The following is a 264750-nucleotide window of genomic DNA, read 5'->3' as shown; positions in this document are numbered from 1 at the left end:
AAATGTAACTCTGCTCTTTTTATCACCTTCTCACAAGTAAACTGAGAACGGCTGTACAAATTTTGATTCAATTATATATATTTAGACAGCTCATAAGTTCTGTCACAAAGATTTCAACTGATACAAAAGTTATAGGTACTTACAGATCTCTTATTATTTATATAAATTGTTTAAAAGCTTAATGTTGAATTACTTACAATATAATTTAACGTCTGCATAATTATATGTAATATTCGGAAAAAGGTTGCAATAAATACGCTCCCTGTTCAAGGTGATATTTACCCCTATTTATTTATTTTTCTCTTGTAACATCCTCGAATTATGCATAACGCAAAAGCTGGGTATTTTATCTTATTTTAATATTTATATATAGTAGTTCTTGTGAATTGGACTGACAAGATTGCCACTATACATGTTTTACCAAATCTGTACTTGTTGTATAAATATAAAATCTAAGTGTGTTACTGTTAAGGACCAACCCTAAGATTGCAGAGTACTAGCTGAAGTACAGACTTGTCAGAGACCTAAATGCAGCTGATGAAATTATGATCTAATAAAGCAGATTCATACAAAATAACAATTGTACCAATTTTATTAATGTGACACTGATTTGTAACTCCCTTTTAATAATTCTCTTTGGCATAATTTTTCACAATCCAGCGCGTCTAACGACAATCCCACAACAAAGTAAACATGTAGTGTTAAAACTAATATTATATTATTACGTTTTGATCAGTATAAAATAAGCTAACTTTTTGTTATTAAAAGCGATGTATTGCAACATTTTATCAGTCAAAACTTTTGTGACGGTACTTATGACCTAACTAATAATGTAGAAAGCGAGAGCCCTGGAGACGGACGTAGACTACGATTTTTGGAGATCCATCACAGGGGAGGGATGTGGGAAAATGGCACGGGCACAGCTAGTAAAATACAGTGACCTGATAAGAAAACATACTGTAAATTAAATAAAACATGTATGATTAGAAATATTTCGCTATGCTGCATTATTAAAAGAAAACACTATCAATTAAATGATGGGTAATCAGGCAAATGCTTACTTAATTAAAAAAGATACATGTTGCGTTTGAACAAACAAATCAGAATTTAGCAGGATTTTTGTTCGACGTGGCATAAAACATGGGATACAAAATTTATCCGCGTGCAAGCAGGAATCCATAAAAATCGCATAGCAAAACAAAATTAAAATTGATCAAATACTAGAGTCAAGTAACCACAGTGGTTTGATTATATATGTTTCTTACTTTGCTGTATCCGTTTTTAAAGGCAATTCTGGATGTAGTGTATGTTAAGTAATACTCGAGCAATGTTCCAGTAATGTATTAAATGTATTTAATGTTTTAATAAAAAACATGTCTTTTTACATCTATTATTATTGTTTCATAGTTTCTTTATGATTATTTGTATCTATTAACTTATAATTAAATAAGTACAGTATGCAAGCTTACCAAATGGAACCTGGAACTATGTATAGTAGAGAATTGTAATATGTAAATCTTATACCATTGGTAAATTAGAGGTGGTTCCATAGTGGTTCAAGGTTTCAATTTGCTGAGATTGCCTACTTCACGTGAGCGGAGGTGTAAATTTTAATTCATTCTTTTGGTTGCACATGTACTCATCATTTTGTAAAATTCATCTTAATGCGTCTTATTTTTTTCTAATGAAATATTCTTGCATGTAGTTGTTAAAATGCTTATACGAGATTTTAATAAATATTTCTTAATAAAACATGTTGTTTGACTTATAAAGAATAGTTTATAAGTTTTACGACTATTTAAATTACATTCCATTCCAGTCTTTCTTAAGTTGTTTTCACACTTAAATAATATAAGTTTACACGTCATAGCAAAACTGCATCTTTGCCATCATTGGCGTTCTATGGTGTTCGGGGTGATCTTCTGTGCAATGATTTTACCATAGCCGCCGCGCCCGCCGTCATAGTCTGTTCTATATTCATCCCGCACCTGTAATCAATGCATCATTTTAAATCACAAGATAAACGTTTTATTTGAAGGTAAAAAAAATATTCCTTCCACAACTTATTATTATTACCTATAAGCACAAAAGTAGGCCAAAGTATTGATTCTAATTAAAGTTTCCACTGAAAAATGGCATCAAACTGTATGTATAATTTTTCATGCCCATGTTTATATATAAATAAAAATCGGCCAAGAGCTTGCCGGTAGGGTTCCTTGGTGTGAGAGTCAGAATGGCGGGTGTACCTAAATAAGATTAAATGAAAACCATACCATATTTTTGTACCTAATTTGTACTATTTAGTACCTCCTTTAAAAAAAATTGTACCTCACGGTACTTAAAGTTATCACCAAAAAACAGTACACCCGCCATTCTGACTGTCAGGATCCTAGCGTAATAAAAATAATTGTACCTTAGCGTTTTTTCTTAAAAATGAAATCGATAACTTGAGAAATTGTAACGCCTGCAAAATTATAATAGCAAGCAAAATTTAAAATGAGTAAAACTTGGAAAGCACGAATAAAACGACTCATATTATAATTAAATATGAAGGTACAAAAATTTGGCTTTTATAGAATTTATCAATAATCACGAGAACAGAGCGTAATAAAGTACACCCGCCATTCTGACTGTCAGGATGGCGGGTGTACTGTTTTTTGATGATAACTTTACGTACCGTGAGGTACTATTTTTTTTAATGGAGGTACTAAATAGTACAAATTAGGTACAAAAATATGGTATGCTTTTCAATTATTTTTATTTAGGTACACCCGCCATTCTGACTTTCACGCCTTGGTTACTATTCTGTCAGAATAGGCCAAACGGGAGCTATTACTGACCATAAAGTCACAAGTACAGTATAAAGTTTCCATTTCAAATTTAGTTTGTAAGCAATGTTATGCACAGTCAGCATCAATAGTGGCGGATGCAACAACGCGCCAAAAATATCTGCTATTGCGGATAACTATTACAAATAAATATGAATCTCTAGAATTCACGTTCAAAAGTATATATTTTACAGTCTACATATAGAACTATAATTTTTTGTTGAGCTGTTATAGAATGGAAGATACTCTTGAAGCATTGTTTGATCCGCTATTTATGATGCTGACTGTACCTATGTGAAAACTTTTAGGTTTAAAGATATTTATTCTCACACACTCACTCGACACTTCCACGAGACCAGAGTTACATAATAAAAGGTAATCTTAATAGCAAACTTTTTAAATAAACTACTTTTACTATTATTATTATATCTCCTATAAAGACTCACGGGCCTTTAAACCCGCTCATTTATAAGGCGTGCGTGGAGAGACATAGATCCAACGACAGCATCGATGCCATGTAGAACGCCAGCTGGAACCCATTCACGGCTATAGCAATAGATACCCGGGAGCCGGTCTCAGCAGACATTGCTGGGGCTATTGTAAAAAAAGGAAATACTACAGGGCTATGGATGAAGTTTGGCTGGAGCTTAACCCTTTACCAGGCTGAGGGATATATGTCTCCCACATAGTATTCCGTTTACCATAGTCAGGTTTTAATTGCAAATCTGCCACAAAACATGATAGCAATCCCTTTATGATCATTATTCACAACACGCTTCTAAATCCAATAATCTTTGGCAACCGTTTGAATTGGATTGACCGGTAATTTCAGTGGTTTATGGCGAAATCCGAACACTACTTAATTTCAGCGAATTAATAGCAGAAAACTCAAGAGTCTGTTATCTCACTCAAATTTTGATATTTTACAGATTTTGAGTGTTGCAAGTTTATGCAATCTTATACCTTACCAAACATTCATAATTTTTTGTAATATAACCAGAATTAGGATGTGGGATGACACATCCCATTGCCTTATTAGAGTTTAATCATGTGGGAGCTATTCCGCCCATAGCCCGATCAATTGACTTGTCGTATCATATATCCCTTAGCCTGATAAAGAATATTATTACAATTAATTTAATATGTCGGTTCATTACCCAGACAGGCGATGGGATTACTGTATCCACTTTTTTTTTTCTGGTTGCAGGAACTTATCCAACTATTGTTAATACCATTTCGTAAAAGACGTTTCATACGGTTGCTAATCTATATACTACGCTTCTTAAAACACACTTCTTCTTTGCGGCCTGGTAAAGGGTTAAGATTGGGCTATTGCAGAGATTCGGACACCTGCCATAACAATGCTAACAAACGATATCGAGCAGGCAGTAAGTTGCCGCTGACTATATGGGGCCAAGGAACTGCCGTCTTAACCTTTGGGAGACGTGCGCGGAGCCGAAGCCAACACGTTAGACACTTTTGACACTTTAATGAAATGTAAGGGGTACACCGAACGGATGCTGTCCTTGCCCGTGTCATGGGATGCACGCAGAAACAGCACCCACTAGGGTGTAAGGACTATTGGGAGTTGATTGAATCTAAAATGAACAAGGCTAGTGATAGACTAAATACTGGGCTATGGAATATAAAACCGGACTGCCTAATAAAATGGTATACAATATTATTTCCCGCAGGTGACTCGCCCCCACAAAAAGTGACATCTAGGATGGCTAAAGGGCAACGCCGTTGTGATGGCTGAGGGTAGAGAAGTGTCACTGGACTTTAAACATATTGCCAACACGCCACTTATGTTTTCACATCTACCCTCGAGAACGCAACTCTTGCGACTCAACCTCCACTCCTGACGGCCGGCCAAGGCAAGCCAGAGGCAGAAAACCTGTCCAGGGTCACCCACCTTCGGGTGACATAACTCCCTCAGGAGCACTGGGGTACGTGGGGTCGCTACTCCCCAACAGCTGGCCACAAGCTGACTGACTGATTAGAGTGGTAAAACAAGCGGGCGGTGGGGTCGTCACATCCTTACGCCTTATTATTATTGTATCTCCATTACAAACTCTCGGGGGTTCAAGCCCGGTCATTTATATGTACACGTACATCCGTACGTACGTAACACGTAGTGTCCGTTTGGAGTTTTGATCCGAATCCATTTACGGGTATGTAGATACCCGTAAACTGGTTTTAGTAGGCATTGGAGGCTATTCTACAAAAATGGAAGAAGTCTGGTCTATGGTTTAAATTTGTGTGGAAAATAAGATTGTGCTATTACTAAGAGTTCGAACACCTGCCCTAACATTGCGATCCACAGTGTTATCGAGGTAGGCGGTGACTCGCCACTCGTTAGATGGGCACCTGATTCGTCGTCGTAAAGACAGCCAGGCGCAACATGGCGTGTGCGGCTCAGAGGTGACGAGACGTGAGCGGCTCAGAGGTGACGAGACGTGTGCTGCACTTTCTCCGAAGTTATGCCCCTGGAGCATATAGCTCTAAAGACTCCTCTCTGGATGGCCAAATAAGGTAAGCCAGAGCCGAGAGTCCTGCGGGTCCCATTGGCGTTCCACTCCGACCAATGAAGACAGAGACCCTGATGGACTCGTGAGAGTCAGAATGGCGGGTGTACCTAAATAAAATTAAATGAAAACCATACCATATTTTTGTACCTAATTTGTACTATTTAGTACCTCCTTTAAAAAAAGTTGTACCTCACGGTACTTAAAGTTATCACCAAAAAACAGTACACCCGCCATCCTGACAGTCAGAATGGCGGGTGTACTTAATTACGAGTACGCTATATTCCCGTGGTTATTGATATATTCTATAAAAGCCAAATTTTAGTACCTTGTACCTTCATTCCGTTCTGACAACGGAAGCTAAAAAGGTCGGCCTAAGTATATCATACGAAAAGACTGAGTATCTCCACATGCGACGCTATAAAAATACCCGTGTTCCACCCCAAAACCTAAATCTAGGAGATATAGTGTACAAAGGCGTGTCCAAATTTAAATACTTAGGCTGCACCGTTACTGATACCAACAATCGTGACGAGGACATAAAGATTAGGATCCAGAATACATTGCGATGCAGTGCAGCCCTTCACAAGGTGTTAGTGTCCAAGCTTCTAAGCAGACGCACCAAGATCCGAATCTATAAGACCGTGATTCGCCCAATCCTAACCTACGGATGCGAAGCATGGACACTAACACTCAAGGAAGAAAACATGCTGCTAGTTGCCGAGAGGAAAATCCTCCGTAAAATATTGGGCCCCAAACAAAGACCGGATGGAAGTTGGACAGTCCTTAAGAACCGTGAGATTGAAGACCTAGTGGCTGAACCTAACATCATGGGAGAAAGTAAAGCCCACAGACTCCGTTGGTTAGGCCACCTTGAGAGAATGGACGAAGATCGGAACGTGAAAAGAGCGTACCTGGGTCGCCTAGCAGGAGGACGTCCTATCGGACGCCCTAGGTATCGCTGGAGCGACATGGTGGAGGCGGATCTGCGCGAGCTTCGAGTCGACAATTGGCGAGAGGTCGCACAGGACCGAGAAAAGTGGCGCTGTCTTGTGTCGGAGGCCAAGTCTCATTTTGGGTCGCTGAGCCAACGGAGTAAGTAAGTAAGTAAGTACCTTCATATTCAATTATAATATGAGCCATTTTATTTGTGGTTTCCAAGTTTTACTCATTTATATTTTGCTTGCTATTACACTTTTGCAGGCGTTATAATTTTTCAAGTTATTGATCTCATTTTCAAGAAAAAACACTAAGGTACAATTATTTTTATTACGCCAGGCATTAGTACCTTTAATATTTAATCTGTTAAGATCAAATAACTTAGTACTCATGACGTAATAAAGTACACCCGCCATTCTGACCACTTAAATTATTAGTATTAGTTTATGTCAAATCAATATACAGTCAATATATATAGTGTATACCAATGCTCTATAAAGCCAAAATTAGAATTCTTTCCAAAAAGTGTGCTATATTTATTTCCAGATACTTTAACAGTGTGGGCGATGGTACTCTAATGAATTTTGCCTTAAACTAAATTGAAATATAAAAGCTAACATTTTTTTACTGATAGAATATGCTGTCATAGCATTATAAATTGGTAATCAGTTACTGTAAAGATTAATAAACAGCAGATCCTTTAAATTAGAGATGGGCCGAATGCTCAGTAATTATTTGGGAAATTTGACAAGCTGTCCAATGTTCGTATTCGGCTGAATAATTCGGTTAAAGTGCCATATATAATAGCAAACATTTTATTACTATGTTTGTCCTGTTGAAACACTAAAATGCAAGCTCCTTCAGAAATTTTCAAGTAGGTACCTACTCTCTTCCATCAGGTTACGTTATCCTGTTAACATTGAAACACATGATGAGACATGTTGAATCCATAGGATGTTTTGATTATTTGGAGTGTAAATTTTTTTGGTGAGTCATTTGCCTTTGGACTTGTATTGCCTAGGAAGCAATTCATCTTTATCTGCTAATGTAAGTGAAGAGTTTTTAATTGGTTTATTAAAATGATATAGATGAACCGAATAATTCAGCCAAATACTCAGTTCAGTAAGATCTGAATCAAACATTCTGCTGAATATTTGTATTCACCCAACTCCATATTCGGTCCATATCTACTTTTAATATGCTAACATGACTCATACTTAACATGTTTTCCAAAACAAATACTAAAAACTCGACTCCTACAAATATAAAATGATTTGACACATTATGATAGAAACAGAGGAATCTATTTTTTACTCCTGGGCTAGTATTATGGGTAAGACAAATGCTACAAACAAATGTGTTAAAACAATAAAACCTTATATTGGGTTACTTACCTGTCCACCTGTTTTCCCACGTCCATACTGACGTCCCTCAATAAAGCCCGCATCCCAATCACATCTGATTATTCTGTCATCTAACCTTGTGCCATTAATATATCTGCAAAGATTAAATACACATAACAAATAATTGTTTTGATTAAAATAAAACAATCCAAAAAAAGAATATGATAGGTTGTTGCATGAACTTCCTTGACAAGTTATGACACACCTACAAGATGCACCTGTGTGGGACAACATGGATATATGTGTATTACCAAGCATGTAATACAATATCAGAGTACACACAGGTTTTACTATATAGAATAGGTACACTTTCTCTGTCTCTTAAATTGTAAAGCTATACACAGCAGATGATGATAAGGGAGTAAAAAAAAATGAGGACCTGTAAAGCACTACAATTGAACACTTGGACTAAGTCATTGTTATTATGATTCTATTGCACATGAATATGTACAACATAGTTATAACTGCTATTACCTCATACAGTTTTCCGCATCTTCTCTAGCATAGTATTCAACAAAACAAAATCCACAAGGAGTCTTCTTGTATTTGTCCAATCCCATGATTATCCGCCTAATGTCACCACACCGCGAAAATAATTCATATATTTGCTCTTCTGTTGTATAAAATGACAAATTTCCTATATAAAGTGTTGCAGACGTTCGAAGTAACTTCTCTTGTTCACTTCTGGATCCCTAGATATAAAACATTTCAATTGAATTATGTGATCATTTTATTATAATGATAAACTGCAAGCATTGAATAATGTGATAAAAAGTTGGAAACTTGCTTGGCAAACCTTAAAATGTTGGTCACGGTAAGAACTAATTTCGATCGAAGAGTTCATGGAGTCATAACCTCGTTTCATTTTGTATTAGAACACTTGTTGCTGTACACTAAAATACTCTTAAAATAATTGTTGTTAAAGGCTTCACTAAAGTTTAAACAATAAACTGTAATATTTGCCCAGTTACATCCAATTCACTTTTTGACACGAAGCAAGCGAAGCTATTCATGAAATTTCGATGTCGCTTCGCGTTGGTTACAATGTGACATTTGGGTGGCGTTTACAAAGATAGCGTTCGTCACAATACAGTTGTATAAAAACTGTACCATTATAAAGGGCCCTCCACACTCGTGCGCGAATCGAGGCGCGAAGCCGCGAACGCGAGTGTGGCTGGCCCTCGCGTCGATTTCGCAGATTGTTCACGCCTTCGCGCCTTATTCCCCGTTTTTTGTCGGTATTTGGCCCGCGTCAAAGGAGACGCGAAGCGCGAACTTGCAAGACTTCATACTCGCAATCACATCGCGCCGCGATTCGCTCACGAGTCGGTTAATCTGTTAAACTGTCATACTCATAACCTTCTATGTATTTCTAGAGTTAAGGAACGCAATCTCCATAGGCAACTTATGCAAAAGTGTACAGTGGTCAGCGATTGATAATAAACATAAATGTCGATCTAGCTCTGCAAAATGACCCCACACACATTGTGCCGAAGCGGCCCGTTGTGAGAGTCATAGTAAAAAGTATTCAAATTATATCTTTAACGAAAGAAATATGCCTTATTGTGCGGATAAATGATGTGCTAGTCGTTCCAACAAACACTGGAAAAAATATGGGATTACTTTTCACGTATAGTTTTAGCTAGGATCATATTATTTTGATTTCTCTTAATCACAACAGGCTTTATATGGGGACGATATTATGCATTTTAAACAACCATTGATATTAAGAAACTTTCATTTTTAATTTGTTTAGGTTGTTATTTTAATAATTTAAATTTGTGATAGTAAATACGAATCGCCGTTGTAGGTGGAGGTTTTTTACGTGTACTTTCTTACTAAGTTCCGGTATCTCGCTGCCATTTATAACTTTTCTTTAAGTTCGCGGACGGCTGGACCGATTTGGCTAATTTTGGTATTCGAATATTTCTAGGTCCAGGAAAGGTTTGAACGGTGAAAAATTATGGAAAGAATGCGAGGAAAATAGTAAAAACAATAATGCTATTTTTCTCAAACTTGTAATGAAATGTTGACATGACTTACTTCAAATTAGGTCCGGAAATACTACATATCAGGTGCGATGAGTGAAGATGATATGTAAAGGAATTTCATACAGCCTTACACACCTAGGCCTGTAAGGCAACCTTCTTTTGTTTTTAAACGTCAAATTATGGCACGTCTTGGCATTCAACCATAAAAAACCTGTAACCAAAATTCTGCCATTATGTTTTTTTTTGTTTGTTAAATATTCATTTCGGGAGCTACAAAGGGGAACAAAAATTACATTATTTTTGCGCTACGACGCACAGTTTAGGAGATATAGGCCCATAAAGTTTTATTTTTTTCAGGTTGCAGAAATCCTTGATAAACCGTGCGTCGTAGCGTAAAAAAAATCAAATTTTCGTTCCCCTTTTAATATCCCGAAAGTAATAACAATCATCATCATCATCCTATTTTTTTTAATTATTTCATTGCGAGTTTGAGAAAAGCACTATACAAATCTCGGTGAGAAACGGGGTTACCGGCCGCGTATCCCTATTCGACCTCGCTACGCTCGGCCGTCTATATCTACTTGGCCTGCAACCCTTCGTTTTCCGTCCTCTATAGTAATGTAGGTACTATTCCCATACAAACTGTTCCTATGACGACGTGTTCAATGGTACGAATTTCTACATGTTTGCTCTGATCGAGATGAATATCGACATCTAAGGATCCGAGCGACCCTTCATTATGATTCTGAGGTCAAATTTAGCAAAAACGCCCGACGTCTTAAATTTCTCCGTGTTTGCTTTTATATGACGAATGAGCAAAAATGGAGATATTCAAGATGTCGGGCGTTTCATTCAAAATGGAGGGCGTTTTCACCAAATATGACTTCAGAATCGTAATGAAGGGCAGGGCAAGGGCAGAATCAGATATGGATTTTCACCTTGATCGGATGAAAAATTCTAAAATTCAACCCGCGGCATGTTTTTTTAATATTGATCTCAAATTCCTAAATAAAAGGCATCTCGGATCCTCAAATATCGGTTTTCATCTTGATCAGAGTAAAATCCAAAATTCCAAATACCAGCTGTATTTTTTCTAATTTGGCCCATCAAATTTACATTACATTAAATTACAATTAACAAACAAATAATAAGACTTTAATTATCATACAAAAATATTGCATTTAAAACTAGTCTATATTGCATGAAACCGTCTACCTAGAGCTGGTTCCCATTAACATGTATTTTCAAGTGACAACGCTACAGCCAATCACAGCGCCTCATTTTATAATAGATCAGAAACAATCGTAGTTCGGGTGGTTTAAATTGGCTAATCATGGTCAAATGAAGTTTCGTCGAAGAAAACAAGACATGAACTTTGACGGGTCCGTTATTAGTATTGCTTGTTTTAATAGTGGGGCCACTTTTACGCTGATATTTTGTTTGACGTTAGTCTTCTATGTTTTTTTCGTTCGATGCCAGTGCTCAGCTACAAATAATAGTTCCAAATCTCTCCAGAGTAGCGCTAGAGTAGCTAAGAACCTAGGCGTTATTGACGGAGTGAAGTGCGCTGTCTATGATTTGTTTTTTTTTTTCAAGTATTCTAGGTATTGTAGCGCCACCTATTTAAGGTTTTTTGATGACACTTCTTGGTATATGGAGATTCCATTCCTTATCTCCACCTTCCGTACTTGTATGGTGGCTACTTGGTTATATTGGGTGCGAACTTGATCAACCAAAAATCAATTTGACAGTTCCCAGTTTGAATCAGTGCCTTGCCGCAAACTAAATCAGGGGGCCTACCGCGAAAACCGAAATTCGCAAATTGCGGGGATCTTTCTCTTTTACTCTCACTAAGACGTAATTTGAGTGACTGAGAAAAATGCCCGCAATTGACGAATTTCGATTTTCCCGGTAGCCGCCCCCTGACGCTTCGGTGCCATCTTGCCGCGAACCAAACTGCGAAATCGCTGTGAAGTTGTGCGAGTGTGGAGTCCACTCTACGTCAACGTCGCGGTATGTTCGCTCCGCGAAGTCGCGCCGCGATTCACGCGCATAGTCTATAGGGGGCTTAAGGAAATAATATAATTTTGATTATCTAACGCACAATATATTTAATTTATAATAATCAAGAATAAAAACTAAAGCGTAGATAGATTTTTAACCACATTATCTTATCTATTAGTACTTTTAGGTCACATAATATCTTGTCTTTATCGCTCTTCAGTAACTGACAACAAGGACGCAGCAATACGTAGAAGTGAGATGTAGATTGTCTACGGTCCGCCGTATTTCCGATAAAGCCTTAATAGACTACCGCACCGGCCAGGGACCTTGGTGCGGTCAAGCTCTAACTTATAGTGCGTCCTTACGACCACCTTACACACTATCAATACGTGCGCCGCACCGCACCATGGTTGCTGTCCGGTGCGGTAATCAGGGCTATAACCGCAAAAATCGAAGTTCGTCAATTGCGGGCATTTTGCTCTGTTACTCTAATGACGTCTTAGTGAGAGTAAAAGAGCAAGATCCCCGCAATTTGCGAATATCGGTTTTCGCGGTAGGCCCCCTGGGCTAAAACCGAGAAAAACGAAGTTCGTAAATTGCGGGCATTTTTCTCTGTCACTCTAATGACGCCTTTATTGGAGTAAAAGAGAAAGATCCCCGAAATTTGCGAATTGAGGCCTTTCTCTCTCTTCTCGAAAGGCCTCAATCGCACGAGAGCTTAAAAAGCGTTACGATAGAACCGGACGTTAGAAGTTCTGTACGCTAAATTCAATTTAATGGCCAACGCTCAAAGTTGAAAATCCAACAACGCTCGATAAAAAAGCGCGATCACCATCGTGGGAATTAATATACGGATATCCATTTGTGTCATTCAAACGGTTTTTTAACGCGTTTTTAGCACTCGTGCGAATGAAGCCTTAATTGCGCAGCTATAAGAGTGAGCGAGAAAGAGATATTCTGACTGGACTAGGTTACGGTCCGGTACGCTCATCTGTTACTGCTTTTAGATTAACTTACGTTGGCCCAATATGTGAATAGTGTACTTGGTATTACGATCGAACATGCCTCTAACCGTACAAGGTAGCAGTCAGGTAGAGCGAAAAAAAGATATTTTGACCGCACCGGCCAATGCTCAAAACAGAAACTCCAACAACGCACAATGAAAAGGCGCCACGCAACCGCGTTCGTGAGAACACATACATCAGGTAGAGCAAAAAAGAGATATTTTGACCGCACCGGCCAATGCTCAAAGCCGAAACTCCAACAATGCACGATGAAAAGGCGCCACCGCGTTATGTGAACACACTGAACACATATTCGTTACTGTCAGAACAAGCTAAGTTGCCAGCGATTTTGCTACCTCAATCTGAAAGATATGGAAGGTAGAGCATGCCTTTACGGAAAATTGAACAGTCATTTTGAAATGAAGTTTAAAATCATTGTTTTACTCAGTTTACTTAGTTGGGTCATAAGTTCTGTCACAAAGGTTTTGAGTGATAAAATGTAATACAAAGCTTTTAATAAAACAAGTTTGCTATGAATTGAAAGCTTGTTTTATACTGATCAAAACGTAATATAATTAGTTTAATATTTAGATCGCATCCTAATTTACTACTTGTTTACTTTGGGATTAACGTTAGACGCAAATAAGCGGCTGGATTGTGAAAAATTATACTTCACCAAAGGGAGTAAAAATCAGTGTCATATTAATAAAATAGGTACCCACAATCGGTTATTTGTATGAACTTACTTTATTAGAACGTTATTTTATCACATGCAATTAGTTGTAAGAGTCAGAATGGCGGGTGTACCTAAATAAAATGAAATAAAAAGCATACCATATTTTTGTACCTAATTTGTACTATTTAGTACCTCCTTTAAAAAAAAAACACTTTATCAAAGGGAGTAAAAGTCAGTGTCAAATTAATAAAATAGGTATGATCGTTTATTTGTATGAACCTACTTTACTAGAACGTTATTTTATCACCTGCAATAGGGTTGTTTCCATCTAAAAATCTTAGGGCAGAATTGTATCCCAATAAATTCTTTTGGATTATAAGAACATGTTAAACTACTTTTAGGGGGCCTGTAATGACCATATTTTTGTAAATATTGAATTTAAAATATCTTTTGGCACACGTCACGTGACCAAACTCGAAACGTTATTGAAGATTCTGCTGACGTGAACTCTCGGATTGACACTGTTGACAGTTAGGCGATAAACAACAAATGACAAATGTCAGTTGACAGTTCGTATCTTCTACGTGTGACGTCACACAATTTTCAAAAAGCGTTTTGGGCGCGAAAGCATCTGTCAAAATATATTTTGTTAATTTAACATATTTAAAGCCGTTTTTAGCATTAAAGTTGAATTTAAGAGCAACTTTTAGGTAATATAGAACCTAATACAAGCGTTTCAAAAAATTGGAAACAACCCTATTAGTTTTCCAACAAGCGTGTAATTCAGCTAATACCCAAACTTAGGGTATTTTTCAGGGATATGCAAATTTTTGACTGCCATCCTACGAGTACGTTTGATAAAGTACGTACAGTTGTAGGTTGGTACACATGAATTATATATTTTAAGGAAGATAAAAGATCCAGCTTTAATTGTATGTACGATTCGACAATGTAAACAAGAAAAATAAATAATATATTAAAATCACTTCGAACAGGTCGCGTATTTATTGCATGTTTTTTATAACATTTGAGAATTGTGCAAAACTGAGACAGCAAATTAAGTTTAATAAAATTATAATGAAAGTAATTCAGCATTAAAAAAGCTTTCAACCCATATATATGAATAATAAGGGATCTTAACCTATAGCTTTTTTATCAGTCAAAACCTTTTTGACAGAACTTATGACCCAACTAAGTAGGGTGGTCATTTTTGCCATATATAATCGAAGTTTGCTCGTTAAAGGGTTAACAAAATTGCTGCCATCTTATCTTGGTCTGACTTTATCAATTTGCGTCATTTAAATGCTTTACTAACGCACGTTAAAAGTGCACTCGTGCGAGGCCTGGCCTTAGTGTCTACAAATTACCGCACCGGACCGCGACCTTGGTGCGATGCGGCGCACGTATCGATAGTGTGTAAGGAGGTCTCCGTACGTGCGTTAAGGACGCAGCTTTAAGTTAGATCGAGAAAGAGATATTTTAACCGCACCATGGTCACTGTCCGATGCGGTAGTCTGTTACGGCTATAGGCTATAGAGTCAACAAAAAGCCCCCTCCAGACTATGCGCGTGAATGGCGGCGCGACTTCGCGGAGCGAACATACCGCGACGTTGACGTAGACTCCACACTCGCACAACTTCACGGCGATTTCGCAGTTTGGTTCGCGGCAAGATGGCGCCGAAGCGTCAGCTGATTGGATTTAGTTCGCGGCAAGGCACTGATTCAAACTGTCAAATTGATTTTTGGTTGATCAAGTTCGCACCCAATATAACCAAGTAGGCGCCATAGAAGGTTATGACAGTTTAACTGAGTTACAGATTAACCGACTCATGAGCGAATCGCGGCGCGAAGCGATCGCGAGTGTGGAGTCTTGCAAGTTCGCGCTTCGCGTCTCCTTTGACGCGGGCCAAATACCGACAAAAAACGGGGAAAGGCGTGAACAATCTACAAGACAAGACAAGACAAAGCATTTATTGCAATCATATTAAGTACACAAAATTACATAATATTCGCGCCTCGCTATAACAAAACCGTCCACTGAAGATTTTTGACAAATCATATTGAAAGCGTATTTAGCTATTGTTTAGTTCGTTAGTTGATATCACTTTGCTTGCTATTTTACAAACAAACGGGACGAGCGAAAGGATAGTGGAACCATAGAGGTACAATAAGTGTAGAGATGAAAAAGTAGAGCCAAGCCGGGAGCTGAACGAGATGCTCTTATGGAACTTTCAGTAGGAGCAGCAGAGAAAGGGCTATGATTGTTTGTCCTTGTCTAATTTTTTTATTGCCCACCGTAAATTTGCATGTCATGGTATATATATATATATATATATATATATATATATATATATACCGTAAGGAGGGGCTTTTTGGAAACCATGGGGCTATTTAAAAAATTTAAAATAAAAGGTTTGGTAGTTTATAACTTTTGTTTTACTGGTAAAAATCGTCGTAAATTAGAAAAAAATCGTCATAATTGTACTTATTTATGTGTGGCCTACTTTTGGCGTGTTACGGGAAGTTTTTGGAGGTAAGTTGAATATGAGATTTGTCACATATTGTACGTTTTCTTGTGATTCTAATGATTTCTACCGGCGTTTTCTAACCTGTTTAGATCGCCATGTTTGTTTAGTATTTATGAAATGGGGCTTTTTGAAACCGTTTTGGGGTTATTTGGAACAGAATTCCAAATAGCCCCCTTCAAGGGTGGTGATAGTTATGCTAAGATTATAGGTGGTATACCAAATAACCCCAAATGCAATTTTCGAGTATTTAAGGGTAAGTTATATTTTCTTGTTTCAGTTTTATGACCATGGTGCGTACATATGTTAGAAAATATACAAATACAAGAAACGGAAATACATATCTGCCATATCAAAACTACGATTTTGAAAAGCTTCAAGAAGCAGTAAATTTTGTGAAGGATGGGCGAATGAGCTTAACTCAGGCAGCGAATACATACGATACGGCGTTCCAAAAAGTACGTTGAGTAGGAAAACTCGAAATATTAATTGTACACAAGCAAGCGCTGGCCATCCGACACTATTTACACCAGAAGAAGAGAACATCTTCCTTAAATTCATATTACTAGTAGGAGAACGGGGGTTTCCTTTTGACACAACAGGTTGTGGTGTAGTATATAATTAGTACGTAAGCATTGCAAATTTACTCAAGGAATATGATACGCTTCATATTCATTATACGTATAATAGTTAATCTAAGGCATAAAATTAACTCTACTAACTTACATTTTAAACACTGAACTTCACTTCACTTTCTTTGCACTCAGTATCCGCGTGGCACCTACGTCGTAGAGGGCACTGGGTCCATATTGAAGAAAAAAAAACGTTCCGTTACACTTCCTCCGTCGGTTCGGTCTTCCTTCCCCATCCAAATGATCGCCTGAAGGCCACGTGACCGTTAATTTCCCTTCGGACTATCTTCTTATGGCATCTCAAGTATATTTTATACAGACCGTATATAAAAATCAAGCCAATGATGATAAGTATGGTCAGCAGGATAATATTTGTATTGCTGATATGGAATGCCAAATCCTTCGCTGTGGCATTTGCCTCGTTGCTGCCTCCCGACGCTGTCTGGGCGATAATTACCTCCTGTGGTTTAGATGTATCTGACCCCATCTTAACAACACTAGCGTGGCGTCATTATTATTGAATTTACACCATCTACGTCTCAAAAACTGTATACGTGCTCCATTGTAATTGTTCGATTTATAACAAAACACTGTTTTTGATTTCAACTATAGTTCATATAGTATTAGTCTATTTAGTCCTCACATCTTAATTCAACCTTGCACTCGCGGAACGATACCGCTGCCTTAAAAGGCAGGGTCGCCATGTACGGACGGCGTTAATTAAACAACAGCTCCGATGAAGATTATGATTTATTCTGATCTAATTAGGCAGGTTACACGATTATATATGCAATGCTTACGTACTAATTATATACTACACCACAAGATCTTCGTGCTTTTGCCCAGAAATACCTCAATAAAATTGGTATAAATATATATGGGCTTGAAGACAATTTGCCCGGGGTTGACTGGGCCCGTAACTTTCTTAAAAGACATAGTACACTAGTTACGAACCGCAAATCTGCGAATATCTCCACAGATCGAGCCAAGATAACGTGCCAGGACATAGATTATTTTTTTGAACATTATACTAAAACTGTTGAGGGGGTTGCTGCAGACTGCATCATAAATTATGACGAAACAAACCTTACTGACGGCAATATTCACTACAACGTATTTCTATTATTCTATGATTCCGGCCATATTTGTATGAACCATTGATTAATAAAAAATGCGTCAGTCATTTTATATTTTATTTACTTCCCCTTAAATTGTTCCAAATATATCTCACATACTTCACTAAAGGTTTAAAGGAATCACTAAACGAATTCCAAATAACCCCAAATTTAGCACTACTATATTTTTATAAAAGAGTTAGTACCTATGAAAAGAATCTATTGGCACTGTTAATACACAGCCATTTGAAATTTTATTGTTCCGATTATCGCCTGATGAGACAAAGTGAAACAAATCCAGAAACTTTGAAAAAAATCATTATTTTGTGTCCAATTCCTAATAGCCCCACTGTTGCGATATTTGGAACGGCACTTTTGAATAAGAAGAATTCGAACTTACCAGTAATTATATTAGGAGATTTTAACTTACATTCCGCGAGTTCAACAGTAAATAATGAATTTGAAATGTTTATAGCAGAATGCAATTTACAGCAAAAGAAGTGCAGTGCAGTACAATGATCTCGGTAGAATGTTAGATTTAGTATTGGTTAATGAGGCTGTGGCTGGAGCATCGGTGTCCACTTGGGAGGGTATTGTTTCCAAAGAAGTCCACCATGTTCCATTAGAAATAACGTTACAGATTCGCACCAAACAAACCTCTATTGCTACTCAACCACAAATCACCACTAAAGCCTCAACACCCGAAAGAAATTTCAGTAAAGCGAATTTCCCTCTTTTGTACGCCCAAATAGGTAACAATCCAGCAAGTGGAATGATACATATTCCATGCAGTTTCCACTTTTTACAACTTACTTAATCAAAATATCGCTTCTTCAGTGCCATTTAAAATCCATAAAATACTTAAGGCCCGATATCCAGTATGGTTCACACCAGAAACTATTAAGTTAAATAAAATAAAAAATCAGTACCATAAGCGGTACAAATTGAGTAACGATCAATTAGATTATGGCTTTTTTACGTACTATAGACGTCAAGCAAAAATACATTCTGAACAAGATTTTGAAATATACAATAGATAGACGCATACAATTAAACATTAAACGAGATGTTGCAACATTTTGGTCTTACGTCAAACAGCATCGAAAGAACAATGAACAAGCCATATTTGGCGAAATGACTTCAGACCAAGTAGCAAAAGAGTTTTCGAATTATTTCAGTAGCGTATTCCTACCTGATCATCCTGCATTAGATGTTCACGCTGCCCTTCAATATTGGGATACCTCCCATCAACTCATTTCAATCGACCACATCGACGACAATGATATACGTGTAGCCATAAAACGACTAGCTCCCAAGAATACTCAGGGCCCAGACTTTATTCCACAATATATAGTGCGCGATTGTTGCGAAGCCTTCATAAAGCCTTTGTCATACATTTTTAATCTGTCCATCAAAACCAATACTTATCCTGTGCTCTGGAAAATATCAAAAGTCCTCCCGATTCACAAAAGTGGCTCTAAATCAGATTTCAATAACTATAGGCCGATAGCAGTCATTTCTGTGTTCGGCAAGGTTTTTGAAACTGTTCTATACAAAAAAATACATCAGCAATTACGGGGGTGGTTTACTGACTCACAACATGGATTTTTATAAAATAGATCAACTACATCCAATCTTCTTAACCTTGTAACATACACTTCCCACCAATGAGACGAAAAAAAGCAAGTGGATGTAATATATTTAGATTTCCAAAAGGCTTTCGATAGGATCGACTGTGATGTTTTATTGCAGAAAATGGCCAGGTCTTCTTCTCTAAATCATTATTAACATTTTTTGCCAATTATCTATCGGGACGCGAGCAATATATTATGTACAATACGGCTAAATCCGAAAAGTACTCCGTCACTTCGGGCATTGGTCAAGGTAGCAGTCTTGGACCATTACTATTTTTAATAACAATAAACGACCTTCCAGAATACATAAAGCATTCGATGATATTGATGTTTGCCGATGATGTCAAGCTCGCTATGTCCATACAAAATCCATCTGATGTAAGTAAACTCCAAATAGATATTGATAGCGTCTATCGATGGGGTGTTATTAATAGCTTACACCCTAACTCTATTAAATGTGCAGTAATGACATATTCAAGAACGTCTCAGACCATTGCTAGATCCTACACATTAAACGGCCAAAACTTACAAAATGTAAACTCTATTCGTGACCTGGGTACATGCTTTGACACTGAAATAACTTTTAATCAAAATGTACTTCAAATTTGTAAAAAATCGCGAAAAGCTCTCGGTTTCGTAGTACGTCAATCCAAATATTTTCATAACCACCAAGTCATTACTCTGTTATATAATGCCTTTGTACGTAGCCTGTTTGAAAGTAACTATATTGTCTGGTGCCCACACGAAAAAAAATACGTACTTCTCATTGAAAAGATTCAGAAACCATTTGTTAGGTACTTGTACTGGAAGCAGCATGGTTACTATCCCTATATGTATCCTACGCAGTTTGTGTTAGGAATGGTAGGTCATCAAAGTATTGAGGTACGAAGACACCTCGCAATCATAAAATACTTCCTTAGATTAATACGTGGATCAATCACAAATCCTTGGTTACTGCAATATGTCACCTTTAAAGTACCTACGCCATTTGTGAGAACTAATCTTCGACCTCGCCCCACACCTCTTTTTACAATTCCCAGTACCAACACAGTAACTTTAGTCACCAGTCCTCTGTATGCAGCACTGAATCACATAAATAATATCCTTCTATTCGACCCCCAGACAGACATATTTTCACAGAAGGAACCGAGACTCTTAGCCACAGCAACTCGGTATTTGGAGTCGATCTCCATACCCTCGACTACACGTCATTTATATAGTATATAGTAGTAATACAATAATTTGTTATATTTAAAAAGTTTATCTGTTTCGTATAGTGTTGTCTTGTTAAACTAAGTTCAGTGTATAGTAACTTACATGCTTGGTATATCTGTTAGTGTAAGTTAGTTAATAAATAAACAATCACTAAATAAGGGTAGCTTTGGGATTTCAATGAATATACGGTTAATATGTATCAGTATGGGAGGTCACCGGTAAGACGTGTTACGAGTAATCATTAAAGTACAAATACCTATACTTACTTCGTTTTAATAATAGTTTTTCACAAAACTTTGTACCAAATAGCCCCACTTTACGGTATATGTGTGACAATCCATATTAACCCTTTATATGCCCTTATCAAAAAAAAATTACCGAATTTATAACCTTGAAATTGTAAATTACAGTCCAAATTGTTTGGGACATATATGGGACGAGGCATACGCAAGGTTAAAAGGGACCTTATGGCGGTCGGCGCCGATTTGATTGAAATGTCACATATAGTTTTTAATCTTTCATGTGAAAGAAAGAGATAAACTCCGTTTAAGTCATCTCTCACTCGGCTCGTTTTTTTGCATATATGCACGGTCTTGTAATAGTAAAAGGTCTTTGGGGCAATTAAGTGTTTTATGTTTGGAAACGAGCACATGATATATAGAAAAAAAAACAAGTTAATTGGATAAAATCTATTTGTAGGGCAGTACTTTACATGGTGAAACTTATATAATCATTAATAATACAAATGCTCATAGTTAAATAATACAAAATGTACAGATACTAGTAGCGTATCTTAACTTATAACACTCGCATTATTTCAGTAGTTTGGTTAGGACACTTGACATAACTCCAACTAACTATCATGCCAAAATCTAATATTATTCATTTTCGAATAATACATACATAATGATATTACTTACAGTTTGGCCAACATGTGATGTCACCGGAGCATCTTTAAAACCACCCGCCAGAAGAAAGGTTCCTACGTAGAGGTTTTTAGCTCCTTCTGCTTCTGGCACCACTGGTCAGTCAGACTATAATATGTATATGTATAAAGAGCGTCCAGCATGTTTAAGAAGTATATTACATATACACCGTGGACTGGTAAAACCTTACAGATTATAACCACGCAATCCCGAGGTCATATGGAGCAAAAAAATTTTCTACTCGTCGACTGTAATAGTTGAATTAAGATTTCGTATATCAAACTGTAATTGGGTACTTTTAGTGTATCATGGGCTCCCAACTCAACTATAATATTCATTTTGAAACGGTTTAGTCAACTATAATGAAATGGACCAATCACAGCTCGCCACGGTCATGAGGACGAAACAAAACGATAGCTCAAATTAATTATTTATTTTAGGTTGTATAGTAGAAACAATTGCTTCATAAGTCATAAACGCACATGTGACACCCTTAATATAGCAACATCCATAGACTACGAAAACCGCGAGTACGAGTATGAAGGTATCGCGGCTGCTCGCGTATCTTAAATAGCTGTATACTTTTGGCTTGTTTACCTGTATGATTTTATTAGTTTGTAGAAAAAGTATTGTATACAATAGTGGTATAATCCAGCTTTTCAATCTCGTACCTCACTTTGGCAACTCAGCAAGCTTCGATGCCAAAACACGGTACTCGACTGAAAAGCTCTCTATTATATCACGATTGTATAAAATACTATTTTGCACACCACACGTTATATCTTTTTAAATCTTGGCGAAAAAAAAACATTACAATAAATGGGAAAGTTTTTTTTTATTTACTGACAAAAATTGGGAGTTTCCTCTAAACTTTTAATGTTTGTCAGTAGGTATGTCTAAACCAAGTCACACATGACACAGTGGCAGAGTGGCAGTCAAAAAAGGTGTTTTCATTGAGTTATTACTAGCCTATATGGTGTCCCACTGCTGGGCAAAGGTCTCCCCCCTCGATCTCCATCCGTCTCGGTTTTGAAACAAGACCAATTTCAGAAACTTTGTATGACATTTTAGTCTCTAAATGCGATCAAGCATACACCTTTAAAATCTGTTGGTTTTAACCAGCCCACGGTGTATATATGTCAATTGTTTCAAAATGTCAAACCCAAGACATGGCGCGTTGTGTGTCGAGGCCCGCGGTGATGAGTATGAAGCATCTCACAACATTTTGTGTCTATTTATCTGTAGCCCAACATCATGCACACAAATAAAAAAAAGTGGAAGTAAGAGCCCAGCATTTCATTTACAACTATCCCGTGGTTATCACTATTCACACTTTTCAATCCGTCGTTGCACATGTATAGACAGCATACATATTCGCTTTTGTGGATTGTCAAGCCCTGCCCTGGACGTAGAAACATTACAATTGCCATAAGTATATGTAGGTTAAAACTGAGCCTCTGTAATACTGAAAAAATTAGCGACTAACTAATCCCACCCGCGTATTCATGTATCAGTTGCTATTGTCTATCGACTCGAGTTTTGCAATTACAATTTCGATGTGTGAGGGATTTGTCGCTTAGAGATAATCTGGATTTGTCGCCAGCGACTAATCCTAAGTAATGGCTTGCATGTGAATGCTGGGCTTCAGGGCAGGCGGGCGGTCAGAGGTAGTTACAGGCTCGCGCACGCACAGGCTTCTTGCGCAGTGCCGCGCGCACCGCCTCCTCGAACACGAGATCCATGTTGACGCGCTCCAGTGCCGAACACTCCACTAGTTGGGCAGCCCTGAAACAAATAAACAATGTATGGAATGGACTCTTGTCTTTCGGGCTATTAACCTAGTTAGAAAAAAATATGTACCTAATGTTTCCTGTCCGAAGTCAATATTAAAGTTAATGATACTGTTGAAACCCGGCCAAGAGCAGTTGGTGGTGGTTGAGGGGGATGGTAATGCATAGTTTGCCTGTTTTCTTAACACTAGTGCGAAAATTAGCATATTACGAGTCTCCCTTCGGTCGTGTTTTAATTTATCGCCACGCGTTTCGAATTTCCTATTTTTCGCACTTGTATCGTAATGTACTATTTTATATTCTCACTTACCCTTCAGAATTGGCTCTTATGTTTAAAATTCATTTTTTTACGTTATATACATTTTAGGATATGTGAACCAAATTACAACATATTTGGTCCAATCGTTTCGGACCAAATAATCTGTGATCCTATCACAGACGGACAGACAGACGGGAGTAAGTGTTTTACGTGTAACAAGTAACTATTTAAAGTGAAACAAGTGAACAGTGAAACAGTAACGTTAACAATGTTGATACGGTTTCCCGTCAGGGGAGGAAACACATTCATTTCGCACCTGGGACATTGAATCATCGTCCGGCAAGATGACGTGTTATTAACCGCCGATGACACAAACTAAAGGCGTAGTCACGCTCGTATCCTGCTGCCGCCCAGAGTTCCCCGTACTTATCGTACTCATTGCTGTCGTCTACACTACTCGTCATTCTTACCCAATAATCATCTGGACTAAGTTTTCCTTATTTAATAGCAGAACAAGCAATATATGCATTAAATGTTAACCATAATAAGTTAACTAACTTAAATGAAAACTACGGAAATCAAACATTTACATTAATTATCCTTTAACTTTTACCAGGATACTGGATGTAAAATGTACATAAAAAGCGCGTAGTTGACATATCAGTGGTAGGCGGGTTATCGTGGACGATAAGGATGATAGCTGGCTGCCGGCGCGAGCGCACGATACGATACTTATCACTGTTCACTCACTATTGTTAAAATAATAGCACGATTACATATCAAACCTAAAATAATGTAGTTTTGCATTCATGTACCTAATTTTTTTCTTTAATTTTTTCCCTTCTTGAGTAGTAATGACAGCCTTGTCTGTTCCTCGAAGATCGATTTTGGTAGCTGAAAAGAGGAATTATCAATTAAAAAACATGTTAACTGAATGGTCACTACAGCGGATATTCTTTCTTTGAATTGTACAAAGATTAAATTTAGCACAAACAGTCATTTATTCCCAAGGTTACCACTTAAACTGGATTTTTATTCCCATCTTTTACCAGTGGTACTTACTGGGAATAAAATCTTAGTAGTTACCACCAACTCGATTTGGTTAGGTTAGGTTAACCAAAATTTTGTTAAAGTTCAAAACTAATAAAAACAGTATTAATAGTATAGATAAGAGAACTTTAACAAATAATGATATGTCGATTAGTGTTCCATGGTTCTAGCCAACTGCCTTAAAGACTGCCTGCTGTTTGTTCGTTCGTATAATTAATACGATAAATTTCATTCAAACGTTAATTTCTCCTGGATTATCTTAGTTTTTACACTTGTATTCCTTATACCGATAAAACAGTTTTATCACTTTTAAGGCAATTAACTGAAACATTAATCGACTAATAATTATTTATTAAAGTACTCTATATTTATTTTAGTATTGAACTCTAACAACATTTTAGTGGTAGGTAACTGGTAACTAGGAAAGAAACTCCACCTTTTCGACCAAAGGTGGGAAAAAAATCTCAGTAGTAACAACTTGGTGGTAACTAGTGGGAATAATCAGGATTGTCGGCATAACATCTATAGGTACTCTAGATAGAGAAACTGTAGCTATTACTAGCTATACGTGGTGACAATCCATGTCCAGGGCAAGGTACTATTATAGCTTAATAATCTTACTAGATATGTATGTATACCAGATATCATTACATTAGGTAGTATAAAACAAAGTCGCTTACCGATGTCTGTCTGTCCCTCTGTATGCTTAGATCTTTAAAACTACGCAACGGATTATGATGCGGGTTTTTTAAAAATAGATAGTGATTCAAGAGGAAGGTTTATATGTATAATACATACCCGTGCGAAGCCGGGGTGGGTCGTGTGAGTATAAAAGAAAGTAACAGAAGGTGCCTGGACATTGCTACTTTTGCGATAATTGATATTATCACAGCCATTTTGCAATAACTATTGAGTAAAATTCAATCATTTTGGAAAATTGCTGACACTACACTATTGAATTATAGCTAAGAAACACCGCAAGGAAACACTCTTTCACATAAAAAAACTGCATGGAAATCGGTCCAACGATACTACAAACAGACAGACAGACATTGGCGTCAAACGTATAGGTAACACACCTCTTTTTGCGTCGGGGGTTAAAAAGTCAGCAACAACAAAATGCAAAATTCCATAATTCGGCTATCACAGCGCACGCTATTAAAAACGCGCCCTGTAGCAGCATAAAATATTATCAAAGGGTTGGTATCAAAATGGCAAAAAGGAACCCTTTTTTGTCATGTCCGTGTCTGTCTGTATGTCACAGCAAGTATCTCGGCAACTATAAGATATATTTTAAAGAAACGTAGGTGTATATGTGAGCCTTTTCAAGGGGCGCACTTCATACATGTCTAAATCAACATGTGGTACATGATTAGATAGGTCTTTAATAATAACATTTACATAGGTTGCTAAAACCGTTATTTGATTAGGTTAATACTTTTGAAAATAACGACGTAAGTGCCGCGAAATTACGTTCCTTTGCTTGTACGGCTTTTTAAATTGTATGAAAGTAAGGAAGCCTCCATTATGCGTGGTACGACACGCACTATAGTTATTCTAGTTCGTTGTTTGGTGCCGAGCTACCGAGACACTTAGGTAATGTTGTCTCCTCGTATCTACGTATATTTGACGTTAACTGTACTAGTCGCAGCACCTAGTTGTACCTGCTATGTAATTGTTATGGCGTTTCTATTTATGCATATAAAAGTGAAAAGAAACAAGCATAAGATCGTTTGTTACCTTTACAGATAATTTTAATAAAATTTGGGACGGAAAAAAGCTAGAAATAGAAAGCATAGCTACTGAATAAATGGGTGTATCCCGTAATTTCGGCTAGAATCAGGAAGGATAATGACAACAAATTTCCTATTTCTTAGTATGTCAGTATCCCCTTTAAAGGTTACAATTAATACATAATTATATTTCCTTATTCCATTCCTTTTTCACATGGAACCATTCCAACTACTGTAGTATGTTGATTCGCATTGTTGTGACCTATGACGTCAATATTCATGCAAGTTCTCTGAAGGAATATTCTTCACTTTGCGTAATTGGTTTTTCAACACACTTGCTCATAACGTGGAATTTATTTGAACCAATTTTAGGCTCATAGTCACATATCGCACTTTGTGTGTAATGCATGATAATACGACTGAGTTAAAAAGGTAACTAATAATTTGTAATAATATCTATGGAAATGGAGCCTTCTTAATTGGTCGAATGACATATTTAAAAAAAATCAACTATACGGTTTTAAAAATTAAAAAAGATCATATATCGCTAAACATAATTATTAGATTACATTCTCTTGTAAAATACATTAATGATATATATATAAAGAATTGGTCTCAATCCATCTGTTAGTCGATTTCGTTAGCGCCTTTGCCATACGCGTGCAGTGAGCTTGCGCACAGAAAGAAAGACATACAAATTTGTATACACAGTAGCGCTGGTGGCCTAGCGGTAAGAGCGTGCGACTTGCAATCTGGAGGTCGCGGGTTCAAACCCCGGCTCGTACCAATGAGTTTTTCGGAACTTATGTACGAAATATCATTTGATATTTACCAGTCGCTTTTCGGTGAAGGAAAACATCGTGAGGAAACCGGACTAATCCCAACAAGGCCTAGTTTACCCTCCGGGTTGGAAGGTCAGATGGCAGTCGCTCTCGTAAAAACTAGTGCCTACGTCAAATCTTGGGATTAGTTGTCAAACGGACCCCAGGCTCCCATGAGCTGTGGCAATATGCCGGGACAACGCTAGGAAGAAAGAAAACGAGTAAGAAAATAATAAATCATACATAAAATATGTAAAACATTATGATACAAGTGTGCTAAGTAAACACACGGCGCAATAAGAAAACCGATGTGTGTAATGACTAGAGTTTAACATTGAAGTTAAAAAACTTTTTACAAAAAAAAAGTAAACCGACTTCTTTGTTTAAGTATATGCGACATTTATTCAATTTGATGCAAATTATTAAAAAATAAACTCTGTTTTTATTATCTGCGATAGATATGTATTAAAACAGTTCAATCGTCCAATCTAAAGGACCATGGGCAGAAATGTCCCCACCCACCAACAGAAACAAAACACGTCTCATTCAATAGATCTTGGCAATCTGATGATTTGTTACTATCACGAGGATCGCCCTATGTATGGGGTTTTCGTGGAAAACTGTATTTTGTTTTTATATATTTTTCGCTCATTTCATTGAAAGTTGCAGGCAGAAGGTTATAGCAATAATGTTCCTACTATACATACATATATTTAGGCCAGACATCTTCGATTTTCCATAACAGCGCGAGACAAAAAAAAACCTCCAAATGCAAATGAATGTCAAACCTAACTTTTATTCTAAATAGTACCCGAACGACATCTATATCTGAATTTTCCTTATCAGAGTATCATTAGGCATACTGATTTTATTCTGCCAGCAGAACTCTTAAGTAAAGTAATATTAGATGAATTTTGAGTTAAGTTTGTCGCAAGTCTGCAAATCAACGATCGATGCTATTCAAACACTCAAGAGTTTTAAATAAATAAAAAAATTTAAATGGAAAAACACCGTTTGAATAAAGAAAATTTGTATCTCCCTTTAATTTACTTAGAAAAGGCTTTCGATAGAGTTCCCCGAAGGCTAGTATGGCAGGAGATGAGATCCCATAACATTCCAGAGTACTACATAACTATAGTCCAAGATATGTATAAAAATACCAAAACGCAGGTCAAAAGCCCTGCCGGCCATAGTGATCCATTCTGCGTAGAAGTAGGGGTCCGTCAAGGATCAGCATTGAGCCCTCTACTGTTTAACGTGTGCATGGACTACACACCAGAATGTCTGCTTTACGCGGATAATATCGTCCTGTTATCAAAAAATGCAACAGACCTTCAGGAAACATTCTGTCAATGGATAACACGCATAGAAAGCCATGGGCTACGTATAAGCCGGAGTAAAACCGAATATTTGGAATGTAACTTTGGAGGGACTGAAGTTAGGAAGGAGGGTGCAATATTTACATAGACAATCAAGCACTACCCAAAGTAAATAGTTTCAAATATCTTCGGTGCTTACTTCTGATGCAAAAGTCGATAAAGACGTAGATCACCGTATCAACACCGGATGGCTTAAATGGAGATCATTATCGAGTGTCCTTTGCGATAACAAAATGCCCATCAGAGTAAAAGCCAAAGTATACAAAAAGGTTGTTCGACCAGCCATGACATATGGAGCAGAGTGCTAGACTTTCAAGAAAGTACACGAACAAAAACTCCACACAAGCGAGATGAAAATGCTCAGATGGGCGGGAGGGGTGACTCGACTGGATAAGGTCAAAAATGAATTTATCAGGGGATCGTTTAACCCATTTTGCACCCATTGTTGAAATGGTAAAGGAAAGTCGATTGCGCTGGCACGGCCATATCCTTAGACGTGATGATGACCATTCTGTTAAAAGGCCCTAAATATACCCAACCAATCTCGAGGAAGGGGAAGACCACCCGACACCTGGTGGTCAGATATGCAAAAAGAGATCCGGAAAGAGAACCTGCGTACGCAGACAAGCCAGAACAGAGCACTCTGGCGCAGACATACAAGGAGACCCCAGCTAAACTGGGAAGAGGGACAGGCAAAGAAGAAGACATATTTAACTTGCTGTGCTTGTCTCGGAAGTTCAATTTGACCCATTTCCCTTGCCTTACCCCTCACACAAAACATTTTTATAAAACTTGTAAATATTTGTCACACACTATTATGATAATACAATATTAGTTAGTGGTTTCATCTGCCGTGTTAATATTGAATGAAAAAAAATAATTAATATTAACATAATTGTTAGTAGATAATTGCCTAAGATCGATCGACAACGATCACCAAATATTATGACATAAAAGTAAATTGGGAGAAAATCCTCGTTGCCTTACCCCTCATACAAAACAAAATATTATTATACTACGGTTTGGTAAATGTTGCATGCCATCATCCATACAGTAATCGGTTGTAAAATGGTACAATATCAAACAGCTTCAATATGAAATAAGCTTTAAAACCAGCCAATAAAGTTTATTTTAGCTTGCTACGGAAACATTTGTAGTTTTAAAAGTAGCGCCAGGCCACGGTGACCCATACCCTGAGCCATATCAATAACTTTTAAAATATACATATTTTTGGTATCTTTGAAATATGGATTTATCTGTTTACTTGCAATGCGTATGTATCTAGAATTTCAGTATATTTACTTTATTGCACTGATAGTAAACCAAAATTGAATATTCTAGGCTCTATTTTCTTTTTTTATAAAAACGCGTTTATAATTTTTATCGTAATATACCTGACACAAATGGTTGTTAACTTAGTGGATACGTACTTTATTACATAAAATTACGTTTCGCTCATGTTTAAATCAGAATTTATTCATGACTCGCATGCGAGTCACTGGCCCTGCGGAACTGTTTGAGCATGAGCCATACGCTGAGTCGCTGGCCCTGAATGGGTTAAAAAGGGTCACCATTGTAGGACATTCTTTAAACTCCCTAGCACATCTTAACACAAACCCTAGAGATTTAAAGGTAGCATTAATTGTCTTATCTATGTGACTCACAAAGTGTAGTCTGCTGTCCATTATGACACCCAGATCTCTTATTTCATTGACCTCTTGCAAAGTTTCGTTAAAAATAATGTACTCTGATGGTATAGGGTTTCGTTTCCGACAAAATTTTATGTGGTAACATTTAGTGGGGTTAAGCACCATTTTGTTAGTCTTACACCATTTTACCAACACATCCACATCCTGTTGTAACAGATGGACGTCAGATTGATTTTTTACTACCCGGACCAATTTAAAATTATCCGAAAACAGCGATACAGTCGAATTATTTAATTCATAAGTAATGTCGTTAATAAATATTTAAAAAAATAATGATCCCAAATTAGACCCCTGTGGTACACCGGAGAGTGCAATATAACAGTCAGACTGAGTGCCTTCTATTGTCACAGTTGAAGGCCTGCTTTGAAGGTAAGATTGGCACCAGCTAAGTAAACTACCTGCAATGCCAAAATTGTGCAATTTATTAATTAAGATTTTGTGATTAACCTGATCAAAAGCTTTCGAAAAGTCAGTGTAAGCCGCGTCTACTTGATAACTACCATCGACGTAGCTAAAAATATTTGTACAAGTCGATCGCTTGGGCATAAACCCATGTTGATAAGAAAAGAGCATACCTTTGACATAATCAAATAGTGCAACATAAACCAGCCTTTCGAAAACCTTGGCCATCGAAGACAATATGGAAACGATCCTATAATTTGAAACTAATTCACGACTACTGCTTTTAAATACCGGAATATATAACTCTGGCTCGTTTCCACGCCGATGGGAATATCCCTGCTTTCAGAGATGCATTATATATAATCATAAGTGGCACAGAAAGTGACTTCGCGCAGTTTTTTTAAATATAGGGGGAATATCATCTGGCCCTTTACCCTTCGTAGCATTTAACGTTCGCAATTGTAATTCAACCTCAAACTGTGTGAAAGACAATTCCCCAGATTCATCTCCCATCAGTATTTCGGTTAGTTCCCCTCCACTTAAATTTGGTTGGTTTACACTATTCCTCGTGTCGCTGTCATGACAAACTGAACTAAAATTCTCTACAAACAAGTTACTAATCACTCTAGAATTACTAGCTTGTTTATCCTCATACAACATAACTGGTGGATAATTTGAACTATTTTTACGCATGTTTTTAATATGGGTCCAGAAATACTTAGGATTTTTCTTAATCTGTTTTACTATTGAATTTATGTAACTATTGTAGCATGTTTTCATAATCTTTTCACAGTTAACACTCAGGTAATCAAACTCTATTTTATCTAGTGGATTTTGGTAGTTTTTAAATCTAACATGATATTTGTGTTTTCTATTTAAAAGATATATTAGATGAGTTGAGTACCATACCGGAAAGGCACGGTTGCGATGGTATTTAGTCATGGGCACATTTATTTTGACAATCATTAGAGGAGAGTAGTGAATAAGAAAGATAACGCGTCCTCGGCGTCATGCTTTCGGGGGAATTGGTGATATTTTGCTGTGGAACATCAGTTTTTTTTCGTCGTTGAGAATTCTGTACATAGTATGTATTATTATCTATTGTGTTGTCTTGATAAGCCTTACCTACTAAAACTATAGGCACGGACTCGCTGAAGTGCTTGAGCTCTGGATACCACTTGTGGATCACGTTCTCGTAGGACGAACGGCTGCTGACGGAGTAGCACACCAGGAAACAATGCGTCTGGAAGAAAATTATAATATGTGAACACACGTCACTTACTACTACTTAAGAGGAAAAAGAATAAGACAAGGTACCAATTTTAATCGGCTTCTGAAAACTTTCTAGTGTGATTAGCTTCAATGGCTATATTATTTCGGAATGGCAAAAAGGGCACTTTTAATTTGTTTATTTATCCAATAAAACCTTCTTGCAAATGATATTGAATCCTTATAGGTGAGATTGAGGACAATTGCTTACTTTTTCCCATAAAAAAGTAGGTACTGAGTTTTGTTATCCACTTTTATCCGTTAAATTCGTCTGAATGTCGCAAGTACGTTTCTTTCAAATATCTAAAAATAATAGCTACATGGGCATGTTTGTTAGGTACCCAATTTGCACGGAATAGTCACCATAATCAATTCGCTGTGCAACACTATTTACTGTCTGGTCTCAACTATTCCCAAGAGATCTACGGATACTACATAATACCTATATAGCAGTAAAAAACCGCAATGTGTTCACAATCGTCTGTAAAATAATATAATTCGCTAGAAGTTCTAACACTTATCGTGTGATAGGGGTCAGTTTTGCATGGGCATGTGCCCGTAACAATCAAAACGCTAAATTCACTGAGTGATGTGAGTTAAAATGCGTTGAGAAAAAAGGCAGTGCAGAGCAGTATTTTTTAAATTTGAATTTGTTCATCTTTCCCGACAAGAACGAGATTTAAAATGTTCATAATGCAAATTTAATAGGAGTCCATTTACAAGTAAAGAGCATTCGCTTAGCATTCATTATCTCTAGAAATATGGAGCTAATTTAATTGAGTATGTGCCCACGTAAGGTCTGAATGCTACCATAGTAGCAACGAGGAACATTTCAAAATATATATGATTATTTTTTAAAGTATATTTACAATTGCACTTCCTACATTACAACCTACATAAGCAGTATCAGCATCACAAAGGTATACAGAAGTACATAAAGTAAACTGATGCCTACGGGCATGTAGGTGGGTGTCTGCACCGGCAGCCGGATAAAAAGCAGTGAAATTGCACCCTCCAAGTTTTGGCATTCTATAGTGTAAGTTGTAAATGTGTAGATGCAACTCTGTACGTCCGACTTTTGGACACAGGCCTCCTCTTGAGGGATTACGCTATATTGAGCAAGCTCTAGGGGGTTGAGGACTTCACATACACCTTTGAATTTCTTCCCGGATGGATGCAGATTTCCTCAAAGTGCATAAGAAAAATGGTCTAGCATTAGTCCTGTACCTACCGATAAAAAAACTTTCAATTTCAAACGGCTGTAATATTTTTTCTAACCAAGATGAGAACGATTTTCTTACCGCGATAATAAGTTTAATTATTATATTATGTATTCCAATATAAATAATTCTGATTTTACGCTAAGCAACCGGTAAGCACCGGTAAATGGAAGAGATCACTAAAAATTGGTCTTTTCCAAATAGAAAAAAAAATTGTAACATCCTATAGGCTTATATATATATATAAGCATATGCTTGATTTCAAAACATTTAAAATTACTTCGAAGTTTCGTGCATTTCATAATAAATAACAAATTTAGTATGTTGTCTTTTGAACAGAGGCCTTGAAGCGGTAGACCTCTAGGAACAAGTGACCCTACCCCGTCAGAAAGATTACGAATAGATTTGAGAAAACGAAGCATGCCTGTCATATTCATCGTAAAAATTGGGGTACATTTGCGGTTAAAGTGGAACGAACTACGACGAAAGTCAGTTCAGTTCTTCGTACAAAGGTAAGGATAGCAAAAAGTAATCGAAAATTTGCGTCATTTAATTCTAGGCAAAGTCGAAAATCGCATTTGGTAAATATCGAAGAGCAGAGCAAGATCACCAAACGTCCTGGAGTGCCGTTGTCTCAACTAATATTATTGGGTCAAAAGTCACACTTTTGATTTGAATCAAAAGTGTATTAAAAGATAAGAATGAAACAGTAAAAAAATATTAACAATTCCAGCAAGTGATGCATGGGCTGGTGCAGGCAAATATGAAAATATGAAAAAAGGGTCCGTAAAAAGCTGCCACTGAATTTGCTAGGAAAAAGCTGCCTATCACTCTTACAGAAAAAAATATAATAAAAATACTGACAATTATCTAAATTACAAGTCGCTTTTTATTGAAGTTATTCTAAAAACCTTAGTTTGTTCTCAATCGAATCAGTTTTATTAATTTCAAGTGTACAGTTTTATTTCGGCACACCCCTTATGTATTTATTTATTTATTTAGATCCGAAATGGTAAAGTCTCTGAATGTTGACTGAATTGTTTGAGCCAGTTGACATTGCCACGTGCGTACGCAGCTAAATAGTTAGTACTTGGGAGTAACTTACGTTGCTGTAAGACAAAGGCCTCAGCCTCTCGTAGTCCTCCTGGCCAGCCGTGTCCCACAGCGCCATTTCCACCTCCTCGCCGTCCACTACTTTGCGGTCTACGTAGTTGTCGAACCTGCAATATAATAGGCATGTTTATATTTCGTTGCAGACTTGTCTCTACACTATACTGAAATGTATTTTGCCGGAAAAGACCTACCTGACACAGTTAACCACTGGACTGATTTGGACCCTTTGTTGGGCCCAGCCCAGCCATTTTTGTGTTAACTTTCCAATGTTTTCTTCTTTTTGTAACCAATTACTTACAACGAATTTTAGGGGAGACTGGGGACCAAACTAATAGCGTGTCGAAAGTAACTCTAACGCTGTGTAATATCACGAACAAGAGATAATCAGTTATATCTCCAAGTAATGTATGTATGTACGTAATTGCCACACGCATTCAGGTTTTTATAGGTTTGACCTGAGGCCGTAACTATATGATTTCTAAACGAAACCCACTAATATAAAACTGAAGGTAAGGGTCGGTAGTAGTTCATTTTGAATTTGGCTTTTGATAGATATAAATAAGTAAGTATGTCTAGAAATCATCAAATACCTTTAGAGCAGGCATTAGTCTAGCTAGACTATGAATTAAACTGTCGTGCATATGCGGTGAAAAGTCGTGAGACACTTAATCAAGAATGAATTGCAAGGAAGTTGGTGTAGGTGTACAAGTGTCCTGTTTCTAAAGGAGGAAGCGACCACCGGCCACAATACAACAATACGACGACGTGATCGCGCATTTGACTTTATAAATAGTGCAGCCTAAATTGTCTTCGTGATGTGTGCGTAGGTATTCTAAATGCTTCTGAAGCGCATCAGTAAGGTATGCCATTGTTAATCAGGTCTACTCGCCTAAAGCAGCATAAACAGCACTTCGAAGACTCCTATAGTTGCAACGAAAATGATCCGAGTGGGCAAGAGCGGTAAGTTTTATCACAATCTCAGTTAATTGTGAGACATTTAAGAATCCATAATACTGATAAAATCATAACCCTTTTTTTAGCTTTTCTGTTTCGTGGGGTAAAAAAGGGCAGGTAACTTGCATAAATTAGAGATTTTTTGATAAAACATTCTTTGGCATTTTGTTTATTTTAGCCATAAACGAGGGTAAAGTAGTAGGTAAGTAAACAAAAAAAAAAATTACATTTGATGAATACTTAATTAAATTTGTAAAGCCGTATAAATTACACACAGTAATATAGTATTCTAAAATTTCGATTTTAAGGAAACTGCTTATTTCAAGAAACTTAAAAGTAATGAATTGATAGGCATGTTTGAGTACATAGGTAATAAGTATAGAGCTGACGTCACTGATACTATCCGATTGTATGAAGTGATTCATTTTATCAATATTAATTCAATAGTTAGCAAGTATATTTCACAAGATGACTCAAAAACGGATGATTTCCAACAATTTCAAGTACGTATCGTAGAACGGATTTGCTTCGGTAACGGGGTGTTATTCCCATCGATCGCGGACGGCGGCTAGCAATCCAGTATAATTGTGACCTCCGATTAAGTATAGTTACGAATAGTTAACTAGATCACAGTAGTATTGGTTCGGTCGTTTCCAATGACCGCCAATGTCCGCTAAGCAACGGGAAACTTAGCCCGAATTCGAGGATCCAGGGGTGAGACCGACGGCCTTGGACCAGGTTTATGTTTTAGCCGTCTATGCAATGTATGCAAGCCATGTTTGTGTTTCCCCTAGTAGCTTAAAAAAGCGATTTTAGTGAATGAGTAGTCAATGGATTCGTGATATCCGTATTTATGACGCGTGTGATATAGACTAGGTATAACCGACTTGGTTAAAGGAGGTTTTATCAAGTAACTACGGAATAAAAAACGGTTATTATCAATGAGCAATGACAATACTTTGTAACCATAATCCAATTAGGAACTTTACGTATACAGGAAAACTTTAGTTATAGCTGTTTACTACAAATACATAAATATGTATATAATTATACCGACGATAACTCTGTCCTGCTCTGCTGTCCTGGGTAAACCCAGACCAGACGAATTCCCTAATTTTTTTGGTTTATTTTATATATCGTACGTCTACAACTGTATAAAGTTTCATAATTGAACTTTATTAGGTAAATACTTGTCACAACGATCTTGTTACGACTATTAGTGACCGCCGAATTACTAATGGCAACAATACCATTATCATTTATTATTGACACAACACAAGCATGATATATAGGTACGTTTTTTTTGTTGCTAGTGTTATATACCTACGTGAAATTACATAATTAATACTACCTAAATAATATTAAGTCAGGCCTGTATAAGTATTACCTATACATATCTTACGATCATATTTACAAACATGTACCTATATAAAATAGCGGTTAAGGAATTAATATTTTGCTATGCAGACTTTACCTACGTATAGAGTGGACAGTTACAAGTAGCGGCTGCTGTAATACCGTGACCACTTGCTAATTTGCTGGCTCGACCTCTCGTCGCCCTAGCTCACTTACCCAACTGCTGACCTGAAATCGCTCCTCACTGTTGGAGATAGATTATTATTGCAGAATGTAAAAAAGTACTTACACTGTAGGCACATATTCTTCTGGGAATTCATTCTTTGTATAGACATACAGCAAGCAGGTTTTGCCGACCATACCGTCGCCCACGACTGTAATCTTCAGCCTTTTCGTCGTCCCCATAGTGCGTGCCGCGACATTCGACGGTTTCTAGCACAATAACGCTGGTGCTACCAACAATGTGGTATGTTGTCTTCAAACTTAATTACACATCAGCCTAAGCATTTCCATGAACTGTCCGCCCGCGAGCCGTTATCGGACTTAAATGTTTCTTATCACACTGATGTAACAATCTTATCAATCTTGTAAAAGCACTAGCGATAAGGCCGTATTATTTTAAGGCATTGAGGCGCGCGCGCAGTTTCGCGGTCGAACACAGAGTGATTCGGCGAGCCGCAGAGGCAGCACTCAGCGCCTGCGCAACTGTACAGACGCAAATTTCCGCCTAGCTGCCGCACTCAACATGCTTTATTCATTCTACACGCGTATCGCGACATGCCTACTAATAAACTAACGTCATTACACATCGCTATTGTCCGAGTCTCCATTTTAATTATTGGAAAATTATGCTACAAAAAAAGAGCAAAATTATTCCTATTTTTAAGGTGCCGCTATAACAACAAATACTAAAAAGTACGGAACACTCTGTGGGCGAGTCCGACTCGCACTTGTTCGGTTTTTTTAACCGCCTTCAAAAAAAAGATGTTCTCAGTTTGACCAGTTTGTTTGTATGTATGTATGTTTGGCCGCGATTGTCTCGCGTTTGGCTGATCCGATTTTGATGCGGTGTTGAGAAAAGAGTTTGTTGCATACTGGAGAAGGTTTTGGAATACATGGATTGTTTGAAAAATCAATTGGAACCAGTCTAGGCTTTTTTCTGAAAATAATTTGGATGAGAAAATATTTGTTGGTGTGTGGATGGTTTGAAAACATCATTTAACCCGGTAATAGGTGGCGTTGCTGTCAGTATATTTTAACCGCCTTTAAAAAAAGGAGGTTCTCAGTTTGACTCGTATGTTTGTATGTATCATATACCTATACTTAATGAGTTAACTTTTTTATTACAAATCTTAATCTATCTGGCCAGATATACTTAATTTTAACCCTAGGCACAATTAATCTTAGTTACTATATTGCGCCAAAACATAACACCTGTAGTACCTAACTTTTTACAAATCGTTTAACACCGAAACGTTATTTTTTTTATATGTTAGTATTGGAAAGTTACCAGGTACCTATTGTTATGGGTGGATGGATGGGGTTCCTTCTATTTGGCATACTTTTATTAGTCCGAAGCGCTTTTCGCATAATTGGTTTTCGACGAATGTTAATGTAGCAGAAACCTTATATGTTATAATTAAAAAAATTACGAATATTACTTTGTCCGAAAATAAGTTTGCATATGAATTAACTTCATTAGCATATTTTTTTTATGCATAACATCTCAAAATTCTTTTTTAGGCATAGATCAAGAAAATAGATTCTTTAACACTTACATTGGACAGCTCTAAGCATAAGTATGTACAACCAAGTTTACTTGAACCGCAAATTGATAAAAAATAAATTTCCTGGACCGTTCATTTTATCTTCAGCATAATCGCTCGTCGGTCGGTTAGGTTAGGACTGCGACCTCAACAGATACAAAATGATGAGAGGAAAGTCGATTGGGTTAAGTTAGAACTGCCACCTCCACAGCTACTAAATAATGTCAGAAACATTTGGTTACGTTAGGCTAGAACTGTGACCCCAATAGATACGAAATGCTGTCAGGAAGTCGGTTAGGTTAGAACCTCATCAGATGCCAAATGATGTCAGGAAAGTCAGTTAGGTAAGGTTGAAACTGCGGCCTCCATAGATACTAAATGATGTCAGAAAATTTGGTTAGGTTAGAACAGTGACCTCAACACATACGACATGTTGTCAGGAAAGTCGGTTAGGTCAGGTTAGAACTGCGACCTCAACAGATACTAAACGATGTCAGAAAAGTTGGTTAAGTTATATCTGCGACCACCGCAGATACTAAATGCTGTCAGAAAAGGTTAGAATTAGTTAGAACTGCGATTCCAACAAATACGAAATGCTGTCAGGAAAATCAGTTAGGTTAATTTAGAACTGCGACTCCAACAGATACAGTTAGACCAAAATAATTATGCAGCGATTTTGATAGAACACACAATGCGAGCGTTAATTTGAACTTCAAACTTCTATGAAATTATAGACGTATAAATAACACTTGCACTGCGTGTGCTGTTAAAATCGTTGTAGACTTATCTTGGTCTAACTCTACGAAACACTGTCAAGAAAGTCGACTAGGTTAAGTTAGTCTTACGATTAATAATGGATGGGATCCCGGAATACCGGGATTTCATAACAAATGTTAATCTATCTGGTCAGATATCTATACTATAGACTTACATATTTTAACCCTAAGCAAATTTAATCTTAGTTACAATACGACGGGACAAAACACTTAATTACCTATACTTACCTAACTATTTACAAATCATTTAGCACCGAAACGTTATATGTTTCGTCGTGATTAACATCAAGGTTGGCCATCGCCAGCGATTGATAATAAACATAGATGACGAATTAGCTCTGCAAAATGACCCCGCACACATTGTGCCGAAGCGGGCGGGGCGTCGACTTTGTGCCGCGGAGCTATTTAGTTCGCAAATGACGGCCCGTTGTCACAGTCATAGTAAGAAGTATTCAAATTATATCTTTAACAAAAGAAATATGCCTTATTTTGCGGATAAATGATGTGCTAGTCGTTCCAACAAACACTGGAAAAAATATGGGATTACTTTTCACGTATAGTTTAGCTAGGATCATATTATTTTGATTTCTCTTGATCACAACAGGATCAAGTGCATTTTAAGCAACCATTGATATTAAGAAACTTTCATTTTTAATATGTTCAGTGCCCCTAGTGTAAATTTAGTCGATAGCGAAACGTGACGTACGCGTTTGCGTTAAGTCTCATTTTGTATGGGTTTTTGAACAGCGCGCCAAGCGGGACGTTTTGGAAAGTCAAAAATCTCATACTAAATGACACTTAACGCAAACGCGTACGTCACGTTTCGCTGTCGAAAATATTTACACTAGGGGTACAGGTTGTTGTTTTAATAATTTAAATTTGTGATAGTAAATTCGAATCGCCGTTGTAGGTGGAGGTTTTTTATATGTACTTTCTTACTACGTCCCGGTATCTCGCTGCTATTTATAACTTTTCGTTAAGTTCTCGGACGGCTGGACCGATTAGACTAATTTTGGTATTGGAATATTTCTAGGTCCAGGGACGGTTTGAACGGTGAAAAAATATGGAAAGAATGCGAGGAAAATAGTAAAAACAATAATGATATTTTCCCATACAAATTGTTCCTATGACGACGTGTCCAATACGAATTTCTGCATGTTTGCTCTGATCAAGATGAAAATCGATATCTGAGGAGCCTAGAGGACCTTGATAATTAATATGAGGTCAAAAATGAAACAAACGCCCGCCATCTTGGATTTCTGCATGTTGGCTCTGATCGAGATGAACGACCCTTCATTATGATTCTGAGGTCAAATTTGGCAAAAACGTCCGACATCTTATCCTTGTTTGCTTTTCTATGATGAATTGGTGAATGATGATCATGATAAGAGCGAAAATGGAGATATTCAAGATGTCGGATAGTCAAGATAGGAGATAGTCAAGTGTGTTTCATTCAAGATGGAGGGCGCTTTTGCCAAATATGACTTCAGAATCATGATGAAAAATTCAAAAATTCAACCCGCGGCAGTTGTTTTTATTTTTAACTAAAATTCATAATAAAAGGCCTCTCGGGTCCTCAGATATCGGTTTTCATCTTGATCAGAGCAAAACCCAAAATCCCAGCTGTATTTTTCCAATTTTGACCTTTCAAATTTACATGTGACATATTTCTGTGCCACTTAACTAAACGTCGCAGGTGCCCAGTGCCGGATTAACCATTAAGCAAAATAAGCACTTGCTTAGGGCACCACGTCTAGGGGGGCACCAAAATCGTTGGCAAAAAAACGGGTAGTTTGTACATGAACCTTTGTGCGTCGTGTACAGGGCACGTAAGCGCGTCTCCAACGCAGGCCTTTGCCCCTACGAGGAGGCCCATTCTATCAGGCTTGCAATATGCTGATTTTTTCCTCATACTTTACCCATTGGTTCGTGGTTGATTTTTGATTTCCAGAATTCTGTAAATCTGTCAACTTTTGGGCCAAAGGGCCTTACACCCAACGTAGAGCTCAATTTTAGAAAGCTATTTGTCTTCAACCCTACGTGGAGCTTGTTCTTCAGCCTTCTCGGAGTGTCGAATTTAATAGTAGACTAGTACACTTTTGTCTTAATTTATAATTATGTCCTGTCCGAATTTCGATCTCTTGCAACTCGGCCTTCGGCTTCGCACCGAAGTCTTAACAGGTTTTCGAGGATCGGAATTTGTCAGTCATGCTGCCCCAGCTCTTGCACACCAGATTGGTTTGCGACGTATTGCACAAGGCCAAGCTGCAGAGCCGCGATCGTGCGAACTAATTGTCAAAGTTTTATGATAAAAAAACTGATGACGGAATCAAAGGCTAAAGTGCCGGTTCGGGGCCCCACGAAGGTCGAAAACCAAAAGCATACGGTTTTATTTGAACCAAAGGTTTCCTTTAGCAGATTTAATCTTTGTTTTCCTAAGATGTAATTAAAAGTCATGCCACCCAGATTTTTGATTCAGGTTTATTTCAGCTTCGGCGAAGTGGGTCAGTCGGAGGTCAATAACTGTTTAAGTTTAGGTTCTAAGTTACGCTATGTAGATCATACCAAATTTCATTCAAATAGATGCAGCGGTTATTGATTCCCCACATAAAGTTCCACCCTCCTTTACACATCCTTAGCGATGATTTTTTAGATTAAAACTCTCCTATGTTCTGGGGACTAAACTAATCTCTATACCAAATTTCAACTAAATTGGTTGAAGCGTGAAGAGGAATAATAAATAATCAATGAAAATTTTACATGTTTCCACTTCGAAATGGTGTCAATGTGATACCATACTCGCAAATGAGTTCGGCATTCCCGATTTATACGAAAACGATACTTGGTGGCTTCACTTCTTAACTAAATCAACCCTTGGATCCTAACTCCTAGGGGCCAATCCTGCCAAAGGAAATCTTCGGTTCAAAACGCCTATTTAATCGGCTGCAACTAACTCTAATCAAGTGCCCGTTTGAGCAAGGCCAAATGCCGAGCAGCAGGAGAGCCATGATCACATTGGTTCAATTTCGTTAGGTCTTATTCATACTCGGCTTTTTACTTTATGCTTGTAAATGTCATGTTTTGTAAATAATTAATTTTAAATAATATTGTGACATATAATATGAATTATTATGAATAAATATATGAATATGAATATGCAAAAGTTGGCATAAACTTGGTCATTTGTCCAAATCCAGGCTTTCGTCTCTCGCGGCTGGGCAGTATGCCTTGTTTACAATTCGCCATTGGTTTTTTTTTTATAGCGCGCCGCCATAAGACTCTCCAGGCGTCTAACCTTATGAAGACCTCAGCCTTTGGCCTCATTCACACAATTTGTCAATTCCAAGTTCTGCTTTCTTGCAGCGTGGCCTTTGGCCTCATACGTAAAAGCGCCGATCCGACCGCGCTTTCAGCCTTATGAAGAGCTCAGCTTTCGACTTAGTGTTTTAAGGCACTTGGCCATAGATTCTTGCCAGAGCTCGGCCCTGCTGAAGCTCGACCTTTGGCCTCACATGAATGCGCTTCTCAAAAAACCTCCCTTTTCAACCCTGTGTGGAGCTCGGCCTTAGTCCTCGCTTACACTGGGTATTTTTTTCAGTCAGTTACAAAACCCAGCTCTCTCGCAACTCCGCCTTTAGGTCTTGCTCGGAAGCGCCAAGTGGACACTCCGGATCTTCAACCTTATGAAGAGCATGGCCGTTGGAATCGTTTTTTGACTATTGCCACTATTGGTTTAATTCCAAAAACTGCTATCCTGCAGTTCGGCCTTCGGCCTCGCACGATTGCCCGCCACGGTGGAAACAACTGAGGGTCAACCGCGAACCACTTTCGACGTGTTGTCTCCACATACGAATTTACAATTGCCTCTGGGCCTCAGTCCTTATGTAACTTTCGGGTTACTTTTAGTCATGTTACTTCTAGGGTTTAATTGCGAAGTGAACCAAAGCAGGTTTTAATCACATAGTTAGCCGGAAAGGCAAGTACACAATCATAGATATAGGTAATTTCACTCATTTAGTTCACGCATGCTTTGATAAAGGTGACATTAGGATGGCGACTGCACCAGCATTACCTACTGTTGCAAAGTTACTGCTGCAGCACTGTCAATTTCCTTGATAAAATAAGTAAAGGATTGAAAATACAAATTGCAGCAGTAATGCGACCATGAACGTCACTTAATTTACCAAAAAAAAAACAATGTTGTCAATGTAATCTGGATGAGCCTAGGCAGAGGGGGCACCAAGATCTAGAAATGCTTAGGGCATCAAAATTTCTTAATCCGGCACTGCAGGTGCCCTATAAGATGAACGACACAATGTATTAATTGGTTCGAAGGCTTAATTGCCTTTAAACACGTGCAATAAATGAACAAATAATAAGCTTTTTCTCAAACTTGTAATATGTTGACATGACTTACTTCAAATTAGGTCCGGAAATACTACATATCAGGTGCGATGAGTGAAGATGATATGTAAACGAATTTCATACAGCCTTACACACCTAGGCCTGTAAGGCAACCTCCCTTTTTTTTAAACGTCAAATTATGTCTTGGCATTCAACCATAAAAAAACCTATAAGAAAATTCTGCTATTATGCTTTTTTTTTGTCTTTTTTGTGTTTCTTTTTCTTTTTTGTGTTTATTACATCAAGATAATATAATCTAATCTTAATATTCGGGGATTCAAAGGGGAACAAAAATTTGATTATTTTTGCGCTACGACGCACGGTTTCGGAGATACAGCCGCATAAAGTTTTTTTTTAGTCATGCAGAAATCCTAACAGGGTTGTATCTCCTAAACCATGCGTCGTAGCGTAAAAATAATTACATTTTTGGTCCCCTTCAATACCCCACGCACTGAATAACCTATCACATTAGGACATGAAACATTCATCAACATCCTCTTTTTTTTCTTTTTTCTTTATTGCAAGTTTGAGAAAAGCACTACACAAATCTCAGCGAGAAACGGGGTTGCTGGCCGTGTATCGCTGGCCGCGTATCCCTATCCGAATTGACTTATCATGGTCAAATGAAGTTTCGTCGAAGAAAACAAGCCCTGAACTTTGACGAGTTGTAATTGGTCCATTATTAGTATTGCGTGTTTTATATATTTTGATATTTTGTTTGGCGTTAGTCTTCTGTTTTTTTCGTTCGCTGGCTAGCCCAATCACTTAAGACTAAAAAAAGCGAATACAAAAAAAAAAAAAACAAAACAGAAATAACTTTTTTTTACAAGAATTAAATAAAAGAGGCCAAGTGCGAGTCGGAGTCGCCCATGAAGGGTTCCGTACCATTTATGACGTATTAAAAAAAACTACTTACTAGATCTCGTTCAAACCAATTTTCGATGGAAGTTTGCATTGCAAGTTTTATCATTCTGTTATTTTAGAAGTTACAGGGGGGGGGGAGGGGGGGACGACACATTTTACCACTTTGGAAGTGTCTCTCGCGCAAACTATTTAGTTTAGAAAAAAAATGATATTAGAAACCTCAATATCATTTTTGAAGACCTATCCATAGAAACCCCACACGTATGGGTTTGATGAAAAATTTTTTTTTTTAAATTTATGACGTATAAAAAAAAATACTAGATCTCGATCAAACCAATTTTCGGTGGAAGTTTGCATGGTAATGTTATATCATATATTTTTTTAGTTTTATCATTCTGTTATTTTAGAAGTGACAGCCCCCCCCCCCCCTCATCATTTTTGAAGACCTATCCATAGATTCCCCACACGTATGGATTTGATGAATAAAGATTTTTTGAGTTTCAGTTCTAAGTATGGGGAGCCCCCAAAATTTATTGTTTTTTTTCTATTTTTGTGTAAAAATCTTAATGCGGTTCATAGAATACATCTACTTATCAAGTTTGATCAGTATAGCTCTAATAGTTTCTGAAAAAAGTGGTTGTGACATAAACGGACAGACAGACGGACATGACGAATCTATAAGGGTTCCGTTTTTTGCCATTTGGCCCCGGAACCCTAAAAAGAAAAGAAAACCATAATAACTTAATTTTTTTTTTTAATCCTTCAAAAAACCAATCTACCTACTGAAAAGCACAAAATAATTTCCCTTTAATAAAAAAAGAAATAAAATTTAGTTATTTTTGTCTGTCTCTGATCCACAGCGAGCTTTACCATAATGATTCCAAATGCTTTGATATAACCAGCTAAACCAGCCGCCACAGCAGCATTATAGCATTGGTTTTGTTATGCATGAGAGCAAGGGGCAAAGCATAGGAGAGACTTCCCTCCTCTCTGGCATGTGGATGTAACAGAAAAGAGTCAAATAAGTTTTCACCTCAGCAGCTCGAACAAGCCTACTTTGTCACTCCAGGGAGTGAGACCAATGCCGGATTTAGAGGTCTGGAGGCCTCAGGGCAACAAAGGAGTGGAGGCCCCCTGGCCTCAAATTATTTTCCAAATATAATGGACAATTTTCCGAAGTCTCTATTGTGGAGGCCCCGGGGCTGTAGCCCCGGTTGCCCTCCGCTAAATCCGGCCCTGAGTGAGACAAAGTAGCATTTTAATTTAGTGAAGGCCATGAATACAGGAATATTTCTAGAAGCTTTCGTCATAATGATGATGCCTTTGCCTTTCATTCGTGAATGTAAATAAATGTGGTTAACTTTATTTGATGTTGAATTTTTTAACCTTTAATATGTTCTCACTACTGAGGTGAAAAGTTATATGTGTCACACGAGAGAAAAGTTATTTTACATCTCGTGTTTTCAACAATCAACATTCGCAAGAAAACACAACTTTCCTCTCTTGTTGCACAAATAACTATTGTTCGCTGTGCACGGAATTTAAGTAGCTATGGGCGCCAGCCCAAAGACTTCTAAAATAATTACTTTTGGGACTTTTAGATTGGGTATTTGGTTTGGCTAGGAATACGGAACTTCTCATGTTAAAATCAATGTCGATATTCTTTGATTATCCAGACTAATAAGACTCGGTATCTAATAAGCACATTTGAATTATTTGCAAAGCTAATATCACAGCACTACGGCGTTTTGTGACCCAGGTAGTTATTTCCTGCTTTTTAGAAAAACGTAAGAAATACGGACATGACGAATAAGGTGTCTATCCATCATAATTTCGCAATAAGCACTATAGTAATTATATCGGCCACAAATAAAAAAGCGTTTTATAAGTTTTATTTTTATTAATTATGATTAAGATTTTAGCAGTAACATTTTTCATGCATCAATCAATAAAATTAGTATGACTGTAGTACCTTATTTTAAGAAGTCTAAAGAAACTATTAAAACTGAGTGAAACCTATCACATAAACCTTCATAAGATTTCCAATATCACAACAAAGTATTACACTTAGCAGTTTAAATATAACAAATACTCAACAAAACAATTATGTACTTACCAGATGAAGGATCATGTTGAGGTAGCTATTTTATTTTAAATCTTTTGTTTGTATAATGATATTATGCAGTAGCCATGTAAATTATAAATGATAATTAGTGTCTTAAAATACCTATAACTTAAAAGCTTACAAATAAAATACTGACCAGGTAAGGTTGAATAATTAGTAAAATACTTGATTAGGTAATGGAGTAACAATCTTAATCAAGTCCGTGAATAATAACTTTTTCCTTCATTGCCACAACCTCTTTGAGCAGGTCCTGAATGTTGCTCTGCAGTTTGCTAATCACTGCTTGCTGTCTCCTGTCTCGTTCTTTCAACTGCAGTACTGTAGAATCACACACATCACTGCAAGATGTGAAGCCTGCAACAATAATAAAATGATGGTAAAACTTTCCATGGCTTATGGCCTCCTAAGTAACTAACATTTCTTTAAGTTTTAGTCATTACTTCACAATTATTCTTATTGTATCCTGTTCTACATATGTAGTGTAAGTTTTTCTGCTCTTAGATAGATAACGCTTTGGCAGTAGCAGATTGCCAGTCTGGTTTTGTTGCTAAAATCTTTAGGATCCTAATGTCTTAAAGCCTCCTGGGAGTCTAGAGCAGATAGATACCGAGCTGCTTTCCATTTTATAAATATATTTCCACAGGAAGAGTGGTGCATGTTCCTTAGATAGTAATTCATAAAATAAATTACCACTTTTATTCCTTAGTCTGTCTAATAATTTTTCATTTTCAATTTTTAGTCGGGTGATTTCATGACGCAAACATTTTTCCATAGTATCCTTTTGCTTATTCACTTGTGCTAATTTTGCTTTTGTTTCAGCCAAACTGTGAATAATTTCATCTGTATGATTGGAGATTTTGCGGGCAGCTGCTGTGCATGTTTTGGCCTCATGTTTTTCAGTATTTACTCTTTGTTTTAGTTTGTCAACAGTGCTCTGAAAACAGTCCAAATAAAATGTTAGAATTAAATTAAGTAATGCATTGATTATTATATCATGATATTCTCCAAAAAAGGTGATTCAGTTTCAACCGAGTACCCATTTTAACCTTTTGAATGCTTTCTCTCTTGCTTCAAAATGTAGCATACACACCAGCATCTCACTAGTGAGAAACGAATTTAAACCTTATCTGTCAACGGTAAAATTGCTTTGACAGCATCTGCCATGACCAGACCCCGTTATCAGTGGTGAAGAAACATTGAAAATACTAGGGCTGGCACTACACATTAATATTTACACGTGTATAATTTGATATACCTAATATTTGATGAAAACAATATACCTACTTATTTCATTCATCTTACTAATGTTATAAAGAGGAAAGATTTGTTTGTTTGTTTGGATTGAATAGGCTCCAAAACTACTGGACCGATTTGAAAAATTCTTTCACCGTTGGAAAGCTACACTATCCCCGGTGAACATAGGCTATATTATATTTAAAAAATAAATGTTGAATACCCGTGCGAAGCTGGGGCGGGCCGCTAGTAGGTATATATAAAGTGAAGCCAATTGCCTTAAAAAAGGTTTCATTTGGTTGTTGAACTCTATAATAATACTTAGGTACTAAATTGACATTTATTTGTAAAAATTTGTCTGATGTCATATACTTAATTTTATGTTCGGTAAAAATATGAACTCCCCGAATAATCGTGCTGAATTCTCTCAGTTTAAAATGGAGCTAATGGCAAAACGAAATAAACCGAATGCGACGCGGAAAAAATGGTTTGTAATTTTAGTAAAACTGTGCAATAGACGATATTTTTTCTCCAATAGTTATTGATAATTTTTTGAGATAAAATTTATTTTTTTCATCCTACAGATGTAACTTTGATGAAATATAATAAGTAACACTGGGAATCATAAATCTTGAAACTCATTTTTTACCTATTCCCTGTATATTACATACGTGTATTTTTACATTTCGTGACATAGATATAGATTCGGCGACAGTGCAATAATAAACCAAAAATAATACGTTTCATCTTAAATTGTTTTAAGCGACATTAAATTTATACCAGTAGGTATGTCAAATGTACACGAATTAAATGAATTTTGTGTGACAACCCTATGATTCTATTTCAATGAATTTTCACCACTGATAACGGGGTCTGGCCATGACCCCTTTAGTGGTCATTGGTATGGTAGGCACAACAACACACAACCACTTTAGTGGCTCTTGGCGTTCAAAGGTTTAATTACGTTTAAAGGATGACGACCGGTTTGGCCTAGTGGGTAGTGACCCTGCCTACGAAGCTAATGGTCCCGGGTTCAAATCCTGGTAAGGGCATGTATTTGTGTGATGAGCATGGATATTTGTTCCTGAGTCATGGGTGTTTTGTATGTATCTAAGTATTTATAAATATTTATATATTATATATATCGTTGTCTAAGTACCCTCAACACAAGCCTTATTGAGCTTACTGTGGGACTTAGTCAATTTGTGTAATAATGTCCTATAATATTTATTTATTTATTTTATTTATTTAATTACGATAAACAAACTTTGGGTATCAGATATTGTATGTATATTGTTCATGAAATAAGTCTCAAAAAGTCTTAAATCAGATGGATAAAGGTTATTTCATCTATCTTTTTATTATTTATGCTAAAGACTATTTCCTTATGGATGTTAAAAGAAAGTGAACAGAAAAACCTCATGACTCTATTGTTCAGCTGATTATACAATTACAGGCAAAATTTGTATAATACACTGTGGGCACATTCCATTAGCTATGTTTGTGATGTGTAGAGTTGATTAATCAAGTAAACAAAGGCAAGTGCTAGGATGTCTGCAGATTCAATAGCAGCCTGGCATCTTTAGTCTATAGAAAGGCTTTTCTTTACTTTAACCTACTTACTTCCATGCTTGTAGGCAGGTACAGGCAGGGGGGGGGGGGGCTACCCCCCCTGGAGCTCAAATTTTACATACAATGCATGCCCCTCTGCAGCATCTGCTCCCCTAGGCCATCGGCAATACCAACTAACCCCCCCCCCCCCCCCACCCTAGTTCACTGGCTGGCTACGCCCTTGCTTAAGATAAAATTATTTAACATAGAACTAGTGTTAAGTCACATATTGTTGTAGTTTTCATTACATAGCCTAGTGGGTGGCATTTGTTATAAGCCCCAATAAATAAATAAATAAAGATTAAAAGAAAATTAAATACTTCAACAGATACAATTGTACCTCATTGTTAAATGATTATTTTATTTACTAAATGTGCATTAACCTACCCAAAAATTGAGTTTATGAAATGGATGCCAATACTATCATAATTTCTACTACACTATAGGTAACAATGTCTCATAACAGTGCAAACCGTGGAACAAATTATAATCACAAGATATACTTACATTTAACTGCTTATTCAGGTGTTCAAGTACATGGTTTTCTTCGACTAATCTTTCAGCCTTCTCCGCTGTGGTTTTATGGTAATGCAACAGTGTCCAAACAGCATTAACAAGCTTCACAAGTGCCTCTGGATGCAGTGTCGTAGTGAAGTCGAAGTAAGGGTTAAATAAATAATTAATATTCAAAAGTTCGAACTCCTGCAAGTTTGTTTAGATAGTAGTTAATAATAATAATAAAGAGCGTAATACGTACACGAGAAAAGGATAAAGCCAAAAATCGTACCTCTGTCAGTCCAATTAAGCATTCCTTGATGTTTGTATTCGTACATGGTTCGTAAACGGTCGCTTTTTTAAATTTATAATTTTGTAATAGTTCTCTTATTTCCTCATCTATCGAATCAAATTCGCTTTTCGATGCCATTTTAATTTAATAATGACGATTATTCAATAGCTTAAATCATTTAAACTTCCTTAGAAAAATGCACTTAAATATTTCTACGACGTAAAATAAAGAAAGAACCTGTGGGACTGGATGCAACTTGGGCTTGCTTGACTTTGATGGGTGCCGCCAAGGCCGGATTTTGGTGACCACAGAGTGTGAAATTATAGGCTGAGTTAGCAATACATTAATACATACACACCTCTCGTTTGCTCAGACTTGGGGTAGTGAGTATTATATTCTTTGGGGTAGACACATCCGTACATATCCATTGGGGCACTTACGCGATACTTACGCGTTTTTTATCGGACGAGACGAGATCGCGTTGTGTAATATGCTTTTGGCACCACAGATTATACTTTAAACTTACGTAGTAACTATTTATTAATCTGTAGCTGAGTAGCGAGTATTGACGATTCTGTTATTTGACAGTTATCTAGGCTTCCTTCCATTCCGTCATTAAATTTTAGCAGGTTTTTTTTAAATCTTTATTTATAAATGCTAGCAGGTTTATGTTTGTTCTCCAAGAACTCTAAAGAAGATACTGTGTTAAAATCCAACTTACCATATACCTGTAAGATCATTGTTTTCTGGTTCTGTAAGTTCAACAAACACGGTCCCATCGCCCTATGCCACCGCAGGCTTGGTCATGCTTGTATTCCCGTTGACTCGGCAAAGATATCTAATTAGGGTCATGCTCTATTCAATTTACAAAATATGCAGTTGTGAGCTTTTTGGACGCTATTTCACTGGCCTGTGATTAAGATTCACCTTGCTGACATTACCTCACCCCACTTGTATTTGGAACTTACCTACTTCGTTCCTTTTCTGAACTTTTTCTTCGGTTCATTCTAAATCCGAGTTCAAAATGTAGAAGACAAGTTGATCAATAACAAACTTGGAGAAATAAATTCTGGATATTTTATAATTCTTTCAATTCCTTCCACAGGCTTCTAACCTAGCAGTGGACAGTCATTCATTGATGTGCGTTTAAACAGAAGTGAATTATATTGCATGCTGTAATAAAAAAATATTACCTTTTTATCCTGGACACTAAAAGTGTGGAAAAATGAGTTACTCTAGTGATGAAGTGAACTTTCTCGTGTATCGATACCTACAGGAATCAGGTATGGTTAACGTATAATGGTAATGTTATGTGACTTAATTCAATATAATATCAGTATTTTATAGAACTACCAAACTATTGCAGGTTTCCATCACTCTGCATACACATTTGGTATTGAGTCACATATATCACAAAGCAATATCAATGGTGCCTTGGTGCCTCCTGCAGCTTTGTTGAGTATCCTTCAAAAGGGTTTGGAATATACTACAGCAGAAATTACTTATGGGGAAGATGGTAAGTACAGTCAGTGCTGTTATGTTTACATGGTTAATAGTAAATAATTGAACGACTATGCATAAATGTGACTTTCATGCAAGGCAAACTTGGTGAAATTTATGATAAAATATGAGAAACATTAATAGCAGCTATATATTCTGTCATTAACTTATATAGGTACATTAATTATAATATCTGTTCCCAACAAATATTTTTCAAACAAAATATAAAAAAAACGGCCTCTAAATGCTCTGACTATTTCAGTTAATGTAAATATGTATCCTAAATACTCTGATGTTAATCTATGTAAATATTACCTCAATAAAATTCTATTATCTTATTTTTACACACCATGTTTTTTTATGCTTCATTAACTTTGGGGTATGGTTAAATACATTTAAGGAAATTAAATAGCAAAGTAAAATTTCAAAAACATAGTATATTTTTATTTATTTTCATTCAAAATAATTAAATTCTGTATATAGCACTGTTGTAACATAGGCATTCTTAAACTCAATCAAACAATTGAAATTCCAAGATAGTATGAGCCCAAATGCAAAAGAGTTTGTCTAGTCACTTGCAAAGCGATGACTTTTTAAATCTTTGATTACCGCTGCAGTGTTAATATTTCAAAAATATATTTAGGCTACTTTGAAAGGTTAATGAATGAAGAAAATGATTGGAGCAGGGTACTGCATCACAAATTGATAAATATGGGTGTAGTGAGAGAAATATTCATGGATGAAGTAAGAGCGGCTGTGAGAGGTATGAAAAATGGAAAATCAGTAGGACCAGATGATATACCAGGAGAAGTATGGAAGTTATTGTGTGAGGATGGATGTAAGTGGCTGACTTTGTTCTTCAATAAGTTGTTGCATGAAGAAACTAATCCCAACGAATGGTGCGACAGTTTGCTGGTGCCCATATTTAAAAACAAAGGGGATGTGCAGGAATGCAACAACTATAGAGGAATAAAGCTCATGTCACATAGCATGAAAGTATGGGAAAAAGTGATAGAGAGACGCCTGAGAGACGAGAGTGATATAACATAAAACCAATTTGGCTTTATGCCAGGAAGAGGTACAACAGACGCCATTTTTGCACTTTGCCAACTGTGCGAAAGATATAGACGTGGAAAAAAGAACTTGCATATGGTGTTTGTGGACCTCGAAAAGGCATACGATCGAGTACCCCGAGAGGTTTTGTGGTGGGCTCTGAAAGAGAAATCCGTGCCTGGGAAGTATGTGGTGCTAATTCGGTCAATGTACAACCGTTGTTGTACACGCGTCCAGTCAACTGCTGGCACCACCGACAGATTCAGTGTCACAGTAGGCTTGCACCAGGGATCGGCTCTGAGTTCCTACCTCTTTCTACTTATTATGGATGCTCTGTCGTCGGATATACAGGAGGAGGCACCCTGGTGTATGCTTTTTGCTGATGACATTGTGCTTGTGGGTGAAGACGGACTCGAGGTACAGAGCAGACTTGAGGAATGGCGGCGGAAACTGGAGAATGTTGGCCTGAAGATCAGCAGATCTAAATCTGAACATATGTTCTGCGATTTCGGCGGTCTCCGGTTTCGCTGCCATAGACCTCGATGGCGTTACATTGCCGGTCTGCTTCGATTTCAAGTACCTCGGTTCGCTCGTGCAGTGCGATGGCGATATTGACCGTGACGTGAAAAACCGGATTAGCACAGGATGGATGAAATGGCGACAGGTCACGGGAACAATTTGTGACGCCCGGATGCCCCTCCGACTGAAGGGTAAAATTTATAAAACCATTATAAGACCTGTCGTCATGTATGGATCAAAGTGTTGGGCCCTAAAAGTGACGGATGAAAAGAGATTGCATGTAGCGGAAATGAGAATGTTAAGATGGATGTGTGGTGTTACAAGAATGGATAGGATAAGGAATGAGTATATAACAGGAAGTCTGAAAGTTGCACCCATAATAGAAAAAGTAAGAGCGAATCGCCTAGGGTGGTATGGGCATGTGATGCGGAGGGATGAAAGTCATGTGACGAGAAAGGTATTACGAATGAATGTGGAGGGATGGAACGGCAGAGGAAAACCTAGGAAACGGTGGATGGATTGTGTGAGAGATGACATGAAACGAACGCGAGTGAACGATGAGATGACGGGTGACAGAAAGATATAGAAGGAAAAGACATGCTGCGCCGGCCCCAAATGAATGGGATAAGGGCAAGTGAATGATGATTTAGCATTGGTGACAATGTTGACAAACGTAGTTTATCTTTATTTATTAATATCGAGCCGATATTTTACATAGCAAGGGAATTAGTCATTCCTTTTTTCACGAATCACAAGCAAAAACGTTCGTTTCACACTAATCTGTGCAAAATTGTTTGTCAAGTAAGCAATTAGCACTTTTAGAATAAATTTAAAAATAAATCTGTTTGAAAATAGGATTGTTTGATATACCTGGAGCAGAGTGGCGATAGATCGGAGAGAGTAGAGAAGGTTGGAGGAGGCCTTTGCTGAAGGTCAAGCAGGCAAAGAATACAAAAGATGGGAGATAATAGCGAGATAGTTCCTACTGTAGGAACAGTGCACTCTGTTCAGGCAATCAAATTGTAAGGTTTCATTTTGCTGTTGCAATAAAAAATGCCTCAATGCTTTACTTATCCAAGGTATTGTGTGATATTAATAATAATATTAATAAGCCCGCGGGGTCAACTGGTGGCGAGCTGACGGTGAGTAGCGACACCGCGAACCCCTATTCCAGAGGGCACTTTCATCTGGTTCTCACCTCTGTGCTAGCCTTCACTGGCCGGCTAGAGTGGAGTCCCAAGCGCGGGACCTATGCTCCAGGTTGGAAGTATAAATGTCATAACGCCGGCCTGCTGAACGGATTACCAGAATTACGCTACCGCAGACTCGCCTATCGACAACCTCACAGGCCTCACAGCCACTCCCAAAGTGTTACCCTATTCGCACTGTGTGTGCGGCCAATGAGGCGCCCACTCAATGAGTTGGCTAGTCACCATTTTTTATTGTCTATCACAATTTCGACACTAATTGTCATGGCAGGTGAGACTAGCTCCTCACATAGCCCATTATCGAGTCCATCCAACTTACAAATCAATAGCCTATGCACAAAAGTGCTGCACTGAAATAGTCTGTGCACCTGGCGGGGACCATCTCTGGATGTATTATATTGTGAACTCGGGGATGGTATCCGCCACGTGTATCCCTTGCTTTTAAATTAAATTATCTTAAAGGGACTCTGTGCTGTTGGCTTCGGCCCACGCACGCCTCCCAAAGGTCCGGGCACGCTCCCCATGGTTCTGAGATATGGAAAAGACATACAAATAAATATTAATAGTCTTGATTGAGGATACTTGACCTCAATCTGTAGTTGCAGTTAAAAACCTGTAGGTTTTCATATAGACCAGGATCTCTAGAACTGTGTCATATGCATAATTATTAGAGCACAGTTTGACTTCTGATCCTTTTACTGGTGTTCCTAAGCTGCAAGAAACCCAATGTTGCCAGCCTGAAAAGTGGTGCTCGTACCCCCATCAACCCTTTGAATATCCCCCTGACAATTATCAATACGAGTATTATCATACATTAGCCGTCGAAAAAATTAGACATTTTTCACATATCGGACTTATTTGAGTCCTAGCAATTAGCATTTAGTAGTGTAATTTAACTATCTCCGATCCGATCCAAAACTAATAAAAAATAAAAATAAAATAGCCTTTATTTACAGGACAAAGAGCAGTAGGAACTATCTCCCATCTTTTGTATTCTTTGCCTGCTTGCCCTTCGGCAAAGGCCTCCTCCAACCTTCTCCACTCTCTCCGATCTATTGCCACTCTGCTCCCGGTACGGCCAGCTAGCCAGCTACCTGCGCAATGTCATCATCCCATCTCATTAGAGGTCTCTTTGCTCCTCTCTCTCCCTCTCTTGGGTACCATTGGGTGACTCGCTTGCTCCATTTATCTGTGCCTCGGATGGTATGGCCAGCCCATTTCCATTTATATCTTCTAATTTTTATGGCAATGTCTTGGACTTTCGTCCTATTCCTAATTTATTAGGGTGTTTCGTAGCCGGTCAGTCTTCCGTACACCTATCATGCTCCTTTCCATGGCACGCTGGTAGCATGCTGGATGGGATGATCTAAAACTAATGATAATAACTGAAAATACATGAAATGGACAAACAATTTATTTGTTATTCATTCTAGTCTACACCGTGTTTTTTCTCCGTTAGTTTCAAGTGTCATCCCTGAGCTTAAATTAAGTAACTTTCTCAAAGATACCGGTATTCTAATTAACTCAATTTCGGAGATATAATCAATATTAAATTTTTATCTTATAAGGCCCTTACGAGCGTGTACACATGCCTTAGGGCCTGTTTACATATTGGTTAGTTAGTATGAGTTAAAACATTTGTTACTAAACGTAGATAACTAGATACTATCTCGGACGATTGATGTTCGAATTCGAAATGACGGACGGACGGTTATTTCCGTTCACTGGAAATGACATTGAATGTCACAGTTTTCAATTGTTTGGTTGAGTTAAATATAATGCTCGTGTTACAACGCTATATGCAATATTTAATATATTTTTTTAATTAACTATGCCATTTAGTTTCCCTTAACGTACCTATACTTACATTACTTACTGATACCCCGAAGTTATCGGAATTCAATAAAAACACGGTGTATAAGCATGAGAAAACAGAAAATTGTAGTGATATTTAATGATGATAGACGAAATGGTGAGCAAAGTTTTGGAGAGAAGAGCCAGCCAGTAGAAATGAAACAGTTTAAGGAATATCAAAGAGCCACAAATGTTTTTTTTGAGTAGCGTATTACTAAGAGTTAACTTTTAGGACTCCGACATACATTCTTGCCAAGATGCCTAGTTCGAAATATGTATTTTTTATTCATGTTTTTCCTACTTTAGGTTCTGAAATACGTCTCACTGAAAGCTTGAGCTTGATTGATGCCGTCAGTCCAGAGATAATTGCTGCTCGCCAAAATGCTCAAAACACACAAAAACAAGCTATTAGAGCTGAGCAGGCCACAGGAACGGAACAAAATGGTGTTGAAGTAAGTTCGTTTTTGCGAAAGACTACACTGCATTTAAGTTTTTGACACATTTGGTTTAACATTATGTTTTAATTGATATCTCTAGGTCACAGCATGTAACCCACCGGCGGCAACTGGGGGCGCAGCGACTCCGAGTGCTCCTGAGAACATGGAGGTCGATCAGTCCATAGAAATACCGGCCAGCAAGGCTACAGTCCTCCGAGGCCATGAGTCTGAGGTGTTTATTTGTGCTTGGAACCCCAGCACTGATCTCTTGGCAAGTGGCTCGGGTGACAGCACAGCCAGGTTTGTGAACATATGCGTATTGAGACTTTGTCATTTTTGGAATATTATTTTTGTGACCTTTAATGTAGATGGCACTGTGCAGCTACTTTCATACGCAGTATGCTAATAGTTACTCATAGTAAATGTAGTAACCACCATTAATTTTATATTAAGACTGATGTTATGCTTATCAGGATCTGGGATATGTCTGACAATCCTGCTACGACTCCTAATCAGTTGGTACTTAGACATTGTATCCAGAAAGGTGGGGCAGAGGTGCCCAGTAATAAAGATGTCACTTCTTTGGACTGGAATGTAAGTAATAGCCAATACAGGGTGATTAATAAGTCGTGGTTTCGTACTCATACGTTTAGTATAAGAACTTGTACGCAAAAACATTCACAAATCTGTAAAAAAAATAGTATAATTAATTTTTTTAAATCTCACATTTACCTAGTATTATGTTTACCCAACTACTTGTTACATAGATCTGTTACGTTACGGACTCTTAAGCTGGAGTCTATGAGGAAAAAGAAGAGTCGTAGTACAAAATTGCAGTCGTTTTCAAGCAGTATAATCAACATTTGATCCTCAGAAAATTCAAGATCGATTGACATTATTTACAATTAACTGTCAAGTAGCCAATTCTTCGTTCTTATTGTCCTTACTTTAGTAATTACCTGCTTAAATTACCGGCCGGCGTTATTGGATCTCATATATTTCACGACGATTCTCTTTTCGCACAGACTCTATTAATCAGATAATTCAATTCAACCTCTTTGTATTTGCTAGTTGGAAAAGTTATAAAAATATATCTTGGCAATAACTAATAATAGTTTCAAATCTCTCCAGAGTAGCGCTATGAACCGAGGCGTTATTGACGAAGTGAAGTGCACTGTCTATTGTTTGAATGTTTTCTTCAAATATTCTAGATAATTGTAGCGCCACCTATTTAAGGTTTTTTGACGGACACTTTTTGGTACAGTCAGCGTCAAATACTTCATAGCAGTCAAAGTGGCCAAATAGTTCGGTACACCATACTAAATAAGTATATGGTGTACCGAACTATTTGGCTACTTTGACTGCTACGAAGTATTTGACGCTGACTGTACATGGAGATTGTATTCTTTACCCCCACCTTCCATAACACATTACAATGTTTACATTGCAATTTCATCAATATATATCATCAAAACATCATTGCAATTAAGTCACTTGACTAGTAGTTTGACCATAAATGTTGATATCTAAGGATATTTTGTTAATTGGTAATTAATTAAGGAGCTCAATAATTGTCATTTGAATAAGGCTCCGCGTTAGTTTAAAGGAGCTTTAACGGGAAATGTAGTTACCTACTGTTCACGACTTAAAAATCACCTGCCAGATTGCAAAATAAAATACAAGCTAATTAGTGATTTTACATGCAAAATCACTTAATAGTATTAGCTTATCTCATAGAAAATGTACAATGTTGTTGTGCATGATTGCATTTTTATTTCAGTGTTAAACGGGTTCACACATAGCGAGCATACGCGAAATTGCCTCGCGCGTATGGTCGGTCTGTATGGGCCCGCCTATTAACGTATGATTTGAGAGTGAGTTTGGACCTGTTACTTTTCAGTGTGACGGTAACCTGCTAGCAACGGGATCATATGACGGCTACGCCCGCATTTGGACCACTGATGGAACCTTGGCCTCCACATTAGGTCAACACAAGGGCCCTATATTTGCTCTGAAATGGAATAAACGCGGAAACTACATTTTGAGTGCAGGGGTAAGTTAAATTAAGTAGTGACTATGATAGGGTCACACATTTTCACGTTTTCATTAGTCATTGAATATTAAGACAATGAATGGTACTCTATTTTCAGGTTGACAAGACAACCATAATATGGGATGCAGCGTCAGGGCAGTGCACTCAGCAGTTTTCCTTCCATTCTGCTCCGGCACTGGATGTGGACTGGCAAACAAACACATCCTTTGCATCTTGTTCTACAGATCAGTGCATTCACGTGTGCAGACTACATGTTGATAAACCTATTAAGAGTTTCCAGGGACATACTGTAAGTTTCTAGCTAAGTTCGTAAGAAAGAAATCGATAATTAATGATATTTATAAACCAGAAATAATAATTGTTTTTATTTCCTTTTAGAATGAAGTCAACGCCATAAAGTGGGACCCACAAGGACAGTTACTAGCTTCCTGTTCTGACGACATGACTTTGAAAATTTGGTCCATGAAACAAGATACATGTGTTCATGATTTACAAGCTCATTCAAAAGAAATTTATACCATCAAGTGGTCTCCTACCGGTCCGGGAACACAGAATCCAAATATGAATCTTATTTTGGCCAGTGCTTCTTTCGATTCCACTGTACGTTTGTGGGATGTCGAAAGGGGCGTGTGTATACACACTTTAACAAAGCACACAGAACCGGTTTACAGTGTGGCCTTTTCGCCTGATGGCAAGTTTCTTGCCAGTGGCTCTTTTGACAAGTGTGTGCATATTTGGTCGACACAAACCGGTGGGCTGGTACACTCGTACAAGGGCACAGGCGGCATATTCGAGGTGTGCTGGAACTCTCGCGGCACCAAAGTCGGCGCTAGTGCTAGTGACGGCAGCGTGTTCGTATTAGATTTACGTAAGCTATAAGGAACAACACTCAGGGCTCGTTCCACTTGACGGTCGCGTCACTCACGGCGGCGCACGCGACATTAGGCAATTTGTTTCCGGTGATATAAAAGAGGAAACCGAAGTAGCTACAGAAAGATTGAATATTCCTAGCAGTAAGTACTTGATGCCATTCTGTCTTTTACGTACTTTATCGGGAGTTCTATACCATTGCAGACTATATAAGTACGAAATAGCAAAAACATAATCTTTCTATATGTTTTACAAATAACAACTAATCTCAAACTACTGAATTTCACATGTATTATTTGATTTTATTAAATGTGTAAATTGTAATGTGTGACGACCGGTTTGGCCTAGTAGGTAGTGACCCTGTCTACGAAGCTGATGGTCCCGGGTTCAAATCCTGGTAAGGGCATTTATTCGTGTGATGAGCATGGATATTTGTTCCTGAGTCATGGGTGTTTTCTATGCATTTATGTATTTATAAATATTTATATATTATATATATCGTTGTCTAAGTACCCTCAACACAAGCCTTATTGAGCTTACTGTGGGACTTAGTCAATTTGCGTAATAATTTCCTATACTATTTATTTTATTTTTATGTAGATGGCGCTGTACCCTCCGTATATTATGCGATAACTGGTTGCCAAACAAATATATTTAACGTTAAAGCGCCTACAACAACGCCATCTTCTATAGCTGTCTTCCACATCTTAAACCGACAATGAATCTTTACAACATTATAATCAAATGAATCTTTGGTTTTACGGTTTTAGTTACGGGTATTACATTACGGAAATATAAAATTAGTCAAGAAATCTATTCTAAACCTAGGCATGCTTCTTATGTGGATTATTGGTAGTTGTTTTAGGGCATTTTAGGTTCTTTAATCGAAGGGTGCCAACTTTCCTATTACTATTAAAGCCTACATCGTCCATCCTTCCATCTGTATGTACATCATTAACCCTAATAATTAGACGGTTGAAATTTACCGTGTGTGTAGCGCTGCGCTTGTGGTTCATCTATTATTACGTCATGTAATAAATAAGGCTTGAAATCATCAATCTATGTGTAGTAAAGGGTGTAGACGGCATGGTCAAAGATCATGACTGTGTGATCTTATACAAGATTTTTTGCCGCTATTGTCAAGTGGAACGAGTCCTAATTAAAGGCGAATGTTTCAGCATTCAATCTGCTATTGCAGCAATTTAGTATGTAGGAATTATGTACATAGTTTTATTATTGTATGTTTATAACGCAAACACATTTATGACATTACACTAATCATAATAGTCAAGTACCAGAGAAAAGGTATCATTCCTTGTCAATCATAAAATACTTATCATTTTTTTTAATAAAAAAACCACCTTGGTACATTGTAATAATTTGGCAAGAGAATAAACTATTTATGATTCTTAGATATATAATTTTTTAGTAAGATAATAGCTGTAAATCATAGACTTATATGGCCTTACGAGCACTACGAATGGGGTCGATACATGGGTGTCAAAATCGCATTCTGGCAAATTGCGCAGTGGAAGCGCGTTACGTTATGCCATTGACAATTTTTTTAAATGCCTAATTGTGTTGTGACATTGTGTAAAAACTATTTCAGAACAATCAAATACACTTATGAGATTTCATATCATCGGTAAATCATTTCAAATTAGTAGACTGTACTCTCGCCTCCAAAAATCGTGTCGAGCGAGATAGTTCGAGGGAGACCTCTCCTATTACCATATTTATTAAAATAAATGTCATTTTTATTGGTTAGGGAAGTTAAGCTAGTTTATTGACTCGCTTAAGAATAGTCCTTGTAAATGTTGACATTTAGTGAAAATCATGCTTCTTTGGTTATGAAGTATTTTGTATGTAATTAAAAAATAATGCATTTATGTAACACATTTTAGTATGTTTTAACTCCTACTGATTCCTACTTAATATTCTTAGTGAATTTTAATAACTACCTGTGTTCGTTGAACAATACAAAAAATTAAAATAATACAATAGAAAAAATTTAAACTAAATATATTACTCGATGTAATAATATGATATCAATTGACAGGGGCAAGCAAGGCAAACTGCTTCACTTGGCCCTGCCAATCACCAGCGAGTGAGAGGAGAGTCGAGGCGCTCCGCCAACGCCCTCAGATCAGAACGCCAATTACATCCACACTTCCCGATAACGGGCCCGAAATCTTCCCGATTTCGGACCTGATAATCGTTTTCTGTTTTACGGAATGTCAGCACATCGTTACCGATATTGGAAACGTAAACAATAATTTGTCTGTAAAAGCGACAAATGTTCAATGTTTCATATTTTTGCATACGAACCATTTTTTTACATTTCAAATAATGTAAACGATGTGCTGATATTTGGTGAAACGGACAAACTATTTTTTTTCGGCCCCAAAATCGGGTCTGATATAAGGCCAGATAAAGTGTGGATATAATTAGCACTTAAGGTCTCCCTCGAGCCATTATCCTAGACACGTTTTTTGGAGGCGAGAGTGCAGTCTACTTTCGTGTATATCTTTGGCCAAAGATACTTGATTGTATCTTTGCTCTGAACATCGGCCACGTAGTTTGCGCAGTATAAAACAGATGGCGCTGTGTTTTGCTTGACGACACTTTTTGGTCGGAATTGTTTGTATAGGCTTATCCTTACTTTTTTAGATCTATGCTGTAAATAATTAAATTGCCAATAAAATTGAAAGTTGTTTCGCTGTTTATTCCAAAATGATAGAAAATAGGTATATAAGCTAAACAAATTTATTAACCTGCCTTAGACCTAGTTTAGTGTACTCTTCGGTCACGTGTGCCGCCAGATTTTAAATAGAATTTGTGTTATTTTTAAAGATTCATATGTAATTTACTGACAAAATAGTAGCAATATGGACATCGTAACATGGCTGGATAGCAACACATGTCTTTATATTTAACTCCTAGAGTGGCATTGTCCGGCTCCCTGTCTCTACGGTAAGCGGCGGGAGCCGGGAGACGGACATATATTGCATATTGCCCTCCTAACGTAAAGTGCAATAACTCATATTAAAAAAATAGTACCTGGGCGACCGAGCTTTGCTCGGTTATAACTATTTATTGTAATATGGTGGTGTATAGGTGATAATCTACATAAACTTAAAAAGTAAAATGTGAACTGACAATTATTATTATTTACAATCGATTTTAACCTTACAGCACAACTTGTCACAGAGTAACGCCATCTATTGTCAATTTCTCTTATTACATAGGTAATTTTTTTACTAAATTAAACTTGTCTAAAACAATAAAAATTAAAAAATTATATATAAACTTGAACATATAAAAAAAAAACAAAAGTTAGTCACCGGGCGAGATTCGAACCCGTAACACTCGTTTAGCAGTCCACGTCTTAACCTGCTGGACCAGACGGACAGTGGCCGGCAACACGGAATTAGCGACCATATTCTGCGACGAAAAAAAAACTCATGAAAACTCGAAAACACGCGTTTTCCCAAACATAAAACTAATCCAGATAGATTGTATACCCCCAAAAACTAATGAGAAAGTTGCGTTTTATCCTCACGTGGGGCAAAGTTGCTTTTGAGTCGTTTCCTTATGATAGCTGGTAGAATTGGCTTTTTAATGATGATTTTGGATGATAAATATTTAATTACGTTCACTTGGATTTGATTTGGTTTTCTTTTGGTATTTCATAGTTACTATTTTCCTCGCGTTAGTGTGGTGAAAAATATTGTGTTTCACTCGGTGGCAAAGTTTCCACTTCTCGAATCTTTCGCTTTGTCGGGTATCAATATTAGCACGAGCGGTTAAAGAATAACTTTGCCCCCTTGTAAAACAAATAACTATTAAGTGTGTACTTTGTTCTCATACGATGTGTCACACAATTAAATGAGATTTCAAAATAAGTTATTGCACTTAACGTTAGGAGGGCAGTATAACAAGCCGTTGAATGGCGGCGCCTCAGATTGAATGGTGGGTTGAGTGGCGCGGCCATTTTGGAAAAATATAAGTCAAGTGGCGGGGCTTCCACGCGTGATCATCGCGAATTTGCCGCGTGTTAGAAATATGACCATTTCCCAAAAAAAAAAGTATGAATAATGTATATAAACTATTTATCATTGACTTCAGCGTGAAATGGCTTATTTGATTGTATAACAATGAATTCCATTCTATATATGTGAATTATGCTAGACTTGTTCTAATCTCTTATTACCCAATTTTTCTACTTTCATGCAAGTATAAAAATACGTATAAGTAGGAAATCAAACAATTGATTGAAGAAAAAACAGTCTTTATGACAAAACAAAACATTGATATAGACCTTGGACTAATAATACTGCGTAAATTGACTGAATAGTCATTTGAGTAAATTGGTGGAAGAAAAATATAAAATATGCTGACATGCGTGGTCAAGTGTTGTAGGAATTATTCAAATCAGATGAAAAAAAGAGATGGGATACCTTTTCATAGGTAAGTTTATTAATTATCATGTTATCGTATAGTACGCAGAATCACGATATTTCAATTTCTGCGGAACAGGAGTATGACCAGTAGGTTGATTAGGGTAATTTCCCGAAAGTAGGGTAATTGATGCCCTTCTTATTAAATCTTTATGTATAAGAGATTATTTAGGTAAATGAATAAATCATCGATTGTGAATTTCAAAATAAGTCGGTATGGTATTTTCCCGAAAATAAGGAGATTAAAGACACTTTTATGATAGTAAACCTTTGTTATTTATATAATTTTTTTCTTCAAAATCAGATATCTCTAATGTCTTTTAACAATTGATTTCTTCTAATGTTAAATATTATGATGTTATAAGTGTTTGCACGCGGTGCATGTAATTTGAGTCCGTAGTTATGGTGCGCATGTGTTAAGACTTATAAAAGCATATACTTACGTAGATATTTGTAAAAAAAAATTCAGGATTATTTTACATTTATAAATAATCGATGTTTATAAATTTTCGTTAATTGTTTATCATGTTTTCCGATCTGCAACATATATTTTTTTAAACTTATGGTTTAAAGATATGTTTCAAGTTAAACGTACAAAAAAAAAGAAATGTTATAATTCCAATGCAAAATATTATTATTTTAAATATATTTACACAAAGTAATTATGCAACATTACGCATTTTCAAGACCTATTAAATCAGGTACATATTTATTGTCAAACATAAAACAGTGCATTTTATTATTTTAAAAATAATTATTACATCAGGGAGAATATGTTTTACATGGTATCACTAGTCTACACGCACACTTTAAAACCATCCGCCATTCCAGTGTCACAGTTTGTCATAAGTCAAATTACCTCTGATAATATCTTTACTCTATGATTTAGACATTATACCCTTGTTTTACCCCTTACAATACACAGTTTATTTCATGTTTTATTGCTGCGTATTCCGTTTGAATGTTCGCGGCTCGACATTCGGCGACATCCCGCCATTTCTAACAAACTTTTACGTAATTCGACCGTTAGGGAATACCATCCTTGTTTATTGACGAATGCTTCTTGCAAGAGTGAGCAAGCAAGGCATATTTTTAACGGTTTTATTTTAGGCGCGAAATACGCCGTCGTACAGAGGCCGGGAGACGGTCTCTGCCACTCAAGTACTTGTTATGACGGAACCTTCTCCCGGTTCGTGGCCAATTAGGGGAGTGCCCGGCTCCCGGCCTCTGCCACGTAAGACATATTTTAAAAAATGGCCGCGTCATTTCTCATACCTTTCAACCGGAGGCGCTGCTACCCGAATAATTAACTGTTGTCTAAATAAATGTATAAATATTGGTACCTGCGTTGTAAGCGAAAATAAGCGTATAGTCTATATCTGTAGTCGTTACAAATGCAAGTGTTTGTGTTAGGCGCTGTGCGTTACACTTTTGGGATGGCGTACTATGATTATTGAGATAAGCTAGACACGGCTCTTTAAACAAATAATGAAAATAACACTTTCAATGTGTCTGGGTTAGCCTTGTTCATGGCTATTCCAAATTTCAATTAGATAGCTTAAGTAGTTCTCTAGATATTTAGCGATGTGACAGACGGACGGCAGTGGCGGATTTACCGAACAGCAGAAAAAGCATATGCTAAGGGCCCCGCGCCTAAGGGAGGGGCCCCACGCACCGAACCCCTGACCATGCGATTTCAGTACACGAAACCGATCAAGTTCAAGTCGAACTCGCGCTCCAAAGATCCTGTACTATCACATTTTGTTACAATGTATTTTTCGTAAGTCAGTGGCAATTTTGATTTTTTTTTTATTATGCTGTCTATTTTTCTTTATTACGATACCGTTTGTAAGGTCGAGGAATGCACGGAGATTTAAGGCTTACGCAAAGACCAGTAGCAGAGTTTCAAGTAAAACCGAAGGCGCATAGTGTCTCAAAGCTTTTGTGGACGGCGAAGCTGCAGGAAAGATCTCGGAGACGAACAAAAGAAGTTGTGTTAAAAAACAAACTGGTGAAAAGTAAGGAAGAAGGATGATCAGCTTTGCGGCCGTGGGAGGCTAAAAGGCGCGTTCCTCTCCGGCCTGCCGGGAGCCCAAAATAGTTGTTGCAAAGCCCTGATCGTGATATTCGTGATCGAACCTACCTAATTGTCAAAGTGTTATAAAAAGAAGACAGAGCTCCGCGTAGGCCGAATATCAAGCCCTGCATCCGAGCCGGAAACCCAAAGCATACCGGCAAGTCGCACTTTCGAGCGAGAATTAAGGCCGAGCAGCAGGCGAGTCGAGTTCACATTCGTTCCATTTCAAACTCTGTTCTCCTATAATTCAGCATTTGCATGGAGGCACACCGCGATAGAATGCTACGGGCTTCCGTCCTTATACGGAGCTCGGCCTACAGCCTCGCTCATACTAGGGCATCGGTTTCATTTTAAGCTTTCCTGCAGCTTTGCTATCAGTTTCGCACGGGAACGCGACGAAATCGGGTCCTCCGGATATGCAGCCCTAGGTGGGACTCTGTTTTTGGTCTCGTTTTTTGACTCACGTGGCCATTGATTCCCAGTTCCCATTGCGTCCCTGATACATCCTACCTACTTTGTTCGTAAGTCCGACTCACTTTTCACCTATTTTTATAAGCTTTTATTTAACTTGTTAATTTATTTTATATTTATTCATTGTTATAGCTGCAATAGAAATACACACTTGGTGTACATTTCGACTGTCTACCTGTTACGAGTCATACGATAGAGCACACTGAACGACAGATTTATTGGACATTTTTTGGATTTTTGTACAGTGTAGCGTATTAGAACAAAAATCTAATAATTACGATTTTCTATGTGTAGTAGGTAGGCGACAATATAAATTTACATAGAAAATTTCAAGTGCTTATTTATAACAGTCTTCATGTGGTATGTGCCCGCCCCGACCGTCTACTGCCAGTCGATTGCCAGCGGAGACCCTGCTTGGACTTGGGCGATCAGTTCAGAATGTGGCTGGTTCAACTGGAATCGGCTGGAAAGAGCTGGAAGTAGCCGCTCAGGATCGCGACAAATGGAAAATTCTTCTGCGAGCCATATGTCCCTAATGAGGGATAACAGGATTACATCATCATCATCTATAAGGGTTTATTTGTTTTTTTTTTTTTATCACCTATTACGGTTATTAAATACAGACCTCAAACTTGGTATGATAATAAAAAAAAATACACTACATTTTTAACACGATAAAAACGAGCACAAGTCGAAAAAAATTAAAACATTGTAAAAATGTTGTGATACTAGTGGTGCGAGCCCGACTCGTAGTTAGCCGTTAGTCGTTTTTTTTCTAACCAGAGGGGCCCCGCGAGTTATTGTGCTAAGGGCCCCGCGCCTTCTTAATCCGCCCCTGACGGACGGACAGAGTCGCACCATAAGATTTCTTTTTGTACCTTTTCGGGACGGAAGTCTAAAAATGTTCAAGTGATTTTATGGCTCGAATTTCTCGAAACTGTCCAATCGTGGAAATATAGCAATGGGTATTTGTATTACAAGATGGAAAAACTGTTGTTAAACCGCTCGTGCTAATATTGATACCCGAGCAAGTGCAAGATAATATGATAATAGCCTAAAAAAATGTTAATGTTATAAAATGTTGTAATTTTTATCTTGAATTATTATGAATTGTTGTTTTTTATTTTTATTTACTTGTTTAATTGTAATTAATATGATTTTTTATATATTGTATTTATGTTTTGACATGTTTTCCATGTCCTAGCGTTTGGCCTCCGCTGTGAGCCGGACATATGTTTGAACTGAAATAAATTATAAATAAAAGATTCCAAAAATGAACCACAAGCGTTGGGAGTGAATCAAAAAGTAGAATCTTGAGCGTTGCGAGGGTTTCAAGACACGAGGGTTAAACCAATTTTACAGTCGGCTGTAAAATTGGAATCTTTTATTTAATGCTAAGTAGCTGAAGTAATTTTAATTAATTTACACAAGGCCGGTTACATCATTGCTAAATTTAGCATGCCAAAACTAAGACATTATTACTGTCTAACAAATATGGCTTTACACATGCTAACTGCATTAACAAAGACTGTGTCTTCCTAACCCTCGACGCAAAGTGAGAGGTGTTATATATTTGACACCAATGTTTGTCTGTCTGTGGCATCGTAGCTCTTCAACGGATGGACCGATCTCGCGTTTTTTTACGTGAAAGTGAGTTTTCTTGCGGTGACTCTTAGCTAAATATGTTTGATAGAAATCGATCCAGCAGTTTGAAGAATATCAGCTCTTTTCCAAAATGATGTAAGACATTTTTGTCATTAAATAAGTGTTTTTTTTTTTTGCATACAGCGTAAGTGATTTTTATAATTTTAATTAAATAGTTATTTCCGAGTATAATTCATTCAGGACACTAAATCAATTTTTTTTTAAAGAATTAAATCCCAATATGCTTGAAATCGTGCTAATACTTCATTCGGTTCTAAATTCGTGTAAGCTGAATTTGCGCAATCCCACAAAAGGTTATTCCCACTAGTTACCACCAAAATTTCGTTAAAGTTCTAAACGAATAAAAAACGTATACATTGCATTGTATAAATAATATAGACTTTAAATAAAAAAATATGTGTTCCAGTAAACTGTCTTAGTGATCAAAGATACACGAGTTTTGACTGATTTGTTTGTTCGTTCGTATAATTAATTTTTCCTTGACTATTTTAGTTTTTTCACTTGTACCGGTAAAACTGGTTTTATTTTTAAACAGTACTCTATATTTATACAATACTATTTATACTGTTTTTATTAGTATTGACCTCTAACTAAATTTTAGTGTTGCCTCTGTTATTTTCAGTGACTGATTCTGATAATATAGATATCTACTTAATTTTAATTTAAATAAACATGAGGTGTCCACATAATCATAAAAATAATTACGTTATGTAATATGTGGAGGGCCCCTTGCAAGCTAAATGGCTACGCAACCCCAAATAACATGATGAGCCTCTGATTACCCTTAATTAATGAGAAAATAGGAAATACTTGTAATGTAATTAATCCATGTTATGATTTCAGTAACGGACGAAAGTGTAATTCCACAGATATGAATAGATTACACAAGGGCACGCATTTTGGGACAAAATCCCAGTAGTTACCACTGGTAACAATTTGGTGGTGTGGTAACTAGTAGATTCCCACTGGTATATTCATACCATCGAATACGTTACGTCCGAAGGATTTTTTTCCTAATATTGATGAAATTTGATATCTGAGGATTCGAAAGGTACCTTAACATGAATTCGTAGTCAAATTTAAAAAATGGCCGCCATTTTGAATTTCTTTATTTTTGGTATGATCATGTTAAAAATCCGAAAATGCCTTTACACCATTGTCTGATACACCGGCCTGGTTGGTAGTGCCATTGTAATTGATTGTAGGTGCCTTCTACATCGAGTGGTATGGCAATCCAAGGAAAAAATTACCTCCTAAGGCTCCCAAAATTGATGCACACCTCCTGGACAAACACGGATGAAGGATGGACGGATGCTAAATGCGTGTAATTTAGCATCAAATTATGGTATTAAAAAGATTTCCAACTTGCTAGGAATCAATTCCTTAACCTTTTGAACGCTTTATGTCATACACACAAACGCCAAGCTCCCGCACGCCAGCGAGCTAATGTAAACCTTAGTTGAAAGGGTGAAAGTTACTTTCACAGTGTGCGTCATGACGTTTTTTTGGCGCTGTGTGCACGACTAGTAACGACGCCTTTAGGGGTTCCTGGCGTTCAAAGGGTTAAAACGCTTAATAGAATTAATCAAGTCAAGAGACATTACGAGCCCGTCAACAATATGTTGAAACTAAGTTGGCGGAAAGTAAAAATCCCTCTAAAGAGATATGGAGGATTGTTAACGAAGAGGTCGGCGTGAAAAAATGTACCCAACCCGTTACCCTAAAAAAACCTGACGGAAACGCTTACATGTCTCATGAAGAGGTCCCAAACGTATTTAATTCGTACTTTTTGAACAGCATCGGAATACGTGATAAACAGCGAGGAGTCGCTGTCCAAACAGTACGTCAGTAGGCACTTGGGGTACCTCTGATATACCGACATTCACGTTTCCTGTCGTAACACGTGAACTATTGGACAAGACGATTAAGTCCTATTTTAAACACCCGGACTACAGTTGACGTATACGACATATCTTTAAATATTAGGTCATTACCCATGAAATTGGCGTTTTGTATGGAGATTTTTAACGAAATTCGATATTTCATACAATGAATTTTGCGGATTATTTTGTGATGGTATTTTCAAACCAAACAATTTTTTGCCAGTATTCTGAGGCATATTTTCTATCTCATTTTTTTTTTAATCTGTCCCGTCAGAAAAAATATAAGTCATTTAAACACTCGAACCGGCAGCACATGAAAAGAGCTGTTTTCAGGGCGGTATTCTGAATACATAAAACAATAAAAGTAGCAAATAATTGTATATAAAATCGTTGTTATGTAGCGCACTAATGAAATTAAAACATTCGAAGTTACTATAAACTATGACATGACTAATACTTATGAACAAAAACGCCAATTTCATAGGTAATGACCCAATATTATATTAAGCATATGGCCTATTTTATCTCACATTTTAGAAGTTTTATTAAATGACATGTTTCTAGTTGGTATATACCCCAATTTTCTTAAAAGTACAAGGGTATGCCCTGTATATAAAGGAAAAGGGGAAAAGAGTGATGTCAACAACTATAGACACATAACCATCGTACCTTCCATCTCAAAGCTAGAATCAAATAAGGTGCTCACTGACCATCAGTACGAATACCGGAAAAAAAGATCCACTACCATGGCGGCACATAAAATGGTAGACTGCATTGTGACTGGTCTAGATGATAGATACAAAATGGCTGGCATACTGTGCGATCTTTCGAAAGCATTCGATGTTATAAATCATAACTTGCTTAGTTGCTTCTAAATAAGTTAAGTATGTACGGCATGACTAATTTCACTCTAAGTTTGTTTGCATCATTCTAGTCTGACCGTAAGCAGGTGGTCAAAATGTCCATAGGTAGCAAAACAGTGTCTTCAGATACTGGTTATGTCAATTTGGGCATCCCTCAAGGGTCGGCAGCTGGCAACACGTTATTTTTATTATTTATTAATGACCTTCCGTCGGCAATCACGAGTGGCATTTCCATTCTGTTTGCGGATGACACAACGGTCGTCGTCAACGCACACGCACACGCAAATTGCTGAAAAAAAATCACGAAGCAAGTGACCAACTGCAAACGTGGTTTTCCTCTAATGGCCTGTTCTTAAATATTGCCAAATCAAATGTTATGATATTTTCAAGACGTAACGCTAAAGTGCCACCGTGTATTGCTGACGGGCCAACGCCAATATGTACACATTTGACGTGACTACATTTCTAGGTTTTACACTTGACTCAAATCTGCATTAGAAGTGCCATGTCGATGGGCTATGTAATAGGTTGAGTAGTGCCATTTTTGCTACAAAAAAAACTACAACATCTAGGAAGTCACTGAAGGCCGTATATTTCTCGCGTTTTCACTCCTTGATGTCATATGATACGGTTATTTGGAGCAATTCCACGGACGCAAATCGCGTATTAATATTCTAGAAACGTGTGATACGGTTACTGGCAGGAGTTAAACCCAGGCACCCTTGTAAGGAACTATTTTAAAAAAGTCGCGTAATGACGCACTACTCACTATACATATTCGAAGGACTTATGTTCGTAAGAAAAAACTTACCACTATTTAAAACGTGTTGAAGTCACGGGAAAATTAATTAGATCCACGGGGTCCGCGACGCATGGCAATTTCAAGCAGAAACCCGCGAGTAATCGGCCCGCCTTATTACGAGCGTCTACCCACTGAATTACGTATGGAAACATCTGACGAAACATTTGAACGCGAACTGAGAGTCCTTTTATTGGATAATCCACTTTATTCCGTAAATGAGTATATGGGTTCGACATTTTAAATTTTAAATTGATTGTGTAAATTTGACATGTTCTCATTTTTTGTTTTTTAAGTTAATTTGTACCTAGTTTTTATTTTAGAACATGACGATCATTAGGAGATACTCGTACTTAGTTATTTTATTCCCGTACTTTGTTTTGACATGAATGATAACATTGTTGACATAAGATTGATTATTATGTTTTGAATTGTATCCATTTTATTTAATAATATTATGTAAATATTAATGACGATCATAGTATAAATTCATGTAGATTAGTCTAGCATAATTTATAGTGTAATTTTATATTATGAGAATAAATATCTAAATCTATGGATCTGATTTGATTGGTCTATATCAGTGTTTTTCAACCTCTTTCATTACGCGACCTCCTAGGGGCTCGTCGCGACCCACCGATTGAAAAAGTATCCGATTTATAGCAAGCTGCAGAGATAACTGACCCCCTGCATAGAAACTTGTTTGCAGGAAGGTCAGTTGAACTGTACAAGTGAAAAAATAAACCTACTTAGTCACGTCATATAAACTCAAACATTTATTCAGCAAATAGGCTACAGGAAGACAAGACGTATATCACTTTCTGTCCTGTCAACAATAGTTTGTCTTAAAGGCCGCCTTTACACCTGTAAGTTACTTTCGTAATATTTACGTAACTTACTTACGGTTGCATTTACACTTAAAATAAACTTACAGTAAAAACTGCTTACGTAAATAATGTGAGTTTAAACTTGCATAAATTATTACATGCCCATTTACATATGCTTACTACGAGTAAATCAGTACCTATTAAAAATGTCTACTCATAGTCGCCACGTACAAGCGGTTGCTGCATATATAATTTTATACAACAAAAGGCGAAAGCAAAATAATTATTATTTATTATTATTTAAGCCTTTTATTTCCAATAGAAAAAGATACATACATGCACGAATAAATTATAAAAGATTTAAAACTATTTACGTTTTTCCTTAATTCTCTTAATCTAATTAAATTATATTATTTTGTAATTATTGGGTTTTGTTTTTTTATATAAATAATATTGAATATTTCGAAGTAATTTATAACAATTTAAGTTCTATTGGATGTCCATTTATGGACATAGGCCTCCTCCATACTATGCCATATTTCCCGATCGGTGGCGGCACGGGTCCACGTGACGCCGGCCACGGCCTGGATGTCGTCTCTCCAGCGGCGTCTCGGGCGGCCGGGGGGGGGGGGGGGGGGCTGTCTCTAGGGTACCAGTGTAATAGGTATTCTTTCGCTCCATCTTCCGTCCTTAATCCTAGCTGTATGCCCAGCCCATCGCCATTTTAATTGACATGCCTTTACTGCTGCGTCTATTATTATTTTTTGTTGCGTATTTCAGTATTCTTCACTCTGTCGCTCAAATACAAAAGAATGCTGAAAGAAAATGCTAAAATATCGGCAAGAAAAAAGAATGGCACGAGGTGCGTTTGAAAATCTTTTGAAGGAGTTGAGAATGGAAGACTGAGCCCAATTTTTCAATTTTATAAGAATGAATGTTACAAGTTATGAATATATATTGGAAAAAGTTGCGTCAATCATTAAAAAAAACGATACACATTATCGACAGGCAATTTCACCACCTGAGAGACCTGTAAGTACTAAACTTATGAATTTAGCTCGATAAGCTGTGAGTCGCTTCCGTAAACAAACACGAACGTGTTTAGACTTGTAATTTCCCAATTTACGAAAGTAGTAAAAAATTACAATAAGCTACTAACAACAAGTATTTACACTTGAAAATGTATCGTAGGCGGCCGGTACACTTGTAAGTTTTACTTACGTAAGTAGGGACACAGCTATACTATAGAGTGAGAGATGAATATCATTATCTCATTCTAACAAATAGCTTTGTCCTTACTTACGTAAGTAAAACTTACAAATGTATCTCGAGCCTAAGTCGCTTACGTAAGTGACTTACGTGGGTCTCTATTGGTTCCCATAAATTTTTAGTTCCGATTTTCTCAGTCCATAACGTTTTCTACCATAATTTTTATTAGTCATATTGTTAATAGTCATCAAATTAAACGACAAATTGTAGATCCGATTTTTGCAGGTCATCATTTTTGTTAGTCATAATATTTGTCGGTCATAATATTCAAAGCTCAGATTCTATATCATTACATAATGTAGAAGGTAATAAACTTGTTTATAATAATTGTCGTAAGGTCTATTTTCGCAAGGTATAATTATTTTCGCTCTGAGGGACACAAGGTAACTAACGAACCTACCTGGGGAAACATGATTTTTTGTTTGGCTTACTGACTTTACCTCCGTTTCCTATATTTCATGTAACTTATTAATCCATTTCGTGCCGCCAACGAGTCGACGGAGCCCCGCTTCGCGGGACTCCTATTTTCGCTCTGAGGGACACAAGGTAACTAACGAAACTACCTGGGGAAACATGATTTTTTGTTTGGCTTACTGACTTTACCTCCGTTTCCTATATTTCATGTAACTTATTAATACATTTCGTGCCGCCAACGAGTCGACGGAGCCCCGCTTCGCGGGACTCCTATTTTCGCTCTGAGGGACACAAGGTAACTAACGAACCTACCTGGGGAAACATGATTTTTTGTTTGGCTTACTAATTAAAATATGATTTTTTGTTTAGTAATTAAAACTATATGAATAATAACCATTAGTCCGTTGAAATGTATGCCTTAAAATATTTCTGAATAATAATGCATAGGCCTTAGAATGTTTTACTAATCAATTTTATAACTTTTGCGATTATAGTATTTAATATTATAGAATGATAATGTTCGAACTATCATATTAAACGTTATGCTTAGCAAAAATTATGACTATTGATCTTTATGTTCTTTAATTATATGGATATCAATTTCTGACTATCGAAATTCGGAATAATAAGAATATGGGAAAGAAAGGGATCCCGACTTACGTAAGTAAAACTTACAGGTGTAAAGGCGGCCTAAATATCATTATCAACAATATCAACGTTTCATTTTTATTTGATTTATCAACGTGAAGTGGCCAGTAGTATAAGGTAAAAGAGGTTCTAGAATCTGTTCAATGAGCAATGAGGTCTCATGTAATTATCTCATGAACAGGGTGTTCTTACGTAGCGTAGCTAATTTGTTTTCTAATTTTCTCCAAAAAAATATCATAAAACCTATAATGTTACATGCTTAAATATGCTCCACGAGCCGATAGCTGTAAAAATATTGGTAACGAATATGTTAGTACCTTATATTTGTATATGCATGATAATTGATAAGGGATCTGTACCAATATTTTTTTAGCAGTATAAATCTTTGTGGCAATACTATGACCAGACTAACCTCCATATTCAATATTCATAAAACTTAGCAAATCTGTTAAACTTTGTCCCTTTCTAACAAACACAAATGTCAAAGTGAACGATAAGGACAAACGGTATGGAAGAAAACTGATTTTGATTAGGAAATCTACCCGAAGCCAAATGCTTCCTATTATTTTGAGTACATCATTATATACTGTCCTAATTATAAATTTGGATCCTTATTGCTAGAGAACTTTAGATTTCTGTGTTTGAACTCTAAACTATATAAACCTGGTTTTTAATGCTTTGGAAATTGTATAAAATAAAATTACTACGACTTAAACATTTTTAAAATAAGTTGTTTTGTACGTTGGCGCGTTGGCTACCACAAGCCGAGACCCTGGGAGCAGCCCGGTTTCTACAGCACCAACGGATTTTTTTAATTATTAAGGAAGATATACCCAAGCAAAGAGAATTTGAAAAAGAGGTGTATTGTCAAAGAAAACTTTGTAATGACGTAAATTTACTGCCATCTTTTGACACATCATTAAAACTTTTAGAACGGATTTTTCTTTGATTCCTATTATTTCACTGAAATGTGTTAAATTTATTAAATATCACAAAGTGGCGCCATCTTACCGGGCACAAACTAAAGGTTATGGCGCCATCGCTCGAAACGATGTCGCCATACCTTTGGCCTTTGATCTGTTAAATGATGTCACTTTTTGATATTAACAAATTTGTTGGCAGTAAATTTGCTATGGCTACAAAGTCTTCTTTGGCAATCAACCTCTATTTCAAATTCTCTTTGACCTAAGTAACCCCTTTTCACGCAGTCGCTAGCGTAAACGTCAAATGTAAACTCATGGTACTGTAGGCGTGAAAGGTATATCTTAAAGTTTTTAAGGTGTATCGAGTTCAAATTATTCTCCGATCGCAGCTCGCTGAGCACTGAGCGCCGGGATCGCTTATGTCTTTGTTATTTTTAACAAAAAAGTAATGAGATCGATCGAAAATAACATTAAGCAATTTTTCATGTTATTAGACGGGTCCTCACAGAGCGAAAACGCGCGCGCCGCCTTGGTCGAGGCACGTCTACACTGGCCGTATTGTGCGCGAGGAAATTGCCTCGCGCGTATGTTCGTTCTGCGTCTGCTTTTGAGTAAAAATCACGTTTATATAGTTATAGATTCTTTGAAAGGTTTAATCTGGTCTCGAATGAATGAAGTTAGTTACTAGAGGGCCTCATGTCTGCGATTCATATTTTATGGCAACCATATTATGATCTTGAAAAGATGTTTATGTTTTTACAAGAACTCTGTGCACTTTAAGTTCTGTAACCTACCATGATAAGATAGTGTTAAAAAATAAAACAAATACTATTAAATAAATGCATTTATTGCTACTTCATAGGTCTTTTATAAGCGAATAAATCCTCATGTTTATACAACGTATGCAATTTTTCGTACATATACTTGAAAAAGAACAATAAATTATCATATTGACCATCGTAAGGTATGCATTGTGTATGATTTTCTGTTGAATCATGAATGGGAAATTCTAACGTTAAATTATTCTTGTAATGTTCACTACAGCCCCATGCACACACATGCAGCTCAAGCACAAGTTGATGAAGTGCTTCAATAGTGGACAAGTACCACCGAGGACTTCCTTTCTGGTGACGCCAGAATTGTGACGCACGTTTCTGTAGAACTATTTTTGGTAGCTTGTGCAATCTTTCATTTGCATATATCCCACGGCTCTGGTTCCAAGTACTGTCTATCAGAACTACACGATCCACAGGTAGTTTCTCTGTGTGGTATATAGTTTTAGAGTTTTGTCTCTTGTTCGGGTATATTTGTGTCATTAATGTACCCACATTGTATCCATGTGGTAGTTGAGAAAGAACATATTCCGAGTAAGAAAGAGAATCCTGTTTGTCCGTAAATAGCTCATTCACAGAAATAGCTTCACTACCTGGATACAAGAGTACTGTCCGGCCATCATTTTCATACCTAGGTACATTGGGGTATGTATAAATATTGACATCTTCAGGAGCTAAAACAGCTGCATGGGCTGCTGTGCTTTTACCATCTATTTCTCTTTTATGCTTGATTATATCCACCTTTATTGGCAACTGTGAACAAACAAAAGTAAAATGTAATGGTCAAGGTTTTAATACCATAAAGGTTAATTTTTACTGAGACCTAAATTTCGGCGCCAGTGTCTACAGTACAGCATATCTTCAGACCGTTTAGACAATGACTATTTTCAGCCACCTTAATATCAGTACTAGTACAAGTAAATAGGCGTGGGGGCAGTGAGAGACGCGGGCAGAGGTCACTGGTGCCAAAAATAGTCGCATGTTCTATGCCGTGCCAGCACTGGCATGCCGCGAAAAAATGGCACCAAAAGTGTTTATATGGTGCCTTTTTTAGGCAACTGAAAATAGTCTTTATCTTAATCAACCTTAATACTCTAATTATATATTGCTAATTGCCCTAACTCTCCTACACCAAACTGTAGACTATGTGTTTCAATTCCTATATTCTAGCAAAGGAGTAAATATAGATGTGGCAGTGAATTGAGTTAAGACACATAGATCATGATTTAAAATGCAAGCAAGAGGCCCCTTAGATCATCAGTTCACTTTCACTATCTTCTCACCAGACGGCCTACCGCGAACCATGTTCGACGTGTTGCATCCCTGTAACACTTACGTACGAATTTACAACTACGACAGAGAGGCTACACGTAGAACGTGGTTCGGGGTAGGCACTCGGATATCACCTGTTGACATTTCCATTTAACTTGTTTTGATAATAGTAAATAAATAAATAAAAATAGCTCCTTAATGACTTACTTTGCAGAAAGGCACTTTCCCTTCAAGGTGTGATACGAGAACAAAACATGTGTAGCAAAAATACATTCGGGATTTACCGCAAATAGGGCATGAGCTCCGGCTGTGTAATGTGTTAAGGCAATTAGAATCGGATATGATCATTCCATCAAAAGGCCTGTCGTCTCTATTTCTCGCCTCGGGACTTTTAGGGTTCATTTTTGAGGTTACTTGCGGGTTCTAACACAACAATGTCTGAAAAAGCGATTATATATTCATGCGTAAGCAGCGGCGCATTTATAAAAGGGTTATGACGATATTATCCTGTTCAAAATGTTTTATTGTTAACTCAAGATAGTTAAGATTTGGTCAAGAACATACGAAACTTGGTTGAGTTTTGACAATGACATGTATAAAAAATTGACAGAATATTCTTGGATTATCGTTCGGATATCTCACGTTATATTGTATCGAAGAGCATACAATCACTACGTGTATCGTATAGTTAAATTTATACGCACTAGTGATATTTGGTTACTAAAGTCGCAGTGACCAATAATTTATGATGTTTAAGAAGAAGATGTAGAATAGAATTCTAATACGCAAAATAATACGTAATAATATAATAAGTAATACGTTCTTTATTTTTATGGAGGTACTTATAATACTTTTGATATCAATGTTTTACTACTGTTTTATATTTCTATCGAACTATTGGTCTCATCAAGCGTTTTAATGATATTTAAACGTAAACATAGTAGTAAAAGTTAAATCAATAAATTTGCAAAATAAATCTGTCTGCTTGAACTGTCACTTAGATGAGTTCATAAGTGGTCCGAATAGAGCAATCGAGCGAAATATCCTATATCTCGATTTCACCTTGACAATTTTTGGTTGCTTAACTCTGATCATTTTGAAGTATTTGAGACAAGAGCCACAATTCGGACCTAGTCTGGAATAGTTCACCCAGCTATATGTTTAAGTGTATATAAATTTATACAAAAATTTTCCTATTCAACGTCAAAAAAGTGTCGGTAGTGCGGATTTTAACTGTGAATTGAGTAATATTTTGTAATCTAAATATATGTCTAAGGTGAGTTTATTTATATCCAGGCTTCTTAATCGAGAAGCAACGATACCCTTCTTGATGTTTTATAGACATTTGTTTTTTTGCCGTTCCTTGTTTAGCTAAGGTAATGACGCCATTTTGTCGCGCCGGCTGATCCATACTTAGGGTAGTATTTTTTCTTTGACCCATCCCTCGAGAGAAGACGTAGTAGAACATTATTCAAAAGAAGTGAGGTTGAAATAATTATGTATCCAACTATCAATGACACAGTAAGAACCAATTATTACATAAGTTGCGTTACCTGCAAGTCGTAATCATAGCGAAACGAAAATAATGTCATAGATTCACCGGATGAAATTCTTTTTGTTATTATTCATTTCTGCAATTTACATATATATTCAATTCAATGATAATGTCTGAAAATAGTTCACGTGTAGTGAACAAATCCAAGACTAGACACCATTATGCTATCGCGTATTGATTATTAATGAGGATATATGTATATTTACAGCAGTGCTGTTCGGCAATTATTCCACCAACGTAGTTAAGGTACACAATACATAAACAATCTTTATTTTTAGTTTAACACTGTAAATAATCAAGCACATTCGATTTTTGTTTCATGAAGAACTTTGATGAATACCTACTAGATGCTAATTTTGTTGAAATATTAGTAGCAATTGTATTGTTTTGTTGTTACAGAAGAGGAAATGAATAAAAACATCGTTAAATAATGACAATATCAATGAAAGAACAGGACCTGATGCCCGGGGAGGTAAGAAAAATGTTATAGTTAGTTGTAGAATATAAATTTACATATAGAATTTGACAAATATAGATTGATTATACTTGTTGATTTCAGTTCTGGTTTGGTGTGTAAAACAAGAAAGTAATTTTAATTTTTTTAATTAGCTACAAACATTGTTAATAGATTATAAAAACAGTTTACTATAAAATTCCTTAACCCTCAATGTTTATTACCAAGAGAAGGACAAATGGGTTGTTTTTATTGGCTAAAGAGGAGATACTTCCTAGATAGATTTTCATTCATTGACCTGCCTGTTGCTATCTCTATTATACATGCTTAATTATATTGTTCTCAAACTCACACAGTGACACTGGCAAACAGCATTAGGGGGTCATTTACATGGTGGGAGAACTCATGCGAGTTTCTTTATATTGCAGTATTTGATCTGTCGGGCGAATTGGTTGTAACCTCAATAGTCGGCATTGCAACTAAAATTGTATGCAAGTTCACGTGCCTAAATCAGCGCTTACATATTTGGTTGGTGGGACATAGTTTGGTCAAAAGTCAACAACAAAGTCTGAATAATGGACCACTTGTACATTTTGCAACAAAGATTGTCTTGTAGAAAGATTTTTAGGGTTCCGTAGCCAAATGGCAAAAAACGGAACCCTTATAGATTCGTCATGTCCGCCTGTCTGTCCATATATGTCACTTTTTTCCGAAACTATAAGAGCTATACTGTTCAAACTTGGCAAGCAGATGTATTCTATGAAACACATTAAGATTTTCACACAAAAAAAGAAAAAAAACAATAAATTTTGGGGGTTCCCCATACTTAGAACTGAAACTCAAAAACTCTTTTTCCATCAAACCCATATGTGTGGGGTATCTATGGATAGGTCTTCAAAAATGATATTGAGGTTTCTATAATCACTTTTTTTCTAAACTGAATAGTTTGCGCGAGAGACACTTCCCAAGTGGTAAAAAGTGTCCGCCCCCCCCTGTAACTTCTAAAATAAGAGAATGATAAACCTAAAAAAAATATATGATGTACATTACCATGCAAACTTCCACCAAAAATTGGTTTGAACGAGATCTAGTAAGTAGTTTTTTTTTTAATACGTCATAATTGGTACGGAACCCTTCATGGGCGAGTCCGACTCGAACTTGGCCGCTTTTTTTTTCTGGATTACATGGGTTTAGATGTATAGCTTTGATTGTAAATAAGAGGCAAGATACAAAATTACAATTATAGTTCAAAATTGTATATTTTGTAGGTACTTTTTTTACATAAAATTCTGTGAGGTAGTAAAAAAACAAATTTAATGATTAGTTTTTTTTTATGTTCAATATTATTTAAGCAAAGGTTACAGTTAATTTTGAAATAATGTTAAGTAATGCAGAAGAATTATAAAAAACGATCCAATAGAATTGATCTAAACTTAAAGTTTTCCCCTAACTTTAATTTTCTTATTAACTGCTATTATATTGCACACAATTATATTTATAATACAATATAAAGAAGTAACCATAAATTCCTAACCCATCCATAAATACACACTTTCATACACCTAATGTCTATACCATTAATATGTATATGTTTATAAATTAAGACATAATTATATCATAGACATAATTGAAGATTTTGAACTAAGACCGCAATTTCTTAAAATTTCTCTAGTTTTTTATGTTACAATTAATATAAATTTATTACATTTCTCAGTTCAATAACTACAAAAACTACTTAAATAACTTTTTTATAAGATCTCCCCTTTATCTGTATGCAAAAAAAATGATTATGTAATTGCCGCCAGATTTTGCCTAGCAATAAAAAAAATTAGCAAATTCATATCAAATGCATTGACTGATTAAGTTTCAATAATAATTTAACCTATATATGTCCCAAAGCTGCGCACAGGCCTCCTCTTAAGCACGAGAGGGTTTGGGCTATAGACCCCACGCTGGCGGCTGGCTCAATGGTTAGAGAGGTCACACACACACCTTTGAATTTCTTCGTGGATCACGCGGGGCCCAAGGCATTTGCCACTTTTGCCATGTGGCTAATCCGCTATTAGCTCATGATAAAATCTGGCCATGCAGAATCTGATATTTACCGAATGTACATTTTAATAATAAGCATAGCACAATTGGAATAGAACAAACCTCGAAATCTCTTGGACAGTCCTGAAATTTGGTATGTATGTAAATAAAAGGCTGCTTATTCATGTCCATATCATTTGACATTTGGGGACCTCGAGGAATCGCAGCCATCTTGGAAAACGTGTACCATCCTGGATAAATTCGCGTTTTAGAAAAAAGTCCCAGATATCTTTGCGGTAAAACCACATCTTGTAATAGAACATACTTGCTGAATCTAGGTTTAGCGCTTATACACTTCCAGGGGACATTCTCTTAATAGGAAACTCGGGAGAATATGAATTCCACTTTTGTCTATACATTTGTACAAGATCTATATCAATATTTTACTCCACAGAAAGTAAATAAATAAATAAATATTATAGGACATTATTACACAAATTGACTAAGTCCCACAGTAAGCTCAATAAGGCTTGTGTTGAGGGTACTTAGACAATGATATATATAATATATAAATATTTATAAATACTTAAATACATAGAAAACACCCATGACTCAGGAACAAATATCCATGCTCGTCACACGAATAAATGCCCTTACCAGGATTTGAACCCGGGACCATCAGCTTCGTAAGCAGTGTCACTACCCACTAGGCCAAACCGGTCGTCACGTAGAAAGTAGGGTTATGGGTTTAAGTACTGATGATTCAGTACACCCTGTAGCTTAGGATAATAGCCGGATTTTTAAAGATGAGTAGATGACATATCGGTAGTTTTCTCTTGCCCTTCACGTCCTGTTTACACGTGTTTTATTAAAGAAAAATCAGTAGAGCCGCCTTGAGAGGACGCAGAATATTAAATCATATTCTTTCTTCTAGCGCCTAAATTATAGAGCAGATTTCAATAAAACAGACATCAGTAGATCCGTGTGCTATGCAATACAAATTTCGTAAAATTAACGGAATTAAAATGATTAGGGCTAAATATTTTACAAATTTTAGATCTTAATTGGGCTTCAAACAAAAGTGACAGTAATAAAATTTGACACATACAATCTCTGGGATAACCCTACTTTCTAGAGAAGTTGCAGTCAAGTAAAATATTGATATTGGGGTAGATCATGTACAAATGTATACACAAAAGTGGAATTAATATTCCTCCGAGTTTCCTATTAAAAGAATATCCCCTGGAAGTGTATAAGCGCTAAACCTAGATTCAGCAAGTATTTTCTATAACAAGGTGTATTTTTTTCGCAAAGATATCTTGCCTTTTTTCGAGGCCCCCAAATGTCTAATGGTATGGACAGGAATAAGGAGCCTTTTATTAACATACATACCAAATTTCAGGACTGTCCAAGAACTTTTCAGGTTTTTTCTATTCAGATTGTGCTGCCAGTAGATACAATCTTATTAAAATGTAGGCAAGTAGACAGAGGGTAGGTAGAGTGTGAGTTTTGAGATGAAAGGAAAAAATATTTGAAACAACACAATCTTAAAATTCAGAGATGTTAAACACGTGACATATGCAATATGTTGTTTGAAAGAGGATACCACTCGGCATGTCGCTGGTTCAATATTACAGGGTATAGAAACCCAGGGTTCACTTTTATCGAACTGAAATTTTAACATCGTCATAGTGACATTAACTTAAGTCAAATTTTAACTATCTTGAAAATGTATCATAGAACCCTGTAATATTGGGCTGGCGATGTGTTGGAGCACTTAGTGCAATGACGCTGACTTGTAGTGGACCCATAAACTTACAAAGCAGAGACATTTTCCATATAGATTTTCGTACATTGACCCGCCTGTTGCTATCTCTATTGCACGCACATTAGCATTTTTTCTGTCAAAAAGGCAAATACACCAAGGTTAAAACACCTCCGAACTACCTCAATCTGAAGTCAATTAAAATCAAGCTATTTTGAAAGGTTAATACATTATTATTATTGTAATACTACTAAGGTATAATTTGGATTTTGATCATCTAATTATAATAAAGTCTTCTTCTTCAACCTAGCGTTTTCCCGCCTAGCGCCAGGGTCCGGTTTCCTACTTAATCTTCTCCACTTTGCCCGGTCTTCGGCATCCTCAGATGTGAGATTATTCTCTCCCATGTCGGCTGTCACGACATCCAGCCAGCGCTTCTTAGGCCTACCGCGGCCCGTGATCTAGAGCCTCGGACAGGACCTAATTAATTATAATAAAATATTTAAAAAAAATCTTGATAGGGAAACTCAGAAGGCGATGGAATTAATATGTATATGTAGGTACAGTCAACTAATTTGTTTCCTAGGCCACTATAGAACCATGCCATAATGACTTCTACGACAGTGCTTATTGAGTGATGCGTGTCAAGTATCTAGTAGTTAAAGCAACAAGGTTCTATAGTGGCCTAGGATTCTAATTGGTTGACTGTACAGTGAAATATATAATGCTGAATATCCCATACAACCTAACGTGATACATATAATGTTTATATTTATTATGTAATATCAAATCCACAAATTATAAAAAGCCTGCTGAAAATGCGCATTTTTTAAAAAGTTCAATTCAATTCAAATATACTTTATTAATGTAGGGCTAGCAACAAGCACTTATGAATAGTAAGACAGTATTACATATAATTATCTTAAGCTAATTATCAGAGCAATTTATTGATGTAAATATTATTCCATAATACTAATGAATTATAATACAGATCAAATTTAACACTAAGAATTTTACAAAATATCGTCAAACAAAAAAAAAACAATTGTATAAAAAATACTAGTCTAGAATGTTTCTAGAAGAAATTCTAAATGTCAAACAAATAAAATAAATAAATAAAAAACCAAAGAAAGTACATACATTGGAATATCCATTTCATTATCATTACTCAAATATAATAAATAATTAATCATTTTGAATCACAATTAATCCCACGTTTGATTTATCATTCATGTAGTCTTGTGTGGTATAATAAGCTTTAGAAATAAGTTTACGCTTTAGATGATTCTTAAATTTATTAATTGATTGATAATTCGGTAATATGGTTTGAAAGTTTATTATAAAATCTTACACAATTACCGATGAATGATTTTTTTAATTTTATGGAGCCGAGTGAAGGGCACTGCGAGCTTATGTTTATTTCTAGTATTAATGTTATGAATGTCAAAATTTCACTTACATTATGCACGGCTAAATTTTGATGTGTGCTAGGTACAGTCTTTAATTGCGGCGGAGATCAGTCACACACATCAGGCGGGCCGTATCCTTCTATGAACGGACATAGCAGAAAAAAATGTATTTAAAAGAAAATTTGACCTTTCAAATGTTATTATTTATTTAGTATCCATATTCCATATCCTTAGAGAAGTTTTGAGTTCATAGAAACCAGAGAACATATATGGCCATTTTTAAATTTCAAAGAACTTCATTTTTACAGATTACGTTCCCTGAGGCCAAATTAAAAGCACTTGAAGAAAAAATATCTCATCCCAGATGGGTGGTACCAGTGTTACCAGAGCAGGAATTGGAGGTGCTTCTTATTGCTGCAACCGAATTGGCGGCGAGGGGTAATTTCAATATGACGTTAAGATATTACTTAATATTATTTGTATTTTCGTTAGACACCTTCTTCGTTGCGTGCATAATTAAATCACTACTGCTCTATTTCTTTTCAATATTGACTAACCAATACAATCAATTATGAACAGGTGAAGATGAGAACAATGAGGCTTGTCAAAGGTTCTACAACGATGCGCTCACAGTCTCCTTTACAAAGATCCTAACCGACGACGCTGTGTCCTCCTGGAAAAACAACATCCAGCAATGTGTGCGATCCAATTGCGAGAAATTGGTCAAGCTGTGTGCGATGAAATTAAATGATCCTAGATTCCTGCATTTATTGTCTATGGCCTTTAACCCCAACAACAAGTAAGTAATCGACTTTTCGCTTGCATTATAACCTGAAAGGCGGATCAACAATTGTTTATTTTTGTGAAACAATACTTAAGGCAAAACTTGGGACGTAGAAGAAAAGTTTTGACACTCTTGTCCTTACAGATTTCACACTTTTAATGCATCGCGAACCTGTGAAGGTTTGTCGACAATTACCAACTTACCCACTGCTGGTCAAGGATCAACACAGGAGCCCGAAGTATTCAGTAGATCGCAAGACCATAGAACTCCCCGAGGATGGCTGGTTCATCTTATCAATGTGTAAGCGTTACTTAACTTTTAACTCCTTAAACCCCAAAGTACCCTTGTACTAAATAGGCATGGTGACACTTGATGAATGTTATTAAAAACCTGGTTAAATAGCTAGAAAATGAGCATTTTATCACAATAAATCGGGCACAAAAATGAAAAAAAAAACCCAAGACCTTGATTCAAAAGATAAGTTTTTTTTAACTTCCACAATGAAAAAACAAATGGACACATTCGATTTCTTACAATTTATTGACTTGATCGTGACGTCGCTATAAAGTGCCGTTAAGGAAGTTTAGTAAGGGGCATTTCGCACGTGGAGTATGATAATCAGAGTTTGACTGTCATTTCTGACTTTTGTATTGCTTTAATGCAAGAGGTCCTATAAGGGCGGTATCAGTTAAGCATTTAAGGTATTTAGTATAGACCAAATGTAGGGAAAAGTACCGCGCGTGTAAGGTCGTACCGCCGAAATGACCGTATACGCGCAGAAAAATACGCTAGTCAGGAGCCGCCCTAGTGGTGTAACTTGGTGGTAACTACTGGGAATAACTTACCCTGATTGACTGATTCCATTATAACAAACTTGCCATCTCGCCTATTGCATGAAAGATATCCTTAGTAATTTTCCAGGATATATTATTTTTCACCATAATTCAGTAAACACATGTGAGGCATTTCTCGTTTTGTTTTTAGATTTGGTCACGCTGGCGGTTTTGTTAAACTGCGTGAACGGTTTGAAGAAATAATGGGTTTTCAAAAATTGGAAATAACAGCATCTGTGAACACGGAAGAAAAAATTTCGACAGAGACTACTGAAAAAGATAATGATGAGAAGACAAATAATGAAACTACCCACACTGTCCCTAATTCTCTTATGATCGCAGAACATAGTGAGGTGAGAATTACGCTTTTTATAATATACTAGGATTCTCAAGTAAACCCAGGGGTTTTAAAGACTGCCTAAACTACCAGTTTTAAGACTGCACAAGTTATTAATGTGTATATGTGGCTTCAAGCCATCGTAACCCCTTTATACTATGAGCACTTCAATAGCAAACTGAAATTGTTTTTAAGCCAGATTTTTGGTACAAAACTACATTACAAGTATAAATTCTAAAACCGTATTCTTACGTTGCTTTTGGAAACCTTAAGGATAGCTTTATAACCTGATACTACTATCTTGTCACACTTTAAGAAATGTTTAAAGTTGCACATTGCTCTTTTTTGTAGATTTCTTCTGGTGTGAGGAGCGAGCAGCCCTCTTCACTGGAACAATCCACCAGCGGCGAGACTCGCGTCGCCGCCGTGTGGCAGCTGCTGCGGCCTCTCGGTCTTTGTCACGACCTGTTAACTCCACACACAGTCACTACATACCTCTTGCCTGTTCTGGTTTGTATATTTGTATCTATCGAATTGTGCATCTTTATCGCCCAACGTCGGCCATTCACGTGCTGGAACAAATTGTGTAACAAACAATTGTAATTTTACCTCTTAGCTATAATATATCTTAAGTATTGATTTTTAATATAATAAAACTAACACATTAAATACATTATAACTTATTACTCGCTGTGCTTGGCGTTTGGGACACATAATTTACGTTTGAAGCTTGTTGTTTAATGGGTCAGGATTTGTTTTTAGCATTTGACAACTTTTTAACTTGTAGGAATGTATCCCTACTCTACTGGACAGCCTAACAGATGAAGAACTGAAGAGAGAGGCGCGGGGAAGTGAGAATAAGACTGACACGGTATCCTGTTTATTAAGGGCTTGCAAATGCGTCTCAATAAAGACCCCACATCACCACAGTTTACTTAAATGTAAGTTTACATCGTAACAATAATAGAAATATATTTATATATCAAAGTCTAGTTTTGGGCTACTCCTTATTTCATGACTGGAGATGATAATTATCGTACTAAATAAAATATGTAAATCAACAGTATTTGCAATTTTTTATGTAAATTAGTAATTCCTCCCGCATAAACGCAAAAGGAAACTGTCAAAAAAAGGATGTTACATAATTGACATGACGATATTCTCACCAGTACCATTTAGGTCCCCAGCAAGAGATTAGAAGCAAGTTAGATGCGAACCCTGTAGCTGCTTAGGGGCGCCGTACTATCCATCCGCCCCTGAGTTGCTACATCGTTCTCACCTGACTTACATCCACCATGCCGCGAGATCTGAGGACGCCGACCTACGGAAATGTTTCATGTTTTAAGTTTAATCTTAAGCTTCCTGACTACAATTTTATCTATTGTGTTAATTATAAAACTGATTGCGAAATTAAATTTCTCGTAATGTAAATGTGTAACTTTTAGGGATTTAAATATAAAAATTTGGTTTCAGCTTTAGAAATGTTTCGCCTGAAAATGATACTTCGTTTGCTACAAATGTCGTCATTCAATGGTAAAATGTCGGCTCTCAATGAAATCAATCAATTAATCAGTACCATGTCCCAGCAACCCAAGCCGGAGTGGTTGACGCCTGCGGTGATTACAGTGAGTTGCTGGTTATGGATAATTATATGAACGGTTGCCAAATTCTGCCTGTGCTAAATTCTGTTAAAATTTTCTGTACTGTGCTGGGCCTGATGTTAATTAACCATAACATTTTGTTTCAGACCTGGATACGAGAAAACAAGGTAGTTGATATTGTCTTGCGGGACTCCCTCCACCAGCCACAGTACGTCGACCGACTGGAGAAGATGCTTAGGTTTATGATAAAAGAAAACTCGTTGACTAGGGAGGACTTGGATGCCATATGGAAAGCGCAGCACGGGAAACATGAAGCAATTGTAAAAAATTTACACGACCTACTCGCAAAACTTGCTTGGGATTTCACACCAGATCAACTTGATCATCTTTTTGACTGTTTTAAGGTACTTTAAGACACAATTTTTACGTTTATTTCCACTAAGAGTTATTTTTTATTAATTTTACTTTGCTGTGCAGGCCAGTTGGGCAACGTCTAGTAAGAAGCAGAGTGACAAATTATTGGAAGTAATTCGACGATTAGCTGAGGATGATAAAGATGGTGTTATGGCAAACAAGGTAAATTTCATAGCTAATTGCATATAAGATTCTTACACAAATGAACCGAAGCTGTTCCTCAGAAGAGGTAACATTTCTACCTTTCTTACTTAAATAATAATAACTCATAAATAATTTATTTTAGGTTCTGGTACTCTTTTGGAATTTGGCACATTCGGACGAAGTATGCACTGAAATAATGGATGTGGCCTTAGCAAATCTTATAAAAATTCTAGATTATAGTTGTAGTCAAGACCGTGACGCTCAGAAAACGCTTTGGTTAGACAAGTAAGTAGTTATTCGTAAACTCCTGTTAACAAACAAATTATACCGTCATATTAAATATATTTAAACGGGTCACTAACGTATTTTAAGTCGAAAATCGCTCGAAATGTTTCACTCTATACCGAGGAGCGAGGAACTGTAGCGAGGAGAAGGTTTGCTATACCGTCAACTTTAGTGCAATACCAATCCGTGGCTGCGTGTGATTTTATACTTAAAAATCATCAAGTTATAAACACTTTATAAGTGATTCTTGTTTGATAGATGCGTGGAGGAATTAAAAAGTAACGAAAGATGGGTACTGCCAGCATTGAAGATGATGCGCGAGATCTGCTGCCTGTACGAGGCGGGAGCGGGCAGCGGCGTGCGGCCGCACGTGACGCGGCAGGAGCTCATCGACCGGCTGCAGACGCAGCACTCGCTCGTCATCCTCGTCACTGACTCGCTCACCAATTACATGGACGGAGTGCGGGCTAAGCTTGCCGGTACCGACACAAATCAATCTTTTATCACTCCCTATTACTGGTATAAAACAAAATCAATGTATCGCCCTACACTGAGTAATTTCTCTAACATTACTTTCAGGGGAAGGGGAAATAGACTGGGAAAACTGGTTGCCCGATGGCAGGTATGCCCATGCGGCGCAAGTTCAGGAAAGGCTTAGTTTTTTACGGTTCCTGCTCAAAGATGGACAGCTGTGGCTTTGTGCGGAACAGGTATGGGAATTCCCATATTTATGGTACAAATTCTTTTTTATTATTAAATACAGTGAAAATGTGTAATTTTTTGTTGCAGGCTAAACAAATATGGTCGTGTCTGGCGGAGAGGCCGGCGCACCTAGGAGACCGTGAAGCCTGCTTTCGTTGGTTCAGCAAACTGATGGGCGAGGAGCCTGATCTAGACCCTAATATTAATTTGCATTTTTTTCGTCGAAATATCATGACTTTATCTCCAAATTTATTAACACATGCTGGTATAAAGTGTTTCGAAAGGTAACATACTGACATGTTTGAAAATATGTATATTGTTATATTAATAAACAATGTAAATTATATATCATTTTGTTTTGTTTGTTACTATAGATTCTTCAAAGCAGTAAATTCAAAAGAAGGAAAGCTCCGCGTGAAACGACGGAGCTTCCTGCTTAACGATGCTGATCTCATAGGGTTAGATTATTTGTGGAGGGTAAGTAATATTTCTTCCTAACATAATTCATCAGTCTGCGAAAAGCAACGTAAATTATCATTGTTTACCACAAAATTATTTCAACAAATAGATTCGTCTAGTCACATACCTAAAGGTTGTAATGCAGGTCATGCGACTTCTGAATTATCAGAGTAGCTATAAGACAATGTAACCTTAGCTTGAGTTGGAGTCATTTTTTGCAGGTGATAACGGAGTGCGAAGACGAGATCTCCGCGCGTGGGATCGAGCTGCTGCGCGAAGTGTGCACGTGCGTCAGCGGCGCAGTGGCGCCCGCGACGCACCACGAGGCTTTCCTCACGCAGTGCTGCGCGCGCACGCAGCGCCTTCAGGCGGATATCAACCTCAACGAAGGTATGTCACTGTCACTGCTCTGCTCTTTGCTTCTCTTGCTGCCAATGACCCAAATGATAATTGACGCTATAAATACTGTCACTTTAGGCAACCACATTATACCCCTCGCGCTGCTCCTCGCGTTGCCGCGATGTTGCCCGGTATGATCACACACTGCTCTTCTCGTACATTATTATTTTTTGTCCATTCTTTCGATTGGCATCATAAATAAGTTTTTGGCAAAAAAATCATTTTTGGTACAAGCTTTTATCGCTGACTGTACTTTTCTTTCCACAGGCTACTAATAGTCATCGAGCCAATTCTAAAACCCCAAACACAATAAGGTTGCGTTGTTATATCACAGAGTTCCTACGCCCACCTCCTGTCTCCATCATCAGATCAACTTGATGGTACCATAATATTGCATTGTCACCTGATTTACATATGTATGTAAACTTTCAGCTTCATCGGAAACCGGGAAGTTGGTCAAATTTGATTACAGACCGACAGATAGACAAAGGGGCAGGTGAAACTAATTAAAAGCTTGTAAAATAGGGGTGTCTTTTTTTCACATTTAAGTCGGTTCGATTTCCACATGAAGCAAGTAATTCTTAGAAAATCTTTAAATGCAGAATTACTAACTTTTAAAAGTAACATAGTCTTCTTTCACCAAAATATCCTATTTACGATATTTAAGGTATTTTGCCTTGATGTCCCATAGTCTTGGGACGCTCTGTATATTAAGTACATATATAAGCTAAATTAATGATTAACAAGTTTAACAAATCAAGAGTATGGAATAATATGATATATTTTAAAATCTTTACTTGTTAATAACTACGCCTTTTGATTAAAAATTATATTTTTAAAAATTTTACTTACAAAGATGTTTACATGTACCTAACTTTGCTCCACAAAAATCCTTGTTGTTACTAAATAAATGAGTACCATCAAAGAACCTACTCTTGGAGCATGCCATGAAATTGTAAAGCATAGTTCATATAGAATTGGCACATAATTAGCAATGTTTAAAAAATAATAATTCCATGGCGGGAAAAAAATTGACAATTACAGTTCAATCACCAACCTTCAAAGTATTAATGGTGAAAATATTATTTTCCTAGCTTTATGCATTTTAAAGTTTTCGGCCATGAAAATTGAGAACAGGAGATTGATCGTGCACAAATACTTCGAAAATTCTTATCGATCCCGGACCAAGACAGCTAAGTCGCTTAAGATGCTAAAAGCTAGTATTTGTAGGGTCATAAAACGTTACAAGGAGACTCTATCAGCCGACAGGAAAACACAAACTAATCGGAGGTCTGGGACAAATAACAAGATTTTGGGAAAAAAGTCCCAAGGTCACTCAAACAAAATTCAGGACGGTCTAATTACGATTTATCCCAAAAATTCAAAGAAACTTCTAGAAAGATAAAGATGATTCACCTCAGAGGTGGCTATAAGAGCTATCGAGCAATAAAACAGCCAAATCGGACTGTTAAACAGATCCGACAAGCTAAAACACTAGCTCGACTATTGTACGACCCAGTATTGACAAAATTCGAAGGTTGCTTGTTGTTGGACGACAAGACGTATGTAAAACTCGATTTTAATCAACTACTCGGTTCGAAGTTTTATATGGCCAATAATAGAGGTAATTTACCCGAATAATATAAGTTCGTGAAACTTGACAAGTTCGCAAAAAAACATATGATATGGCAAGGAATTTATAATTTCGGCTGTAAGAGAAAAGTTTTATAACATAGTCAACAATGAAGTCGGACCTTTATATTAAAGAGTGCTTAGAGAAATGAGTATTGGTATTTATTAGAACCCATAACGGTTCTGTGAAAGGTTGGCCAGATGTAGCCAGCTGCCACTACCCAAAAAAAGTTTTGGTATGGTATGCTAATAATCAGGCCAATTACATACCCCACGAGATGAATCCTTCGAATTGTTCCCAATTTCAATCTATCAAAAACTACTGGGCAATCATGAAAAAAAATTAAATAAGACTAGTCAAATTGTCCAGGGTATCAATTCATTGCGATCTACAAGAAATCAATACGCCAAAAATGTCGACAAAAGCGTTGTTCAGAAAATGACGGGGGTCCATTATGAACACAGTTCGTAATTATTTACATAACAGAGTTTATTTATTTATTTATACATATTTGAAAGCTAAATACATTACTATTTAAAATTTACCATTCATAACTTTCTTATTTTATTAACTTAAAAAAATAACAATCTTCTAGTGCGTACCAATTCTATATGAACTATGCTTTATCAAACACGAATATTGTGAAAATTTAGATGTACAAAAGTTTCCTTTTTTGTGACTGATGGTCAAAAATATGCACAGAAAAATAATCGCCCGCTTGAAACGCTGAAAAATACTTCTAACACTGGAAATAAAATTCAACCGTACGGGACAGCCCGTCGAATGGTCCTTTTGGTAAAATTGAACTAGGTATTTCCTTTGATAAATCCAGGCTCCGTGGTAATATTCGTAATAATTCAAACAAATTTTGCATTATACCTCTTCAAGTGGCATGTGTCGTTTTTGAGTTATTGGAATTTAGATTTTATTTCTATTAATCAAATTTGAAATTTAAGTGACATAATCGGTCGGTAGTCGACGGCCTACCACTCCAAGGGTTAAGCAGATGAGCAGGGCTCGAACAAATCATGCGGATGACGCAAAAGTGACGTAATTTTGCACACAGGTGATGTTTGTATTTAAACCACCGTTTGACATGTCGCACTAACTAACAAAATAATCGTAAATAATGCCATGGAATTTAGGTGACAGGGTGATGTCTTGAATAAAATAATCTCACGAAACTTTTTACTGTAAGCATAGAGGTATACCCAAACTTAGAGTACTCACTCCATGGGCGTTTCTCACAGCGTTTCAACCGCTGACAGTCCCCTGCCCACATTTATGATGAAGTTCTAGAAGATCGATTGGTCAGTTTTGTTTATTTTAAATAAGAACGGTTTACCGTAACCAAAAATGGTATACCAGTCTTGGGGAACTTCGACATAAACAGGAAACTGCCAGTGGTTGAAACGGTCTGAGAAACACCCGCGGATACATTTAAAACGAGCATAATAAACAACAAGTAATCTCAAAAACGTATGGAGATTATTAATAAGTTTTAGTAAAACTTTATATTTGCAAGATGACATTTTATAGCGTCTTTTTATACAATAGTAAAAATAAATCCTACCTACATATAATCGTAAAGATACAACAGCTAAACAATAACAAAGTTAGTTTATTGTTCACTTGATTGACAATGTCGGTCAAAGACGTATCTACTCATATCGATATCGTTTGATAAAGAGATTGATAAATGATAAGTGGTAATTGTTTATGGGTGGTTCTCAGAGCGTTTCATCCGCTTACAGTCCCCTGTTCGTATTTTTGTCGAATTTCCCTAGATTGGTATGCCATTTATGCTTACGGGAAACTAGTACCTTTCTTGTTCAAAATAATCAAATCTGATCTGATTGACAGCGGTTAAAACGCTCTGAGAAACACCTATGAAAAATAAAAATACTATTTGAAATCAGCCTATGCGTGGCTTGACGTTATCGGCATGATTTGTTCGAGCCCTGCAGATAAGCCTCATAAAAATTGTCAATGAACATGACAGTTTGGCAACTTTTTTTGTGAGGTTGTGCTAAGTCAGTCTTAACAACTTGTTTATTTAGAGCAAATATATATTGTAACTTTACCTATTTTCTCACTCTTGATTTTTATATATGATACTCAGGGAACTATTACTATTATATTTTGTAAGTAGCTACACCCCCAGACCCACATAAAGTTTATATGTGTAAATACCAAATGGGTGAAACTTTGTGGGTCTGGGAGATGGTAATGATGCATTGCCCTGCAATTGGTTTGGCTACTTACAAAATGGTTTGTAATAGTTCCCTGAGTATCATACATAAAAATCAAGAGTGAGAATATAAGTAAAGTTACAATATTTTTTTGACAGTTTTAAAGCGTCTGGTAATAGTTATCGCCGGCGGAAATGGTCTGGCAATGTTGATTATTAATTTTTAACAATGTTTTGACGTTACAGGGGACAAAAGAGCTGGCAGCTTCCTCGCTCAACGAATAAGCGTTGCGATTCAGCGAGGAAATGCTGCCAGTATCTTTGGCACTATGCCCCAGGGGCCCTCTTTAGATATAGATTTTTAGTTTTTAATTAGTTTAAGTTTGTATTGTACCTTTATTCACATTTTACTGTCACTCAACGCTTTTAATCATGAAATATAATTATATAGTTATACAATGTTTTCTAAAACATACATAATAAAAACTTTTACAATAAAAAATCGAATGATATTTTTGAAGTCGGTACCAAGACAAATTTAGAAGAATACCATGATTTTGGTGCGATTCGATAAAGATGCTGCTATATAAGTATGTACAGTCAGCATCAAAAGTAGCGGATGAAACAACGCGCCAAAAGTATCTGATATTCCGGATAACTTTTCCAAATATAGATAAATTGTTAAAATAAAATGATTACTTTTGATGCTGACTGTACAATACGTTGGTTTGCCTTACTACAACAGCAATGAACGTACTTTCTATTGGTAGGTACTTACCTAGTCTAGCCATAAATTCCGTTACAAAGATAATTGTCTCTAGAGACTAGGATTTTAAAGTTATTTTATAAAGTTTTATATACTTAATAAAGGGACAAATATCGAAGAAAAAGTCCCCAATTATTACTCCATGATGCCAGCCCTCACCTTAATACATGCCTTTTAAGGAACAAGCAAAGAAGGCCTAATTTACGCACCATTTTTTTGTGGAAATATGACATTATTGTTCTGAAAAATGTTATTCAGGTGACTATATTTTTTACTGTTTTCGATGTATTCCTAGTCTGAATACAGATCTAAGGAAGCGGCAGATGTAGTTAACAAAGTGCTGCAAGATTATCATCTCGTGTATTTCATGGTTTTGTGAGTAGATCCAGATAAAAGGATAACTGAGCCCAATTTGTGCGAATTTTAATTTTAAATTTAACCTATTTGCAACACCATATTCCAGGATAAAAGATTGATCTTTTGTCAAAGCTCATACCTAGAGGACGTAACTCCTACTTCCCAAACCTGAACATTAATTAATTTTCTATAGTTATTGAGGCAACTTACAGACTTTCAAGTCAATGTTTGATCCTGTGGATAAAAAATAGTTATGTATCTTAGATAACAAGGCTTGCTCTACGCGACACATAAAATAGTTTGTTATAGAAAATTATAAAAGCTATGGGGTCAAAATTACTGACGGAGGTGGTGATAAAGTCATTTCTGAGGCACGTCGCTGCTTCATTAAATATCACTTATTTACCCAAGAGATTACAAAATCGATTAATCATTGAGCATTTTAAATTCGTGATAAGTTTGTCTGTAGGTATAATATATGTTTCAATAATTTTTAATTTATAGTAGTTATGTGTAAATAACTTAGTAACAAAAATTAAGTAAGTAAGTAAACACTTTATTGTACGAGAAAAATAAATATTACATCAGATGGAAAATATTTGGGTAGTATCAAGGCGAACTTATCCCTAAGAGGGATCTCTTCCAGTTAACCCATACCTAAAAAAGTAATTAAAAACTATATCTAAAATAATTATATATTATTACATACTATAAACTATAAATAAATAAATATCTTTATATACTTAGATGAATAAATATAAATATATATTATAACAGATTCAGATTCAGATTTTTTATTGGTAAAAAAATACAGATTTTTACACGTCAAATAAAATACCATATTCTTAATTTAAGATAGACTTAAATGTGCGGTATAGCTATAATTAAATTACAATTTCAAAATGTCAGTTGTTTACTAAATGTCAGGTAAATAATCGTAGAATAATGTTATAAATTGATTTAGAACTAATAACAAAATGTCAAAATATCATCAATTAATTAACTTAAATTACAAAAGAAGGATGCGTACTACATTTACCTACTACAAATTATCCCTTAGGTATTTCGAGTTCGTTTATATCGTAACAGGCTAATTTAATAAGTAAAGCCTTTAATTTATTTTTGAAAATTGTGTCACTGCCTACGTTTCTAATATCAATTGGAATTTAATTTAACCGCACACATCTTCCTACCTGTCAGTAGGTTCTTCATCGGAGAGCCATAGTTTTTTTTAGAAATTATGGCTAGACTTGGTAGTATAAATCCAATGCGTTTATTTGCCGTCTCAATTTATAAAGACCTATTTTAGAACTGCCCATAACACGTAAGTGTGGAATTGAGACTGAGTTATTTCTAGTCTGATATCCAGAGAACTTCATTTCAAAATATAAAACAACTCAAGGACCGTCTTAAGGGCTTCAACGTTTTACCTTCATGCCAAATTTCAACGAAATCGATTCAGATGTTTAGCCGTGAAAAGGTAACAAAGAGACAGATCGAATTTACGTTTATAATACCCAGGGGTCGGACAAAAAGTGCGCATGACGTCAAACCACTTATAGGATGATTTCAAATACATAGTATTTTTGATTTTCATAAACAATTATCACTTATCATTTATCAACCTCTTTATTAAACGATATCGCCACTTGAAATGAGTAAGTACGTTTTTGACTGACACATTGTCAATCAGATGAACAATTATTAATAAATTGACTTCGTTACTGTTTAGCTATTGTATCTTCACGATTATATTTAGCTAAAATTTATATTTACTAATGTATAAGAAAACGCTCTAAAATGTCATGTCATCTTTACTCGAATATTGTGGCAATTTTCCGTTTTTGGAGGTACGTGACAAACACGTATACTGCTAATCTTACCTACTGTTCCCACTTTTGACTATTAAACCTATTTATCTGAGGATCCCACAGACTTGTTCTAACTAATTTCAAATAATTATACCTTATGGTAACAAGTTTCGTGAAATTTATTTTATTCACTACATCACCCTACCACCTGTATTATTAATTCCATGGATTTATTTACGTATATTTTGTTACTTCATTAATACTACTTTGATACTACATGTCACACAAGTTTAAATACAAACTCAAACATCATCCTGTGTGTAAGATTACGTCATTTTTACGTCATCCGCACTTTTTGTCCGACCCCTGAATAATACCTATTAATACAGTTGTAAATTTGTAATGTGATTTATAGACATAAAGCTGATTATTGTTACTATTTGGCTTGGCACCGACTTCAAACATATCAGTTGGTAACGCATATACTTAAAAAAGGATAATATTTTATTTTATAATTTTTGAAGTTGGTTTACTTTGTTATGTAAAAATCAACTCACCGCCCCCTCAACCCCCTAACCTCTCAAACCGCAATCTCAGACCTCCGTCTACCTTCACCACCACCGTCTACCTCACACACCTCTCACACCTACGCCTCACCTCTTATTTCTAACACCACCTACATCAAAAATCATAATACACCCAATTATAAGAGGTAAGTTCCACATATCGCCCGTGGTCTTCATATGGTATGTATATATGTATGTATGTCACTTTATTGCACATAAACAGGTTAACATAAAACAGACAAAAAAAAAAACAAACAAACAAAAATGTTATCAGTAAGTAGCCTTACCACGAGTTTGACACTGACATATTCGCTAGCGTAACTTACTTTCTATCCATCTCGCTCGTCCTTGCATCCTATTAGTGCGAGCGAGATAAAGGAAATTACGAATACGTCAGCTAAGATGTAGAGTCAAACTCGTGGTAAGGATACAGTTGCACTGCATCAAATTGGTAGTTTTCGAGAGGTAATGCTTGAGTTGCTTAAGTATACAGTCAAATCACCATACATGTGCCTTTAAAAATTGAGGAGTTCCCTCAATTCCTCATGGATTCCATCATCACTATCATCAGATCGGAATCAAAAATATTTTGGGGCACCTTGGAGGTAACTCCTTTCAAACAAAAAAATAACTACTCAAATCGGACCACGGGTGTCGGAGTAATCAGTGAACATACTACATTAAAATAATCATTATCATCAAAAAAACATCATCATCAGATCCACTTCATCACATTGATCGTTTTTGAGAGAAAATGCTCGATTTGCTTAAGAAAACACCCAAATCAACATACACGTGCCTTTAAAAAATAGGAGTTCCCTCAATTCCTCTTGGATCCCATCATCAGATCAGAACCAAATTAAAATGGGACCAACTTGGAGATAACACCTTTCAAACAAAAAAGAATTACTCAAATCGGACCACGGGTGTCGGAATAATCGGTGAACGTACATAAAAAAGAACTTCCTCCTTCTATGAGATTGAAGTCTGTTAAAAATCAGCCATGAGAATATTGAGAAAAGTTAGTAATATTTTTACCAACCTTTAGCACCTTGTACCACACAAATGGCCGTCGCGTCGGGCCAATATAGCAAGTATGCAAACATAAAGTACATACTTAAACTATATTATCCCATACATTTTATTCATGAGAAAATAAGGTCTGGCGGCTCTGGGATCTTGGACTAATTACTGGCACTTCAGTTGGCTTTATAATTTGGCATATATTCGTGTTGCATCCCTTTTGCATTGTATATCTAAGGAAAGAAATGCAATACGAATATTTGTCCAATACAGCCAAAGCCATGTGAAGTGCATATGGGTGCTTCTCACACTGCGACTTAACGCACTCCGATTGGCGTTTGCAGTCACGTGATACTCGCTATTATTTTAAAAACTATATCCACTTTATGTATTTAAATAGTCCCTGCTATGGTAAAAACATAATATACATTCCCGATTAATGTCAACATCCCTTATGTCCTTTGAATCGCGCCAAAACACCGATGAAATAGGGGGCGATGGGCATGACGAGGAGCATGACGAGCAACGTGGGCACACTTATGACCCTGCTTCTTCCCTCCACCCGTCGAGTGTGTGGCTGGGGTAAAGAAGATACTACTGCATTCCTTTGCTAGCTTGATTCTGGCTGGGTCTATATCCGTGTGATACTCGTAGCTACTTATTATTTATTTTGGATCCATTGCAGATTATTTCGATTTCCGTCTTAAATTCAACTGTTTTTTTCAGATGCGACTGAAAGTTGTACTAGAATGTGTAGAGTCCTTCGTGCCATACAGGAATATATAAATGAATGTGATAGAAGGTTTTCAGCAGAGAGGCAAATATTACCGATGTATAGATCGGGTAGGGGCCGACAATGTACCATTATAGTCAGATTTAATTTTCAAACTGGCCAAAGACAACTCGACGATATCGAGGTATTTTCACACTTTAACGAGGCTTTATACTCGTTGCGAGCGGCAATCCAAAGAAGGTTAGTTTTATTTAACTTAGCTTCGTAGTTTTGATAAAAAATAAATTGTATCGCTGAATTTATTTACGTGTAGATTTCTGATATGAATCAAGGTGGCATCTCAATAATCTTCGATCTGATTTTTTTATGTTTGTTTTTCAGGTTAAAATGTGCTTCAGATACTAATACAAAGTTAGAATTGTTTGTAAATAAGGTAGAACTATATTTAAATGGCGAACTCTTGGATTCGTCCCACGATCGTAAAATTCTTTCTCAAATTCCTGTCCGTGACAAAACTGTGATCGTCGCCAAAGTGTATGACGGACACCTGCCCACGTGCGGCAGCGACTCGAGCAGCGACTCCAGCACGTCGTCGCCGCCCGCGCCGCCCACGCCTGAGCACGCCTTGCCCGGAGTGGTGAGTCTTATCGTGTAGTCTTTTCCAATTGGCATGACGAAACTAACAAAGAATCATGGAAATAATGGTTACAAAGATTCTAAAAAATGGCCCGAAACCAGTTTATAAACATGAGGATTTTTAATGTTTTCAATAAAAGTATAAAATTCTCCAATGCGCCATGTTGACCGAAACACTAATAAGAAGCTAGCCAAACCGTGACGCCATCACTCCATTACATATTTCTTTGAACAGCATAGACAACCACATTGGCCGTAATCCATATGTCCACACCAAACAGTTTTTTTATTTATTTCACCAATAAACATTTATTACGGAAAAAAAAAATTGTTGCATGATATATAGTATCCCCCTTATTCATAAACGTGTACTAAAGTTACGATGCCGCTAATAAGTCTTGTTTGTCTCTTTCCGATGTATTGGTATGATGGAAAGGCACAAACGATTATTAGCGGCATCGTAACTTTAGTATACGTTTATGAATAAGGGGGGGGGGGGGGGGGTAAATAATTATTTATTATTATGTAAATAAATGCGAATTAACAATTTAATTCAAGTTCAAGAGAAAATTCGTAACTGTAGGGGCCTGCTTCACAATGTCCAAGTATTGGATAGTTAAAGTTAAAAACTTTAAAAAAAGCTAGTAAACATTTTTATTTATTTTATTTTTATTATTTACATTGTGCAACGAAGTGAAATTTTGGATACGAGGGTGGTAGTGCCAATTAAAGACCAGAGTTTGCAATATTCTTACCCCCGGAGTTACACAATGGAAGAAACACACTAGGGAAGAAAATACGAAATTCTAATTCTTAAATACGGTGAGATATCAAACATTCGTCCGCCATTTTGTAATTTCTTGACAGGTTGGCATCGAAGGGATTGTCCCCAAAACCAAATTTTGTTTATAAAAAAACAGTAGTTTTCTGTATATTGGAATGTTTTAGCGTAACTTCGTCCTATTCTGCCGTGACCACATTATTTTTTTAGAAAGTGTTAATAAAGAGCAAATAATGTTGTTAAGTTATTTTTATTTAATTATTTAGTTCTTAAATGGATGGGTTTGTTTTCAGCTTTTCGCGCAAGGTACTTGGTATATACCATTCATATTGGAACTGGAACATATTGGCGTTATGAAAAAACATCCCCAATTAATGGAAGCTGCTCATCTACTCTCCCAGATTTGCCCGGGACATAAACTTACGGTGAGTAAACTAATTCAAGACATAAATACGATACGATATTTGATGAATATTGAGAAAAATATCCTAATAGGTATTATTTGTGCGTTTTATTGATATAAGCACACGTTTCATCCGAATAATATCCAGGCTTTGAGTCAGTTACACTCACTACTCTTATCTACTGATGAATCATCGAGTTGTCTTACTTCATGCAAACGAATTAATGGATCTCTAAAGAAAGGTCATCTCTCATTTCAGGTAGATAAACTGACAGAAGCTTTACTCAGTCGCGAGGATGCCAAGTTAAGGGACTTGCTATACGGGCTTGCGCCGCCCACAGTCGCGTACAACGTTGAGGTGCTGTACAGTATGGTGATGCCGTCGTCGGACACCAGGCTAGATCGCAGTCGGAGTTTCCAACTCGCCTGTGTTAAAAAGGCGCCATTATTAATTCAGTGCTTGTCTGACAAGGACTTTCTACAAGGAGCTTCGTCTCACACAAGAAGGTACTAATATCATTACAGTGAAACTCCACTTGAATTGTCTTTCGGATGTAATATTAAACTTATATTAAATGTGCTTGTTTTCAGGGTGGGCTATTTATCTTTAGTCAGATTGGGTAAACTAGTCTTATACACATTGGGCCACCTCTTCGAAATATTGGCTCCGGATGGTTCAGATACATCAGTTGACAAAGACTTTAGGTAATATATCCAGCAATTATATTCTACTCATATGTGCCTCAGATGATAAATTTTATTTTGCACATATATTTATTTACTTTTTTTGGTATGTTATTTTGTCATATTCATATAACTACAATACTTGACTCATTCGTCCTACTGCTTAGTTTCAAAGCTTTTATAATATTCATGACTATTCATTGCTATTTAAGACAATTGTTAATTTCAGAATGGACGTAACGATTTTACGCGAAGCACTTCAAACAGTGCCCAGTCACAACTGCGAATTGATAGTGAAAGCGATTGCCGAGAAACTGGCCAACACTCTGGGCGAGCAGGTATTCGTTGCTGACTTAACAGTATTGCGCGAATTCATTCCTTTGTTCTCACATTATAGTCAGGAAATAAAAATATGATTATTTCTCAAACATGAGTTGAAATATTGTCAGATTGTCCGTCTCTGAGTCATGCCATAATAGACTGCTAAATACTGCGTAGGGTTAGTTGCGCTGGGAAAGATTTTCATACAATACTGTTTTTAGTCTGTTAAGCTCTATTCAACTGTTGAGATGCGTCCAGATCAATGGAATAAAACGCAAATGCACCTCATTATATGGTACTAAATAATGCTCGCTTATCCTGGGCTTAGCTTTACAGTATTATTGGTTTTTATTCTGTAATTATGCGCATTTTTGAGAAAAGCATTACACATATCTCCAGAGAAAAGGGGCTACCTGCTTTATCAACTAGTTAGCCTGCAATTCCTTATTTTCCGACCTCTGTTAATGTGTTTACATTGTTATCGTGTATGTGTAGGTGGTGAATAGTACAGAAGACAGCGACGTAGTGTCTTCGTTGGTGTGGTGGTGCGTACCCACGACGGCCACAGTGCGCGCTCTCTACGGGCTGGCCTTCTCCGTCGCGCAGCCCGCCGACGCCAACAGCGCTGTTCATCCCGACGACGTCACATGTAACATACTTCGTACTTTCCTACCACAATGGATAATAAATTGCGTTCGTAAGACGTTTAGGCCTACACAACCAAAAACAATATTCAAATCTTGACACAAGCTACAACGTATTTCAAGTGGATACTCTTTTATCCAAAAGAATGTATTTTTTAAATGTTTGTTTTTGATATCGGCATATAACTTTGTTTCCAGTGGTACGAGAGTGTATGGAGGTAGTCACAATATGCCTGGCTCTTGGCGGAGGGAGACTGGAAGCTTTATTGAACGAACCATGGTGGCAAGATACGGCGTTGTACTTGATGATTGACTGTCCGAATCCTCAGGTCAGTATTTTATTAAATGTTAATGCTGCTATTAATCGTTCTAATTAATTAAATACCACTCGTTCGCTAGCAGCAGCACATTCGTTGTTATTTGTGGTATTCAATACAGTACCTGGGCGACCGAGCTTTTTATAACTATTTATTGTAATATGGTGGTGTATAGGTGATAATCTACATAAACTTGTAAAGTAAAATGTGAACTGACAATTATTATTATTTACAATCGATTTTAACCTTACAGCACTTGTCACAGAGTAACGCCATCTATTGTCAATTTCTCTTATTACATAGGTCATTTTTTTACTAAATTAAACTTGTCTAAAACAATAAAAATTAAAAAATTATATATGTATAAACTTGAACATATAAAAAAAAAACAGAAGTTAGTCACCGGGCGAGATTCGAACCCGTAACACTCGTTTAGCAGTCCGCGTCTTAACCCGCTGGACCAGACGGACAGTGGCTGGCAAGACGAAATTAGCGACCATATTCTGCGTCGAAAGAAAAACGCATGAAAACTCGAAAACATGCGTTTTCCCAAACATAAGACTAATCTAGATAGATTGTATACCCCCAAACACCCCCATATACCAAATTTCAGCGAAATCGTTAGAGCCGTTTCCGAGATCACAGAAATATATATATACAAGAATTGCTCGTTTAAAGGTATAAGATATATGATTCGTTAACAAATTTATAAAACAGATGTATGTTGCAGGTGCGCGTGTCGTGCGCGGAGCAGCTGTTATCAATGTGCGCGTGGGGCGGGGGCGGCGGCGCGCGCGCCGCGCTGGAGGCGCTCGGCGGCGTGGTGGGCGAGCCGGGCGGCTCGCGTCTGCAGCGCCACGCGCGCCACGCCCAACAGTTCCTGCAGCTGCTTTGCAGGCTCGTCTCGCTCGCCGGACCGACATCCAGGACGCTCGAAGACCTCGCTATTGAAGTATTTACCGCTGCTTTTTCGACTAAATCGCGTTTCAGTTGATAGTATTGTTATAGTATTTTATGCAACCGTTGTTTAAGAGAGGTAAAAAAATGCGAGTTTTCGGCTTCGCCTCAAATTGTTACTCACGCCACGAGTATTTTTTGATTCACAAGGAAGGGTACCCAACTGTCCGACTCCGATTTGATTCATTTTGATATATTTTATAGAGTAGTCTAAAATAACGGACACGTATTTTTTTTTAGCTGCACAAACTCAACCTATTGGGAGAAATTGTCCTCCAAAGTACTAAAAAGTTACTAAATCTTCTAACTCCTATAGAAAGTGATGCTCAAGCAACTTGCTAGTTAATGGCTGGTTTGAGTATATGTTTGAAAGCAACAAAAAATAATGAGCACATGTTTTGTTATATCGGCTAAAACTCATTTTTCCTAAAAAATCGACATTGGAAGTTTATAATATCTTATCACTATAGTCACACATAAAGACGGGTGTTTTTTTAGGAAAACTTGAGTTTAAGCAGATATAACAAAACATGTGTACATTATTTTTTCCTGCTCTCAAACATATATTCAAACAAGCCATTAACTAGCATGTTGCTTGAGCATCACTTTCTATAGGAGTTAGAAGATTTAGTAACTTTTTAGTACTTTGGAGGACAATTTCTCCCAATAGGTTGAGTTTGGGCAGCTAAAAAAAAATACGTGTCCGTTATTTTAGACTACTCTATAACATATATCAAAATGAATCAAATCGGAGTCGGACAGTTGGGTACCCTTCCTTGTCAGTTAAACAACGTTGCATGCAGTGCAGTACTTTTTCTACGACCAAGCACGTACTTTGAAATAATACAGTAAATTTAACATATATTTTTCATGTAATCTATCGCGATTTTGAAGGCAGCAAATTTTTTGTGACTTCTTGGGCGATCACTGATATTTGTTCAGGCGTAGACACTAAGTTTTCTTCACTTCATCCATTTTAACTTAAAAGACACTGTTTTTAACACAAAAGTTAAGTTTTTATTCGACAACCACAATAAATAACCACATTCAAGAAGTAGCAAAGAATGGAGGTTACGGGCGGGAAAATGAACAATGAAATTAAAAAATCTTGTCTATGGTTCACTTATTTGTCAGAGATGATGTTTAAAATAAGGTTGGCAATTTGGAGTGTGGAATTAAGAGGAGTGGCATCTCTTATGGTAAAACTTATGGAAATCTCCATGGGCAAAACTTATGCAAAAGTGTCCAGTGGTCAGCTATAAATAATAGTTCCAAATCTTTCCAGAGTAGCGCTAGAGTAGCTAAGAACCTAGGCGTTATTGACGGAGTGAATTGCGCTGTCTATGATTTGATTTTTTTGTTCAAGTACTCTAGGTATTGTAGCGCCACCTATTTAAAGTTTTTTGATGACACTTTTTGGTACATGGAGATTTCGTTCCTTATCTCCACCTTCCGTAGTTGGCAACAATGTATTTCATACAATATTTTTTAAGTGGTCATTACACGAAGTAGCGAAAAATGCCAAAAAGATACTGCGTGTATCACAAATGCGTTTCTGGGGATTAGACTAAAGACTTGTCTTGACAACTATAAGGTAGGGTTTTAAAGATGTGTGCACGACCTTTTAAATGATAAATAAAAGTATGGGAGCAGAAAAAATAAAATAACATATAATATCCTCAGGTGGCGTGGTTGAGATCAGTGCGAGCGAATCCAGAAATACTCGATGATACGCTACTGGAGGGACACCTGAATTTAACCAAAGAATTATTTACACATGTTCCGGCACAAGTCAAGTACCAATATGGAGCGCATCCTGAACACAAGGATAGAGGTCTAATTAGGGTAAGTGCAATCTGCCAATTATTTTTCGCGATTTTGGTATTGGTCCCATAGTAGACGTTGTTCATTATGACTTATCTAATCAGTAATCATCTCTCACAATATGGCTAGGCGTTCACAAAACATCTGTTTACACATTAAGAAGCCGTTATCGATTTTAGTCGCAAAAATGTCAAATGTGATAGATTTACCGCATGAAATTGTACACCTTTTGTTAACTATTAGAAATAACAAGTACTGGTTTCTATTAGCACGTCTTGTTATCTTTCATTTTAATACATATTTTTTTTGAAAACAGACTTTAGTTAGTAATGATTTTTTTTTCTGATGGACGTTTAGGTAAACGCGCGTAAAGCAGTGATTTTGGCGATCTTATTTGTAAATTTCGTAAAGTTTGTACTGCTAAAAATAGTCATTTTATATTACAAATATCCTGTACTTCAACTTAACTACATTTTTGTTATTATTATTATTTTTTTATACTACGTCGGTGGCAAACAAGCATACGGCCCGCCTGATGGTAAGCAGTATCCGTAGCCTATGTACGCCTGCAACTCCGGAGGAGTTACATGCGCGTTGCCGACCCTAACCCCCTCCCACCCCTCGTTGAGCTCTGGCAACCTTACTCACCGGCAGGAACACAACACTATGAGTAGGGTCTAGTGTTATTTGGCTGCGATTTTCTGTAAGGCGGAGGTACTTCCCCAGTTGGGCTCTGCTCTAGATCTCGAATGACATCCGCTGTGCTGTGCCCTACCACACAAAGCAAGATGACATTCACAATGCCCATACCTCACTTAAAAATTATTATAAATTTGAAATAGTGTAAATGAAAGTTAAACGAAATCAATTTTCTCCAGAAATTACTTCAAAATAAGTGACAATTTCTCTGAAAATTGACTTAGAACTCATTTAGACGGCGCGAGAACTCGCATGCGAGTTTCATTACATTGCGGTATTTGATCGGTCGGCCGAATTGGTTGTAACCTCAATTTTCCGCAATGTAGCTATAATCGCACAAGAGTTCGCGCACCGTCTCAATCAGCCCTTAATTTCAACGTAATTTTGATCCTTAAAAAATCTACAACATTTGCTGAAACTGTTCTTATACATCATTTTGTATAATTAACTACCATAATTTTTTGATGAATTTTTAAAAACTGTCCCTTCTCGTCACCTATTACCGGGGACGCACGCTTGCGACCTCATTATTAAAACGCAAGATGAAAAAACGTGCTAATAGAAACCAATACTTGTTATTTAGATATTACGTAACAAAAGGTGTACAATTTCAACGACTATATCTATCAATTTTAAATATTTGCTCTAAAATCGTTACCGGGCTCTTAACCGAAAAACAAAACATGTTATTCTGTACACAGAGTGTTTTATACTCATAACTCCTCATGAGAGCAAATTTATTACGTGTTTTTGTATTTTTTTTATACCACGTCGGTGGCAAACAAGCATACGGCCCGCTGTAATTTGCTGTTTTCCAATTATAAGTATGTAACTAATACGGTGTGTTCTGGATTCAGTACATGTTGACATTCTTCTTATTTACGTGACAGGAAGTGACAACAGAATTCCTGTGGCCGTACTCTTGGGCATGGTGCCGCATGGGAGACGGCGACAGCTCCGGCGGGGACTCGGGCGAGCCAGCGCCGCCGCTGTGCCGGTCGCCCGGCGCCGCCGCCGCCGCCACCGAGCTGCTGCTCGCGCTGGTGCACGGCTGCGTGCCCAACATGGCCGAGCTGGCACATTTACTCGAGCTCATGTTTTATAGTGGTAACTTTCTAACCTCACTTTAAACTACACTTTGCATATCGAACGCGTCCGGTGTCCGTCAGTCGCAGCTGTCTGATGACGACTTAACACGTTGCGGAGCATCATATCCCTTATTATGTGATCTATTGTTATATCTATTATGTCCTATTCAGTCACCAGTCACCCTTGACAAATTAAGTGTGGAACACTGAATCGACAAAAATGTATTATCAATAATGTTAATATAATGTCTAAGACTGTTTTTCTCTACAAATAAACATTTATTCAGCAAATAGGCCACTTTTACAGTCAAATTTCTACAATAATAAAAATAACAATACAATTATAAATATGGAATAAATTAAATATTAGATACTTTATTAGTGATGTATACAGTCTCTAAATGTCGAATTACACAAAAACAACTATGATAAAAAATACTAACAACAAATACTAAAATTCTTTAGAGACGTAAAAGTCTCTAAGTTTCAGAGTTAAATTATTATTTATAAATTTAATTAAATTAAGTTGTATCAAAATAATTCACCTTAATTTGCAAGGGTGAGAGTGTTTTGTATGAAATGAGATGTTGTGATTATTTTTTGCAATGTAAATCATCGCTGAACGTAGTTTATAGTTCTGAATGAACAATATCATGCAAGTTCAAGGGAAAATTCGTAACTGAAAGGTGTAAGTGAAATAATCACGTAATCAATATTTGTTTTATTGTGATCTTTTCGCAAATGTATTATAAAACGTCGTTCAATGTACGTGTGGAAGTGTCTTTATTTACTTATTCCGTGTCTTTTATCTCGGGACTCGTAAATAAAGATACACTTTGCACACTTGCATTTAAATGTACTATTTCTACAAGTTAACAAAAATAATACTTTAAACTAGTAGAATCATATAGGTAAATAAGCCAAAAGTATACAGCTAAGATACGAGAGCATACATTCTTACGCCGGCCCGCCCCTGCCGGCTGGTCAGCGACACCTTGTCTCATGAGGCCCTGGTACTTGCTCTTTGCAAAATTAAGTTTTTGGACAGTTTTTCTCGATTTTGGCCTCAGTAGCAGCGTTAAGCAGTATTTCTAGTCTATGGATGTTGCTATATTAAGGGTGTCACATGCGCGTTTCTGACTTATGAAGAAATTGTTTCTATTAACAACCTAATGAATATTTTGGTTTGTTTACCTATATGATTCTACTAGTTTAAAGTATTATTTTTGTTGACTCGTAGGAAAAGTATTGTATGAAACGTTGTATAAGTAGGTCAAAAAATGCTCGTGGCGTATTCCTTTACATTTTTGGGCCCGTCTTATAAAACTGTTGCATAAAATACTATTAAAAACTACAATTTTGCGTTAGCCTACCTTAATATAATATAAGAACGATTGTCTTGCAGACAAAAACGTGCCGCTGGTGGAGTGGGAGTATATGCCGTGCGTCGGGCCGCGGCCGGCGGCGGGGCTGGCGGGGCTCAAGAACGCCGGCGCCACCTGCTACATGAACTCGGTGCTGCAGCAGCTCTACTGCGTGCGCGACGTGCGCGACGCGATACTCACCGTCCAAGGTCAGCACTTATAAAAAATATACAAGAATTCGTGTCCCCATATTTACAGACAGAAAGTAGTCTTTTCATTACCCTCCCCACGGTCGATTTATTTAAAGCTATCGTTGTTAGCCATTGACAATTTCGTGTACGTACTGGTTAGTCGTTAGGTCGTCACTTTTATTTTAACATAACCAGCAATCGTAATATTATTCAGTTGGATGTCGGAGTGATGATGAATTGATGATGATTAGTTAAGTGATATTAGTCCTGTTTAGAATAAAATAGAATAGATTTTTATTTGTATTGATTGTACGGTCGGTGCCCCAACTTAAGTAACCAAGTCGCCATACTAATTGTTTAGAAAAGTGGATACGTGTGTTAGATGACTACATCGTCATATTACCTGAAAGAAATTATTTACTCTGAGATGAGCAAAACAATAATACATTTCTATTTAAAAAATTTAATCTATCTATGTATTGAAAAAAATATAATTAGGGTTGATATTTGCCACATTTGTACTCCACCTGCCAAGCGAATGAAGTGCTACTTTTCTAAAGAAACGTTGATTTTAGGAGCAGCAACCGATCCTAACGAAGATTTCTCTGGGGAGAATCAACACTCTATTGTAGAAAAAGTAGAGGTATGCAAAGTATAACTTTTCTAACTTGAGAGTCTTACGTTTAATGTGTAGGTTTTCACAATTAACAGAGTACATTTGTTATTGCCTCCTTACAGACTGCTGGCGACTACAACATCACAATCTTGAAACAAGTCCAAGCTATATTCGCACATTTGCATTTCAGTAAACTGCAATATTATGTGCCAAGAGGGTTGTGGGCTCATTTTAGGTAAGCATTTACAATGAAACGTTTGTCAGTTCAATTACGCTGACAAACCTCTAAACCCTAAATTATATACTTAGTCAGGTCATAAGTTCTGTCACAAACATTTTACTGATAAAAATGTTATAGCTTATATTCATGACCTCATTTGTCACAAAAGATCAAAATAAAGTTAATGTTATCAGTCTATAGAAAATTACAGAACTTATAAAAGTTAAGCGAAATAAATTACGTGGACTAAAAACTAATCTTTCACATAACCCTAAAGACCGCGAGTCACTATCGAACCTTGCAAAAACAGAACCATTGTATTGGGCACTATTGAAAACTACGTAAAAATTATATTAATAGGCAAATTTCAAATAGCAGTGACAATATGTGCCGTAATATTTGGTAAGTAATAGCTGACGAAACGTGCAGGAAAAACAAGACTGGAAACCGCGCAATAGACATACTCATAAGCCGGTCGGAGGGCGAGTGCGAGAGTGCGCGAGCCGCCGCCGCCGCATCACTACTGAACCAGTATTACGTTAACGCTTTTTCTTCCGGCCTTGTCCCATTTCTTATTGGGGTCGGCTCTCCTAATCCTCCTTCTCCAGAGATATCGTTTCTGGGTCGTCGCTAGGTCTAAATTGTTATTGGAGAGGTCTTTTTTAATTATTGACATCCATGTAGTAAGGGGTCTGCCACGAGGATTTGGTCCCGATATGATACTTTTTGTCATGTTGTCATCTGGTCTTCTCATAACATGGCCGTGCCAGCGCAGGCGCGATTCTGTGACTTTGGTTTGTATTGGCCTGATCTTATAGCTTCCGCAGTATTACGCTAGCGCCAACTTAAACAATTTAAAACCGTGCATTGTAACTGTTTGTGTATATTTAGACAATTATCTAGACACAATGCTTGCATCACTTGTTTTTACTCCGTTCACCGTAAGTGAAATCATTGAGTCTTTTAATAAAATAAAACGAAAAAGTTCGAATAGTATTTTATGCATCAGTTGTATAAGAAGGGTCAAAAAAGGCGAGTGGCGTGAGTTACAATGTGAGCCGGAGCCGAAGGCATAGGCGAACATTGTAAAGGAATACGCCACGAGAATTTTTTGACCTACTTATACAACGTTGCATACAATATTTTTCCTACGAGTCAACAAAAATAAATCTTAATTTAGGTAAACAAATTACAGCAAAAGTATATAGCCAAGACGCGCGAGCACACCTTGTTACGCGCCCGGCCCGCCCCGGGCCGCGGCCGGCCGGTCGGCGACACCTCCTCGTAACTCATGAAGCCCTGGTACTTGCTACTTGCTAAATTAATTTTTTGGACAGTTTTTTCTCAATTTTGGCCACCGTAGCCTACGGAGACTAACAAGCAACGCTAAGCGGTCTTCGTAGTCTATGGGTGTTGCTATATTACGGGTGTCACATGCGTGTTTCTGACTTATGAAATAATTATTTTTATTATGCAACCAAATGAATATTTTGTAAGTTGGCATCAATGCACTTAGTTTAAAACCGTATTCGTTTTGGTTTTGTTAGGTTGGTAGCCATTAATCGCAGTAACGTTATAGCGTATAAAAGCACAAGAGCTTTTATGAGGAATAGACAATATAGACTTTTCTTGAAATCTTTTATGTATGTTCTTATATTCGTGTTAATGAATGCATAAATGACAGATAACAGTAGAGGAGTAGGAAAAGACATTAATGATATGTCAACTCACAATTTTGACTGTCTGTCTCCTTTGGTTATATCACTGATCCTATTCTTGGTTAACGAGTACGCTAGCGCCGGCGTATACCCTGATGTTTTAAAGCTAATAAAAGTGCAACCGGTTTGCAAGTGGAAAGGTGAACATGACTCACCCAAATCTTATCGCCCGATATCTCTGGTGCCCACCACTCAAAGGTTTATGAAAACCTAATTAGCAAAAGACTGATGCAACATTTCAATTCCAACAACTTGTGAAACAGTCAACAATACGCATACCAACCGGGAAGGTCGACGACGGACGCTGCGCAGGATGTTGTGACACAGGTGCTGCGACACCTCGAGGACGCCCGACAGGTCGCTGTGTGGCGATCACTGCACACAGCATTATAATAATGATTAACGCATGAAGCACGCCGGAGTCGGTTAATTAGTATCAGCGCGCGAGCGGATGGTTGGGAATTACATAGACCACGTGACCGGTTTGGCTATACAGCGGCCGGCGCTCGCGCCGCTCCGGCAGTGCGATCTCATCCGCGACCGCGAATGCATGTCTCTCCGCTTATCGATCCGCTACATACGCGAGTGCAGTGCTTACGCCTAATTTTTATGTTATTTCGCTTTCTTTCGTGTTTTCTTCCTTCTGACTGTAATCTGTGCTTTCTATACTCCTGTGCCTGTGTTTCTTCACGCTTGTAACTGTGCTTAATCTTTTCAATTATACATAGTGTGTCTACAACGGACTTGTTATTCAACCGCCCGGTAGGCTGCCGTCTTCTGCGACCTGTCGCGCGCCTTCGAGATGATTGATCATCCTCTTCTTTTAACTAAATTACCTCAGTATGGGGTTAGCGGTGTATTTCATAAAATGATTGCATCCTTTCTAAATAATCGTAAACAATGCACGTATGTACATAACTCAAGGTCAAACTTAGAACCAGTAGTTCCTCAGGGATCAATTGCTGGTAACAACCTTTTTCTGATCCTCGATCCTAATTCCTGGCGTAATAAAAATAATTGCGTTAATAGCGTTTTTTCTTAAAAATTAGATCGATAACTTGAAAAATGATAACGCCTGCGAAATTGTAATAGCAAGTAAAATATAAAATGAGTAAAACTTGGAAACCACAAATAAAATGGCTTATATTATAATTGAATATGAAGGTACAAAAATTTGGCTTTTATAGAATTTATCAACATAGCGTAATAAAGTACACCCGCCATTCTGACTGTCAGGATGGCGGATGTACTGTTTTTTGATGATAAATTTGTGTACAATTTTTTTAACGGAGGTACTAAATAATACTAATTAGGTACAAAAATATGGTATGTTTTTCATTTATTTTTATTTAGGTACACCCGCCATTCTGACGCTCGCGAAGAATTACAGTGTATTCTAGAATGCATACCAAAAACAACACCTGATTTTGCTCACAGAAACATGGATCAAAACCGAGACGGAAGCCAGACTGCTACAAATACCTGGTTTATCCTAAATAGTATTGAACATGCCGTGACTATTCAAACATACACAAGTGGTAACAATTTTTTCTGGATATCAATTTCAAAGCTATCGCTTAATATTGGAGTAGTATACAGACCGGGAAGAACAAACTATAACAATTTCATAACAACTCTGGAGGAACAACTTGAAAACAATAAAAGATCTATAATTTTCGGCGATTTCAACATCGACCTCTTGTCCAACGACCAAACCACATCCCAATACATTTCTACAATAGAAGAAAACGGATATGCTATTTTAAACAAAATTGAAGCGTGCTTCTGCGCCCGAGCGACTGCATCATGTAAAACTATCCTTGATCACGTTTACACGGATCTAATCGGAGACAGTTTCAATTTTCACATTATAGACTGCCATGTCTGATCATGATCATAAGCAGATATACGTAGAGTTATTAAAAAGACGCCCAAAACAAACAAAAAATAAAATACGATTCTGTGGACTATACCAAGCTCATAAAATTGATGGAAATGAGAAACGACATTTGGTCAAGACCACGACTATTCGAAGTTTGAAAACAGTATACAAACTATAATCACACAAGCAAAAGTTACGAAGACTAGAGAGAGAAGGATTTTGTGGACCATTCTTTGCTTCTCCAAAAATTAGACAAATATGGCATACGAGGACCTGCTTTAAATTGGATTCAAACGTACTTGTCTGGAAGAAATCAATATGTAGATATTTCCACATTAAATGACCAAAATGAGGTAATCCACTACCAATCTGAAACTCTACAAAATAACTTTGGTGTACCTCAAGGTAGTGTACTGGGTCCTTTAATGTTTATCATCTATGTAAACGATATATGCGATGCAATTAAGTATAAATCCATTTTATTTGCCATGCACATAAATAGGGAGCAATATCACCTTGAACAGGGCTTGACAGAAACAGTGCAATAGCACGTTTTTATAAATTTTTGTAAATATTACATACATAAAATTATGATCTACTTGTTGTATGCAGCGTTGGCCGAACGTTAATTACAATTAAACATTACAAATTGAATCGTAAACTGACGAGCGGTTACAGTTGAAAAACGAAAAAACATTGATAGCATGGAAATCAAATATAAGCGTGTTACTGAAAAGTACCCTAAGTTTGAAGGGTATTAGCTGAAGTACAGACTTGTCAGAAAACTTAATGCATGTGACGAAATTATGCTGTAATAAAGTAGATTCATATAAATAAACAATTGTATCTATTTTATTAATGTGACACTGATTTTTACTCCCATTTGTGAAGTATAATTTTTCACAATTCAGCCGCGTATTCGCGTTAACGACAATTCCAAAGTAAACAAGTAGTAAATAAAATCGCTATCCACATTTTAAACTACAGTGTGAACTCCATATAGCGACACCCAAGGGACAAGGGACGTTTTTTTGACGCTATAGAGTTTTCGTTATTTAGAGAGAAATTCATATTAAAGTAAAGCAACCATAGCCAACAAATGTCGACGTCATAGGGAGAGAAGTGAATCGTTATATCGAGTGACGTTATACGGAGTTTACTGTAATTATATTACAGTTCGACCAGTATAAAACAAGCTTTCAAATCATGGCTAACTTTTGTTTATTAAAAGCTTTGGATTACATTTTTTAGCCAAAACCTTTGTGATAGAACTTATGACCTGACTAAGTAATGCTTAGTGACCTTATAGTTTACTCAGTTAGGTTAACAGAATCGATTTGTTTAGCCTGGTGAAAGAGAAACACTATGCCATGCATATTCCACACAAGTGTTTCTGTTACCGAGTAGTTTCTGTTACACCAACTGCCCTGAGTATTTTCTCTGTTCTCTAAAGAAGGAACTAACTACCTTCAGTTTATAAATCAGATTAAAATCAATAGATATACATACAATTATTTCTTTAGACTTCAAGGCGAGCCAGTAAATCTCCGAGAACAACAAGATGCTGTAGAATTTTTCATGTCCCTTGTGGAATCATTAGATGAAGCTTTGAAATCATTGGGACAAGAACAACTGATGGCCAAAACATTAGGCGGTACTTACTCAGATCAAAAAATCTGTAAAGGATGCCCACACAGGTACGAGCCACGCATGTGCTTAAATGTATAAATATGCTGAACAAATATGTAAATAACACATGTTTACAGGTACTGCAAAGAAGAACCTTTCAGTGTAGTGTCTTTAGACATAAGAAATATGTCACGGCTTCAGGAATCTTTAGAAGCATATGTGCGAGGCGAACTTTTAGAAGGCGCTGATGCTTACCACTGTGATAAGTGCAATAAGAAGGTATAGCTTTTGTTGGTCTTTGTAAGAAATACAAACTATTTTGCATTGCTACTAATCTATATTGGTAATTTTATGTATATGCTCTATTCACAGGTTGTAACCGTAAAAAGGTTATGTTTAAACAAATTACCCCCAGTTCTAGTCATACAACTTAAAAGGTTCGAATACGACTTCGAAAAAGTTTGCGCTATCAAATTTAACGATTACTTTGAATTTCCGAGGGAATTGGATGTTGAGCCGTATACAGGTAAGAAATTAGTTTCTTTAGAAGACGTTCTGTTTGTATAACTATACTTGCATACAATTTTATATATGTACGTATATACATTGTATACAATCTTGTTAACGTGAATATTGTATGCGCCGCCAGCTCGAGGCCTAGCACGCGCGGAGGGCGACGCCTCTCTCTGGGAGGGAGGTGAAGAACGGTCGCCCGAGACCCACTATCAGCTGAGCGGCATTGTAGTGCACTCTGGACAAGCATCCGGGGGCCACTATTATTCATATGTGCTCTTACGGTAAACTATTTTTTTAATAAGATTCTTATGTAGTATAGGACCATTAATAGTAAAATTGATTGTTATTATATGTATCAGAGATAACGGCAGTGAAACAGGACGGTGGGTGAAACTAGACGACGGCGACGTGACCGAGTGCGCGATGCACGACGACGAGGAGATGAAGGCGCAGTGCTTCGGCGGAGAGTACACGGGCGAGGTGAGACTTTCCAATCCTTAAATATACTTTGGCATTTTAATCGGATGCTGAACTTCTGCTGCTGAAGTACTTTGCGAACTTCTTGCCTTTTATCAAGATGTTTAATTTAGTTCTGTGCTTGTTGCTTAGCGATTTCTTAATAATGATTTTATCTCAAGATTCTCCAGCGAACTTCTCAGTTTTCTTTGCGTTTCAATAGGAGACTTGCCTATAGCAATAATGATACAGTATTTCACTGCAACCATGTATAATGGTAACTTCCAGGCTGCTACTTGGTTGTAATTACGCTCCATTCGTTTTATTATTTTAACAGCCAAAAAATTGAAATATATAGATTTGGACTGTCTTTATTACCCTGTTTTGCTAAATACATACTGTGTTTTGTTTTATCCCCTGCAAATGCATTAAATATTTCAACTTCAACATTTATTCAGCAAATAGGCCACAAGGGCACTTTTACACGTCAACATGGAATTTACATACAAGCAAAAACAAGCACGTCAACTACTACTACTAGCATGATATTGATATAATTGACCATTAATGTTTTTATTTTATATAGAACTAAACAATTGTATTTTTTTTTTTTATTTTGATGTTGTAGTATTTTTGATATTTTTTGCATTTCCTTTTTTAATATCTTTTTTTATGTGATGTTTGGCACTGCTGTCATATTCCTTTATCTAAGATGCTGTTTTCAAAATTGGGGCGATACTCCAGGGAAATGAAATGTAAACAAACGTTTATATGAAAGAAAGATACAGCATATGCGAATTTATTTGTTATAATGCTATTGTAAATCACGTGAAATTAAATAAGCTGGTGTCAGAATGTAATATTCTATAAGGCACAGTCAACAACTACTCAATATACTACTTGTATTCAAAATCTGTCAGGTTGTGTAGTTTGATCAAACAGCTCATATTGCTATCTACTGTCCCTACCGGCGGAAACTAGAAATTGGTACAGAGTCCGTCACTCCCAAGGGCCTCAAGGCTGTCCGTTTAAATCGAATCACACGTAGCTAATTCCGAGCCTCGACAATAATGTACTATTAGCTGCCAGGCGCCCGGAGGATAGCTCATTGCCTATCAAGTCGTCAAGATTGGCCGTGCCCTCGCGCCGAGTTAGACTATACTACCTCACACGCATAACATTTTAATGACATTATCATTGAAGACGGCGCGTGCCTTGACTCATATTGTCATATTATTAAAGGTTAGGTTAGTTAACACACACAAACAAAAGTCAGTAAATACATTTGTAGACTAATATTACTGTATACGTGGCGTGGTGGGTGTGGTGCCCGGAATGGAACGCACAGTTTAAGAATGGTTTATCTCTACTTTATAGATTAGAGAAAAGTATAGCGTAGCAAAATTGGTGTTAAAGTTTGAGCAATTTACATAGATTTTACCACCAGACATGTGAAATTTCTAGGTTTATAGTTAGACTTCCTCAGTTTGTCACTTCAAAGTCTGTGCAGATTTACCTTAAGACGGACTCTCTATCGAGTGATTTTATATTATTTTTCCTAATATCTCATTTTATCCTTTTCCTTTTAACGTTTTCCCTATTGCATTCTAACGGACCACAGCATCCGCTTAGCAACCTAATTGACGCATTTTCTGATTTGAAGGTTATTATGATTAACATATCTACTTGCGCATGCGTTAGTTCTGCAAACGTTATATGTGTATCAATTATTCAGGCTAGTAATTCTAGGCCTACGCATGTGCACGTGTGCCTTACGCGTGAAGTGGTAATCTCTTACATTGTTCCAGATATTTGATCCGATGTTAAAGAGGGTCTCATATAAACGCCAAAAGAGATGGTGGAATGCATATATACTATTCTACACGAGGAAAGACACGATTGAAAATACTAGTCTTGTGCAGTCAATGAGAAATATGAATTTCAAGTAAGTATATGTAATTACACATACTAATCAAACACACTAATATAACAGTTTAGTGGTTTTAACTTCTTTTCCTGACAAGGAGTACTACGTAAACGAAGATAAAGCAGGGCTATATTTCACCAGATCATACCATACAGATATTATTATGGAGTTTAGTGGTTCTGAAAGTGACAAGGCAAACGATGAAAGTCGATCATCATTTAATCCAGAATTTCAAATAAAATTAAATGTCGGAATCGGATTTTGAAGAGAAGTTAACAATTATAAAAGAAAGACGTGCAAATGCTGTTTCTGTGATGAAATAGCCATTTTACCAATTTAACACGAAGCCACTGTTCATGCTATAAAAATAAGCGACTTGGGTCCGACAGTAATAATATGTACTTTTTCTCATGGGTACAATTTAATACGCATTCTCTATAGGTCTCTAAACCATTTATTCACACAATTAGAATCTTTTTTGTGTCCATTAGCCAGGTATTTGGTCTATCATTCTTTATTTTTACACAGAATATACAAATCGGCTTGTTGCTCAAGTAACTTTTATATGAACATAGATTTGGTAGCCTATTATGAATATGGGTTTTAAATAGTATTTTCTGCCACCGCTCTATAATAAGTAGCGAATGATGTATCTATAGTAGATCGTTAATAACTATAGTTGCACTACTTTTCATTTCCACTATGAGGAATGTAAAATACATATGCAGGTACAGCTGTATGAATGAACCAAAATTAAGGTATACGGACACGATATTAATGAAAGCATATATCAGAATCAATATCATACGATAAATCCATTTTCAGTGTACTAACACGAGGGCGGTGGGAGTTCGTAAGAGGGAAAAAAATTGCATTTACATGCAAGGATTTTTTCTTAGACTTTACATCTCTAGTACAATCAATGATTCGTTGTTCTGAAACAATTGGACAAATTCTACAGTAAAGTGCTCGGTTTTTTTGTGCACAAATCGTAGCGTTAAACTCGTGCGATCAATGCAATGAGTTTGCTGCGTCTGCGTACCAAAAACACGTCACTGTTTTTTAGAGCAAACGCGTGCGTTATACGCATTTTTCATTTAGGATATTCGATTTTTTATATTATAGCTCTTTCGATCCTAATACGAGAAAAAAGTGCTACCAATATCATACATTTTTGTTTTTCCGTCATAAAAAGTTTTATTGAAAAAGTAAACCCAGTGGGTGAAAATAATTTTATCTTAGTAAAATAATATCATCTAACCATGGCATAGAACCGACAATCTGTATTCTGTAGATGGATTGTTACTATGCTAAATAGCCGACTAATAAAATCTTCTCTTTGGGAGATGAAATATTAGCAACGGCCGTGTTTAACTAACCGCGTAGAAGAGCGGTACTCTCTTAGCACAAGTGTTTTCTCATTTAAAAAGAGGCATCAGCGCAGATATTGTACTTAATTTGTTTTTAAGCTACTGAATAAAAATATTTTTCACCTCAGCAGCTCGAACAAGCCTACTTTCGTCACTCCAGGGAGTGAGACAAACTAGATTTTTAATATAGTGAAGGGCATGAATACAGGAATGAAAACTTTACTTGATGTTAAAGGGTCTAGCAAGCTAAGCTAAGAAGATTGGCCCCCGCAAGGGATTTGGTTGTAATTTGAGGTGCAGTAGTGGCAGGTCCTAAGAACACTGTATGCGTAATATCAGCCTTCGATCTTCTTTTGTTTCAGACTTATCCACGAAAATGTCAAAAAATCAAGGTAATTTTTAAACTGTTATTGCAGCTAAACCGAGCAATCGACAGCAACCAAATAAATTCAGAATTAAGGAGCATAAAATGGGGTTCATAATGCATATTTTTACAGACATTCATTTCCTTGAACTTGGATGAAAAAAATAATGTAATTTTTTTCTGCTCCATTTTTTTGCCACTTTTCGCGGAGACACAACTATCAAAAAAATTACGTGATAAGCCACATTTGTTAACTACGTATCCATTTAAAAACATTTTTAAAAATCATGGTGCGTCATATTAAAAAAAAAAAAACAATTACGAACATAAAGTCGAAAATATTTGGGCTCCACATACCAGTGCAAATGTCTAAGGAGCTCTTTCTGAAATCCTTACCAGACGTTGACATTTCTCTTACGGACGAAAATATTGCCCGTAAGAGAAAATGTGAATATTGTAGAATCGAATTTAGTTATACTTGGGACGATGAAGAGTATGACTGTAAAAATGGAAGAATTGTATTGTTCTGTTTGCTGTACCGAGTTATTTGTTAATATGGAATGGTAATAAAAAATGTTTTTGTCAATGACTTTACATCCAATACTTTTATGTACCCACTTCGTTTCTTATTTGCATAAATTTAAAAAAAATTAAATAATACCTAAAGCAATCAATTTTTGCAGCGTTCTTTATCATTTTTTTAGTTCCATTTGTTTTGCGTAAACATATATTACAACATTTACACCTTCTTTCAGACATTATTAAAATTGCATAAGAAATAGCTAGAAAATGTGTCCTTTAATTATTTCATAATGAAGGAAAGAGGAAGTTATACTACAGACACATTTGCCACTAGGTAGTAGGTACTACTCTATTGATATAATATGATATAGTAAACATATCTTCGTAATTGTTTTTTTTTTGACATGACGCACCATGATTTTTCAAAATGTTTTTAAATGGACACGTAGTTAACAATTGTCGCTTATAAAGTAATTTTTTTGATAGTTGTGTCTCCGCGAGAAGTGGCAAAAAAATGGAGCAGAAAAAAATTACATTATTTTTTTCATCCAAGTTCAAGGAAATGAATGTCTGTAAAAATATGTATTATGAACCCCATTTTATGCTCTTTAATTCTGAATTTGTTTGGTTGCTCTCGCTTGCTTGGTTTAGCTGCAATAACAGTTTAAAAATTACTTTGATTTTTTGACATTTTCGTGGATAAGTCTGAAACAAAAGAAGATCGAAGGCTGATATTACGCATACAGTGTACTTAGGACCTGCCACTACTGCACCTCAAATTACAACCAAATCCCTTGCGGGGGCCAATCTTCTTAGCTTAGCTTGCTAGACCCTTTTCTTAATCTTTTATATGTTCTCACTACTGAGGTTAAAAGTTGTATGTGTCACACGAGAGCAAAGTTCTTTTACATCTCGTGTTTTTGAGTCCCACGCTACGCTCAAGATTCTAACTTACAATCACAAAATCAACACTCGCAGGAAAAACTAACTATCCTCTCTTGTTGCACAATAGTTATTTACGATACAAGTGCAGAAAGTAGGAAATTCGCAACGAGTTGTGATAAATTAAAACACGACCGAAGGGAGTGTTTTAAATCGACACGAGTTGCGAATTACCTATTCGCACGTGTATCGTACAACGTTTTACAGTACATATGGCTCTTTAAAGTTTCGACATATGCACGGAAAGTGCTCTTTCCCGCACGCGTGCGGGAATGTAGGACCATATGTACTGTAAATAACTATTTTTTTTATACTACGTCGGTGGCAAACAAGCATACGGCCCGCCTGATGGCAAGCAGTCTCCGTAGCCTATGTACGCCTGCAACTCCAGAGGAGTTACATGCGCGTTGTCGACCCTAAACCCGCCCCCCCTCGTTGAACTCTGGCAACCTTACTCACCGGCAGGAACACAACACGATGAGTAAGGTCTAGTGTTATTTGGCTGCGGTTTTCTGTAAGGTGGAGGTACTTTCCCAGTTTGGCTCTGCTCTAGATCTGGAATAACATCCACTGGCTGTGCCCTACCACACAAAGCGAGATGAAATTCATTATTCTATTTTAACGGCCACGAAGGGTTGCCCACAAGGTGAAGTTCTCTCACCGACTCTCTGGAGTCTGGTAGTGAACTCACTGGTGGAAGAACTTAACAAAGGCCCAATATACACGGTAGGGTATGCAGATGATTTAGTGATTCTTGTAAACGAGAAATTCCCGGGACTAGTATCAAAATCATGAATATAGCACTGAAGCAAGTAGAGAGATGGTGCAACCGCCATCAACTCTCCATCAACCCAGGCAAAACAGTGGTAATACCGCTTAGCAGCAAAAAGACCCTCAGTGGCATGGAGCAACTGAAGCTTTATGAAAGGGTACTGGAAATGTCCGATGAAGTGAAATATCTAGGTGTGACACTAGATAAAGAGCTGAACTGGGGTAAGCATGTCGAACTTACCACAACCAAGGCGCTGAGAGTGTATGGAATGAGAACGACATATGGCAAAACATGGGGTTTAAACCCAAAGGTACTAAGATGGATCTATACCATGATGGTAGACCTATCATTTTGTACGGATGCCTGGCATGGTGGCCAAGGACACTGAAGAGCACATGGAGGGATGCCCTTAAGAAAATACAAAAAACGGCATGCATGGCTATTACCGGAGCGTTTAGAACAACGCTAACAGCGGCGTTGGAGGTACTGCTAGACCTCCCGCCGCTACATTTGGTGATACAATCAGAGGCGCGGAAATCGCTACACAGGCTGGCTTTAACAGGCTAATGGAGCGATAGCAAGCCAAAGACTAAAGACACCAACAGTCAGTTGAGATCCCTCAAATGGATAAGTTCGCCTTTGTACTTCTTACTAATTGTATGTTACTTTTAATATGTATTTTTGTACAATAAAGAGTTTATTAATACTACTACAAACATGGAATGTGACAATTTCATGCAAAGGATAACGAATATGGGCTGCGATAAGATGCAACCCAAGTTTGTGTTCCGTAAGAATTTTGAAGTAACAGTTCCAACAAGGGCTGAATGGACCGAAGGTCTTGAAGCACCAATCTCTGATGAAAACGTTATCATATGGTACACAGACGGGTCCAAGACAGTATCTGGTACGGGGGCTGGCATTTATGCGAATGACTTTAGTAGTAGCAGAAGCATGGGTATTACCCATTGGGTAATTACGCTACTGTCTTCCAGGCCGCGACATACGCTATAATTGCCTGTGTGCATGAGAATATAGCTAGGCAATTACAAGAGAAGAATATCTATATACTCAGCGACAGTCAGGCTGCACTCACAGCGCTCACGGCGCCCAGAGTGGACTCTAGACTGGTATACAATAGCGTCCAAGGTCTGAACAAGCTTGGAAGGCAAAGTAAAGTGCAACTGGTATGGATACCAGGGCACGAGGGATTCATAGGCATTAGGTGGGTCCACACAGAGCGAGCATACGCGCGAGGCAATTCTACACTGGCCGGTTCGTGAGTGAGGAAATTGCCTCGCGCGTATACTCGCTCTGTGTGGACCCGCCTAATGAAAATGGAGATGAACTTGCCAGAGCCGAATCTGTAAGTAATAAGACTAATATAGTACATTACGATACAAGTGCGAAAAATAGGAAATTCGAAACGAGTGGCGATAAATTAAAACACGACCGAAGGGAGTGTTTTAAATCGACACGAGTTGCGAATTACCTATTCGCACATGTATCGTACAACGTTTTACAGTACATATGGCCCTTTAAATGTTCGACACAGTAACATAATATGCTACTTCTCGCACTAGTGCTATAAAGTAGCCCCATATGTACTGTAAAGTATATTTATGTACTCCGAACAATTTGTGGGGCTCTCACAGGGAACCATTATAACGGCTATCAAGGACCACACTAAGACCAGACATCAAAAAGAATGGGATAGTCTGACGGGTCTAAAGCACTCAAAAGCTCTTTATACAAGGACTCCGTTGTAGACTCCGGTTGGAGCAAAAAGCTATGGAAACTTGCAAGAGACAACTCAAATTATAACAGGGGTGTTTACGGGCTATTACGAGGTCAAAGGAGTTTTAGCCAGGATGGGCCACTCCGACAACACCGACTGTCGAATGTGTGGTGAAGATGAAAATACAGTAACACACCTAATGTGTGAATGTCACACCCATGAGTCGGGAACAAATATCCATGCTCATCACACGAATAAATGCCCTTACCAGGATTTGAACCCGGGAGTCCCGGGACCATCAGCTTTGTAGGCAGGGTCACTACCCACTAGGCCAAACCGGTCGTCGAAACCAAAGGCATCTGGAACCAAAGGAATTCAAAAGGCTACCCATAAGCTCCATCATCCGGCACATGGACATGGTCAAAAAAGCTCTTGAGTAGCTGACGGATCTTTCCTTAGGGGGCAACTACACAAAAGATCCCTATGTGTCGAAGTGTGCAAGGGCCCCCGAAAATCAGAAGATAAGAAAAGAAAATAATATAATAATGCCCATCGACGCGAAATTGACAAATGACGATAGAATAGTAGTTTAGGTAACTTCTGCATTGACGTTGACTCACTCATGTTTCACGTAAAAGAAAACTACTCAGCCTGTTGCGCGAGGCTCCAGACGGTTGCCCCTTTTGCCACCCCCAAAGGCCGCCCTGAGTGAAAGGATAAGGATCCAAGTCAAATGGCGTTCTCTAAGTTTTAATCATTTCGGCACATGATTAAAACTTAGAGATGGTAGTAAATTTACGGTGGCTACAAAGTTTTCTTTGAAAATCCACCTCTATTCTAAATTCTCCTTGCCTTCCGTCACAATAGGCTAAACAGGGGATATTAGTATATAGATTATTAGTAGATTGATTATTAACCAAGGGCTGAAATGGTGCCTTTCACCCGAGTTAAAACGTATTTTCATATAGAAAGTATGCGAGGAAACCAAATAAGACAAGGCCAATTGGCTACTTCACAGTTTTTTGTAAATAATGTCAATTGAGCTTGTGCGGACCCTGGCCCTAGACCGGGAAAACGTTAGGTAGAAGAAGAAGAATGTCAATTGATCTTGATTTTCCAGCGGATCATATGTCTATATGGGACTCATGGCATTTAGGCAACACAATGTTCAGAAATTAGAGTTAAAGTCTGACGCTTGTATTCGACGATTGAAACGCCTCTAACATAATGATATTGTAATGTGACGCCACATTACATAAATCTGCTCTTAATGTATGGAAGATCTAGAAAATTGCTATTTTGACGATGAAATATTGCGTTTGTGTATATAGTTGTCATTCAATTTATTTTTCAATAAAATGTAAGGAATTGAATGGTACCATTTTCTTTTTACTTTTTGAAAGATAATAATAAAAAAATAGTTATTCGTATTTATAATCACAGTCTTTTTAAATTCCCCTTTTTTATAGGGGAGAGTCGGATATATCGTACCATTTTTTACATCAACTTGGATATTTTGTTTTTGGAGGTAGATGTGTTTTACTGTGCATATAAAAGTTCAGTTACTTGGCTATATTTTTATAAACTTAAACCAGACGGGTATATTGTTTGTTGTTGATTTGTTACTTATTAAGTGCAATATATGGTAACTAAAAAAATACCATTTCTTTGATTATTGATCTCACGCACGATTCCTGACGATGAGTCAAATTTATAAGAAAGCATTAAAATCAAAATAACATGATATTTTATTGAAACTTTCAAAATTTCTTGACATACTCGAGAAACTCGAGCATCCCGGTCGAGAATTCTCGGCTCTCGTGCCTCGAGAAATAATAATAAAAAAAACCGGCCAAGTGCGAGTCGGACTCGCGCACGAAGGGTTCCGTAACATTATCTATAAAATCGGCAAAACAATCACGTTTATTGTATGAGAGCCCCCTTAAATATTTATTTTATTCTGTTTTTTTTTTAGTATTTGTGTAGCGGCAACAGAAATACATCATCTGTGAAAATTTTAACTGTCTGACTATCACGGTTCATGAGATACATACAACCTGGTGACAGACGGACAGACGGACGGACAGCAATATCTTAGTAATAGGGTCCTGTTTTACCCTTTGGGTACGGAACCCCAAAAAGATCGAGAAACCAGAAACCCTAAACCTATTGTGCTAATATTGATACCCAAGCAAGTGAAATATTCAAAATTGAACCACGAGCGTAGCGAGTGGTTCGAAAAGTAGAATCTTGAGCGTTGCTATGATTTCAAGGTACGAGGGTTAAACAAACTTTGTCCCCTCGTGAAACACAACATTTTTCACCACACCATCGCGAGGAAATCACTTGAAAGACAATTTTATCAGCCAACATGAGCAAACAACTTAAAATTGGCATCGAATTACTTTTTTACACATGTGGATAAAATGCAACTTTTTCATCAATTTTTGAAGTACAAACTGAGCCTTTACGAGCTGGTGTGTTATACCATGATGATGCATATAAGAAAATGAGTGATGCTAAGACCTATCATTTTTACGGATGCCTGGTATGGTGGCCAAGGACACGAAAGAGCACATGCAGGGATGTACTTGTGAAATTACAAATAAAGGCACATGGAGGTATAGTTCGTGTCATCCACTATGACGAGCATGTTTGTCAAATTTTAACTTTAATAACATGACAATACGGCACGCCTCCTCGTGAATGACACGATCTATACTGCTAGACCTTTCGCCGCTACATCTGGTGATACAATCTGAGATACGGAAATCGTTACACAGGTTGGATTTAGCAGGCCTCTAGAGCGATAGCAAGCCAAAGGCGTCCAAACTCTGAACTGGGAGGAAAAACAAAGTGCAAATGGTATGGAATGTATAAATCCAAGGGCACGAGGATATCCATAGGCAATGAAAATGCACGTAATACGTAGTATTATTAGTCCAAGGTCATAATATTGGATTTTATATTGTCAATTAAATACGACTTATTAATAGATATTAAAAAAAGAACAAAAGTATTCTACAAAAGTACTTTTTTATATAATTAATTTTCTCTTTGGAAATTAACAGCCGAATGACAGCATTAAAAACGTAATTTCCGCTCCTGATTGGAAATTACGAAGCCATATAAGACTAAAACCGACCAAGAATGATAAATGCCATTGTGATACACAGAGTCGGAAATTAGTGCTTTAAAATCATCGAGTAAATAAATGTTTATTCGAATATTTAACAGGACTAAAGATAAATACGAAAGGTTGACGAATAGGCACGAAAAAAGCTACTTAGAAACAGTGCATTTTTATAGAACTATTTCAGAAAGTCGATTAAAACGTATTCATGTACGAGTAACATACTATCGGGAAAAGGTGTTATAAACTAGTCATGTAAACATTTACATGTTCAGTCAACCAGTTTATTCGATCAAAATGCGAAAATGTTTGAGGTCGATTAATAGCTGTAAATATAGCCAATAAGTCCTTAAAGCATTATTAGCAGTGATCGGATTTTCCGGTGCAACACCGTGGGATACTCGTAACAAGTAGAAAACGTAATATGGATATGACCAAAATTCCCGGATTTCGTTTGAAAAGAAAATATCCATATGATAGGTATACTTAGATAGGCAGCTCAAATTACGAATATACTCTTAAACTAAATCTTTATCAATGCATTGAATATTCTTTACTTTAATTTAATGTAAACCTATACAGTATTTTTAGTAGATATCCATATTATTTGTTATTATTATCACATATAACGCCGTTTATCAATACTTCAATAGGTTATATACATACAGGGTGTAATCGTTAAGTGTGGCCAGGCCATAATTCCGCAAATATATCAGATATCAGAAAACTTCCAACTGATATCGAAAGTGCGTTACCCAATGAGTAAAATTACATTAAAAACTTTTTTTAAATAGATGAAGTAATATTAAAAATACTAAGTTAAAACACTCCCATACATTTAGTATGACGACTTACAGCCTCAAAGAATGTCGGGTGTCGTAAGAGATAAAACTGTTTGAGATTCGTTATTTGTACGAATACATTGTAATAAAATAATAAAACTACCGTTTATGAAATAATTAATATGACATTTATTTTGAAATGAATAATTATTTTATTTACAACAGTTGCTCGATGTGACGTCCTTCTTGTGCGATACATACACGGGCCCTCCTAACTGTTTCTAAATGAACTTTTGTTAACATTTGCGGGGTAATTAGAGCAATGGCACGGCGTACGCGATTTTTTTAGCTCTTCTAAGCTGTGCACTCTTTCAGCGTAGACACCCTTCCTTTATGAATCCCCATAAGAAAAAATTACACGGAGTAAGATCCGGGGATCTTGCCGGCCATGGAGTCACACTATTATTGGCTATTATGCCAGTAAAATGGTCTTTTAAAAAATCCATGACAATACGTGCGTTGTGTGGTGGGGCTCCATCTTGTTGGAAAATTATCAACCTTCGTTCTTCGTCTGGAACGTGTTCTAGGAGACGCTGCAATTCGTTTTGGATGAACTCAAAATATTTCTGTCCAGTCAATGTGCCGCCATAAAAATAAGGCCCAATAATCCTGTTACCAAGAATACCACACCACACACTGGTGGCTTTATAAAATATTGGAATGAAAATATCTAACTTTAGTATTAATTTAAAGCCGTCAGATAATAATAGATCAGTACGTGTAAATACTTGAAAATGATAATTAATTGATATGGAGTAAGTGGTTAACATAAGAAAATTCATGAATCATTTGATAACGGTGAAATGCCTCGGCCGTATAAACTAGTCTTTGAATGAACGGCTTACCTATTAAATGTATGGAAGGGTTTGAAGTTAATTTTTGGGATATTTCTGCTTTTATTTAAAAAAAGTTATTAATGTAATTTTACTCATTGGGTAACGCACTTTCGATATCAGTTGGAAGTTTTCTGATATCTGTTATATTTACGGAATTATGGCCTGGCCACACTTAACGATTACACCCTGTATATCATTCGATATCTTAATGATACTGGCCACTTATGGTGCAAAGCAAGAAAACAAATAAATAATTAATTTTGGCCGCGGATTAAATCGTTTAATTTATATGTAATTTATGATTACTTATATTAGTAATTCCTTTGTAAATGCATCACGTTGTGAAGGGCGTGAGTAGATCCGTACTAACAAAATAAAAGTACTAGGCTGTTTGACTATGAAATTTAGCACAGCCCTGGCGCACGCAGGGGCGCTCGCCTGGTGGGCGCTCGGCGTACAGTACGGGTATTGTATTGTATTGTATTCGGGCGATTTTCCGCAACTCAACGACTTGCGCCTATTTTGCGTGATATGTTGGGGGTGGGCTAGTCCTGCCAGCCCAGCTCCTCGAGGAATCCTATCAAACCTTTAATGTTGAGTAGGACCTCGGGGAGGTCTCTCGGAGATCCGAGATGTTTAGCCCTGTATGGAGTCACTCCGCTGCATTCCAGCACCACGTGAGAGGCTGTTTCTTCTGTCTCCATGCATCCTCGGCACAGGGGACTGTTGTGAAAAGATGTTTGTTAAATAGTCCATGACCTGTAATGACACTGGTTACCATACTCAGTCGGACCTTCCCTAGTTGCAGGAGCGCCCTTGTGAGCTTTCCGTTGATGCTAGGCATGGCTTCTTTTGCCTGTCTGCATCCAGTCTGGTTCAGCCAGTGTTCTGTGTGTAGTTTCCCTGTACGTGCCAGCAGCATTGAGCGTACCTTGCTAAACGGTATCGGAAGAATCGGTTCCGGACCAATCGTCCGGTACAGTACTGGTTTAATCATAATGTGAGTTTGCCAACCCGCACAGCGGGCGCTTATAAATATTGCCCGGATCCTGGGGTAGCGTGCCGTTTTTCGTCTGGCAGTGAATGTGTTAAAATCGATGTCAACGTAAATAATTTGGAATTGTCATTAAAATGTCAAATAAAGATAAAAATATCACAAAAGAACGAAATGTCATGTTTAAAATACAAAAACAATAATTTATAGTCTTTTTCGAATGGAAAGGGTAGCCTGATATGATCCAACCTCTTTCTTACCCATACTCCACTTAGAATTTTAGTGACATACGTTTATTTGTATAATCTCAACAAGGACCTGTCTCTATTTTAAAAAAATATGTATATTTTTTCAGGGAAAGTGCAATTCCTCGACCTATTTGGTTGTCAGTCCGTCGCAGCAATATTGCTTTTTCTCACAATCAAGATCAATTTAGTTTGGAGCATTTCAACTTTATGAAAAAGCTGTGTTTCTTGAGGTTACAAGTGCCGCCGGGTACGACAAATGCTATATGGGTGCGTATTAATATTTTTTTATCCAGTAATTATAAACTACTCTTGATGACGCCGTAATCGATGTGTTAAACAAAGTAAAAACATATTTTAACAATTGATTTCATGAGCCTATATTATGAAAATTTGATTTGGTTAATTTATAAGATCTTATTGAATGAATTGCTGGTGAGATTATTTGCTAACTTTTTTGATGATTATAGGGCCCAGAACACGAAGAGATGTCGATGCTCACAGTACAGCTAGCAACAAAATTCTTGTTCCAAGTTGGGTTTCATACAAAGAAGACTCTTCGAGGGCCTGCGTCAGATTGGTAAGAGATTTTTTTTACAAATCTGATTGATTGAATACGTGCTTATAAAACTATTATAATATGTTTTCACCACACCAGGCTCGTAAAGACTCTTTATTCTTCAAATCTAATGAGAAAGTTACATTTTATCCATAAGAGTGGCAAAGTATGTTAATGCAAATTGAGTTGTTTCCTAATGTTGACTGATAGAATGGACTTTTACCCATTCAGATAGGGTTATTACCACTAGTTACCACCAAGTTGTTACCAGTGGTAACTACTGGGAAAAAAATCACAGTAGTTACCACCATACTGAACCAAATCGAGTTGGGGGTAACTACTGTTTTTTCCCCTTGAATTCCTGGATATTATCTGGATAACAACTTTGCTCCCTTGTAAAACAAATAATTATTTCCAGGCACGACATATTATGTCAGCACCTACGATGTTCCCAAGTAGTCAGGTCATGGTTTGCGACAGATCTCTTCAAGCATCCTCACAGGTAAGCTACTCGTAGTTATGTCTAGTCCATAACCGAGCGGCACTAGGAAAGCGCTCCAGTGTCCATGATATTTACCGTGACACCTTGCATTGAAGCTAACCTGAAACTTCTTTGAGTATTCACTTTTTATGCTTAAACCGTTTACTCCCACCCTTTCTATACGGCGTCGACAGAACACTTACATCTGTGTTTCATCGGCCATGGTGGTTTTCATCAGCGTTTCCACTTTACCAAATAGGTACAGTCAGCGTCAAATACTTTGTAGCAACCAAAGTGGCCGAATAGTTCGGTACACCATATATTTAGTATGGTGTACCGAACTATTTGGCCACTTTGACTGCTACAAAGTATTTGACGCTGACTGTACACCGTCAAAAAGTTTAAGACCAAACACGGAATATGCAAATAATCAACATTTTAATGATTTTTTTGACGAAACTACTATTTTGCAGTAGATACCTACAATCCGAAAAATAAAGCGTTAAACAATTTATTAATCAGATTTATAAAAAAAAAGTCATATACGAGGGCGGTTTGAGAAGTCAGTGACTTGTAAAACAAAAATCATTTTAACATATAAACTTTTTAATTACAATTCTGAACCCCTTGGCAGCTGGCAGTTTTTTTTTTTAAGGCGGGGCAGTAAAAAAGTTGTTGAGGCATATGTCAAATACGATCGGAAAATTGTAAAAAGCGAATTTCGTGTGTTAATTAAACATTACTTTTTACGTGGAAAAACTATTAAAGAGACTAAAAAATGTTAAAAAAATATTATGGGGAATCTGCTCCTTCTCATGGAATGGCACATAGGTGGTTTACAGAATTTCGTTCTGGACGTACCACTACCAATGACGCAGAACGCTCTGGAAGGCCGATTGAAGTGACCACTGATGATGTCGTGAATAAAGTTCATTGTGACCACTGATGATGTCGTGAATAAACATTTTGAATATGAAAAAGCTTTCCGCAAGATGGGTGCCGCGTTTGCTGACAGCCGATCAAAAACGACTTCGTAAAACAACTTCCGAGCAATGCTTAGCCAAATTCAAGCGTAATCCTAATTAATTTTTACGTCGATTTGTGACGGTAGATGAAACGTGGATCCACCATTATACGCCGGAGACGAAAAATCAGTCAAAACAGTGGATTTCTGCTAACGAACGGGCCCCAAAGAAACGAAAACGAAAACCGTTAATTCGGCAGGAAAGGTAATGGCCACTGTTTTTGGGACAGCCAAGGGGTTATTTATATAGATTATTTAGAGAAAGGTAGAACAATAAATGGCCCTTATAATGCTACTTTGTTAGAAAAATTTAACGCAGAAGTTGTGAAAAAACGGCCACATCTGGCAAAGAAGAAAATCCTTTTTCACCACGACATTGCCCCTGCACACTCGTAAGCAGTCGCAACAGCCAAATTAGTAGAATTGCGTTACGAAATACTGCCCCACCCGCCTTATTCTCCAGATTTGGCCCCATGTGATTTTTTTTATTCCCAAACATGAAGAAATGGCTCGGTGGGAAACGATTTTCATCAAATGAGGAAGTCATAGCTGAAACTGAAGTATATTTTTCAGGGTTTGACAAAAAATATTTTTGGAGGGGTTGAAAAAACTGGAACATCGTTGGATGAAGTGTATGGAGTTGAAAGGAGATTATGTAGAGAAATAAAACTAAAAAAGGTGAAATAGGTTTTTTTTTTTCAAAAAGTCACTGACTTATCAAACCACGCTCGTATATAATAATAAAAAGGTTTTTTCACAGTTTCTCCTTGACGCTTTTCCACTACAGAGTAATCTTGATATTCTTTCTACAAGTTTGTGTAGTAGCGTTTCTTGGCATCTTGGCCTATGGATTTCCACTCATATTGCAGTATCTCCCGTAGAGTTTTTGCTGATGTCGGACATTGTTTTCGGACCCTACGGGCGAGTTCATCCCATGAAAGCTCGATTAGGTTAAGATTTGGTGATTGTGGTGGACAAATCATGTTTTTTAACACACCTTGCTGTTCTTTATTGGCCACTACAGATCTTTGCCGAATGCTTAAGATCGTTATCTTCTTGCAAAACTAAAAATTGTGTTTGGTTTTAAACTTTTTGACTGTAGTGCACCTTCCAATAGAACGCGTATACATTATACTCATTCAAATAATTATAGCTGTGTTTATAATACGCTTCAGGTTATAGGATGTAATGCAACACATATTTAACGATTTCAGATTATGCGACTATTTACTGTCGTGTCCATCTGCTGAAGTACGAGTAGTGTTCATGAAAATAATTGTGCTCCTGGCTCACTTCTCAATCCAAGACCCACCCGGTAAGTAAATCGTGTAATATACATGTAATGTCTGTCCAATGACTTCACTTTATCTGTATAAGCATTAGTTAGGCTTTCTGTTATTGATCTTACGCTTTAAGAGTCACACGAACCCGTCACCAAAAAGCAGCTCCCATCGAAGGAACGCTCTTATTTTCAAACGACAAACCTATGCTTAATTTACATGAAACTCGGCACGAACATTTTCGTGACGTATAAATATGTCTAGTACTTTACGTTGGTAGTTTTCGTTGCTTTTACTTCTACTCGCTCTAATTTCTTTGTATTACAATTTCTACAAGTAGTAGACGTTTTGGCGACCGATCTGGCCTATACCCTAATTCATAATCCAATTCCATGAAATCTACCAAGAAATGTCACTGTCACAATGACAGCTGTCAACGTCAGTATGACGGACCATATGCCAACCTTTTTGGAATAAGAAAAAATATAATTATCTCACTGAAGGTGACGAAGTTAATAAAATCCGTTTGTGTATGGAATACGGAAGCTACGTCACTATCGCGGCAAAACGTCCCACTTTGTCGCTTGTCATAATTACGCCTTGACAGGTTATTCGTATAAAGATAAAAGCAAATCTTCCATTTTCTATACCTTTAATAAAACGCCAACTACATAAATACCGGGTTTTTGTTAAACATGTCGCTTATACGAGGGTATATTGAAAAATTCGCGGCCTGAATATTAAAAACAAAACAGAGGTTTTTTAATTTTTTTTTATTTTTCTACATAGTCCCCGTCGAGTTGAATGCACTTGTTCCATCTGGATTCCAGAGCCATTACACCACTTTTGAAGAAGCTTTCCTCGAGACCTTCAAAATAGGCATTCACCTCAGCTTGGACCTCGGCGTTGCTTGAAAATTTCATACCACCCATATGTTTTTTTTTTTAATTAGGGAACAGATGAAAGTCTGATGGTGCTAAATCGGGTGAATAGGGTGGGTGGGGCAATAATTCAAACCCACATTTGGCAATCTCCGCCATCGATTTTAGTGACGTGTGAAAGATAACTTCTGGTGGAAGATAACTTTCTTTGTCAACATTCCAGGTATTTTTATCTTCAGAGCCTCGCGTAATCTGCGTATTAACTCGCAATAATAGTCGGAATTTATAGTTTTACCTCTCTGGAGGTAGTCAACCATTATTATTCCCTTTGCATCCCAGAAAACAAATGCCATGACTTTATTGGCCGACAAAATTGCTTTGGCTTTTTTGGGAGGCGGAGATCCAGGACGAACCCACTGCTTCGATTGCTGTTTGGTCTCTGGTGTATAGTGGTGGACCCACGTCTCGTCCATAGTTACAAATCTGTCCAAAAAGTTGAGTATCGGCTTCATACAGGTCTAGACATTCACGTGAATTAGTACGGCGAGCGATTTTTTGTTCCACTGAAAGAAGCCTCGGGACCCATCTCGCCGACACCTTGGAAAAACCTAATTCGTTGACTATAATATTTTGAGTTCTTTCATAAGAGATGCCTACGATATCAGCTATTTTCCGCACCTTTAATCGCCGGTCTTTCATTATCATTTCGCATATAATTGCCACATTGTCCGTGTTAGTCACCGTTGTTGGCCTCCCGGGACGAGGGTCATCTGCGATACTATCTCGTCCACGCTTGAATTCAGCTGCCCATTTTTTCACCATCGTATATGATGGACAGGATTGCCCTAATGTACTTTTCATATCATCATAAATTTGCTTCGGTGTCAATCCTTTTTTATGCAGGTATTTAATCACAGCACGCTGCTCTAATTTCTCCATTTTCACGATATCTACCGACACGTAACTTTAAATATGCCGTAAAATTGCTTTTAAATATAGACGCCAATTGAAATTTCGCGGGAAGACAGTTGAATAATGACAGTTCAAAATGGCGGTTGAAAAAAGAAAAAAGTTTTTTTTAAATGGCCATACCGCGAATTTTTCAATCAATCCTCGTACTTCGACTCTTAGATGATTGTTATGTATATAAGCAATTATGTATTCACTATACGTACAAAAAAACTGTCAAAGGTATCGTCTTTAAGCACTTATAATTTATACAGTACAAGCCTTGCTCAGTTGGGGACTAGAGTATTTTTAAAACATGCTGGGTACGGTGGCAGGTGTCATCTCAATACAATTTATAATCTTAACTGCCAAAGTGTATTTAGAACCCATCGGTTCTTTTCTGGTTACCCCTTTTTGTTTGAAAAATACTATAAGTGACAGACGTCAAATACCGAATTAAGTGACAACTCGACAAGTGAATTTAATTTCCGCCATAAATCCATCATGGTACCCATAAGAGTGTATTACACTATCCTGTTCTTGTCGTTTTCGAATTAACGTTTCAAAGTATAATAATAATACACACATCTTAAGACGATAATGTAATTGTATTAAAACGGAATACCAAATGTTGTTTAGACCTGAAGTATTACCATTTCAAAACGAACATTTCTGCCTCAAAATAGTTTTAATTCAATATTAATTAATGAGACTGCTTTTTTATAAGTCTGATTATTTAAACTAAGCATCTTAATATTGTTTTTAAAATTAGTAGTAACTGATTTACTTACGTGTATTCTTTCGCCAATAATATATTTACTATTTATGGAACGTTTCATTTTACTGGCAACACAGTGGTAGATTTGATGGAATTTAATTATGAATAGGAATAGGAAAAGGGTATAGTACCCACTGACCCTGCCTATGAAGCCGATGGTTCTGGTAAAATCCCAGTAAGGGCATTTATTTGTGTGATGAGCACGGATATTAGTTCCTGTTTTGTCTATGTACATGTTTTTTATATTATAATTATAGATTGTGTCATTCACGTGCCTTGACTCGTATTGTCATGTTATTAAATGTTAGTAGATGACTCTGCGCGACATCGTGGATTACACGAACTATATCAATAGTTGTCTGAGTACACAACACAAGCCTTCTTGAGCTTATTGTGGGGCTCAGCCAATTTGTATAATATGGCTTATAATATTTATTTATGACATATAAAACTTTGACTCGCTGTATTTTCTTTGTATTACAATATTTACGAGTAGCAACGTAAACTAGTACCATACATACATATGTTACAAGAATATGAATGTAAAATTTCATGCTATTTCAGAATGTCGTTTTATTATGAGAGCGTAACTTGGATTGTATGGCTGCGGTCAGGTTCGTGTGACTCTTAATCGTACTATTGTTTTTAGTCACGACGTTTAAAGTGGAGCTCAATACAAATGACAAATAATGTTATTAAACAAATTTACCTTCATTTCTTCGTGATGTAGCACTTTTTGTGGACATTTCAACTATAAATTACATTATTAACACATTCACTGCGAGACAAAAAACGGCGCACTACCCCAGAAACCGGTGGCCTATATATAGCTGCGTACAAAACAACCCGCCCAGCGGGTTGTCCGGCATCTGAACAAAGTTCACGAGCCAGGTGGGTTCCTGGCAGTGAATGTGTTAAGTCCACTAAGTCCGCCTTTTGCACGATAAGTTTTCTTATGTGCAATGAAGTGTAAACAAATAAATAAATTAATAAATACTTTATAATGAATATGGCGTGAAATTGTTATGTTTGGCCATACACTGAGGGGTGGATATGTAGAGTCTATTAAACTCCACTTTATGTAGGCGCTACAGTCAAAACTAAGAGTCAGGGGCTAAGCTAAGCAATCTGTCATAAGAATGCAGGTCGATTATAAGGGTATATTGGTGATTGGTGCAGTGAACAGCGGCTACGGGTCGTGGGCGTCGCGCGACGAGGTGACGTCGCTGTCGGACCAGGTGCTGACGGCGGCGCGCGCGCTGGCCGCGCCGCACCACGCCGACTCGCAGGCGCACCGCCACCTGCCCCTGCTCTTCAATCTGTTCCACGCCTACTCCGTGCTCGGCATCAACGAGCGGCATCAGCTTTTACGGGTAACATCATTATTTCACTACACTGCTAGTTGTTGATGTTACTAAATCGTGCGCTAATAGTATATTGTGATACAACTGTGCTACGTTGGTCATAATCATAACACACGAGGCGATATTGTGCTCGCTTTCAGCTCGCGCGCATTAAGAAACCTGATGTGTGCAATGACCAATGCACACGTGTTTCATACGACGATTTTTTTCACACTTGCGAGGAAAAGAAAGAAACATCCCTATTAATCAAATTTCAATTTGTTAAAATAATTAGTAAAAGTCTTAATCGAATATAAACTGTCGTGAGACATACCAACATTAAAATAATTCCACGGATAGTGTACATAGTGAGTTCGTGCTGTTTGTCGCTACAAGTGTTAAGTGACCCAAACACCCCACCACCTATGACCGCCTACTACGACGGCGCAAGATCTCCCCCAACCGGTTCTCTCAGTGCGCGCGCAGCGTGCGACGCGGCGCGGCGCGGAGCATTACGCGATTCACGGCCGTCGTGAACGCTGCTCGCATTGTTAGTGCTTGAGAAAGGAGACCTAGGCTCTCCGAAACATGTCGCGCGAGTGACTAAAAATGCGTGAGTTTAATCCGTAGAATTATTTTAGTAAAAGTCTTGCATCTATTACCGGCCCCTCAACCCTGCCGCTGGCGACCCGGCCAAGGCACCAGCGCGACCAAGTCCTTGTAAAATCTACTCGTAACGTGACCCTTATTTTAACCGCGTTTAGGCTCTTAATACTAGATATAAAACGCGCGTAGATGTAGATGTAGTGTAGGGACGCCCCGCCGGAAACAGGCGGGCTGTCGATCACTTGTCGCGTTCATTCAGCCCAATTGGGTACTTGACACATGTTGAATATTATAACAAAATTTAGTTAAATGGATAGAAAATGAGCCATCCATTATAAAAAAGTGGAATTTAAAAAATTATATTGAGATTATAAAAAAATACAAGGCTTCCGAAGTCACAAAAACAATTTTTTGTTTGTCCTTCAATAATAGAAAAGAAAATGGTACCATTCGATTCCTTACATTTTATTGAAAAATAAATTGTAGAATAACTATACACATAAACGCAATATTTCAGGGTCAAAATGGCAATTTCCTTGATCTTCCATACATTTAGGACAGATTTATATGATGTGACGTCACATCATCTTATCATTTTGTTAGACGCGTTTCAATCGTCGACTGCGAGCGTCAGACTTTAACTCTCATTTCTGACCTTTGTATTGCTTTAATGCTATGAGTCCTATATAGACATTTGATCCTCAGGAAAATCAAGGTCGTTTGACATTATTTCCAAAAAACAGTCAAGTAGCCAATTCCCTGAAGTTGGAGCTGCAGGTTACTGTCCCGGCGGCATTCCCACACTACTCTCCTCAAATCTTCTCGTTTTCCTGCAGAACAGAAGGACATCTTTGAGTTCGATATCCTCTAGTTGCCGCATACATAATACAATCCGCTAGTAAGTATAAGCTAGTCTCCTCCTGACCACAGTGTGGACAGGTGGCGTCTCTACTGATTTTCATTATCTTAAGATGTCTATTGAGAGTGTTGTGACCAGTAATGATACCCGTCAGTAGTCTCAGACTGCTCTTACCTAGTTTCAAAAGATACCTGGTTCTCCTGTGGTCTACACCTTTAATCATCATCTTCAACTGCCTGCAACCAGTCTCTTCCTCCCATTCTCTGTGTGCTTCCATCTCTTTTACCTTCTCTGTAACTCCCTCTGTGACATCCGCTGACAGGCAGAGTCGGTTCCGGACCCATATATTCCATTTCCGCCCCTTACCTTGCCAGCTCGTTCGCCTTCTCATTTCGTGTCACTCCCTGGTGTCCTGGTACCAATGCCACCGTAACACTTCAATAAAACACGCGTGCTTTTTCATTATATTATAGCACTTGTGTGTAATGTGTGATAATGATAAACCCACTGAGTTTAAGAAGGTAACTAATTGCTAATAATATGTATGGACTCGGACTTAATTGGTTGAATAATATTTTTTTAAAGTAAGTAAACGGTTTCAAAAGTTCAGAGGTTTTATCTCGCCAACATTAATTTATAGATTACATTCTCTTGTAAATTACATTAATGAATAAATATAAAAAAATCGATTTGTTTTCAATCCATCGGTTATAATTATAAATACGAAAATATTCACTTCTTTATATTTTTAATATTGGCTGTTTGTCCATTTCGTTCGCGCCTTTGCCATGCGCGCGTAGTGATGAAAAAAATAACGCGCCATTTTCCGTATTTGTTATATTGGGCTAGTTTCGCAAGTTTCTAATTTGAAAATGTTCATTTCAAGTGTTGAAAATGCAGAACACATAAATTTGAGACTAAGAGAAATAATAATAGAGGCAAGAACCGCGAGTTAGCCTTTTACCATTAAAATCGAGTGTAGAATACTTAGCGGCATATGAAACTTTTGTACAATGGAAACCAGCAAAAACGCCCAGTTTTTCTCGGAAAACGTGTTTTTAGCTTTAATGAATTGGTGAACTTCGCTTTGGTGTAATTATTTAATGTTATAAGTGGAAGTCACCTTTTTGAAAATTTAAAAGTTGATTAACATATCAGTTTTATTTTTTCTTCGCAAGTGTGTTGAAAATCGTGGTACGAAATGCGTGTGCATCGTGGTACGAAATGCGTGTGCATCGTGGTAGCACACTTGTATCGTAATGTACTTTACAGTACATATGGTGCTACTTTATCGCACTAGTTCGAAAATTAGCATATTACGTTACTGTGCCGAACATTTAAAGGGCCATATGTACTGTAAAACGTTGAACGATACATGTGCGAATAGGTAATTCGCAATTCGTGTCGATTTAAAACACTCCTTTCGGTCGTGTTTTAATTTATCGCCACTCGTTTCGAATTTCCTATTTTTCGCACTTATATCGTAATGTACATATATATATATATATAACAATTAACGGCTTCAAATCAAAATGTCGAATGATGCTTATCAATGCTCCATTGAGCAGTAACTTTTTATTTTGTGAAATACCTACCTATTCTCTTTCACACACTGAGCAATATGGAGCCTGTTTTTATTTTAAAACCATTTCACGTAATTTGTGCACCGTCGCCGCCTTAGTCTCTAGATTAATATGTGCCCAAATGTCAATTTGGATTAATATTTGTCTGTTTTTGTGTCACCATCACTAGCAATATAGCTAAAGTCTGTAAAGATAAATAATAAATAAATAAATAAATAATAAAAATAAATATTATAGGACATTATTACACAAATTGACCAAGTCCCACAGTAAGCTCAATAAGGCTTGTGTTGAGGGTACTTAGACAACGGTATATATAATATATAAATATTTATAAATACTTAAATACATAGAAAACACCCATGACTCAGGAACAAATATCCATGTTCATCACACAAATACATGCCCTTACCAGGATGTGAACCCGGGGCCATTAGCTTCGTAGGCAGGGTCACTACCCACTAGGCCAAACCGGTCGTCAAAAAGATGGTAGCGATTTCTGTTATTTCATTCCGGACAACCTATGTACTTTTGCGTAAAGTCCCAGACAAATGGATATAATTTTAAGGCATGAACACAACATTAAGAAGGTTGTATATACCTCAATTGTAAATACCTTTATTTATTTATAATGTTGTTACCTAGCAACTGATGTTTGCTGTCAATCGAAAATAAATAAATGTCGTAAAGAGCTTATTTGTTCTCTATTAATTTTGAAGTTGTAGCTGTGTAAATATGGAGCAAGCATAAACTCGAGTACCTGTGTTGTTACAAAACCTGGAGGTTCAAAATTTTAATAGTGCACATGGTAATGCCGATGTTGGAAAGTTTAGGCAATCTCGAGGGTAAGAAGAAAATACCATCTGCAAAGATTCTTGCGATTTGATTCCGCCATAGAAATCTGAGCCGAACTATAGCGCATCTTTGAGGTACGTGTGTAGACAAGACATACGACCTATGCCTGAAATTCATCAGCTAGAAGAAAGACCCGAATCACGACATAAATTACTCGTGTCAATTTTGGACCTGGAGCAAACTGCTTACGGAGCTACATAGCTAGACGAAATTTACCCCCAATTCTCCTAATGTGCAACATACTAGACACTTTACCTCCGGAATATCTTGAATTAAAGTCCAGTTAGCTGTTAATATCAAAGAACCTTGTTGAGAACCTTGCAAGTAAGTTTTGCGAACACGAAAGAGTACTGTCAGACTGAGATACGTAACATTCGTCACAGAAAACGAGACTAATGCAGCTTGTAGCATAAAGATGAACAAGGCTAAAAAGAAGAACAATTTTAAAATTATTAAAATTAAAATTTATTTATTTCAAGCCAAATAGGCTCATATTTGTACAATATTCAAACATAAAACATAAAACACACTAAAGAATAACTACACTAAAATATACAATAAATTTACAAATTATAATAAATATTCTTATGCTATGCTGCTAGCCGACGCCTGTCCTCACATGCCTATTACAACAGTGGGTGATGTAGGGACAGTCGAGACGGTCTGCAATCATCGCCAATTCCAAAGAGATTAGGAGCTGCAAGTAACTACTTAACTTACACCTATTCTATTACTATCTTATTGTGTACCAAATTGAAAGCAATAAACATACTTACGTTATTATTAGGTTTTTTTAAATTTCATTCGTTTATAACCTCTACATAGTATTAGGTCTACTTGGGTGGTTTACATGTAATTTTTTTGTTCGGTTTCTTGTAACCAATTTTGTACAAAAAAAATACTTCTAGACCTAATATTATGTAGGGCGAAAGTACGCGTACGGATGCATATGTAGTTGTGCACGCACACATAACTATATTTAGGTTAGGGAAGAAATCAGAGATGGCGCTTTCAAATGAGTTTCCATAAAATGCTTCAAGAGGGCTCTCTTTACCTATATACTTACTTTACTCTTTGGTTTAGCCTCAATTAATACTTGTTCATTTTTCAGTTACGAATACTGGACATTGTTTTGTCCGTATGCATGGATGATTCATCATCGTCACTGGGAAAATACCAATATCCTGAGTCTGCAAAGATACACCAGGTAAATTAAATAATATACGATTTGTGGAGAGTACTCGTAAATGCTCGCCTGCCTAAATTGAAATTATGCATAAAATATCGTCGGGTTTCTTGGAGTGGTATTTAATGGATCACGAAACCCCGGAGGCGTGAATTTATTATTGTCAAAGTTAAACCTCCTTTGTGATGTGTTCTTTAGCTAGTGTCACTGCTGGTGCGGTGTTGCGACGTGAGCGCGCGCTGCCAGTCTGCGAATGTGGCGGAGGGCGCGCCCCCGCTGCCCAACCCCTTCTGCGACCCGCCCCCCACCGTCACCGCCGCCTCCAACGTGCACAGGCCACTCCTCTCCGCTCCCGCTGCTGACATACTGTATAACAGGACTGGGTATGATGTCGGTTTTTTGTTACCTTAACATAAGCGAATAGGCGAATTAACACGACGCGTAGACACAACAGTTCAAATATTGATAAAAAAAAACTTTCGTTCAAATAAAGATAAAAGGAAAATAAAAACTTTTATATAGGTTAGAGGTATCCACTGCTTTTGCTCGTCCGGCAGAAGTAAATGGGTATACGGGTACGCGACTCCGGCCTACTCAAGCTCCCGTCGTTGTTTGCCCCTTTTCTCTCCACGACGACAGTATCCTTAATTTCTTCTGTCCCCTCCACCTGTCCTATGTCCATGTCTTAACTTGGTGGGCTTCATAACTTCGGCTGTTAACCCATTATGATCCGAATTATTTTAGGATCCCAGAAAGTGATGATTTTTTAATGTATCTTTGTTATATATCCCCTTAGTCATTAATAGATGTATCAATTTATTACTTCTGAAATAAACTATTGATGCCATATGGCACCGTCAGGCTAATAAGTAATAATAATAACGCCTGTGAACGGGTTTCAGCAGGTATTTTACATGACATTAACCTTTTGCATGGCACGCCTATCGCACGCGGCGCGTAATCGTGAACCTTATCTGAACGGCTAGCACATGATTACACGCGGGATAACTCGCGCCGCGAGAAACAACAGTCGCGTGTCACAAATTTCTATCTCGACTTGTCAGTTTCTCGATTGTGGTAGCATAAGTTGGCAGATCGAGAAAAGAATTCCGCGCGAGAGAGCCATCCCGCGCGCGACTCGGCCAGTGTGGCCATTTATACTTGGAACAAACTTTTCTTTCATAGCAACACTGAACCGGTACTAACATAATCGGAAAAATAATGAGTAGTCAGCTTTAGAAACGGAGCGTCCCTAGTCACGATAACTTTGTCTCCTTCTCGCAGTATTAAGATTAAAGAAATAGCAAATATTATTTTGAAGTCGGAAATGTCAATGTGTCAATCATAATTTGATTCGCTTTGTCGTTACAAGCTGGAATACATTATTATATCTAAAGATTTACCTACCTAATAATTAAATATAACTCCTTACGAATGATTGGTGTTTTGTTAAGATAATTGAGATTACCCGAAAGTTTTGGCTAATGAGCTATCATCTTTACGAAGAAGACTGAAGATCTCGTGATAATCCCCAATATATCTTCCTTGTGGCTGGCTAGCTGCTGCACCGCTGGCTTCGAAGATAGATTGATGACATGAACACATAGATATAAGAAGTAAGGAGATTTATAACGAAGCATAATTTCAACGAGTCTCGCTGTCTCCAACTGTCCCCCACCACATCATTAAAGGCGTGGCCAGACAACCAACTCACGCGCTGTGATTGGCCAAACCGCGCGGTTTAGGAGCCTAGAGCGGCGGCACTAGAGTGAGGACAATTTGATAGAGCTATCGATATTTTACATGTTCTGAACATGAGTAAGAGACCTTAGAGTTTTGACATTTTTGTTATAAGTAATAATTGCCATAGACTTAATTTATTTAAGTCGAGCTAAGAATTTTAAGGTACGTGTAAGGTATATTAGTTGATCCATAAATTCTCTCACAAAGGTTTTTACTGATAAAATGTAATACAAAGCTTTTAATTAAAAAAAAAACATGTACCATGATGCGAAAGCTTGTTTATGCTTAAAATTTTAGTCATTATTTGATGTAATGTTTGTTTAAATTGTTTACTTTGGGATTGTCGTTAGACGTGAGCGCTTCATTAAAAAAATAGTTTCAGTTTATTATAGCATATTTCGTCACCAATTGAAAGCAATTCCAGCATGTTACATAGAGTTATGAAGAACTGCGAAAGCAAGTTATAGTAAATTATATTGTAAGTATAATGCACCATTAAATAAGCTTTTAAATCATATGTACGAATAATAAGGAAAGAGTAATCATAATTATCAGTAAAAAATCTTTCTGATAGAACTTTTGGATCGACTAAGTATAACAATATACTATTATTTTAAACATATTTATATTCTATCGTTATATAAATGAGGTGAAGTGTAACTGGAAACATTTTTTCTTTAAAATGATCCAAACAAATAACACTTTTCTCGCTCGTAAACCAGTTAGGGCCCTCTACCTGTAGCATCTATCCATTTTTTTTAATACTGGAATTTTTCGGGAAACTGGAAAAAATGGCAATCATGAACATATTTGATTATACCTAGTGCAGTTATTCGAATCGTTGCTAAGAACCTGAATAAAATATACTTATAGGTATAAACTATAATGTTATAAATAAATTGTACTTAATTAAATCAGTTATTTTTTGGCTTACCTATTCGATTTTTAATCCAAATTAATAAGTATTAAATTAAACATTAGGTGCATATAAAATAATTGTAAAATTTTACTTGAAAAATACATAATTACTTTCATACACACTATATCCAAACATTTTTATCGATAACGCTCAAAGATCAATTATATGCACGAGCACCACACTACTTCGCGGCGTCAATGAAGGGAGCGGTTGGCGGTCGTACCAAGAAACAATAATGCCCCTGGGAATATCGTTAGCGGTTTAATGCATTGCGCCGTGGCTATGGACACTACAAATAGTTTTCCATGCCAAAGCGTCAATGTAGGATGCATAGATAAATTGCCACGCGTTTGTATGACAACATGGTCTGACTCAGAAAAATCATATGCCACTGGATTTATTTGTTAAAATGTGTGGTTTTATTGACTAATACGTGAAAAAAAATGTGGTATGTAACTCCATGATCCTTATAGTTTTTGGATGCACTCCTATTTCGACACAAAATAACGCTATAATTCGGCATTTCAATAAAATTGACGCGCACATTGTTCAATGACAGCTAATTTGCTACTGTCTTACGGCGGGCCGGTATGGCCACGATGTGGCCATGTCGCGGCGACACGCGCCACGCCTCCGTCAGCCATCTAGTACTTTCTATGATCTGAGCATGAACAAGTTTGTCATCAAACACGGCGCCTATACCTAAGCATGCTGCTGCTGTGCGCAGCCATGCTGCCACGGAGGACATAGAAGGGCTCAAGTTGGGAACCTACTCCATACAACGACACTCGAGTGTTAAAAACACTGAGTTATTTTTGCCTGTTTTGTATTTTAGCGATCTATGGATGCAGCGTTAGTTTTTTAAGTGTTCTCATATTCCGAATACACAAAAAAATGACAGAATGTCTGTTAAGTATCTAAAGAAAATGAAGCACGATCTCAAATAAAGTAACTTTTAAATAAATGCTCCATAAACATTAAGTTATTTTATTTACTCTGACCTCTTTTAGATATTTAGATTTAGGTACGACTACTACGACTCCCACCGAACGGGCGGAGTCGGATCGCATTTCACATTTATGTGGCCGCAAGCCGGTCGGCTGCTCGCGGACGCGGAGACGCCTCCGGACGGATTCTATCGCTTCTGCGATATATAATGTATAGGGATATTGAAAATGCGCTCCGGTGCGGCCTGACTCCAGCCAGTCAGTGGGAATCGTACATTAGGGTGGTACAGAATACTCGTATTACGGCCGTGGTCTCTTGTAAGGTGGAGGTTGAGTTGGGTTGCCAGATTCATTATTTTGCATTATTTTATTATACGCAGATATAGTAACAAAAGTGTACTTAGATACCTACTTAGGGTAAGTAATAGGTACCTAAGTACAGTAGGTGTAGGTTACCTTACCCATTCTGAAAGTTTTAAAATACATTGCGTTTTTGTACTACTACTACTACTACTTCCCTGGCTCAGTGACCCAAACAGGATCTTGGCCTCTGACACAAGAGAGCGCCACTCTGCCCTATCCTGCGCCACTTCAAGCCAGTTGGGTATTCCGAGGGCGAACAGGACTTTTAGGACTTCGTCGTTCCAGCGGTATCTGGGACGCCCAGACGGACGTTTTCCACCCGGGTGCCCCACATACGCTCTTCTCACAGCACGTTCCTCTCCCATTATCTCTAGGTGGTGCGTTTTTGTACACATATTATGAATCATTGCTCCCCGGATATGCCTTTAATTAAACCCCGAGACCGTGGTTTATATCCAACAGTCAATTGAAACACGTGACGAGTTATTGTACTTAGGTGCTGGTTTATTTAACTATTTGCGTATATATTTTTTAGGTGGGAGGTTGCATGCATTGACTGTAAAAATACGCGTGTAAGTATAACGGGTTAGCACTGATTGACTAGCACTTAATTATTTCGTGGATTAGCGATGTAATATTTTTGTATCAATTAATATGGATTTCCACAAAGTGATTTCTAATCACCCTCCAGTCAATTCGCCATCAAACTGTTTGCTTTGTTGATGTGGTGGCACAATCTCAGGCTTATAATTTTTCTGTCGGGTTTTCATTTAACTTAAGAGAACAAACAAGTAAATGTGAAAAAATACAATCATTTTGTTATTAGCGGCATGATAATTATAGATAAAGGTATCTTAATAAGTATGTTATAAAGCAATACCACGTACACGACCTTACCTACCTAGCTAACGCACAAATCATAAAACTCAGGATTCATATTAAACTTACACAGAAAAGTGCTGTAGTATGAAATAAATACAAAATATAGAAAATTAACTTTCTTTTAGGACCAAATTCAACAAAACTTCGACAAAATATGCTTCTCGCGACCCTCTAGCCTCGAAGACAGTTTCTCTCCTTTTGACGTTGTAACGCGGGATATTTTCTCTCCCATAGTGCACTTGTGCTACGAGTTTCGAGAGTATCCCGCGTGGAACTGTCAAACGACAAAATTATGTCGCTTTGACATTTGTCCGCGAGACAGCGCGTTGTCGCGCGCGTCTTATGCTACCGATTCGCGAGAAAGTTCTATGTCGCGGCGTTTTCTCGCCTGTCGACTGTCGCGCCCATCATGTGCTAGCCGTGCAGTACGAATGAAGGTTGATATTGGGCTGTAGCCGCGCGCGTCATATGACGTCTTTGGCGGTCAAAAGGTTAAAGCTCTCAAAGGGCCCTTACCTGTTGGATCTATATCCCCACGCAAGCCTATCAAAAGACCGCGATTTATAGGCCCGAGAAATCCAAGGATATACAATTAATAATAATAAAGGAGATGATAATAATAATAAATCCGGAACAATATCACGCCTTATCTGGCAATATAAACCGTCCGGTTTTTATCCCGTTGCCCAGTACTAAGTCCCTCGCTTTCATCCAATAACCTAGTTCATTTTAGATTCCAACAACTCTCAATATTCCTTACACCCTGGCGGGTGCTGCCTCTGCGCGCGTCCCAAGACACGGGCAAGGGCAGCATCCGCTTCGTGTACCCCTTACTTTTTTTTTAAGTGTCAAAAAGGCACATCTACGTGTTGGCTTCGGCTCCGCGCACGCCTCCCAAAGGTCCGGAACACCATTATTCCGTGATGGGAAATACATATAAATAATAATAAAATAGCTTTTTATTTCCACACTACATAAAATCGATACATTGCATTATAAAACAGATAGTAAATAATTACATTAATTTAATGTGGATCCCTTTTGGGTGAAGCCTGCTCACACTTTCTCCAATTATCTCTATTTTGGGCTGCCTTTAGCCAATCTATGCCTGCGACTGAGATGATGTCTTCTGTCCATCTTTTTGGTGTTCCCCTGCCTCTTCTATAACTACCTCCAGAATCAGGCGAACTAAATTGACAAGTCAAAGTGCACAAAATGACACCACAGTTTGGCCAGTGCTGTTTATATCTATATTTTCAAAAAAGTTTAAATTAGTGAATATCGCGAGAATTCACCGCTAGGTCAGTTCAAATGTAACTTTAAGTATTTTATTATTTTACTAATGTTCGTTGGTATTTCGAAAATTGTGTTATTTTGTATTAGACCTGAAAGAAACATTTTTTATTTTATTTCATGAAAATAGAGACAACGATATTGGATAAATATATTGTAATTAAAAAAAAAAACATTTTGGCTAAAATTACAAATAAGGCCAAGCCAAACAGGGCAATTTTTCTCTCAATCTGATTAATTTCTTAATTCTATTGTGTGGTATGGATTCAAAAATTTAATCGTCTCGGTGATCCCTATTGCTTCGATTGTAAAGACCAGACCAGACATTTAAGTTGACAATTAGGTCAGCATTAGGCGGATCTACACCTTTCGAGACATTTGTTTCATTATTTATTTGTCGACTTGTCGGCTAAATTGTAACAATGGTAGTGCTTACGAGCAATGTTAGTAAAGTAAATGCAAAATGCATTTTAACTTTGTTAATTTCATCCCAGAATGCTCATCTTCATAATGAATGTAGCCAAGATACTGAACTTTAAGATGCACAGTGACACGCAGTTGTAGGTACGTCCAAATACAAACTATCCATGTTGAAGTAAAAACTGGTACGATATAGGGTAAACCGTCTATTACTGGCCACCCTCCTATTACGCATGTATTACATATTTTAAAATAGTTCATTATGATACAAGTGTGCTAAGTTGGTCATTATACACGAGGCGATATTGTGCGCGCGAGCTGTAATCTAGCGCGCAATAAGAAAGCCGATGTGGGTAATGACCAATGCACACGCGTCTCATACGACGTTTCTCAACACACTTGCGAGGAAAAAACAAAAGTTATTTATAGCTTAGATTTTTTTGTCAAAACAGTAAAAGTACAATTTTCAAAATGGTGGATTACCTTTTTAACATCGAATAATTGCACCAAAGCAAGCTGGGCTTTTAGGCACTTATTCGCCAGTTCATTGAAGTAAGCTACCAACACGTTTTACAAGAAAGACTGGACGTTTTTGCTGATTTTCCATTGAATAAAAGTTTCATATGCCGCCAATAATTTTTCACCCGATTTTGATGGTAAAAGGCAATCGTTCTCGGCTCTTGCCTCTATTAGTATTACTGGCAGCGTCCATTTCATGTGTTCTTCATTTTCAATGCATGAAAATAACATTTTTGACAATATATAAACTAAAACATGCACAACTATTCCAATTTTATGACTAATACAGAAAATGGCTGGCGCGTTATTTTTTTTACGCACGATTCCAATGCGCGCGCAAGGCAAAGGCGCGAACAAATCGTCAAATAGCCAATTAAAAAAATGTAAAAAGCTAATATTTTCGTATTTTTCTTCGACGGATGAAGATCAAATCGATAATAGTACTTACTTACATTGTACAACGAGGGAGGTAAGTAAAGTTTTGGAGACGAGGGTGATAATTGCCGACAGCCGCAGGCTGTAGGGAATTAAAGACCCGAGTTTGCAATATTCTTACACCCGGAAGTACACAATGTTTTTCATCACACTTGCGAAGAAAAAACTAAATTTTAAGCGAAATAATTCTTAAATACGGTGACACATCAAACATTCGTCCGCCATTTTGTAATTTCTTGACAGGTTAGGCATCGAAGGCACAGACATATTCGGCATTCAGCCACGATTGAAAATTATGTAATAGTACATTTCGATGCTAGTGCGGAAAGTATGTCATTACTTGAGAATGACATTTCCGCACGTGTACCGAACGACGTTTTTTTAATACAGTTGCGAAAAAATAAGAAAAACATCAAGTACTTTTTTATGCATGTTCTAAAAGACAAACAATTGTAAATATAAAATATTATACTATTATCACCTAAGTATCGTTATTTACGATTATTTGTGTATCGTATATTTAAAGTGTATGAAAACCATATCGAATGTTACCTTTGGAAACTTAAAACATTATTGCAGTAAGAAAAAACGCCTCTGCTTTGACAGGCGTTTCGGCAGCTATTCCGTTACATTCAGACAACTTATGAAAAACGGTTTTTCAATATTCAATATTAAAAAATAAACGTGTTATAATGATGGAGAGGTAAATAATAAAATATGAAATATGCTTATATTTATTATTTTTACATGAACAGTAGGTTTTTATGTTAATTACGACTTTTAAAGGAAACTAACATTAACACTCATCAATAAGTAGTCATGAATTGGAACAAGTGGAAAAGTAAAAAGCACTAGTTCGCGAAATCCAACTTTCCGCACGCTAAACAGCTACGTAAAAAAATTAAATGGCTTTTAAATTAATCATATTAAATAATTTAAACTATAAACAAAAATATTAAATTATAAACATCAGTATTTTAAAGTAAAACTCATTTATGCTACTTGGTTTGTATGTATAAGTGATCTAATAAAAAAAAGCTATAACTCCCGCGGGAACAAAATAGGCCTTTGTCCTTCAGTATACCTGCATGAAATAAGATCTTTTTCGAGCAAGTGTGATGAAAAATATTATTTTTACCTAGTTGGTTACTAAATTCTGTCCCTGCAATAATCTTTATCTACATAAAATATTCGAACGAAAGTTGTATAAACTACATATTAAAATGAAGTACACAAAATCAATAATTATATATGACAATATCATTCAAAATACCCTCCTCTGGCCTTGACACAGGCCCTCAAACGACGAGGCCAGTCATCAATAGCGGCACGCACGATTGTCATGTCTAATTCCGTCACTGTCTTAACTATGGCCCGCTTGAGGGAGTCAAGATTTGTGTGGGGTTTAGCATAGGCTTTCTCCTCAATAACCTGTCATATGGCATAATCCAGGGGGTTAAGGTCCGGGCTGGAGGACGGCCAGTCTTCGTGGGCAATAAAGTCAATTTTGTTCCTTCGAAACCAGGCTGAGTTGTTTTTACCTTATATGCAGGAGCTGAGTCCTGTTGAAAGACCCATGGCTGATTTTGAAATAGGGTGTGGCTTAAGGGCTTCACTATTGGTTCGAGAACGGTTTTCTGGTAAACTTTGGCCCCAGTTTTCACACCTTTTTCACAGAAATGAACCTGTGTTAGCCCTGAGTATGACACACCCAGCCAAATCATCACATAAGAGGGATGATGTCCTCGTTGCACTCTCGGAACAGCCGCAATCGCCTCTTGACTGTTTTTTGCATACACTCTGTCGTTCTGGCGGTTACAACATTGTTCAATAGTTAAAAAAAATTTCATCTGTAAATAGTATTTTTCGGTGGCCATTTTGTGCGTACCGCTTCAATAGAACGCGACTTCTCTCTAGCCTCATAGACTTTAATCGTCCATTAAGCAAATTACCTTTTTGCCTGCGGTAAGCGTGTAGTCCAAGGTCTTCATTGATAACTTTTTTTAGGGAGCTTCTCTTTACAGACATCTGTATTGCCAACAACTTTTGCTTCCGGACGGGGTTTTTTTGCAATTCTCGCCTTCACTGCCTTTATTAGAGCTGGGGTCCGAACGGTGCGTGGTCCCCTTCGGCCGCGTACGCAACCAGAGCTTCGTAACCAGATGCGATCGAAAACTATTTCTGCCTTGTACGAAACCGGTTGCGATCAAAAACTAATTCCGTCTTACTAGTTATCAGTTACGATCGAACACTTTTCTTTGTTGTACGAAACCTTTCGACCGTTGATAAAGTCAGCTAAGATTATATTTATACACCTTGTTATACAGTATAAGTACTGTACACGTTATATATCTAGTCAAAAATCAGAACACAAAAATTGTACCAGTTGATAATATTCAAATACTTTGTTGGCAAATACAATGTAACCTTGTTCCTTAAAAGACACTGGCTTAAGAGACATGGAGCACTGACATTCGTTGAAAGTCACTACTGTGACTTCATTTGCTTGACATTTGCAGTTGTTATTCGTCAATATAAACAAAATATTACTTAGCCATGAGTCTGGTACGAGCATACGAGAATATAAATCGTTGTATATTTATTGGGTGTCCAAATACTGAGTTATTATTGATACCCGACATGGTAAGGGTGCGGATGCTGTGTGACTTAAACTTTTTTATACTAGGTACCACTCGTGTGGCGACCATTTAGCAGCTGATACCTAGGAGGACTGTAATGTTTAAGTGGCCAGTGATTTGTTATATTACCCACTGTAAAGGTTTCATGTAAGATCTAAATATGTTACATTGAGTTTTGTTAAATCAATAGTTTCAAAAAAATGCACAGGATATGAAATTATCATGAGTATCATGACAAAATATTTGAAAAAAAAAACCTATAGCTAGATGGCCCAGACATTGGTTTCGTATAAGAACGAGAAGTGTTCGATCGTAACTGGTTACGGGTAAGACGAAATTAGTTTTTGATCGCAACCGGTTTCGTACAAGGCAGAAATAGTTTTCGATGGCATCTGGTTACGAAGCTCTGGTTGCGTACGCGGCCGAAGGGGCGTGGTCTTCCAGACCTCTTGCGGTCATCGAAGCTCTGAGTACTATTGTATCTATTAATAAAATTGTTTTGTTGATTTTTAGGTTTTCAAGCAACTTCAAAATCATGTTTGGCGGGTGCCCATATATGTGCAACGCAATTACTGCGATACGATTCTCTTTTAGGCCCCAATTCATTATAGATACGACGAGATAAGCGTTATGTACAGTACATGATTATAGCTCACAAATCCACCACATTATGTCATTATCTATTTTTTCGGTAGCATTTGTTTTAACGGAAATAAAGAGGTTGCAAATCAAGTAACAGAACTTAGTAACGAACTAGGTATTAATTAATGTAATTTACGAGATAATTTAATCTATAAATTATGTTCGGTGTGATAAAACCTCTTTGAACTAACATTTGAAACTTAAAAGTTGGTTAAAAAAATGTATTACTCGACCAAATTAAGAAGGCTCTGTTTCCATGCATATTATTAGCAATCAGTTACTGTCTTAACTCAGTCGGATAATATAATGAAAAAGCACGAGTGTTATAATATACTGAAAAAGCACGCGTGTTTAATATCTAGGATTATAAGCCAGAAATCGGTGGAATAAAAACGTCGTTTTGAGCAAGTGTGTTGAAAATAGATTTGTCTCTTCTGGAATATCCCAGATTCAATGTCGTGCCTTCTTGTGTAGAGTAAGCTGAAAGACATTTTTGTTTAGGCCAATAAATAATCAGTACTTTAGTAAGCCTTTTATGTAACCTTCATGTTTTTAATAACAACATTGCATGTTTGTTCGATCACGTTCGCGGCCTACGTTCATGCCTAGCACAAAACGATTGACTAGGAGCATGTCCAATGCACTGCCGAACTCGCAGTGCACGGCTAGTCCGCGCACTCGCGCCGCCCATCCCTCGACACTTTCTCCCGTTGTCCTTCTCGCCTCGAAAAACTTCTCCCTGTCGGCGAAGGTACACCTTTTCGGCGAAAAATGCTTGTTCAGCACTTCGACTAAAGCGTCAAACGCAACCTCCTCTACTTTCATCGGATGCACGAGATCCGTAGCCAGACGGTAAGTCTCATCCGATAGATGAGTGAGTAATAACGGGGCCTTCTTGGCATCCTCAACTGAATTTAAAATAATATACTGCTGCAGCCTTCCAAGAAATATCTTCCACTCTTGAGAATTATGGTCAAAAACTGTAAGACTTCCGATACAAGCCATAATAAATGGTTGTTTTTTTTTCCACGCGCGGGAAGATTCGTCGCCAGTGAGGTAGATGTGAGCGTAAAGGAAACACAGCAGTTCAGTCGACGGTTCGTTTATTACTGGTTGATACAAAAGGGGGCGCGGGGAGCGACACCGCGCCCGCGTCGGTTTGCATGCATATACTACAATATGACAAGTTAAAAGCTTAAGGGTACTTATAATAGATCGTGTCATCCGCGAAGACGCGTGCATTGACTCGTATTATCATGCTATTAAAGGTTAGATTTGACAAATCTACACCTCCTCGTATATGACGTGAAGTATATGTATGTTTACGCTGTTATCTAGTCGCTAGACGCTAACTGAAACGAATATCAGCGAGATAACCTTACAATGTTACTGTACCCGATGAAAGTATCAGGAAAATAAGTAATAAATAATATTGAGTGCGACGGTAATAGTGCACTTGTTTAATCCAGGACTTATATGAAGAAATTGACAGAAGAGTGTTGCGTGTGCGAGGAGAGCATACGATTGCTGCAGTTCCTGTGCTGGGAGCACGCGGGTTGGTCGCGCATGGCGCTGGCCGAGCTGCTGTGGCAGATGGCGTACGCGTACTGCCACGAACTGCGCCGCCATTCGGACGCGCTCACCGCGCTGCTGCTCATGGAGGACAGCTGGCAGCAGCACCGCATACACAATGTCATCAAGGTAAACTTTAACTCTATTATCGATTTTAATTTTCTATAATAGTCATACAAAACACAGACTAACAGAAAATTAATGCCTTATATATTTTCGTAAAGGGCGTTTCTGAAGAGCGGCCAGGGCTGCTGGAGACGGCGTCGCGCGCGCGTGGCCATTACCAGAAGCGCGCGTACGCGTGCGTGAAGCTGGTGGTGGGCGTGATGTGCCGCGCGCCCAGCGCCGTGCGAGCCGTCCACGCGCAGCCGGAGGCGCGCCGGCGCTGGCGGCAGCTGCTCGCTTGGCTGCAGGATGAGCTCGACCGCGTTAGTAATATTTCATTTCGATTTGATTACAAAATTACAAGCCCATTGGTTTAACTCGCATCAATTCCGGATTTTATATTCAAAAATTCAACGCATATATTCGAAAATTTGAGATCTAACAAAATTCTTTGTATGTAACACACACTTGGCTGGGTTACTAAAAATTCATATTCAGGAATATCTACATGATAACCTCTGCATCTGTAGAATTCTTTCTTTAAACAAGGTATCAATCTTATTATTTTAACAATGTACAACAGAATGTTTTAGTGATAAACAGTATTTAACTATATGTAGAACATATAAAAAAATGGTTTTCTTTTATAGAAATATGGACCTGGAGGTTACGGGTCGTATGGCACGTGGTCACCGCCGGGTACATCCAATGAAACATCCAGTGGATATTTCCTAGAAAGAAGCAATTCGGCTCGAAAAACGCTTGAAAAGTAAGGATGTGGATTTACTTTAAAATAAAATAAAATAATGAAGCTTAACCATTTTGACGCCATATTTTATATACAAACATTTGACTAACACGGTAAGGTCCTTGGCGCAACGTAGCCATCGTTTAAATTATGAAGATTAGTGGCAACGTACGACAACTCAGGACGACTTCAGTCGTTCTTGACGTCCAAACAAACCATTTAGGTTTTTTCTTTGTTGACAGAGCTTACCAGTTGTACCCGGAGGATGAAGACGAAGAAGAGGAATCTCGAGAGAACGTGGAGGGCGAGGTAGAGGTGGTACCAGGCACGGAGAGTGGCGACGAAGAACCTGCGGTCGACGTAGAAGCGGGGTCGCCGTCCGCGCCCGTGGCGCCACCCGTGCCCTCCGCCGCGCCCGCGTCCCCCGTGTCACCCACCTCGCCCTGGGCCCCGCCCGCGCTCGACGCGCCCGACTCGCTCGCCGCGCACCCCGCGCCGGCCGCCACGGTGCCGCCGCTCGCGCCGGCCGCCACGGTGCCGCCGCTCGCGCCGGCCGGCCCGTCCGCCCGCGACCCGCACGCGGCTATTTGAGCTCCGCCTCTGCTGCCGCGCGGATCGGAGTCGCCGCCGCCGCCGCCGCTGCCTCCGCGGAAGCCGTCCTCGAATCGCCGACCGCCTCCTCCGGTTCCCCGTCGAACGGCTTCGCCCGTCCGCGAACTACAAGTATTTATTTTGCTTCTACAGATTTTGTACATAGCCGCGGGGACGGCTCGACCTACGCGTCCGTAGTGGTCTCGGACCCCAGGATAATATGCTTAGCCGTAGCTTCGTTCTGTGATGTTAACGATATGTGTAAAGTTCGTTCAAAAGGGCATTTATAATTAAGTATTAAAACAGATATTGTTTCTCGCCCTGAAATGTACAGAAGGTGTCACCCAAACGACCAGTCGAGTTGTTCACGAAGTGATCATCGCCGTTTACGCATTTAGCATTGTCGTCGTCGAGGTGACACTTTAATTTTTGTTATTTAACGTCGCGCTTATAAAGTACCATAGTATTTATTACTCTCTAATTAAGGTTATAATTATTCATTTTTTTTGCTTTCATATTGACCTACGTGTATTATATTATTATCTTAATTTAATGTAAAGTTGAATAATTTCAATGTCTAGATTTAATGGAAAATTGTCTACAGTGGATTCAAACATTATTAAAAATAAACATTCAGAGTGTGTGTGCTTACAGATATTACCGGGTTATGGTATAAATCTTACACTTAATATGATTTTGGCACTCTTATTATCATTTATCGCTTATGGTCCTATATATTATCACTTATATTTGTACCGAATAAATGTCTGGATCACAAAATATTTATGTTTCAAACTGCTGAATCATGTTTACAATATAATTCTGGAATCCAACGTACTTGAAATGTTAAAACTTCAATTTAATCTCAAGGGACATTATGTGTAGGCCACTTAAATTTAAGTGATAGTCAGTCTGCTTTCCTTTGAATTGCCGAACTACATAACTTTACAACCTATGTGGATACACCAGATTGCCAAGATCTTTCAATTTTATAAAGCCTGATGTAGTGTGAGTTTGGTATACCTGACATCTATAAAACGGGAATGTGGATTGTAAATGTGTTTTTTTAAAGGACGAGGAAAGCAAAGTTAAAATATCAATTTTGCTCGCCTTATACTTTAAATATGTTTAATAGCAGATTTACTCAATTTAGATATTGATAGTTCAAGGGATTTTTTTAAAATTATATACTAAGATACCCTAACAGCCGCATGAGGGCACACCTCTTCCAATTTGTACTGCTTTCATATTCCCTAAGTAATAGAAACAGGTACACATACACAATTGAGCATAATGTAATGAGCCCAAAAAATCGCTTTCAATCATGCAGCATGATCTATACCAGCAGCACGTAGTTACGGCACATAAAAGATAAAATTTATCAAACATACGACAACAAAACTATTGGTCATTAATTAATTCTTCAGCGATTTTTACGTCATCGTCCAGCTTAGCTTGACAATCCTCTTCCTACTCTATGTGCAATTTTAAACTTATTGATGCCCGATAAGCTTGTCTGAGTGAAAGCATGCCGTAGACGATGAAGATAAATGATTGCAGGTATGATCAAAAAGGTTGCAGATTACTAGCCATAGCCATAATACATTGTGTAATTCTGTGGACACCTTTCCGATGGGTAATTCCAGAAAGGAAAAATAATTATTTAATTTTACCTATTTCGACCGTACCTAGTCCTTGATTCAATGTGGTTAAAATACCTAATGCTGTCATTTATTAGATAATAACAGCCGGGAATTCTAACGTATATTTCCAGTTGACTGGGTACGAAAAAAACAACTGTTATATATTTTTTATTTTTAAATGACTTGTTTATTAGTTGTATATATTTTTGACATTATTGTGATTAAAATTAGAAATTGTACGTATTGTGTCGTTTTAAAACATATCTAATCTGGTTCTTGCATTATATTTGATTGAAAATTTGGGGTTTAATATTAGCAATCCGATAAGCTTTTAATAGATAATACTGATTACCAACAGAGCTACATAGCTGTACGTAGCGTAAACTCGCTCGACGTTGCCTACCATGCTAAACATTGTCTAGCATAAAAATCATTGTTTCTCTACGAAACTACTGTATTCATGGTATCCTCCTAATATTATAAATGCAAAAGTAATGCTGTCTGTCTGCTACCTCTTCACTTATAAACTGCTCAACCGATTTAGATGACAATACATTTAGTAAATATATTAAGTTGAGGGCCGGCAAAGTACAGGAGTGTTTGTCAATCATCATCATTCGAAGTCAGAAGCTAGTTCATAATTATGCGAGAAAGGCGACCTTGCCTTTACTAGAAATTAGATAACGTCAACTGTTTCGTGAAGAATTACTGTATTTACTAGGATTACTAGAAGAGGTATTTTAAAGGCCGGGAAACAACATATAAGGTGCTAACAAATAAGTTACCGATATTATAAGAGATGGTACTTTACATTAAAACAATTAATTTTTAATAGAAATCAAAAAAACTTCTTTTTTATTTTTGTATTTACCGAACAAAACAATAAATTATAATGATTTGCATTTCACTGACAAGATGTTTATCACATGAACAATTGTTTGTCTTAAATGTCATTATCAACATGTCATTTGATTTATCAACGTGAAGTGGCCGGTTAAGTGTTAGGTAAAAGAGGTTCTAGAATCTGTTCAATGTTTAACATGTTGTTTTTGCGTAGCAAAATTTGTTTTCCAAATTTCTCCAATATAACATCATAAAACCTTGTAATAATTTTTCATGATTACATATCCTTCAGGAGCCGAGCCCGCTATCAGCTGTAAAAATATTGGTAACTAATTTTGTAGGACCTTATTATACCTCTGTCCTTCGCAGCAGAAAGTAAGTGTCAGAAAACTCGGAGGTTCGTTGTTGTCGACCAATCAGCAATCAACAAATTTAAAATAAAAACGTGGCATTTTTAAACATTGGACTGATGATTCAGATGGACTATTTGCTACTTTCCAGACTTGATTTAGACCTATACATTGTCACATTTCCAAGCAATTGTGTGAAAAAGTTTATTTTATTTTCGTTTACATTTGGTTTGCATTAAATTATGGCTGCTAAAAATTGGCATGCGCACGTTACCTGCGCACAAAATATGCATGACAAATATTTATCAATTTAATTAGAAACAGTAAGCAGTAGCATTCAGAAACTTAGATAAAGCGTTAGTCTGGTTGTAGTGTAGACGTCCGGTGTTTTCGCCGGTTCGGCAACGATGTGTAGCTGTCAGTAGCCACATACAAAACTAGACGTGGCATGGTCGCGTAGCACGGTCTGGTTTTCGGCGAAAACACCAGACATCTACAACCAGCCTTAAGAGTTCCTGGTGGGAATTTAGATAACTTTAATGTTTACATGGTCTTACTACTCGACTAATATTTACCATTGATGGTATATAATACTAGACTATCATTAATCTGCTTAGTTAGCTGTATACAAAGATCACATAAATCGTGAAATTCGTATTGGAATCGCTGTAGAATCGGCATCTTGAGCAAAATGTGACATTGGAGTGAAGGGGTATAATATAGCCGTGTAACCTTTTTTCCAGTAAACGACGACAGACTTGTTAATGGGCTGTTTGTGTTAACAGTACGAGTAACTTACATGTTTAGCGCATCATTTATTACAGCCCACCAACGCAATGCCTACAATAAATACAATATGGCAAATGCTTAGGGATATTTCAAAAATGACTGCTATGACTATGACCCCTGACATCATGGTAAAAGTTAATCCTTGAATGACTAAAGAATAATTAGTTTAAATCTCATACAATATAGGTACTAAGTATTGTAAATGACTAGTCGTACAGGAAACGTTTTGCCACTGTCATTGTTCTGCTTTGTTATAAGTTTAATAATTAGTAGGTAAATTAATTTTGGTTTAACAATTTTTCCTCTTATTCTCTCACTCTACCTAGTGATATAACTTTAACATCGCCTTTGGGTATCAGGGCAAATGGTATGTACGTTAGTGTGTTTATAATATATACAGATGAATACAACTTCATGTCATTAGTCCACAGTCAGGTGACAGAACCACACATTTTTATCTCTTAATGTGTTATTATTTTTTGTAAGTAAACATTTTGTAATACAGTAACAGTTGTATTGAAATGTAATTTTAGTCTTGTTGACTGTGTGCCTTATTTAATATTCGGTTTCGGTTGCTAAACTTTTGTTATTTGGTAGCCTGTGAATTATTATATTTGGAGCCATCACTTTTTTCGCTTTTACTATTAGTGCAAACGGAATAGAACAAACCTCGAAATCTCTTGGACAGTCCTGAAATTTGGTATGTATGTAAATTAAAGGCCCCTTATTCATGTCCATACCATTTGACATTTGGGGATCTCGAGGAATCGCAGCCATCTTTGAAAATGTGTACCATCCTGGAGAAATTCGCGTTTTACTCAAAATCTACGTTATCTAGGAAAATATGGTGTAAGACAACATTAAAGCTTGTTAAATTCTACATAAAAACGTAGATATATTAGCGAAAAAATATATCTTGTTATAGAAAATACTTGCTGATTGTAGGTTTAGCGCTTATACGCTTCGAGGGGACATTCTTTTAATAGGAAACTCGGAGGAATATGAATTTCGCTTTTGTGTATACATTTTTACAGGACCTGTTTTCACTTGTTAATTAAAGAAAAATCAGTAGAGCCGCCTTGAGAGGACTCCGAATATTGAATTATATTTTTTCGTTTTGAGTAAAACGCAATTTTTTCCAGGATGGTACATATTTTCCAAGATGGCTGCTATTCCTCGAGGTCCGCAAATATCAAATGGTGTGGACATGAAAAGGGGGCCTTTAATTTACATACATACCAAATTTCAGGACTGTTCCAGAGATTTCGAGGTCTGTTCTATTCCGATTGTGCTATATTCTGGCCATGTTTTGTTGGCATCCAAACATGTTCGTTGAAATATCAAATGGGTTGATGATGGATTGCTTCAGTAACGCATAGTATTTATCTGTTTTGACAGGAATATAACTGTTTATGTAATTAATATCTGGAAAGCTGTTCGTTTTAAACCAAAGATCGAAATACTACACACTTAGATTAAGGGTATATACGGTGACCCTTTTTAATAGTTAAACAATTGAACTGTTTTGTATTTTTTATAGAAAGTGTGCGTTATCAATGATTTGTTGAATGGAATAAAATGTGATTGATCTTAGGCTTAGATAGGAGATATAGTACATGTATGTAGAAATCAATGCGAAGTCTAGCATTTACAATAAACGAGCGATACCTAACTTTTGCGAGTTTCAACACACTTTGTAAATTAAAAATTACATTGTGTAAGTGAATAAACGTAAACGAGTTTGAAACTCGTGAATGGTCTCGCCTAGTAGAAATTAAACTAGTGACCAAGGGTCCTAACAGTTTGCTGATAAATGTTCTAGAAATGCCATGCTACGATTCTATGAGCATTGATCAAAGTCGCAGTGCTGAGGCAAACTTTACTTGGTATATTATATAAATATTTTAATTTGCTTTATTTTTATATGTACCTTAGGCCGCGAAGCTGTGCTAGCTAGTGTCGTCTGAACAGTGTAAAATGACTTAACTAATAGACTTACTATAAGAACAGTTGAGTTTTATATAACATTTCTATGGCAAATATGTAACGAATAACATTTGAAATTATTAAAGAATGTTTAAGAACAGCATTCTTACAGATATTATAATATTAAAAATCAAGAATTAAAATTAATTAAATTTTACTTCACTGTTGTTTTATTCTTGATGTTTTAGTTTAATGCGTTAGGCGCAATATCAACGAGACGTCATTATTTGGTTTGTTTTGACAACACTATCTTTCAGATAAGAATTGTCTCTTAATTACGCTTGCAGCAAATGATCGCTTAAGAAATACGCGGAGCGCGACCTGTGACCGACGTATGATAACTTGTTTTTTTTTATCACAACTTTTATCGTGTTATATAATTTGTCGTTTGCTATTTCTCACTTGCAATAGCTACATTTAATTCCAGATTAAAGTTTGAAAATCATTCCCACTATGGAAAAGTACATTAGCGTCAAAGACTTGGAAAATGCTGCTTTGTCGATGTTATCGAAATCTACTGGAGACTATTATAAAAGTGGAGCAACAGATGAGCAAAGTCTGGCTGAAAATAGAGATGCTTTTATGAGGTAAGAAAATCCACTTTATTGTCATACGTTTGAAGCTCGCATGAGGTTAGATCGATTTAGTATGATCAGTGCTTTGTTTAGTTTTTTTTTGTTTATTAAGACTAGGTTAACCAGTCACGGCTGTTGCATTTGCTGTTATTCGATTGGTTTTGGCATTTTTCTGTTTTATCAGTCTTTATTATTAGCCTTTATATTTTCTGGGGTTCCGTAGTCAAAGAAGAACCCGTATAGTTTCGCCATGTCCGTCTTTCTGTCCGTCCGAGACTTTGCCCCAAGATCGTTAGTCCTAGAAAGCTGCAATTTCGCATAGATACATAAATCATGCATGACAACAGAACGGCAAAAAAAAATACAAAAAGGTATCTCCCTATACAAAGGTAACTTTCTTTGGAAACTTTTATTTTGCTTTAACTCAATCGTGTGGGGTATAGAGATATGTAACGGTGAGTAAATACTGGGTGAGTATTTACTCAAAGCACCCGACAAATATCCGTATTTACTCATTTAGATGGGTAAAACAATTGCTAATGAAGTATTAATGGGTATTAAAAATATTTACATAATAAAAAGCATATGGGAGCTTAATTATTTAAAAAAGTAATCATCAGTGAGAGGCAATTTGTGATAACGCGTAATAAACAATTTTGTTTTAAGTAAGAAGGTATTTATTTTAAAAAATCTGGGACTTAAGTTCTATCGATAATCTAGAGAACTGAATGTCGCGCAAAAGTGCGTGCACTTACGACCTTTTAATAAGGGATTTAAAAAAAATCTCAAAAATGGCTTAACCAATCATGTTCAAAGTATTTTACACCACACCAGAAAGAGAAAGTTGCATTTTATCCACATGAGGGGCAAAGAGGAATTGACTATCAAATGATGATTTTGAATGATACATTTTTATTACGTTCATTTGGATTTGATATGGCGTGATTTTTTTCGCGTTGGTGTGCTGAAAAGGTTATGTTACACTCCGAGGCAAAGTTTGTTTAACCCGCATGCCTTGAAACCCTCGCAACACTCAAGATTCCACTTCACGAATCTTTCGCTTGCTCGGGTATCAATATTAACACGAGCGGTTAAACAACAAATTTGCCCCCTTGTACCCTTGTAAAAAAAATAACTATTTTTAGTACTCTATTCTACGGCAAATCTTCCGATATTTTGTCTTTTTTTTAACGTTGGATCGAAAGCTATAGGAGGGATACACATTATTTCATTATTTAGAAACGGTTTTTTCCCTAAGTATTAAAATTATCGTTGTGACAGTTACATGTGTGGAGTGCCACCCCTTAAAAATATACTTCTTACAATTTCGAGTACTTAATTAACTTAATCAAGTAGCGGCTTAAAAATACACCTATAATTCAAATTCGTATTCCCCTTTTCAGCACTATAAATAGTTTATACCCACGAATGTGGGTATACACGATCAATACGGGTATACTTAGTAAATACTGAGTATTTACTCATTACCCACATCTAGTGGAGTAACGTTGGATAGCTTTTCAAAGAAATGGTTAAATAAACTAATTAAATAACCTAACTGAAGTCAGTGAAACGATGAGAAGTAAACTTTTAAGTGTTTATTTTTTAGGGTTCCATAGCCAAATGACATAAAATAGAACCCTTATGGATTTGTCATGTCTGTGTCTGTCTGTCTGTCCGTCCGTATGTCACAGTCACTTTTTTCCGAAACTATAAGAACTATACTGCTGAAACTTGGTAAGTAGATGTATTCTGTGAACCGCATTAAGATTTTCACACAAAAATAGAAAAAAAAATACAGATTTTGGGGATTCCACATACTTAACACTGAAACTCAATTTTTTTTTTCATCACACCTATACGTATATGTGATGGTTACATATGAATTCTACGATTCTACCTAGTTGGTTCCTAAGTTCTGTTACTCGATTTGCGACCTCTTAAAAAAAATGACAATGTGGTGGATTTGTGAGCTATAATTATATACCACACATAACGCTTATCTCGTCGTATCTATAATGAATTGGGGCCTAAAAGAGAATCGTATCGCAGTAATTGCGTTGCACAAATGGGGGCACCCGCCAAACATGATTTTGAAGTTGCTTGAAAACCTAAAAATCAACAAACAATTAATAGATACAATAGTACTCAGAGCTTCGATGATCGCAAGAGGTCTGGAAGACCACGCACCGTTTGGACCCCAGCTCTAATAAAGGCAGTGAAGGCGAGAATTGCAAAAAACCCCGTCCGGAAGCAAAAGTTGTTGGCAATACAGATGTCTGTAAAGAGAAGCTCCCTAAAAAAAGTTATCAATGAAGACCTTGGACTACACGCTTACCGCAGGCAAAAAGGTCATTTGCTTAATGGACGATTAAAGTCTATGAGGCTAGAGAGAAGTCGCGTGCTATTGAAGCGGTACGCACAAAATGGCCACCGAAAATTCTATTTACAGATAAAAAAAAAAATACCATTGAACAATGATGTAACCGCCAGAATGACAGAGTATGCAAAAAACAGTCAAGAGGCGATTGCGGTTGTTCCGAGAGTGCAACGAGGCCATCATGCCTCTTATGTGATGATTTGGCTGGGTGTGTCATACTCAAGGCTAACACAGGTTCATTTCTGTGAAAAACGGTGTGAAAACTGGGGCCAAAGTTTACCAGGAAACCGTTCTCGAACCAATAGTGAAGCCCTTAAGCCACACCCTATTTCTAAACCAGCCATGGGTCTTTCAACAGGACTCAGCTCCTGCACATAAGGCAAAAACAACTCAAGCCTGGTTTCAAAGGAACAAAATTGACTTTATTGCCCACGAAGACTGGCCGTCCACCAGCCCGGACTTTAACCCCCTGGATTATGCCATATGGCATTATTGAGGAGGAAGCCTGTGCTAAACCCCACACAAATCTTGACTCCCTCAAGCGGGCCATAGTTAAGACAGTGACGGAATTAGACATGAAAATCGTGCGTGCCGCTATTGATGACTGGCCTCGTCGTTTGAGGGCCGTCGTTTGTGTCAAGGCCAGAGGTGGCCATTTTGAATGATATTGTCATATGTAATTCCTGATTTTGTGTACTTCATTTTAATATATAGTTTATTCAACTTTCGTACGTATATTTTATGTAGATAAAGATTATTGCAGTAACAGAATTTAGTAACCAACTAAGTATGGATAGGTCTTCAAGAATGATATTGAGGTTTCTAATATATTTTTCTAAACTGAATAGTTTGCGCGAGAGACACTTCCGAAGTGGTAAAATGTGTGTCCCCGCCCCCCTGTAACTTCTAAAATAAGAGAATGATAAAACTAAAAAAATATATGATGTAAATTACGATGCAAACTTCCACCGAAAATTGGTTTGAACGAGATCTAGTAAGTGTTTTAGTACATCATAAATGACACGGAACCCTTATTCATGAGCGAGTCCGACTCGCACTTGGGCGTTTTTTTGTAAAATATGAATTTGAGCCGAAATAACAAAACATTGCTTTTTCATGGTTTCGAGTAATTAACTAGCAATTTTCTTAAATAAAACTCTCTACAGAGCCCCTAGTGTAAATGTATTCGATAGCGTGACGTGACGTACGCCTTTGCGTTAAGTCTCATTTTGTATGGTATTTAGAAACAGCGCGCCAAGCGGGGCGTTTTGGAAACTAAAATCCCATACAAAATGAGTCTTCGATTTCTCCCAATAGGTTCAGTTTGGGCAGCAAAAAAAATACGTATTTATTATTTTAGAGACTACTCTATAACATATATTAAAAATAAATCACAGACAGTGTGGTATCTTTCCTTGTTAATAAAGAGTTGTAGTAGCTTGTAATGTACATGACACATGCTAATAGCCCCCGTTTAGCCTATTCTTACAGAATGGTAACTACGGAACCCCACATGTTCCGATGTTATGGCTCGACGTGTTCATGGCCGTTTTTTAGGGTTCCGTAGCCAAATGGCAAAAAACGGAACCTTTATAGATTCGTCATGTCCGTCTGTCTGTCCGATTATGTCACAGCCACTTTTTTATTTAATGTTTTAGGTAATAATAATAAAATACCGGCCAACTTCGTGTCGGACTGGCCCACCGAGGGTTCCGTACAAATGTATCTTATATTTTATTTTGTGATTTTTTATTATTTTTACAAATGTATAGTTTTAGATGTTTCTCTGTACTTGTAGTGTAAGACGCTAAGTATTAGGAATTTGCCAAATTTCATAGTTCTAGGTCAATGGGAAGTACCCTATATATTTTTTTTTGAGGTACGGTACCCTAAAACCCTAGCCAATAAGGCCTTGTGCACAAATCACGCAAGATTTTAACGGCTACTTTTTGACCCGAGGCTTTGCTCCGTGAAAGTTTGTGCTAAATAGAAAGCTGTAATTTGGCATAAGTAGGTAGATATATTAATCATAATCAATTATGCCAACAATAAAAACTGAAATAGTTATTTACGATACAAGTGCGGAAAGTAGGAAATAAGCAACGAGAATAATTGGAAGCCAGCAGCGAAAGTATTTGGTTTCGATGATGGTGCCGTCCTTCCACATTCCAACTGACAGACTGACTTCTGAACTTTATCATTATTATAGTTAATTTTGTTGTATCCGATATTTATGTATTTAATTTCCAATCTTATGATCTGTATTCTATTTGCTGAATAAATGTTTTTCGTCTTCGAATAAGCAACGAGCAGCGATAAATTAAAACACGATCGCACGTACAACGTTTTACAGTACAAATAGCCCTTTAAACTTCGACATAGGTACGGAAAGTGCTCATTCCCGTCATTAGTCCAAAAATCCTGAAAGTAGAGCTTAATAAAGACTAAATGTAAATTATATGTCGATGCTAAGGTACTTGTTTACTAATAGCCTCCTAATTTTTAATGTCATTCGCTTGCTCGACTTTCAACAAATATTTGCAGCTAGGAATTACTAATTTCATTTAACTTGTTACTTATTGTTGAAATAGTACACTCAGCAACAAATTTGACAGTATAGTGACTACAAGTGACAGTATAATACATCCTTGTTCTTATGGTTTATTAAAACAAAGATATATTTGGTCTTCTTTGCTGTCAGGTAGATATATGATGGTCACGTACCTTTTTCGTACAAATAATACCTATATACCTATAGTTTCTTTCAAATTTATTTATAACATCCTGATAATGTAGGTGTTCATTGTTTTTTTTTAGATTACGAATACTGCCAAAGTGTTTAGTTGGTGTTGGGAATACGTGCTTACATACTACAGTGCTCGGCCATAAAGTGTCCATGCCAATCGGCATATCGCCAACTGCTATGCAGCGTATGGCTCATCCTGATGGCGAACTGGCTAATGTAAGAGGTATGTCCAAAAAATCTTAATCAAATCAAGTTCAAAAGAAGAGGACTGGCCACGCAGCAGCAGTGTATGAACACGAACCATTTGTAGTCACTTTTGACCCCTACGACGAGTTATTCAAAATCTATGAAACATAAATATATATGAAAGGCTATAGCCATGTAAGGGAACAAAAAATGCCCCTGGACTTAATAGACAATGAATAAATCCTATGTATTGGTCGTAATGCTAGTTATTAATATGCCAAGTTTTATGTCATAATTAAGGATTGACAGTTTTCGTGAAATGTCACTTCAAAGTTTTTTTTTTTACTTTTCTAAATATTTAAAAAACTACCGATCCTTTTCATTTCTTTTGAAATTAACGTATGTTGTTAATGATCTGAAGAGGAATAATTTTGCAAAAAACCAGACGTCTTTAGGTCAACATTAACTTGGAGTTTTAGGGTTCCGTAGCCAAATGGCAAAAAACGGAACCCTTATAGATTCGTCATGTCCGTCTGTCTGTCCGATTATGTCACAGCCACTTTTTTCCGAAACTATAAGAGCTATACCTACTGTTCAAACTTGGTAAGTAGATGTGTGTTTTTCATCAAACCTATACGTGTGGGGTATCTATGATGGATAGGTCTTCAAAAATGATATTAAGGTTTCTAATATAATTTTTTTCTAAACTGAATAGTTTGCGCGAGAGACACTTCCAAAGTGGTAAAATGTGTCCCCCCCCCCTGTAACTTCTAAAATAAGTAAGTAAGTAATCATTTATTGCATACCATGGTACAATACAAGTTGTTACAAGTGATAAAATTTTGACGACCGGTTTGGCCTAGTGGGTAGTGACCCTGCCTACGAAGCTGATGGTCCCGGGTTCAAATCCTGGTAAGGGCATGTATTCGTGTGATGAGCATGGATATTTGTTCCTGAGTTATGGGTGTTTTCTATGTATTTAAATATTTATATATTATATTATATATCGTTTTCTAAGTACCCTCAACACAAGCCTTATTGAGCTTACTGTGGGACTTAGTCAATTTGTGTAATAATGTCCTATAATATTTATTTATTTATAAAAGAGTTCACATGGCACCCCGGTGGGGTATGGCAATTTCCTTAAAACTATATTTACACAAGGCTACTTATATCTAAAATATGATTTTTCTTAACTAATTTGTGTAACAATTGTGAAGCTACCACTATATAATATCAATATTATATGATGCGTTGTCCTGCATGATTTCGTCTATGGAATAGTATGATTTTTTGATAAGGATAGTCTTGAGTCGATTTGCTAATAAATGTACTTTTTGTATGTTTTTTATAACCTTTGGTAGCTTATTATATATTTTTATCGCGCGGTAATATGGGCCTTTTTTAAAGATATCTAAAACGGATTCTGGGAGAATTAAGATGTCCTTACGGCGCTCACTTTTATTATATTGGAAAAGATTTATACTGTTTTTTACGAAGGTCGTTATTTCTAGAATGTTAGTTAGTTATAGTGAGGGGAGGGTCAATATTCGAAGATTTTGGAAATGAGATTTACAATTTTCAGTCTGCTGGGGAGTGTTAATTAATATGCGGATGCATTTTTTTTGCATGATAAAGAGGTCATGTGCGTCGCTGGTATGGCCCCAGAGCAATAGACCGTAGCTAAGCCAGGATTGCACATATGCGTATTAAGCAGACAAGGCGCAATTGGTGTGTGTGTTAGACTTAAGTATGCTGAAGGCGAAAAGGAAAGGAGATAATTTTATTTTATTTTTGCTATATGTTTTTTCCAGTTGAGATGGCTGTCTATAGTTAGTCCTAAAATGTTGCATTCAGCCTCTTCTTGGATGTTCAGGTCCTTTAGAACTGGTGTTAGATCAAGAGGTCGTTTTTGATATGGTCTAAATTGTATTGTTTTTGTTTTGGATGTGTTTATTAACAATAAGTTGTGGTCTCGTAGCCACTCCGATATATTAGTGAACGCTTCTTTTATACTTAAAAAATACTTAACTAAAATACTTTTATACTTTCTAATATCATTTTTTTCTAAAATGTATAGTTTGCGCGAGAGACACTTCCAAAATGGTAAAGTGTGTGCCCCCCGCCCCCCCCTGTAACTTCTAAAATAACAGAATGAAAAATCTAAAAAAAATATATGATATACATTATCATGCAAACTTCCACCGAAAATTGGTTTGAACGAGATCTAGTAAGTAGTTTTTTTTAATACGTCATAAATGGTACGGAACCCTTCATGGGCGAGTCCGACTCGCACTTGGCCGCTTTTTTTATTACACTTGTCAGTCAGCGATATTTCTTGTTGGTCTCAAATGAATTGGGTTGGTTGGATCTACATGGTGATTTTTTGTTTTGATTATAACTACCTAGCGTCGATAGCGACCAAAGAGCATATAATCACTACGATAGCGACGAAGATTAGGAATTATTTTATGTTGTATGTATATTCTTAATAGATGTTACAGGCGACTTTAAAATATGTATCCATTTATTCATCTTTTGAGTGATTAGGTGGATAGTAGGTACACATTTTTGTAGTCGACTGTACCAATTACACTATGTCGGAAATTCATTTGTAATACGTGAGTTAACTAATCAATGCTTTTTTATATGTGTCTGTAAGGGAGTAGGTAAGTCTTTTTCGTTTATTTGTTTATTCGTTTTATAATAAATATGAAGGGGACAAATGTTGTGATTGAATCCTTATTATATAAAATATACCTTCAGTTAATGTATATAATACAATAGGTATATACGACTGTACGTATTGTTGTATGTGAATTTCCCAGTTATATTGTTTTTGTAATAATATCTTCTAACGCAGTGGCGGGCCATGAGTTTTGGATGGAGGCAAGGCAAATGATATGTTTTCGTGGCGTTCTGCGGAAGGAGGAGTCGTAGAATTCATTAATTCTTAACTAGGTACTTATATAAAGACAAGTAAGGCAAGCCCGGCTTTTAGGCTCATATGGACAGACCGCCACTGTTTAGACGGTCATTAAAATTGGTTTAGTTATGTAGTTAGCCACTTGGAATTGGATACGAAAATAATATGTAACGTTGGTTATATTTGTTTGTTTATGTTCAGAAGTTAATTGTTTTGGTTTGTGAATAATTTATATGTGTAAGTTTGGTAATAAACAAACATTTTCATTTTAAAGTTACCACTTTTAATGCAGATTTAGGATGGTCAAACCGAAGAATGTTTCATTTATTCCACAATGGACTATAGGTATGCTTAAAAGCTTCTTAAATAATCCGCAGAATTATGTAGGTAGGTTTTGTATCAAATATCAATATACTCGTAGGCTACAAGTATACCTTGATGACGTACTAGGTAAGTATACTCAAAACAATAAATCACCATGTTGCTCCAACCCACTTCATTTGAGACCAACCTATATTAAATAAGTACAGAAAGAAATGTCACAGTAGTGTAAAAAAGGGTTATTCCCACTAGTTACCACCAAGTTCTTGTTAGAGTTAAATACTAATAAACGGTAAAAATAGTATAGTATAAATAATTATAAGTCGATTAGTGTTTCAGTAAACTGCCTTAGAAGTGATAAAAAAACGGGTTTTAACTGACTTGTTTGTTCAATCGTATAATTGTGACGTTATTTATTGAAAGGGACTTTATTGTCGATGGCGCTTACGCCATTATGAACAATGCTCCTATATTAACTAATTAACTTATACTTAATTCGACTTTTAATTAATTATTGATTAAAGCACTCTATATTTATACTGTTGTTATTAGTAATGAACGCTAATCAAATCTTGGTAGTAACTACTGGGGAAAAAATCCCACCTTTTACCAGTGGTAACTACTTGGAAAAAATAAAATTATTATTGTATCTCCTTGGATTTTACGGGCCTATAAATCTCGGTCTTTTGATAGACTTGCGTGGGGATATAGATCCAGGACGTAGAGGCCCCTTGGAGAGCTTTAATGTCATGTGGAACGCCTGCTGAAACCCGTTCACAGGCCCAACAATAGACACCCATGAACCGGTCGCAGCAGGCATTGGGATTATTGTAGTAAAAGTGAACAGTATAACGGTCTATGGATAGAAGTTTGGGAGGACAATGAGACTGGGTTATTACTATTATTTATTAATCAGGCAGGCAGTTGAATCAACTGATAGTTGCCTGTATCTGAGTGATCTTCACTTAAAATGTATTCTTTGCGCTGGTTAAGTATTGCACCAAGTTGGTGGTAACTAGTGGGATTTTTTATTCCCAGTAGTTACCAGTGGTAAAAGGTGGGAAAAAAATCCCAGTAGTTAGCACTGGTAACAACTTGGTGGTAACTAGTGGGAATAACTCAAAAAAATGGTAGGTGTCGCTGACTCACAAGTGTAAAAAAAATTTATTTGAAATATTTGACATCGAAAAACATCAAGTTAATGTTGACCTAGAGACGTCAGATTTTTTGCAAAACTGTTCCTCTTCAAGTCATTAACAACATACGTTAAGTTCAAAATAAATGGCTCGGTAGTTTTTTAATATTTAGAAAAGTAAAATAAAACTGAAGTGACATTTCACGAAAACTGTCAATAATTATGACATAAAACTTGGCAGATTGGTAACTAGTATTACGAGTATTACGACCAATCAGCGAACGAAAAAAACATGGAAGACTAACGTCAAACAAAATATCAGCGTAAAAGTGGCCCCACTATTAAAACACGCAGTACTCATAACGGACCAATTGCAACTCGGGTCTTGTTTTCTTCGACGTGACTTCGTTTGACCATGATTAGTCAATTTAAACCACCCAAACTACGATTGGTGCATTATAAAATAAGGCGCTGTGATTGGCTGTAGCGTTGACACTTGAAAATACATGACAATGGAAACCAACTCGAAGTAGACGGTTTCATGCGATATAGAACGTTTTAAATGCAATATTTTTGTATGATAATTTATTATTTTATTTTAAAGTGTATTAATATACAGGCTTGTTATTTGTTCGTTTGTCGCACGTGTTTAAAGGCATTTAGGCCTCCGAACCAATTAATATATTGTATCGTTCATCTTATAGGGCACCTGTGATATTTAGTTTATAAGTGGCACATAAATATGTCTGATAGAAATTAATGTAAATTTGATAGGTCAAAATCGGAAAAAAAACAGCTGGCATTTGGGATTTTTAAATTTTGCTCTGATCAAGATGAAAACCGATATCTGAGGATCCGAGAGGACCTTTATAACGAATTTTAGATCAAACATGAGAAAAAAACGCCCGCCATCTTGGATTTGAATTTTAATCTTGATCAGAGCAAACATGCAGAAATCGTATTGAAAACGTCGTAGGAACAGTTTGTATGGGAAAATATCATTATTGTTTTTACTATTTTCCTCGCATTCTTTCCATATTTTTTCACCGTTCAAACCGTCCCTGGACCTAGAAATATTCTAATATCAAAATTAGTCAAATCGGTCCAGCCGTTCGCGAATTTAACGAAAAGTTATAAATAGCAGCGAGATACCAGGACTTACTAAAAATGTACACATAAAAAGCGCCACCTACAACGACGATTCGTATTTACTATCACGAATCTAAATTATCAAAACTACAACCTGCACAAATTTAAAATGAAAGTTTTTTAATATCAACGATTGCTTAAAATGCATAACATCATCCCCATAGAAAATCTGTTTTGATCAAGAGAAATGAAAATAATATTATCCTAGCTAAACTATACGTGAATGGTAATCCCATATTTTTTCCAGTGTTTGTTGGAACGACTAGCACATCATTTATCCGCACAATAAGGCATATGTCTTTTATTAAAGATATAATTTTAATACTTCTTACTACGACTGTGACAATGGGCCGCCATTTGCGAACTAAATAGCTCATCGGCACAAAGTTGATGCCCCGCCCGCTTCGGCACAATATGTGTGGGGTCATTTTGCAGAGCTAGTTCGTCATCTATGTTTATTATCAATCGCTGCGACCAATACATATGATTTATTCATTGGCTATTAACTCCATCCAGGGGCATTTTTTGTTCCCTTACACGGTTATAGCCATTGGTTCATTGTCCGGAGAAGAATCGAAATAGGTATAGGCCTTGGTACCAGGGTACGATTTATGTACGGTGCAGCCCTATGCAGGAATTTGCCTTTTGCCTCGCTTTTTAACTTTTACTTGGCTGGTTCTCATCCCAGCTCACCTCTACTGAAGCTCCTTTAACACTTCAATCTTTCAAAGGTTAAAACAACCACAATTTGTTGGCAGTAAGTAGGTACTTAGTATCTTAGCCAAATTTTATACTAAAAATGTTTTAAGAACGTTTGTACGAAGACCGTTCGAAGGAGCATATTTGTAAACTACTTAGATATTTATTTTAAATTATAGCTGCGCAAGCAGAGGGTACAATATACACGTTAAGTACCATCGCAACAAGTTCCATCGAAGAAGTATCGGAGGCGGCCCCTGACGCCATCAAGTGGTTCCAACTCTACATTTATAATGATAGGTATGTTTCTAATTGTTACTCAAGGCATGCTTTCACTCTTCTTCAGTTTAGTTAGTTAGTTAGTTACTACAAAAATAAATACGAGGGCAATATTATTTTTCTACTAAGACCACCGTAGGTACATAATAATTAGGTTTTAAAACTCAAGTTTAGTCTTGTAAAGACAGGCCTTTACAAGACTAAACTTCGTCTCGTTTTATAAATTCAGCCCGAATTTTAAAAAGAATTTTACCTGTTGCACAATAGTTATTTGATCTAAGCCATATTTAAAGCCTTTCTGAATGGTAAATCATTAACCTCAGAAAGATGAAGAAGAAATAACATATTTTTAAGAAAAAAAAAAACCGAGCTCAATGATGGAGACCGGTGAAAGAACGATTATTGTTGATTTTAGATTTCATACTCGTACAATGAAATTAAAAAGACAGCGTCCTACTCCTAATTATGTAGAAAAGGAAGTAACATGTTTTTTTTTTGCCACTGCACCTACCTTGACACATTTCAGATTTGTCCTATGGTTGACTGGTAAGATACCCGCAATAGGGTATTCGACTGTATTTAAGATAAATTATTTCACACCATGCATGAAATAAAGCACCAGATAATTATTAAAAAAACTAAATACGATAGAAATATAAAAATGTGCCTTGAAAACCTAACTGCTTGGCAAAGAGAACAAATTGCCAAACGCGAACTATGCATCATCGAAGAGTTCCGTTCTGTTCATCATCAGCAGTTCCACTTCATGAAATGTCACTTCTACAAATGTAAATACTTGATTTGTTAATGAAAATACTAAGATCACTATATATATATATATATATATATATATGCCTTTAACATTTGAGGAGTTCCCTCGAGTCCACATGGACCCCATCGTCAGAACTCGAACTTGACAAAATTTTGTCTTGAACATCTAATTTGCTTAACAAACACAGTGAAGAGGACAAATCGCCAAACGTGTACTATGCGTCGTTGAAGAGTACCATTCTGATCATCATCAGCAGTTCCACTTCATCAAATGTCACTTTTTTAAATGTAAATGCTTGATTTATTAAAGAAAATACAAAAATCACTATATGCATGCGTTTCATATTTGAAGAGTTCACTCGATTCCTCATGGACCCCATCGTCAGAACTCGAACTTGACAAAAGTTTGTCTTGAAAATCTAATTTACTTAACGAACAGCGAAGAGGAGAAATCGCTAAACGTGTACTATGCGTCATTGAAGAGTTCCATTCTGATCATCATCAGCAGTTCTACTTCATCAAATGTCACTTTTTTAAATGTAAATGCTTGATTTGTCAAAGAAAATACAATAATCACTATATGTATGCCTTTCATATTTAAAGAGTTCCCTCGATTCCTCATGGACCCCATCGTCAGAACTCGAACTTGACAAAAGTTTGTCTTGAAAATCTAATTTACTTAACAAACACAGCGAAGAGGAGAAATCGCGAAACGTGTACTATGCGTCGTTGAAGAGTTCCATTCTGATCATCATCAGCAGTTCCACTTCATCAACTGTCACTTTTTAAAATGTAACTGCTTGATTTGTTACAGAAAATACAAAAATCATTATATATATATATATATACCTTTCACATTTGAAGAGCTCCCTCGATTCCTCATGGATCCCATCATCAGAACTGAGTTTTGACAAAAACGGGACCAATCTGTATAGGGAGCGTGCATGAACTGTAGGCGGCAGCACAGGAGCCGTCAGATTTTTGGCGCGAGGCGTAAATGTGATGTTTATTGTACCGATGTAGCCCACAAGATGGCAGAACCTACTATGCACAAGAAAACACTTGACGTATAAATGTACATGTTTTTGGTTCCGATTCAGGCCACAAGATGACAGACCGTCCAACGTGCACGGTCCCTATATATATATATATAAATTCAAACAAAAAAATAATTATCAAAATCGGTTCAGAAATGACGGAACATTAAAAAAAAAACATACAACAGAATTTATAAACTCCTCTTTTGAAATCTTGAAGTCTGTTAAAAAGGAATCGAATAATTAGTTCCAGCCTGGGTAAATTTTAATTCGATTTTCAAAAAATTGCCTTTTTTTCTAGGCAATTTGTAACTCCATACAAAACATCTTTCAGCAAAAAATATTCGCATTGGTTTAAAAAAAATACAGGGCCATCATTGACATTGAAATAGCTATCCCAATGGCATAACAATATTGTAATCGCATCAGTAGAGCCAGAGCAGCTAACAACTTTCGGACCAGCCCTCGTAGTACTTAATTCCCTATTTATAGACCTAAAATTTTCTACCATTGTTATTTCAGAGACGTTACCAAAAATTTAGTTGTACGCGCCGAGAAAGCAGGATTTAAAGCAATAGCTCTAACAATGGACACTCCGTTATTCGGAGTACGTAGAGCCGACATTCGTAATAATTTTACATTGCCTCCCCATTTAAGGTAAGCTAATGTCTACACGTCCAGACTCGTTTAAAACATGCTGTCGAATTTAGTTTCTGTGCAGAAACTTCCCTCTTACACACTACACTTACACTAAGATACCCATGAAGAATGATGGTAGAGTCAGACCAAGTTAATTTGGCAACGAGCCTGTGCAAGCCTTAATTTCATAGAAGTTTAACGTTTAAAATAACACGCACTCTCTGGGCTGCCAACTTGTCTTGGTCTGACTCTAAAGGGCTTCTTGTTTTACATGAGTTATAACATAGTTAAATGTTTATGAAGGTTACAATTTTACCCGTACCTAATTAAGTGTTAACAGCATCGCTTAACTGCCAGTTGACCATGGGTTGACCTCATGCCGTTCTGATAACACATAAGTAGGGCGGCTATATAATTTTAGTTATCTTTATGGTATTTGATTTAATTAAATGATGTACCGTTGGTATTTTACAGATTAGCAAATTTCGATGGACACTTGTCTACTAAAATTCAGAATGCGGAGGGCGGCGGAAGCGGCCTAAGTAAATACGTCGAAAATTTATTTGACAAAAATTTAAAATGGGATGATATTAAATGGCTTAAAAGGTAATGTATTAAAGTGAGTCAATGGCAACTAGGGCTCTAAAGCTTATAGAAACCAAATATCGTACCTCTCTCGCCTCGAGATATCAGAATACGCCCATGAAGGCGGTTTTATAGGCGCCATAATTACTCTACGAAGTAGTAGCATTTTTTAAATGTCAATCAGGCAGATCGATAAATTCCTAGGCATATCGTGAAACGTGAATCATTGTCTCGTTCCCTGAGTCGAGGGATTTCTGGACAGTTTGCCCTTCGGGCATCTGAAGCAACCTAACGAACCAATCCTACCTATCACCTACACAGAAACATTACGATCTCCCTGATCTTACGATCAGCCGCCGACATATGTAAATAGGATACCTTTCATAGAGGAATCACTTACATGGAGATTGTCTGTTTTAGTATCACAAATCTCCCAATAGTAGCAAAAGGAATAATGCGAGCCGATGATGCAATCAAGGCGGTGGAAGCGGGCTGCTGCGGCATTCTGGTGTCCAATCACGGCGCGCGGCAGCTCGACGGGGTCCCGGCTACTGTGAGTGTTTTGCACCATACCACCATGACCGCGGCGTTATCTCCTAATCCATCCCTTTGGACGTACGCTTCTGAGCCACGTCAGAGGGGTGAACAGGAAAAGGAGACACCCGGCCAACTGTGTATGTATGCGACATAATATTATCTATTTATGCAAGTAACTCGGCTACCTACGCTAGTGCTCTGAAAGTTCCTTTTCTCAAACTTGCAATGAAAATTAGGTCCGGAAATACTACATATCAGGTGCGACGAGTGAAGATGATATGTAAAGGAATTTCATACAGCCTTATATACCTAGGCCTGTAAGGCAACCTTCTTTTGATTTTATTTACGTCAAACTATAGCACGTCGTGGATTTCAACCATAAAAAACCTGTAAGCAAAATTCAGCCATTATGCTTTTTTTTTACTTTTTTGTGTTTGCTTATTATTATTTTAGGGTTTCCTAAAGGGTAACGAAAATTTGATTATTTTTGCGCTATGACGCACGTCAAAATAATAAAATTTCCGTTCCCCTTTTAATAACCCCAAAGTGATAATAAAAGAAATAAAGCAAAAAAAAAACACCCTATTTTTTTATTTGTGAAGAGCACTATACAAATCTCGGCGAGAAACGGGGTTGCTGGCCGCGTATCCCTATACGAGCTCGCTCACTTGGCCGTCTACATATATCTACTTGACCTACAACCCTTCGTTCCCCGTCCTTTATAGTAATGTACTATTCCTGAACACTGTACTACATAGTTCAACGTGTTGGTGAGTACAATAATGTACCTCCATCTTAAATCTTAATTACCTAACTAATTATTTACCTATTTATTGGCGTGTTCGGTCCAAATGACTGTTCCTAAAACCCCCTCTAGACTATGTTCTTGACATTGACAGTCATAGCGGCACACCCCGAAATTCAATAAAATGCTGCAAATGGTTTTAAAAGCACCTATGAAAATCGGTACGATAAATCTTTAGCCATTTTAATCAATTTGACCCGTAGAGACAAAAAATAAAAGAAATAAAAAACACTCCTGACCTTCCTCTGTCCAATCCAACTTACTCCGTGTCCCCACCATTTGCTAAAATTACCATGTATTATTGCTAGCGGTATAAATGTTATCTTCCCAACTACCGCTGTATGGAAGTTGGTGTTAAGAAAGAAAATCTCCATAGGCAGAACTTTTACAGAAGTGTCCAGTTGTCAGCTATAAATAATAATTCCAAATCTCTCTAGATTAGCGCTAGAATAGCTAAGAACCTAGGCGTTATTGAGGGAGTGAAGTGCGCTGCTTATAAATTGTTTTTTTTTTAAATATTGTATTTAAGTTTTATAGACGGACACTTTTTGGTACATGGAGATTATATTCCTTACCTCAACTTTCCATATACCGCTGTATTAATCGGGGTAAGATACTAATGATAGTAATGGTGCCACATTAAAATTATAACTTAACGACCGACCGATCTTAAATGTAAATAAATAAATCATGACAAATTGAGGAGTGTCTTTTCAAAAGGGCTTATTTCCACTATAAACTTTTTTCAGGAAATCGAGAAATACATAAATCCACGGTTTCTATTTCAAATAAAATAATAATTACTATTTTATTTTCGATATTGTACTAACGCAAGTTGACATAAACGCTATGGCACTGCATACGTTTTTTTTATTTATCTAAATAATTATTTATTTAGATAATGTATAGTAGGTACTATACAATTTCAGAATTAAGCACTTATGATGCGAACTTCAGGAATTAAGCCGATTTGTTGTGGCCTTGTGAGATATTCACTTTTTTGATTTGCACATTTCATGAATAAACTTTTTCGAAATCGATAACTTTTAATTCAGAAATTAAAATTAACTACTAAAATTAATGTTATGGTGGTGTTTAAGTTCGGGTATAATAAAGTTATTAATTATTATACCTTGGAGTAGTATGTAAATTGCAAAGTGGCAATTTTTGATGATATTAATGGTTAAAATAAAACTTAATATTAAATAAACATGTTTAAAACTTATTGTTTCGTAGTTACTTGGTCAGAAGATAATCAAAGTGCAATAATAATATGTATGTCAAGGAACACTGTGTATGTATAAGGAAGAAATAAGCTCTTTTGATCCGAACTTCGATATTTGAACCTTTTTTTAGAGAACGAGAAGGGACTTTTTAGAACTTTAATCTTAATGAAAATGCGTAATTTTATGTTATGTTATAAGCCTTTGCATTGATAGTTAAAAAATAAAGAGAAATGGAAATAAGTCCTTTTGAAGAGACATTCCTCAATTAATTATAGACTATCGTTGTGTTAATAACAGTTTCCCTAAACTTAAATCGACCGGGATATAAATCGTGATCACCTTTTATAATCCTATTGTTTTTGAGCTCCCAAACAATGTAAAAGGTAATCACGGTTTGTATCCCGGTAGATTTAAGTCTATCCGTTGAATTGTCGTAACCCGGCCGTCTTGTTAGGTTGCACTATGACTATGAACGATGAATCAATCTTCCACTCAGGATCAACTCCTAAAATGAGTCCACAAATCATTTTTCCTTTTTGGTACTGTCTGTCTTCTTTGTAGTACGAATGTCGGCAGCCGATCGTAAGATCAGGCAGATCGTTAAATCCCTAGGCATATCGTGAAACGTGAAAATCTTTTTCTCGTTCCCCGACTCGACGGAGCCCCGCAATTTCGTACAGTATGCCCTTCGGGCACCTTAAGCGACCTAATGAACCTGAACCTATCCTACCTATCTATTGGTTTAAGGTGACCTTCAAAACATTACACAGGAACATTACGATCTGCCTGATCTTACGATCGGCCGCCGACATCAATACCATTATTGTATCTTGTGATGTATTAACTGTTTGTTGACATAAATATATAAAATAAAAATAACTGTTTTACACCGAAAAGCCATATATGTAAGTATGATATTTTTATTAAGAAAATGTACTCGTACTTGTAGATTGAAGTGCTGCCTGAGATAATAGAAGCTGTGAAGAGTTACGACGTCGAAGTTTATTTGGATGGTGGCGTTACTACTGGTACTGACGTATACAAGGCTTTAGCTCTCGGGGCACGAATGGTACGTTTAATTGTCTTATTTTCATTGCATCAGTTGCTTTAAATGAGGTGATCAGGGGTGAAAATGATCTGATACGCTTTTGCTTCCTTAACAAAAATGTGCTCACATCATTAGCTAATAGCGTAACTAATTTTATTAATATCTGCTGCTGACGGTCTACCGTCGTGGCTCGTGTCAAAGAGCTGTACCCCTAGTGTAACTTTGATCGACATCATAACGTGACGAACGCGTTTGCGTTAAGTGTCATTTTGTATGAGATTTTTGACTTTCCAAAACGTCCCGCTTGGCGCGCTGTTCAAAAACCCATACAAAATGAGACTAAACGCAAACGCGTACGTCACGTTTCAAAATCGAATTTAGTTACACTAGGGGTACAGTATTCGATGGCGTAAAGTGACGTACGCGTTTGCGTTAAGTCTCATTTTGTATCGGATTTTGAGTTTCCAAAACGTTCCGCTTGGCGCGCTGTTTCTAAATCCTATACTTACTAAATGAGACTTAACGCCAACGCGTACGGCACGTCACGAAAACGAATAAATTTACACTAGGAGATCTTTTATATGGTATTTAAGTCATAGATATAATATTTAAACGCTAACTGGTGATTTCGATTTCGGGTTCCATACCAAAAAGGTAGCAATAGGTGCAACACTGTTCGTCCGTCCGTCTGTCACAATGCTAAATATCTCGAGAACTACTTAACAAGCTACTACATAAGTGTTTCTTTAGTTTTTCTTCTAAATTACATATGGAAAATGCGCAATATGAAGAGGGTGCAAAATTTCAAAGGCTTTTCACTAGATCTAGAGGGGTATCATTTTAGAGCTTAAACTGTACAAAAAATAGATTAAGGAGAGAAAATGTACAAAAATGTAATTACATGAGATACTTGAAAGTTTGTACGGAACCCTCGGTGCGTGAGTTCAACAAACTAGTACTTGATCGGTTTTTCTAACTATATATGAAGTACTCGTACTCGTATTGCCCAAAGAAAATAGCAAAATCAGACTATAGGTACTGTTTGTTATAAATAAATAAATTAGGTGTGCCACGACCCATAGAAAACTTGGTAATAAAATACATGAATATCACAAGATTGGAAGAACAAAGTTTGTGTATAGGTGTTCGTGGGGCGCCCGGCGCTGTGGGGACTGACTGTAGGCGGTCAGGCTGGAGTTCAAAAAATGCTGCAAATACTAAGAACTGAACTCCAATTCGCAGTACAAATTGCAGGTATGTATGTTCGTTTGTCATAATTTACGGAGATGTATAAACTTCGGGTTGGAAGGAAAAATAGATAAGTAGGAGCCGCATTTATAAATACTAGCGCCTGCGCCAATGCTATAGCCAGCCGGACCCTGAGCTCTCCTTTATGATGCAACAGGGAATACGCCAAAAAAAAGATTTCGGACAGCTGCTTGAAGTTCTAATTATTATTAAAAATACTTAACTTAAAAGTTTGGAATAAAATACTTTACTGAAACTGAAAGGAGAATAAACTAGAAATGATCGAGATACCGTAAAATGGGGTGAGAAGGGATTGAGGAGACAGAAGGAATGCGAATGTTTTCAGTTGCTAACTTTGTTTTCTTGGCTCAGATTGCTCTTAGAGTAACTTTTTTTATGTTAGCATAGTCAGCAAACGAGCCGCCTGATGGGAAGCGGTCATCGTCGCCAATTTTACTTTTAGACTTATGTCTTTTTCTTGTGGCACTGAGTAACTTAATAATATTTAAAAAAGTGGACTCTCTAGAAGTGAAAGGTGTAAGATATAGGACCTGGAGCAGAACCAGGGTGGCGGGGAGGGATCATGCAGAAGAGGAGCGATAAGAATGAGCGGTGAGTGGGACGGAAAGCGGATCAAGCCTTATCTAATTTACAATCCGAAAGTTTTACCCCTTATATTTTCTCACCTCATTGCATTGCTATCGCCCCTAACTCCAACTACGGGGCGAGATGGGATTATTATATAAGTATTATATTTTTTTATGTATAAAAATCAAGGTGTCATATGCAGGGGTCGAAATTCTCCTGGAATTTTTGAACTGTCATAGGGACTTCTCATTTATCGATACAAAGTATAACATAACATATTAAAGAAGATTTGAATTTGAGGTAAACAACAGGCGGTAAAGAGCGATTTATTCCAGAAAACTTTTGAGTAGTTGAAAATGTGATATAGAGATACGCAATAAAAACAATAAAGTGAATAGGTAGTTAATAATTTCACATTCAATTAGTTTAGTATTAACATCATTATTGAATAACATAGGTATGTTAGAATTAGACTAAATTCATCCATAATAAATATGCTTTTTAACAAGCATAAAAAAATATAGGTCAGTCGTGTTTTTTTTTCAATTGCATGCTTAAAGTCTGTTTTCGTGCTAACAAATGTTGCATTTGTTTCTATAAAAGAAATAGATAGTCATATATTTTTCCATATTATCTTGTTAAATTACTTCTTTTACTGCCAAATATCCATTAACTATCAACTTTTTAATATGTTGTGTTCTTAAATTGTATCGATATATGTATATCGGAAGTCGATAAATGAGAAGTCCCTATGACAGTTCAAAAATGCCACGAGAATTGCGGCCTCTAGTCATATGTAAAAATACATTTGTATCAAGGGTTGCATGTCTGCTGTTTTTCCCTACTCATTCCATTTTACGGTACCAATTGTTTTTTCAAAACCGTTCAAAATAATAGGAGATAGGAGTAATAATTTTACGCAGTTAATTAATTATCTGTTGTCGGCACTGAATAACTACTCATATTTGTTACAGGCACGCCAACCATTAGTGATATAACGAAGGACATGGTGTGTCATCACTCCGTGTACAGTAAACTGTAACAGACGTTAAGCGAAGACAAAGCTAATAACTGTATATGTATAGATAAGGAAGGGTACGGAATAAAGACAACAGACTAAAAAATGTGTATGACCCTCACAGACAAATATAATGTTGTAGAGTCTGTTCGGAAAGAGAAGAGTCGTGGAATGTATGAGGCCCAATACATTCCACGACTCTTCTCTATCCGAACAGACTCTAAAATCAATTATTTATTAAATATTTATACTTCAGCATATTATTTTTGTTTCCTTAATACAGCTGCTTACAGGTGCAAAACGAGATTGAAGGTACCTTTTTCAGATTTTTGCTCCTATAAGTTTTACCATAAAATTCTCTACAAATTTGGTAATGTTTATTTTTACTCTACGATTAATACTTTAGGAGCTACAGGATGTTAAAGTTAACAGAGAGAAAAAAAATTGACGATATAAGAAAATGTCGTTTTTTTTTGTATTTGTTCATTAAATCTCAATTATTAGGGTTCCGTAGCCAAATGGCAAAAAACGGAACCCTTGTGGAAAAATGTGTGTCCCCCCCCCCCCCGTAACTTCTAAAATAACAATGAAAAATCTAAAAAAATATATGAAATACATTGCCATGCAAACTTCCACCGAAAATTGGTTTGAACGAGATCTAGTAAGTATATTTTTTAATACTGCATAAAATTTTAAAAAAATTTTTTTTATCAAACCCGTACGTGTGGGGTATCTATGGATAGGTCTTCAAAAAAGATATTTAGGTTTTCTAATATCATTTTTTTCTAAACTGTATAGTTTGCGCGAGAGACACTTCCAAAGTGAAAAAATGTGTGTCTCCCCCCCCCCCCCCCCCCCCTTTAATTACCATGCAAACTTCCACCGAAAATTGGTTTGAACCAGATCTAGTAAGTAGTTTTTTAATACGTCATAAATGGTACGGAACCCTTCATGGGCGTGTCGAACTCGCACTTGGCCGCGTTTTTTGTTTAGAATAAGCAAGCTTAGTCACCTGTTGATCAAATATAAAAAAACCGGCCAAGAGCATGTCGAGCCCAGCTCAGTGTACGGTTCTATAGTTACCCGTTCGTCAACATTAACTTTTTGCAAAAACTCAAAAACGGCAAGACCGATCAGGTCCGCTATTGGAAGACCTATCCAACTATACCCCAGGGTTGAATCCAAAAAAATGCATCCTCACTTTTGGCGTAGGGCCACCCTAAAAAATGTTTTTTTCTGTTAGTTTTTATTTTACAACTTTTCTTATTTGAGTCTCAAGTACTGAAAAAATGTGACCGGCCTGTAAAGGTGCCGCTTAAAAATTTGCTTTAGGTTCCCTAAGGCTTTATGATGACTTAAGGAAAAACTCGAACGAATTTGCTAAAAAATATGTATGACCCTCACAGACAAACATTATGTTGTAAATTAATTGTTTATTGAATATTAATACTTCAGCATATTATTTATTGTTACCTTAATACATACAGCTGTAGCTGCTTACAGATTCTAAACTGATTGACGACCAGTTTGGCCTAGTGGGTAGTGACCCTGCCTACGAAGCCGATGGTCCCAGGTTCAAATCCTGGAAAGGGCATTTATTCGTGTGATGAGCTTGGATATTTGTTCCTGAGTCATGGTTGTTTTCTATGTATTTAAGTATTTATATATTATATATATCGTTGTCTAAGTACCCTCAACACAAGCCTTATTGAGCTTACTGTGGGACTTAGTCAAATTGTGTACTAATGTCCTATAATATTTATTATTCTCTTTATTCATTTAATATCTTAGGTTAGGATTTTTTATAAGTAATATGGATATAAAAGTAAAATATAAAAACACTTACAAAAGATATAAAAACATTATAAAAAACCTAACCTAGGGTGCCGCCAGCAGCGGGGCAGGGCCCAAGCTGCCGGTGGTCAGGGCCGCAGAGAGAAGAACCGACGTACTATACGCGCCGTGTCCAAAATTACTGCCTTCTGCATCTGACCCTTGATCCAGCCACCTAGCGAGAGTCTCTCTAGGTGTTGGTCGAGACTCTTCGCTATGAGACCGTTCGCTGACACGACTATCGGAACAATGATCGTCGAGTCAACATCCCACATGGCAGTAATCTCGTGAGCCAAGTCTAGGTACTTACTGGACTTGTCCTTCTCCTCGGCTTTCACAAGATTCTCGTCATGGGGGATGGTGACGTCGACGAGCACGGTCCGGCGCTGCGATCGGTCTATCAGCACGATGTCAGGCTTATTGGCAACAATAGTCCTGTCAGTGATGATAGATAGATAGATCGATCCCAATAGAGCGTGGCACGGCCATTATTTATTATTATTATTAAACTGTTTATCTATGCAGTAAGCATAATAACTATAATAAGTGCTCTTACAGACTTTGTTCAGACTTTTTACGAATTAAAAACGCCTAATGATTGGACGCTTCTAAGGCCAGTCCCGACGGTACATTTTCTGCGTCCAGACCATCTGATTAAACTATTGACAGTCAGATTAATCTGATGATGTGGACGAAAAAATTAAATTGGCTCGCCAATTCCACTTGATTCTATTCATTTTCCAAAAAGGCTTTAAGAATTATTCGAGAATTTTCACAAGAAAAATAACATTTCCTCTTTCGGAATAGAATATAAAATTTATTTACGTAAACATATTGAGAATTGTCCGAAATTTCAGAAATAAATTTTCCGACGGCATACAGTTGATGGGAATTACTACGGTTGCTAAAAATAATACCGACTTATATGCGTTAGCAGTTAATACACATGACAAAAAGGGACGAATCTGGAACTGTATACTTTTATACAAAAAAAAATATTTTCAAATCATTTAAATCAAAATACGGTCTTATAAACTGTGGAAAAAAAGTAACTTTGTTAACAAACGTTCATTTGAGTATATATTTTCTGTAAATATGATACAGCACCTTGGGTGTCATTTCCTTTTCGTGCGGCCACATAGCTTGAGCAATCTTCTGAAATTAACGAAAATATGTTTATTAATATAAAATAAATAAAAGTTTATTAATATAAGGCCCCAATATAAAACCTGTTAATGTTGCTTTCAAAACCTGGTTGAAAAAGTAAGATTATTGTAGAAGCTCACCTTAAAATTACAACCATATAAATGCATTCCATTTTTAAGTTGCTTTACTATGCTCTTTCGGATTTTTTGCTTAATAGCTAATTTTCGTTTGACCTGTTTTTGAACTTTTAAATGATCACTGACTTTTGTATCAGGGTGCGTAATACTCTGTTTCAAATATTTAGTAAACTTATTCATCGTTTTCTCGTCAATTTTGAACTTTTTCTTCCAAAGACTTCTGGATTTTGTGTCAGCTGGCTTTGGACAGAAAATAATTCCCAACGCACGATACATTGATACACAAGAATTGTGCACAATGTTTAACAATCGAGCGCTCTTTGATAACGTGTTCTTGATAAGTGTAGCTGTATTCTTTTCACAAGGCTCCCGTTGTGAAACATTATTAGTTTTTTGCTCTGTCCTGTTTAGTAGTTCTTCCCTCAATCCAGCCACTAGCATTCCACGTGGTGTTGTAATCTTTCTTTTAGGAGTCGATACAAATTTGGGTGCGAAATCTATTGTGCTCGAACTAAAACCAATGTGCCCTTCGCTAAAAGGCTTACGGAAACCTTCTATTTCGGTCATAGAGCATTTCGATTCATAGTCATTTACTTTATGCTGAATTGTGGCATTTTTGAATATATTGCTGAATTTATCTTTATCCCAGTTTGGTTTCAGTAAAAATGGCACAGAGACGCTATCTAAAGTTTTTTCAGACATATTCATATCAACGTCAAAGTCCGATCTGTTTATAGTTGTTCGTATTGAATTATCCACACCTGAATAAAAAATAATACATATTTCAAATACGTAGTATACTTGTAGCTAGTCTACAAAATTTGCGTCATACAAATACAAATATTTTATTTATAGCAACAAGTTACAAGTCAGGGTTTAAGTATGATTCTTACAACAAGAGGTATATTCAAATAATTTAATGACTACCTTCAATATGCGATGCCAAATGGAACAAAATCTCTGACGCCCATTCTACCATCTGAAATGTAAATTCTATCTAGTGAAATCCATCCACTCATACGTCTTATTATACAAGGAATACATAGGCAGTACTCGTAATATAACTGACAACCTTCCAAGATCCTTGACAGTTGACTTTGTAATCTTCCCCGACCGTAATAAGGGCTTTCAGCAAATCTGAGTCGCGTTTCAATAAATTAGCCGCGGACGCATTCTTCACTACTACGGACAACAGTTCCATTCTCGAGCTATCATGAATTGTGTCTCTAAAAATAAATAATATTTGGTAAAGATCTCGTTTTAGTTGTTTTTCGTGAGTAAGTTTATTAGGAACTAGCTTCTGCCTGCGACGTCGTCTGCGTGGAATGGTGTTGACGGCTGATAAAAACTACCCTATGTCTATCCCCAGTCCTCAAACTATAGGGACGACCGTGCGCGTTGGAGGGTCTGCCATCTTGTGGCCTGAATCGAAACCATAAACATGTATATTTACACGTCACGTGTTTTCTTGTGCATAGTAGGTTCTGCCATCTTATGGGCTACATCGGAACAATAAACATCACATTTACGCCTCGCGCCAAAAATCTGACGGCTAGCTAGATAGATAAACATCAGGAGCCGCGGCTCCTGTGCTGCCTCCTACAATTCATGCACGCTCCCTATCGTCATACCAAATTTCATCTATACCCTAATTCATAAATTCCATCAAATCTACCAAGAAATGTCACTGTCACAATGACACCTTGTAACTACTTATTCGATTTTATTTTGACATGATGCACGAAGATTTACGCAAATATTTTTATATGTGTATGTAGCGGGTACTTGTGGCTATCCATGCATATTTTTTCTGGAGGTGTATCTCCGCAAAAAGTAAAAAAATAAATCTGAAGAAAAATAAAATGTTTTTTTACACAATGGAGTATAAGTAAATGACGTGGGTTAAAAATGTGTATTTTGTAGCCTATTTTATTATTGTCATATATAATTTTGTTTCGTTAATCTTGCTTGAACAGTTTACAAAATATGCCACTTTCAATGATACGCTGATTATTTTACATTATCCTGAATAACTCGAAAACAAAAGAAGATCGAGGACTGATATTAAACAGAGTGTTCTTAGGACTTGCCAGTACACCACCTGAAAGAATGACCAAATCCGTCGTTGGGGGCACCTCTAATTCGCTTAGCCTGCTAGACCCTTTCTATGAAATTATGACGTTTAAAATAATACTTTCACACTATGCAATCAAACACGGTGCAGAGTTAGCTTAGACGAGCTCCAGTAGGTACGTTTGTAGGAATCAATAATCTTTCCAAAAAAAAATTTTTTTAATAAACATTACATCAAGTCAAACTTTTATTCATTTTCTCCTCTAGAATATACGTAACTATCCCGACAATCCCTGCACGACTCCGTGAGACACTCGCACAGGACTTTCCAGTTTTCTTTATTCAGCAAAAATCCAGGGAGGGTTCGGCTTATTCTTATTTTTTCTTGCATAGGGTACAGTCAGCGTCAAATACTTCGTAGCAGTCAAAGTAGCCAAATAGTTCGGTACACCATATATTTAGTATGGTGTACCGAACTATTTGGCCACTTTGACTGCTACAAAGTATTTGACGCTGACTGTACATACAAGGGGGTCAAAAAATGGCAAAAATCGTCTTACGTAATAAATGAATGGCGCCTTAGAGGTTTAAGCCTGAATATGTAACAGACGGACAGACAGGCAGTCTGATGATGATAATTATAAAACCTATAGCCATCAGACAGACAGAGTTAGTCTCGCAGTTATAATTTTAGTAGGGATTTACTTACTCGGTAAAAATAGATGTACCGTTACATTCAACAAACAAATTGATATTGCTTGTATTGTTCAATAATAAACAGTAAAGCAGCTTAAGACAATCGTTATTCATCTCGTCCCTTCGTTGTATGCACTGTAAAACACAAAGTAGGTTTGCAAATACTTATGGGAACTGCGAAATACATTATAAGTACCTACTTACTCCGAAGGAAGAAAAACCAACTTACAGTGGAAATCAGACTAGAACAGTAAAGTTGATTGTCCCGGCAATCCCTGCACGACTCCGTGAGGCACTCGCAGAGGACTTTCCAGTTTTCTTTAGTCTGCAAAAGTCCATCCGGTGAACGGTATTCCCCTATAGCACAGTCGGAATAGAACAAACCTCGAAATTTCTGGAACTGCCCCGAAATTTGGTATGTATATAAATTAAAGGCCCCTTTTTTATGTCCACACCATTTGACATTTGGGGACCTCGAGGAATTGCAGCCATCCTGGAGAAATTCGCATTTTACTCTATCTATGTTATCTAGGAAAATATGGTGTAAGATAACATTAAAGCTTATTAAATTCTACATAAACGTTCGAGATATATTTGTGAAAAAATACATCTTGTTATAGAAAATACTTGCTGAATCTAGGTTTAGCGCTTATACACTTCCAGGGGACAGTCTCTTAATAGGAAACTCGCAGGAATATGAATTCCACTTTTGTCTATACATTTTTACATGATCTATTCCATCCAATATCAACATTTTACTCGACTGCAACTTCACCAGAAAGTAGGGTTATGGGTTTAAGTACTGATGATTCCGAACAGCCTGTAGCTTAGGGTACTGGCCGGATTTTTTAAAATGACATATCGGTAGATTTCTCTTGCCCTTCAGAACCTGCTTACACTTGTTTTAATAAAGAAAAATCAGTACAGCCGCCTTGAGAAGACGCTGAATATTAAATCATATTTATTCTTCTAGTGCCTAAATTATTGAGCGGATTTCAATATAGAGACATCAGTAGATCCATAATTGGTACACGAGTCCTATGCAATACAAGTTTACTAAAATTTTGATTACTGACACTATTGTTTAAACCCCACTTAAGACCTAAAATCTGTTTTTGTAATCACAATATTTAACCCTAAACATTTTTCCTCTGTTATGTAAATTTGTATTGCATAGCACTCGTGTACCAAGGATGGAACTTAGGCGCTAGTAGATAAAATATGATTTAATATTTGGCGTCCTCTTAAGGCGGCTGTACTAATTTTTCTTTAATAAAGCAAGTGTAAGCAGGTTGTGGAGGACAAGAAGAATCTACCGATTCCATTTTTAAATCCGCCCAGTATCCTAAGCTAATACAGGTTGTTCTGAATCATCAGTACTTAAACCCATAACCCTACTTTCTGGTGAAGTCACAGTCGAGTAAAATGTTGATATTGAATGGAATAGATCATGTACAAATGTATACACAAAAGTTTAATTCATATTCCTCCGAGTTTCCTATAGGTATTAAGAGAATGTCCCCTGGAAGTGTATAAGCGCTAAACCTAGATTCAACAAGTATTTTCTATAACGAGATGTATTTTTTCTCAAAGATATCTTGGACGTTTTTTATGTAGAATTTAATAAGCTTTCATGTTGTCTTACACGATATTTTCATAGAGAACGTAGATTTAGACTAAAATTCGAATTTCTCCAGGATGACTGCGATTCCTCGAGGTTCCCAAATGTCAAATGGTGTGGATATTAAAAAGGGGCCTTTAATTTACATACATACCAAATTTCGGGACTGTCCAAGAGATTTCGAGGTTTGTTCTATTCAGAGTGTGCTATAAACTATGCTTAAGTTTTTCTTAATTTTTAATACTTAAGAGTAAGTATGTTAATTATTCTATATTTTTGCATGAGCACATATGAGATTTAATTAGCTGCTGTCCATGACTTCGTTCGCGTGGATTTATTTCCCGATACACACTTTCTACCCCTTTTAAATCCTAATAGGATGAATTTTCTAATGCTCTGAAATGGTTTTTCTTACTTTCTAATATTGCATCCTCCTACGAATGTCAAATACCTACTCAAATTGTTCCCGTTACATTCAACCCCATTTGCACCACCTTAGGCGATGTAGCACAATCGGATTAAGACGAACCTCGAAATCTCTAGAACAGTCAATGTAATTTGGTATGTATATAAATTAAAGTCCCCTTTTTCATGCCCACATCACTTGACATTTGGGGACCCCGAGGAATCGCAGCCATCTTGGAAAATGTGTATCATCCAGGTGAAATTCGCGTTTTACTCTAAATCTACATTCTTTATGAAAATATAGTATAAGGCAACATTAAAACTTATTAAATTCTACATAAAAAAAGTACTGGATATCTTTGCGGAAAAAAAAACATCTTGTTATAGAAAATACTTGCTGAATCTAAGTTTAACGCTTATACACTTCCAGGGGACATTCTCTTAATAGGAAACTCGGAAGAATATGAATTCCACTTTTAAATATACATTTGCACGTGATCTGTCCCAATATTAACATTTTACTCAACTGCGACTTAACCAGAAAGTAGGGTTATGGGTTTAAGTACTGATGATTCAGTACACCATGTAGCGCGATTCACGCAAAATAGGCACAATGGTTGTCGATTTGCGGAAAATGCCCAGAAGCACTAACTAACTAACACCCTGTAGCTTAGGATACTGGACGGATTTTTTAAAATGACATATCGATAGATTCCTCTTAGCCTTCACAACTTTGCTTACACTTGTTTTATTGTTTATTGCTTGTTTAATTAGCGGATTTCAATAAAATAGACATCAGTAGATCCATAATTAGAACACGCGTGCTAACACAACGCAATACAAAGTAACTAAAATTACCTTTTTAGGGCTAAATAATGTGATTGTAATAACAGATTTTTGGTCTTAAACGGGGATCACGTACAAATGTATAGTTAAAAGTGGAATTCATATTCTTACAAGTTTCCTACTAAGAGAATGTCCCCTGGAAGGGTATAAGCGTTAAACTTAGATTCAGCAAGTATGTTCTACAACAAGATGTATTTTTTCCGCAAAGATATCCAGTACTTTTTTGTGTAAAATGTAATAAGCTTTAATTTTGCCTTACACTATATTTTCATAAAGAATGTATATTTAGAGTAAAACGCGAATTTCTCCTGGATGGTACACATTTTTCAAGATGGCTGCGATTCCTCGAGGTCCCCAAATGACAAATGGTGTGGTCTGGGAATGAAAAAGGGGACTTTAATTAATATACATACCAAATTAATGACTGACATGATGACTGTTCTAAAAATTTCGAGGTTAGTCTTAATCCGATTGTGCTAATAATGAAGAATTTTATTATAATAAATTACCTTTTAAAGAAGTTTCAAATTCCTAACTTGAAATTAACCTTGAACCCCATATAAACCTTCATCTCCCTTTTATCCCCCTTTGGGAAATAATTGTTTTCGTTCCCGGTACAAACTATCAACCCCTTTTGCACCACCTTAGGAGATGATTTTTCAAAAACATTGAAATAACTTTTCTTATATTTTAATAAATAATTTTTGTAGGAAGTTTCAAATTCCGAGCTTAAAATAAAACTTAAACGTCATACAAACGTTCAACCCCTTTTTAAAATACGTGAAAGGAGTAGCCATTTTTAAAATAAATAGATTCTATTGATTATAGTAATTTTTTTTCTCTTACTATCTTTTTTGTACTAAGAAACATGTCGAGCATGTCCTGCAGGCAGCCGCTGCAGCGGAGTAGCTCGCGAGCGCGCGCTGCGCACTCCCGCGCCGGCCATGAGGCGGCCGCAATCAGCGACAAGCGCAGGAAAACCAACACCCTCGCACTGGCTTCGTTCATGCCCTTGTTTAGGATGCCGTGCGCCGACTCGTATATAACATTCGATGTAAGAATCTCTTCCCGTGTCATCTGAGGATGTCAGTGCGAGTCGTTACATAACACAACTTGATACTTTGGATCATACACAGACGAGTAACAAAAAACAGTCTTTCCTTGATCTGAAAAGCCCGAACGCTAGGATATACTAGCGCCCAATGTTAAAATGAAATTGATATGGTAAGGTAAATACATTGCTCCCAAGCCGATCATAACGTACCTAGTTTATTTGGAGTTTCAAATTTGTGGATTTTTATCATTTTAATCAATCTATACCTACCATAGGACAATCTTACACAAATCGGTCTAGTTCCACAGTAAGCTCGATAAGGCTTGTGGAGAGATAAGTTCTTATATAATAGTGAATGTTCGTGATAAGCACATAAAAGCCCTTACCGGGATACAACCCGGGATCTCCTTCTTCGATAGGCAGCGTCACTCCGGTCACTATCGACTAGGCTACGAGTTTGGATTATGGGCTGATTAAGTAATTAGGTATAGTATTAAAGTAACCTACCTAGGGTAAATCTGTGCCGTGTTGTGTATGGTATGACCTGCTAACTTTGTTGGTAAAACTACATATTATATAGAAATTATTATATACATAGAAAAAAATATTAGGTACCTGTAAGGTCATTATGTTCTAGAAACTTATTGGACTAACCTTCGAGGGTAATGTTGCACTTAAACCCGGTAATACTTGTATTTGCAGTATGTTTTCCTCGGCTGTGTTAATAGTTTTCAAATCTCTTGACTTCTTCATTATGAGACTCAGATTTGCTTAGTTATTAACTTTATACTTAGGTTAATGAATGATCATTAAAAACGAGCCCTTAAATGGAGTTCGAATCAAAAGTTTCGCATGTTTTTTTTTATATTTCCCTCCAATTTTTCATGAATGCGTCATTCTATTTAATCTATGGATAGCTGCCATAAAACGTTAACACACGGTCGAACCGATAGGGTCCCACCGCAGTCCTTTGATTTTTTTCATCACATTTGCTCGTAAACTGTGTTATAGTACCTATATCTGGGCTATACCATAACCGCGAAAATCGTAGTTCGTCAATTGCGGGCATTTTTCTCTGTCACTCTAATTACGTCTTAGTGAGCGTAACAGAGAAAGGCCCTCAGGGGGCCTACCGCGAAAACCGAAATTCGCAAATTGCAGGATCTTTCTCTTTTACTCTTAGTAAGACGTAATCAGAGTGACAGAGAAAAATGCCCGCAATTGACGAATTTCGATTTTCCCGGTAGCCGCCCAGGGCTATGCTATAACCGTGTAAATCGAAGTTCGTCAATTGCGGTCATTTTTAGGGTTCCGTACCCAAAGGGTCAAACGGGACCCTATTAAAGAGACTTCGCTGTCCATCCGTCCGGCCGTCCGTCTGTCACCAGGCTGTATCTCAAGAACCGTGATAGCCAGATAGTTGACATTTTCACAGATGGTGTATTTCTGTTGCCGCTATAACAACAAATACTAAAAATAGAATAAAATAAATATTTAACGGGGGCTCCCATACAACAAACATATATTTTTTCCGTTTTTATAAATAATGGTACGAAACCCTTCGTGCGCGAGTCCGACTCGCACTTGCCCGGTTTTTCTCTGTTACTCTAAGTGCACCTTAATGAGAGTAAAAGAGAAAGATTGCTGGAATTTGCGAATTTCGGCCCTTACTTTAATCTTTGCCCACGGTACGCCCTCAGATTGTATTTAATTTCTATTACTAGAATGAAGAATCACACTATAAATACGTTTGCGACGCATACCCTTTATGCGACGCAAACGTATTTAGTGCTCCTATTGAGTATTATAGGGACCGTGCGCGTTGGAGGGTCTGCCATCTTGTGGCCTGAATCGGAACCATAAGCATGTACATTTACACGTCACGTGTTTTCTTGTGCATAGTAGGTTCTGCCATCTTGTGGGCTACATCGGAACAATAAACATCACAATTATGCCTCGCGCCAAAAATCTGACGGCTCCTGGGGCCCTACCGGGAAATCGAAGTTCGTCAATTGCGGGCATTTTTCTCTGTCACTCTAATTACGTCTTAATAAGAGTAAAAGAGAAAGATCACCGCAATTTGCGAATTTCGGTTTTCGCGGTAGGCCCCCTGTATTGCCTCCTACAGTTCATGCACGCTCCCTATTTAGTGTCACGTTTTAATTAATGTGTTTCGTCCGTTATCGCCGTTGGCAAAAAAGCCGGACTGCCGGGCATTCAAAGGCGCCTAAGAAAAGAAAAATCACTTGTCTATGTTTAAAGATAATCTGACATCTCGCCGAAATCTTGCAATGCAATTTGTCTTCATAACTTTGTTTTTTTACTGATTTGCTATCCCATGTATGCTTAATTTTATGACACACAACATACATAACTAGTGTTCAGACCATTAACTTAAAATGGATGTAGGAGAGTTATTGTCCTTCAAAGTGAGTACTTGTGTTAAGTTTGTTTGTTTGATATGATTTGTTGTACTATATATTATCTTTAATATCTTACGATAATCAGCCCGTACCGACGCCAAAGAGGCCTACGGAAGACGACAGTGACTATTCTGATGATGAAAGTTCGAGATCGTCAAAAGCGCGTCGCATGAAGAAACCGAAAGTCGAGACCCACATGGGAGCATCGAGTACCAGCCTACCCAATGAGCCTTCGATAACAGATAAAGAACGAGAAGATATCCTTCGATTTGTTGAAACGGAAGCCACACAGGTATTGGCATCATTTTATGATTCATAGTTTGTATTAATAATTATTCTGCTAATTTTTTTAAAGCTTATATATTACCTATATACCCCGAACACGAATAAGCTGACTTGTGGCCAAATCTTTGGCTTTTTCAAACAGCCCCTAATGGACACAAACAGGTTGCTGGTATCATGTGAATGATGTTTTTTATTTTAATATTTCACTTGACCACTTGTTCCTGGGGCATTTGAAATTAAACTAAAACAATCTCATAAAAATCTGGGTTTTCCAAATTTCATACATTTTGACTGCAGAAATACATACATCGGATTTTGCGAAAAGTTTTACATTAGCCAAAATATAGGTAAAAACTGTAGAAACCAATAGCATCATCACTCGAATATGCAAGAGTGATAGAAAGGTTAGCTAATAAAATTTCGACTATCTTAAACTAGTAACAACAAAGCATAAAACAAATATCAGCAAAAACTTTATTGCAAACCGAATAGTAAATGCCTGGAATAAATTACCCTCTGAAGTTGTGAACTCTTGTAGTGTGAATCAATTTAAAAACAAACTTGACAGACTATCTAAGCAGTGAAATCGTCTATCTAAGTGAACTCTAATTTAGACATACCAGCATCAGCGGCCTGTCTAAAACGAAATAATAATAATAATATTTTTTCTTGTTTCACGGTAGATCCTCAGATTGTGATGGATTGTGGTAGTGGCGCCACCTATGCAGAGTTTCGCGTAATATTGCCTATAAACTAAGTTCTAAATACATGATATCATTCCCATACCAAAAACCCGATGTATGGTGATAATGGACAGGTTAATAGAATAATTTCAAAAGCACTGTTGTAGGGTGTACTCCAGGATTAACTCTTATTGTTGTACTTTTGTTAAAAAAAATACCGGATTGATTTAACAGGGTGAAGTGCTGGATGAAAATGGAGTAAAAAAACTGGTACTGCTATTTGAAAAGAAAGCTTTAAAGAATAGAGAGATGAGGATCAAGTTTCCAGACCAACCTGAAAAGTTTATGGAAAGTGAAATAGATTTGCATGAAGCATTGCAGGTAAAGTTATTCTAACATGAAGGCCAGCTGCTTGAATCAAGTAATCAACTGCTTAGCTGTAACTTTAGGTGGAAATTATTGTCCTCCCAGGAAAACCTATAAAAATGGTAGATAAACTTTTTTGTTGTTATTCTGTCCCAAAGAGTAAAGTAAGTATATTATTCTGTCCTATCTGCCAGGTGACAATAATATCATAGTTGGTTAGAAAAAATGTTTTACAACATTTCTATATACAGTCAGCATTAAAAGTAGCAAATTGAATAATGCTTTATAAGCATATTCTGTAACAGCTTAACAAAAAGTGATGTCTTTGATATACAAGGTGCCCGTGGGAATTGCGAGAGATTTTAACGGTGCATTTCTGATGGCAACAGAAGCAAAAAATGTTATATGACTTTTTGTGAAATTCGACAAATAAATAAATTATTTGTTTTTTTTTTCCTTTTTTGAACACTCCTGTATATAAAACGTAATTTTTATTGATAAACACATAACCTAAAATTTACCAAAAAGTTTTTTTTTATTTGGGGGTAGCATCTCAAATACATTTTTTTTAATTTTTAGATGTCAATCAATAGGTATGTCCAGACTAGACTTCAAAGTGGCAATACCGCAGTAATGTGTTTTGTACTGACTTATGGCGAAATCATAGAAAATCATTTAATTATCTCTGAAACTAGGCCTAATCCAAAAAAAATTATATGACATTTTAGTTTCTAAATATTACCAGGAATGCTTAGTTAAAATATCTCGCAATGCTCACGGGCACCTTGTAGAACAACTAAGACTGTAAAAGTATACTTTTGTATGCGAATTTTAGAAATTTATCTATATTTGCAAAATTATCCAGAATATCAGATACTTTTGGCATGTTGTTTCATTTGTTACTTTTGATGCTGACTGTACAACATGGTTGTTTGAACTCCATTAATTTCATGGGTTATTTTACTTTCTCCAAGACACCAGTATTCTAATTAGTCCATTTTGGAGATGATCAATATTTTAGTATTTTCCTGATAGAGCTCCTATAAGCGTGTACAGTTGCCTAACGGTCTTTTTACATATTGTTTAGTGTTTAGTATGAGTAATTGAGTATATACATTTGCTACTAAATGCAAGCACTATCTTGGACAATCAATGTTCAAAATGAAATGACATTCATATGTCATAATCATAGTTTCTAATTGTTTTTTTGAGGTTAATATAATGCCCGGTACATTTAAAGAAACTGAATAGGCGGGTCCACACAGAATGAGCACATGCGCGAGGCTATTTCCGATTTCAGACGGCCGGCGAGGCGGCGCGCTCGGGAAAGGTAAACACGCGCATTTTTTTTTGTAAAATGTATTTAAATGCTGCATATAGCGTTGTAAACACGAGCATGCTATTTAATTTTTAATAATGAATTTTTAAATGTATATAATAATGTAATGAATTTTAGATTGTAAATACGTATAATTAAAAACAATAAAATTACCTTGTGTATGTAGGTTTAATATACTTAACAACGAGACGACCTGTAAATATTGTTATAATAAATATTCATTTTCATTTAACTTAACCAAACAATTAAAAACTTTGACATATCAATATCATTTCGAACATTGGTCGTCCGAGATAGAACTTGCGTTTAGTTTAGTAGCATATGCATAAACTCATACTAAATACTAATCAATATGTAATTGTAAACAAGCAAGTGTATGTACACATTCATAGGGATCTTATTAGATACTAATAAACTTATGATTATCTTCGAAATGGTTAACTCCATTTGAATTTGAATACCCTTGTGTTTGTGAAAGTATCTTAATTTAAACTCAGGAATGCACCCTTCAAATTAAATGAGTTTAAAAGAAAAACACTGTGTATGCAGCATTTCATTACTTTTTATGAAAAAGAAAAAAATACCATTTACGAATTAACTATGCCATTTGGTTTCCTAAATAAATATGATAATAATGTACGCGACACGTGATCGACAGGCCGCCTGTTTCCGGCCGGGCGTCCCTACACTACATCATCACAATCACAATACAGTTGTGTTCAATATAATAGCAGTACATAAGAAAATGTAAATTAAGGGAAAACTATAACTTTAATGTTTCAAAATTAACTGTAACCTTTACTTAAATGATATTGGAAGTAAAAAAAAAAATTATGAAAATCGGCTGTTTTTACTAAGTTGCGGAAATTCCTATAAAAACGTAAAACCCTACGAAAAAAATACAATTGTGTACTATAATGGTAATTTAGAATCTTTCCTATTATTTCCAATCAAAGCTTTACATCTAACCCCAAGTCATCAAAAAAAAAATCTTTTCTATAAGATGATCTTCATCGTAGAGTGTAGTGTTATTATATTACACACAACTGTACATCCTTAATAAATGTACTTAGCTATACCCCGCAGTTAATGGAATTCATTAAAACCACAGTGTAACTGTAGATGATCCATTATTGAAAGGGCAAATGTATGTTTGGTTATTTTAAGTAACATAAAATTAGTATTTTCCAGGAGACTAGTACTCACAACCATGACCCACAACAGAAGCCTTACTAAGCTTACTGCTTATTTTTATTATTAGTCCTTAGCTTAAATGGTTATACAGAAGCATTCTGCACAGTATTGGATGCCTAAGTCCGCCGTATACTATGAAAATACCATGTATGAACCCTTTGGTGCCCAATGACATGATAATATCATCATGTTAGTAGAAAGTTATATATTGTTGGTAAGACTTGTACAAATGCCTGTTACAGGACCTCAGTGCTGTGGCCACAGTCCCTGATCAGTATCCATTGTTAGTGGAACTAAAATGTATCAATTCCCTGTTGGAGTTACTATCTCACGATAATACAGATATATCTACCAAGGTGGTCCACCTTTTGCAGGTAAGCCATTAATTAGTAGAGAAGTACTTGGGTGGATAATATATGAGAAATCATTTTAGTGCACTGAATTTTAAAACCATTGTCAAGCATATCCTCAATACTTTGGAAAAAAAAACTCGTATCTTGTCCTGGCAATGAAGAAAAAAATGTAATAACTATGTCAATTGGAATGCATATAGAGTTACTGCGTTTCTACTTTGCGCAGCAGTGTACGAGATTTTTTTCAAAGTAGTGGCAATACGTTTTTTAAATAGTTGGCAGTATGTTTTTTTATGCATTGTGCACTTTCAATTGTCCAGGGTTATGTCTAATAAAAGTCATTTAACCTGTAATCATTTTGCGTGTCTATTTATAACAAATATGGTTGTTATAAAGAGAAGAAAACGGATTTTACAGTTTACAGTACTTAAAAAGCCCAACCCAAGTGTGTGTAAGTAATCAACCTGCACATTTCAAATGGCCATTTTTTATGTGGAATATAGATAATTTGATATGTCCAGGAACTGTCTGACGTAGACATTCTTCACGAGAGCGAGGAAGGTGCAGAAGAGTTGATAAATGCTCTGGTGGATGCGGAAGCTCCGGCGCTGCTGCTGCACAATCTCGCGCGCCTTGACGAGCTAATTCCTGACGAGAGGGATGCTGTCCATAACACACTTGGTAATACAAACTTTCTATCTTAGTTTTCTTTCCTACAAATGCAATAATTACATATCGTACTAATTCATAAAAATATTATTCTAAATTAATTATTTGTTTTTGTTTCTAGCTATAATAGAGAACATGGCCGAATTCCGACCAGCCGTTTGCGAGGATGTTGCAAAACAGGGATTCCTACAATGGATACTAAAAAGATTAAAGGTGTAACTCATAGGTGTAACTGTGAGCTGTATAATATTGTTGAATAGGCGACTTACTTAATAGTTGAGTGTTCATTAGTAATGTATTTTTATTGCTTGCAGATGAAGGTTCCTTTTGATGCGAATAAACTATACGCGACAGAGATCTTATCCATTCTACTACATACTGTACCTGCTAATCGCAAGCTACTGGGTGAACTGGATGGCATTGATGTGCTCCTACAGCAACTGGCGGTAAGATTCGTTCTCTAACACGCAATATCATAACAGTCATGCTGTGTCAAACCAACTTGCATGCAATATGAACGTTGCATAAAAACAAAAGTATTGCATTATTTAATGTTTAATATTATTTCTAAAAGAGAAAATCAAGAAATGACTCTTTAAATTTAACATAAATGTAGCAAACTTTTTTTAGAGTCACTCGCATAATTCCACTCCTATACTCTGAGGATAAAATGTTACAAACTTTTCTAGAGTCACTCACATAATTCCACTCCATTACTCTGAGGATAAAATGTAGCAAACTTTTTTAGAGTAACTCACATAATTCCACTCCATTACTCTGAGGATAAAATGTAGCAAACTTTTTTAGAGTCACTCGCATAATTCCACATCATTACTCTGAGGATAAAATGTAGCAAACTTTTTTAGAGTCACTCGCATAATTCCACACCATTACTCTGAGGATAAAATGTAGCAAACTTTTTTAGAGTCACTCACATAATTCCATACCATTACTCTGAGGATAAAATGTAGCAAACTTTTTTAGAGTCACTCACATAATTCCACTCCGTTACTCTGAGGATAAAATGAATCAAACTTTTTCTCATTACTATATGATAAAAGTTAATTATTTTATATTTATATAATGGACACTTAGGTTATAAAACGTATATAATATTTTTGTAAACTAAAATATTTCTAGCATGCTGGGACAGTCCCGGAATAAATCTAAAGTATCGTCCACAAGTACATTAACAGCACAAGTCTAATTATAAATATAAACGTTGATGGTGCCAGCGACAATATTTTACTAGTTGACATCCACATCTACATAAATTATCACTTTAGGATTCCTGAAAAACATATAACCTCATACCACACTATCAAATTAAACTAAAACAGCACCGCATTAAAATATATGTATGCTGCTTTACGTATGTACTTCCATTCCGTTCCGCTTATACGAAACCGACGATCGGGAATACTACATCTGGCGATATTTAACTAAATATTTAGTTGAATCTCTTTTTTAATAAGATAATTTGGATTTGGTATACATTATTTGTATAAGTGATAAATGATTAAAAAATATATACACCGTGTTTTTTTTTTCGTTAATTTCAAGGGTGCATTTCTGAGCTTGAATTAAGTAACTTTCTCAAAGACACCGGTATTCTAACTAACTCCATTTCGGAGATAAACAATAATTTATTTTTATGTTATAAGGCCCTTACGACCGTATACACTTGCCTTAGAGCCTGTTTACATATTGATTAGTATTTAGTATAAGTGTATACATTTGCTACTAAACGCAAGTACTATCTCGGATGATTGATGTTCGAAATGACATTGATATGTCACAGTTTTCAATTATTTGGTTGAATTAAATGAAATGCCAGTGTTAAAACAACGCTATATGTATGCAACATTTAATTACTTTAATTAAAATAAAAAAGTATGTTTTTTTGAAATGAAAAAACTAGCGGCGCTGGGCACTTTTTGTGATGGAGAAAAAATGTTAAACTCGCGACAGGTCACGTGAGCGACAGATTTGACAGATAAAAAATCGTAAGACGGACACGTGACCTGATCGAAAAACTGTTACAATGTCATTGAAGCCAGTCAGTAGTAAAAAAAAAATGTTATATTTAAAAATTGTCATATTTGTGTACGATAGCGCAATAAATGAATTTGTATTTTACCACATAAATGATAGTACTTTTATACTGATAATTAAAGCAATCGTGCAAAATTATTCCCTAACGCTAATATTCTCACAACGTTAATATTCAAGTTTTCACTTCTGCCGGCACTCCCGGAGTGCAACCCGTGGTTTTTTTTACATTATCTATGCCATTTAGTTTCCACGGTGTATATTACGCACTTAACTACTACCGTAAAACCACCCAACTATAGTCCAAAGCTCCCAACTATGGTCCACAAATAAACTCAATTTTTCTCGTTCAGGTGTGTATTTTACTATATTTTTGTAGTTCTAAGGCAAAGTATGTTTATAAATGGAAGGTAAAACTAGGAGTAAACCACAAGGAACATTGGTATAGATACTTAATTTCCTTTTGAACTTGTGGACCATAGTTGCAGTATTGGACTATAGTTGGGTAGTTTTACGGTATCAAATATGTTTTCGGATGGTGGAACCAAAAAATGTTACCAGTGCGTACATGCACTTTCTATGAGTGTTTGTCGGACAACTATTAATGAAAAATGGCGAATACGAGTATATGAAGTTTTAGATTAAGATTGCCAGGCTGAGTGAAATGATACTAAATAGTAGAAATGATATTTAAAGTTACACAGTCAAATAGCGATTTCGGAATGGAAAATTCCGCCATGTTTGGATTCCGTCTCAACAAATTTTAATTCGTTTCAAATAGTGTTCTATATTTTAACATAATATGTTTTAATAACATAATAGTGCATATATCAGTCTATAAGTTCAATAATCGAGCTGGAAGTGAGACAGCAAAAACATGAGGTTTTTTATCGTAAAATATTTTTTATTTCATATAATTATAATACTACATGACTAAATGAATATAATACTAAATGTGGATTTGATAAAAAAAAACATCGTTAAATTAAGCCCTATATAATATGCTAAACATTATATCAAACGTATGGGACAACCCGAAAACGCTGTGTACAACATTGAATAAAATGGCCCATATGTTTTGTAAATGTTTACGGGACAGTTCTACAAGCGCCACGACCCGAACGGCGCGGAGGAGCAGGAGGCGATGGAGAACATGTTCGACTCGCTGTGCTGCGCGCTCATGGAGCCCTCTAACCGCGACCGCTTTCTGCGCGGCGAGGGCCTGCAGCTCATGAACCTCATGCTCAGGTACCGCGCATACCGAAGTTAACGCACTCACTGCCAGCGCAAGCTGCGAGCGTAGCCGATCACGTGGTTTATGCGCTTTGTAGCGAATAGCGTCTATGAACAGAGAACCCGCTTAGCAGATCGTTGGCATTGAATGTGTTAACCTCACTGCCAAACGAATTAAAATGATTTATTGAAGTAAGCTTTCCGAAAAACTTTGGCTCGGATATTTTAAATACTAGCATGTTTACGTTTATTTAGTCAGGTCTTTAGTTTAAATATTTGAATTTTAACTATGCATCTGTATTTGCACAAAAATAAACTAACAATACAATTCATGATATGGACTTAGAGGTAAGAGGTTAACAAGTTCTAATTTTGGTTCGTTTCTAGGGAAAAGAAAATGTCACGAAATGGATCGCTTAAGGTACTCAGCCACGCGCTGACGGGCCCGGACGGCCGCGATAATTGTAACAAATTCGTCGACATTTTAGGATTACGCACCGTGTTCCCTCTGTTCATGAAGACTCCTAAAAAGAAGCGACTACTGACTGTTGACCAACATGAAGGTACTTTTTATAATTTTAAACTCAGTAAAAAAAAACATAAGTTTATTTATTTTGTATACTCGTTTATCATTATGTATTTCACTGATTTATATTGCTTGTTATAGAACATGTTGTTTCCATAATATCCTCCATGCTACGGAATTGCCAAGGCAGTCAAAGGCAGAGGCTCCTTGCTAAATTCACTGAAAACGACTACGAAAAAGTCGACAGGCTTCTTGAATTGCACTTCAAATATATGGACAAAGTGGATCGCACTGAGAAGGAAATGGAGGTATGTAATAATATGTAATCCAATATCACTACAACAAACATATATAAAATAGGCATTTTCATCTATGTCAGATGTTTTAAGCGGCATCCTGGTGACTTGCGTTCGTGGCTGTATAGAGAGATAATCCCGCGTCCACACAGGCGGCAGGTATATGCTCCCCCAGGTAGGCGGGGGTTGGTGTGGTTGACAATGATCTATTATAACTCAAGATATGTTATACGCTTTCCAAAATTGAATCGCTTACCTTGTGACGTATTGTACAAGTTGCCTTTAGTCGTACCTGGGCAAGCGACAGATGTGCACGTCCTAACAAGCTCCCGCTCACCGATAGCGTAAGAGACAAGCTCATGTATAACAACGAGTATGAAAATAATAAATGGATCGCGAAAATTTATCGAAAATAACAGATTTCGTAGATATGTATATATATATGGAAGCATTTTTAGGGTTCCGTAGCCAAAACGGAACCCTTATAGATTCGTCATGTCCGTCTGTCTCCGGTTGAACTGAAACGCAACATTTTTTTTTCATCAAACCCATACGTGTGGTGTATCTATGGATAGGTCTTCAAAAATGATATTGAGGTTTCTAATTTTTTTTTTTCTAAACTGAATAGTTTGCGCGAGAGACACTTCCAAAGTGGTAAAATGTGTCCCCCCCCCCCCTGTAACTTTTAAAATAAGAGAATGATAAACCTAAAAAATATATATGATGTTCATTACCATGCAAACTTCCACCGAAAATTGGTTTGAACGAGATCTAGTAAGTAGTTTTTTTTAATAAGTCATAAAATAAAAATATTTTTTTTTTCGCCAAACCCATACGTGTTGGGTATCTATGGATAGGTCTTAAAAAATGATAATGAGCTTTTTAATATCATTTTTTTCTAAACTGAATAGTTTGCGCGAGAGACACTTCCAAAGTGGTAAAATGTGTCCTGTCCCCCCCCCCTCTCTGTAACTTCTAAAATAAGAGAATGATAAACCTAAAAAAAATAATGATGTACATTACCATGCAAACTTCCACCGAAAATTGGTTTGAACGAGATCTAGTAAGAAGTTTTTATTTAAAACGTCATAAAATTAAAAATATTTTTTTTTGTGTGGGGTATCTATAGTGTGGGGTATGTATAGTGGGGGGATAGGTCTTCAAAAATGATATTGAGGTTTCTAATATATATTTTTTTCTAAACTGAATACTTTGCGCTAGAGACACTTCCAAAGTGGTAAAATGTGTCCCCCCCTGTAACTTCTAAAATAACAGAATGATAAAACTAAAAAAATATATGATATACATTACCATTCAAACTTCCACCGAAAATTTATTTGAACGAGATCTAGTAAGTAGTTTTTAGGGTTCCGTAGCCAAATGGCAAAAAACGGAACCCTTATAGATTCGTCATGTCCGTCTGTCTGTACGTTTATTTTTTAATACGTCATAAATAGTACGGAACCCTTCATGGGCGAGTCCGACTCGCACTTGGCCGCTTTTTTGTGCTCCTTATGTTTGAGTATAACCTATCTATAGATATATAATATTATTGGTGTTTGATGACTTTATACTTACGTTAAGTTAATTATTAACAGCAAGCGGGCGAAGATTTGGCTGACGACGCGCAGTACTTCAAGAGGCTCACAGGCGGGCTGTTTACTTTGCAACTCGTCGACAGAATAATACTGGAGGTAAAATTATTTTTTGTCTTTGGCATGATAATATTTTCAACACACTAGCTGAAAACGACGTTTTTATTCCACCGATTTTTTACTCATAATTAAACACGCGTGCTTTTTTAGGATAATATAACACTCGTGCTTTTTCATTATATTATCCGACTAAGTTAAGAAGGTAACCGATTGCTAATAATATGCATGGAAACGGAGCCTTCTTAATTTGGTCGAGTAATACTTTTTTTAAAGCAACTATTAGCATTTTATTTTAAGCAACATAATTAATATACATAAATTATACTAATAGAGCCGAGTACGATAGCCTCTTACCATCAAAATCAGTTGAAAAATAATTGGCGGCATATGAAACTTTTATTCAATGGAAAATCAGCAAAAACGCCCAGTAGTTCTTGGAAAACGTGTTGGTAGCTTACTTCGATGAACTGGCGAATAAGTGCCTACAAGCCCAGCACACTTTGGTGCAATTATTCGATGTTAAAACTGTAAGCCACCATTTTAAAAATTGTACTTTTACTGTTTTGACAAAAAATAATCTAATTTATAAATTTTGTTTTTTCCTCGCAATTGTGTTAAAAAACGTCGTATGAAACACGTTTGCATTGGTCATTATAGTCGTTAGATTTGTAGCTGGCCCCAACGGCTTATCCTTTGTCTATTGTTAACTAAAACGGCACGTGCCACTGCCACTGCCTGCAAAAAAGGGCCCGGTCACTTTAACCGATTCTTTAATTACAACTCCTATGGTAATTGAAATAAGATTCAAAATGAACAAATGGAAAAATAATTTGCGATTTCTTGTGTGGTCCCTGTACGGTTACCGAGTGCCGGCGAGTCTAACAAAACCAGTCTAAAATGTGTCCTTGATATGCGTAACAATGGCGCGTTATCGGAGAGCGCACCTACACTGGTTTTTTGAGCGTAGGACTAGCCCGCGCCAATTGGAATTATACGATCCTTTTTTTGCAGGTAATGGCACGCGCGGTTTTAGTTAACAGTAATAGACAAAACTTTAGCCGCTTCGGGCCAGCTATAAATCGAACGACTATACACACACCGGCTTTCTTATTGCGCGCACAATATCGCCTCTTGTGTAGTGACCGACTTAGCACACTTGTATCATAATGTACTATTACAGTACATATGGTGCTACTTTTCCGCACTAGTGAAAATTAGCATATTACGTTACTGTGTCGAACATTTAAAGGGCCATATGTACTGTAAAATGTTGTACGATACATGTGCGAATAGGCAATTCGCAGCTCGTGTCGATTTAAAACACTCCCTTCGGTCGTGTTTTAATTTATCGCCACTCGTTTCGAATTTCCTATTTTTCGCACTTGTATCGTAATGTACTATTATTTTCCAATGTTTAATAAACACTAGTATTATAAACTATTACCATCTTCATATGGACCACAATACTTCAGGTGTGCACAGCCGGCCCGCCGACGATCAAACAGCGTGTACAACGGGTGTTGTCGCTGCGCGGCGGCTCCTTGAAGATTATCCGGCACGTCATGAGAGGTAACACAATATGATCACACTTTTTTACGACTGTCTGCAGCAACATTTTGATATTCACGGTTTTTCAATAAGCACCTATAATTTTTGTTTTATGTGCGCACATTCAAAAGAACTATAATTTGGCCTACCTATTTAAATTAAAACCTGTCAACAATGACTGAACATATATATGCGAAACTCTCGGTACATTTATGACTTCGAATAACAGTCCACATGACTGACTCATATCACTGAAAAATGTTCCATTTCCCCTCCCTTCCCCCTTCTCCATAATTGTATTTCGCTCGCGCTTTGAATATTACCCAATACCTAAACAATTACCCGCTATAAAAAAAAAGTTATGATTGGTTAATAAAAGATAAAATAAAATTCTATATGTTAAACCTGCGCGGCATTGCAAAAGGGTCTAGCAGGCTAAGCGAACTAGAGGTGCCCCCAACGACGGATTTGGTCATTCTTTCAGGTGGTGTACTGGCAAGTCCTAAGAACACTCTATGCAATGCTTAATATCAGTTCTCGATCTTTTTTTGTTTTCGAGTTATTCAGGATAATGTAAAATAATTAGCTTATCATTGAAAGTGGCATATTTTGTAAACTCTTCAAGTTAGATTAACGAAACAAAATTATATTTCACAATAATAAAATAGGCTAGAAAATACACATTTTTAACCCACGTCATGTACTTATACTTCATTGTGTAAAAAACATTTTATTTTTCTTCACATTATTTTTTTTACTTTTCGCTGAGGTACACCTCCAGAAAAAATATGCATGGATAGCCACTAGTACCCGCTACATATACATATAAAAATATTTGCGTAAATCTTAGTGTGAGAATAGGGGTTCATATATTTTTTAGAAAAAGCTTATGTTTGTGACGAGGAAGAATGAATAAGCGGTCGGGCCATCAATTGAGACCACCTATTGCCACATTTCCAATCAATGGTGTGAAATAGTTATTATATAGCACGGAAAGTGCTCATTCCCGCACCGGGAAAGAAGCACCATATGTACGTGCATATGTCGAAACTAAGAGTCATATGTACTGTAAAACAAAAAAAAATATATATATAAAGCTGTGTCTTCGGAAGCGGATTGCCTTCTATTACAGAAAGATTTGGATAATTTCGTCTTATACTGCTCTAAGAATCATCTGTTTATAAATACTGAAAAATGCTTTGTTATTACTTTTAATCGGAAACAGAATCCTATCATTTTCAATTATAATTTATCTGGTATTATCTTAGCGCGAGTATCTTCCATTAAGGACTTAGGCGTCACTATGGACTCGCAATTGAACTATAATGAGCATATTGATAATCTATGTAAGCGTGCTTATAAGAGGTTAGGAATGATTCTTCGTGTCGGACAGCCCTTCAAACGGCCAAACACTTATAAATGATTATTTTATTCTTTAGTTAGGATTATCCTTGAATTCGGAAGCGTAATTTGGACACCAATACAATACCAAGTCCATATCGACCGTTTGGAGAGGATACAAAACATTTTCCTAAAGTCATTAAGTTATAGAACAGGTATTTATTTTGTAAATTCTACATTGTCGGCAAAACATTTTGGTGTGCCTTCCCTTTTTAACCGTAGGATTAGACGTCATGTTTTTGTTTAAAATGCTTAAAGCTATTATTAATTGTCCTAATCTCTTAAGTTTAATTACTTTCAGTTGTCCGCATCTCCCCTTACGCCCTCGATCGCTGTTTCATGTCAGTTTGTCTGTGAACAACTATTCCAGACATACTTTTTTCAGACGAGTTCAGAGTTACTATAATAAACATTTATACGATGTAGATTGCTTTCAAAGTTAATTGGCTAGTCTAAAAAATATAGTTAAACATAAGTTGTTTTAGTACCCAGGTACTTATATATTTATGTTGTATGCAGTTCATTTTCCATCTGATACATTGGATCTTACATTAGATATACTTGTACCTATAAGTACTTATTTCAGTTAACATAATTTATAAGTATGAACCTCCAGGTCTTTTTGTTGCCCTGTTCTTTTGTTGCAGTACATTTGTATTGCCTTTTTAATGTGTTTATATGATTGTTTGGTTTCTGAATAAACTAAAAAAAAACGTTGTACGATACACGTGCGAATAGGTAATTTCCTATTTTCTGCACTTGTATCGTATATACTATTATGCCTCAACACTTTCGGTGCCGAGTGCCTGATTTCTAATACAAAATTAACACATACGTGTTCTTAGCAGTGAGTGTGTTACAGTTTTTGAGAAGTTTTCACTATGACATTCATGCATCATGTTTACAGAAAGCTTATCGCGAAACGCGAAAATCTAAATTTAGGTATGCGCTTCTCTATCGCTCGAATATGTAATCGATTTAGTGTTTCGTGGTAGGCCCTCAGTATTGTGCTAGTGGCGCTCTCTACACAGAATTTTGCGTAAATTCCCTATTGTGAAACCTTTTTCTTCTTTTTTCATCGGTGTTATTCGATGACTTTGAAAGTCTGTTGTCATAGAGTACTCCTTGCCAGTAAAATAAATTAATACCACTGCGCAACAATCAGCATAGCGAAGGCCAAGTAGAATTTGTTCATGCTATTACTTCAGAAAATATGCAATGTTATCATATCACACCATCAAACTAAGAAAAGAGCGGAAACTATATAAAAGCTTGTCTCAAAAATGAAATTCTTGACTAAAACTTGTTTGCACAGAGTATGCGGGCAACCTAGGCGACGCGGGCGCAGGCGAGGACGACGCGGAGTACTTGCGGCAGGAACAGCAACATGTTCTACAGTTAGTTGATAAGTTCTAATGTGACGCCACATGGCTTAGCTGACATTCTCCAATAAAAGTGGAATCACCCAAAGATGTTTTATTACTAATATTTATTTGTTTAACTCATTTAGTGCTAATTTGGTCCTAACTTTTAGTTAATATGTGACATTTAATAGGCAGAAAGCTATTTATATTTTTCTTTGGCCGGGGAGTATGAGCACAACACGTGCGTATATCGAAAATTGAAAGGGCCATATGTACTGTAAAACTTTATACAATCAATGCACGTGCGAATTTCCTACTTTTCACACTTGTATTGTAATGTAGTATTTATATGTCCAAAATCTCAAAACAACTTAGTCGAAGAATGCCTTAATATCAAATTGTGCCTTTTTTTTATGGCCAAATGTTTTAATTACATTCATATCGTCCAAGGCTCAAAATAGCTAAATATCAAAAAGTATCTATCGTCAAATGCAATTAAGGTGCAACGTAAACAAAGCTTTTTGGCCCTACTGCTACTGACATGAATCCCAGGCAAACTATATTTTGATTACAATAAACTTTAAGACCGTCGTCGTCGAAGTCGTCTGAACTAGTAGATTGCATCTGCATTGATTACTGAAATGCTAGAATGCGATTTTTACAACTTTAACATTGCGAAGACGTTGGTTCTTAATTCGTCGTTGTCTCTTCCCTATTTCTTGAAGACGGCTGGACCGATTTGAACACAGTTTCTTCCATTTTCATTGGGCCAGAATTTGATGATAATATCATGGTTGTTTTCTTTTTCTTTTTTCCTTCTTTCGTTTGGATACCTTTTTTATAATAAGGACCAGTTTCACAATTTCCAACTAAAGTCCTGAATAAGCAACTTGCCACTTATCTGACGAATACAGTCATCGTTGGCATTTCACAATCTTCAAATAAGCTTAACTGGTAGATAAAGTGCAAAGTTTAGCAGGAAGTTTTATCTGGCAGTAATTTATTTTGTTCATTAGCTATCCAATACTTTACTTGGACATTGTGAAACAGGCCCTAGTTTACTCGCGGATGTCTCCAAAATAGTGTTGTTAAAAGAATAGTCTTGAAGACTTTGAAACCTTAAAGACTCGCAAACCTTGAAGGTTCAAGCTTTGAAGACTTAAGCGTTGAAGGTTAGAGCTCAAAAACGGTTCAGAACCTTAACGACTCAAGTTTTTTACAAGCTCTTAAGAGTAAGTTTTTAAGACTCGGGCCTCATAGAGAGCTCAAGCTTTAAAAACTCGTGCCTATTGAAAGTTCAAGCTCCCCGAACCTCGAAGGCCTGAGTCGAGCGTCCTAGGCAGAAAGTATAGTTGTTGTTTTTTTTTAAGAATATTATGAACCTAACTACGTTGCCAGTTTGTAGTCACGTCTGAGTGTAGTGATTCGCAAAAAGGTTTATGTCACTCATAAAATTGATCTGCAGTCGAAATATAGTATTTTATGCAACAGTTGTATAAGAAGGGTCAAAAAAGGCGAGTGGCGTGAGTTACAATGTGAGCCGGAGCCGAAGGCGTAGGCGAACATTGTAAAGGAATACGCCACGAGAATTTTTTGACCTACTTATACAACGTTGCATACAATATTTTTCCTACGAGTCAACAAAAATAAATCTTAATTTAGGTAAACAAATTACAGCAAAAGTATATAGCCAAGACGCGCGAGCATACCTTGTTACGCGCCCGGCCCGCCCCGGGCCGCGGCCGGCCGGTCGGCGACACCTCCTCGTAACTCATGAGGCCCTGGTACTTGCTACTTGCTAAATTAATTTTTTGAACAGTTTTTTCTTAATTTTGGCCACCGTAGCCTACGGAGACTAACAAGCAACGCTAAGCGGTCTTCGTAGTCTATGGGTGTTGCTATATTACGGGTGTCACATGCGTGTTTCTGACTTATGAAGTAATTATTTTTACTATGCAACCAAATGAATATTTTGTAAGTTGGCAGCAATGCACTTAGTTTAAAACTGTATTCGTTTTGGTTTTGTTAGGTTGGTAGCCATTAATCGCAGTAACGTTATAGCGTATAAAAGCACAAGAGCTTTTATGAGGAATAGACAATATAGACTTTTCTTGAAACCTTTTATGTATGTTCTTATATTCGTGTTAATGAATGCATAAATGACAGATAACAGTAGAGGAGTAGGAAAAATCTTTAACTTTACGTTTAGAGGTATTGTTTATCCACTCTAATTGATATTTTACAAACAAAAATGCGATAAACTCCAACTATATATTTTCTTTTTTCCCCTATTTCACAAAAAAATGTATAATATTTTTTAATTCTAATGACCTCAGGATTACACTGTTAAAATCGCTCAGGTATCAAATATGGCATAGATTGATCTAAGTTGTTAGAAGCTTTTAAGACTTAAGCGCTCCAAACCTTATAGACTTAAACCTTCAAAGCTTAGGAGGCTTTAAAGCTTGAGGCCTAAAGACTCGAGGTTTCTGTGATCGTAAGCAGCAACGCTAACTTATTAATTGAGGCTTATACGGTCGAGGCTTTAAGGTTCGACGCTTCTAGACTCAGCAGTTGCGACTCGAGTCTTGTGGTTTACGCCTCGAAGCTTAAATTCACAACACTACTCCAAAAGCAACATTGGAAAAGTGCTGGTGAAGATCTTAAACTCAACCACGGAGGAAACAGTCAAGTACGTGACCACTCCTGATGCCTCATAAGCGTCTACCGTAGCCTGAGGGTCGCGCTCTTAGAAGTCTTATTTAAACAGTGGTTATATTAGTACCGGGTTAGGCTTAAGGCATATTTCCGGTGGAAAAACAAAGCTAAAAGCCTCCCTCCTGCCTATTCCAATTTGAAACGACTCTACGCTACACTCCACTAGTGCCGCAAATTCAAGCCACTTAATTGTTGAAAAATATGCGAACCTGAGCAGCAATCGTTCGACCATAAGATCCGAGCCACATCGAAGTCGAATCAACCCAAGCAAATACATGGGTGGATATAGGTTCATTACATAACTAGATGAAACCCAAGCGCGAAATTTTTCGTTACCATGTTGTGAGGAGAGCTTGAACATGATCCAGTAACCAAGTATGTTAAGAAGCGAGGGCGAATATCGATCTTCGCATTTCGCATTGGGTTAATAAAAGCCCGAAGCGCTCAGAGAGCCGAGCATTCGTGTGATGTCAAACCCGTGCTTCAGGACATCTGAGCACAGACGAACCAATGTCGATACGTGTTAAAAAGCGAGGCCAAAAGCCGAGAGCTGCAGGAAAGCAGAGTCGATTTTACCAGATCTCGATTCTTCTGCAGCTCGGATTTGGCCTCATACAAAAACGTGTCTATCTGGGGCATTTTGAAGTTTAAATATATCAAGACATGGTCGTATGTACTAGAAAATCCGACGCTCTTCCACGAACATAAAAGCTGGCATGCATTCATGCGAGTTCTTTTATGTGGTCAACCGCGATACAACGTAACGCGTAACGCAAAATATTACTAGGTATCTGACTTTAAAAAGTATAAAATAACATTATTTGCATATTCTACTGATTGTGTCTGAGAAACTGAAATATAAGGAGAGGACATAACATTTTTTCTTTTTGTAAATACAATGTGTTCTGGGTTTATTACCTATGCCTAAAAAATATATTTTTTTTTTCCTTTTCCCTGACCGCTCTACAACTTTCTTGACTTTCCAGAAAGTGGAAACCCTGTTTATCCTAACAATTACTCGTACGCGACTGAGACTACTGAGAGCAGCAAAAAAATGCGGGCAAATGTTCAAGCTTTTGACGGCATTAATAACGATACAAATTAACAACTGACAGCACAATAATGATTTATTGCTTTATAATAGTTAATACAAAAGGTATATTATAAATTCATTAAATGCAAAGAAAACGACAATAAAATAAAAACAGTATCAGCACCGAAAGCATGAGCACGACCATGTCTGAAATACCGTATTGGTTCCTTTCGCACCCGTAACACATGCACTTGCTAATAAGCTTCATGTCGGACACGGACGCGACCTCGCTGGTCAAAAACAAGTCAGTTAATCATACGTGAACAGGAACACCGAACACCGTGTAATGTCCATTACCCTCAAATAATGTAGAGTAGGTTATTTATAATTAATCATTCACTATATGGGTACTATATACGGATACATACAAGTGTACATTCATATTCATAATTCTATTGTGAAAAGTATAACGCGATGTTACACTGTCGTTAAGGCAACTGTGTAATTGTAATGGTAACAGATAGCGGGAGGGCCGCGCCTCGCTAGGGGCAGTCCTGGCTGAGCATGCGGGTGAACGCCTTGGGAATGTGTTCGTTGGTCTTGGACGCCGTGCTGCTGCCGAGCAGGGTGGGTGCCGCCACTTGCCCCGTCTGGATACCGTGCATTGTTTTCAGGAGGTCGTAATTTATCTTCTCACTGACGACCGAGTCACGTCTGCAACAAACCGTTAGTTCATTATTACTGAAATCAATAAGTCTGTGCTAACAGTATCAGATAAGGTAAATTACCAGAAAGAAATATATATCTACTTTATTTCGATTCTCATTATTTACTGTTCGTTTCTCAGAGTTCATACCGTAGGCTACTGCAATTTTTGCCAATTTTTCGAAATACTGGTTATGTCATCCAGTATCACCGCATGTGTAGTAGTTAAGGAACATTGCGAGATTATTCCGAGCTCAGGTTTTATTATGAATATTGGTACTGACTGGTACTGAGGGTGGTTCGTGACGAAGTCGCGCATCCAGGTGGCCATGGTGCTGATCTCGCCGGCGGCGCGGCGCTGGATGAGCTTGAGGTACTGCTGCACCGAGCAGTGCGTGTCCGCGTCCACGTCCATGCCCGACAGGTACGACTCGATCAGCGGGATCAGCCCGGGGAACACGCCGCTCTGACAACAACCGTTTACTTATTGCCTTTGCCAATGATAGTAATATCTCGGTATCAGAAAGTTTAATTTATTGTAATAAGTGCATTTTTCCTTTACTCGTATAATGTACATACATATGTATAATGATAGTTTGGCATTTCTGGGACCGCAAAGATTATAGTCTATTGTTATATTAATATAAAACTATTGGCATGCCTCATTTGTCGAGTTGTATTGTAATTGTAATGGAACTACTCTAGCTTATGCACGGACTACTAATACGTTTGGAGCTGATGCAAAAACTATACATATTTAAGGAGGCGCGCACCGACGGCTTCCACGCTATCAGGCGCAAGCGGGTGGCGTCACTGGTGCGGCGCGTGCGGGTAGATGGCGCTTTCTGGTAATATTGGAATGGCCTACATGCTTGTAATATAATAAGTTACATATAGCATACCACTAACATAGGTTAAGTATAATAGTAAATATCTGGGGGTCCGAGTTTTGTTAGGAAAACATAGAAAAACTCAAAAATGAGCGTTTTCCCAGATATAGGACCTAGCTAGAACGATTTTACGCCCCCGAAAACCCCCATATAGCAAATTTCATCGAAATCGTTGGAGCCGATTTATATATACAAGATTTGCTCGTTTAAAGGCATTAGATAAGCTACTAATGCAATAGTGGCGATGACGACTAATACTGTTCACCAATTATTGAGGTTTGCCCAAGATTAATTAGAACAAGTTGCGCTTGAACATTTTTTTATTTGTGGTGGTGCTCACTTGGTTGCCGGTACATCTAAACACGGAACTGGATTATGTTTTATATATGTGGATCGGGACAGGTGGCGTTCTCTCGTTTCGGAGGCCAAGATTCTTTTTGGATCGCTGAGCCAAAGCAGTTAGTTAGTTATGTGTCATCTATTAAATTGCGTTTTAGAGCCAGTGTTAACAATGGACGATGGCTGATTTATAAGATACAGTTAGCATCTTGTTTAGTGAATACCGAGCTAGATAAATACCTTTCCATTGACTATCTCGTTGATGGTCATCTCCGCGTAGAGGTCCGCGTCGGGCAGCGGCGAGGGCGCGGGGTCGGCGCCGGCGGCGCGCGGCAGGCTCACGTCGCGCCGCCACCAGAACCGCTCGCTGCGCACCGCGTCGCGCCGCTGCGCGCGCTGCATGTTCTCGTCCACCTACACAATTAAGGTACGGTAAGTTGATATTGCCGGAGGGGCCACACATTGTACGTCAAAGTTGAGCTCCAATCTGCCTGTACCTGCCTACGCCCATGTCATACAGGTCCGCGGTCTGTACTACGCATGTGTTTTCGACCCCTCCCGACCAGAAGTCCGGTAATGTTTATGAAAACAAATGGAACTTAAGGAACCGTCTCATGCCTGACCGCGCGGAGAGCTTGGTTTTTCTTCATCATAATCTAGCTCTTATAAATTACAAGTATTAAGTATAATATCTAAATTTGCATTGTCAATAAACTATTTTTGATTCCATTAAACTATTGGTACCGTGCAAAGTGCATGGTGGGGGTAAGTAAAGCGATCCCAGCGTGTAAGGTGGTAAAAATTTGAACTAACTGCGGATAGCGTCTATAACATTTCGTACAAGTTATATGGCTAGAAATGAAACTTTAATTTACGATCACTTCTGAAATATTTATTTAAATTGTACCATTGTATTCAGTATGAAATGCTGAATATAACTAACGTATTTAATTTGATAATTATTTACACTGTATCCGTGTAAATAGCTTTGCAAATGCCACACAGTGATATTTTTTCAGAAGTTAAGAATGGATATAGTAAGTTATCCTTAAAAGATAGACATTCAACATCGTGGATTTTTTTGTAGACCTATGAATGAGAAACAACCCCACCATACATTGTGTTGTTATAACTCAAACAGATTAGGCAGCATTTTCAATTAAAGCTCCTAGCCAGTGTGACTTTTTCAGACAACATCGTTATATTTCAACCAATTTACACAAAACCTTAACAAGTTATATACTTAAACCTTCTTCAAGAATCACTATATTGATTGATGAAAGTCGTATGAAAATCCTTTCAGTAGAATTTAGTTTTGGAGTAGTTTTATACGATGTAGTGAATTGACGTTTTCCCCTAGATTTGCGGCTGCTAGGTTGCGTGACAGTCATGCACATAGAGAATAATTTTTATTTCGTGAGAGCCAAGATGGCGGGTGTACCTAAATAAAAATAAACCATACCATATTATTGTACCTAATTTGTACAATTTAGTACCTTCTTTTAAAAAAATACCTCCCGGTACTTAAAGTTATTACCAAAAACCATTACACCCGTCATTCAATTTAGGTACAAACATATGGTATGCTTTTTGTTAAATTTTATTTAGGCACGAGTACATCCGGCATCCTGACCCTCACTTTTTTTACCTAATAGAACTGTGATTTAAGGTTGACTAGATTATAACTTAATAAGTGATATTCTGACGATTGTTAATTTCATAACTCTTAAATATAAATAGTATAATCATTGTCAGTATAATAGAAACTGTTAAAAGAGCTGATAGATTAATAAAATTTATATATCCGGAAACCGGGATTACAATCTGCTTAAAAAGTATATTTGACCTCCATGGTAAAATTTGAACTTTTTTAAGTACTGGCCGGTATATTTTTTCTTTCTTATTAACGCTAGTGTTTTGTTTTTGCCGAGTTTTAAATGTCACCTCACTGCAAGAATGGAACTCACTCGTGAAAATATTCGTGCTATGATTTATTATGATTTTCGGCGTGGTTTAACGCAACAACAGTGCATAGATCAACTAACTTCAACTTTTGGTGATAAAGCTCCATCTAAAACTACTGTGTATCACTGGTTTAGTGAGTTCAATCGTGGACGTTGTATGATTACGGACGAAGTTAAGGCAGGTCGCCCGAAATCGGTCGTTGTACCACAAAATATTGAGGCTGTGCGAAAACTTATAATGGACGACCGACATGTTACGTGTACCGCGAGATAGAGGCGACTCTGGGTATTTCTATGACTAACATTAATAGCATATTACATGATCATTTAGCTGTAAAAAAAATTGTTCGCGTTGGATACCGCACAACTTAACTAAGGAGCAAAAAGATGCTCGCGTCGAATGGTGCAATAAAATGTTAAAAAAATATAACCGTTGTGACTCAAAGGCCGTTTATAACATCTATACAGGTGACGAATCCTGGATCTATGCATACGATCCCGAAACGAAGCAACAGTCAACGGTATGGGTGTTTCAAAATGAGCCGAACCCTACGAAAGTTACTCGTGCAAAAAGTACATTGAAACAAATGGTGGCCTGCTTCTTCGGTATTAATGGCCATGTAGCTACAGTGCCACTAGAAAATTCAGATTGGTACACGATCATTTGCTTACCGGAAGTATTTGAACAAATTCGTAAAACTAACCAGCGACGAAGAATCATTCTTCATCATGACAATGGCAGCTGTCATACGTCACGCGAAACACCTCTATTTTTGGAAGGTCAAAATGTGGAATTAACGGGTCATCCGCCGTACAGCCCTGACTTGGCACCCAATGATTTTTATTTATTTCCCAATATGAAAAATAAATTACGCGGTCAACGATTTTCGACCGCTGAAGATGATGTCGACGCATTCAAACAACACGTTATGGAGGTACAACCTCAGGCGGAGTGGCAGAAGTGCTTCAAATATTGGTTCACATGAATGCAAAAGTGCATAGATCATCAAGGGGAAGACTTTGAAAAACAATAAAACCATTTTCAGCCGTGTACGTTTGTTTGTTTTTTTGTTTCCGGATATATAAGTAGCAACCCTCGTATAATCCAAAAAACTTGTTTATTCGGCAATTTGAACCGAGCTGTTCAGCCGAATACGAACATTAAAAAGTATGCCGAATACCGAATATCGGCCTATCTCCACTTAATATAATTTCATAGTGAGTGTGACTCTTCAAAATCTGTTTTTGTTTGTTACATCTAAACCCCTGTAAATTACATGATATGCTATTAATATCACTTGCTTCGGCCACATGGCAGCCATTCTTCGGAGGAGGTGAGCGTGGTAGGCCTTTACGTCTGCTTTCGGATGATATATTAGGAGATGCCTGCGTTTTATGAGCGTGTTCAGAGAGAAAAGCAAACCTTGCTAATAGGCATAACAAAGTTGAGGTTGTAGGACAGGATGACACGGGTAAGCAGCACGACGAAGCACACGTAGGCGGCGTTCTCGAAGTCGGTGAGCTGAGCCTCGCACGGCCGGAACTCCACGCGCCAGCCGATGGGCGAGTTGGGCGGCGGCGGCTTGAAGCGCATCGTCTGCCAGTTCGTCGACTGGATGTTCTGTCAAACGAATACACATCTACTGTTAATGACCTGCCAATTTTTTGAATCAAGAAAATATGTATTTGTCTTGTTTTTTTCTATTAATACAAAAGTGTATTATGTGTTTATTCCAACAACTACGGAACCCTTAAAATATTCTTCAGACCAACCTTAGTGTAAAGTGTGGTGATAATTTAAAGGTGATTTACAGAATATTAAGTAACTAATATCATCCTTGGCAATACGTTGGAGTAAATCAATAAAAACGAATGACGTTATAGTCCTCGAAAATAATCGAGACAAAAACCATTAGTCACGTTCGGTTAAACACAGCTCAATGTAATAATGGATGCCAGCGCCATGACTCCGCGTTTTGGACAAATTGTATCGAGCGTCGTGGCTAGGTAATGGGCACAATACATGCTACTTTTATTGACGTATTTTGTTTCATGACCAAAGCTCTGAGAAACGCCCGTCATTATATAAACATAAGCCTGATCCGTACAACAGAGACTTCCTTATACCAATGTCAACGATAAAATATGCCGTAATGCGGTCAGTAGACTGTAACCGAACATTTTCAACTCATAAATGGGCCCTAAATTATGGTTATGTTTTCAAAATAACGTTTTCCAATAAGTGTTCTTCAGAAACTTATTTAAAACATCATTTTCAGTCTGCGAACCGCATGAAGGAAAATCATACGAAACTTAACAGACGATTGACCTGTTAGCAAAATGAATTGTTTAATATTAACCCATAAATGAGTGCCATGTCATTTTGAGACCTAACGCGCGTGGGTCGATTTTTGATGATTCTTACGTCAGTCGTTTTGTCTTAATTGTCCGTGTCCATTATAGTAAAAACTAAACAATATGGCGATAGAGAACGAAATAGAGTCTGTGCGGAAAGAGAAGAGTCGTGGAATGAATGGGGCCCAATACATTCCACAACACAACTCTTCTCTTTCCGACTCTACAAACAAATGAAAATCGATGTACTGTATCAAGTGGGGTATCATATTATAGGAATTTGAAAAATATCTCAATGATCATTTAATATATGTATTATTTTATTTTAAACGACCGTTTAAGTTGGTTAGAGATAGAGATCTTTATTTGCATACCAGTATGATACATAGATACATAATGTCTAAAGCTACCGCCCTATCTTCTTGCTTTGCCACACTTACAAGCTGGTTGAGCGTCTTCTTCTCAACCGGCTGACACAAGCAGTGGATCCTCTTCTTATCAATGAACAAGCAGGATTCCACCCCGGGAATTCGTGTACAAGCCAGACACTATAACTGACGCAGCACATTGAGGACGGTTTCGAGCTTGCCACGGTCACTGGTTGACACTGATTTTGACACGAAAAGAAGAGTACTTCTTCAACTTACTTACTACTTAGTTACTTTAGCAACACTTACTTTTTTCCAACGTAATTTATTACGCAGTACGCTGTCGTGTATTTTAATTTTTGAATTTACTGGCATTAGTTGATAGTTGCCGCCGGCCGATGACAGCGTTATGCACGATCTCGTCGCTGTGGAGTCCAACCTCAAAGTGATCGGTGTCGTTGGCGTTGTCCTGGTCCACCTTCTCCGAGAAGAGCGAGACGGTGTCGCGGATGAAGAGGTGCGCCACGTGCATCGCGAGCGGGTGGTCGATGCCGCCCTCGCGCAGCCGCCGGTAGATGGCGGCGTCGTGGACGATCGGTATGTCGTTGTACCTGCAACGTATAGCGTTACATTTGCTGACCTATTTACATTTTGACTAGCTGATGTTGATATCTTTTATGAAAGAGTCAAACTTTTATTGTGATTTCGGGGCTGATCTCTTAGTAAAAGTTGCTCAGTATGTCCTATACAACGTGTACCCACCCCTCTTTCAGTGGCTGGTGAAATCAGTAATGACCGTCATTCAAAACATATGATGTTCATATATTATACCTATAAAAATCAAGGTTCTTCATTAATAAGTGAACTTTTTAGGTATGGAGTTTTCCCAGTCATACAAGTTGGGTAATCCAGATGAGCCATAATGTTTGACGTCAAAGTAGTAGGATCATAAAGTCAAGCGTACCTACTAGTAGGACGCATACAAAACACATTTTATTTGATTTATTTTATTGCTACGCTGTACAAACTTATGAAATGCTTGAATGAATGGGTTTATTTTATACATTAAGTATGTAAGACGAATAAATAATACTTTAAATGTTGACCGTAAAATGACACAATCCAGTAGCCTTACCACGACTGCCTTAGCAGGGTCAAACTAACATATCCACTGACGTCTACGGTCTGCGTAAATTTCTTTCTATACATCTCACACGCACTAATATGCGAGTACGAGCGAGATGTATAGAGAGTATGTTACGTATACGCTATCGAATATGTCAGTGTCAAACTGGTGGTAGCTGTACAGAAGAATGATGCATCGATAGAAAACCCAATCCTCAGTACTCGATACAGTCAGCCTCTGATTAACTGATCGCATGATTCCTTATCACGGGCCCCTTAGTCCCGGGATCAAATATTGCCAGTCAAAATTGGACCAGTGGTTATTAATTTAGTTACAATTTTATTTTTAGGGTCATTTATATTGCGCGGGACTTAAGTGGTAAATATGGGAAAAAAACAATTTTTTGTGTTATTAAGCCACATGTACATGGTATGGAACTAAATTCTAGAAAAATAAATTAAAAAAATTACTACTAACTTTTCATGCTCTGGCGACAGGTAGGAGTCGATAGAGTCGTATCTGGATTTGTTGATGCGGAACTTGTTGTTCTTGAGCGGCTCGAGGCCGCGCTCCTCGCGCGTGCGGCAGTCCACAGAGCCCGCGATCACGTTCCAGCGGCAGTCCGAGTCTGTCAGGAACCCGCGAAAGATCGGCGACGCGGCCGACAGCGCTAGCTGCGACAATAGTACATTACGATACAAGTGCGGAAAGTAGAAAATTCACAACGAGTGGTAAGTGGGAAAACACGACCGTAGGGAGTTTTAAATCGACACGAATTGCGAATTACCTATTCGCACGTGTATCGTACGTTTTACAGTACATATGGCCCTTTATATTGTCGACATAGGCACGTACCTAAAGTGCTAATTACCACACTAGTGCGGTAACGTAGCACCATATGTGTGCCTTAAGTTTTAATGTTTTAATTTATGGCCACTCATTGCAAATTTCCTACTTTTCGCACTTGTATCGTAATGTACTACTCGTATTTCTCAAACTTACTATGAAATGTTGACATGACTTTACGTCAAATTAAGTCCGGAAATCCGGTGCGATGAGTGAAGATGATATGTAAAGGAATTTCATACTGCCTTACACACCTAGGACTGTATAAAGCAACTATCTTTTGTTTTTTAAAGTCAAATTGTGATAACGTCTTGGCATTCAACAATCAACCTGAACGATTGATACCATTGACGTAAATAATTAGAGTTTGAGAATGTTAAACAGTAATAGCGGGATCACTAAAGATATAGGTGCCACTTATCTGAGGGGTTCGTAATGAAGGTGTGTGGTGGTTTTGTAATATAAGATAGCTCAGTTTTGAGACTAAAACTAGCTTAACATTCGTTGCTTTTTGCTTGCTCAACATAATTTAAATGAGTATCATGTAGCCACAACTTCAGCCAGTCGACAGCTGAACATAAGCAGGGTCACTACCGATTAGGATAGTAATGCAGAAAAATTAAGCGTTTCAACTCGGAATGAGAGATAATAAGCTGGAAACTAGTATACACTTTCATTGTGGCATTCTAACGGTTCTCTTAAAAGTTCGCATATACTTATGGTGTGCGCGCTGCAAATTATTCTAGGTCAAATGTCATAAAAAACGGTTTTTCGCGGATGGGTCAAAATTATTTTCGTTGTCTTGTATCTGACCTGTTACACTTCTATTTGCGTCTTTGTATGTGCTATTGTATGTTTCTAGCTGTACAGCTACGAATAAAAACAATAGTCAACTCTTCAAAGCACTGAAGGTGCCTTAATCTTCTTTTGAAGTTGTAAAAAATTATCGCACGTTTTCACAACTGACTCGTCATTGAACCGACGCTTTACTGAAACGATTCGGCCGATCTCGAGTCATTCTTTTGTTTTCGAGTTCTAAATTCAAATATTTCTAGTTTTCTTCTATAAAATCGCGGGAGGTTTGCAAACGACAGAACTTAAAAGGTAACCCTTGTAGATTATAATTCTCTTCAGAAAAATTAATAACTAAATTTCACCCTAAGTCAGTCACATTTTTTGAGGACAAAAAACAAGACAACGAAAAGAGTTTTGACCCAGATACAAAGTTTATATTCATTCCGAGGTTGGTTTGATACACTTTTTGGGGTTCTAGCTCAGTTTCATTGGTCGATATTGGGACCGTGCGAAGTGCATGGTTGGGGTAAGTAAAGCGATCCCAGCGCATAAGGTGGTAAAAATTAGAACTAACTGCGGATTGCGTATTTAACATTTCGTACAAGTTATATGGCTCAAAATGAAATTTTAATTTACGATTACTCGTGACATATTCATTTAAATTGTATGGTGTAAGGGACCATTGTAATCTGTATGAAATGCTTAATATAAGTAACGGACTTAATTTGATAATTATTGATACTGTATCCGTATAAACAGCTTTGCAAATGCCACATACTATGTGATCTTTTTCTAGAAGTTAAGAATGGGTATAGTAAGTTATCCTTAAAAGATAGACATTCAACATCGCGGACTTTTTTGTAGACCCATGAAAGAGAGACAACTCCACCGTACGTTGTGTTGTTATAGCTCAAACGGATTAGGCAGCGTTTTCGATTAACCCTTTACCAGGCTGACAGTTCAAAAATGACAATCGAATGTCAGTCCTACTCATCGAAAATAGAACACATGTTTGAAGAGCCGCATGTGGGAAACATAATATCCCTTAGCCTGGTAAAGGGTTAAAGCTCCTTGCCAGCGTGATTTTTTCTCGGCAACATCGTTATATTTCAACCAATTTACACAAAATCTTAACAAGTTATATACCTAAGCCTTCCTCAAGAATCACTCTATTGATAGATGAAAGTCGCATGAAAATCCATTCAGTACTTTTAAGTTATGGAGTAGTTTTATAAGATGTAGTGAATTGACGTTTTCCTCTAGACTTGTGGACGCTAGGTTGCGTGACAGTCGTGCACATAGCGAATAACGACTAGTGAAACTCAGGTCGATATACAGCATGCGAGTGACTCCCCGCAGGCGGTAAGGTGGGAAAACGACTAATGAAACTCATAATGGCATGCGTTTAGGAAATCTCCCGCACCCCGCATACGGGCCCTATCGACCAGTGAAAACAGTTCCCCGAATGCGGACCCTATGGCATGATTTGTGGAAATCTCCCGCACCCACGACCAATGAAACTGAGCAATTAAGGAGACTGGGAAATAGGCCATGAAACAAAACGAATCTTTTTAAAAATGCACTAGCTCAAAAAGGTACCAAAATTACCTTCAATTCATAAGTCACATATGACTTGGGTTATTCCCACTATGTAGTTAGTTACTACCAATTTGTTACCAGTGGTAACTACTGGGAATTTTATCAAACAAAGTTGCTGGTCTTAGTCGGTTTTTTTCCATTAGTTATTGTTGATGATCTTTACAAACGTGCGCGTTTCTGTATCAAATCTAAGAGATGATATTTTGAAGATAATTCGTTTTATTTTTTAAAGTGACATCATTTTGTAAAAGATGTACGTGGCCGGCAAAACGTCCCACTTTTCTTCGTAAAAAGATCCAAGCAAATCTCGTCCTTATGGCAAGCCGCAAAGTGGGACGTATTGCCGGCCGCGATCATAAATAAGAAAAAGAAAAACAAAAAATTCTTTGTCAACATATTTTTGGGCCCTATCTTGTACATCGCTTTCACGAATCTAACGTAACTACAATATAATAGATAAAATAGATACTTAGGACGTAACCGAGACGCGCACAGATGAGAACGAGTCGTTCTCATTTGTGTCCGCTACTGTCACGTGGAGCGTGGACAGATGGGGATACACCCAAGTAAATACATAATACATATTTGGAGTGATAGCATCTTGGATTTAGTAATTCGTACCATGATGGGGCAGAGCGGTGCGAGCTGGTCATAGAGCGTGCGCGCCTCGGTGATGCAACAGGCCTGGAAGGTGAGCTGCAGGCAGCAGCAGCCCATGCCGAATCCCATCGCGTCCATGTACACGCAATCCGGCCGCGCCGCTGTCGGCTCCAACTCGTGCGACTTGTCCACGGGGATTTTTGTGTTCGCATCGCGAAATACTGCACAAATTGTTATTTATGCTTTTTTATTTCTAAACTTGTGTACTTTCCAAGACTATTTTTATTATACACTTAAATAAAAGAAAACATTAAGTTACTTAACCTACTTATCATCAAGGTTAAGAACAATTCGAGCTAATAATAGGCGATCGTATCGCTAAAGTGCGATATAAATTCGACAACCTGTTAATTTGGATGTTTCGTATTGTATTGTATAGGTAATTATAATTATAAATAAATAATAAATAATTTCTGGCTACTACAACTCACGTTTAAGAACCATTGTTTCGTCATCAATATACTTATGTATAGGATATTTGTATGCAGACCAAAAGTGGTCGATATTGAAATAAATCAATATGCCCGCAGAAAATAAATAGCTAAGTATTAAGAGTCTTTTCTTCATACAAACGTAGTTACGCTCTCATTTTAAAACGCCTAGCTAGATTGCTCTGAAAATGTGTACTTACAATAGGATTAGGTATATCTATGCTCTATGCCTGTAATTAGTATATGTAGTTCAGGTACCATAGTTGAAAAATACAGCGAATTTATGTTTTTATACAAAACTTGTTTTTCCGCTATTTCGTTTATTTTATAAGCTAGAGCTATATAAACTAAATACAGGCATACGTATACCTCGATGTCCGTCATATCATTGTATGAGCAAAGGTTAATTACAATCCAACACATAGTTAAAACTGAGAACGATAATCCGTTTGTATGTGAGGGTGAAATTCGGCCGAGCTTGCTGCGGACTCTTAAGTGCCCTTGATATAGGTAATAAGACAGCAGCCAATTATTTTTTAAATACTTTAACATAATCTATAGGTACCTATTTCAATTAGGACGCCAACGACAGACCACTTTATCTACCTTGAGTTAAATACAACATTAAACACCTATTATCACGCTAACATCACAATCGACGACGCTCGGGATCTCTGTTTGCTCACACCTCACAACCTTATCATAGACTTTTATCTTTGGTTCACTCCACAATGAATGAACGCGCTGCGTCGGACTGCCAGGCGTCCATAGGTTATACTCATCTGTATCGTGGTATCTACTTACTTGGTATGTTGATAGCGACCTTTTCTCCTCGTCTATGTCTTATGTTTGCCGTTAATGTTTTAAATCGTGGATGACCCGGAAATATCGCGTCATCCGGGAAAAATAGTGATTTTGAGACTTCGCCATTTGGATTTGGTGGTATAGGCGGACTTGTAAAATTTGGACACCCTAACCTGGGAATAAGAAACAGGAAAGTTATTACGTAATATTTAAATGATATAAATGACCACAAAGCTATGAGATCAATGGGCTAAATTGCACCTCGGAAAGTTGGTGATGCTCATTATAACTTCTCCCTCTTTTAGCAGTTTGCTTGCTTCGGCGCGGCGAAACTGCATGTTGGCTTCCACAATGTTGAAGTGTGCTAGGAGTCCACCGTAGGGTTTTCCAGGTGTGCCCTCTACCATGTACGCACCGTACTCAGGCCGCCATAAAGACTTACAATCTAAAAGAACACAAATCAGTAAACAATAGGGCGTAAATAAAATGACAGATATTTCTTTTAATTGTTAGCTAATCAATTGGTAACTTTAGGTTGTTAGTGGTTACTTATAGCGCATAAATATTAATCGGCCTTCGCCTTTGTCATGTAAAGTGACAAAAGATGTTATAATGATGACGTGGCGGAATGTAATTCTAGCTAACAATAACGTCTGGTCTAGGTATCTGTAATACGGTATAACTACTATACCTACCTACGGTTGTATGGCGCCTACAGTATATTGATCGCCGTTGACTTATGAAATTGATTTATGTAAGTACATTTGTCGTACCAATAGGTCACTTTTAAAATTAGTCAGCCGCATAACGAGTCACTTATCGAGACGACGAGACAAATCGATGTCGATTTGACCTCAATATCTGTGCTTTCAAATATTTTTTTGTGAATGACATTTACGAGTACATCTTGATTTTTCTCGGGACATCGTCAATGATGGAATGCGGATATATGAGGTTCTTGATTAATGGCATAGCATTTGGTATCACTATTTTCCTGTTCATTTATTCTTTCTTACTTATTCCTTATTCAAAGATATACCAGCCAGAATGTATTCTTAGAAACATATTTTCCTACTACTTGATTTATCTCTCAGTGTACTTCAATTCCCTGACGAATAAATGTAAATCACGCACACGTGTTTAAACAAAAGGAAGTAAAACCGAATAATGTCTTCAAGCGGTAAATATTATTGGAGCTCCATTCAGCAAGACATTAGAGATGTTCTCATAACACCGGCGGCGGCGTCCTGTTCGTTTGTTCCATTCGCGGTTCGAACGCGCCACTGGTATTTCAGTGAATAGTAATTAGCAGTATAAAATGTTGGCATGTATCACTATTACATACGTGTTAATAAATATTGTACACGACTCGTTAGAGTACACGTTAGTAAACATTAGTTAGCTTAACCCTGAAACGGACAAGATTATAAGAAATCCTCAATTCAAGCCTCATTGCCACCTTATTAGTCCAAAAATTCTGATTAACAAAAAATACAAAAAGATGACGTTATAGGGTCGTAATTTTTTCCTTATAATTCTTATTGTGCCTTATAAAGAGTTTCTTAAAGCTATTAGGTACACAGAATTATTATAGAAGCAGATGTACCTACTATACACGGTGTTACATGAGGAAACCGAAAGATTTTGTCTGTATTATTGATCACATAGAGACTAAAATGTCATATAAACTTTTCTGGATTTCGCCTAGTTTCAGAGTTAATACCAATGTAAAAAAAAAACGCGATGGTGCCATTATGGGGCGTAGTCTAAATATCCTTATTGATAGATGTCAAAAAGTGACAAGTAACCTTTGCAAGAACTAGTTTTTACAAAAAAAATCGTAAAAAATTATTTTCAGTGTCAGTTTTACTATAATATTAATTTTTTATGTACAAATACGTTCAAAATTGGAAAAAAAAAACAAACAAAAAAAATTTTTTTGGCGTAACTTACTGAAACTCATATAACATTTTTTAGGCCTTAGAAATACGTGGTTAAAATCTTTCGGGTTCCTCGTGAGCACCGTGTATTTTGTATTATTCAAAAGCAGGTTAAGAGGAAAAACCAGCTGAGCCCCATCTCAGATTTGAGGATTTTAGGTAAACATCTCCGTCGCGCTGACGGGGGTGGATCCTAAAGTTTGTGCGATAAGGACAACTGCAGTTAAAGCGAAAAATCTCAGAAATAGAGGATACGTTTTCGACATTTTCCTCCTCCATAACTAAACCAATCTTATAGATCGTGTCATTCACGAAGGCGCGTAATTTGACTCCTATTGTCATGTTATTAAAGGTTACATTTGACAACTCTGCGAGACAGATGACACGAACTATAACAAAATTTTGGCAACGAAATGAGAAAGAAATTATCTGTGTCTTTTGATTTTTGCATTTATTGTTGCCCATTTGATTTTTAATGCTAGGCGTCTGTTTACGGCGCATTTATATGACCGTTTTTAGCGCTTTTTAAAGTAACCTAGTTCTTATAAAAATAAGAATATTAAAAAAACAAAACGTATAGTCAAAGTTACTGGTAATATTGAACTCACCAAAAAAAATCGTCTATTAATATCCAATAAGTTCAGTAATTTATTTTCTCAATACCTATTCTTATGGCTACCAACTTACAGCCAAAGCAAACAATCTATTACGTTACTATTTAGTACTTCAATTAGTCATTCATATTTTATCTTATTTATCATATCACAAACAAGTGAGTGGCACAAGCGAAGCCATGAATAGGCCGTTGTTATTTATTATAGCCAATCATGAATAGGTATTGAAAACTGCACAGTCACGCTCACTTCGTTAAATGGTTGTCGGCCAAGAGCACGACGTCAGGCCATGGCTTTAACGGGTATCCGGCTGCCGCCATATAATATAGTATATTATATTACAGGCAAATAGCTGTGCGGGCGAACAAACATTACGGAAATAATTACATATAACAATTTTGGCCAATTACAATCCGTTTTGGCCATATTAAACCAAGATCCCGAGAACTGTATCGTATGTATCATTAACCGCAGTTTTACTTCTGGGCGGCTACCGGGAAAATCGAAATTCGTCAATTGCGGGCATTTTTCTCTGTCACTCTGATTACGTCTTACGAAGAGTAAAAGAGAAAGATCCCCGCAATTTACGAATTTCGGTAGGCCCTCTGATCCTTGTAGTGGTGTTCCTAAGCTTCAAGAAACTCGATGTTGCTAGGCTGAAAAGTGGTGCCGTTTCCACCACCAGCCCGTTGAATATCTCCCTTACAATTAAAATTCTCATACCTTCACTATTGAAAAAATTGCACCCTTTTTCTCAAATCCGACTTATTTGAGTCTAGCTCAGCGTAAGGCGCTTAATAGCACATTGGATTTGATTCGCACGTCGCTCCGATGTTTGAGCGAGACAACGCTATGCGAGTATTATAGCTTCATCCCGCTCGCACGTCGAAGCGACGTGTAGACACGTCAACGCGTAACCAAAAGTAGTAACAAAGTTACTGGATTTACAAAATGGCTCCTTGTATTCATTTGTTTCCAGATATACTGTGTAAGTAAGTGTAAGTTTAAGTTTTTCTATAAGTTTATTCTGTGCATGACTGACCCAAGTGGTCAGTTGTTTTATTTAACTGAGGAAGAAAAAATTACAAACCGGTAGTTTGCGACATTTCATTGTCATTACGTTTCAACAGTTGATCGAGGAATGTCGGCCCTATGAAAATAATAATTTGTGTAATTTCTGACTAAAAAACAATCAAAATTAGAATACATACAACTGGAATTTACTGTAACCTAATATCTATTAATACAAAATTAGTACTTAGTTTGACGTATTTATTTAGGTAAAACAAAATGTCACCCTATGAACTGTTGCCTGTAGTACTTCCGGACCTATACGACCTTCAAACTTTCAAGAAAACAGCTTGTCCGATCACAAAAGTAACGCCCTTACAACCCCTCTGGTGTTGGTGATTAGATTCAGGCGATTCGTCTGCTCGTTTGCCTCAAATTTGGTATAGACCTGGGCAGCTTTAATGTTGGAAATCATCCCTTAAGAGGGTGAAAAGGAGTACAATTGAGCTAATTAATGAATTGCTTGATAATTGATGTTAGCATAATTATGCACAAATTGAATGGTTGCCTTTATGCAGGCGCTAAAGTTGTCTCTCAAATCCATACAGTACCGGCCAATAATATGTACATAACCTTAGTGTGTTTTTGTATGAATTTGTATAGAATTAACATTATACGTTAGTTTGGCGTTTGTATTTGACTAGTCATTTTATAGAAAATATCTGGGGGACCGAGCTTTGCTCGGAAAACATATAAAAACTCACAATGCGTGTTATCCCAGAGATAAGACCTAGCTACATTCGATTTCTCGCCCCCGAAAACCCCCAAACAGAGATCCCCGAAATATATAAATATAATATATATATACAAGAATTGCTCGCCACCTCAGCCGAGGCACGGCTACACTGGCCGGTTTGTGCGTGAGGAAATTGCCACCCGCGTTTGCTCGCACTGTGTGGACCTGCCTAACAAACCATAACATGAGACCAATTTTTCTCATCGCTCGTACAAAGGAATACTTCTACACTACCTAAAGTAGTGAGGTGGAAGTCACTCACAAACATAAAAAAAAGTTATACCATAAAAACATTGAGGTGATTCGGTCCCCGTCGCACGGTGGGCTAAAAATCGGCCTCCATAGAAATAGAAACCGAAGTCTTCAATTTTTTTTTATTGGAATAGCTTTTGTTAGGTTTTATAATGTCCCAAAATTAATCTTAGCTAATTTGGTTGGAAAAATAATTAATTATATATTTTTTTCAAAATCTTTGTATAGCGCGTATCAGAACAATCGAGTTTTCTCCGAAAATAAAAAGTTAACCGTAATATCCTGACAGATGATTTTAAAACCAATTATTCTTGATTTTTCCACATAATTAGAATTTCCCTACGGGGTGCACTTAAAAAAAAAACGATATATATATATATATCAATTTAATACGGTTATACTCGTTATTTTGACTACAAAAAATGAATTTGAGTTTGATCGAACCAATAACTTACGCGTAGAGAATTTTTGTTCTAATCAAATGTATCGAGTGTACGAGTAAAATGGATTTTTTTTTTCAAAAATTAAAGGTATACCGTAATATCCTTGCAGATAATTTAAGTACCCATTATTAAGGATATTCTGACATAACGCGAAGTTTTCTACCGTATACACTTATTTAATAAAAAATAATAAACTTATTTTTTCATGCTGAAATATCTTTTTCTCATATTTTTAATCAAATAAATAATAAACATACAAGAGTTACAAGTAGAAAATTGAAAATAAAACCATAACATCCTTTACATTAATACCCTTGTATCCACTTTATTACATTATCTTTGTACTTAATGAAACAGTAGGTATTTAACCAATGACACATTGACAACAGATGAGTCTAAAATTAATGATCATTAATGAGGTCCGGTTACAATCGTTAGTAGATTTAACAGTTACACAAATTTTGAATAATTAACAGGAACAAGTAGAAGACATGCAGTTAAGTTTAATTTCTAAATGGGGATTTGACGGTGCTTCCAGTCAAAGCAGATACAAGTAGATAATTGGTGGCAGTGAACAAGATGACTCAATCATTTTTATGACGAGTTTAGTGCCACTAAAGTTTATCTCTGGCGACAAAACAATTTGGCCAATTCGAAAACCATGTTCTGCTTCATATTGTCGTCCAAAGCAATTTACATTTACTAAAAAGAACTTTGTTCTAGCTCAAAAGAAAAAAAAAATGGATGGAATCAAACACCTAGTGCCTGAAACAACAAAGGGACACATAAGCTGAAGATGACGATGGTAGATGGCAAAATCTGCACATATCTTTCACAGGCTAAGTCAAGTGCAACATGCGTTTTATGTTTAACTAAGCCTAATAAAATGAACAATTTAGACAAAGTTTCGAAAAAAACAGTGCCTGATACTACCTTATATGAGTTTGGACTATCATCTGTACATGCCCGGATCAACACCATGGAATGCCTTCTTCATATAGCATATCGATTGGACTTTAAAGAATTTTATGCAACTGAAAAGAGGTGCCTTAAACAGAAGATGGAACTACGGAAGAAGATTATTCAAGATCGCTTCAAAGACGAACTAAATCTTTTAGTCCATGTAGTAAAACAGGGTTCTGGAACAACGAATGATTGAACACAGCACGAAATTTTTTCGAAGATCCCGAAAAAACAGCTAATATCACTGGACTGGACAAATAACTGATTCGGAGATTTGCTGTAATTCTGCAAGCTGTCACATCAGGTGAAGTAATTGACACTGAAAAGTTTAAAGCCTATTGCAGAGCTACAGCGGACGTCTATATGTATTAAATTTTACAGTTATAAGATGCCCCCAACAATGCATAAATTGCTGATCCATGGCACAGATATCATTGCACAAAATGATATTGTACCGATTGGTCATCTCTCTGAAGAAGCATCCGAGGCACGCAACAAAGACTTCAGAATGTTCAGAGAGCATCACTCACAAAAAAAACGAGACGTTTTTAATATGTTACTTTTGTCTTCCGATCCTGTCCTTTCTTCGATGAGGCCAACAATAAGTGGAAAAAAGAAACAGGCTTTCTTCCCTGAAACTTTAGAATTATTCATTTGTCTGGAACCTCAAGAAGAAGAAGAGACAGATACCTCAAATGTGTACCCTGATTCTGAAATGGACACGGATTCGGAAGTAAGCGACCAGGAAAACTAAATTTTCAGGATTCCAATATTAGCACTAGAATACTTTTAATTAGGATAGCATTACACATACTTATTTCTGTTTTTATTTAAACCAATTATTGATAATGTTACTGATATTTATTTAATTAAGTAAATTCGTAGTATCTACTAATGATTGTAACCGGACGTCATTAACGATCATTAATTTTAGACTCATCAGTTGTCAATATGTCATATTTGTTAAATATTGTTTCATTAAGTACAAAGATAATGTAATAAAGAGGATACAAGGGTTATTACGGGGATGTAAAGGATTCAATTTTCTACTTGTAACTCTTGTATGTTTATTATTTATTTAATTAAAACAATGAGCAAAAGTTATTTCAGCATTAAAAAAATTAGTTTTTAATTTTTATTAAATAAGTGCATACGGTAGAAAAGTTCGCGTTATGTCAAAATATCCTTAATAATTGGTACTTAAATCATCTGCAAGGATATAATTAAAGGTATACCGTAACCTTTAATTTTTGAAAAAAAAATCCATTTTACTCGTACGCTCGATACATTTGATTAGAACAAAAATTCACTACGCGTAAGTTATTGGTTCAATTAAACTCAAATTCGTTTTTTGTAGTCAAAGTAACGAGTATAACCGTATTACAATAAAAAAATATATCGATTTAAAAAAAAAGTGCACCCGGTAAGAACATTTTAATTATGTGGAAAAATCAAGAATAATTGGTTTTAAAATCATCTGTCAGGATATTACGGTTAACTTTTTATTTTTGGAGAAAACTCAATTTTGCTGATACGCGTCATACAAAGATTTTGAAAAAATTTATAATTAATTATTTTTCCAACCAAATTAGCTAAGATTAATTTTGGGACATAATAAAACCCAACAAAAGCTATTCCAATAATAAAAAGATCAAATTTAAGACTTCGGTTTCTATTTCTATGGAGGCCGATTTGCAGCCACCGTGGCGTCGTCTTTAATACTCTTAATAAAAATAATAAAGCAGATTGTGTTTTGTTTCACAAACCAAGCGCTTTTATACTCAAAATTCAAAATTTGTAATATTTCACGTGAGATTAAAGGGGAGGGCGGGCCTCGAGGCAAATCTCACGAAATTTCACTATAGGTCAAAAAATCCTCGAGTAATCAATGGACGCCCCCTATGACGTTTAGTGTTCCAGTAAACTGCCATGAAGTGATCAAAAATAATCTGTTTTTTGACTGATTTGTTTGTTCGTTCGTATATTAAATAATTCGTAAATTGTAATTAATAAGATAAATTTCTTCCAAACCTTAATTTCACCTTGACTATTTTAGTTTTTGCACTTGTACCGGTAAAACTGTTTTATTTATATTTTAAATCACTTTTAAGGCACTTCACTGAAACACTAATAGACTTATCATTATTTATCTTATCTTATACCTTTAAACGAGCAATTCTTGTATATATATATATATTTCCGGGATATCGGAAACGGCTCTAACGATTTTGCTGAAATTTGGTATATGGGGGTTTTTGGGGGTAAATAATCGATCTAGATTAGTCTTATGTTTGGGAAAACGCGTGTTTTCGAGTTTTCATGCGTTTTTATTTCGACGCAGAATATGGTCGCTAATTTCGTATTGCCGGCCACTGTCCGTCTGGTCCAGCGGGTTAAGACGCGGACGGCTAGAAATGAGTGTTACAGGTTCGAATCTCGCCCGGTGACTAACTTTTTTTTTGTATATGTTCAAATTTATATATATATTTTTTTAATTTTTATTGTTTTAGATAAGTTTAATGTAGTAAAAATGTAGTTAATGTTTGAGATAACAATATATCCATATCCCAAGTAGTGCCACAATTTGTATGTCACATTTGACAGTAGTGTTAACATTATTTTAGTTAATAAGTTACATAAATGCCTGACAGTTGACAGGTCGAGAATGCCATTAAGCATTAAGTCCGCCATTTGTACATTGATTTCTGTATTTTGTGCAATAAATACTTACTCTGTGGATCTGAATGTTCTTTTTCCTGTAATTGTGGGAGTAGCTCGTCTGCCCTGAGGCTTACTGTTGCCTTTTGGTTTTCATCATCAAATTTAACTATAATATACTCCACCTAGAAAAATATTAAATATTACTAAAAAATCCATAAATTTGTAATTATTTAAGCATCCAATTTCCAGGGCACCTCACTCTTACTCATGATGGTGGCAAAAAATTACAAAATTTTAAGTCAATACAATTTGTAATCATATTTTTCTTTTTCTTTGGGAAAAGCACATTTTACGAGTAAAAGTATCACTAAACATGAACTTTTTTGGTACAATAAGTTTTGCAAAGTACTCAATTGTCACTTTGATGTGTGTCACCTTGTCTGGACTGGACCACAAAATTATGGATTGTGGAATTAAAAGGAGTGAAATCTCTTATGTTAGAACTGTTGCAAAAGTGTCCAGCTATAAATAATAGTTCTAAAACTCTCCAGAGTAGCTAAGAATGTTGGCATTATTGACGGAGTGAAGTGCACTGTCTATCATTTGATTATTTTTTCAAGTATTCTAGGTATTATAGCGCCACCTATTTATGGTTTTTTGATGACACTTTTTGGTACATGGAGATTTCATTCCTTACCTCCACCTTCCATACACAAAATGGAAAACACAATCACATTGAATTATACAAAATAGAAAACGATTTTTTTTATCTACTCTATCTACATGACAATGTCAATTTTATAATTTATAAATAACATTATAGATAACATCATACAAGGACAGATTGAAGACAAGCTAAGGGAAAATTCATGGGAAATTGTATCTTGAAATAAATACACTAGTAGATGATGTTAGTGGTGGATCTACCTGCTCCAACATTTGTTTAATGTTGCTACTGCACACTTCATCACCTTTAGCCAGGATAGTTTCATCTCTTACATTTTTAATGTCATAACCAATTAATGAAAGTTGTTTAGAACACATTTAAATAAAGATAGAGTTAAAGTTGTATTGTAAAAAGTATATAAATTTATTTTTAGATTACCTATATGAAAAAAACAATATCAGAAAGACTTATTTACTAGTTATAATTGTTTTAATATTAACATGATATTACTAAACTTATGTTCATTAATATTTGTTGTATTTCTATTGTATATTATTTATTCATAAGTTTTTTTTTAATTTATACATTTAGTTAGATTTGGTTTAGTTTCTAGATCACTTAGAACATCTGTGTAGGTTCTAATAGGTTTCCTAATCAGTGTCTGAGGCAGGTAGCAAGACTACTCCTTCAAGTAATAGATTTAAGTAAATGTTGTTGGGAAAAGAAAAGATAAACAAACATGCCCCAGTTCTAGTAACTTGCAGTATGAGATAAATGTGTTACCTCATCTCCCCATTTCAGCACATCGCCTGTTCTGTCCCTCAACTTGCTGTACAGATTGATGAATTGTTCAATACCGTGCTGTCGGACGTGTTCGGCCAAAGCTTTAGTCTCTTCCCAAGATAATGGACTTCCTTCAGAAAGCAACCCCATGTTGACCACTTGAGTATACCGAAAATTTACACGTAGATGACACAAACTTTTGGACACTTGAAAAAAAAAACCCAACTTCGTAACTTTAGAGGCAATGATCATTGGAAACTAACCAATCAAGTAAATAAAATACAAAACTTCACAAAAAAATCACTGTAATAAGAATTAAAACAATTTTGAGTCAAACTACGTAAACTCCACTTGTAGAGTTGTTTTTTAACCGAGCTTAATGTAACTTTAAAAATAAATTTTATTTAACAATATCCACTACTATTCCTACAGATTTCTCAAAAGAAAATGAATGAAATGAACAACTGAGTAGACTGACACATTTATGTCAATCAAGCACGGATGACCAAAGAGTTTATGTTTAGTTTACAAAAACGCAAACTGACTATTCCCATTGTCTGTTATGTACACAGTGTGTACGAACCATTATGATATGAAGGCTTAAGTGCCAATTACATTCACACTTTATCAGAGGGTTTACCGTTTGGTTTACCGCGAACCACGTTCGACGTGTTGCGTCTCTGTCGCACTTGTAAATTTGTATATAAGTGTGACAGGGAGACAACTCGTTAAACGTGGTTTGTGGTAGGCCCTTCGATACTTTTCGTTTTCGATATTATGTATGTACTCGATAGACTCTATGTCAAACAGCAGCGCCGTCCTAGCGGCTATTCGTAGCTACACGCTCGATAAATGTCGTGTTATTTAATAGCGAAACCGTCGTGCTATTAAATTAAAGCACAACAAAACCAAAGAATATAATACTAACAAAACAGTAATGAGTTCGTTGCTTCATAATGTCTTGTTGTCTCACGTAGTGTTATATGCTCTTTGGTTGTATCATTGCAGTATGTCATGTATTATCTATGGCAGACAGATTGGTTAGTGGCAGCAGCGAGTCGAGTGGAAGTTGTGCTGGATTTTTAATCAGAATATGGAGAGGTTTTTAGACAAAAGTTGGGCATTTTAAGTAGAAATGAATAAAATGAATGTTGTTACGTGTAAAATTTGTTTTAACTAGTATTTGTGTTACGATTACGGTATTTTTATGTTCGGAGAAACTAGTGGTGTGGTATTATAACTTTTGGTTCACAACTGGTGAATCAAACAACTAAATGATAATGGTCCCCGTGGCTATTGAGGGATGTAATCAAGGCGCAGAAGGTGGTGGAGCCAGAGGAGGCTCCATATCATTGGCTTTATTAATAGATTTCATAGTACAAAGAACTTATGATGAACTCACTGTTCTGGCTGAATTGTAAGTTGCTTTCTTTGTTAAATACTTTTCGTTATACGTTCCTTAAAAGACGCAACTGTAGTTCACGTGCTTGATTTCGTTTTTTTTTTCTAGGTTGCCCCGAAAGACGGACATGGAGCGCAAGATTGAAATTTATAAATTTAGTGCCCGGACAAGACAGTTGTTTGTGCGGTTACTGGCTCTTGTCAAATGGGCTAGCAGTGCAACAAAAGTTGATCGGTCGGCTCACATCATGGCCTTTCTCGACAAGCAGGCTCTTCTCTTTGTTGAGACGGCTGATGTTCTGGCACGAGTTGCAAGAGAGACTCTGGTCCATGCACGGTAATCATTTTTATATCCCAATCTTAGGGTGCAGTAAGTTGTGTTTTTCTCTCACTCTCACTGAGCGTAAGCGAGATGAAAGTGCATGCCCCGGAGCGCAGATATCATGGTCTTTTAATTTTAATTTTTTGTATTTTAAAAATAAAAAAGTAATTCCTGAGTTCCCTCAAACATAATATCACCCATTTTTAAAAAATAATTTTCTTATGTTTACCCTTTGTGCAAAATTTACCCCATGTTCATGATTTTATTCTACCAAGGGAACGTCTAAATTGCAGGATTTGAATCACTGAAGTCTCTAAGTTCGCTTTTTTTGTACATTAAGTTTTTCTTTTGTGCAATAAAGTTTAAATAAATAAAATATATAAATTACGGATTAATAACTTTCCTGTACTTGATCACATTAGGGTCTGATTTTCTTGTATCATAATAAAAGTTGATTTAAATACTGCATCACAGGCTGCCGACATTCCACATGGCGGCGGCGGTGGAGGTGCTGACAATCGGCACGTACAGCCGGCTGCCGGCCGTGATCCGCGAGCGGCTCGTGCCGCCGCCCGCGCTCACGCCCGCCGAGCGCCGCTCCACGCTGCGGGCGCTTGCTCACGTTGTACGCCAGAGGCTCACTACCGCTTGTCTGCCCAGTGATGTGCGGAATCTAAAGGTACTAAATAAATTATTATTTACTTACAATAATTCTTCTTCTTTTCATCCTGTTACCCCCTGCTGGGGTGTAGGGCTCGAACCATTTTCTTCCACTGACTCCGGTCCTGGGCAGCTTGGGTAACCTCCTCCCACCCCATCCCCAATACACCCAACTCTTGCTCCACGGAACGGCGCCAAGTAAATTTAGGGTGACCATGTTTCCGTTTTCCGGGCATCTTCCAGGTCAGGGCCACCTTGGATAGGTGGGTGTCAGGCTTCCTGAGGATATGCCCTATCCAATGCCATTTGCGCGTTTGGATCTCCTTATGTACGGGTGCTTGTCCAGTTATTCTCCATAAGTGAGCGTTTGTGATCCAGTTAGGCCAAAAGATGTGCAGAATTTGCCTTAAGCATTTGTTCACAAACACTTGGAGTTTTGTCATTAGGTCTTTGCGGACAAACCAGGTTTCGCACCCGTACAGTAACACGGCGTCAGGGTAGAGGAGTTCCACACAGGTTTAAGCTGGCTGAATGCGGCTCGGGCTTTGTTTATTCGTGTTTCAATGTCAGTTTCCGTTCCTCCACTCTGGTTGACAATACTTACAATAATAAGCTCCCTTAAATAAAACCTTCGTTAAAAATTTCTTGTGTCATTGTGTGATTATCAGCTTCAAGTGGTACACAAATTTGTGATTTCTTCAATGAACACTTTCACTCAGTTTTTGAAAAACCAGCTAGTGGTTCCTTTGATATAAATAACCTCCCATTAACAAGTGACTCAATTTTAGACATTGATACAATTTACATAACCAAAGAATTAGTTTATAAATATCTTAAATCCATAAATGTAAATAAAGGGGCCGGTCCTGATTCTATACATCCCGTAATAATCAATAAATGCTCTCCTGATTTAGTAGAACCCGTTACATCACTTTTAAAAAAGCCCCTTACAGACGGATGCGTGCCCTCTTTGTGGAAACGTGCACTAGTCACTCCTATACCTAAAGGTGAAATTAGTCATGACATAGAAAAAAGCCTTACAAAAAGAGTTGTCTATAAATCCAGACAAATGTTCCGTTATAAGTTTTAGCAGGAAAAGGAATAGTATTAATTTTGATTATAAACTTTGCGATAAAAAATTAGGTCGTGTTCACCAGATTCGAGATCTCGGTGTCATAATGGACTCTAAACTCACTTTTATACCTCACATTGATGACATGTTAGGTAAAGCATTTAAGAAGTTAGGATTTATACTACGTGTAGGTAAACCATTTAAGAGACTTAACTTATAAGGTATTATTTAACAGTTATGTTCGTAGTCGTTTGGAATTTGCAAGTGCTGTGTGGAGCCCACTGTATAAAATACATAGTGATAGGATAGAGAGAGTTCAAAAACAGTTTGCTAAGACAATAGAATACAGAATTAGAAATAAATACTTAGATTACGCCACCGCAATGAGAGTACATAATATAACATCCCTTAGTTATCGCCGAGAACGTACCGATATCTTAACCCTTTATAAAATTATTAATAATATTATTGATGCTCCGTTTTTACTACATTCACTTTCCTTCCGAGTCCCTCGATGTTGTGAACGTGCTTGCAAGAAAAAAACCCTCTTTTACATCCCCCGTAGTCGGACTGCTTACGCAAGAAATAGTTTTGTTGGAAGGGCGTGCAGGTTGTACAACGAAAAATTTCTAAGCCTTGATATTTTCTGTGAGAAACTTAATAGATTTAAAACACTATCTATGCAGTGTAATAATTAATAACCCAAATGTTTAGATTGGCGCTATAAAGAAATAATCTCAGTATTAGATGTTACTGCTTTTTATAATTTCTTTATTAATAGATAATAAATCCTGAGAATTCAGTTTGTAAACAATACCATAAGGTTCTTATAATGCTCTTATTTTTATTCTCATAATTTTTCTTTCCTTTCTTTTTGTGTTTTGTTTTTGCGCGCACAAATAGCTCTGTTTTACTATGTAGAAACTACTTAATAAGCATGATGTTAAAATATTTTCATTAAGGAAGCTGTAAGTCTAGTTTTAAGAAAAGTTCCTGTGTTATATATAACTATAAAAGACTGTTTGTTTCTTAAATAAAAAAATAAAAAATAAAATAAATATCTTGAAATAAGCAATTGTTGAAATTAACTTGCATGTTATACAAGACATGTTGGCTGTTATGTTAAGCGGCTCCCCGCGGTTTTAATCGATTATTGACTAGTTTTGAGTCGTTACTCTTACATTTGAACTATAGATAGAATTATAAGACAAACTGCTTTCGGTTGTTCAATGTTTTATCCCCATTCTGGTCTGCCGGATTTTGAAAGAAACGAACACTTATTTTTTATATATAGTTTTAAAAACATTGTCTGAAAAAAAAGCACTTTTTTCGTTACTAGATTGCTATGAAGGATTTTACATGTACGAAATCTACACATTTGGGTTCGTCTTTGACGTCTCTAAAAACTGGTCAGAGATTTTCCTTTTAAACTAATTAACACAAAAGTTATGGCCAGTAAACCAGATTTTTGGCCTAAATTTATTAAACTTTGATGTCAAATATCTCGAAGACAGTGAACATTGAAGTAAATGTAGTATACTATATTGCTCACAGCCATTGCTGTTAATAAGTATGATTAGCTACAAAAACATTAGGAAACTAAGAGATTCTGATCGCAGGTCATTGACGTTAGGGACCCCCTTAAGGTGTGAGGCTCAGAGAACGGAGTTTTTGAAAAGGCGTTTTTTAGGTAGATCACATCACAATACGGTTGCCAAAATGTAATTAGCAATCTTAAGGCCTTTTTCTAGAAACTTCGGCGATTTGAATCCTGACCTGAGTTTTTGAGTTTCGCTCGATAGAAAAAGAACACGAAGATACGTATAAAAATAAGAAAACAGCTTCTAATAAAAGCGGTCAAGTGCGAGACGGACTCGCCCATGAAGGGTTCCGTACCATTTATGACGTATTAAAAAAACTACTTACTAGATCTCGTTCAAACCAATTTTCGGTGGAAGTTTGCATGGTATATGTATATCATATATTTTTTTTAGTTTTATCATTCTGTTATTTTAGAAGTTACATGGGGGGGGGGGGGGGACATATTTTACCACTTTGGAAGTGTCTCTCGCGCTAACCATTCAGTTTAGAAAAAAATGATATTAAAAAACTTCAATATCATTTTTGAAGACCTATCCATAGATACCCCACATGTATGGGATTGATGAATTTTTTGAGTTTCAGTTCTAAGTATGGGGAACCTCCAAAATTTTTTGTTTTTTTTTTCTATTTTTGTGTGAAAATCTTAATGCGGTTCATACAATACATCTACTTACCAAGTTTGAACAGTATAGCTATTATAGTTTCGAAAAAAGTGGCTGAGACATAAACGGACAGACAGATGACGAATCTATAAGGGTTCCGTTTTTTGCCATTTGAGTACGGAACCCTAAAAATGTGGAATTTTCTTCTTGAGGGAACTCAGCGATTACTTTATTATTATTAAAACACACAAAAATTAAAATTCAAAACATGATATCCGTGATTCCGAGCAGTCACATCCATCTCTGTCACGCTTACGCTCAGTGAGAGTGAGAGATGAACACGAACTTACTGGGCTTCAAATTAGGATTAGGGGTAAATGAAAGTTCAAGGCAACACTGTTCACGATTTTGCAAAAATTGGTTGTCAATATTTGATATTCAGGGCTCAACGTCATAAAGACCCTTTGTACCCTTTGTATTTTTACTAAATCTATCTTACATAACTTTGATTTCAGGTGGACAATGGTCGGGCTACATTCACAGTTGGCCAAGAATTTAGTGTTTCTCTGACAGTAATGGGTGATGCACCTAATCTTCCATGGCGTTTGCTAGACATAGCAATTCTCATTCAGGATAATGAGACTGGAGGTATGTTTTTAAGTGTCTGATTAGCTACATATTTATATTAAATTAAGGCTGCTGCGTGTAAACTTATATCAATTCACATTGTTTATTGTTTAGCACTAATAGGATTTGGTTTACAGCTTAGCTTTGCTTGTGGTGGACCAGCAAAGGTTTATAGGTAGGATGTGTTCTAGTAAAAACTATGTCCATTTGTGTGTCATACAGAGGGCAAAGCGCTGGTCCACTCGTCGCAGCTGGCCTGGCTGCGCGGCGTCGCGCAGGCGCGGTTGGCCGCGGCCGGCCTCAGCGGGGCTCTCACAGCTCTGAGATATTTCTGCCGCTCTCTATCACTGGAGCTCCTGTACACACAAACACTCAGACTGTGCCGCGATAGGCTATCGAAGCACCTGCAAGTTGATAGATATACTCCAGGACAGAAATTGCAGATTTCGTATTGGAAGTAAGTCAATATTAAAACAATTTTATATTGAAAACGCCAATTGAAATTTAAATAATGTGAGGAAATAGTAACGTGATAGGAAATGTAAGATTGTCATCTTGGCAGTACAGAAGTCCATATTACAAATGTCGCTGCCAGTTTCATCTCCAATCACGACAGTTGTGTTATGTGCATGAGTTCCACGGTGCAATACTAACACAAAAATGCGTAGAGGGTAACAATTTGGAATAAACGCTCGTTAATACGAACCTGTGTTGGCAGAGAGCTGGGCTGCGAGCTGGGTTACCGGCTGATTGTGGGCGCGGAGGGCGAGTCGCTGTGCGTGTGGCACGTGCCGGCGCTGGCGGGCAGCGAGCGCGTGGCGGCCGCGCTCACGCCGCACGCGCCCTCCATGGAGCGCCTGCTCGCGCATACCGTGCACGTGCGGTCGCGGCAGAGGCTCAACGATCTCAAAGTGCTGCTCAATGACCTAGGGGTAATATTCCTTCATTTAACAATGTCTTTGGTGCTACCTGAATAAGTAGCCTTAGGAAGAATTTATTATAGACGCCATTGTTTAAAAGAGGTCATCAATGCTCTCGTCGAACGCCTTGATGGAGCGGCTACTGACGCGGCCGGCTTATCCATTAAAATATTGCTTTACAATATCCAGGTGGCTACAACCAAGTATAAGCCAAATTGCCCAAAATCTAAACAATTGCAAGGTTTAAATAAATAAATAAATTGTCAAGTAAAGCATCAGACATATTTAAGGAATAAGTAACAGAAATGCCCTTGAAATGATTAATGAACATTTGGTATAGGTTGAGTGCACTGTGGGCGGTTGGCCGTGCGTGCTGGCGTGCTCGGTGCTGTGGCCGTGCCTGCGCGCCGAGCAGCTGCTGGTGTCGGTGGGCGCGCACGGTGGTCGGCTGCGCGCGCGCGTGCCCGCCTACCCCGCCACGCCAAGGATGCCAGAGCTGGCCGCCGCACTCGCCACCACTAACTTGCCTCAGATCAAGGCCATGCTAACGCAGCTAAGGTACGCTTTCGTCGAAACTTGAATACAAAGAGTAAAGTAAGTATATAGGTACTTGAATAACTCGATGACCGAAAAATACACTAGTAGTGCTACGCGGCGGCTAGAGCGGTACGCCCCGAAATTCAATAAAATGCTGCAAATGGTGTTAAAAACATGAAAATTTGAATAATTGATTCAATCTCAATTTGACCCTTAGGTGTCTTTTTTGGTACAGTTTTTTTTTCTGAAATCAATCGTGTGTGGTATCAAAAGAAAGGCTTTCTGAGACGTATATAAAAATATATCACATTACATTTCAGTTCAAAATCATTTTTAAAACATACCGACTGTGGGCTACTCTAGATAGGATACCCTCGTATCATTTTTTGCAAAATATACTTCGAATGATACCTAATATCCTCATATCTAACCCCAAGGAATTACTTTTGAAAATATTTATATTTAGTATTTTTTTCTAATTTCTCATTATAACAAAGTGTGATAATAGCCCTGTCGTATTACTCAATACGAGTACTCGAATAATGTTGTGAATAGCCGTTCTATGTCTACAACTGTTGTGCAGGTTCTGGCTCGTGGCGCGGCGCTGCGAGAAGACGCTGCAGCACCTCCCGGCGAGCGTGTGCGAGCACCTGCCCTTCCTGCACGGGCCCGACCACCCGCTCAGCAAGTTGTCCGCGGACAGACTGTACATCACGTTGCATCGACACACGGATCACATACTTGTAAGTGTACCTACCATGACTTCTTAAAATAATGCTGCATGGCCAGATGGGACTTTCGGAAACCCCCTTACATCCGCCACCAAGACGCCGATATCAAACTAGCTAGACCATAATAATTACGGTCCACTCTTGTTTTACCGCCAAACTTTTTGCCTATAATATTATTCTATAAATTTAATGTTCGTTTAAATAACCGTTCTGTATCCTAAATTTTGGTAAACGTATTTAAAAGAAATAACTTCTCTACTTATGGATGATTCTGTGAAATGAAATTACATGAACAAATAATTGTCCTTAGAACGAAATTAATTATTTTATGAAGTCCATGAAAATAAACTAATTCGAGCTGTAATTATTTGAAGTAAATATTCTGTGCCAAGATTATTATTCAATATGAAATAACTTGAAAATCTTCTGTGAAACAAAAATGTACAGAAAAATCATCGACAAAACAAAGGTAAACTAATTATTAGCATTACCTACGTAGATTATCTTCCAGTGTCCGGCCTAACGGTACGTCGTGAGTTTGTACTCCTCGTACCAATAAGCTACTCGGGACTTATGTACGAAATATAAATTAATATTCGCTAGTTACTTATCGGTGATGTAAAACATCGTATGGAAACCAAATTTATTGTTTTCCTCAAGGTTGTGAAAGTCGGATGGAAGCCGAATTCGAAAACTATATATTGTTTGAATTAACTTGCTAAAGAGGACCTCTGCTTAAGGAGAATTAAACGGCCAAAAACTCAAAGATCACTGATGAATTTTAGAACTTAATGCGCAGAACAATGTTTGTTATTGGATCAACTATGAGGTGTTGTTAATACCTCTTATAGTCGTTGTCTATCATCTAGTTACTCATAATAGTCCCAATCATCCCTATTTGTACGTATCTAGATAGTAGAGATGAAGGAGGTGGCGGCGGGCAGCAGCGCGACGACCAGTAACAGCGCGAACAGCGGCAGCGCGTGCACCGTGGGCCTCTCCTTCCACCTGGCCGGCGCGCGACGCTGCACGCCCGATGAGTGCGAGGAGGTACCTACTTATCTAACATTTTCGAGAATGTTAACTAGTATTCCACTGGAACTGCAATAGAGTTTGTAGAGAGACTACTTATCGACCTAATCGATTCCGCTTGAGTCAAATCGCTTCAGACGCGTCCAATTGTGAAAAGTATGTTTACTTAAAAATATAAATCATCATCAATAGAATCGATTATATAGTCTTTGCAGATTTAATCGACAGTCGTGAAAAATCGTTTCTATTTTGCATTGTCTGATCCCCATTTTTTTTTGACATTTCTACCTTTCGAATTTGAAAAAGACTATAATATCTCTTAAGTGCTCTAACCCATAGTCGCGTCCTTTTCTGACGTATGGCGAACCACTTTCCACGTGATAGAACATGGCTCGGACCACGATTACTCTCAATTTCAATCCTTGTAAGATTGTTGTAGTTTGTAAGTGTGTTATGGTCGTCAGGACCCCGCCGCGTCAGCCGCCGCCGCCGTGGCCGTCACCGCGCGCGCCTTCCTCAAGCTGCACTCGCTCGTCGAGCTCGACACCTTCACGCTCACGCACGGACCTTTCACACCACTTGACACCTCAGGTATTACAATCATTTCTACTGTGCGAATGTTTACTAGGAAGCATCCACATAAGGGAATCCTCAAAATATTCTCTAATTTTGTCTTTTGCTATACTGTCGAAATTAAAGCAATTCTATACATACACGCACGGTTTTACTGTGATGGCCAAAATTTTCATAAATATATTTCGATTGATAACTCTAAATTAACAGGAATTTGGTCAAACCTTACAATAAATCAGCAGTTTCCGTTTGAGAATAATTATTAGTAGCCATTTGGTAATACCAACAAGTTATAAAAAGCGGCCAAGTGCGAGTCGGACTCGCCTATGAAGGGTTCCGTACCATTTATGACGTATTAAAAAAAACTACTTACTAGATCACGTTCAAACCAATTTTCGGTGGAAGTTTGCATGTTAATGTATATCATATATTTTGTTTTAGATTTTTCATTCTTTTATTTTAGAAGTTACGGGGGGGGGGGGGGGGGGACACACATTTTACCACTTTGGAAGTGTCTCTCGCGCAAACTATTCAGTTTAGAAAAAAATGATATTAGAAACCTCAATATCATTTTTAATGACCTATCTAAATATTTTTTGAATTTCAGTTCTAAGTATGGGGAACCCCCAAAATTTATTGTTTTTTTTTTTCTATTTTTGTCTAAAAATCTTAATGCGGTTCATAGAATACATCTACTTGCCAAGTGTGAACAGTATAGCTCTTATAGTTTCGGAAAAAAGTGGCTGTGATACAAACGGACAGACAGACGGACATGACGAATCTATTAGAGTTCCGTTTTTTGCCATTTGGCTACGGAACCCTAAAAATTATTTTGAAGTTGCAGAAAATAATTCGTAAAAATAACCCACCAAACTATCTAGTACCCACGCCTAAGCGACTTGTTATCATTTAATTTGACGAAAATTGCTTATTTACTGTTTAGTTTTTTTATTTTATTTTTGCGAATGCTAGAGTAATTTATTAGTGCAAGCGGCTGGTGCTCACAGATACGGTCTCGATAACACGACTATTAAATTTAAATTCGATTCAGCTGTCGAATTCGAGACAGTTTTTTCTTACAATGTAGTGTCTCTTCCACTATTAATAACGCTTTGCTTATGTGGATATCTTAGCTGCTTTTGTCTTAAAATAATATGTGTATAACAATACAACTAATTCATATTGGTAATTTGATCACACAGAAGCCAGAAAATAATTATGTACCCTGAGAACCCTGTTGGTTTACGTCTATCTACTCTTGATGTTGACTGTAAGACGGGATGTGGCAACAACATAACCCATTTTGGTGTCGCCATTGTAATCAAAATTATTATAAGGCATTAGCGATTGTAACTTGAATTCAACTTCATGATTATATATAGAAAGATAGTGCTGGTATTGCCAACAACTTGTAACTGACTAAGAATAATGCTTATATATTTTTTTTTTACTAAATACTTTATTATGCTAACGATATTCTGTAAGCCTGCAAACGAATTCGTTCCTTTGTATTTTCCTCCAATTTGCACAATTTACAGATTTGATTACAAATATTACAATATAACATTTTATTCTTATCCTACGATAATAATTACTTGTGACGACCGACTAAATGAATGGCACTAAAGGTTAACGCTCTGCAAACCAATTTAATCAAAACAAGTGTACGAAAGAAACAAAAGCGAATTTTTAGTTATAACGAATAATTACAAATTAGTGTCCGACTGAAACCTAAGGCTCGGTTTTGCTGTAGTTACGGCCGAAACAAAAACTTCTGCGGATCATGGTTTTCGTGCAGAAACCTGCTGAAACCGCAACAACAGATACTACAAAACACACTACTAAAAATAACATTATTTTCTGAATATGTAAATGTGTTTGCGATTGGTTCAATACTAAAACACCGTTACCGAACGAACGAGCGAAGCTAAGCGAAGTTCTTACATTCAACTTTGAAGACCCATGTTAAGTTAATTTTCTTTTTTTTTTCATAGTTAGAAATGGTAAAAATCAGCCGCCGTCTTTAATTTCTTAATTTTTTATTCAATCGCATTAAAAAATTAAATGGATTTCTATGATTCCACTTTATACAGTATTTTTTTGGTCAAAAGACTTTTTCAATGTGCATTTATTTTTTGCGAACCGTGAGTTCTCAGTTCGGGGCGAACTACTTATTACGTAGTTTATATATAAATCTATTAAACAACATTGTAACATAATTGTACTCTTATTCGAATGGTTTATGCTGGTATGTACAATTTGCTTGATTGAGATTTGACAAAAATAGATTACTTTAATGATTTATTTCAGTGAATATATATGGATGATCTTCTGATGTAAAATAATATTAATAGCATAAACTCTATATTTAACGATATAGAACAAGAGTGTATTTAATAAAAATTATACGTAGTAGCAGTCTATTTCTAATCTTAGAAACTAACAGAATAAAACTAAAATCTCAACCCAAATGGCGCCCTTATGAAAATGTTGATCAGATGGCAACCGCTAATGTGTTCAAATACCAGGGCACGACTTAACACATTCACTGCCTGCGCGAGTTACGAGCTACGGGCGTAGCCGATGTAAGTTAAGATAAAGATACTAAATTATTTCAGGAATCATGCTTTTTACTCATTGTGGAAATCTGAACAGCAAGCTTGATATCCAAAATTTTATTTAGTACCTAGGTATTTATTACCAATACAGATTACAATAAGACATTTCAGATACTTAAAATTAAGGAATGTGTAATAATTATGCTAATATTTACTGTAACAATAATTAGTTAATGTTACTTTATGGCGAATAAATGAAACTGAAACTATGTAGCAAAAAGCACTTACTAACAGAGAACCCGCCTAGCGATTCTCTGGCAATGAATGTATTAATACCTGTTGGCGCTTTGGAGTCCCGCGTTATCACAATATTTGTTTTTGTTAAAGCAACATTTCTTCTCCTTCGCGCCCTCTGTTGTGAGCAATTCGCAGTTGTTAACCTCATCCTTGAAAGTGGTTTTGTGTTTGTCAGGCTTGCAGCCGGGCAAGCGGAAGCTGTCGGCGAACAACAACCGCGCGGTGCGCGTGCGGCAGCCCGCTTACTTCCTGCCCGAGCTCGCGCACGTGGTGGCCGCCGCCGACGAGCGCGTGCCCTTCGTCAACCTGGCGCAGGAGGTTCGTCCACTCATCTTGACAAAACAGCTAGCAATCGCCAGTTATCCTAGAGCAGCAAACGCACAATTGAAGGGTTGTGAGCGTCGCAGACCTAAATTTGGCGTTAGTCATGATTCATGAAGTTCAGTGCTCTGATTCGATGCGACTAAATGAAAGTTATAATGGCCTTACTTTATTATCTCATGGGATTTGAAAGATTTCAGTTTTTCAACAATATTTTGCTATTTTCCAAAAGAGTCTGTTTATCTTTCAATCCAATCAACTTGGAACTCGTTGCCAGTTTAGGTGCGTGTCTCAAATGTTACATTATTACATTAACCATTATAGCCTCCTAAGGCTCGCGGGCCCACCTATAGTACTGATTAACTTTGATGAAATTTAAATCATGTTCAATTTCAATTTGTTTTGTTTCGTTTAATTTTAAAACCAAACAAAATCAACCTCATTATAGTTTCAAACTTCACGGGCTAATTTTGTACATTTTCCTTGTGTGGCTTGGCCTTAGGAGAATAGCAGCGTTTTCTTAAAAAAATATTGTATCGCTCTTACCTTTAACTTGGGCATAACTGCAACCAACAAAGTCCGATCGAGAAGTTGATGAGTGTCGTTCTGATGCCAGCTTGCGTCGCGCGGCGTGACACACGGCGGCGTGCAGCCGGAATGGAGCGGCTCGGCGCTGGGCATGCGCATCGTGGCGCTGCCGCTACCTGAAGGGGCCTGCGAGCGCGCCACGGCGGCGCTGCGGGCCCGCCTCCTCGCCGCCACGCTGCGTCTCACCACCAAGAACCAGGCGCGCGTGTGGACCGCCGAGCTCGTGTTTCACGGCTCGCCTGCGCGCACGCCCACGCACAAAGAACAAGGTATAATACGAATTAGCGTCCTACACATATGGCTCAAATATATGTAACAACTTTTTGTTATCGCCGAACCCAAACGTGTTATCTCCGAATGCTGTTACCTGAATTTGAGCCATATAAGTAGAAAGCTAAAATTGCCTTTGAAACGGGCGTAATATTTTTCCCTAATGAAAAATTAGGTAGCCAACGCGGACACAAAAGATTTTTTTAACAGCTTAGGGTTTAAGGCGAAAAAATCATTTTAAATAATTTGTGATATATGCGACAGTGCTGCGACAAATTTTGGGATATATTACTTGTATTGTACTTACCTATATGCTTTTAAATACTCTTGGCAAATTAGTAAAGATGCCCTTGTAAACACATGAAGTGCTACTTGTACCTGAGAAGATCAGATTAAGTGTCTGTAAGGTTGATTCACGATAGCTGACACGCCGGCGGCCAAGCCATATATTTTGACTAAGGTGTAGATTTTGAGAAGTTAGGGCTTGAAGAGTTAGAAGCTTGGCTCATAAGAGATCTGATAACTTTTCGGTAGTGCCGGCCTCATGGTTTCGTCTTGGCAACATTTACATGAAAATGCTTTTGGTGGGATTTTATGTCTCGTTATAACTTAAGAAATGTAATAAAAGTGTTTAATATACATTACGGCAGGGGTCAGCAAACTTTTGAGAAGAAGAGCCAATCGCAGTTGAAATCACTAGTTTTGAGAATCTCAAAGAGTCGCAAATGTTGTTTTCAATGGTCTAAGAAATATAAATGTGTTTTTTTTTTGGTCCTTTGAAGAGCTGCAATCGTACTTCCAAAGTGCCGCATACGGTAAAAACAAATTGTTTCACTCGGTGACAAAGTTTGTTCAACCCTCGCAATGAATTACACTACGCTCGTGGTTGAATTTTGGTATTTTTCGCTTGCTCGGGTATCAATATTAGCACGAGGGGATAAAAAACTACTTTGCCCCCTTGTAACTATTTCATGCATGTAGCTAATTTGGAGTGCGACTGTGAAAGAATGGTGGGTGTTTTAAGCAAGTGTTACGTCGCAGGCGAGCGGCGCTGCGTGTACCTGCAGTACGAGCTGGGCACGGACGCGGGGCGCACGGCGGACGCGTTCCTGGCGGACTGGGCCGCCATTGTGCACCTGCACACGCTGCTGCACGACTTCATGCTGCGCCCGCAACACGGTTCGTACTTCTGCTTCATTTAATACCAACCAAATCAATTATTCAATCTATTCACTTCCAGCAAATACATTGCGGTATGGTTTTTTTTTAATGTAAGTTGTACAGGGTTACAGTGTCGGCAACGCAAACGGCATGCGTCCATAGGCTACGGTATCCGCTTATCGTCATAGTATCTGTAGGCCTACTTCCTACCGACATGGTATAACAAAATGCTTTTCGTTTTTTATTCTTCAATCCATTATATAGAATTGTTGCTGTCTTCCCATGTATAAACTCATTTTACCGCGTCCACCGGCGTTCTATTTACCCGATGGCCACGGTACGCATGCTGGGTTTTGACGCCAGCCGGCATACATTAACCAACGTATGGTATAGATCTGTAAATCGAAGATGATCTCATTTGTTGTCACAGAGCGTGAGCAGCTGTGGCAGGGCGTGTGCATCCGCTCGTACACGTACCGGTCGCTCGTGGTGGGGTGGGGCGCGGGCGCGCGCGCCACGGCCGTGCTGCAGTGGTCGGCGGCCACGCAGCGCTACACCGTGGCCACGCCGGCGCACCAGCCCGCCGCCAACGCGCACCACCTGTTGCACCACCACCTGGACCACTACATCAACTGGTCTGTATTATACACCAATAATACGGCATTTATTTGCTTGTTATCATTCCTAAAAGATCTAGACACTGCAGTATGGATTCTGTAGAACTTTCAATTCGTATCACCAGCCAGACCCAACAGGCATACCTCGGGTCACGAACCACATGTTTTTTATTCCTGAAACTGGTCACATTTATTCCAGTTTGCTCTATTTTTGCCAATACTTGTTTAATTTGTACTTCACATGTCCTTGTATGTCCTTCGTGAGATGAAACTTATAGGGAGAGCTTTTGAGCAAGGGTTACGACTTATGGGAGTTTCTGAAGCTATTGCTCCTGACTATATAGCTTCTGACTTTTTTTAGGGTTCCGTAGTCAAATAGGAACCCTTATAGTTTCGCCATGTCCGTCTGTCTGTCTGTCTGTCTGTCCAAGGCTTTGTGCTAGAATGCTGAAATTTGGCATGGATATATAAATCAATAAAGCCGACAAAGTCGTACAATAAAATCTAAAAATTTTTTTTTGGGTATCACCCCTACACGTAAAGTGGGGGTGAATTTTTTTTTTGCTTCAACCCTACAGTGTTGGGTATCGTTGAAAAGGTCTTTCAAAACTAATAGGGGTTTTCAAGAAACATTTTTTGATAAAGTGAATATATTCGGAGATAATCGCTCCGGAAGAAAGAAAAAAAGTGTTCCCCCCCCCCTTTAACTTTTAAACCATAGGTCCAAAAAATATGAAAAAAATCGTGGAAGTAGAGCTTAAGAAAGACATTAAATGAAAACTATAGCGGACATGATCAGTTTAGCTGTTTTTGAGTAATCGCAAAAAGTTTTCCCTTCATAGTAAAAAGACTTACTTTAATTAGGTACTGATTATGCAAATTTGCCTATTTGTTTAACTCGGGTGAAAGGTACCGTTTCATCCATTGGTTAACAATTTACTATACTTTAAGCTCCAGTTTAGCTTATTGTGACGGAAGAGTAACTACGGAACCCTACACTGAGCGTGGCCAGACATGCTCTTGGCCGGGTTATTTATTTTTTTCTTTCTCGCGTTGTCCCGGCATATTGCCACGGCTCATGGGAGCCTGGGGTCCGCTGGACAACTATACCTAAGATTTGGCGTAGGCACTAGTTTTTACGAAAGCGACTGCCATCTGACCTTCCAACCCAGAGGGTAAACTAGGCCTTTTGGGGATTAGTCCAGTTTCCTCACGATGTTTTCCTTCACCGAAAAGCGACTAGTAAATATCAAATGATATTTCGTACATAAGTTCCGAAAAACTCATTGGTACGAGCCGGGGTTTGAACCCGCGACCTTCGGATTGCAAGTCGCACGCTCTTACCGCTAGGCCACCAGTGCTTTTTACTATATAGCTTCTGACTACCATCACAAAAGTATTAATTTTAAAATAATAACTTGTATTATGTGTGGCGCTATTTAGTAGGTAATTTATTGATTATATCCGTTCGTAGTAGAGGCTATACAATCATGTGTATTGTTTGTGTTTAAGCCAAGTGTTGTTGTCACAGCGTATTCTGTGTTCAGGCACAAGGACCTGCTGGCGCTAGGCGTGGTGCTGCGCGAGACGTACGCGCCGCTGCTGGCACTGAGCCGGCTGCCCACGCTGCCGCAGCTCGGCCTGCACCACGTGCGCACGCAGATGCCCACGCCCACCTTCACGCTGCTGGCGCACTCCTGGCGGAAGGTGAACCTCTTGACATTATGTCTGTCGCAGCGCCGAACCCACACTTAAAGCGGACTGAATACTAACGAACTTGAGAACGGGGTCTCACTTACACAATGTTCGGTGCATTGCACCTTTAACACGTTTATAGCCTCGTGTGGCGCGTGCGCATGCTGTCAGCAAAACACGCATAAACCAACAATTTACTTTAACCCAGATTTAGTGTACTTTTCGGTTCCATCGCGGCCGGGGGCATTCATTTAATTATCATAACATTAACATTCATATAATAACATTTAATAATAACAATTAATAAACATTTTCGCTACTTTCTTTCTGACTTTTAACACTCAACGCGAACCCGAACCCGCACACACAAATTACCAGTTTAATACTGTAACAAAATCGAGATGTAGTGTGAAGTTTCTCTGTCTGTCACATACTAGAAGATCATAAGTGTAGATCCGTTGGTCGTAGTTGCTTCGCGGGGCTTAATATTGCCACACACAATGAAATAAAATTAACTTTTAAGGCCTTCGTTGCCTGATAATAAATGATACATAAAAAAACCGGGCAAGTACGAGTCGGACTCGCCCACGAAGGCTTCCGTACCATTATTTATAAAAACGGCAAAAAGAATATGTTTGTTGTATGGGAGCCCCCTTTAAATATTCATTTTATTCTGTTTTTAGTATTTGTTGTTATAGTGGCAACGTTATCACGATTCGTGGGATACAGCCTGGTGACAGACGGACGGACGGACGGACAGCGAAGTCTCAGTAATAGGGTCCCGTTTGACCCTTTAGGTACGGAACCCTAAAAACATAGTGCTTCCAATCTTTGTCTGACCTCTGAAAGAGCAATTTACGGTGGTAAATTAAACTACCAGGCTCTATAAGCTTTAACAAATATATGGACGTTTATGTTCACTTGTTGTCAATGAGATATATTGTCATTTATTATATAATAAGCTATAATGTAATAAACAATTACAGATCCGTATAATCTACGCTGGGGCGTACTCGCTGGAAGTGAACATCCGCGGCGGAGGCACGGTCACCATACGCGACGGCTCCTACTCCAAGTTTGACCGCACGTCGGTCGTCGACGAGTTCGCTCCGGCGCAGGGGTTAAAGGTAACTTGTGTATTAAATTACTTACCTTACCTTTACTTTTGCCGAGTACGACTCTTTGTCCCATTAATTGTATTGTTAAAAATAATTGTTTCTATGATAAGACCTATGGAATGTTCATTTAAAAATGACTTAATTACAGTCGTTCCTATCACGGTACGTCGACGACAGCATGAGCGCGCGCCTACTGGCAGAAGATGACAACCCGCCATCACCTATGTCCCCGATGCCACCAGGTACGCTCGTACCATAGTTATTGTATTGTATCAACGGAATAGGTTAGGATTAAAAAAACCTGGAATAAATGTATAATAATGTAATTAAATGTTAGGTCACATTTATAGTTTCTCGTTTCTTGTTCATTCATTTTTCTTTAAAATCTTGGTCTAATGGTCCGGCATAATGAATAGTGGTAATAAATGAACATATAGATCATATTAGATCTAAAATGTTAATGTACAGGCGGTCTTCGGTTTCCGGCGCCTTTGACGCCCCCGCAGCCACACACGCCGCACTCGGCGCCAGTGACGCCGCACCCCGCGTCGCCCGCGCAGCATCAGATGAACAACAACTCGTTCAACCTGACGTCCCCGCCGGGCGGCGGCGGCGGCGCGGGCACGGCGGCGAGCGTGTCGGCGTCGCCGGCGTCGCCGCTGGCGCCGTCTCCGCTGGCCGCGCCCGTCGCCTCCCCGCACCCGCCGCCCACCTCACCGTTTACCGCGTGGCCCGCGTCACCCTCATTGCCGAGGCCTTCCCCTGGACATCATCCCTCGCCGCGGCACAATATGGAGCATAAAGGTAAGTTATTTTCATAAAATAAAAGTCCTATGACGTGTTTTTTTGGTCGATTGCGATTGCTGGTAGTGAGTGGGATTAGTTTTAGTTGAATGATGTTGTTCAGGGCCCACAGCGTCGTCGTGCTCGGCGCGCGCGGGGCGGGGCGCGGGCGTGGGCGCGACGGCCACGCCGCTGCCGGTCAGCAAGCTGGAGGCGCTGTGCGCGCCATGCGAGCCGCCGCAGGGCGCGCCGCCGGGGCCCGCGCTCGCGCCGCTGCAGCGATTCCTCGCCTGCGTCTACATGAAGCGGACGCTCCAGCGGTTCGTTCAATCGGAAGAATACGTGAGTTCATTACAGCGCATAGCCCAATAAAAAGTATTGTTCTATCGCGTAAAGTGTAATGTAGACTCTCTATAGAAAAAGAAATATTTTTCTCAGTCTTAAATTGACAAAAGATTCTGTTCTGTTGGTCTATATTTGTGCCTTATTACTGCACTTTATTGTGTTCTTACAATTTACTACGCTACTCATACTGTTGCTGAAGTTATTCTGGTTGACTAGGGTGTGGAATGTAGATGAAAGTGTCTGCGTAAGACTGATTTGTATTATTCTTGACATGTAAAGCGTCACACGTCCCAAACTAAGGTATCTTCTACTGGAACACCGCTCAGTAGTAGTAACAAATCCGTCAAAGTTGAGTGTTATGGCTATACTTATTTCGCATCTATACATACAATCCCATTATCCATCCATCCATCGCCTTTCGTTCTTTTGTTATTATTGAATAAAACAAATTGTGCGTGGAAATTGTATGTTCTGCGTACATATTGCGTTGACGTTGTTGAGCAGTTGACGATGGTGAGCGCGGACGCGACGAGCCTGACGTTCCGGTGCGAGGGCGCGGCGCTGGCGGCGCGCGTGGCGCTGCACCCACAGCACATGCAGTCGCTGCACCTGCAGCTGACGCCGCTCGACCAGGGCCCGGGCATGAAGCACGACTGGCTCGAGGACGACCTCAAGGTAAACACAATTTCCGCTCTAACGGAAAAGAGGACCAACGCTTCTTATTACAAACGTACTCGTCATTTTCCTCTCTATATTATATATATATATATATATATATATATATATATATATATATATATATATATATAAATCTATTTATATTATATATTTTGCTAAATCAATCTTTACCGCCCCTTACGCACGCACTTGTCCTTCGAGGAGAAAAGAGACAATATATATATATATATATTATGGATATGGATATGGATATTAACATTATACAATATTTTTTACATAATTTGATGTGTACCAACCATAGCTATGCCCCTTCGTTTGACCTTTGTCGACTTTTTGAATATTATAAGACCCAAAGAGCCAAAAACAAATGTCATACAATGTTTTTAATGCGTCTAACTCTTATAATTATGAATAATTTGAAAAAAATCAAACGACGGGGCATAGCGGGGTACAAAATATTTTCAATATGTTAATATCCAAAGAGGAATGTAGAGAGTACGTTTGTATGAACAGTTAGTTGGTCCACTTTTGTTTTAATATTTACACTGAAAACCAAAAACGATGTTGTCAGTGTAATGACTATAGAAATTGGTATTTCAATTTCGAATTTGAAGTCAGACATATTTTCAATTTGGACCTTGTTGTGTAGTAAATAGAGACGAATTTCTTATGATTGAGAGAGCAACGAAACAAAAGATATGCTACTCTATTTGGTTTATGAATGGCTGAAACAGAAAGTAAATTGTAATGAACATTGGGACTCGAGAGTTAATTTAGATTGTGGTCAGGTGATGCAGAAGTTCTTCGAGCTGCGCGTGTGCGTGGCGCCGTACCGCGCGACGGCGCTGCAGGGCTGGGGCCGCACGTGGGGCGCGCCTGCCGCCGCGCTGCCGTCGCTGGTGGCGCTCATGCGCGCCGACCTCGAGCCCATCCAGCCCGCGCTGTGGCAGCTGCAGTGGGCGCTGCGCATCCCGCCCGCCGCGCCGCAGCTCGTGCCCACCGGACACCCCGCCGTACTGCTCGCCAAACACAAGATACTGTTCTTTGTGAGCGTCCTTTTACTTCTACGTTGCATTTTATTTTCCAGTTTTAATTTTTAACTGTCTAAATTATTTCTCAGTTCCGCAGTAAAGTCTATCTTGGTGCGCATTATAGAAGAAGTACATTAAAATATCCATAAGCACTCATAATTTTCCCTCTTATCTAATCGTACAATATTGCAATAAATAAACCATTGTTATAATAATCCAGATCTGCCTGACGCGCGGCGAGACACAGCTGGTGCTGCCGCTGGTGTACGACATGCAGTCCAACGTGACGCAGCTGGCCGACAAACGCGACTCGCAGCCGCACCTCATCGCGGTCAACCTTCATCTCAAACGGTGACTACATATATTTACACTAGTATATATATATTTTTTCGTCAGCTTACATTATAACCCGAGGTTCAGAAACCCTGAGTCCTTAAATTAGGGTTCGGATATACGATGCCTAAATTAGCATCCGAATTTAGTTACATTGCCGCTTCAATCGATCGATCAAATAACTCATTGAGGTTTTCAAGAATAGGGACAGGTCCTCGTAAAGATACAGTCATACTTAAGAGCGGTGTGAACAGGTTCAGCGAGTTTAACCAAGCGCACGGCGAGTGCACGCTGTGGCCGGCGGTGCGCGACCTGCTCACCAACTTCACGCTGCCGCAGGACGCGCCCGTGGCCGCCGCGCCGCCGCCGCCGTAGCTGCCGCTCGCGCCGGCCCCGCTCGCCTCCATGCTGTAACGCCGGCGCCGACCCAGCTACTAAACACTAAGTTCAACATTACACTTATATTATGCTCCAAATATCGATTTTATACATTGATTACATATAAGTATTTCTTTATAGAGCGTGCTCTATAGTCTTATCACATCGGGACACAATGGACACGCCGTTTGGTAATTAAATCACATTCGGTGGCCAGTCAAGAGAGACTATTGAATAAAAATAAGTTTGTGTTGTGTCGCAATAACAAACGAAAAATTTACTGCCAAGTAGTCGAATATATAGAGACATAAGTGTTGTGCGAATAACTCGCCAGGGACAAGCGCAACTCTTTCATTTCACCTGTGATATACCTACCAGCGACCGGTTCGCTACTTACATATTATTATAATCGAAGATACTCCACGCGGTAGGTAGGAGATGTGGCAATTATATTACAAACGTTTAGATACTGACAGATGGAATAATATTCAGAATAAATGACAGAGTATATTACTTATTATCAAATTAAGATGCGCATGAACTAGTTAGACAAGTATGTCCTGTAATCTGTATTAAAAATATTTATACGCGATACGTAACTGCCTTAGTGGTAAATGCAAATAAAGATTGTTGTTTTGCCATTTATGCTTCGTTTACATTATGTCGCAGTAGGAATGGAAGTGAGTAAAGGTAAAATGTAGCCGCTACTCTTGCCATTACCGCAGATGGGCCGCGGTTTTGGCCAACAGTAGAGGCAGAGCGAGCAGTGTGTTTTCATTTAGCTTGTCTTGTTGCTTCTCATGTGAAAAATGTCGTAACTCATTGCCTAGGCTACACTACATACGGCAGCAGCTGCTTAAGGTGGTTCGATTTTCATACAAAAAACAATCGCTATTTATTAAGTAATTACACAATATTATTACATAAATAGTTGCGCGTCTATCTACTTTCGAATATTCATTTGCGCTAAATTAATAGAAAAACTTTGTTTCATACAGAAATCATGCAATAATCAACGTTATATTTTTATAAATTTTACTCATGTGTGTGTGACAAATGTCGTGTACAAATACATTGCGGCGTTGCCACTCCATGCATCGGCGCGACGTTGCGATGTTTGACGCGTTTTTAGCTGACTCTGTCGACACTGACACTCAGTGTGACCAGGCGTACGATAATTGTTGTACATGTACGATAATTTGGGCCCCGGTATGACGTAATGTTCCAAAGAGCATTATCGTACACTAAAGTACTATAATTTCAGCCCTTGGATGATGCCACCTTAAAAGTCTAGTAATTTGAAGCAAAATATGACACTTTCTCTCAGAAATAGGCTAAAATTAGTATCTTTTGGGTGTTCGGCTCCTTGGTGTAAGTTTAAAGTTTAAAATGTCACAATTTCCTGTATACCGTTTGAGTCTATCCCAAAAATACACAAACATAAACAGATTTTTTGCGCAATTTAGACGAAAATTGTCTTTTTTTTATTATTAATTGGAAGTTTAAGCTTATTTTGCAAGACATTTTTAGGGGCTGCCTTTTTGATTGGCGTACGATATTTTTTTCAACGGTACAATAATATTGACACTCAAGTACGATAATTCTCTTCCGCTCACCTGGCAACACTGCTGAAACTTGACAGGACCTGGGGGCCTACCGCGAAAACCTAAATTCGCAAATTGCGGGGATCTTTCTCTTTTACTCTCACTAAGACGTAATTAGAGTGACAGAGAAAAATGCCCGAAATTGACGAATTTCGATTTTCCCGGTAGCCGCCCTGGTGCTTGAGGTACTTGATAGAAAGCAACGCTGCCGCATGTTCTGAATTGTGATTTTATGTGTTTTTTGGATTGAAAATGATAGCAACGTCTAAATCAAGTTACAAAAATCATCGATATTCTGGTCCGCGAAAAACCAGGAAAAGTGTAACTGTAATTGGAGTCTACAAAAATGACCAATTCATAGAAAATATGACCTAGAAACTAGTTCACTTTTATAAAACTCAATTTTGCCCGAGATTGTACTTAGGCGAATACCTAAGGGAGCTAAGTGTATTGATCTTGAATAATTAGTTGGCTAATACATATATGACTCCAACATGATATGGACATTTACATCATAACTATTATACCTAGTTGGTTACTAAGTTCTGTTACTCGATTTCTTTCTTTCTTCCTAGCGTTGTCCCAGCATATTGCCACGGCTCAATGGAGCTTGGGGTCCGCTTTGACAACTAATCCCAAGATTTGGCGTAGGCACTAGTTTTTACGAAAGCCACTGCCATCTGACCTTCCAACCCAAAGGGTAAAACTAAGCCTTGTTGGGATTAGTCCAGTTTCCTCACGATGTTTTCCTTCACCGAAAAGCGACTGGTAAATATCAAATGATATCTGTTCTGAAGTTCTGTTACTCGATTTGCAACCTCTTTATTTCCGTTAAAACAAATGCTACCGAAAAAATAAAAAATGACATAATGTGGTGTGGTGTGTGTGGTGTGGATGTGGTGGATTTGTGAGCCATAATTATATACCACAAATAACGCTTATCTCGTCGTATCTATAATGAATTGGGGCCTAAAAGAGAATCGTATTCCAAATTTTTGAAACGCTTGTATTACTTTTTATATTAACTAAAAGTTGCCTTAAAATTAAGCTTTTATACTAAAAACGGCTTTAAATATGTTAAATTAACAAAATATATTTTGACAGATGCTTTCGCGCCCAAAACGCTCTTTGAAAATTGTGTGACGTCACAGTTTATGGTTTGACACATAACTACATACACACGTAGAAGATACGAACTGTCAACTGATTTATTTATTTATTTATTATACTTTAGAAACATACAGTCGTTTACAAACAGTACCTATACAAAATTGCTTAAGTTTAGACCTAGAGTTTCATTTTTTACATAAAATCAGTCTGTTTCTTTTTTTTTTTTTTTTTCTTTAAGATTACAATTTTAAATGTTACCCAAAACTAAACATTTGAGAGCGTAAAGAAAAGAAAACATGCATAATTACATTTGTTACCTAAAGAAAAGCACGTTTTAAAATATTAATGGAACAAGTAAATATATCTATGTTAGAGAGCTTGTCATTTTCGTTAAATAGTTTGCAGGCACGTCTTATGAATATATTTTGTGCATAACACGTTCTACTGTTGGGAATCGAGAATAACCTTTTCTTCTGACAGTGGCGCTGACGTCTACGAGGAACTCTGAGCTGTATTTGGTGTAGTAGAACTGATATTTGTCATTTGTTGTTAATCGCCTAACTGTCAACAGTGTCAATCCGAGAGTTGTGACGTCATCAGTATCAGTCAATCGTCACGTGACGTGTGCCAAAAGATATTTTAAATTCAATATTTACAAAAATATAAATTTTTTGGGATACAATTATTCTCTAAGATTTGTAGATGGAAACAACCCTATTGCATTGCACAAATGTGGGCACCCGCCAAACATGATTTTGGGTGTGTCATACTCAGGGCTAACACAGATTCATTTCTGTGAAAAAGGTGTGAAAACCGGAAACTGGAAACCGTTCTCGAACCAATAGTGAAGCCCTTAAGTCACACCCTATTTCAAAACCAGCCATGGATCTTTGAACAGGACTCAGCTCCTGCACATAAGGCAAAAACAACTCAAGCCTGGTTTCGAAGGAACAAAATTGACTTTATTGCCCACGAAGACTGGCCGTCCTCCAGCCCGGACCTTAACCCCCTGGATTATGCCATATAGCAGGTTATTGAGGAGAAAGCCTGTGCTAAACCCCACACAAATCTTAACTCCCTCAAGCGGGCCATAGTTAAGACAGTGACGGAATTAGACATGACAATCGTGCGTGCCGCTATTGATGACTGGCCTCGTCGTTTGAGGGCCTGTGTCAAAGCCAGAGGAGGCGATTTTGAATGATATTGTCATATGTAATTCCTGATTTTGTGTACTTCATTTTAATATATACTTTATTAAACTTTCGTTGGTATATTTTATGTAGATAAAGAT

At 37.3% G+C, this 264750-nt stretch overlaps 11 protein-coding genes across 22 annotated transcripts; 5 read left to right on the top strand and 6 right to left on the bottom strand.

Moving 5' to 3' along the window:
• Nucleotides 1–1328: 1328 nt before the first annotated feature.
• LOC133520933 (nuclear cap-binding protein subunit 2) lies at nucleotides 1329–8742 on the bottom strand. 2 transcript variants are annotated; one of them, XM_061855652.1, is made up of 4 exons: nucleotides 8495–8742; nucleotides 8173–8390; nucleotides 7690–7792; nucleotides 1329–1988 (listed from the first exon to the last, which is right to left on the bottom strand). In XM_061855652.1, the coding sequence occupies exons 1-4, from the start codon at nucleotides 8561–8563 to the stop codon at nucleotides 1890–1892; spliced, it is 489 nt and encodes a 162-aa protein (XP_061711636.1). In that variant the 5' UTR covers nucleotides 8564–8742; the 3' UTR covers nucleotides 1329–1889. The 2 variants fall into 2 exon arrangements, with proteins under 2 accessions (XP_061711636.1, XP_061711629.1); XM_061855645.1 differs by having other exon boundaries at nucleotides 8486–8737.
• Nucleotides 8743–21168: 12426 nt separating this feature from the next.
• On the bottom strand, nucleotides 21169–37234 carry LOC133521111 (ras-like GTP-binding protein RhoL). The gene is made up of 5 exons (XM_061855877.1): nucleotides 36765–37234; nucleotides 34158–34272; nucleotides 31689–31806; nucleotides 24285–24363; nucleotides 21169–23205 (listed from the first exon to the last, which is right to left on the bottom strand). Exons 1-5 carry the CDS (start codon nucleotides 36878–36880, stop codon nucleotides 23082–23084), a joined length of 552 nt encoding a protein of 183 aa, XP_061711861.1. The 5' UTR covers nucleotides 36881–37234; the 3' UTR covers nucleotides 21169–23081.
• Nucleotides 37235–46165: 8931 nt separating this feature from the next.
• Nucleotides 46166–50330, bottom strand: LOC133521100 (uncharacterized). The gene is made up of 4 exons (XM_061855867.1): nucleotides 50042–50330; nucleotides 49762–49956; nucleotides 47101–47344; nucleotides 46166–46764 (listed from the first exon to the last, which is right to left on the bottom strand). The coding sequence occupies exons 1-4, from the start codon at nucleotides 50177–50179 to the stop codon at nucleotides 46601–46603; spliced, it is 741 nt and encodes a 246-aa protein (XP_061711851.1). The 5' UTR covers nucleotides 50180–50330; the 3' UTR covers nucleotides 46166–46600.
• Nucleotides 50331–50484: 154 nt separating this feature from the next.
• Nucleotides 50485–62245, top strand: LOC133521089 (F-box-like/WD repeat-containing protein TBL1X). 2 transcript variants are annotated; one of them, XM_061855846.1, is made up of 9 exons: nucleotides 50485–50771; nucleotides 51147–51324; nucleotides 51408–51557; nucleotides 56482–56627; nucleotides 56713–56912; nucleotides 57086–57206; nucleotides 58513–58665; nucleotides 58763–58954; nucleotides 59044–62245. In XM_061855846.1, the coding sequence occupies exons 2-9, from the start codon at nucleotides 51267–51269 to the stop codon at nucleotides 59542–59544; spliced, it is 1521 nt and encodes a 506-aa protein (XP_061711830.1). In that variant the 5' UTR covers nucleotides 50485–50771; nucleotides 51147–51266; the 3' UTR covers nucleotides 59545–62245. The 2 variants fall into 2 exon arrangements, with proteins under 2 accessions (XP_061711830.1, XP_061711840.1); XM_061855856.1 differs by having other exon boundaries at nucleotides 50485–50795.
• Nucleotides 62246–76665: 14420 nt separating this feature from the next.
• LOC133520906 (tRNA-uridine aminocarboxypropyltransferase 1) lies at nucleotides 76666–78643 on the bottom strand. The gene is made up of 2 exons (XM_061855593.1): nucleotides 78147–78643; nucleotides 76666–77420 (listed from the first exon to the last, which is right to left on the bottom strand). Exons 1-2 carry the CDS (start codon nucleotides 78339–78341, stop codon nucleotides 76686–76688), a joined length of 930 nt encoding a protein of 309 aa, XP_061711577.1. The 5' UTR covers nucleotides 78342–78643; the 3' UTR covers nucleotides 76666–76685.
• A 200-nt stretch (nucleotides 78644–78843) lies between these two features.
• LOC133520844 (probable ubiquitin carboxyl-terminal hydrolase FAF-X) lies at nucleotides 78844–162791 on the top strand. Of its 5 annotated transcripts, none has more exons than XM_061855555.1 (49): nucleotides 78844–79215; nucleotides 79706–79740; nucleotides 79894–79966; nucleotides 85462–85591; nucleotides 85733–85952; nucleotides 86082–86237; nucleotides 86922–87123; nucleotides 87459–87617; nucleotides 87895–88048; nucleotides 88581–88732; nucleotides 88855–89112; nucleotides 89186–89284; nucleotides 89409–89551; nucleotides 89810–90030; nucleotides 90131–90261; nucleotides 90341–90537; nucleotides 90628–90730; nucleotides 90934–91102; nucleotides 100185–100431; nucleotides 100573–100828; nucleotides 101902–102033; nucleotides 102271–102518; nucleotides 102603–102716; nucleotides 102925–103033; nucleotides 103512–103665; nucleotides 103859–103989; nucleotides 104708–104929; nucleotides 106618–106779; nucleotides 108348–108564; nucleotides 109951–110118; nucleotides 110676–110743; nucleotides 110839–110951; nucleotides 116060–116233; nucleotides 116303–116444; nucleotides 116538–116691; nucleotides 116815–116962; nucleotides 117041–117161; nucleotides 118946–119082; nucleotides 130933–131092; nucleotides 131293–131402; nucleotides 131800–131883; nucleotides 134101–134201; nucleotides 137953–138146; nucleotides 143131–143226; nucleotides 143404–143588; nucleotides 155477–155708; nucleotides 155804–156007; nucleotides 156335–156453; nucleotides 156675–162791. In XM_061855555.1, the coding sequence occupies exons 3-49, from the start codon at nucleotides 79925–79927 to the stop codon at nucleotides 157021–157023; spliced, it is 7587 nt and encodes a 2528-aa protein (XP_061711539.1). In that variant the 5' UTR covers nucleotides 78844–79215; nucleotides 79706–79740; nucleotides 79894–79924; the 3' UTR covers nucleotides 157024–162791. The 5 variants fall into 5 exon arrangements, with proteins under 5 accessions (XP_061711539.1, XP_061711547.1, XP_061711515.1 ...); XM_061855563.1 differs by having other exon boundaries at nucleotides 79703–79740; nucleotides 118967–119082; XM_061855531.1 differs by having other exon boundaries at nucleotides 78845–79215; nucleotides 79703–79740.
• Nucleotides 162792–162904: 113 nt separating this feature from the next.
• On the top strand, nucleotides 162905–184792 carry LOC133520876 (2-Hydroxyacid oxidase 1). Of its 4 annotated transcripts, XM_061855592.1 has the most exons (10): nucleotides 162905–162966; nucleotides 163062–163221; nucleotides 168407–168558; nucleotides 174931–175051; nucleotides 177361–177495; nucleotides 177952–178083; nucleotides 178483–178615; nucleotides 181580–181699; nucleotides 182821–182932; nucleotides 184489–184792. In XM_061855592.1, the coding sequence occupies exons 2-10, from the start codon at nucleotides 163088–163090 to the stop codon at nucleotides 184554–184556; spliced, it is 1107 nt and encodes a 368-aa protein (XP_061711576.1). In that variant the 5' UTR covers nucleotides 162905–162966; nucleotides 163062–163087; the 3' UTR covers nucleotides 184557–184792. The 4 variants fall into 4 exon arrangements, with proteins under 4 accessions (XP_061711576.1, XP_061711572.1, XP_061711566.1 ...); XM_061855588.1 differs by having other exon boundaries at nucleotides 162915–163221; XM_061855582.1 differs by lacking the exons at nucleotides 162905–162966; nucleotides 163062–163221; nucleotides 168407–168558 and adding exons at nucleotides 170669–170997; nucleotides 171072–171142.
• Nucleotides 184793–185730: 938 nt separating this feature from the next.
• LOC133520835 (uncharacterized) lies at nucleotides 185731–188900 on the bottom strand. The gene is made up of 2 exons (XM_061855521.1): nucleotides 187652–188900; nucleotides 185731–187520 (listed from the first exon to the last, which is right to left on the bottom strand). Exons 1-2 carry the CDS (start codon nucleotides 188354–188356, stop codon nucleotides 187434–187436), a joined length of 792 nt encoding a protein of 263 aa, XP_061711505.1. The 5' UTR covers nucleotides 188357–188900; the 3' UTR covers nucleotides 185731–187433.
• Nucleotides 188901–196399: 7499 nt separating this feature from the next.
• LOC133520826 (beta-catenin-like protein 1) lies at nucleotides 196400–211836 on the top strand. Its single transcript, XM_061855508.1, has 13 exons — nucleotides 196400–196772; nucleotides 196852–197058; nucleotides 197969–198115; nucleotides 200876–201007; nucleotides 201508–201667; nucleotides 201777–201868; nucleotides 201970–202101; nucleotides 204807–204955; nucleotides 205328–205503; nucleotides 205608–205774; nucleotides 207361–207456; nucleotides 208890–208986; nucleotides 211682–211836. The coding sequence occupies exons 1-13, from the start codon at nucleotides 196743–196745 to the stop codon at nucleotides 211780–211782; spliced, it is 1686 nt and encodes a 561-aa protein (XP_061711492.1). The 5' UTR covers nucleotides 196400–196742; the 3' UTR covers nucleotides 211783–211836.
• A 3713-nt stretch (nucleotides 211837–215549) lies between these two features.
• LOC133520809 (glutamate--cysteine ligase) lies at nucleotides 215550–239039 on the bottom strand. Of its 3 annotated transcripts, XM_061855488.1 has the most exons (12): nucleotides 238757–238929; nucleotides 238494–238651; nucleotides 237114–237225; nucleotides 228625–228808; nucleotides 228364–228536; nucleotides 227090–227289; nucleotides 223706–223902; nucleotides 222542–222713; nucleotides 220803–221000; nucleotides 217656–217829; nucleotides 216471–216652; nucleotides 215550–216195 (listed from the first exon to the last, which is right to left on the bottom strand). In XM_061855488.1, the coding sequence occupies exons 2-12, from the start codon at nucleotides 238641–238643 to the stop codon at nucleotides 216024–216026; spliced, it is 1914 nt and encodes a 637-aa protein (XP_061711472.1). In that variant the 5' UTR covers nucleotides 238644–238651; nucleotides 238757–238929; the 3' UTR covers nucleotides 215550–216023. The 3 variants fall into 3 exon arrangements, with proteins under 3 accessions (XP_061711472.1, XP_061711463.1, XP_061711479.1); XM_061855479.1 differs by having other exon boundaries at nucleotides 238494–239039; XM_061855495.1 differs by lacking the exons at nucleotides 237114–237225; nucleotides 238494–238651; nucleotides 238757–238929 and adding an exon at nucleotides 230912–230928.
• A 419-nt stretch (nucleotides 239040–239458) lies between these two features.
• Nucleotides 239459–261085, top strand: LOC133520768 (mediator of RNA polymerase II transcription subunit 14). Its single transcript, XM_061855413.1, has 23 exons — nucleotides 239459–239910; nucleotides 240004–240231; nucleotides 240691–240895; nucleotides 244668–244800; nucleotides 245002–245236; nucleotides 245498–245711; nucleotides 246040–246257; nucleotides 246820–246979; nucleotides 247880–248017; nucleotides 248464–248590; nucleotides 251603–251745; nucleotides 252365–252605; nucleotides 253648–253785; nucleotides 254198–254402; nucleotides 255932–256091; nucleotides 257066–257206; nucleotides 257346–257439; nucleotides 257666–258001; nucleotides 258105–258322; nucleotides 258830–259000; nucleotides 259792–260049; nucleotides 260255–260385; nucleotides 260622–261085. Exons 1-23 carry the CDS (start codon nucleotides 239768–239770, stop codon nucleotides 260740–260742), a joined length of 4158 nt encoding a protein of 1385 aa, XP_061711397.1. The 5' UTR covers nucleotides 239459–239767; the 3' UTR covers nucleotides 260743–261085.
• The last annotated feature ends 3665 nt before the right edge of the window (nucleotides 261086–264750 follow it).

Source organism: Cydia pomonella, chromosome 1 (assembly GCF_033807575.1).
Source record: "Cydia pomonella isolate Wapato2018A chromosome 1, ilCydPomo1, whole genome shotgun sequence".
Lineage (NCBI taxonomy): Eukaryota > Metazoa > Arthropoda > Insecta > Lepidoptera > Tortricidae > Cydia > Cydia pomonella.
Note: the sequence above shows the minus strand (reverse complement) of the source record. Positions and strands in the feature narration are given on the sequence as shown.

Excerpts from the sequence above, each read along its gene's own strand:
- LOC133520906 (XM_061855593.1), bottom strand. The coding sequence starts at position 78,341 with ATGAACCCTAAAAGTCCCGAGGCGAGAAATAGAGACGACAGGCCTTTT. Across the intron at positions 77,421-78,146 it reads GGAAAGTGCCTTTCTGCAAA|TTGCCAATAAAGGTGGATAT; the intron begins GTAAGTCATTAA and ends GTTTGTTCACAG.
- LOC133520768 (XM_061855413.1), top strand. The coding sequence starts at position 239,768 with ATGATAATGGTCCCCGTGGCTATTGAGGGATGTAATCAAGGCGCAGAA. Across the intron at positions 239,911-240,003 it reads CTCACTGTTCTGGCTGAATT|GTTGCCCCGAAAGACGGACA; the intron begins GTAAGTTGCTTT and ends TTTTTTTTCTAG. Across the intron at positions 258,323-258,829 it reads TCGTTCAATCGGAAGAATAC|TTGACGATGGTGAGCGCGGA; the intron begins GTGAGTTCATTA and ends GTTGTTGAGCAG.
- LOC133520835 (XM_061855521.1), bottom strand. The coding sequence starts at position 188,356 with ATGAATATGTCTGAAAAAACTTTAGATAGCGTCTCTGTGCCATTTTTA. Across the intron at positions 187,521-187,651 it reads TATATGGTTGTAATTTTAAG|AAGATTGCTCAAGCTATGTG; the intron begins GTGAGCTTCTAC and ends CGTTAATTTCAG.
- LOC133520844 (XM_061855555.1), top strand. The coding sequence starts at position 79,925 with ATGACAATATCAATGAAAGAACAGGACCTGATGCCCGGGGAG. Across the intron at positions 89,113-89,185 it reads ATCTTTTTGACTGTTTTAAG|GCCAGTTGGGCAACGTCTAG; the intron begins GTACTTTAAGAC and ends TTTGCTGTGCAG. Across the intron at positions 91,103-100,184 it reads GGATATCAACCTCAACGAAG|ATGCGACTGAAAGTTGTACT; the intron begins GTATGTCACTGT and ends TGTTTTTTTCAG.
- LOC133521100 (XM_061855867.1), bottom strand. The coding sequence starts at position 50,179 with ATGGCATCGAAAAGCGAATTTGATTCGATAGATGAGGAAATAAGAGAA. Across the intron at positions 49,957-50,041 it reads GCTTAATTGGACTGACAGAG|GAGTTCGAACTTTTGAATAT; the intron begins GTACGATTTTTG and ends ACAAACTTGCAG. Across the intron at positions 46,765-47,100 it reads CAGACTAAGGAATAAAAGTG|GCTTCACATCTTGCAGTGAT; the intron begins GTAATTTATTTT and ends TTATTGTTGCAG.
- LOC133520933 (XM_061855645.1), bottom strand. The coding sequence starts at position 8,563 with ATGAAACGAGGTTATGACTCCATGAACTCTTCGATCGAAATTAGTTCT. Across the intron at positions 8,391-8,485 it reads AACATTTTAAGGTTTGCCAA|GGATCCAGAAGTGAACAAGA; the intron begins GCAAGTTTCCAA and ends TTTTATATCTAG. Across the intron at positions 7,793-8,172 it reads GATGCGGAAAACTGTATGAG|ATATATTAATGGCACAAGGT; the intron begins GTAATAGCAGTT and ends TAATCTTTGCAG.
- LOC133520809 (XM_061855479.1), bottom strand. The coding sequence starts at position 238,745 with ATGATCATTGCCTCTAAAGTTACGAAGTTGGGTTTTTTTTTTCAAGTG. Across the intron at positions 237,226-238,493 it reads TGCTGAAATGGGGAGATGAG|GTGGAGTATATTATAGTTAA; the intron begins GTAACACATTTA and ends ATATTTTTCTAG. Across the intron at positions 228,537-228,624 it reads AGCATCACCAACTTTCCGAG|GTTAGGGTGTCCAAATTTTA; the intron begins GTGCAATTTAGC and ends TCTTATTCCCAG.
- LOC133520876 (XM_061855574.1), top strand. The coding sequence starts at position 170,780 with ATGGTACGGAACCCTTCATGGGCGAGTCCGACTCGCACTTGGCCGCTT. Across the intron at positions 177,496-177,951 it reads ACATTGCCTCCCCATTTAAG|ATTAGCAAATTTCGATGGAC; the intron begins GTAAGCTAATGT and ends GGTATTTTACAG. Across the intron at positions 181,700-182,820 it reads TAGCTCTCGGGGCACGAATG|GTGTTCGTGGGGCGCCCGGC; the intron begins GTACGTTTAATT and ends GTTTGTGTATAG.
- LOC133521089 (XM_061855846.1), top strand. The coding sequence starts at position 51,267 with ATGAGTTACTCTAGTGATGAAGTGAACTTTCTCGTGTATCGATACCTA. Across the intron at positions 57,207-58,512 it reads TCACTTCTTTGGACTGGAAT|TGTGACGGTAACCTGCTAGC; the intron begins GTAAGTAATAGC and ends GTTACTTTTCAG. Across the intron at positions 58,955-59,043 it reads AGAGTTTCCAGGGACATACT|AATGAAGTCAACGCCATAAA; the intron begins GTAAGTTTCTAG and ends ATTTCCTTTTAG.
- LOC133520826 (XM_061855508.1), top strand. The coding sequence starts at position 196,743 with ATGGATGTAGGAGAGTTATTGTCCTTCAAA. Across the intron at positions 197,059-197,968 it reads TTGAAACGGAAGCCACACAG|GGTGAAGTGCTGGATGAAAA; the intron begins GTATTGGCATCA and ends TTGATTTAACAG. Across the intron at positions 205,504-205,607 it reads GACTGTTGACCAACATGAAG|AACATGTTGTTTCCATAATA; the intron begins GTACTTTTTATA and ends TGCTTGTTATAG.
- LOC133521111 (XM_061855877.1), bottom strand. The coding sequence starts at position 36,880 with ATGGGGACGACGAAAAGGCTGAAGATTACAGTCGTGGGCGACGGTATG. Across the intron at positions 34,273-36,764 it reads GAAGAATATGTGCCTACAGT|GTTCGACAACTACGTAGACC; the intron begins GTAAGTACTTTT and ends ATTATATTGCAG. Across the intron at positions 31,807-34,157 it reads GGCCTTTGTCTTACAGCAAC|ACGCATTGTTTCCTGGTGTG; the intron begins GTAAGTTACTCC and ends ATTTTCTTCCAG.